Source organism: Felis catus, chromosome B4 (genome assembly GCF_018350175.1).
Source record: "Felis catus isolate Fca126 chromosome B4, F.catus_Fca126_mat1.0, whole genome shotgun sequence".
NCBI lineage: Eukaryota > Metazoa > Chordata > Mammalia > Carnivora > Felidae > Felis > Felis catus.
In genome coordinates this window covers 69716448-69952222 of record NC_058374.1, presented here as the reverse complement: position 1 = coordinate 69952222, position 235775 = coordinate 69716448, and the positions used below count along the sequence as shown (strand labels likewise).

General features: G+C 36.7%; 2 protein-coding genes across 11 annotated transcripts; one reads left to right on the top strand and one right to left on the bottom strand.

Moving 5' to 3' along the window:
* Window positions 1–880: 880 nt before the first annotated feature.
* PPHLN1 (periphilin 1) lies at window positions 881–143297 on the bottom strand. 8 transcript variants are annotated; one of them, XM_011283875.3, is made up of 11 exons: window positions 143160–143275; window positions 133390–133432; window positions 130516–130607; window positions 117849–118013; window positions 115458–115519; window positions 86573–86784; window positions 76720–76776; window positions 73960–74039; window positions 71231–71350; window positions 48459–48599; window positions 881–3403 (listed from the first exon to the last, which is right to left on the bottom strand). In XM_011283875.3, coding segments are annotated over exons 2-11 (1125 nt in total). In that variant the 5' UTR covers window positions 133391–133432; window positions 143160–143275; the 3' UTR covers window positions 881–3208. The 8 variants fall into 8 exon arrangements, with proteins under 8 accessions (XP_011282177.1, XP_011282178.1, XP_023112727.1 ...); XM_011283876.4 differs by lacking the exon at window positions 143160–143275 and adding an exon at window positions 135323–135379; XM_023256959.2 differs by lacking the exon at window positions 143160–143275 and adding an exon at window positions 135343–135362.
* A 12-nt stretch (window positions 143298–143309) lies between these two features.
* On the top strand, window positions 143310–160921 carry ZCRB1 (zinc finger CCHC-type and RNA binding motif containing 1). Of its 3 annotated transcripts, none has more exons than XM_011283873.4 (8): window positions 143310–143465; window positions 144522–144607; window positions 146713–146741; window positions 155514–155625; window positions 155970–156077; window positions 159029–159141; window positions 159240–159315; window positions 160321–160921. In XM_011283873.4, exons 2-8 carry the CDS (start codon window positions 144524–144526, stop codon window positions 160450–160452), a joined length of 654 nt encoding a protein of 217 aa, XP_011282175.1. In that variant the 5' UTR covers window positions 143310–143465; window positions 144522–144523; the 3' UTR covers window positions 160453–160921. The 3 variants fall into 3 exon arrangements, with proteins under 3 accessions (XP_011282175.1, XP_011282176.1, XP_044917593.1); XM_011283874.4 differs by lacking the exon at window positions 143310–143465 and adding an exon at window positions 148672–148791; XM_045061658.1 differs by lacking the exon at window positions 143310–143465 and adding an exon at window positions 147343–147387.
* The last annotated feature ends 74854 nt before the right edge of the window (window positions 160922–235775 follow it).

Below are 235775 nucleotides of genomic sequence, written 5' to 3'. Positions count from 1 at the left end.
ACTGAATACAGTCTCCAAAGTTGTCACCAAAGAATTGTCAGAGCCTTCTTTGGAGTTTAGAGTCCCTTACAGGAAACTCTGAAATGAAGCTGAAACCACTATACAATGTCTGGGGTGCAAGCAGAATCCTTTCTGAAGGGGAGCTGGCCTGCCCTTTCTTCGAGGTGTTCTGGATCTATAAACTGGCTCAGAGTTGGTAAGCGGCTGAGAGGCTGTGGGAAATTAGTGTTTTGGGCAAGAATAAATACAAAGGTAATATCTTCAAAGAGAGTATTTTCAAATGTCATTCTTGAATGAGTAGAAGAAAAAGGATAAAGCTAAAAACATTCAAAATCATTCTGTTAACCAATCTTTTCCTAAATTTGTCCCCTAACATCTTTCCCAACCGGCTTCAGTCATACAGGCTTCCATCTTTCCCTGTACCATTCTCCTCTTCCTAGACTTCTATTACTTCCCCTTTTCTGCCTGAATAAGTCCTATTTCTCCAAGACCTATGGTCAAATGTCACTTCTTTTGTGAAGTGTCAAGGAATACAAGTAACTACAACATTCCAAACTGTGCTAGGAACCAGGTCCCAAAGACACGGTTCCTCCAGAGGTTCCATAAAAAGGTTAAGATTTTAATCCTACAATTCCCTGAAACGCAGATTCATAATTACACAATTACTGAGCACTTCTGTGTGTTCAATCTTATCTCATTTAACTGCTTGCTCAGATATCAACACTCCTTAAGTCACCAAAGTTAATAATGTCTCAATTCTTCCATCCTGCTGCTGAGTGGGTGAACTGAACATTGAGTAATCTTGCAGTAGGGAGTAATAAAAGTCTACATTTCAGGAAAATACTTTAATCCTGTTAAAGAGAAAAAAAAGACAATCCAATTATTTAAACCTGGTTGCTTTATTTTGCACTTTTAAAATTCACAAAAAGCTTCACACTCTCTGCTTTCTCCCTGTTGATCATCAAGGCTTTATGGTAAGACAATGAAAATTTTATCATATCAGCTGGGCATACTCAAAAACAATGGATACTTTACAAACAAATTAATCAAGAACATTTTGTAAAATACACACTCTCGTACACATCTGAATTCAACTATCCTAAAACTGGACTTTAAAAAGCTGCCAAAAACAAACAGAATTAACACTGACAAGCCTACCAGAATAACGCTGATGGCAAGCTATAAAGAGCTTTAAATGTTGAATATAATTTGGGGAAAGGAGAGAAGAAATTATCTGTTGAACCTACAATTAAATGCATCTGTAAGCAAAACCTCTAGCTTAATGAATTTCTACTTTAATGAATTTCAACAGAATGAACAACTCATTTGCCTTGATGGTAGTTTCTTAACTTTTATTTTCAAACATGAAACATCTTGACTAAAGAAATTGAATCCTGGACTTAGAATATTTAAGGAAAAGAAAAACATGGGGGTAGGGGAGAACCAAGATCAGTACTTTCTTAGTCTTTTCTTTCTAAAGTGGGTAACAAAATCACTTCGTAATTAGGAAAGAATACCAGAGGTGATATGTAGGGTTTAGTTTTAGCTTATGTACATCTAAATGGCAAAAGTAAGAGTTCAAGGCAGTCTCATATAGGAAATTTAAGAAAAATAATTATGTTCAATTAGTTTTTACATTTGTGGAATGAGACAATACATATTTTGAGGCACCCATATAGGATCCACCAAAATTATTTGTACTGCTGATTCCACTTTTAATGTAATTTTTATCTACTCTGGGGTAGCTCTTTAGATAATATCAATATAAGCCACTAAAGATAATTGCAGAATTCAAGTGAGAAGAGAATGGAAATGGAAAGAGGGATGGGAGGATAATGAAACTGGGTAGTAATAACAAGCATGATTTTTAAGGTTTCCTAATGCCACAGAAATACATATTTTGGCTAAATGCCACTGGGCAGCTGGAAGTGATCAGGAAATGAGTGGAATATCCTAATGGTCCCAGTTAGATTTTTAAGTAACCCGTGATTTGGATGGCTCACTCATGGAGAAATGTTTACATAGACTGTTTGGTGAGGGGTAGTTGTGCTGGGCTTACTGCCTACTCTGCTTTGTTTCTTTAAAGAACACTTTTGAGGGCTAACGATCCCTAAAAAGGGCAACACAACAAAGATCTTGTTACAACTACAAACAGATATCAATAAAGGCATAATGTGATTAACAAAGGAATCTGTAAATGGTTTGATCATGGATATGGTATCAATGACCTTTTCTTGAGATGGGAAATATGGGCCTGGGAAAAAAATGAAATTCCACTACTTCATCATATTCAAAATTTTTCTATTTCAATGATAAGTATTTATTTATTTATTTAGAGCAGCAGGCAAAAGTTTATTAGAGTATAAAATCAGAAAGTAAAAATAGTATGAAAGCTCTCTTTACAGAGGGGACATTGGAAAGTGAATGCCTCTCAATTAGAAGTTTTTAAAGAAATCTCAACTTGAAAATAGCTCTCATCTTTCATCTCAAATTGCCCCTTCTCTTAGTTTTACATATGATATTGTTTAAGACTCAGACATCTGTGAGACTGGTCAGGAGTTTCAGGATTATTTTAATAGAAGACATTGAGTTGATTTACTTGGAAAACAGGATTTTACTATGAGGTCTTTTTAAGATTTAAGTGCTCTATTTTATCATAATGGGAATTAATCTTAAAGCAAATATTCTGTAAAATACTGGAGTATTCAGTTTATTTGGACAGTATACTTGAACATATTAAAAGTTACAAAGCCTAAAACAAGCAAGCAACAAGTCAATAAAATCACAACTCAGAATTCTAACATTTTCACATGGTATCACTGACTATGAAATGCAAAAAGACTATTAATGTTTAAGTGGAATGATCTCTAACCTATAAATTACACTATGTGACCAAAACAAATGATCGCATACCGAAGACTACAGAACATGAGCTGTTCTCCAACACTGCTTTTTCAAAGCTTGAAAAATTAACTGACCCATCATTTTAGGGGGATAAAAGGTAAGTATGGATTAGGAGGCTCTACATGTGGATTTAAAAAATTCTAATTAAAATATCTTAAACTATTTTAGATGTTTATTTGATATCGGAAATGTGGTCGACTATCATAAAGTATTTCTCTTCATCACAAAAATTCTATATATTAAGGATTTACACAATCCAAAAAAAAAAAAAATCTAGAAACATTTTTTTTGCCTGAGCAATTTTCTAAAAAGGCTCTCCAAAATCTTGACTAGAGGTGTCATACTCTGCAATGAAATGTTTGAGTTCCTCAACACACCTCTCACCTATTTCATGTAAATTCTGTCTCAATGCAAACTGTATAGACTTTTCTAATGAAGGATCTTTTTCAATCAGCATTTTCACAACCATCCCGAAAGTTTCACAGTCTTGTCGGTAAACCTGGAAAGGTGAAAATACATTGTGGTTAGCTAAAACTAAAAATAATTAGCCCAACATTGAGCTAATGCAGTTTGCAGAATTACAATGCTAAATTCATAAAGGGAGACACAATATAATTGAACCTTCCTCACCCTTGAGTAGTTACTACTGTCAGATGCTATGTAAACTTCTGAGATTTGCAGATAATGAGTAGAAAAACATTGATATACCACGTCACTGACTACAGAAGTTAGGCATGGCATTTGTCAGCATCAGGCAGTACACTAAAAGGACATCAAAGAACAAAGGCTTGCTAGGTAAGGCACATTCATGGCTTCACTCATTTGCTTGTTTGGAAGAAAAAAGTTTCTGAGCCCTAACTTTGGATTATTTGTTTGAATCATGACCATATGACAAATTCAACAACAAACAACAAACAAACAAAAAGACGAAACAACAAACAAAAAAGAAAAGACAAAAAGTATCTATTTGAAAAAACTTTTCAGGGTGCCAGGGTGGCTCAGTTGGTTAAACACCCAACTTCAGCTCAGGTCATGATCTCACTGTTGGTGAGTTGGAGCTCCACACTGGCCTCTCTGCTGGAAGCACAAAGCCCTCTTTGGATCCTCTGTCCCCCGCCCACGCCCTCTCTGCCCCTCCCCCATTCTCTCTCTCTCTCTTTCAAAATAAACTTTAAAAAAAGTAAAAAAAACAAAAACAAAAACAAAAAAACCTTTGCAAGTTCTATTTAACCACAAAGTCACCAAGGCAGAGTTAAGATCAAAACAATGTTAAACACACAAGTTCATGCATGTGTATACATGTGTATGTATATATAAACACACACATATATATATATACACATGTGTATACATGCATATAAATTTTCTACCTCAATATGTATTTTTTACTTCAGTATGTACATATAATCCTTTTCAGTGACAATGAGATATTTTTCCTTGTCCAAAAATTGTTAAGTATTCTCCCCAGTAAATATCATTTCCTTAATTTGTAGTCACAAAATGCAATTTAGATTTCTTTGCTATTTTCCATACTATGTAATTCATGTATTTAAAGAAAAATTACAATTAAGTATCCATGAAAACTAAGTGAAATACAAATTATCTGATTTAAAAGAACTGTTACCTGAATTTTAATTTTTCTAAATTTAACAAAAACAATCAATATATCATGTTTATTCTCTGCAAAAGGATTTTTTTTTCATTTTGAAAAACTTTAGAAAGAAGTGATTTGAGACATTTGGCTTAGGAGTTTTTATTCCTCCAATGATCACTACTAGCTGTTGTGGTAGTTGCTGTTATTATATTTTAAATGTCTGAAATATTTTTCCCCTTAAAAATAGCTATTTAAAGAAGAATATTTAATTCTGACTTAGTGCTAGGTTGCTGAATTATACTAAATTCATTTCCTTGCTCTTAAAACCATTCCACAAGCCCCAAGGAAATTAAAAGAATAAGTTCTTCAATGAACACAGAACAGCCCCCCAACACGCATGTTTTTCTAAATAGTGATGAAATATACTCATAGTAGCCATTAAATTTAATTCAGCTATCTAAACAACCATTTATTCCAGTTTATCCTAAGGTTTATGTGGCCCGGAATTGATATTACTACTCTAACAAACCAACTGAGAGAACAGTACACCATTCACATGATACTATATGTGATGGCAAGGCAATAGAGCACTCTGGCTGGTTTAACAAACACATAGTACCGAAGTCAAGCCAATGCAGTCCCCATGGGGGAAAGTCAGAACCATGATGTTTCAGTCTTAGTGGAGGTAAATTCCTTACCAAACCAGTCAGCCCACATAATAACAGCATTCTAACATCAACCACAGGCCTCAGCAGACCACTTTGTGGGTGGCCTAAATTTTACAGGCTTCTTTATAACAGATGTAGTAGATGAGGATAATGTTACACTGTGAATTAACCTGCAGATTCTTTAATGTAAATCCATTTTACCTAAACTGTAACTCTTCATTTAGTATATTTACTGAACATAAATATGCTACACATTTGCATATCAAAGATAAAAACACATTAAAATGTGTTTATGCATTTATTTAAACTGTAAACTACTGTCACTCTGGAGACAAGATAATACAAGCATTTAAAGACTATTTTCTTTTTTAATTGTAAGTCCTTTTTGAATTATTCATTGAAACAGGCAAATTTTTGTATGTTAGCTGACGAGAACAACCAGAACTGCCCAAAGCAACATAATTCTCTATGAAACGGGAAATTTTCTAAAAGACTGTTTAAAATGTACTGGTTGGACATTGGACAGGAAATAATTAGTTTTTTGTTAAAGGAAGAGCCTCACCCTCCAACATTTTATAAATAAAATTCACAACTGTCAGAAACCTATTTCCGAAATCTGTTCCACAGTAAACTCAATCCTGAACAGGAAGGGTGTAGTTATCTGTAGGAGAGTTTGTTTGCTTATGGTCCCTAGCTGGAAATGCATTAATAATCTTCAAATCTGATATCTACAGGCCACACAGGAAGATTTTTTTGTTGTTGCTTTTTCCCCTGATTGAACCTCATTGAAATGGGAAGCAGGTTAAAGTATGGGTGGGGTTTACATAAACTACATAGAAATGCAGTTAAATTTGCCAGGGTGATGAAAACACTACCCAAATGCGGTTTCTCACAGTACTTTATTATAGTGGCCTGTGATAATAGTTAAATTCTTACAACGTATTCCTAGGAGTAAAGGAATATGACAAAATAAAACTATCAAGGCTTTTTACTATTAACTACGCTGTCCAGTGACTGGAAGAATAGTATCTAGCAGGTTTGTTCTATCTGTAATTGCTCATAATGACATAAAACTCCCTAAAATGTATTATCATTTAGTCCTTACCTTTGTGTCCACAAAGAGAGAAACCAAAAATTAAGTCAATATAAATTGCTAGGAGAATTTTCATTTCAGACAAACCATCTTTATCATTTGCATTCAAGTTCTCTAAGAGCACTTTGGTGGAATGGTAAAAATTACAGAGTTGTGCTATCTAACACGGTAGCCACTAGCCAGCCACAGGAGAATATTTTTGCAGATAGGATTATGTTACAACTTTTGGATAGGGAGATTATCCTGGATTATCCAGGTGTGCAAAATGTAATCACTTGGAGTCCTTTAAAAAGGAATGAAGAAGAATCAGAGAAAGAGAGGAAATGTTACCACATAAACAAAGGTTGAGTGATGCATTTTAAAGATGGGAGAAGGAGCTATCAGTCCAGGAACGCAAGCAGCCTCTAGCAACTTACTGGTCTTTACCAGCAAAGAAATAGAGTCTCCCCTAGAGACTCCAGAGGAAGTGCAGCCCTGCAGATACCTTGATTGGCTCCTGGTGAAACCCATTTTATACATTACACATTCTTCTCAAGCTTACATGAAACATTCACCAGGACAGACCAGATTCTGGGCCATAAAACATACCTTAACAGATTTTAAAGAACAGAAATCATACCAAGTATGCTTTTAGATCACAATAAAATTAAATTAGAAATCAACAGAAAGTAGCTAGAAAATCCCCAAACATCTGGAGATTAAACAACATACTTCTAAAATCACATGGATCAAAGAAGTCTCAAGAGAAATTATAACATATTTTGAACTCAATGAAAATACAACTTATCAAAATTTGTGAGATGCAGCAAAAACAGTACTTGGAAATTTACAGCATTAAATACATTTAGAAAAGATGAAAGATACAAAGGTAATAATCTAAGCTAGGAAACTAAAAAAAAGAAGAGGGAATTAAGCAAAGAGAATAAAAATTCCAAATTCTGTTCTAGCAGAAATCCATGAAGGTGAAAACAATAAAATAGAAAATTGAATGAAACCAAAAGCTGGTTCTTGGAAAAAATCAATTTGATAAATCTCCAGTTCAGGCTAACCAAGAAAAAAAGAAAAGACAAAACTTATTAATATCAAAATTGAAACAGGAGTCATCACTACGGATTAATCTCCTGGACGTTAAAAGGATAATCAAGGAATATTATGAATAACTCTATGCCCACTAATTTGTTAACTTAGATGAAATGGACCAATCTCTTGAAAGACACAGTCTACCAAAACTCAAACAAGGAGATACAGATAATTCAAACAAGCTTACATCTATAAAAAAATTTAATCAGCAATTAACCTTACAAAACAGAAAGCACTAGGATGAGATGGTTTCACTGGTGAATTCTACTAAACACTTACAGAAGAAATGATACCAATTCTCTACCAACCAAAACCAGACAAAGACATTACAACAAAGGAGAATTACAAATCAGTCTCTCAAGAACATAGATACAAAGGAAAAAAAAAATCCTTAATACGATATGAGCAAATCCAAGAATATATAAAAATAATTATGCACCACAACCAAATGAAATTTATTACAGGCATGTAAGACTTGTTCAACATCTGAAAGTGAATTAATGCAATCCATCACATCAATAAACTAGAAAAGAAAAATCACAGGATCAGAATACATGCAGAAAAGGCATTTGACAAAATCCATTGCAAATTCATTTGTGACAAAAACTGTTTGCACACTAAAAAAAATAAATATCTATAAAACTTAATACAGAAAATCTACAAAACCCTAAAGCTAACATTACAAAGTGAAAAAGTAAATGCTTTCTTTAATAAGGAACAAGACAAGGATGTCCCCTTTTATCATTCCTATTCAACACTGTACTATATCCTAGTTAATGTAATAAGACAAGAAAAGGAAATGAAAAGTATACCAAGAGAAAGAGAAATAAAACTGCATTCACAGATGATATGATTGTCTATAAGGTCCCCAAACTGACGAAAAACCTATTGGAACTACTAAGTGCTTATAGCAAGGTCACGAGATTCAAAGTTTACATACAAAAGTCTACTGCTTTCCTATATACCAGCAATGAACTATTAAAATTTGCAATTAAAAACAGCACATGCAAACACATGTACACACACAAAGTATAAATTTAACAAAATATGTACAAGATCTATATGAGGAAAACTACAAAACACTGATTAAATAAAAACAAAAAAGATATAAACAGATATATTCTAAGATCATGGATTGGAAGACTCAATATTGTTATGATATCAGCACTTCCCAGCTTGATCTGTAAATTCAACACAGTCGCTGTAGAAATCCCAGCAAGTAATTTTGAGGATAATGACAAACTGACTCTAAAGTTTATATGGAAAAGCAAAAGACCCAGAATAGTTAAGACAGCGTGGATGAAAAATAACAAAGTCAGAGGACTGACACTTTAAGTCACAGTGATCAAGACGACTTTAAGTCTTACTATAAAATCATAGTAATCTCAACTGTAAGGCATTATCAAAAGAAGACAAATAGATCAATGGTAGAGAATAGAAAACCTGAAATAGACTCATACACATATAACTAATCTTTCACAAAGGAGCAAAGGCAATTCAATGGAGAAAGGACAGTCTTAAATAGTGTTGAAACAAATGGGTAATCTAGATATAAATCTTACATATTCCAAAAAAATTAACTCAAAATGGATCATAGAGCTAAATGTAAAATGCAAAACTATTAATACTTCAGCTAGATAACAAGAAAAAAATGTAGATGACACCAAAAGCATGTTCCAAGAAAAAAAATCATTACACTGGATTTCATTAAAATTAAAAACTTCTGCTCTGTGAAAGACACTATTAAGAGAATGAACAAACTACAGACTGGGAGAAAATCTTTGCAAAACAAATATCTAACAGAGTACTGGTATCCAAAATACACAAAGAACTCTTAAAACTCAAAAATAAGAAAACAAACAACTTGATTTAAAAATGGTCAAGGGGACATCAAGGGATGGTTCAATTGGCTAAGCGTCTAACTCTTGGTTTTGGCTCGGGTCATGATCCCAGCATCATAGGATCAAGCCCCACGTAGGGCTCCATGCTCAGTGTGGAGCCTGCTTGAGATTCTCCCTCCCTCCCTCCCACTGCCTCTCTCCCCCACTTGTGCGTGCTCTCTCTCTCTCAAATAAAAAATAAAAAAATAGATTAATTAATTTAAAAAATAGAAACGGGCAAAAGATCTGAACAGACACGTCACCAAACAAAACATCTGGATGGAAAAGAGGCATATGAAAGGATGTTCAATATCATATGTCATTAGTATACTGAAAATTAAAACAATGAGATGAGATACCATTACACATTTATCAGAATGGTTACAACCCATAACACTGATGACCCCAACTTCTGGTAAGAATGTTAAGGAACAGAAACTCTCATTAATTGCTGGTGGGAATGCAAAATGATACAGGCTACTCTGGTAGACAGTTTAGTGGTTTCCTACATAGCTAAACTTAAAATCCGAGTATATGATCCAGCAATGGTGCTCCTAGTTATACCCCAATGAACTGGAGACTGTGTCCATGCAGAAACCTGTATACAAATGTTTACACCAGCTTATGCATAACTGCCCCAAACTGGAAGCACCCAAGATGTCCTTCAGTAGATGAATGGATAAACTGCGAGTCGTTCACACACTAGAATAAATTTTGGTAATAAAAAGAAATGAGCTATAAAGCCACAAAAAAGAGGAACCTTAAATGGTTATTGTTAAGTGAAAGAAGTCAGTCTAAAAGGCTACCCAATGCTTGATTCCTACCACATGACATTTTGGAAACTGGCAAAACTATAGGAACAGTATAAAGATCAATGGTTGGTAGAAGGGGAAGCAGTAGGAGGATAAATAGGTGTACACAGCATCTTTAGGGTGGTAAAACTATTCTGTATATTGTATATAAAATCATATATTTTTCATTTGTCAAAATTCAAAGTACTATATGACACAAGAGTGATCCCTAAAGCAAACTATGGACTGTAGTTAATAATTATGTATTGGTACAGTTGTGATTGGTGAACCAGTATCACAGCAATGCAAAATGCTAATGAGAAGGGAAGCTCAACGAGGGAGTATATGGGAGCTTTCTTACAATTTTTACGTATACCTAAAACTGCTATAACAAATAAAGTCTATTAAAAATTTTTTTAATCACACAAATGAAAAAAAGGGGGAAAGTCACCTCGTCCAGTCTCAGTTTCAGGACCTACAAACCTGAGTATGCAGTTATAATGATTAAATGAAATAATAAAAAGTACTCAGAATAGTGCACCTACTATATGGGAAGCATTTATGTTAGATATAGAGATGCTGATGATGAAAGAGAAGAAACATCTGTTCTGTCTAGAGAAGGGAGTATTAGAAAATGGTACTGATTCTTTGAACATGAGATGTTCACTCGAGGAAAACCAGAAAGAGGAAAAGGAAACATCATTTTGGGGAAATTCAATGGGCTTGGCATAGCTAGAGTGGTGAGTGTATTCACTCTCAAAGTAGATCATGAAGAGCTTTTTTTCCCCAAAACTTTAGACCTCAACCTATAAATTGGCAAATAGCAAATGGGGAAAGAGCTACAAGGAGGAATTGGATCCTTTGGATGTACCAGGGAGAGATAATGGCTATCAACATCAAGGGCTTGTGAGAGTCTAGACAATGAATGTCATGTGATATGCTAAAGAAAGGTGACATTAGAGGCTTTACAGTAATTAAGAAGCAATACAGATATAATAATGTGAAGAAAGATAAGTGGAAGGTTTAAAACTTTTACTTATTTCAAGAGAGAGGGTATTGGGAAGGGGAGATAAGCTCAATATCTAGTATGTAATTGAGGCACTTGTCAAGAAGTGGAGTCTGGACTTCAGGAGAAAAAAACAGAGGAGGAAAAAAGGGAGGGATGGAGAAAGACAGGGAAGGAAAGACTAAGGGTGGGGGGAGGAGAGATCTTTAGCACTAATGCCAGCTAAGACCATGGGAGTTCCTTGAAATAAGGAGTAAGTTCTTTCTAGCTCCAATGTCTGATAGAAAGTAGATAATTCAGTGGGGTGCTTCAGTGACTCAGTAGTTGGTTGAAGTGTCTGATTGGCTCAGGTCATGATCTCACAGTTTGTGGGATTGAGCCCTGCGTCGGGCTCTGTGCTGACAGCTCAGAGCCTAGAGCCTGGAACCTGCTTCGCATTCTGTGTCTCCTTCTCTCTCTGCCTCTTCCTCGCTTACGCTCTGTCTCTCAAAAATGAACAGATGTTAAAAAAAAATTTTTTTTAAAGTAGATATTCAGTACATGTTGAATAAATAGCTAAAGTCTGCTCTGAGAGCAAAAGACAGCTAGAGTAGACATCTAAAAGCACCGATATTAGGGTGCCTGGGTGACTCAGGCGATTAGGTGGCCAACTCTTGGTTTCAGCTCGCAGTTCATGACTTTGAGCCCCACATCAGGCTCTGTGCGGACAGTGAGGAGCCTGTTTGGGATTCTCTCTTTCTCCCTCTCTCTCTGCCCCTCGTATGCTCGTGCTCTCTCTCTCAAAATAAATCAATTTAGAAAAAATTAAAAGCACCAATATCAGCCAAAGGAGAGACAATAAGGAAGACTAAACATGAGAAGAGAGTGAAAGCACAGGTGCCGAGAAAAACATTTGTAAAAGAAGGATGTAATCAATCAAATGTCAGAGAAAAATCAAAGCAGCTGACAACACAGACTGATTAGACTGGGAAACTAAGGGGCTGGCTGGTTAGCTGCAAGAGCAGTTTACTGGCATGGTGGAGATTAGAGAGCTGTGCTGTCCAATACAGCAGCCACTAGCCATATCTATTTATAGTTTAATAAGATAAAAAATTTCAGTTCCTCAGTTCCTAGTTCTATTTCAAATGCTAATCGCTACCATACTGGACAGTGTGAATATAAAAAATTTCCCTCAACACAGAAAACTGTACTAAGCAGTGTTAATACAGAGGATTGAGAAGTAGAAAAAAAAAAAAAAAGGTAAAGATGTAGTGGTAAGTGCTGACCTGGTAAATTAAACAATATATATTTGTAATTATTTCTACCATTATAGTGTACACAAAAGCTTACCACTTTTAAAGGAGCACTGTGAAATATAATAATTAGGATGTGTAAAATGTTCTACAATCTTTTGATGAAATGTGTATAAAAATGTGAGTTAAAAAAAGAAACTCCAATTGAGGCTTAACATAAGAGGAAACATTCATAATGTCTAATGTGTTGATGACGTCAGGAAAAAATAACAGCATACTGATGTTAAATACTGAAGACAAATTTAAACCCCTTAATTTGGGTCTATAGTAATGTAGAAGGTGTCAAAACTATTGTAATCTATGTTGCTGCTTGTGCTATATTAATAGAAAAAGTATCTTTGAGACTTCCTCCTCAAAGTTGCAGCCCCAGTGGCTCTTAAAAGCACAGCTCCTGAAAAGAACACTGGTGGTTGCTAAGAAATGCATTATGAACACATGCCTGCATTCAATACGTAGGTACAATTGTTACAACCAAATAAAAGTAACTCCAAAATTAATGATAAAGTGGAATAATGCTACAAACTCTTAGCAACCATTGTTTGCAAAACTCTCATCCATAAATACAGATTTATAAATGTATAGGATTCAAAGATTAATACTTAATTTTTTTTACCATTTCTAGCTTATTAATTCTTTCAATCATAATACACTAAATAGACAAAAATAAATGAAGTAATTCCACAGTCTACCCAATCTTTAACAATGTCAAAAGCAGATCTCAAAGAGATTAGATATAGGAACTAGAAAAATCTGAAATTAATAACAAACGGAAAAAGTTGCAAAGGAAGTATGTGAAGCATGATGCCATTTATACATGTTTTAAAAAGTTTTAATTTAGGTATATACACATATATACTAAAAACAGAAAAACATACACAAGAACGACAACTCTAAGAAGGAAAGGAGTCAGCAGGGATCTGAGACAGGCTTTATATCTGTAAATATCTTATTTCTTTAAAAAGAGAAAAAAGCCACAAACAATGAACTCTACTTAATGACATGTTGCTGAAGTATATAGGAAATAAAGTGCACTAAGATTTGCAACATACTTTGACATGTATCAAAAAATAAGATGAATCACTGGATGAATACAGGAATGGATAGTGACAAAGCAAATAAAAATGTTAATTATAGAATGTAAGTGATGAATGTACATGTGTGCACTTTATAACTCCTAATATTTAAAAATTGTTCATAATAAAATGTTAAAGGGGAAAGAAATCTAAAGCAAAGTAGGCCCAATAGTGGGCATAAAGTTCTGATCATCTCAGCTTATAAATGAAGATAGATCTGTTTTGCTTGGACCCTGGATAATGACAGATATTAATGAATCTGTAAATGCAGATATAAATTTGAACAACAGATAACTGTGCCTGCCAGCCAACTAGAAATCACCTACTATGTGCAAGGCACTAGATTTGGTCACTAATATAACACACCCTGCTCAAAGACATTAAATTCTAGTAAAAAAGAGTAATACATTTACAACAATCATAAGATAAGGCAAAATACAGTGAATGTCACAGAGAAATACAAAGTATAATAATTCCAAAGGAAAGATCATACCAAGCAGAGAAAGAGGAAGGATTAAAAGCACTGAGACAGTGTTGCCTATTGCAGGCAACCTGGAAGCTTGGAAATAAAACTGCATAGTAAGGGCGCCTGGGTGGCTCAGTCAGTTGAGCGTCCAACTCTTCATTTCGGCTTGGGTCATGATCTCAACATTTCATGAGTTCAAGTCATGGTTTGAGAGATCTAAGAGGAGCAACCTCCATTCATCCAGTTACCCTCTGACAGGAGAGATCTGTCAGTAGGAGCAACGAAGCTAAGTTAATTCCAAAACCCCCTTGACTTCCTCCCAGTTGATCTTTGGCAAAGGAGGCTGGAGAGAATCCAATATTAAGGTTGCTTTAACTTGTGAAGATGCAGAAAAATGACTCAGAACCTAAAAGTTTTAACAGTTACCAAGACCAATCTTTAAGTCCTCAGAGAGGGATTGCTATGTAGGAAAAATTCTAGGAGAATGAGAAGGAACCACTTCTATGACTAGAAGTGGTTATGGGTTACAATTTTAAAGGGTTTTCTGTTTAATAGCATTTAAAAATTCCTGGCATATGACTCTGGAAAATAGTATGGAAATTCCTCAAAAAATTAAAAATAGAACTACCCTATGACCCAGCAATTGCACTCTTAGGTATTTATCCAAGGGATACAGGTATGCTGTTTCGAAGGGACACATGCACCCCAATGTTTATCAGCACTATCAACAATAGCCAAAGTATGGAAAGAGCCCAAATGTCCATTGACGGATAAAGAAGATGTGGGGTGGGTGTGTGTGCTGAAGAGAATCCAATATTAAGGGTGTGTGTACACACACACACACACACACACACACACACACACACACAATGGAGTATTACTTGGCAATCAAAAAGAATGAAATTTTGCCATTTGCAACTACATGGATGGAACTAGAGGGTATTATGCTAAGCGAAATTAGAGAAAGACAAATGTCATATGAATTCACTCATATGAGGTATTTATAGAAGATGGCGGCGTAGGAGGACGCTGGGCTCACCGCGCATCCTGCTGATCACTTAGATTCCACCTACACCTGCCTAAAAAACCCAGAAAACCGCCAGAGGATTAGCAGAACGGAGTCGCCGGAGCCAAGCGCAGACAAGAGGCCCACAGAAGAGGGTAGGAAGGGCGGCGAGGCTGTGCGCGCTCCACGGACTGGCGGGAGGGAGCTGGTGCGCAGGGGCGGCTCGCCGGCCAAGCAAAGCCCCCGAGTCTGGCTTGCAAAAGCGGAGGGGCCGGGCGGACTGTGTTCCGACAACAAGCGCGACTTAGCGTCTGGGAGGTCATAAGTTAACAGCTCTGCTCGGAAAGCGGGAAGGCTGGAGGACAAAGGGAGGGAGAGCTGCTGAGCCCCCCGGACAACAGAGCTCAGTTTGGTGGGGAACAAAGGCACTCCCCAGCGCCAACTCCCCCGCCCATCCCCCAGCCAAAATCCCAAAGGGAACCAGTTCCTGCCAGGGAAGTTGCTCGCTCCGCGCAAACACCCAACTCTGTGCTTCTGCGGAGCCAAACCTCCAGCAGCAGATCTGACTCCCTCCCGCTGCCACAGGGCCCCTCCTGAAGTGGATCACCTAAGGAGAAGCGAGCTAAGCCTGCCTCTCCTGCCCCCGTGCACCTTGCCTAACCACCCCAGCTAATACGCCACATCCCCAGCACCACAAGCCTGGCAGGGTGCAAGTAGCCCAGACGGCACACCACCCCACAGTGAATCCCGCCCCTAGGAGAGGGGAAGAGAAGGCACACACCAGTCTGACTGTGGCCCCAGCAGTGTGCTGGGGGCAGACATCAGGACTGACTGCGGCCCCGCCCACCAACTCCAGTTACACACCACAGCACAGGGGAAGTGCCCTGCAGGTCCTCACCACTCCAGGGACTATCCAAAATGACCAAACGGAAGAATTCCCCTCAGAAGAATCTCCAGGAAATAACAACAGCTAATGAATTGATCAAAAGGATTTAAATAATATAACAGAAAGTGAATTTAGAATAATAGTTATAAAATTAATCGCTGGGCTTGAAAACAGTATAGAGGACAGCATAGAATCTCTTGCTACAGAGATCGAGGGACTAAGGAACAGTCACGAGGAGCTGAAAAGTGCTTTAAACGAAATGCAAAACAAAATGGAAATGACGACAGCTTGGATTGGAGAGGCAGAGGAGAGAATAGGTGAACTAGAAGATAAAGTTATGGAAAAAGAGGAAGCTGAGAGAAAGAGAGATAAAAAAATCCAGGAGTATGAGGGGAAAATTAGAGAACTAAGTGATACACTAAAAAGAAATAATATACGCATAATTGGTATCCCAGAGGAGGAAGAGAGAGGGAAAGGTGCTGAAGGGGTACTTGAAGAAATAATAGCTGAGAACTTCCCTGAACTGGGGAAGGAAAAAGGCATTGAAATCCAAGAGGCACAGAGAACTCCCTTCAGACGTAACTTGAATCGATCTTCTGCACGACATGTCATAGTGAAACTGGCAAAATACAAGGATAAAGAGAAAATTCTGAAAGCAGCAAGGGGTAAACGTGCCCTCACATATAAAGGGAGACCTATAAGACTCGTGACTGATCTCTCTTTTGAAACTTGGCAGGCCAGAAAGAATTGGCACGAGATTTTCAGGGTGCTAGACAGAAAAAATATGCAGCTGAGAATCCTTTATCCAGCAAGTCTGTCATTTAGAATAGAAGGAGAGATAAAGGTCTTCCCAAACAAACAAAAACTGAAGGAATTTGTCACCACTAAACCAGCCCTACAAGAGATCCTAAGGGGGATCCTGTGAGACAAAGTACCAGAGACATCACTACAAGCATAAAACATACAGACATCACAATGACTCTCAACCGGTATCTTTCTATAATAACACTGAATGTAAATGGATTAAATGTGCCAACCAAAAGACATAGGGTAGCAGAATGGATAAAAAAACAAGACCCATCTATTTGCTGTCTACAAGAGACTCATTTTAGACCTGAGGACACCTTTAGATTGAGAGTGAGGGGATGGAGAACTATTTATCATGCTACTGGAAGCCAAAAGAAAGCTGGAGTAGCCATACTTATATCAGACAAACTAGACTTTAAATTAAAGGCTGTAACAAGAGATGAAGAAGGGCATTATATAATAATTACAGGGTCTATCCATCAGGAAGAGCTAACAATTATAAATGTCTATGCGCCGAATACCGGAGCCCCCAAATATATAAAACAATTACTCATAAACATAAGCAACCTTATTGATAAGAATGTGGTAATTGTAGGAGACTTTAACACCCCACTTACAGAAATGGATAGATCATCTAGACACACGGTCAATAAAGAAACAAGGGCCCTGAAGGAGACATTGGATCAGATGGACTTGACAGATACATTTAGAACTCTGCATCCCAAAGCAACAGAATATACTTTCTTCTCGAGTGCACATGGAACATTCTCCAAGATAGATCATATACTGGGTCACAAAACAGCCCTTCATAAGTTTACAAGAATTGAAATTATACCATGCATACTTTCAGACCACAATGCTATGAAGCTTGAAATCAACCACAAGAAAAAGTCTGGAAAACCTCCAAAAGCATGGAGGTTAAAGAACACCCTACTAACGAATGAGTGGGTCAACCAGGCAATTAGAGAAGAAATTAAAAAATATATGGAAACAAACGAAAATGAAAATACAACAATCCAAACGCTTTGGGACGCAGTGAAGGCAGTCCTGAGAGGAAAATACATTGCAATCCAGGCCTATCTCAAGAAACAAGAAAAATCCCCAATACAAAATCTAACAGCACACCTAAAGGAAATAGAAGCAGAACAGCAAACGCAGCCTAAACCCAGCAGAAGAAGAGAAATCATAAAGATCAGAGCAGAAATAAACAATATAGAATCTAAAAAAAACTGTAGAGCAGATCAACGAAACCAAGAGTTGGTTTTTTGAAAAAATAAACAAAATTGACAAACCTCTAGCCAGGCTTCTCAAAAAGAAAAGGGAGATGACCCAAATAGATAAAATCATGAATGAAAATGGAATGATTACAACCAATCCCTCAGAGATACAAACAATTATCAGGGAATACTATGAAAAATTATATGCCAACAAATTGGACAACCTGGAAGAAATGGACAAATTCCTAAACACCCACACGCTTCCAAAACTCAATCAGGAGGAAATAGAAAGCTTGAACAGACCCATAACCAGCGAAGAAATTGAATCGGTTATCAAAAATCTCCCAACAAATAAGAGTCCAGGACCAGATGGCTTCCCAGGGGAGTTCTACCAGACGTTTACAGCAGAGATAATACCTATCCTTCTCAAGCTATTCCAAGAAATAGAAAGGGAAGGGAAACTTCCAGACTCATTCTATGAAGCCAGTATTACTTTGATTCCTAAACCAGACAGAGACCCAGTCAAAAAAGAGAACTACAGGCCAATATCCCTGATGAATATGGATGCAAAAATTCTCAATAAGATACTAGCAAATCGAATTCAACGGCATATAAAAAGAATTATTCACCATGATCAAGTGGGATTCATTCCTGGGATGCAGGGCTGGTTCAACATTCGCAAATCAATCAACGTGATACATCACATTAACAAAAAAAAAGAGAAGAACCATATGATCCTGTCAATCGATGCAGAAAAGGCCTTTGACAAAATCCAGCACCCTTTCTTAATAAAAACCCTTGAGAAAGTTGGGATAGAAGGAACATACTTAAAGATCATAAAAGGCATTTATGAAAAGCCCACAGCTAACATCATCCTCAACAGGGAAAAACTGAGAGCTTTTTCCCTGAGATCAGGAACACGACAGGGATGCCCACTCTCACCGCTGTTGTTTAACATAGTGCTGGAAGTTCTAGCATCAGCAATCAGACAACAAAAGGAAATCAAAGGCATCAAAATTGGCAAAGATGAAGTCAAGCTTTCGCTTTTTGCAGATGACATGATATTATACATGGAAAATCCGGTAGACTCCACCAAAAGTCTGCTAGAACTGATACATGAATTCAGCAAAGTTGCAGGATACAAAATCAATGTACAGAAATCAGTTGCATTCTTATACACTAACAATGAAGCAACGGAAAGACAAATAAAGAAACTGATCCCATTCATAATTGCACCAAGAAGCATAAAATACCTAGGAATAAATCTAACCAAAGATGTAAAAGATCTGTATGCTGAAAACTATAGAAAGCTTATGAAGGTAATTGAAGAAGATATAAAGAAATGGAAAGACATTCCCTGCTCATGGATTGGAAGAATAAATATTGTCAAAATGTCAATACTACCCAAAGCTATCTACACATTCAATGCAATCCCAATCAAAATTGCACCAGCATTCTTCTCGAAACTAGAACAAGCACTCCTAAAATTCATATGGAACCACAAAAGGCCCTGAATAGCCAAAGGAATTTTGAAGAAGAAGACCAAAGCAGGAGGCATCACAATCCCAGACTTTAGCCTCTACTACAAAGCTGTCATCATCAAGACAGCATGGTATTGGCACAAAAACAGACACACAGACCAATGGAATAGAATAGAAACCCCAGAACTAGACCCACAAACGTATGGCCAACTCATCTTTGACAAAGCAGGAAAGAACATCCAATGGAAAAAAGACAGCCTCTTTAACAAATGGTGCTGGGAGAACTGGACAGCAACATGCAGAAGGTTGAAACTAGACCACTTTCTCACACCGTTCACAAAAATAAACTCAAAATGGATAAAGGACCTGAATGTGAGACAGGAAACCATCAAAACCTTAGAGGAGAAAGCAGGAAAAGAACTCTCTGACCTCAGCCGTAGCAATCTCTTACCCGACACATCCCCAAAGGCAAGGGAATTACAAGCAAAAGTGAATTACTGGGACCTTATGAAGATAAAAAGCTTCTGCACAGCAAAGGAAACAACCAACAAAACTAAAAGGCAACCAACGGAATGGGAAAAGATATTCGCAAATGACATATCGGACAAAGGGCTAGTATCCAAAATCTATAAAGAGCTCACCAAACTCCACATCCGAAAAACAAATAACCCAGTGAAGAAATGGGCAGAAAACATGAATAGACACTTCTCTAAAGAAGACATCCGGATGGCCAACAGGCACATGAAAAGATGCTCAACGTCGCTCCTTATCAGGGAAATACAAATCAAAACCACACTCAGATATCACCTCACACCAGTCAGAGTGGCCAAAATGAACAAATTAGGAGACTATAGATGCTGGAGAGGATGTGGAGAAACGGGAACCCTCTTGCACTGTTGGTGGGAATGCAAATTGGTGCAGCCGCTCTGGAAAGCAGTGTGGAGGTTCCTCAGAAAATTAAAAATAGACCTACCCTATGACCCAGCAATAGCACTGCTAGGAATTTATCCAAGGGATACACGAGTGCTGATGCATGGGGGCACTTGTACCCCAATGTTTATAGCAGCACTCTCAACAATAGCCAAATTATGGAAAGAGCCTAAATGTCCATCAACTGATGAATGGATAAAGAAATTGTGGTTTATATACACAATGGAATACTACGTGGCAATGAGAAGGAATGAAATATGGCCTTTTGTAGCAACGTGGATGGAACTGGAGAGTGTGATGCTAAGTGAAATAAGCCCTACAGAGAAAGACAGATACCATATGGTTTCACTCTTATGTGGATCCTGAGAAACTTAACAGAAACCCATGGGGGAAGGGAAGGAAAAAAAAAAAAAAAACAGGTTAGAGTGGGAGAGAGCCAAAACCTAAGAGACTGTTAAAAACTGTGAACAAACTGAGGGTTGATGGGGGGTCGGAGGGAGGGGAGGGTGGGTGATGGGTATTGAGGAGGGCATGTTTTGGGATGAGCACTGGGTGTTGTATGGAAACCAATTTGACAGTAAATTTCATATATTAAAAAAAAAAATGAATTCACTCATATGAGGGCTTTAAGAGACAAAACAGATGAACATAAGGAAAGGGAAACAAAAATAATATAAAAACAGGGAGGGGGACAAAACAGAAGAGACTCATAAATATGGAGAACAAACTGAAGGTTACTGGGGGGCTTGTGGGAGGGGGGGATGGGCTAAATGGGTAAGGGGCACTTAGGAATCTACTTGTGAAATCATTGCTGCACTATATGCTAACTAACTTGGATGTAAATTTAAAAAATAAATAAATAAAGTAAATAAAACAGCATCTATATTTAAGTAAATATTTCTATTAGCTTCAAATATAGTTAAAAGAAAAATTCCTGGCATATGAGAAACACTTAAGTCATTGGCAACATTTTCATAAGGCTTTTACATTATTTTATGTATCAGGAATTCTCATAAATAACTCTGGTATAACTACCCCATTTTATAAAAATACAGAAGCAGAGAGACTAAAGGGAGTTAGTTGTAAATAGTATGATACTCACAGTCTGGGTTTCTAATTTACCCTTTACCATACTGCTGCTATAATCCAACAGAATTATTTAAATCCAAAATAAAATAAAGCCATGACTGAGACTAAATCTTTGGCAAAGAGAAATTAATTTGTTAGGTTTTGAAGAATGGTGTAAAGAAAGTGGCCTGGAGGAGTTTGGAAGGTAGGTTACTGTTATCAGACAATGTGACATCATTTGTATGTATGTGCTTCATGTCTATACTTTATCATTCCCTTAGTAAAATCTGAAACTTGGGACTATTTTCCCATACAGTTTCAGGGATGCAATTAAGATAAACTGACAAATGAACAGGTAAGAGGTGCCTGGATGGCTCAGTTGGTTGATTGTGCAATTCTTGATTTTGGCTCCTGATCCCAGGGTCACAGGATCAAGTCCCATGTCAGGCTCTGTGTGGAGCACTGGGCACAGAGCCTGTTGAGATTCTCTACCCCCACCCCCCTGGCCCTCTCCCCCACTCTTGCTTGTGTGCTCTGTAAAAAAAAGAAAAGAGAAGGAAAGGAAAGGAAAGGAAAGGAAAGGAAAGGAAAGGAAAGGAAAGGAAAGGAAAGGAAAGGAAAGGAAAGGAAAGGAAAGAAAAAAGAAAAGAAAAGAAAAGAAAAGAAAAGAAAAGAAAAGGAAAGGAAACAGAAAAGAAAAAAAAGAAAAGAAAAGGAAAGGAAAGGAAAGGAAAGGAAAGGAAAGGAAAGGAAAGGAAAGGAAAGGAAAGGAAAGGAAAGGAAACAAAAGAAAAAGAAAGTCTTAAAAAAAAATAAACAGGTAAGATCAGCTATCTTCCTCAGGCTGAGGAAAGAACTACTGTTCTGTAAGGTACTTATGCTGTGGTTGGTGAAAAAGTGGTTTATGGTTAAAAAGGGACATGCCTGAAGTATTCTGCAGGGGAAGCTAGATCCTTTTTTTTTTTTTTCTCCCCAAGCAATTTAGTGAACCAGGTACACTGTTTCTATCATTCCATGTCTTTCATCATTAATATTCTATACTGAAAAGTTGATTTTAGGGGAAATCAGTTTTCCTACTATGAAATTTCTTCATGTCTCACACTGAAAAATTAAGTGATGGTTTCAGCACACGTGTCACTGTGTTTTTTTCCTTTTCTCTGTTTTCTGTAATATTAGGTTGGAAAATTTTTCACTTTTCTTCCAGTTATCACAGTGTTATGAATTTTCAGCTCAAGATAAAGAAGTCCTTGCTAATGCAATAGTTTTGGGAGAATTTTTAAATGTTTGCCATAGTACCTTTTTTAGTAAAGATGATGGGAGTGGGGGTTGTTAAGAGGTCACCGAACAAAAGGTGCCAGTGAAGGGGCAGGAAACACAACGGTGGGCAAGACTACATGTACTCCATGGATAGGCAGCCTCTGTAGTTTCTGCTCAGCTGTCCCTTCCTACCTTCACTCCCATGCTAAGAGAGGACTCTGACAGCTATAGTTAATTGAACAAGAGGTATTTATAAAAGATAGAATTTAAGGGGTGTTGATGATAAAGATGAATCCCAGGGTTTACTACATTATGAATCAGGTTTGTGATGTTGATATTGACAAGGAATATAGGAAGACGGATGTTGGTAAAGGTAGAGAGGAAGACACAGGGGGGAAAGAAAGGAAATTAAAAAGGAAGAGAAACTGCTCGATGGTCTTCCCTTTCCAGGCTCTAGCCCTCATTTCTGCCTTTGCCCCATGAGAAATTCTTGTCAACTTTCAATACTTTCCCTTTACTTGCTAAGGTAGTGAGTGGGTTTTGTTACTTGTAATCAAAAGGAACTTTCTCAAGATACTGAGCATAATAGCCTGCTACCTGGAACAGGTATACCTGGCCTTCTGGACTGGCGGGGGGTGGGGGTGGGGGGCCAATCTGGGTGCTGCAAAGACCTGGGCAATTACACCTGCACTGCAGTATATGAGCTCATCAGCAGTGCTTAATACTGGCAGGAATGCCAAGGTGATGGTATAAATCTATTTTCTCTTCAATGCAATTGGAAATCTATCAAAGGTGCTTCATAAGCTTTAGCCGATGTAAAGATATGCTACACTTTTCCATGGTAAGAACTAAATAACTACTAACCCTTGGAGTTTCCACTAAAAATATAGCTCTTTTTACTTCTACTGAAAAAAAAAAAATGTATCTGCTTTCAGCTCATCATATGCAAGTGTAAGAAATAGAATATTATCGATCTACTTAATCATATGTCTACAAAAGAGAGGCTTTTCAATTACATAATATATAATACCATTATGAATGCTCTTAAATTGTGTTTTTTCTTTGCAGAAGAAAGGAATTATTCATAACTAACACATATAGCACAGCCTCATTTTAAAGAGGAACTACAGTATCAGGTATATTATAAGTAGGTTGAAATTAATTAATATTTAAAATAATTATTTTACTTTTATCTTTGAAGGCATTATATACAGTGGAAAAAGTCCATAAACCCCATAACATGTGAATGACAATACATATTTTCAAGGTCTATCTGCATCTTCTAGTCTATATTTTTAATACTAAAATTTAGAGTAATATTGGCATATTATTTAAAATTCATCTTGATCTATCCACCTGACATTACAAATAAAGCTACTGATGACTTCTCAGAGAATACTGAAGTTCCTCTCAAGAATCAGAGACATACTTATGACAAAACTGTACACATGGGGCACCTGAGTGACTCAGTCAGTTGAGTGTCTGACTTCGGCTCAGGTCATGATCTCATGGATTGTGAGTTCGAGCCTCATGTCGGGTTCTGTGCTGACCGCTCAGAGCCTGGAGCCTGCTTTGGATTCTGTATCTTCCTCTCTCTCTGCCCCCCCCCCCCCCCCGCTCACCCTCCCTTTCTCTCTCTCTCTCAAGAATAAACATAAAAAAAACAAAAAACAAAAAACAAAAACAAGAACTGTACACAGAAATGAACAGCCCGTGCTAGATCATGATGTTGTCATTGTTACATCAGCTAGTTACACTGCTACTTCCATTTTATGCTCAAGATGGTGTTATTAAATTTTGGTAAATAAAGATGTAAATAAATCTGGTTCCCAATAAGGCTTTCTGAAGATAGATAAGAGAGAGAGAGAGAGAGAGAGTGAGTTAGTTTTAGGTAAGCTGGTATTACCGAATACAACTAAATATTTCTATTTATTTAAAATTCTGAGGGTAAAAATTATAATACTATAACTATGAAATTCTACTGGAATCCTAATAAACTTCACCATACATATTTTAATATGTAGTATATTTATTAAAATTTTTTTAAATGTGAGTTATTATTTTAAAAGTCTATGCTTTTAAGTTACATTTTTTTTTGGCTGGCAAAATGGCTAAGACTAGAATATATTTTAGGTAAGAATAACAGGGAAAACCAGAAATGAAATCTTTGTTTGGATTAGCAGCACTGAACATTGGATTGGTTCAGATAAAATAAGGGTCAAAAGGCTGACCACCTTACTACAAGAGTCAAAAGAAACAATAGACTGTGGTATCCCCTTTAACCTTACTTCGTGCAAGATTACCATGTGCACATGTAGATACAACATAGACAGAAATTTTTCATATAAACACATCCTGGAAAAATGCACTGAACCATTATGTATCTCCTCATGCATATTTTTAGTGTTCTATATCAATAAAAGTATAAATATAAAATATAAAAATGTGTCTTCACTCTGTGAGAGTTCAGTGTGCTTCATGTTGTAGCATTTAAAATCCAGAAATTAATATTTATAGTTAAGACTTATTTCCTGAGAACACACTAAATCATTTGTAAAAATTAATTGCTAAATTATTCTACTTTTAATATTTTTTTCTTGTTTAAATTTTAGAGAGATAAAGAGAGCGTGTGAGCCAGGGAGAAGGGCAGAGGAGAGCGAGAGGGAATCTTAACCATGCTCCACATTCACTGCGGAGCCCAATGCAGGGCTAGATCCCACAACCCTGGGATCATGACCTGAGCCAAAATCAAGAGCTGGACGCTCAACTGACAGAGCCATCCAGGGGACCCTAAATTATTCTACTTTTAAAAGCGACTATTTAAGGGCCTCTAGGTGGCTCAGTCAGTTAAATGTCTGACTTTGGCTCAGGTTATGATCTCCCAGTTCATGAGTTTAAGCCCCGCATCAGGCTGTGCTGACAGTATGGAGCCTGCTTGGGATCCTGTCTCCCTCTCTCTCTGCCCCTTCCCCGCTCACTCGCTCTCTCTCAAAAATAAACATTTAAAAAACAAATAAAAGGGACCGTTTAACATGTTTTCAGAGATACCACAGTGCTGAAATCTGACTCTTTTGTGCACCTGCTTATTTCTCGGTTTTATTTCTATAGTCACAATATTAGCATGGACTGAACCAACACAATCCTGTCATAACGCCACAGAAATTCTAATTGTTTTGCTTTTAGTCTTCTTATTCTAAATGTTCCTACTCAGAGACACCATTATCCTAAAGATGGAACCCTTCTCAGAATACTGCTCCTATGGCTCCGAAGATCTGGCCCAGTAACATTCTTCGGTAAAGTCTTAGCTACTAAATCTTCTCCTCACTCACCAAAATACCATCCACTGTACCTTTTTCAGTATTTTACCTGCCTTCCTACGCCATCTGCATTCCCTTGGTTGCTTTTCTAACTTAATTTCTTCAAAATTTTAAGACCTCTTTCACAAAGTTTTTCCAGAACAATTTTTCCAGATTTCTCTAAATATTTAAGAAATGTAGGTTTCTTTCTGTACTTACTACCTCCCCCATTACAGTGAGGGAAAATAGAATTTATTTTGCTTCCTTTGTAACTGTCTTCCATTAAATATAAGATTGGAAACAAAACAGATTATTATCTCTGATTTTTAAAAGCTTAAAATCTTATACTCTGCCCTTGGCTCAAACTTTATTTTGGCCATCCTTTCCAAGTGATCCTATTATGCACATTTTTTGAGATTAGTAAATGAATCTGTTCATAAGGGCTGTCAATAAAGATTACTCCTTGATCAAGTAAAGATCATAATTAAATTTTTAATTGATGGAGCATTAAAACAAAGGTAAAAACATAATCAAGTTCAGGGAGTGTCTGGGTGGCTCAGGCAGTTAGTGTCCAACTTCGGCTCAGGTCATGATCTCACAGTTGATGAGTTTCCAGCTCCATGTCAGCCTCTGTGCTGACAGTGCAGAGCCTGCTGGGGATTCTCTCTCTCTGTGCCCTTCCCCTACTTGTGCATGCTCGCTCTCTCTCAAAATAAAATGTTCTGAAATCAAGTAGGGAAGAAAGTTTACATTATAAAGTCATTTTAAAATAATGAAAAGCCTAAAAGAATATCTTGAAAGATAACATAATGACTTCTAAATATACACAGAGTCACCTCAACTTTTAAAGTATTTAAAATGAAAATGTCTTGGCTCAGGATTGTTTTTTGACCAGTAAGACTTCCTTGTATAAGGATGTTTTTGCTGTAGGTTGTATACAGTGATTGCCAATCCAATACACAGACCATATTTTGTTTAAAATACCTAATTCCTGTCACACGAATTGACAGCATTCTATTACTTTGGGAGCCCCAATTCTAGCCAAATCATCTAAAATTTGGTCTAAAGCTATTTTTCTCCTACTTGACAATCATACTGTTAAGAAGAGAACAAAATTTAATTAGAAATACCCTGCTTCACTGTACATTTATACAGTTTTCACTACTAAAACTAAACACCAAAGGAGAAAAGACGTTTTTTAAAAAGACTTATACAGGGGCACCTGGGTGGCTCAGTTAAGTGTCTGACTTCAGCTCTGGTCATGACCTCAGGGTTCCTGAGTTTGAGCCCCACATCATGCTCTCTGCTGTCAGTGCAGAGCAGGCTTCAGATTCTCTGTCCCTCTCTCGGCTCCTCCCCTGCTCATTTGTTCTCTCTCTCAAAAATAAACATTTAAAAAGACTATCATAGACAGGTTTCAAAATGCCTAAGAACATATATGTTTTGTTTTATGCAGAAAACAAAACCAAACAACACTTACATACACACATAAAACAAATCCAAAACCTAAAACAAAACTTGTCCAGAAATGGTATCATTCAGGGTGACGCACTTATTTAAGAAGTCAAAGAGATTGCATATTACGAAAATAAAGCAATAATTAAAATGTGAACATATTACATGTAAAACAAAAGTTTCCAGTTCTGCCTGTCTCCATTGTGTAGGTGTGACAGGAAAGCTCTAAAATTTTTCCTCAAACACTGAATCATCTCCAGTGGGTCAAGCCAATGTTTATCCCATATAGCTCAATAGTGTAGCAGCTGCATTCTGTCTTTTCCTTTTAATGGCACTTAAGTTATTTCAGGTTTAGAGACAAAAGAAGCCACATTAAATTAGAACGAAAACATAACTTTAAAAGTCAAATTTTGACTGTAACATATTTCCCATATTTCTGTTAATATACACACACCACACACACACACACACACACACACACACACACCCTTCTCCTCACATACTGAATACTCTCAACTATCCATATGGAAATCAGATTAAACTATGTTTTCTTAGCCTTTCTGTCACCATATGTGGATAATTACACAGTGAAAACTTCAAACTCAAATCCTCAGCACAGTAAGAATCAACTTATGACCATGAGGAATGAGCCATTCATATCTACAACTATGCCTAAACGGAAAGGAGAAAATGTAAAAAATTACTGTAGGTATAATTTCTTATCATTTTCTTTCTACAAAAGAAGTAATTTCTCATTCATACTGAACAACATAGATGTAATTTAAATACAATCAATCCTCAAAACGAAACACAAAAAATCAGCATTCAGCCCTTTAAAAAAATCCCCATAGATGCAACTCCAAAGAAAGGTAGGCTCAAAAGCATTTTAAATGTCCAATTTTATTTTGTCTTATTTTTAAAAATATAATGTATGGAAGGATTAAAATCACTAATGAGGTGGGAAAAGTATATGGTAGAGTGATGGAGATCACAGATTTTATGTTCATGGAGCTCCTAGGTTTGCCTTGTTGAGTGACCCTAGGCACTTAATTCTGTAAGCTCCAGTTGCCTTATTTGTAATGTGGGGATTGTAATAGTAACTTAGTTCACAGGGCTTTTGTGAGAATCAAGTGACAGATCAAACAAAGTACTTAATACTGAGAAACCATTCACTCAACAATCATTTGAGAACCTAGTATGTGTAGGCTTTGCACAAGTGGCGAACAAAAACACATACAGTTCCTATCTTTAAGAAGCTTTCTTCTTGGCAGGAAAGACATATAATAAAATGAAAACACATAAACATGTATAATTGTGGTGTTATAAAGAAAATAAAGTAGGTTCAGTGATGGAGGAACTACTTTGGTCACGTGGATATAGAAATGTTTTCATGAAGGGACAACATTTAAGCAGAGCCCTGAAAAATGAGAAGAGACCAGTGAGATCATTCCAGGAAGAAGTAACACCATCAACAAAGGCCACCAAGAAGAGAAGAAAGTGTGTTTTATCGAGAGGTCAATGTGAGTGCAGCCCTTATGAAATAAATTTGGAGGGAGAGGTAGTAGACAGAACTAGCAGATCTCTAGAACCAAGGTAAAGACTTTGGATTTTTATTCTAAATATAATAGAAGCTGCTGGAGTATTTCAAGCGGAGAATCAATTATATTTAACAGGTTTGGAAGTTAGGAAATAACTACAGAAACATTCAATTTGGCTTGGAAGATGGAGAGTCAAAGTATTCTGGAGCACAGCAACTCAACTTTGTTTAAAAATACTATTGTTTGTTCCTTTTGGTTGGAAAATTCTAAAATTTATTAGCCATTTCCTGCCTTAGTTAAAAAAAAAAATCTCAAAAACATTAAAACCCAGAGTGTTTTATCTCCCCTTTTAAAAATGCATCATGATCAACAGCTATGCTGAGTTATAGATGTAATTTTAATTTTTATTACTTGCCTCCTTAATTGTGAAGTGCACAATATGTAGCTGCTCAAAAACCTGGGTAACAGAACTGGTCAAATTTCTTGGTATATAAACAGTTGAATTACAGACAAAGAGACCAAGTCTGTGTCATTTTTGTTTGTTTGTTTTCAATAATATCACTTTTACCATTTTACTGGTGAGTGTGTGTTTTTTTTTTTTTTTTTTTTTTTAATTTAGCAACATTAAAGGTGTTCTTTCTTGGTCAACTGTGGATGAACAATCTGGTGTGCCTTTTCTACTCTTACTCAAAGGATGCTGTGAATTGTTGGAGAAAGTCCAAAACTGCAATTATTTGATCTACTCCTGAATCTCTCTTGTTGACTTCCATATCAACATACACCATATGAGGTATCTAAGTCCTTTCCAAGCCTAATTCAGGAACTCCAACTGCTGATAGGACCCTCCCCTCCCTATCCCATTTCCCCTCACTCTTAGCAAAACTGCCTCTCCTCAACTTATCTCCTCTGCACCTTAAAAATGGCTGCCACTTATTCTCCTTTGCCCTAGTCACAGAAAAAGGTTTCTCTAAAATTTCAAAGTCAGTCCCTCTGTCTATGCTATTGATGGTCACACCTGCTTCATCCATTATTCCATCCATGTGTTCTATCTTCAGTCTCTCTCATATTACCCTTACCCTTTCACAAGTGTTCAAAAGTTAAAAAAAAAAAAGTGAGTTTTATTCATTCACCCGCCACACAAGTCTCATGCACTTGTTCTCCATTTCTGACTCTACCAATCTAATCCAGGCTCTCATATCTCACCTGAAGAACAGCCAAACATTTCTGTACAACCAGTACAACCAGTATTTTTAAAATATCCTGATCCTGATTCTCACATATTTGAAATTCATCCATCAACTGTACTTCCAATCAACAGAATTCAAACTATTTTCTTTTGGCATTTAAATTTGTCAACAACCTGGCTCCAATTCAGCTATCCTCAGAAAACTATCCTGGGTTTGCCATCTACCACCTTTCTTCTACCAAAACCTTTCTGTAAAATACAGTCTATAATCAGACCCTTTCCCACACTACCTTAATTGCTCATCTCCTACTGTGTGCTTTTAACTTGTGGGGTCTGTAGTAACTCTGAGTGTTTACTACCAGAACTGAACTACAGTTGAGGAGCCTGGGTGACTAAGTTGGCTAAGCACCAGACTATTGATTTCAGCTCAGGTCATGATCTCCTGGTTCATGAGTTCAAGCCCCACATCGGGCTCTGCCCTGACAAGATTCTGCTTGGGATTCTCTGTCTCCCTTTCTCTCTGCCCCTCCCCTGCTCATGCTCCTCTCTCTCTCTCTCTCTCTCTCTCTCTCAAAATAAACAAACATTTAAAAAGGGGGGGAGGGAGCCTGGGTGGCTCAGTCCGTTAAGCGTCCAACTTTAGCTCAGGTCATGATCTCACGGTTCGTGGGTTTGAGCCCCATGTCGGGCTCTGTGCTGACAGCTCAGAGCCTGGAGCCTGCTTTGGATTCTGTGTCTCCCTCTCTCTCTGCCCCTCCCCAACTAGCACTCTGTCTGTCTCTGTCTCTCAAAAAATAAAACGATAAAAAAAATTAAAATAAAAAAAAAAGAACAACTACAGTACACCAGTGGTGTTGAAACAGTCTTTCCTTCCTGATTTGCATCCCTTATAATAAAACTGTAATTATGAGTATAGCACTTTTCTGAGTTCTATCAGTTGTTCTAGCATATTATCAGAACTAAAGGGGTCATGAGAAACCCAAAACTTGTAGCCAGTCAGTCAGAAATGCAGGTGGCCTGGGGAACCCCAAAATGCAGCTGGCTTCTGAAGCAAGGGCAGTCAGTATTGTTGGGAACCATACCCTTTTAACTTGTGGGGTCTGCACTAATTCTGGGTGGTTAGTGACAGAACTGAATTGCAGTACACCAGAATGCTTCTTTCCAAAGCTTTTCTATCAAATCAATACAAAGTTTCTGAGCCTATTATTCAAGACTATTCAAGATCCTTCTAATGTACCACAGTAAATACAATTCTGTCAATATCAACTCTACAAAGTCATACCAATAAATGCTGTGGCTTAAGAGTAGGATGGAGAAAAGAAGGGTATGGCAGAAGAGATTAAAAACACCTGTATAAGATATGGTTTTACTACAACTAAACTACTCGTAATTGGTGATTATTCCTTACAGTTCCCTATTTTCCATCTTATGTCATTCACCTCTGTCTAGAATCTTTTACCTCCTATCTCTACCTATGAGACTCCTACCTGAATTTTAAGAAGTCAAGCAAGTGTCACTTCCAAAATTAAGCCTCTTTGGTTCTCCTAACGTTATGAAACTTATTATTATTTTTTAAAATCTCAGTTTCAAGGCAAATAAGCATAACAGAAAGCAGCAAGTAAGGAAGAGTCACATTTCTACCATTTCTGGTATAAGCTTGAACAAGTCACTTAAGCTTTTTAAACAGGTAAAATGAAGATAGGAAAAACAACATACTATTTCCCTAAAAAACTCTCCTGCCTCAAAAAACTTAGAACCACATTCTTTTAAAAGCACAGCTAAGCTCTTAAAGTAACTAAGAGTAATTGTCAGCAATTGTAAAAGAAGAAGAAACAAGAAACCAGAGCGATAAGCTAATATCATGGGCTAAGACTACCCCAAAGAGCTAGGAACTCAGAGCCCGGTCAGAAATGAGACACATGATCTCTGGCCCAATCGAAACAAAGTTGGATCTCAGTCCTCTGCATAAAGCTAGGATCTTTGTGACAGAATGAACTAGAAAAACAAACAAACAAAAATCACCAATCAGTAAAAGAAAAAGACAGGAAAACTTCTCTTCCTTGATCTAGCATCTTGTGGCAAGGAGATGCAGAATATTCATAAACTTAGGTCTACCTTCACGTGCATCTGAAATTCTAAATATGAACTCACAACTCTAAAATACAAACTATACGAGGAAACATGTTACCATGAGCAAGAGTCCGCAGAAACAGCAGATGCATTAAAGTTCTGAGACTTCAGGTATTAAAATTACAGAAAATAAGATGTGAAAGAAATAAGAATGAATGAAAACATGAACAATAAAGTCTAATTCTAGGCAGATTTCCAAAGAAAACTAAATTTAACTTCTGGGAATGGAAAATATAATTAAAATTAAGAACTCAACGAATGGGTTAAACAGCAAATTATAGAAAACTGATGACTTAGAGAGTCCTGAACAAAATACCTACAATTTCAGATGAAAAATAAAAAATAAAAAAAATAAAAGTAGAAAGTTTAAGAGAAATGAAAGATAGGATGAAAAATCTAGCTACATCCAACTGGAGTATAAAAACAGAATAGAGGATACCCAAAATCCAAAGAGATAACTTTATAATTTTTTAGCTCTAATGAAAAACGCAAATTCTCAGATACAGGAAACATAAATTATATTAACCAGAATAAATTTTAAAACAATCCATACCGTAACATATTATAGTAAAACTACACATCAAAAAGTAAATTTTAAAATAAAAATAATCTCTTCTCCTTACCCCTTCACGTACTGTCTTAAAGATCCAATTTTTTACATCAATAATATTTTGTATAATCTTCTCAATATATATTTTAATCATATGCAGTAAACTTATGACAAATCATCTCAATCTGGTGGATTCTGAAAAGTATTAACATCTGGCTGTGTTTCTGCAACTAAATGAATAAAGATGATTTTCCTTCTTCCTTTACTTCCTCCCAATTCCCTGAAGGGAAAGTTTCTTAAAACATATATTCTATTATTTACCTTCAAGCTAAAATAGCAGAGCTAAACTACATGGGACTCAGGGTGCTTTAAGGACTCCTTCTAATTCTGTTCATTCAACATTTACTGTGAGCCTACTGTAGGCAAAGAACTCCAGATGATACACAGATGATTAGGCAAATTTCTTTTCAGCCTATAAAAGGTAACTAGTATTGTAGTTGAACATATGCTAGCTACGAGTAGGAGGAAAAGATGTTAACTTTTGGCTGTGCAACTTTCCTGGGCAAACAACTTGGCTGTGCAATTGATGAAGTCAGTGAATAAAAATAATTTCTTTGTATATATAAAACAAAGTCTTGAAAAGTAAACATGCTGCAAACAAACTACCCTCCCTTAACACCAGGCTTCCACTAAAAAGTCCATTTAATATATTTTTTTTTATTCCTTTGCTTTACATGAGGCCATGATCTATTTTTACAATCAAGATCAAGAATGTACTATGTTAGAAACATGGAATGGAAAAATATTTTTAGATAAGAGAAAGCCTATACTGCTTTTCTTTACTGCATTTTACTGCATTTACTTTTCCTATACTGCATTTCTTTAAGTTTGGTCCCAAGGGTACCACGAATTTTTACTAAAATAGCTTATGATTAAATATTTAAATGGAATAAATGAGTACTACTTAAAATCTTTAGATTACAAAATCTTTATTAAGACCTGATTTGATGTGTAACTTTTAGATAACAGATATAAAAAAGGATAGAGAAATGCATGTAGTACAACTGTTGCTGAAATAAGCATATGAGATTTTTCTTCTTGGTTCTCCTCAGTGTCAATGAAGGATGCTAATAATAGAATAAAATTTCAGGGCAGAACAATGCAAACCATAATTAGAAATCAATGCAATATAAACCATCAAAGCTTCTGGGAAAGAATTATAATTGAATACTTCTCAAAAGTATTATAATTATACTTCTCAAAAGAATTATAATGATACTTCTCAAAAGAAGCATGTATATGTATGTGTGTGTGTGTGTGTGTGTGTGTGTGTGTGCGCACCAATGTATGTATGTATATATGTAAGTATTCCTAAATAAGCTGATGAGGCTGGTAAAAATAATCTTCAAAGTCAAAAATATCCTAAAGATAGAAATAAGTACCATAATTTGACACGGTCTATGTATAGCAGAAGACAATGGAGTGCATATGTTTAGGAAAAGGTTCTGGAAATTTTTGATACAAAGAAGTGGCTTAATGGGGGAAAGGTATACTAGGATATTTGCTGAGAAGGAATTTTTATAACTTTGTAAACTGATTCACATACCATAAATGAGCATTTCTTTTTTTTTTTTTTAATTTTTTTTTTCAACGTTTATTTATTTTTGGGACAGAGAGAGACAGAGCATGAATGGGGGAGGGGCAGAGAGAGAGACGGAGACACAGAATCGGAAACAGGCTTCAGGCTCTGAGCCATCAGTCCAGAGCCTGACACGGGGCTCGAACTCACGGACCGCGAGATCGTGACCTGGCTGACGTCGGACGCTTAACCGACTGCGCCACCCAGGCGCCCCATAAATGAGCATTTCAAAGTTACCCTAAAATACTTCCCATCAATCTAACATGGGGATTATATGGATAAAATAATAAATAAGAGGCAAAAGCCTTACCCCAAATATAAGATCGGTATTTATATGTTTTAAAGGCTTTTTCCCAAGCAAAATAATCTTCAAAAGATATATGGACAAAAATCAAGTCCTACTAGCCTAGCACTAACATAAATACTACCACCCTAGGTAAATGGAAATGACAAGATAACATCACAGTATTACCATCCTACTCATCTCAGTTATTCAGTATCTACTTTTATTTACCTTTCACTTCTAGTAAGAGAGAATCACTAGATGCAACTGACATGAAGAGTCATTTTTTTCCTTCTTGGTTTTAATGACATTAATTATACATTAATTATAATTCTATAAATATAAATTATAGAATTTATATTCTATAATATAGAAACAGATTATTTTCAGTGTAACCTATAAAATATGTGGTTCAAGTTTGGGCCCAATTTTCCTTTTTTTTTTTTTTTTTTTAAGTTTATTTTGTGAGAGAGAGCGAACGCATGAGAGGGAGTAAGCATGGGAGGGGCAGAGAGAGATGGGGAGAGAGAGGGAGAGAGAATCCCAAGCAGGCTCTGTACTGTCAGCATGGAGCCCGATGCAGGGCTCACAAACTGTAAGATCATGACCTGAGATGAAACCAAGAGTCAGATGCTTAACGGAGTAAGCCACCCAGGTGCCCTGGGGTCTTAGTTTTCTAAGTTGGGGTTCCAGGCTAACCTACAAAAACCTTGTAAGCACGTAAGCACACATGAAGACTTAATACTTTTCATCAACCATGAAAAACAGCACAAAACAGTAACAGCAGCAATTTTGATTATGGACAATGTCCTAGTCAACTTAAATGCATATTCCCATTTAATTCTTTAAAAAAAAAAAAAACACATTTTTTAAATGTTTATTTATTTTTGAGAGATAGAGCAAGCAGGATAGGGGCAGAGAGACAGGGAGACAGAGGATCTGAAGTGGGTTCTGTGCTGACAGCAAGGAGCCCAATGTGGGGCTTGAACTCACTAACTGTGATATCATGACCTGAGCTGAAGTCAGATGCTCAACCGAGCCACCCAGGCACCCCATAACTCTAACAGTATTATGAAGCGGATAATAGCACCATTCCCCTTACAGCAGTGAGCAAAGCAAGGCCCAGCAAAGTGAAATGACTTTCCCAAAGATACATAGTTAAGTGGCTGAACTGGAATTCAAGCCAAATCCCCTAATTCCAAAATCCCTACCATATTTATTCTAATTACTAAAATAATGCAGCAGTATTGTAGCAATTCTACATAAATCCTTCTATAAAATTCCATAGTGATGACACACTAGAATCTATTCAGTCATCATTCTTGGGTAGAAGAAAATGATCCTTGATGGAAGGTGGAGACATAAGCAGCAATGAAAATTTTAAAAAGGGGAAATATTAAATAAACCTAAATTAATATTAACTGCCAAGAATACTGTTATTATCTTGTAGAGTTTTAAATATATATGGAAGTAAAACACACCAGTCATATATCAATCAAGAGGAAAGTTCAATAGAGTTAAAATGCTCTAAAGTGCCTACATTGATCATCAAGCAGTTCATAAAAGTACTAGTGGATTAGACTTCCCTAAGTCAGGAATGCATGGTGTAAAGCAATATATAACTAACAAGAAAGTGTTGTATATGGAAATGAATGATAATTTTCTAAATCCCAAAGAAGGAAACAAGGAGAGAAAAAGGACTATGGAATAGGAAGAATAAACATAGATATATCAGTAACTACATTAAATATAAATGGACCAGATGATCGAAGTAAAGCCTTATTTTATCAAAATGTATGAAACAACAAACTCAACTATATGCTGCTTACAACAAAATACCTTACTTAAATACAAGAATATAGAACAGCTAAAAGAAAGGTGACAAAAAAAGGTATCATGGAAAAACTAACTTAGATAAATATGAGGCAGTATTAGAGATTAAAAGAACTACTTACTTCAGAAAGATATAAAATAATTGTAAATTCATATGCACTTTACATCACAGCCTCAATATATAAAAGGAATAAAAACATTTAAAAGAGATTCACGAAACCACGAACATTTGAAAGTTTTAATAGAACTTTTTCAGAAATATAAGACAAGCAAACAAATCAATAAGGATATGGAGGATTTAATACAATAAATTTTACTTAATTGTTATACTAATAAAATAATGGCCTCAACAAATACAAAATACATCTTCTTTTCAAGTATATAGAATACTTTGAAAAACTGACTATGTGTTGTCCTACAATGTAAGTCTCAACAAATTTCACAGGACTCAAATCCTAAAGAGTATGTTTTCTACTACAGGGGTTTTGAATTAGAAAAAAAAAAAAACAATTTTTTTTTAACTATGAAATCCCCTATGTTTGAAAACTTCAAAATATTCTATGTAGCTCTAAGATGAAATCCCCCCCCCACCAAATATTCTAAACTGAATGACAATAAAAATAACATCAACATTTGGAAGATTCAACTAAAGCCCTATAGAGTAGGAACTTATGGGTTAAAAGAAAAGCTACAAATCAATCAGTACCTAGCTCGAGTTTTTTTCAAAAAAGTAGAAGGAAAGAAAATAATAAAGGCAGAATTCAATGAAATATAAAATACAAAAGAAAGAAATTAATAAAGCCAAAAGTTGGTTCTTTGGAAAAGACCACCAGTAAGACTGCTAACTTTAGGTAATACTGATCATGGGAGATATGACAGCCAACTCCCAAGAAAGCCCACAGTGATTCCCATCTCCTGGTATTTTCATCTTCGTGTAATACCTTCCCCTATTGAGTGTTGGCTGGGCTTAGTAACAACTTCTAACGAACAGATCAAGGTAGAAGTACCAGGCAGTATGTGATTTGAAGAATAGACCAAAAAAGGCAGCAAAGCATCATTCCTTTTCTCTGACTCTTGGGTCTCTAGTGCTAGGAAGGTAACATCTTGTAGAGGTCCACATGGTGAGGAACTGAAACTCGTACCAACAGCCACATGAGTGAGCTTGGAAGTAAATCTTCCAACTCCAGTCACGTCTTCAGAGACTACTACAGTCTTCTGATAGCCCTCATTATCAGCTGGACAGCAACTTGAGAGATCCTGAGCCAGGATCTCAACAGGCCTTGTTTATTTATTGTATCTGAGAACTTGAGAAAGTGATTCTAAGATTCCTACAGAAGTTCACAGCTCCAAGTACAGGTACTCTTGAAAAAGAACAGGGTAGGATGACTTGTTTTACTGGATAAAAAGGCTTATTATAAAGCTATGATAACAAAGACAGTGTGATATTACTGCAAAGATCAAGAGACCAATGACATAGAGTCCAGAAAGATTCACATATATATGGACACTTGATTACACAGGTGACAATGCAGAACAGTAAGGATTGGTCTTGTAAAAATGAACTGAGAGTATCAACTGACTTTAACTTGTGCTGGTATCAGTAAATAAATGTATAAAAATGACAAGCTTATTTTAGTATACAATACCTGAGTTAAACAACAGTTAAGAGAAGACATGGGGCGCCTGGGTGGCGCAGTTGGTTAAGCGTCCGACTTCAGCCAGGTCACGATCTCGCGGTCCGTGAGTTCGAGCCCCGCGTCAGGCTCTGGGCTGATGGCTCAGAGCCTGGAGCCTGTTTCCGATTCTGTGTCTCCCTCTCTCTCTGCCCCTCCCCCGTTCATGCTCTGTCTCTCTCTGTCCCCAAAATAAATAAACGTTGAAAAAAAAAAATTTAAAAAAAAAAAAGAGAAGACAGATGTTATAGGAGGGATCATCTTTTAAAAATGAAAAATGACAGGTGAAGGAAAACTATGAGAGCAATTTGTTTCAGAAATGGGGAGGGAGAGCAGGGAATTCTAAAGAGAGGGAAATATTAACCTTTTTATGGCAATTCCTATATCTAGAAAAACAGATTAGAACCAGTGAAATAAAAAAAAAAAACCAAGCCAAATAGTGGAGCCCCTGGGTGGCTCAGTCGCGTAAGTGTCCAACTCTTGATTTTGGCTCAGGTCATGATCACACTGTCCCTGGGTTTGAGCCCTGCATCTGTCAGCACAGAGCCTGCTTGGGATTCTCTCTCTGTCCCCATATCCCCTGCTCAGAATAAACTTAAAAAAAAAATAAATAAGTAAATAGGAAAAAGAAAAAAAGAAAAAAAAAAAAAAAGACATAAGGTCTAAGAGCCCAAATCCCAGCAATGATGAAAAAACAGTCTCTAATCTTAGAGTTAAACTTATATAGATTTGCTATAAATTATTCCTAAGAAATAATTTGAAAGTAGTCAATATTCCAAAGCTACACAGAAACAGGCAATGTACTTCTTAACACTACCATAACCATTGTACAGTGATTTTCAATATACAAGGGGCTTCAACATACAGTGCTGTTGGTTCTGTGGAAGAACATGTAATTAATCCCATTTAACAAATAAGGAAGAGGGCTCTGAGAAGTTAAAACACAAAGTGGAAACATCCAGTACTTACTATGCTATAATACTTACAAACGTCCTTAATAAGTACTCAGAGACTAAATAAAATTGTCAACTTACAAAAGAGGAAGTGAAAGCAAGACTAAAAAGTCTAGACTACATTAAAAATAAGAAAATTTGGAACCACTAGAGAAAAATCCTTACCTAATACTTGTTGATAGTGGAGGAGGAGGAGAGGTGAGAGAATGAAGCTTGTGCTCACACTTATGTCATGGGGAACACCTATATTGGAACTACTTTATAACTGGGTACTTTTTAAGTGATGACATTCCCAGGGACAAGGACCAAGATGGCCTCATCTCTTTTGATACTTGTAACACACTAAATATGGTTCTTACAAAGCTTGGTATCTGTACTGCCCAAATTTTATATTTTTTTATGAAAATAATATCTTAACAGAGTTAACAATCTTCATATTTACAGGTTTATATCAGGTATAAAATAACGAAATTACTTTTTTTTTTAATGTTTATTCATTTTTGAGAGACAGTGAAAGCCAGAACATGAAGGGGGTAGGGGTGGAGAGAGAAAGAGACACAGAATCTGAAGCAGGCTCCAGGCTCTGAGCTGTCAGCGCAGAGCCCTACACAGGGCTTGAACTCACGGACCGCGAGATCATGACCTGAGCCAAAGTCAGACGCTCAACCAACTGAGCCACCCAGTTGCCCCAGTAACTTACTTTTAAATGTAAAAGCTGATATGCTTGGTTTTAACATTTCAACTATGATACAAATCACCTTAAGAGATAACTTTTAGATGAGACTCTTAAAATACTTATAAAAATAAACATACTTTAGCAAAAAGTTTCTGTAGTAAGAGTATGACCATATTTTGACAAGTAATTTTCAAAAACCTTGAAATTTGGCCAAAATAAAGGATTTATCTTTAATGTATTTGAGACTAAGAAATTTTTCAAGGGTAAATCTTATGTGAGTGTATTTTACTAAATCTATATATGTAAAGTCTGAACAAGTGGTTGGTAATAATGGATTGTTAAATACAGTAGGGTAGACTTGATGTCTAGACAAGATAGTGGTGAGAGCTGCACTTTTAAGAAGTTCGTTACTTGCTCTGATAAAAACGGAAAACAAAGAATGTTTCTATTATGTAAGGTTAGCATGAAATGCTTAGATCACGCACATACAACAATAGAGCTGCCACTGCTTTGAAAACAATTTCATTTTAATCCACTATGTGTTAAAAGCGGATTTTTACCATGTCCCTAACTCTAGTTAACATTTCAGGAAGATGGCACATTTGATTAATCTTCTACCCATTTTACTTTAAAACTAAAACCAAAATATCCTTTATATACTGAGAGAGAAGGAACAAGAGCTAGTGATAGTGCTGAGAATCACCAGGCTGTATAGACAGTGACTGAAACTAGACACTGTAAAAAAAAAAAAAAGAGCCACAGATTGAACACTGATTAAATGTGACATCTTATTTACTGAAGAAAACATTTTCTGCACAATTCATTAGCTCAATAAACAGTAATTACTAACTGATGCATAGCAATGGTGTATCTGGGTTAAAAAAAAAACAAAACATTTTAATATAAGAGGCTAAAAAAAACCCCAAAATACCTAAAAATTTTATACTTAATCTGAAATTAGCTACACATAACAGTGAATACAGAAGCAGTAATACTTAACTTTGAGTTTTTAATGATTTAGATTAAGAAGGGACCTAAGGTTATCTAGTATAACTTCTTTATTTTGAGGAAAAAGTGAAGAAAAGCTAGTAGTAAGCAGTCCATACGGTCACAAAAAAAGGTTAACACATAGAATTCAAATTAAAGTAAAAATTATGTATTAGGTAGATTGATCTAGACTTACAGTAAAACCTTATTAACCTATAAGCCTAATGACCTAGAGGGGAAACAAAATGATTTCTGAATTAGTTTGATCTTTTTTAACTAAATGGAGTAAGGAAATGACATCTACAATTAAACTATAAATTATCAGATATATAATCTACCCATCTTTCAACAGAGATACTTATTCCAAGGTAGAAATATCAGCATTTTCATAAAACAACATCAGGATAGTGTTAGGATAGATAGGTTTCCGAAACAAAGAGGTTTTAAAAATGAATTTGCCTTCATGGCACTTAAAAAATTTTTTTAGTTATTATTCACCAAATAAGACAAAAGAAGAAATAGACTTTTCCCCCTACAAATTATAATTTTCTGTGATTTAAGAAATACCATAAATGATGCATTTAAAGAATACTTTTAAGCACATCACTACAACTATATTGGTTTAGATTCTATAAATTGCATCTACAAATAATTTTTTAAGTTTACTTATTTATTTTGAGAGAGAAAGCACATGAGTGGGAGGAGCAGAGAGGGAAAGAGAATCCCAAGCAAGCTCTACTAATACATTTTTTTTTGTAATTTGTTTAATCTTTATTTTTGAGACAGAAAGAGAGAGAGAGAGAGAGAGAGAGAGCGCACGCGCGCGCACAAGCGAGCAGGGGACGAACAAAGAGAGAGGGAGACACAGAATCCAAAGCAGGCTCCAGGCTCTGAGCTGTCAGCACAGAGCCCAATGTGGGGATCGAACTCACGAACCGTGAGATCATGACCTGAGTTGAAGTTGGACACTTAATCGACTGAACCACCCAGGCGTCCCTCTACTAATAAGATTTTTAAGACAGGTTGACAATGATTGGTATAAGCAAGAAATGAAGCTCTCTGTAATCTCATGTATTCCAGTCATTCTTGGCCTGCTGTGAGAATCATGAGAAGTGTTTTGAAACATACAGATTTCATAACACAGGGACTCAGGAATTTATTAACAGACACTGTGGTGATCTCTTATGCAGACATTAAAACCTACACAGCACTTCACAAGACACAAACCTAAGCATTTGATACCCATCACTAAACTAACTCCTCTCCAAAACTGCTCATTTTAAATGTAATACTTGTATATTTTAAAAATACATAGACACTTTATTTTTTTTTTAAACGTTTATTTATTTTTGAGACAGAGAGAGACAGAGCATGAATGGGGGAGGGTCACAGAGAGAAGGAGACACAGAATCTGAAACAGGCTCCAGGCTCTGAGCTGTCAGCACAGAGCCCAACGCGGGGCTCGAACTCACAGACTGTAAGATCATGACCTGAGCCGAAGTCGGACGCTTAACCGACCAAGCCACCTAGGCGCCCCTACATACACACTTTAAAAAAGGTAGAGAAGGGGCGCCTGGGTGGCGCAGTCGGTTAAGCGTCCGACTTCAGCCAGGTCACGATCTCGCGGTCTGTGAGTTCGAGCCCCGCGTCAGGCTCTGGGCTGATGGCTCAGAGCCTGGAGCCTGTTTCTGATTCTGTGTCTCCCTCTCTCTCTGCCCCTCCCCCGTTCATGCTCTGTCTCTCTCTGTCCCAAAAATAAAAAAAAAATAAAAAAAAAAAAATTTAAAAAAAAAAAAAAAAAAAAAAAAAGGTAGAGAAATCAGAGGAACTGTACTTTAAAACATGGTTCACAAGTGATTATAAATATCTAGTAATAGGGGACTAGTTATAAACACTGATACAGAATGGATATACTAAACAGGGTGCATGGTAAACTACCACTTGTACTTAAAGGAATAATATGGACACAAGTACAAATTTTTATTTCTACTCATCAGGATCAACTATGATCCAGATATATGTGTGTATATACATACACAGTATGTGTACATACATGGTATGCACACACAAATACTACATATAAACTGCGTATACACATACCTATGTATGTTACATAGTGTCATCTATATGCTGGGGAAAGAAACTGGGTAGCTAAGAATTATGAAGAAAGAAACTTCTTTCTCACTGCATAATCTCTTGTATTCTTTGAAATTTATGCTTGTATATGTTACTACTTGAAGTATAGCCTTGATGGGCTGAGGGGTATTTACCATAAATCAAATCAAATTACATGATTTTGAGCTTTTAGTTCCTAACTAAATCCTTATTACTATCAGTGTATCAACTGTTCTGAAAAAGAAAAACTTTCATAAATATTTGTCACAGGTGATATTTACACTGTTTTAACTGTCAAAATTCATCCAACCGAATATTTAGGATCTATGCATTTTATTGCATGTTAATTATACCTCAATTAAAAAATACATAAGATAAAACTTTAGTTTATATAAAATTAAGGTGGTTATGGTTCTCAACCTTTTAGCACATTAGAAAACTATAGAAGAACTTAAGAAAAAATAATCACCTCCTTCTAATTCCTTGTTACTCCAAATATGGTCCACAGACTAGAACAATCAGCATCACCAAGCAGCACGTTAGAAATTCCAATCTCAAGCCTGATCCCAGATTCACAGTCAGAAAATGTGCTTTAACAAGATCCCCAAATGATTTCTGTGCATGTTAAAGCTTGAGAAACTCTGATAACCTAATTACCAAAATATTTATGGTAGAAATCCAAGAAGCTCTACTTTTAAGGAGCCCCCCAGATGTACAACAAAGGTAGAGAGTCACAATATAAGTACTGTGTTTGAGGGTTAAGAGATGGAAAGTTCTTTCTTCAAGACTGCTAGTTTGCATAGCAAAAAGTCCTAATAAACAGCAGTTACTCACTACCTTTAGTAGTTGTTTAATTAGTAAACTGCTTTTCTGCTACTTATGTCTGTCTGTAGGAGGATTTTAGCCACTGTGACATTCATAGTTGTATGATCTACTAGGCAGAACATGCATATGCATATTATATATACACACATTATGTTATATATACTACATACATGTATATGTTATACACACATATTTATATAGATCCACTCAGATTATCTGATTCCATCTGAAAAAAGAAGATAGAAGACTCTAATCCAGATCTTGCCACTAGGGAATTACAAAGAGATTTTTAAATATAATTATTTATTTTGCTAGACCTCCAAAAAACAGAGGATCTGATCTCACGGATAGGCTATGTCTAAGCACAATTTTAACAAATCATGAGGGACAAATCTTCAACATGAAAAGGTTCCAAACAGTTAAAGTAAATATTACCTTATCCCCAGGGGTACAACAGAGGGAAGAAGGGCTATGTAATAATACAGATTTCAATTTGTGAGGTTTGTTCAAAGTGCCAATTTTTTAAAAGATTCCTCACTGATAAAATAGCAAGTAGTGGGATGCACTTAATTTCAAATCAAATAAGTCAGTAATAGGTATGTGAGGACTTGTGAGATATGACAGTTAAGGGGTTAATGACAAATACCTGAGTCAGATTATGAATCACCCATACTTTTGTAGGTTGTCTATCTAGGAAATGCTTATAATGACAGGAGAAATTTTGAAATCTCTCTAAGCTAAGAAGCTAGGAACCTCAAAAAATACTCTGGTAAGTCAATGTAAAAGTGGCCCAAATTGGGTAAGAATGGGTAAATCTAGGGAAATGAGGGTAAAAAGAAAAAAAAAAAATACCATAGGATCTAAAACATAAGGAGGCTAAATGTGCTGTGGCAACAGAATGAATCATCTCCATTAAAGGATACTGAAGTACAAGGGGGATGATTCAAATGATCTCTATCTAGCAACACAATATTCAGAGATGCAACCTGATGTCTTCTGGCTCAAGGATTTTAGACTGTGGTTCTCTGTGCATATTTGACTACTAATGTGGGGAGCTTTATCAAAAAGCACCAACATTTCCAACCCTATTAAAATTCTTAAATGTCCAGGATGAGATAGCAATAATGTGGCAAAGAACATGAATATGCTCCCTCACTGAAATAATTCACATACAATCTACCTCCATATATATATATATGCCCTTAAACATCAAATAGCCACTTTGTAGGCACTTCGAATTAAACCAAATTTTGGCCTAGAGATTAAGTTTATTTTATATTGCAATATAGCCACAAGTTAATGATTTCCTTGGGGTTGAAGCACTGAAGAATCTAATACAGAAACGCTAAAAAAAGTGTTTGTGGTAATTTATCTTTACAAGATATCTAAACATACTGCACTTGATATAACAGACAGAAAAAGCAGCTTGGGCATTATACCAATATTTACATTTCTGTATTATTCCAAGCCTGAATTGTTGTCCTCATCTATGTGGGCTTTTTTGGATTATTATTTATTTTGTAAAATCATGAAATATTTCAAGCATGTGGAAAAATATAAAGAATAACTACTGGACAGCTGTGTAACTACTAGCTGGCTTTCTCAAGGCTTTGCATTATTCCTATTCATTTGGCATTTAATCCCTAAAACTAAAATGTGCAGAAGTTGAAAATGAAGAAAACAAGGGGGAAAAATCCCCTTAAAACTACTTTTTCTTTAAAAAAAAATTTTTTTTAACGTTTATTTATTATTGAGAGACAGAGAGAGACAGAGCATGAGCATGGGAGGGGCAGAGAGAGGAGGAGACACAGAATACAAAGTAGGCTCTAGGCTCTGAGCTGTCAGCACACAGCCCGAAGCGGGGCTCGAACTCACAAACTGCGAGATCACGACCAGAGTCGAAGTCTGGTCTTAAACGACTGAGCCACCCAGGTGCCCCTTAAAACTACTTTTTCATTTTTAAAAATCACTATAACTTTTAGACACAAATTTATAAAATAGTTATATATGATTATTTACTAGCTTTCTGACATTTTTGGAGTTTTTAAGGTTTGATTTTCTTGCCAATATATGTAAACCAAAGTGCTCTATTAAGAACAGAGTTTAGTAACATTATTAAGTACAATAATTTATGTTTAACATATAAAATTATTTATATTTAACATTATTAATTTTTCTGTTTTATAATACTTCTAATAACTATCTTTACTTCTCTAGTCATATCAGAATACAGTAATGTTCTTTTAGATTTTTTAGGTCATCTGTTTTGCTATTAAAATCTCAATATTCTTTAAGTGTGTACTGTTAAACTAGGCTGTTTATCTGACTGGTAGCTCATCTTTTCAAGATCAAATAAATCAACTATGAATAATAAGAGACAGGAGAAATATTAATAAATGACAACCCCAAATCCTCCTACCCTGCTACTTCAAATTCTTCTACCAATTATATTTTTAAGAGAAACTCTCCTTTAAATAACTGCTGTTTAACTACTAGGAATTTATCCAAAGGATACAGGAGTGCTGATTCATAAGGGCACTCGTACCCCAATGTTTATAGCAGCACTATCAACAACAGCCAAATTATGGAAAGAGCCTAAAATGTCCATCAGCTGATGAATGGATAAAGATGTGGTTTATGTACACAATGGGATACTACTTGGCAATAAGAATGAAATCGTGCCATTTGCAGCAACGTGGATGGAACTGGAAGGTATTATGCTGAGTGAAATAAGTCAGAGAAAGACAGATATCATATGTGTCCACTCATATGTGGAACTTGAGAAACTTAACAGAAGGCCATGGGAAAAGGGAAGGGGTAAAAATAATTACAAACAGACAGAGAGGGAGGCAAACCATAAGAGACACTTAAATACAGAGAACAAACTGGGGGTGGATGGGGACGTGGGGGAGAGGGGAAAATGGGTGATGGGCATTGAGGAGGGCACTTGTTGGGATGAGCACTGGGTGTTGTATGTAAGCGATAAACCATGGGAATCTACCCCAAAAACCAAGAGCACGCTCTATACACTGTATGTTAGCCAATTTGACAATAAATTATATTAAAATAAATAAATAAATAAACAAACATTAAAAGAATAACTGCTGTTTAGGTGGAAAAGAAAAATAGTATAAATCATTCATTCAATAAACACTTATCAAGCAGTTATTACAAAGTGCTGGGCCTAGGCATCGTATCAGGTGATCAGGTTAAGATGCAGTCTCTGACTTAAAGTGACTCAGGGGCTATTCAAGGAAGGGTCACTTCTAGGTTTATGACTCTATCCACCATCCAGAGAACAAATATTTCTTTTGAGCCCACTACATGCCAATCATTGTATTAGGTAATGGAGATAAGGGATAGTCACTACTCTCATGAAGCTTCCATTTAGGAGGGAGACAAATAAAAACATACGTCAAGTAGTAAAAAAATAACCCAAAAACTACAAAGAAAACTAAGAGTAAAAGGACAAAAGGACAGTAATTCTACATAGGATAATGATATTTATATACATGTTGGAGATACATCTGATGAGCAAACCTTTTATGCTCTCAATTAACTGGTATCTTGTAAGGCACCACTTTCATATCACCAAATTAAACACGATTTTTCTCAGTCTCCATTTTCCTTCTATTCTTCCAAGCATCTGACACTGACACCAAGCATGCTGACCACCTCCAGTTTAAAACTCTACTGGCTTACATGAAACATCCTGTATTTATTAGATTTTTATCCTTTGCCATTGGGGTAGCATCAATATGAGCTGTACAATCACAACCAGGATTTACTTAAGATGTTCTCCTATCCAACCAAGGCAAACAGATTTTAACTGATGTGAAAGTGGAAAGTACCCTGAGAAAAGATTTAACTTTATTCTTAATTCCCAATAGGTTTCAGAAGACTATATAACAATATGACATTTACTCAAAGCACTGGAGAGTAACATCAAAAACACTTGGACACACTGAGTAATGTAGAGAATTGTGAAATCACTATATTATATACCTAAAACTAATATAGCACTATATGTTAATTACACTGGGGAAAAAAATACTTACACAACATGTTACATGTTATAAAACCCTTTCAAATTTTATTTACTTCATTGAATCCTCTAAAGTTATAATACACCATGAGGCAGGTAATATTTCCATGTGAAAACATTTTAAATTTTGCTATGTATAATGAGCACATGTGAAGAGGACTGAAAATAGTTTTAAATCTTAATAGGTAAGACAAAGCCTCTAAACTTATTCCAATCCATAATTATATTTCACACTATATTAAGATATAGCTAGAAGGTTCTGACCTATAATTCCCTAAGCAATCTATTTAATCTATTAAAAACAAGATTCTAACTTTTCAGAATGGTATCATTAAAATTAAATCTATATACTTATCCTTTACTTTTTCTTTACTATTTGAAAAATGCTTAGAGTGTAATGAAAAACATAAACATCTGTAATGCCAATATTCTTAAAACAACATCTGCTAACATTCTGGTATATTTAACATTTCTTTCAGCCCATTCCTGTTAATTTTAATAGTTTAATTGCTTCATACTACCACAAATACTGATATTCCTTAAAAAAGAAGTTTGCTTTTTACTTAAAAAATAAAAAAGTAAACAAGAATAGGGGACCAAACTGATCAGTATTACTGTGAAATCAAATTAAGCAATTTTGATATTTTTTTAATTTCAGAATCACAAGTGAAAAAAATCTAAATGACATATTTATTCAATAAATATTTACTATAATTACCATGTGCAAAATGACAGGAACAAAGGATTATATACTTAAAGAAGACTGAATTCTCACCTGTTCAATCTCTTTGGTTTTTGATGCTATTGCTTTAGAGCGACTGGTTAGCTGACTGTCTTCAAATAATTCCATGCCATCTGTTGCATTTGACTCAGGTTCTTCTGGCTGGTCAATAAACAGTGGTGCTGTGGATCCTGCCTTTGAAAAAAATTAGAAAACCTTAATTATATACAGCATTTCACATGACTGTTTATAGGCCTTAACTGGCACATTATACCAAGAGAAAGTGCTACATTCAACCAGTTTTAAGAAGACACTTTCAATTTCACTCTGCATAATATGTGAGGAGGACCAAAGAGGAAATGATTGCTACTTTTTAAATTTTAGAGAAGACAAAGATTCTAGGCTTATTCCATTCCAAAATTATATTTCACATTACATTAAAATACAGCTAGAAAGTTTTGTCCTGTAGCTTACTCCTTAAGCAATCTATTTAAGAAACAGTGAAGAGAAAAAGTCTAATTGGAAGTGAGAGGTATGTGCACACATAAACATATTAAAAAAGAACATGGAAAAGGGTTCTACTTTCAGAAGTCAAAAATACCTTGCTCCTGTAGCAAAAAAAAAAAAAAAAAAAAAAAAACTATCGAAATCACTGAAAAGAAAATCCCCCAAATAATAATCACTATTTTATAGCAACAATTCATTAAATACACAATCCCACAAAAAGTCCATAGCTGACTACTGTACTTTCCAAAAACACTTTTGTGACAAAGAAAAAACTGAAAAAAAGGGGAAAACAATTATTTAACTACATTCGTTTATTCAAAAATTTACTGTGCGACACGTAAAGCAGCATTATATACAATAGCCAATTACAAGTAGCCCAAATGTCCATCAAGAGATGAATGGGTAAAGGAGAGGTGGGGTATGTATACAATGGAATATTACTCAGCCATAAAAAAGAGTGCAATCTTGCCATTTGCAACTACATGGATGGAGCTAGAGAGTATTATGCTAAGTGAAATAAGTCAGAGAAAGACAAATAGACAAATACCATGTGATTTCACTCATATGTGGAATTTGAAAAACAAAAATGTGCAAAGGGGAAGAAAAAAAAGAGACACCAAGAAACAGACTCTTAACTATACAGAACAAACTGATAGTTACCAGAGAGAAGGTAGGTAGGGGACTAGGTTAAACAGGTGATGGGGATTAAGGAGAGCACTTGTGATGAGTGCTGGCCATTATATGGAAGTCTTGAGTCACTATATTGTACACCTGAAACTAATATTACACTGTATGTTAACCAACTGGAATTTTAACAAGAACTTAAAAAAAAATGTTACTGTGTGACAGAGAAAGGAATATGGCAGCACAGTAGGAAGACCCTATGCTAGCCACAAATTCAGCTAGATAATTATAATCCTAAATACTCCAGAAATCAACCTTAAGATTGGCAGAACAAACTCCACAACTAAAGGCAGAGGAGAGGCCATAATGAAGGAAGTAGGAAGTGCAGAGAGATGGCTTGGGAGAGAAAAGAAGGATGGTGGCTGCTGTGGTAGTGAGGAAGCTATGGTTGCAGAGAAGGGTGACAGACTAACACACAGGGGAGTGCCTGGGAGAAATGAATCCCATAGCAATTGGCTTGGAAAATGAGAGGGGATGAATTTTTTGAGTTCTTGTAACCAGGCTAAAGCCTGGAGTTCTAAAGGTCAGCGAGCTTGACCTTGGGGAAAGCCGTGAGGCATTGGGACTGCTTTTAGAGAGAAGGCAGGGGAAACAGTCCTCAAACATACAGAGGGTAAACAGTGATCTGAAGAGCACCTGGGGCACACAGTGGGTAGGTTATTCCCTCATCTTGGAGTGTGTCCCAGAGAGGCAGCATTCATGAAGAGAACACTCCAGGAAAAAAGGGACAGGCAACCACCTTTTCTCTCCCCAGTCCCTCAGTATAAGCATAGAACCACCTATGAGATCCAGCACAATGACAATACTGCCTACTTAATTTGCTTACACCAAGGCCTGTTCCTACACCCCACTGTACTCTGGTAGAACTGCCTTTCCTAGTCACACTTACCTCAGTTCCAGCATGGCAGGTGCCCTTGCCAGAAGACCAGCCCAAACCCCTGCCTACATCCTGTCTCCTGATCTGGGAGTTTTGCAGAGCCTCAGTTCCAGTGCTGGTGGCAACAGGTCTCACATCTAGTTAAAACATGCTACATTCACACCAGGGCCTAAACACTACCCACAACAGGCAAAGAGAGTCTCTGCAGATGACTGTCCTAAAGGATAAAAAGGCCAGGAAAAAACAGCAGAGCACATATGAAGCAAACGCTGGAGATAATACTGGAAGAGCCATACCAGGAGCACAGTGGACACTACACACCAGGGCACTCACTACAAGACCTCTTCTTCACAAGACCATTACCTTCAAGAACAGGAAACATAATAGCAAATTTCCTAACACAGAGAAACAGGCACAGAAACTTAGACAAAATGAGAAGACAGAGGAATCTGTCCCAAATAAAACAAGAGGACAAGGCCATAGCTGGAGAGCTAAGCAAAAGAGAAGCAATATGTCTGATGGACTATTTAAAGCAATGATCATAAGGTTACTCACTGGACTTGAGAAAAGAGTGGAAGACATGGTGAGACCTTTAACAGAGAAATAAAAAAGAAACGATCAGAGATGAAAGGTGCAATAAGCAAGATAGGATATATGCTTGATGCAATGAATAGCAGACTGGAAGAATCAGAGGAATGAATTAATGAGCTAGAAGACAGAGTAATGGAAAGTTAGCAAGATGAACAAAAGACAGAAAGAAGAATTAGGCAAAACGAGAACAGACTTAGGGAACTCAGTGACTCCATCAAAGTAAAAACATTCACATTAGAAGAATTCCAAAGAAGAGAGAGAAAGAGAGGTAGAAATTTTATTTGAAGAGATAATAGCTAGAGACTTTCTTAATCTGGAAAAGGAATAGATATTTAGATCCAGGAGGCACAAACAACCCCCAACAAAATCAACAAAAGCAGATCCACACCAAGACATATTACAATAAAAATCGCAAAATGTACCAAAAAGAAAAAATTTTAAAAGCAGCAATACAAAAGAAGATGGTTACACACAATGGAAACCCCATAAGCCTACCAGCGGATTTTTCAGCAGAAACTTTCCAAGCCAGAAGGGAGGGGTACCATACACACAAAGTGTTGAGTGGGAAAAATCTAGAGCCAAGAATACTCTATCCAGCAAGACTATCATTCAAAATAGGAGGAGATAAAGAGTTTCCTGGACAAAAAGTGAAAAACTTCATGACCACTAAATCAGTCCTGCATGAAATATTAAAGGGCCTCTGAGTGGAAAGGAAGACCAAAAGTGACACTAAGAAGGAAGGAAACACAAAAGCAGTAAAAATGACTATTTTTGTAAATATCAGTCGAGGAACTCACAAAATAAAAGGATGTAAAATAGGACAACATATCCAAATGTGAGGAAGAGTGAAGAATGAGTTCAAACTTAACCGCTGAGTTAACACAGACTGCTATATGCAGAATATGTTATAAACAAACCTAATGATAACCACAAATCAAAAAGTACTAATATATATGCAAAGAATAAAGAAAAATGCAAATATATCACTAAAGAAAACAAGCAAACCATGAGAAAGACAAGACAGGATCAGAGAAAATCTGCAGAAACAACCACAAAAGAGGTAATAAAATAGCAACACGTATAAATCAATAATTACTTTGAATATAAATGGAATGTAAATCAAAAGACACAGAGTAACAGAATGGCTAAGAAAACAAGACCCGTCTATATGCTGCTTACAAGATACTCATTTTAGACCTAAATACACCTGCAGATTCAAAGTGATGGGATGGAGAAACACTTATCATGCAAACAGAGGTCAAAAGAAAGCCAGAATAGCAATATTTATATCTGACCAAATAGACTATATTTTTATTTTAATTTCATTTGTTTTAAGTTTACTTATTTATTTTGAGGGAGACAGAGACATCACGAGTAGGGGAGGGGCAGAGAGAGAGAGGAAGAGAGAGGAAGAGAGAGAAAATCCCAAGCAGGCTCCGAGCTGGAGCACAAAGCCTGATACAGGACTTGAATGTATGAAGCCGTGAGATCATGACCTGAGCCAAAACCAAGAGTCAGACACTTAACCGAATGGGCCACCCAGGCACTCCTATTTATTTTTATTTGAGAGAGAGAGAGAGAGAGAGAGAGAGAGAGAGACAGAGAGACAGAGAGAGACAGAGAGAGAGAGAGAGAGAGACAGAGAGAGAGAGAGACAGAGACAGAGAGAGAATGAATGAATGTGAGTGGGAGAGAGGGGCAGAGGAAGGGAAAGAATTTTAGCAGGCTCCACACTTAGCATGGAGTGCAATGTAGGGTTCAATCCCACAACCCTGGGATCATGAACTAAGCCAAAATTAAGGTCAGATGTTCAACTGACTGAGCCACCCAGGAGCCCCAGACAAAGAGACTTTAAAACAAAGACTTTAAGAAGAGACAAAGAAGGATGCTATATAACTATAAAGGGGACAATCCAACAAGATGTAACAGTTGCAAATATTTATGCCTCCAACATGGAAGCACCCAAATATACAAAACAGTTAATAGCAAACATAAAGGAACTAAGAGATAATAACACCATAAATGTAAGGGACTTTAAAACCCGCTTACATCAACAGACAGGTCATTTGAACAGAAAATCAACAAGGAAACAATGGCTTTGGGCAACACACTGGATCAGATGGATTTATTCAGAACATTACATCCTAAAAATACAGAATACACATTCTTTTCAAGTACACTTGGAACATTCTGTAGAACAGATTATATAATAGGCCATAAAAGAAGCCTCAACAAACTCAGAAAGATAAAATTATACCACACATCTATTTTGACCACAGTGCTATAAAATTAGAATCAACCACAAGAAAAACTCTGGAAAGAACACAAACTACATGGAGGTTAAAGAACATGCTACTGAACAATGAATGGGCCAACCTGGAAATAAATAAAAAAGTACACGGAAATACACAATGGTTCAAAAGCTTTGAGATGCAGCAAGAGTGATTGTAAGAGGGAAGTTTACAGCAATACAGGCCTACCTAAGGAAGCCAAAATAATCTCAAATAAACAACTTAAACCTAAAGAAACTATTAAAAGAACAACAACAACAACAAAAAATTAAAACCAGCAGAATGAAAGAAATAATAGATTTGAGCAGAAATAAATGACACAGAAACTAAAAAAAACAACAGAACCTAGATCAATGAATCCAGGAACTATTCCTTTGGGAGAAAAAAAAAAATCAATGAAATTGTTAAACTTCTAGCCAAACTTATCACAGAATAGTATGAAAAAAAGTATATGCCAACAACCAAGACGAAATGGATAAATTCGTAGAAACATATAACCTACCAAAACTGAAAGAAAATTTGAAAGACCAATTACCAGCAAAAAAAGTGATTCCATAAACAAAAACTCCCAGCAAACAGAAGTCCAGGACCAAATGACTTCACAAGTGAATTTTACCAAATATTTAAAGAAGAGTTAATACCTGTTTTTCTCAAACTATTCCAAAAAATATAAGAGGAAGGAAAACTTCAAAATTCATTCTATGAAGCAAGCATTACCCAGAAATCAAAACCAGATAAAGATACCACAAAAAAAGAAAACTACTGGCCAATATCTCTGATGAATGTAGATGCAAAAATCCTCAACAAAATATTAGCAAACCAAATCCAAGAATACATTTAAAAGATCATTCACCATAATCAAGTGTGATTTATTCCCCTTGTACATCACAGGAGTGGTTTGATATTTGCAAATCAATCAACGTGATACATAACATCAATAGGCACAGAAAAGGCATTTGACAAAGTACAACACCCATTCATGATAAAAAGCCTCCACCAAGTAGGTTTAGAGGGAAAATACCACAATGAGATAAAGGCCAGATATGAAAAACTCACAGCTGACATTATCCTCAATGGGGAAAAACAGAGCTTTTCCCCTAAGGTCAGGAACAAGACAAGGATGTCAATTCTCACAACTTTTATTCATCATAGCACTGGAAGTTCTAGCCACAGCAATCAGACAACAAAAAGAAATAAAAGGCATCCAAATTGGTAGGGGAGAAGTAAAACTTTTCATAATTTGCAGATGATATGATACTATACATAGAAAACCTGAAAGACTCTACCAAAAAACTACTAAAACTGATAAATGAATTCAGTAAGGTTGCAGGATACAAAATCAATGTACAGAAATCCACTGCATTTCCATTTACGTAATAATGAAGCAGCACAACGAAACCAGAACAATTCCATTTGCAATTATACCAAAAATAATAAAATACCTGAGAATAAATTTAACCAAAAAATGAAAGACCTGTACTAAAATATAAGACACTGATGACCAAAATTAAAGACACAAAAATATGGAAAGACATTTTATGCTAATGGATTGGAGGAACAAGTATTGTTAAAATATCTATACTACTGAAAGCAATCTACAGATTTAATGCAATCCCTATCAAAATAACAACAGCATTTTCCACAGAACTAGAACAAACAATCCTAAAATTTTTATGGAACCACAAAAAAGAAAAGAAAAGAAAAGAAAAGAAAAGAAAAGAAAAGAAAAGAAAAGAAAAGAAAAGAAAAGATCCAAACAGCCAAAGCACTCTTAAAATTTTAAGAAAAACAAAGCTGGAGGTATCTCAATTCCAGATTTCAAGTTGTATTACTGTAATCAAAATAGTATGGTACTGTTACAAAAACAGACGTATAGATCAATGGAACATAACAGAAAACCTAGAAAAATAAATATGATCAATTAATCTTCAAAAAAGCAGGAAAGAATATCCAATGGGAAAAAGACAGTCTCTTCAACAAATGGTGGTAGGGAAAGTAGACAGTGACATGCAAGAGAATGAAACTGAACTCTTTCTTAAACCATACACAAAAATAACTTCAAAATGCAAAAATAAACTACTGGGAATTTATCAAAATAAAAAGCTTCTACACAGCAAAGGAAACAATCAACAAAACAAAAAGGCAGGGGCACCTGGATGGCTCAGTCAGTGAAGTGTCCATCCTTGGCTTGAGTTAAGATTTCATGGTTCGTGGGTTCCAGCCCTGTGTCGGGCTCTGTGCTGACAGCTCAGAGCCTGGAACCTGCTTCAGACTCTGTGTCTCTCCCTTTCTCTGTCCCTCCCCCGCTCGCGCGCGCTCTCTCTCTCTCTCTCTCTCTCTCTCTCTCTCTCTCAAAACTAAACATTAAAAAAAAAAATTAAAAAAAAAACTAAAAGGCAAACTACTGAATGGGAGAATATATTTGCAAATAACATATCTGATAAAGGGTTACTATCCAAAATACATAAAGAATTGATATAACTCAACACATTATAAAAACAAATAATCCAATTAAAAATGGGCAGAAGGCAGGAACAGATGTTTCTCCAAGGAAGACATCCAGATGGCCAACAGACACATGGAAAGATCTTCAACATCATTCATTATAAAGAAAATGCAAATCAAAACTACAATGCAGTATCATCTTACCCCTGTCAGAATGGCTAAAATCAACGACACAAGACACAACAGGTGTTGGCAGGGATGTGGAGCAAAAGGAACACTCATCTACTATTGGAATACAAACTGGTACAGTCACTGTAGAAAACAGTATGGAGGTATGCACTACTCAGTGTTTACAAAAGTGCTAATTCAAAGGGATACATGTACCCCTATGTTTATAGTAGCATTATTTACAATAGCTAAGATATGGAAGCAGCCCAAGCGTCCATGTACTGATGAATGGATATAGAAGATGGGGTACATATGTGCAATGGAGTATTATTCAGCCATAAAGAAGAATGAAATCTTGACATATGCAACAACATGGATGGAGCTAGACAGTATAATGCTAAATTAAGGAAGTCAGAGAAAAACAAATACCATATTATTTCACTCATATGTAGAATTTAAGAAACAAAACAAATGGGCAAAGGGGGAAAAAAGGGAAAAAGAGACAGACAGACAGACAGACAGAAAGAAAGAAAGAAAGAAAGAAGAAAGAAAGAAAGAAAGAAAGAAAGAAAGAAAGAAACAAACAAACAAACAAACAAACAGACTGTTAACTATAGAGAACAAACAAACTGATGGTTACCGGAGGGAAGGTGGGTGGGGGGATGGGTTAAATAGGTGATGGGGATTAAGGAGCACTTGTCATGATAAACACCAAGTGATGTATGAAAATGTTGAATCACTATATTGTACACCTGCAAGTAAAATAACACTGTAAGTTAACTAACTGGAATTAAAATAAAATTTTTTTTAGAAAATTAAAAACAAAATTTACTGTATGACAAATACCAAACACTGTTCCAGGAACAGTGGATAGATACATTAATGAACACAACAGAGCAAAGTTCTTGCCTCTATGTAACTTGCAGTAAGCAATGACTTAGAGTAAACTGTAAAGTTTGAGCTCATATACTCTACTGCCGCATATGTTAGGTAGGTGGGAAATGAGAGGGAAAAAAAGAAATAGAACTTATTTCAAAAACTGAATTTTAAAAAATTAAGTAGTGGCAAAAAGCAGTAGGTTTAGTGAAGTCACAAGATATATACTAATGAGTGGTAATTTTCACTAGGAAAAGCACATCAACTCCTAGTGTATTGGGAGTGTATACTGCCACAACTTCTTTACACAGTAATCTGGCAGCATGTATTGCAATTTAGTACATGCGCCTTTCACCCAGCAACTTCACCTCTAGAAACTTAATCTACAGATACAGACATGAGCAACAGATACTAACACATGGCTGCCACTGATAGCAAATGACTGAAAACAACCTACATGTCCATCATTAGGACAAATAAATTATCCAGTATGTAGAACTATGGGATATTAAGAAATCATCTAAAAGAATAACAGCCTATAATTGTTGTATAATGTACTCTAATTTTTCTCCTGGAACATTCTGGAGGTCATTCATTTCCTATCAATATACTGCCAACTGTAAAAAAAGAGAGAGAGGAAGTATGTGTATATGTACGTTTATGCATATATATATATATGTACATATATACACACACATACACACACAAATGATCTCTGGAAGGATGCTATCTATGGGGGAAAAGTGTAAAAAAAAAAAGGGGGGGGGCGGGTGGTGGTTGGCTCAATAGGAATAACTTAGAAGTAAGGAGTAGGATGGAAGGGAGATGCCACACATTTTTGTGACATTTGAATTTCTGACATGTACATGTATAATCTACTTTTTTTAAAACCTGGTTTTCGCAAGTCTAAGTTATATATTTTAAGAGATTTCAACTGAAAATATACCAATCACTTAAGGAAGAAAGCAGTGAAAATCAGGGAGATGCCACAATAGAAAGCATCAGAAATCTGTCTCCTAACATAAACAACAAATGCACTGGAAAACATTGTCTGATGTAACCATTCTGGAACTCTGGATTCTCCTGAAGGTTTGCAACTTCCAGAGGAATACATGGAAAACTGAGGTTAATTTCAGTTCTTGCCACAATAGCAGCTATCCATCACAACCCTCAGCCACTTGGCGGGTAGGTACCTGAGGTTGGGCAAAAAGGACCCCATTTTCCAAACATCAGGAATCTGTGCTCTGATCACTGATTGGGGCTTGCGATCACAAAGGAGTAAACAGCCATTGCTCATATCTCCTACTATTGTTTCAAACCCCTCCTATTATGGCTGAAGTGACTCCCGTGAATTAAGCTGCCAGTACCCTTTTTCCTTTATTTTTCACTTCTTCACCTTTTGAAAGTTAGATGTTAATATTAGGACATTAAAAAAAAACCCTGCTTATATGGGGCAAGTTAAAAAGTGACTGTACATTCTAAGACTCAGAAAGGACCTTAAAAAATTTTTTTTTCAACGTTTATTTATTTTTGGAACAGAGAGAGACAGAGCATGAACGGGGGAGGGGCAGAGAGAGAGGGAGACACAGAATCGGAAACAGGCTCCAGGCTCTGAGCCATCAGCCCAGAGCCTGACGCGGGGCTCGAACTCACGGACCACGAGATCGTGACCTGGCTGAAGTCGGAGGCTTAACCGACTGCGCCACCCAGGCGCCCCTCAGCAAGGACCTTAAACTGACACCTAGACTCATCCTCAGCACACAGACACCACACAACAATAGAAAGGGATGTGGGGAGAATATCTGATTTCGGAATTATCGGTTATTAGATTCAAATGCCTACTGTTCAAAAAATCACAAGGCATACAAAGAAAGAAGAAAGTCCCATTTGAAGGAAAAAATAAATCAATAGAAACTGTCTCTGAAACAGACCTAACAACAGGTCTACCAGAAAATAAATTTTAAACTATGGTCTCAGGAAGCCTGGCTGGCTTAGTTGATAAAACATGCAACTCTTTTTTTTTTTTTTTTTAAGTTTATTTATTTATTTTTAGAGACAGAGGGAGAAGGGGAGGGGCAGAGAGGGGGAGGGAGAGAATCTCAAACAGGCTCCACACTGTCAGCACATAGCCTGATTCGGGGCTTGAATCCACAAACCATGAAACCATGACCTGAGCCAAAACCAGCTTAACTGACTGAGCCACCCAGGCACCCCAAGCATGCAACTCTTGATCTCAGGGCTGTAGGTTCAATCCCCATGTTGGGTGTAGAGATTACTTAAAAATAAAATCTAAAAAAACACAACACAACAAAACTACTGTCTCCAATTGCTCAAAGAACTAAAGAATGTTGTGAAGAAAGCCAAGAAAATGTGTGAACAAAACAGAAATACCAAAGAAGAGACAGAAAACCTAAAAAGACACCTAAAAGAAATCACAAAGCTAGAAAGTACAATAGCTGAAATGAAAATTTTTCTACAGGGATTCAAAGGCAGATTTGAGTAGGCAGAAGAATCAGTGAACTTGCAATGGAAATTATGGAGTCTGAGAAACAAAATGAAAGAAGATTAAAGAAAGGTGAACAGAGCCTAAGGAATCTGTTGGGACACCACCAAGTGGACCAAAATATGTACTATGGGAGTCCTAGAAGAGGAAAGTAGCAGAAAATATTTGAATAAATAATGGTTAAAAACTTCAAATCTGATGGACGACTTAAATATAAACATCCAAAGAAGCTTAACAAAACCTAAGTTAGGTGAACTCAAGACTCACACCAAAATACATCATAATCAGATTTTCAAAAGACAAAGAAAAGAGAGACTCTTGAAAGCAGTGAAAAGCAAACTCATCATATACAAGAAAAAAATCATTTTCTCATACACGGAAGGTAAAAAAAAAATAGATTTCTCATCAGAAACTTTGAAGGCAATATTACAGTAGGCCCATATTCAAAGTACAGTTGATCCTGAACAACATGGTGATTGGAGGGCTAACCCAGTCAAAAATCCTTTTATCCTTTTATAACTTTTGACTCTCCAAAATCAACTAATAGCCTACTGTTAATCAGATGCCTTAATGACACAAACTGTCAATTAGCACATATTTTGTAAGTTATATGTATTATATACTGTATTCTTATAATACCTAATTCTTATAACAACTTTTTTTTTTTGTATTTCTATGCTATACGGTTTGTCTGTGAGCCTTTTCAAATTGATGCAAATCTCCTGAGGCACCTGAGTTGCTCAGTCGATTGAGCATCTGACTCTTCATTTCAACTCTGGTCATGCTCTCATGGTTTATGAGTTTGAGCCCTGCAATGGGCTCTGTGCCAACAGCACAGGGCCTGCTTGGGATTCTCTGTCTCCCTCTCTCTCTGCCTCTCCCCCTCTCTCTCTTGCTCTCTCTCAAAAATAAGTAAAAATAGACATTTAAATTGTTACAAATCTAGGGGCGCCTGGGTGGCGCAGTCGGTTAAGCGTCCGACTTCAGCCAGGTCACGATCTCGCGGTCTGCGAGTTCGAGCCCCGCGTCGGGCTCTGGGTTGATGGCTCAGAGCCTGGAGCCTGCTTCCGATTCTGTGTCTCCCTCTCTCTCTGCCCCTCCCCCGTTCATGCTCTGTCTCTCTCTGTCCCAAAAATAAACGTTGAAAATAAATAAATAAATAAATAAATTGTTACAAATCTCCAAAGTGTCTTCCAACACACTTATTGAAAAATATCCACATGTAAGTGGACCTGTGCAGTTCAAAGCCATGTTGTTCAAGAATCAACTGTAATAAAAGAAAAACTGTCAACTGAGATTCCTTTATCCAACAAAACTATCCTTGAAAAAAGGGTAAGAAATCAAGCCATTTTCAGATTAACAAAAGTTCAGGGAGTTTATGACTAAATCTGCCCTGCAAGAAATGCTCGAGGGGATCCTCCAAGGTGAAATGAATGTACACTAGGCAGTAATTTGAAGTCTTTCAGAGAAATAAAGATCTCAATAAAGATAAATACCTGGACAATTATAAAAATATTACTGTACCAATGCTTTGCAATTGTTTTTTTGTTTTGTTTTGTTTTCTACACATGATTTAAGAGACTAATACATTTAAAGGACACTATTGGTGTAAAAGCTAGTACTACTATAACCTTGGTTTATAACTCCAAATCTTGTTTTCTAGATAACTTAAGAGACTACTGCATTTAAAACAATTATTAGTATTAGTTCACGTTTTGGGGATGCAATGAATCAAGATGTAATTTTGTGATAGCAATAGCCAAAAGGCATGGAGATGGAGCTGGAAAGGAACAGAATTTTTGTATGTTATTGAACTTAAGCTGATATAAATACAAATTAGTGTTATAACTTTAGGATGCAAATGTAATCTTCATGGTAACCATAAAGAAAATAGGTACAGGATATACACAATGGGCACCTGGGTGGCTCAGCCAGTTAAGCATCTGACTCTTGATTTCGGCTCAGGTCATCTCACAATCGTGAGAACAAGTCCTGCATCAGGATCTGTGCTGAGTATGGAGCCTGCTTTAGATTCTCTCTCTCCCTCTCAACCTAACTTTACAACTTAAGGAACTAGAAAAACAGAAAAATCATAACTAAACCAAAAGATACCAAAAGGAAAGAAATATTAAAGGAAATAAATATTACATATTTTTAAAAGAATATATATAAAAGGAAATTAAGAAGGAACTTAAAAATTTCACTGCCTACCAAAGAACAAAACAAAACTCAATTAAAAACAAAAGAAACCAGAATGCAGGAAATGAGGGACAAAAAAGCTACAGGGCATACAGAAAACAAACAGCTCAATGACAGAAGTTGAGTCCCTTCTTCTCAGTAATTATTTAATGGATTAAACCTTCCAATCAAAGGGCAGAGGTTGGCAGAGTAGATAAAAACACATGATCCAACTACATAATGTCTATAAGAGACTTACTTTAGACTCAAAGACACAAACATGTTGAAAGCAAAAGGATACAAAAAGATAGCCCATACAAATAATAACTGTAAGAAAGTAGGTGTGGCTATATTCATATCAGACAAAACAGACTTTATGTCAAAAAAAGGTTATAAGAGACAAGAGTATATTAATAAAAGGTCCAATACAGCAAGAAGATATAACAACTATAAACATCTATGGACCTAAGAATAGACCATCAAAATATATGAAGCAAAAATCTGAAAGAAATGGAGAAATAAAAGTTATACAGTAATAACTGGAGACTTCAATACCCTTGTCACAGTAATGGACAGAAAAACCAGATATAAGGTAGTGAAACAGAGGACTTAAACAATATACAAAGTAGATCTAACAGACATACAAGAAACACTCTACCCAACAACAGAATACATTCTTCTCAGGCGCAGGAGACATTTGCCAGGATAGACTATGTGTTAGGCCACATACTAAATGTCAATGGATTTAAAAAGTAAACTGGAAAATGCACAAAATTTTGGAAATTTAAGAACACACCTTTAAACAATAGACCAAAGAAGAAATTATATTGAAAGCAGGAAATGCTTAAGAAACAAATGAAAATACCATGTACAAAAACTTATGAGAAGTAGCAAAGCAGTGCTAAGGGAGAAATTAATGTCTATAAACACTTATATTAAACAAGAATGAATTCAAATCAACAACCTAACTTTACAACTTAAGGAACTAGAAAAACAGAAAAATCAGAACTAAACCCAAAGATACCAGAAGGAAAGAAATATTAAAGATTAGAGCAGAGATAAATGAAGTAGATAGAAAACAAAAGAAAAAAAAAAAAAGAAACCAAAAGTTGGTTCTTCAAAAAGATCAACAAAATTGACAAACCTTTAGTTAGATGGACTAAGAGAAGACTCCAATTACTAAAATCAGAAATAAAAGTGGGAACATTACTACCAATCCTACAGAAATAAAAAGAATTATTAAGAGAGTACTATGAACAAGTGCATGCTGACAAAAAGGATAACCTAGGTAAAATGGAAAAATTCCTAGAAACACAAAACCTACCAAAACTAAATCAAGAAGAAATATAAAACCTAAACAGACTTGTAACTTGTAAGGAAACTGAATCAGTAATCAAAATCCTCCCAGCAAAGAAAAGCCATGGACCCTTATGGCTTCACCGGTAAGTTCTACTAAACATATAAAGAACTAATACCAAGCTGGGCGCCTGGGTAGCTCAGTCAGTTAAGCTTCTGACTTTGGCTCAGGTCATGATCTCGAGGTTTGTGGGTTTGAGCCTTGGGTCAGGCCCTGTGCTGACAGCTTAGAGCCCGAAGCCTGCTTCAGATTCTGTCTCCCGTACTCTCTCTACCCCTCTCCCACTCACAATATGTCTCTCGCTGTCTCTCAAAATTAAATGTTAAAAAAATAGTAATAATAATAAATTAATAAAGAACTAATACCAAGCCTTTAAAAACTCTTCCAAAACTGAAGAGGAAGGAATTCTTCCTAACTCATTCTATGAGGACATTACCCTGATACAAAGCCAGACAAAGACACTACAACAACAAACAGTCCAATATCCCTTAGGAACACTGATGCAAAAATATCTCAACAAGACACTAGCACAAGGAATTCAGTAGCATAAATTCAGCAGCATATTAAAAGGATTATATACATCATTACCAAGTGGCATTTATGCCTGAAATGCAAGGGATGGTTTAATATAGGAAAACTAATGAGTGTAATACTCCACATCATCAGAATAAAGGGAAAAAGCTACATGATCATCTCAATTGATACAGAAAAAGTATCTGACAAAATTTAACACTTTTTCATGATGAAACACTCAACAAACTAGGAATAGAAGTAAACCATCTCAAAATAATAAAAGTCATATATGAAAAAACTACAGCGAACATCACACTTGATACTGAAAGGCTAAAAGATTTTTCTTTAAAATCATGAACAAAGCAAGGATGCTTGCTTTCATCACTTCTATGCAAAACAGTACTGGGAGTTTTAGCCACAGTTAGGGGAGGGGGGGTGGTAGGAAAGGAGAAGAAAGGAAAGGTACGCAAATTAGAAAGGAATAAGTAAAATTATCTCTGTTTGCAGATATGACCTTATATGTAGAAAACCCTAAAGATTATGCACACACACCCTGATAAATGAATTCAGCAAAGTAGCAAGGTACAAACTCAGCACACAAAAATTAATTGTGTTTCTATAGATGAACAATGGAATTATCTGAAAAGGAAATTACAAAACAATTCCATTTACAATAGTATCAAACAGAATAAAATACTTAGGAACTGGGGTGCCTGGGTGGCTCAGTCAGTTAAGCATCCAACTTTTGATTTTGGCTCAGGTCATGATCTCATGGTTTGTGAGTTCAAGCCCTGCATTTTCCTTCTCCCTCTCTCTCTCTGCCCCTCCCATGCTCTCTCTCTCTCAAAAAAATAAAATAAAATAAAATAAAATAAAATAAAATAAAATAAAATAAAATAAAATAAAATAAAATAAAATAAAATAAAATAAAACAAACAAAGAAACAAACAAAAACAACTTAGGAATTAACCATGGAGATGAAAAACTTGTATAATGAAAACAACAAAAACACTGCTGAAAGAAGACATAAATAAATGGAAACACATCCCACGTTCACACAATGAAAGACAGTATTGTTAAAATGTCAATACCATCCAAAGCAATGTACAGATTCAAGGCAATCCCTACCAAAATCCCAATGGGATTTTCTGCAGAAATTAAAACAAAACAAAACAAAAAAAACCCAACTCTACAAAAATTTGTAAGGAATCTCATGGGACTCTAGATAAGCAAAATAAACCTTGAAAAAAAAAAAGAGCAAAAGTAGAAGACCTATACTTCCTATTTCAAAACTTACTACCAAGGTCCATTAATCAAATCAGTGTAATACTGGCATACAGACAGATATATATAGAACAGAGAGTCCAGAAATAAGTCTTCTTACATACGTCAAATGATTTTTAACAAAGATACCAAGACCATTCAATGGGAAAAATACAGTCTTTTCAACAAGTGAAACTGGGAATACTGGATATCCACATGCAAAAGAATGAAGCTGGATCCTTACCTAACACCATCTACAAAAATTAACTCACAATGGATCAAGGACCTAAATGTAGGACCGAAAACAATAAAACTCTTAGAAGAAAACATAGGACAAAAGCTTCATGACTTTAGCTTTGCCAATGATTTCTTCTACAGGACACCAAAGGCACAGGTAACCAAACAGAGAGAGAGAGAGAAAGAAAGAGAAAAAACTTGGACTTACTGAAAAATGTAACATTTTGCTTATTAAATAACACCATCAACAGAATAAAAAAGTAACCCACAGAATGGGAGAAATATCTGTAAATCATGTATCTGATAAGGGGGATTAATATCTAGAATTTATAGGCAACTTCTAAAACTCAACAACAATGAAACAAATAACTAAAAAATGAACAATGAACTTGAATTTACATTTCTTCTAAGGAGATATATGAATGGCCACTAAGTACAAGAAAAATGCTCAACATCACTAATCATTAGGGAAATGTAAATCAAAACTACAATGAGATACCACCTCATATCCATTAGGGTGACTACTAGCAAAAAACAAACAAACAGACAAAAAAAACCCAGAAAACTACAACTGATAGTGAGGATGTAGATAATTAGGACCCTTGTGCACTGTTGGTGGGAATGTAAAATGGTATAGTCACTGTGGAAAACAATATGGCAGTTCCTCAAAAATTAAAAATACAATTACCATATGATATAGCAATTCCACTTCTGAATACCTATCCAAAATAACTAAAAGCAGGGTCTTGAAGATAGGTGTACACCCATGCTCATAGCAGCATTATTCACAAAGCTAAAATGTAGAAGCAACCCACGTTATCTATTGACAGATAAATGAATAAGCAAAATGTGGTACATATACACAATGGAATATTGTTCAGCCTTAATAAGGAAAGAAATTCTGTAATATGCTATAACACGGATGACGCTTGAAGACATTATGCTAAATGAAATAGCCAATCACAAAAGACAAATACTGTATGAACCACTTCTATGAGATACTTAGAGTAGTCAAAATCTTAATGACAGAAAACATAATGGTGGTTGCCAGGGGTTGGGAGAATAAACTGATAAATTGCTTTAGGGAGTTATCATTTAATGGGTATAGTTTTACTTTTACAAGGTGAAAAGAGTTAGGAGGATGAACGGTGGATGGCTATACAATAATACTAATGTATTTAATACCACTGAGCTATACCCTTGTTAACAATGGTTAAGATGATAAATTTTTATGTATTTAAGATAGAAATCCCAGTATCAGTATCAGGTTTCTAATACCAAGTTAACAATTAGATTTGAATGATGTTAAGGAAATTGGATTACTTAGACAACCAGTGTTCTGACTAAAACCCAAGATCAAAATCTGCCACTAGATTCCATTTTAGTTAAGTTAATGCAAAAAACAAAACAAAACAAAAAAACCTGTTGAAGTTTAAAACACACTGAAGATAGAAATTTCAGGCTTTATCATAATTCTAGGCCTACACACAAAAATATAAATTGATGAGCATAGAAAGCACATCAGAGCAGATAGACGTTTTTAGAAAACAAGAAGAAAAAATAAATTGACACTAAAAGGGCTTATTAACAAATTATATATAATTATACAATTATATAATTAGATATGTATTTTTCAAGGTACTGTAGAGGGAAAACAAGACAAGTGCTTGAGATACATTCAGTGTATATTTAACAAGTACAAACAATATTTTTAATAAGGGCAATAATGACCTTTAATAAGGGCATCCATGACCACAAAAGCAGCATAAATTTTAAAACAGGAAGGGAAAGAAAGACCTTGATTCTTATCTCAAACACTACTGATTCCACTGAATTAATATGAATTTGAAAGAGGACTATTAAAGATAGGTATTCTACAATGGAGAAAGTAAGCAGATACTGAAGTAGAAAATGACACTTTACATGTGGAAAAACATAAATCATATTTTCACATTTAAGTAAGAAAAATGTCAAAATTTTCTTCTATAGGAAGAAGCAACTGTTCTACTGGGACATTCTAAGAGCCCCAAGTAATTTGCTTTTCATTCTGATAGCCAAAAGCTAAACTCCGATGGCCATTTGTTTGAGGATCGTAAATTATGTCTCTACAAAACTTGACTGTAAGCTCCTAGACAGCTAGGATGGTGTCTCTAATGCAGTGTTTGACATAAGTAGATGCAGAATGAATACTTAGCAAATTTAAATAAGCTATGAGAAAGCCAGTATGGTATTATTTTCTGAAAATATGTAACTTAAAGTACTAATCCTAAAATATGTACTGTGAAAAATTTCATAGTCAAGTCTGCTAAATTATGTAAATTTTATTATCCATCTTCCTTTCACAGACCACTGATGAGCATATTAACATATTAAAATCCCTGAAAAGTGTTGCAATATCAAAGTAACCTTTTTTTTTTTTTTTAAAGTTTATTTATTTTGAGAGAGCGTGAAAGAGTGCAAGAGAGGGAGGGGGAGAGTGAGAGAGGGACAGAGAGAATCCAAGCAGGCTCTGCACCTACAGTGCTGAGTCTGACTTAGGGCTCAAACCCAAGGGCCTCAAAGCCAAGAACTGTGAGATCATGACCTAGGCCAAAATCAAGAGTCAGATGTTTAACTGACTGAACCACCCAGACACCCCTAACGTACCTCTTTCAAATCTAGCATTTCCCAAACATACTGGCTAATAGAATATTTTCTTCCCCTCAGATCATTAAGACTCTTTAGAATTACTATTCTATCAAATACTTCAGGAAATCTCTATTAGAGCCCAAAAGGTAAAAGTATAAAGCTGAACAGCAGATTGAATTACAACATTCCTGAATGGTTAAGCATATCACTGAATGTATCTTCAATTTCACTGAACTTTCGGTAAATTACATGGTCTCCCAAATTGTTTAAAACTATAGTCACAGCAGCAAGAGAAGATAAACTGGAAAGCTAAATATTTAATCTGTCCTTAGTCATAAAAATAAATCTACACAATGTTTCTGAAGTACATGGACCATTACTTAATAAGTAACATGAAGGAGCACCTGGGTGGCTTAGTCAGTAGAGTGAGGGGCTCTTGATCTCAGCTTTTGAGTTAGAGCCCCATATTGGGTGTAGAAATTACTTAAAAAAAAATAAAATCTTAAAAAAAACCCAAATTTTATAAAATAAAAATACTGCCACAACTACATTTAAACACACACACACACACACACACACACACACACACACACAGAGTACTATGCCAATGTCTTTCTTCGCATCAAAGCCTTTTTTCCTTATAGTTTATTCTACCTAATCAGATATGAGTTTACAAAATTAAAGTCAAAATTCTATTTCTTAGGGCACCTGGGTGTCTCAGTCGGTTAAGTATCTGACTTCAGCTCAGATCATAATCTCATGGTTCACAGATTTGAGCCCCATGTCTGCAATGACAGTGCAAAGCCTGCTTGGAATTCTCTCTCTCTCTCTCTCTCTCTCTCTCTCTCTCTCTCTCTCTCTGCACTTCCCCACTCATGCTTTCTCTCTCTCTCAAAATAAATGAACTTAAAAACTTTTTTTTAATTACTTAAAAAAAATTCTATTTCTCAAAAAGCACAGATCACTGAAATGAGTAACTAACAACTGCCTGAGAACAGAGGTTACTTACTATCTGAGCAAAACTTTAATAAGATATGGTGGGATCAAGTTCTTTTGTTTAATGACTTTTTTTAAGCAGGCTTCACACCCAGTGTGGAGCCAATGTGGGGCTTGAATTCAGGATCCTGTGATCAAGACCTGAGCTGAGATCAAGAGTCCAACATTCAACAAACTGAGTCACCCAGGTGTCCTACGGGATTAAGTTTTTAAATAAAAGAACAATAGTACCATAAAAATTTCCCAGCTGCTTTATTTCCAGTATAAGAAAGTATCACTATAACTTGAAAAACATTTTAGACAGGGCTATAAATTGATGCTGCTGCTCAAGTCAACATTAATGATGGAAGCACCTGGGTGGCTCAGTCAGTTAAGCGTCTGACTTTGGCTCACGTCATGATCTCATGGTCAGTGAGTTCGAGCCCTGCACTGGGCTCTATGCTGACAGCTCAGAGCCTAGAGCCTACTTTAGATTCTATGTCTCCTTCTCTCTCTGCCCCTTCCTTACTCACGCTCTGTCTCTCAAAAATGAATAAACGCTAAAAGAAAAAAATTTTTTTTAAAGACATTAATGATGTACACCATGTAACAAACATAATAAAGAGATCTCAACCCTACTCTCACTCACCTTGCCTTTGGTCCAACAAAAGACTGTGACTGGCCTATGACTCCACTTACAGGGAGCTCTTGATTACTTATTAGTTACTTATTAATTATCTCTTTATTACTTGTTAGCTTCTTATTAATGCAAAACCTAGCAAATTCGGTTCATATTTTAAGAGAAAAAATAAGGAGGTTAAAAAGACCCAATGTGACTGACTATTCAGTCAAGATCCATTCAAACAATGATGAAAGAACAGAAGTATTTAAAACCTAGGGCAGGTTGACAGTGAGGACTATTTATTATTATTTTTTAATTAAGAGACATAAAAAATGATGGGGGGGAAAGGGTGCCTGGGTGGCTCAGTCAGTTGAGCTTCCAACTCTTAATTTCAGTTCAGGCCATGGTCCCAGGGTCAGGGGACCCAGCCCTGCATCGGGCTCTGTGCTGAGCACAGACCCTGCTTGGGATTCTCTCTCTCTCCCCAACAAGCCCAACCCTCTCCTCCTCTCCTCTGCTGGTGCTCTTTCTCTCTCTCTCTCTTAAAAAAAAAAAAAAAAAAAAAAAGTGATGGGGGTGATGAATATATCTTAATAAAGCCTTGCTAATTGAAGGGTATTAAACAAACAAGAAAACAGAATTTTTGGAAGTTTTAAAATCCTGAGAAAAATTATCAGTTCTCTAAAATAGCAATTTTGAGTATATAGATTAATATAAAATCCACTATTGTAATTATTAAAGAATATAAACAAAATGGCCCTGTTAAATTACTTTATTGTTCATGCTTTAAAATTGTGCTGAAAAGGTGCCAAAAAGGAACAGCTAAATCGTGTTGATACATATTTACTTAAGAATACGTATAGGAGTGCCTGGATGGCTCAGTTGGGTACGTGTCTGACTCTTGATTTTGGCTCAAGTTGTGATCTCACGGTCCTGAGATAGAGCCAGATGTCAGGCTCTGAGCTGGGCATGGAACCTGCTTATGATTCTCTCTCTCCCTCTGCCTCTGCCTCTCCCCTGCACACTCTCATGCATGCATTCTCTCACTCAAAAAAAAAAAAAAAAAAGACACATAAATATCTACTTTAATAGGTACAATAACAAGGAAACCTTGACCTACTTAAGAACAATTGATATCTAAATGACAAATCAGCATTTGAAAAATGAAAGGCTTTATTTGTGTAAGCACTGATAGAGTCTATACTGGTTTGTACTTTCTATGAGCAGTGTACATTATTACTCTGGAAACAATGTTTGTAGGTATACAAAGATTTATGTAGGTACATGAGTTTTATATCAAATTCCATTGCTTGATCCATTTTATCAAAGAACTTTCTAATAAAGGTATCTTAAAATTTATTGAAAAGCCAGAAATTTCCAAATCTATGTAACTGGTCATGGTACAGAGATTTTTATATTTTCTGCATATCATGCCAAAATAATCTTAGACCAACATTTGAATTGAAAAGCTTAATTTTGCCAATGAAACATCTACATTTCCCTATTAGAGAGGTTACAAGTTATACAGAGAAGTTTGAGTTCATTTTCAAATATTTTAATGCAAAGATTCATGAATAGTATTCTTTGGACCCAAAAATGCTCTCATCTTTTGGTACTCAAAACTCACCAAAGGTCATAGGTAACCCAACAATGAATAATTCCATTTCTTGAGATATTTATGAGATAATTTGCAGAGAAATAGCATGTAATATAAATACAGTCCAAGATCTAAGGTCTAAACAGATTTTTGCTCTGAATTCGCTGGTTATGACTAGTGGCTTAGCATGATTTCAAGAGATACTTTTAACAAAAAAAAAAATAAAAGAAAATAAAAATAAAAGAAGCTTATATATAATGCATTCTCCTTATATTCCATATTTATACTATTTTCTCACTTCTAAACTACCAGAGAAATTCAGATATAGTACAATTACTGAACACAGAGTCATTCATAATCATACTATTACTCTGTGTGGTACACGTTAATAATTCATGAGGGTTTTCCCCGTATGTGTTTTGCAGAACTAGAACAAACCAAATATTTCCCACCCATAATTTAAAATCCAGACAAAACTCTTTATGTGAAACCTAAAAGGGACATTATGCCTTACCTCATACTCAGAAATTTCAGGTAAGTTACTCTCATCTGCCTTTTCCAGCTTTTCAGCAGCCCACTTGCTTGCAGCCTCAGCAAGTTCCTTTTCAGTTAGCCGACTGGGTTTGTCTAACACCTAATAAAAACAGAAGCACAGTTCTATTACAATCCTCAAAAGCATTTAAACTTCAAATACATCAAGAAGTACATCCCACTTAACTTATAATTATGTAAGCCTCCAAATGTATATAGAGAACAAGTACATCTTTTATTTGCTTTTTCAAAAATATTCAACATAGAATTTCTCTAAGTAGCAATTCCTTTTGGACATACAGAATAGATCTGACTTCTAATTTCATTTACATAGAGCTTTAAAAATTCATCTTAAAGAACAAAAAAATTAATATACTAATAGTATTTGAAATACACAGGACATCATACTGATTTAAATTTTGTATCTTTATTATATTCAATGAAATAAATAATGCCAAAATGTCATCAAGGTGAATTCCTAATTAATACAGTAGAAAAGTCAGACATGCTATTTTCATAATTTATAATAATTTACATAAATCATACTCTTTACACAAAATTTATACACTTAAATTTCATTTTTTGATATTTCCACTGCTTCCCTTCTTCAACCATATATAATATTAAACAATGTATGGAATTTGGAGTTACAGGATTTGAATGCCAGCTTCATCACTTGCTAGATAAATGATTTTATATGCATAATTAATGACACTGCGAAGCCTTGGTTTCCACATTTACAAAACAGGTATTAATAATATTCAGTTTTACAAAGTAGTTGTGAGAATCAAGAGAAGTAACAGACCTGAGAGTACCTATCACTAGTGCTTCGTACTTCAGGTTTTTTTTTGTTTCCATATTCACTGTTACAAATCAGTTATAGTAAAACATTTGAAGAAGATCAATCAGTTCATGAGGTCAATATAAAAATGAAGAAAATAAATCGTTTTTTTCTGGATCACCTGATTCCCACAATACTGTTTACAGGCCTATGCTACAGACTAAGATATAAAAATTCCAAGCTAAAGGGGCACCTGGGTGGCTCAGTGGATTAAGCATCCGACTCTTCAACTTTTTTCATCACTGTTTTACAGTTTTCAGTGTAAAGGTATTTCACCTCCTTGGCTAAATTTATTCCTAAGTACTTTACTCTTTTTGATGCTACTGTAAATGGGACTATTTTCTTTCTTTCTTTCTTTTTTTTTTTTTTTTTAGCATTTATTTATTTTTAATAGACAGAAAGAGACAGAGGATAAGCAGGGGAGGAGCAGAAAGAGAGGGAGACACAGAATCTGAGGTAGGCTCCAGGCTCTGAGCTGTCAGCACAGAGCCCTACTTGGGGCTCAAACTCACAAATCGCGAGATCATGACCTAGGCCAAACTCAGGCGCTTAACTGACTGAGCCACCCAGGTGCTCTGGGAATATTTTCTTCTCTTTTTTATAGTTTATAACTGGTGTACAGAAATGCAACTTTTGCATATTGATTTTGTATCCTGCAACTTTACCGAATTTATGTATTAGTTCTAACAGCTTTTTGGTGGAGTCTTTAAGAGTTTTCTATATATAATGTCACCTGCAAAACAAAAAAAGTCTTACTTCTCCCTTCTCAATTTGGATGTTTTTTAATATCTTTTTCTTACCTAACTGTTATGGGTAGGATTTCCAGTCATATGTTGGTTAGAAGTGGCAATAGTGGGCCAACTGTCTTGTTCTTGATCTCAAGGAAAAGCTTTCAGCTTTTCACCACAGAGTATGATGTTAGCTCTGGCTTGCGATATCAGGCCTTTATTATGTTGAGGTTCTATTCCTCTATACACAGTTTGTTCAGAGGTTTTATCATGAATGGATGTTGAATTTTGTCAAATGCTATTTTTTTGCATTTATTGAGATGATCATATATTTTTATCCTTCATTTTGCTGATGCAATATATCACACTGCTTGATTTGTGGGTAATTCATCATCCTTGTATCCCTGGAATAAATCCCATATGATCATGGTGTACGCTACTTTTAATGTGCTGTTGAATTTGGTTTGGCAGTATTTTGGTTGAAGATTTCCACATGTACATTCTCAGAGATACTGGCCTATAATTTTCTTTTCTCGTACTGTTCTTGTCTGGTTTTGGTAGAAAGGTAATGCTGGCCTCAAAATGAGCCTAGAAGTATTACCTCCTCTTCTATTTTTTAGAAGAGTTTGGGAAGGATTAGTATTCTTGAAATGTTTGAAAGAACCAGTGAAATAATTTGAGAAAATTATTTAACTTCTGAGCCTTTTCTATAAAATGGATCTAACTACTTATACCATGGGATTTCTGTATGCATACAAAAAATATATATATTAAAATATAACTAGAATCAAGTAGTTATACAATAAGTGTTAGGTCTCTGCCTTACTCATGTCTCCCAAAATAAAAGCACAGTCCCATCAAATATGCCCTATGTGAATATTCATCCCCATCTTGTTATGGTCAAGATGCGCAATGGCTGAAGTACCAATTTTAGCATAATCTGTGGAAAAAAAGTCTTTGAGAAAACTGCTCATTTATTTTGATAGCTACCTTCAAGTTGTGGTTACTTAAGATTCAAATATTTAAATGCAGCAAATTATCCTCATTAGGTTTGACAGTAAAGAATAAAAGCACCTGTACCAGACAGTCCATCTCGTTTACTTTGTAATTCCTCTTTAAACTGATTTTTAAAATATAACAAACCTTTGATGAAGGAACTGCTGAAGAACTTGAGGGTGAAGTGTCTCTTGATGTTTTTAAAGACTGAACAGGTCTCTCTTTACCTGTTTAAGAAAACATAAAATGCAATTTTCTAGCTCATTTGTTTTCAATTAGAGTGACTTTGTAATTGAATAAATGAGAGGGGGCGTCATAAATTCATTTTAGCAGTGAAGTCTTCATTACATTATTAAGTTAAATCTGTTAATACCTAAGTCCACCTATCTCTTTCCAGGGCTGTGCACCATAAGAAATTTCAAATAACCTAGAACCAATGGACATCATATTTGGCAATTCAGGCCATATCAAGGCCAGTTAGCCAACACAGAACCACTGAGAAGACCTCCAGAATGGCAAAAGACTAAACTCATAAATGCTTCCTCCTCCAAGTTCCTAAAAGCTAACTTTTATCACAGTAAAAATTCAAGAGTAGTTATTATATAAATACCACAAAGAGAACTAGCTAATTAAATGACAGCTCAAAGCAAGGGGTATGTAGAGAAATATAGCAGATATTTCCTGAAATGTTTAGTTTAAAAAATGAAAACTAGAAAAATTATAATATGGAGCACCAATCCAATGCCTGGTATGAATGAGTACCCAAATATTTGTTAAGTGGTTAAAAATAAATCTGTGTGAGATAATCATTACCCTTTATCTTCAGTCACTATAGACACTAATGTAGTGTTATATATATATCATCATTTTTATAGAAACTGAAGCCAGAAACTAGATTTAAACAATAGTACTTTAGTCAGTTCAACAACACAGAAAATTGTTTTAGTTAAATATAATCATAAAAATAACGATGAGCTGTTACTGATACAAAAACATTTCATTAAACTATTTGTATGTGTCAAATATAAATTTTCTGCTCTACATTGCTAAGAAAACTGACAAAATTAAACTGCAGAGAAAAGGAGAAGGTGCCACTAAGTTTGGAGTGACATGGAAGCTGGTCAAGACTAGACAGTGGGTTAGGGCCAAGAAAGCAGTCAAGAGCAAAAGCAAAGACAAAATGACCTTGAAACTGAGGCAAAGCCAGCTTCAGTCACAAAGCCTCTTAAGCTCTTCCTGCCATGGTCAAGATTGCTAAGTAAGAGCCTAAAGGCTCAAGGGCAATAGTGAATAACATCTCTTTCCAATGTCCTACAAACCTGGAAAGCGTTTCACTGCAGGCACTTCTCTCACCTCCCCAGGGACATCTGGTAATTTTTTACTGTCACCAGTGGTAGAGTGCCATTGGCACACAATAAGTAGAGGCTGAGGATGTTGCCAGAACACCCTACAAATGCACAAAACAACATCTCCCAACAAAGAATTATCCAGCCTCAAATGTCAACAGTGCCAAGGATGAGAATGCCTGCTCTAGGCACAGTATTCTACCTCTGAGACTCCAACAGTCTTATAAAAGACGTTAATCCTAGAATCTTTTAACTTGTGATGTTAAGAGGCTTTCACAATAAAATCATTTTAAAAATTCTTGTAGACCTTAAAAACCAAAAAATACCAACCATCCCTACATCCCAAAATGATTAAGAACACGGTTTATTTAGTCATTTTCTACTGTATTTCCATTGCATATGGCAAATTCCACATCATATTGTGACAGTGTCGGTCTATTCCACTGCACCAAAAGCTCCAAGTATCATAGCTTATTTCTGAATAGCCAGGGCCTACCTCGTTCAAGTCCTTTAAGAAAACAGTAAGTCAAAAATTAGGTGAAAAGATAAATTATTTTTCTACCCTTAGGATACAGTGACCTCCCCATTCTATTAAGATAAGCAATTCCTTGAAAGAAGTTGAGGGCTTGACCAATCAGCACAGCAAACTATGCTAATTAAAGGCGTATTTATAGGCTCTCAATTCTGACACAAAGCTAGACATGGAACAAGCAGCTGTTAATCTCTTACTCAGCAAAATCTGACAAACACGAAATCAGCACTGCGGGTATGTCAATTACAGTACCAAATGTAGTCTTAGGATCTTCCCAGATTATAGCTGCATTAAGGGCTAATTTAAGCAGATTTCAACCAATTTCAGTGTGCAGAAGCAAAGAATACTGAAGGGTAGAGCAAGTGGTAGATCATATCTCCACATCTACTCATATATACCTGTTGCATGAAGGGCAGGGACAGGCAAGAAGCAAAGAATAAAGAAAAAGGATGCTACAACAGAAAGAACACAGAAAAGGTAAAAAGAAATTCTCTGATCCTCCTGTTATCAGGTCCTATGTGTCAATGGTTTGTTTATTCTACAGATCTCCATCTCCTTTGAGGTAGCTATTCCTGACCAGGAATGGCTAGGCCAGACAACCAACTCACATATTCCCTCCATATCCTACTACCTATATCTATTACTATTAAATTCTGGGGGCACCTGGGTGGCTCAGTTAAGTGTCCGACTTTAGCTCAGGTCATGATCTCATAGTTTGTGAGAACCCCATGTCAGGCTCTGTGCTCACAGCTCAGCGCCTGGTGAGCTCAGAGCCTAGAACCTGCTTCAGATTCTGTTTCTCCCTCTCTCTCTGTCCCTCCCCTGCTCACGTCTATGTGGTGTGTGTGTGTGTGTGTGTGTGTGTGTGTGTGTGTCTCAAAAATAAATAAACATTAAAAAACATTTTAATTCTGGTTCCAACTAAAGACTAATGGAGCAGTTATACACTTTTCCCATTTCTGTAACCTCTTTCAGTTCAAGTCCCCCACCCCTTCACAATCCCAAATCAAAATCTAGCTCAAAACTCACCTCTTTCTGGATTTCCTTCATTCTGCCGTTTGTAGGAGGCACCAGCACGGATGGACTCTAGGGAAAGGTGGGCAAGGAGGAATTAACACCAGCACCTCTGTGCCCAGGAGGGACAAGAGAAGAACCCAGAAGTAGGAGTGATGAGAACAGGAACTTCTGAGTATTTGCTGGTGACCCTAAACCCTTTCTTTTCTACCCTGCCTTCAAATTGGGCTGCCTGAGCAACAGCCACTGAAGAGTAAGAACAAACAGGAGAAAATTTCTGTTTTTAAGATCAGAAGCTAATTGGGTATAATAACAAAGTGTTAAGATTAGGCTAACCAAGGATAGCATGAGCAGAAAAGAATGAGAAAAGGGTTATATGATAAGACACCTAAAGCTGAAGACAAGGATCAGGTCTTACTCATCACTGTAAGCACCTATTCTAATCAACATAAAGTTGGCAAAGGATTGGTTAAAAATGACACACACGTGTGCGTGCGCGCGTGCACACACGCACACACACACTCAAGACACACACACACACACACACACACACTCAAGAGAGAAAGATGAATCACCACTAGGAATTAAAAAGAATACTGGCAAAGTTTTCATGGTGTATCATATCAGTTACCTGGGCTTACAGTAACTATCTGCAAAGGTCATTCTGACTTACTCTCAAAAGTAGCCCATTACTAAATCTTGCTACTTCTTTTCATACAAAATTTCTCATATATGGATTTTCTTTATAAACAAATCCACAACTACTGTCTTGCTAGAACCCCTAATTGCCCCATATTTACAATCTTGTAAATATTGTTAGCTTCCTTACCCACACATCGCTTAGTGATGCAGATATAATTAAGTTTAAATAGCATAAATATGCTAATAAGAGCTCCCAGATATCTTTCCAATAAGATGCAAACTCCTTAACATTACAAAATTTTCTAGTACAGATCTCAAATTGCCACTTTAATTTTTTCCTGAGAATTGTTTTGGTACAGTTAGCACCTTGCATTAAAAAAATATTTTAAGGGGCTGCCTGGATGGCCCAGTCAGCTGAGTGTCAAGACTCTTGATTTCAGCTCAGGTCATGATCTCAGTTTGTGAGTACAAGCCACGCACTTGCTCTCTGCACTGACAGTGTCGAGCCTGCCTGGGATTCTCTCTCCCTCTTTTTGCCCTGCACACGTGTGCTCTCTCATTCTCTCTCAAAATAAATAAACTTCAAAAATATATTTTAAGAAATATGCCAACATTTGCCATCCTACTTCTGCAAGAATGTTGTTAAAAGATGCAATATCCTCTCCCTGTGTTAACTGATCTGTCATCAGGACAATTTTTGTTCCTCCTCAGCAGGTGATGTGTTGTTTTTTTTTTCTAAAGTACACTGTGAACACTATTACTGAACAGTTCTTTGTTTTAGCTAAATCCTTATTCAACTACAACTGTTCAGCACCTTCACAGTGGCATTTACTCTGACTTTTATTGTCATGTTTCTCCTATAGAATATTCTTCACCAATTTACTGAATCCTTTTTTGTTATGTGTTTATTTTATTAACTTGCTTCAAATTCTTTGTAGATTAAGAGATGAGAACACTGACAATTTACAAGACGTGTCTGGAGTCTAGGGATGGCTCATATTAGCTGATAATCGTGGTTTGTCCACATCTCTTCCAAACTCCAAGTTCAGTGACTCCACATCGGTAGCCTGAGATGGTAGTATTCACTCCATGGCAAATACCACAAATCACGTGCTGTTCCCCTGGAGAGTCAGTCTATCAACACACTACAGCTGCTGTGTTTATTGATTTATTGATTTTGATACCAAATTTCAGAGACACTGTAGTAATCACATTTAACTACAGATTCCTATCCATAAAAAAAAGCTTGGGCTGTTTAATAATATCCTAACAGACCAATAAAATCACCCAGCTGAACCCAGCTCAAACTGCAGATTCATAAATAAGTGCTTGTATTAACCCACTAAGTTTTACACGGTTTTGTTTTTTAACACAAGAGATAATGGAAAAAACCCTATTATGCTCACACTCTTCATCTTAAGAGTTTTCAATGATCTGTTTATATTAAAACTAAAGTGTTCTCCTCTTGTATTCTATTATAGTATTTTAATGATTTAAAAACAAGTTTTTCTTGAGTCACCTGGTGGACTCAGTAGAGCATAGGACTCTATCTTGGGGTTGTGGGTTTGAGCCCCAAATTGGGCACAGATTACTTAAAAAAAAACAAAAAACAAAAAACAAATAAGGGCACCTGGTGGCTCAGTAGGTTAAGCAACCAACTTAGGCTCAGGTTATGTTATCGCAGTTCGTGAGTTCCAGCCCTGCGTCAGGCTCTGTATTGACGGCTGGAGCCTGGAGCTTGCTTTGGATTCCGTGTCTCCCTCTCTGCCCCTCCCCTGCTCGCTCTCTCTCTCTCTCTCTCAAAAGTAAACATTAAAAATGAATAAATACATTTCAAAAAACTAAAAAATAAAACAAGTTTTTCTTAATATATTGCCATTTGGTTCTCATGCCTTTGTACTTCTGTGTTTGTCCTCCTACATATTACTAACTACATATTTCTCTTTCTTCTCAGTTGGTTATTATTTCCTAAATGTGAGTATTCCTCCTAACTTCGGTTTTGCTTGCTACTCTTACATGGCTCCAACCAACACTATGAATACAAATGTCTCTTAAATCCACTTCTTTCACTCATACCTTTATACTTCTAACTAAGAGGATGCTACTCCTCAGCTATTTAGCCTTTACTTCAAATTTACCTCACAGGTGATCTTACTAAGCAGACCCTAACTCCCTGCTTGAGAGCAGGGCAAAAAGATTCAACACTTTTGCTGTAACATGCTAAATAAAGTGAACTCCAAATTAGGATAGAAGAAAGAAACTAGGAAAGGACAATTCTGAAGGTGGCAATATGAAAGTCGAAATCCAAGTCAATGCACTGGTAAGTAAAAGAATAAATGAGGAGGAAGAAGATGAAGAGGAACATTGTTTCCACAGATGAGGTAAAAAGTTCTTCCCACCGAGAAGCAACTTAATGTTTCAACAAACATTTAAAAGTATTATAAGATTTAACAATATTTGGTGACTCTTTGAATAGAATAGCTGATATGAACATCAACAATATCTGATGACTCCTTGAACAAAATAAAACTTCAGACATGTACCTTCTTCTGGAAAGTGATGATGAAAAGAACTAGACTCCTCCAAGCCTACCAACTATTATTAATTATTGATAACCCATGTAAGAACAAAGGACACTGCTAGGAAAAAATATTAAAATCATCATTAGAGAGGGACCATGTCTTAAAACCTTTCAATTCTTGGTACAATGCCTAACATACAGGAGGAAAACAGGTACTTCTGCATGAAAGTCTTATCAGTAAACAAACTTCACAGAACAGGTAGGACATTCACATCTCCTTTGACAGCTGAAGCTGTGAAAGAGAAATGAAGATATGAACAAATGAAGATGTGGTGGCTACACAGATGCTAAGGAAAGGATTTATTTTCTGGATCATGGATAACGACATGAAAATTTGGGGCTCTTGGTTGGGAAGAACATGATTTCCCAGAGACCCTATTGGTCAAGAAGGTATGAAAGAGAAAATGGAAAGGACACAAGAGAAATGGTCTTGTGATACAGACACCAAATAAAAATGACAGAAAAAAAGAAACTAGATAAAGGGGTAGAGAAAGCTTATGCCACCTCTGCTTCCCCAAAACAATCATCTCTAAGAGGTTAGAGATGTAACAAGTAAAGGTAGATTAACTATGAATATTTGGAAGTGAACTTCTGAACAGAGCTCTCCTTTTAATACATCAGCTAAAACCACATGGGCTTGCTTTTAAAAATATAAATAAAACATTATACTAACTGTACATATTCTGAATGTATGCTGACAAAATGTATTAAGTCCCTAAACAGAGATGTTATAAATGCCTACACATATGGAAACATTAATTGATTACTGTTTTTAGAATCTCAATCATTGTGATGCCAGAAAAGTTATACCTGTATTCCTAGGATTCACCCAGGAAACTCATAGCCAAAGCTCTCGTGAGTAATCAACAGATTCTCAATCAAGAACAATATATTGTACAATCAAATTTAACACCACAATAATACATTGGATCAAAGTCCAAGATCTTCTAAGAAAATACTAAAGTATAGTTCAGGATCTCCTAATATGATACAACACTCATCCGAATAATCCTTCTCCACTTCCTTCCTTCTACCAACTTCTACTCACTCTTCAGACATTACCTAAAATGTCTATTCCTATGGAATGTCTGGTTTGTCCCCCTCACCAGATTATAAACTCAGAGAGCAAAGACTGGATCCCTCTTGCTTGGCAAACCATTTACATGAAATATATCTTTGATGAATACAAGACTGTATGAGTACTGAACACAAATACAGTCACTTTCAAACCAAAAAATGCTATGATATTCAGCTGCCAAGAGAATGGGTTTGTCCTCCCTATTACCTAAAATATACATGCTCTGATTTCTATTACCATCACCACTCTAAACCTGCACCAAAGAAGCCTTCTTTTTAAATGTAGAATTAAACCTTTAAATTTATTGGAATTTCGGTAATAATCCAAAGAGTCATGTCAACTTCCAAATATATTCACAGCCAGAGGTCTTAAGACATGTCTCTTTTCCCGTTACACTTAAGTATAATAATGGAGTCTACCTTCCAAATACACTCTTCTCAAAATAGTATTTTTAATTCTTGTACATTTTCAGTCATCTTAGAAGATGTGCCTGCAAAAAGGATTAAACACTGATGAATGACAGTCTTTAAAATGATATTCTAGGGGCACCTGGCTGGCTCAGTTGGTTAGGTGTCTGACTCTTGATTTTGGCTCAGGTCATGACCTCACAATTTGTGTGTTTGAGCCCTGCGTCGGGCTCCGTGCTGATAGCGCTGAGACCGCATGGGATTTTCTCTCTCACTCTCTCTCTGCCCCTCCCCTGCTTGTGTGCGCACATCTCTCTCTCTCAAAATAAATAAATTTTAATTAAAATAAAATAAAAAATACAATACAATACAATACAATAAAATAAAATAAAATAAAATAAATCTTCTATTCTTAATAACAGCTGCTGATCTCAAGAAAATAAAGGGATACTGGGCCCAAAGTCAGAGCTACAGAAAAAAAGATATATCCCAACAAAAATAATAAGCTTGCAAATCTTCCACAGTAATGGAATTTTAAAAATTCTACCAAAATGTCAAACAGCCTAATTAATGTATAAGCATCAGTGGTAAATCTGAATAATCCATAGGCAAATGTTTAGAACAAATTAACAAAGATGTAGTTTCTATGTATTTAAATAATCATCCCTAGAGCCACAATGGATTTACAAAGCAAAACAAGGTAATTTTTATGTCCCTTTTTGATAGAGGAAATTCATTCTAACTTAAGAGTTTCAAGAAAGCACCTGATAAAGTCTTCCATGAAATCCTCAAGAGAAAGGGAAGATAAGAGGATCACAACTAGTTAAAAATAATGCAGAAAAATGGTTGAAGTCCACAGACAGAGGTCTCTAGAGGTTTCTAAATTTGGCTATCTGCCAGTCAACATAATTATTAATGACTAATAAAAAACCCAAAGCATATTTCCTTTGTCGATGAAACTGCTATTTTTATCTGCTGCAAATATACAGAATCACTGAGATTTTAAGGTCCCTATAGAAGAAAATAATAAGCTAAAGTTAATTATATGAAATTTAGCATTCCTAGATTTCTTTTAATGTATAAACTACATGAAAAAAAAAAGTACAGGCTGAAGGGCATTTTCTTAAATAGTAATATATGTGAAGATGGCTTAGGTTTCAATTGCCTACAGTCTCAATAAGGGCCAGTAATACAGCCCAGTTGACAAAGTAAAAGTTCACTTCTGGCATCACAACTTAAAAGGAACAGAAAGAAAATTAGGAAAGCAAAGTTCTGAAAACATGTCAAATAAAAGCTGAAGGAACTAAATATACTTGAACCTGTGGGGGAAAAAAAAAACCAAGAAGATTATGATCGTATTCTTCAGATACATGAAATGTTACAACATAAAAAAAGAAGAAGCATTTTTATGGCTCTAAGACAAATAACTAGTATTGCATAGATGTTACAAGACAAGCTTTAATTGTATCATAAAAAATGAACTATACAAAGATGGAAGTACTGGACTGTGATATAGTAAATTTATCACAGGAAGTATTTTAACAAAGAATGAGGACAGGAAACTGTCCTGAGTGATTTCTGGTATCACCTATTAATGTTAAATAATTATCCTCAACAAAAGAGTAAGATAGGAAAATAATGAGATTCAATTGAGAAAGAGGAGGAAAAAAGGAAATAAATATCTGAGAGTTGACAAATGGGGAAATATTTGGTTGGATTAATAGGAATAAAAATAATAAACTTCAAATAAAAATATACAGGATACATATACAACAGTTTTAACTGGAACAGTATCATAATGAACAAAGGGAAAGGCAATGAGGTTAACTAGGACAACCTACACTTAGCATATAAATATGGACAACAAAAAGGAACAAAAAATAATATTATAGTGACAGGTATGAACAGGTAAACCCAATTAAGTTATAGGCAGAAAATTCTTATATATAAAGCACAGAATGAAAATAACATTTTGATTTAGGAGGATAATTACTCTACAAAGCAGTGCAAGGTTTACAGGTTTAACTCAAAAGGCTATAGAAGAAATTTAATCAAATACATATGTAGACATGTATATGTGAGTGTAAGCACAAAATGGGAAATAAGTAGTTAAGATAAAAAAGTAGTGAAAACCACTCTGTGACTTATAATTAATCATATAAGAGATACACTAAATGCACAGAAGAATCAGGAAGAATTAGTCTTTAAATGGTTACCATGGCCAAACTACTAGTGATTATTAAATTAAAATTACTCTGAAAAGTATGAACAAAAAGCAAAAAATTAAACTTAGCAAAATGACGGCATTAGGAAAGTAAGAAAATTGTTTTTACCTGTTATTTGTAGAAACATTTAAAATTTTTTCCCAAATTTTAACTTACATTAAAAAACTAAATTAACACATTGTTGTTAATTAACCCAATTTAAATGATAATTTAAGGACCCTGTTTCCCAGTCCTTTTTTGAAGAACAGCAAGGTGCCATCACTATCTGTGACATTTAGATTCAAAGCAAGAATTGGTATCAGAAATGTGTAACATAACAGTTACTTTTTCTATTTAATGTTTAAAATAAGTTCTCCATTAACTTTATGCAAAATGATTTTATGTAACTATTCTGAAAACTATTTACATGAAAGGAGTATAGAAAAACATTTCAATAGCTCAGTCCAAAGTGTTACAACCCAAGTAACTTGTAAAGAGAGTTTTCCCAGAACAAACATTTTTCTTGATTAAAGAACTTAACTTTTGAAGCTAAATGACTTAATAATATAAACATGAAGGCATACCAAAGTCATATGTTCTATTTCACTCAATTTGCACCGTATTTTAGTTTCCCAGCTTTCTCTGTTATCTATTCATCACTCCAGATAGTAAAACAATTTGACCACAAAGGATGGGGAAAAGTATACGGAGACCCTAAGACAGGAGCATCACATGTGGCTTCCCTACAATTTCATCTCAAGATTTTAAAGTTTTGGCTACTAACTACCAGGCGGAAAGCTGACATAAAATTCCTCCCTAAAAATATGTTTTAGAGGAGAATTGGAAAAAGACAAATTCACTAATAATTAGGTTCACTACAAGCTGTCAAGAATCTTAAGCTTCCATTTTACTCATGTTTTGTTCAAAAGCCTTCATAATCAGTTTCCAAAGATACTTTCCTCCTCTTAATCATTATATTTGTATTTAAGTCAGACACATCAAAAAAAAATACATCTTCTCAGAAGGTGTCTGGCTAATATTTACATCTGTGCATATGAGTGTACTTTAGAACTCAGACGTTATTTATCCTCTTGAAAGGGGAGAGGGTGGGAAAGAGGGAAGTAAAACAAAGGAGAAAATACCAAACTCTAGAGCCTGAACTCCACAGAAAAGCTTTCAGTTACCTGGAACTATATGTTTATTTTAAGCAAGTGGGCATATGTAAGTTACAATGTTTGTTATAAATCCTTCAAATGACATTCTTACCTCCTGTATGACCATTCATATACATGTATCCAAAAATATTTTTTTTTGGAAGCCCCACTCTACTTAGCTCTGAAATCAGTAAAAAATTGATAAATTTTTGTTAAATAAAGGAATCCAGCAACAGCTACAATGGAGACAATCTAATGATTTGAAGTAACCTTCTCTCAGTCCGAACATGTAGGAAGCAAATGCTGTTAAACTAAAACTCTTATACTTTGGAAGAACATTTAATAGGAAGGAAGTTAAAAAGTAAAGAAAAAGAGGTGCCTGGGTGGCTCAATAGGTTGAGCATCCAACTCTTGATTTCAGCTCAGGTCATGATCTCACAGTTTGTGGGTTTGAGCCCCACATCAGGCTCCATGCTGATAGTAGGGAGCCTGCTTGGGATTATCTCTCTCTCTCCCTCTCTCTCTACCCCTTCCCTGCTCATTCTCTCTCTCTCAAAAAATAAATAAATGAAACTTAAAAAAAAAGGTAAAGAAAAAGAAATATCCTTGACTTTTCTGGTGTCTGTATCTTGGCTTGTAATTCTCCCCACCTAGAAGATACTTTTACTTGTAGAAATCTGAAATAAAAGATGAGCCCAAATGTCGTTTCCTCCATAATGTGTTCTTCTAACCCCCAGAGTGAGAATCTCTCTCACCTTGACCTGCTCATGCCAGGTTAACTCATTTATGACATATCAATTCTTATATCAAAGTTATATTTTAGGGGTGTCTGGGTGGCTCAGTTGGTTATGTTCAACTCTTGGTTTCGGCTCAGGTCATGATCTCACAGTTTGTGGGTTTGAGCCCTGCGCTGGCCTCCACATTGACAGTACACAGCTTCTTGGGATTCTCTTTCTCCCTTTCTCTCTGCCCCACCCCCCACTCATGCACTCTCTGTCTCTCAAAGAAATAAAAAATTAAAAAAAAATTATCTTGTATCTGTTATATTTACATATTGATAAAATTGTTGTTAGTTAAGGGGAAAATACCTAAATATATTCCAGTCCCTGGTGACGGGGATATCCTTCTATCTAACACAGTGCCTTGCATTTAGCAGGCAGGAGGAAGTGTTTGTAAATGAGCTCAATTGCAGGCAGTGGAGTCCAGAAAGATCTAAAAAAGTTGCTTCATTTATTTATTCCAATACATACTGAGCAACTCAGCCAGAATGCCATGCTATGATTGCACAGAATGCCATGCATGTCTAGGTACTCCAAATAAAACAAACAAACAAACAAATTGGAGGTTGGAAAAAAAAAAAAAATGAAGGTAGGATTTAGCTCTAGCATCTATAAATAAGGCTACACCTTTATTTAGGGGAAACCACTGAGATTTTTCATGAAAAATATACTAATCAGATATATAGAGATAGATATCTTCTACTGACAGAAGACTGAAGAGAATGGACTAATACAGGAACTAGCAGAAAATATAAGAGTGTGTAACTTTCCAACATGACTACAAACACACATCTTCTGTGTTGAAGAATTAGAAGTAAAATGTCAATGTGGACCACAACTTGAAACGGTTCCAAAAAAATCTGTGTAGTATTTATTATACTATTCTTTCAACTTTTCTAGAAGTTTCAAAATTTTCAAAATAAAAGGCTAAAAAAATTTCTCTCTTAGCAATACCTATAAGGCAATCTGAATCAATACTTCCTCATTAGTGGAGATTGTAAAAGAAGTCTTAAAAATACATACTTCTATGTTGAGATTGATGGAAAGAGTACGTTTTGCTTCTTTCTGGAGAGTAGCTTCTACTACTGACGCTGGAGCCAGACCTGCTGTGTGGAGAATCCTTTCGACCTACAGGCGATTCTCTGAAAAAAGGAGGGTCTCTTTTATGAGGAGATCGGTCTCTTGCATAATGGGAAGGGTAGAAACTTTTTCTTCTAAAGCCGTCTCTCATGTCCCTTTGGGGAAAGAAAAAGTGAATTATATCCTGTAAGTTATATGTACACAATACAAATGGCAAAAGCTCTGATTACAAGCTGCTCTTTACTGTAATCTTGGTTCCCCACTCCCCCCCCTTTTTTTAATCACCACTGAACTTCTAATGTCAGTCCACAAAATGAAATTTTATTGGTGAAATGTGATTTAGAATGCTACATTTCTTCAGTTTGGGGTAGAACCAAGTAGTTAAGGGCAAAAGTTACTTTATTCTAAGCAAACAGAAATTTTAAACTGTGAAAAACACAGTCCTATAGTCTCTACTTCCGTTTGCCATTAGCAATATTCCACAGAGCTACCACATTCTCAGTGACATCTAGAGAATGCCAAAGATTTCCCCAGTGAGACATTTAATGGACTATGATCCTCTTCTATAGTCTATACTACTGGCTTTTTAATTGCTATGATTTTGCTTCCCTCGTGCCAGTTGGGAATTTCTACAGACATTTTTGTTGTCACAGCTGGAGAGGAGGGGTTGCCACTTGTGAGTAGGGACCAGAGATGCTCTAAAACCCTACAATGCCCAGGACAGGTCTCGTATGTACACACACACACAACAACAACAACAACAACAACAACAACAACAACAACAAACTATCTGACCCATGATGTTAGTAATACCAAGGTTGAGAAACCCTGGTATATACCTATTAAGTCCTTGTTCTCTTGAGCTTGCATCCTTAGTGTACAGATTGTTGCTTACCTCTAAACACCAGCTTTTAATAACTCACCTCTACTTTTACAAATTGAATTTCCTTATTAAGCAATATAATCAATTCAAAGCAGAAATTAAGTCTGAGTTCTAAAACTTTAGAAAACAAAACCAACTTTAAAATATCAAAGCAAATCAAAATTACTAAAACTATCAAGACCTGGGCCTCTATTTAAACGAACGCCCAGAGTCAAACAGGTTTTAATTGAAGATTTAGCAAGTATACTTCCATATGAAAATTAAGGAACACTGCATTTCAGACAGAAGAATGCTGAGAGATAAACCACTGGCCTGTAATTTCAAATGCTCAGAAAATAATTTCAGGGGTGCCTGGGTGGCTCAGTCAGTTAAGTGTCCAACTTTTGATTTCAGCTCAGGTCATGATCTTACGGGTTTTGAGATCAAGCCCCACATCACTGTCATTGTGGAGCCTTCTTGGTATTATCTCTCTCTCCTCTCTCTGCTCTTCCCCCTGCTTGTACACACACACTCTCTCTCACTCTCTCTCTCTCTCTCTCTCTCTCAAAATAAATAAACATACACTTAAAAAAAAAGAAAATAATTTCAGTATATTGATCAGCAGTCCCTAATATTTAAGTTGTCATTGGCAGATTAATACCCAATACATATTGTCCTTACAGGTACAATTAAGTTTCCTGGACCAAAGTAGAAAATAACTAAAACTCATTCATGATAAATGAACTGACAAAATACTACTGCCAAAATAAAGAATTCAAGAAATTCTAATACGTTCAAGTTGAGTTACCAAAACAACAGGAGCCATATCAACATCACTGAGAACCAAGTGACTACATATGCATTACACACATCTTAGGAACTGTACTAGGTGCTGGGGACCCAATGGTGAACCAAATGCATGGAGTCCCTCCCTCATCATGGAACTCTCAGGCTAGAAGGAGAGGCTGATATTAAACAAATAAACATAGGGGGCAGGGCACCTGGGTGGCTCAGTTGCTAAGCACTGATCTCAGTGTTGTGAGTTCAAGCCCCATGCTGGGCGTGAAGCCTACTTAAAAAAATAAACAAATAGGAGTGACTGGGTGGCTCAGTTGGTTAAGCATCTGACTTCGGCTCAGGCATAATCTCGTGGTTCCTGATTTTGAGCCTGGTGTCAGGCTCTGTGCTGACAGCTTAGAGCCTAGAGCCTAATTCGGATTCTGTGTCTCCCTCTCTCTCTGCCCGTCCCCTGCTCACGCTCTGTCTTCACTCTCAAAAAAATAAATAAAAACATTTTTAAAAATTTAAAAATAAATAAATAGAACATGTGAATGCAGTCAAGAGTATAGGCAGGGAGACTAATTAGGAGCTTACTCAGGCAGACAAAAGACAGTGGTAGCTTAGATAAGGTCAGAACAGGGGACTACTTTAACACATACAAGAATGTATCTTTGTAGACTCAATAGAACATGGTGAATGTCTGACTAATGAGAATAAGAGACGGGGGTTGCCAAGATGATTCCCAGAATCCTGGCATGATGGATTACTGAAATGAAAAAAACAGATTTGAGAAACTGGGGTGGGGTAGGAGATCCACATTTAGCCTTGAATATTTTAAGCTTGAGATGCTCATGTAACATCTTAGTAGGCAGTTGCCTACCAATGACATACCAATGTCAAGATTAGAAGAACCTTTTTGGCTATAACTATAAATTTTTCTATAAATAGATTATTATGTAATTTTTTCTATTTAAAGCCTTGGGTAGGACCTAGAATCTAGGACTAGATTAAGGGAACACTTAGGACTAGGAAATTACTACATTGGGAGAGAAATGGGCTATCTGAGAATGAAAAAGAATAGCCACAGAAACATGAGGGAAACTGGTAAGTTACTAAGGAAGCCAAGGAAAGCCTACTCCAAGGAGGAGAATAAAGGTTTCCTACACTGAAATTAGAGTTCTTATTGATAACTTATCTAGGGTGTGAAGATACAGGCTCATATGCAGAGGAAAGAGTGCCTACTTTTCTCCAGCAGGAGGCAGGGTAAGGGAGCAGGCAAAAGGCTGAACTACAGTTTCCTAATCCTGACACCAGATGGCAGTAAAATCACAACAGCATAGTTCAGAACCACCAGCGTGGCCTGGGGTGACTGAATATCCTTGGGGTAAGTACATGTTAGATTTTTAATATCTCAGAGCAAAGTCTCACCTCCCCTTCATATCAAGCCCTCATATTTCCCATCATATTTAGCAAAAACCTCACAACAGGCATTATCTACTGTAAGTATCCTCTTTGACAAAGTGATAATGCTAGCCAAGCCCTTTATTCATGTTATTTTGTATGTATATACATTTTTTCATATTTCTATCTCTTTTATCTCTATATCCCAGTATATGTAAAGCACTATGGGGAATTACCCTGGTTCTAAAGAAGCTTAGTATGTTATGGGGGGTGGGGGATGGGGACTAAATGTTCCAGAACTGGTATTGTAATTCAGAAGAGAAATGTGTATTACATGGAAAACTCATCTGGAGGATCTTTAAGGAAAGATGAACACTGCTGAACAGATATATAATCAAGCCACAGGTGTAATAGCTATATTTAAAAAGAGAAACAGGTAAAACTAATTTTAGCAATATTTTTATTTAAGCCGGTATATCTAAAATATTATTAACATATATTCAAGATTTTAAAACTTCGTGAGACATTTTACATTCTCTTTTTCATCTTGAAAATCCAGTACATATTATATACTAACAGATTAGATTATCTCAGTCAGAACTAGCCATATTGCAACTGGGACATTTGGCTATTGGCTGCCATACTAGATAGCACAGATTTAGATGGTAGGGAAAGTATTCCACACTTCAAGAAAAAGAGAAGGATTAAAGGGTATTATTGTGAATGAAAATAGAAGTAATCAGAAAAGCAAAAACGAAAAGCATTGACTACAAAGCAAAGGAACAGAAATTTTAAAGGGTAAAGGAGAGTTAATATAAAGTACTGCATAGACTGGCAGAGATCTCTACATTTAAGACCTTGGAGTCACGTGACCAGTGAATGGGTTGTCCAATAAAACTTTGGAAACCAAAGCAGATTTTAAGAAATAAGTATTTTCATAAATGGCTTTTATGATGTTTAAGTACGTTTTTTCTATCCCAACTGTCTCAAGGGTTTTTATTCACAAAGGATGCTGAATTTTGTCAAATGCTTTTTCTGCATCAATTGACAGAATCATATGGTTCTTATCTTTTATTAATGTTATGTATCACATTGATTGATTTGCAAATATTGAACCAGCCCTGCAGCCCAGGAATGAATCGCACATGATCATGGTGAATAATTCTTTTCATATGCTGTTGAATTCAATTTGCTAGTATCTTGTTGAGAATTTTTGCATCCATATTCATCAGGGATATTGGCCTGTAGTTCTCTTTTTTTGCTGGGTCTCTGTCTGTTTGGGGAATCAAAGTGTAATGTTGGCTCACAGAATGAGTCTGGAAGTTTTCCTTCCCTTTTTTTTTTTTTTTGAAAAAACTATAGAAAGCTTATGAAGGAAATTGAAGAAGATACAAAGAAATGGAAAAACATTCCGTGCTCATGGATTGGAAGAATAAATATGGTTAAAATGTCAATACTACCCAAAGCAATCTATGCATTCAATGCAATCCCAATCAAAATTGCACCAGCATTCTTCTCAAAGCTAGAACAAGCAATCCTAAAATTTGTATGGAACCACAAAAGACCCCGAATAGCCAAAGTAATATTGAAGAAGAAAACCAAAGCGGGAGGCATCACAATCTCAGACTTTAGCCTCTACTACAAAGCTGTAATCATCAAGACAGCATGGAATTGGCACAAAAACAGACACATAGACCAATGGAATAGAATAGAGACTCCAGAATTGGACCCACAAATGTATGGCCAACTAATCTTTGACAAAGCAGGAAAGAATATCCGATGGAAAAAAGACAGTCTCTTTAACAAATGGTGCTGGGAGAACTGGACAGCAACATGCAGAAGAATGAAACTAGACCACTTTCTTACACCATTCACAAAAATAAAATCAAAATGGATAAAGGACCTGAATGTGAGACAGGAAACCATCAAAGCCCTAGAGGAGAAAGCAGGAAAAAAAAAACTCTCTGATCTCAGCCACAGCAATTTCTTACTTGGCACATCTCTAAAGGCAAGGGAATTAAATGCAAAAATGAAATATTGGGACCTCATCAAGATAAAAAGCTTCTGCACTGCAAAGGAAACAACAAAACTAAAAGGCAACAGATGGAATGGGAAAAGATATTTGCAAATGACATATCGGATAAAGGTCTAGTATCCAAAATCTATAAAGAACTCACCAAACTCCACACCCGAAAAACAAATAACCCAGTGAAGAAATGGGCAGAAGACACGAATAGACACTTTTCTAAAGAAGACATCCAGATGGCCAACAGGCACATGAAAAGATGCTCAACATCATCCCTCATCAGGGAAATACAAATCAAAACCACACTCAGATACCACTTTATGCCAGTCAGAGTGGCAAAAATGAACAAATCAGGGGACTATAGATGCTGGCGAGGATGTGGAGAAATGGGAACCCTCCTGCACTGCTGGTGGGAATGCAAACTGGTGCAGCTGCTCTGGAAACAGTGTGGAGGTTCCTCAAAAAATTAAAAATAGATCTACCCTATGACCTAGCAATAGCACTACTGGGAATTTATCCAAAGGATACAGAAGTGCTGATGCATAGGGGCACTTACACCCCAATGTTTTTAGCAGCACTTTCAACAATAGCCAAATTATGGAAAGAGCCTAAATGTCCATCGAACTGACGAATGGATAAAGAAGATGTGGTTTATATATACAATGGAATACTACTTGGCAATGAGAAAGAATGAAATCTGGCCATTTGTAGCAACGTGGATGGAACTGGAGAGTGTTATGCTAAGTGAAATAAGTCAGGCAGAGAAAGACAGATACCATATATTTTCATCCATATGTGGATTCTGAGAAACTCAAGAGAGGACCAGGGGGAAGGGGGAGGGGGAAAAATAGTTACAAACAGAGAGGGAGGGAGGCAAACCACAAGAGACTCTTAAATACAGAGAACAAACTGAGGATGGATGGGGAGCGGGGTGGGGAAGAGGAAAAAATGGATGATGGGCATTGAGGAGGGCACCTGTTGGGATGAGCACTGGATATTGTATGGAAACCAATTTGACAATACATTTCGTAAGAAAAAAATCAATATAAAAAAAGAAGAAAAGAAATCAAGATATATATACTAAAGGAGTTAAGCCATTAGTTTTCTTCCAAAAGTTTGGCAGAGGAAGGAAGAGAGAAATGGAACAATATTTTGAGGGAAAGGGATTATTTGATCATATCTGGAGGGTGAAGGAAAAGGTCAATTTACTGTAGGAGAAACTTTTAAACTAAGATGCAAAATATTAACTGATAAAGAGCCAAAAATCAACAGGAGAAAATGAGACAAAGGAACAAGGTAAAAGAGAATGGCACTGAAGGAAAAAAGAACATGAAAAGGGTAAAGAGAAAAATGTTCATTTCAAGAAGAGAAAACATGAGAAATCCCTCTTTAGAAGGCCTTTACCTGAGTAAAGTAATCATAGAAATCATCAATAGAAAGAAAAGAAATCAAGAATGTGAATGGAAACTTGAGGCAGAGTAGAAGAGGGCGGGGTAAGTATGATTTAGAGCAGTGTTCCTGAAAATGTAGGTTCAAAGACATGGCTCAGTATTACCTAGGAAAGTGACAGAAATGCAAATTCAGGGGCATCAAACCACACCTACGGAATCAGAATCTCTGAGGGCATGACCCAGTATACTTGGGCTTTACCAAGGCTCCGCAGCTGATCCTGATGCACATAAAACTGATAAAGACTGAATTACAGAACTTCACTAACATATATAAGCACGTTACTCCTAAGTCGAAAGCAGAAATTCAGAGCTCATGATAAAGGCAGAACAAGTCCCAGTGATGACTGTAGCATCTGACCATACCTGTGGATACCTAAAGAGTTGAAAAACAAAAGAAAGAACTGCTATTAAAATTATCATCAAATCAGGAAGGAGAGGGACAGAGAAGACTGTGAGCCAGAAATTATAATCATCAAGGAGGAAAAAATGGGGTCCTGGAAATTACCAAAGAGTACAAAGGTGGGAAGAATGTGGAATAAATGGGGACATTCCAAGATGACACTGGCACAGTGGCTTGTCGGAGTAATAAGAAGTATGCAAGAACTCAACTCATGAATCAAGGAATTAGGAGGCAAGTGGGTTGTGAGAGAAGTTAGGTTCTGGTTATAGCAAAGGGATGGAAAGAATGATAGAAAATATATCCACTCTATTTTGAAATGAAAAGACAAAGTCTTTGCCCCAAGCTTATATTCTAATGGAGAAAACAGCCTATAAATATAAAACATTTCTGAGTGACTCATAATATAAAGTGGATGCGAAGTAGGCTCTTTTAGTTAAAATGGTCAGGGAGGACCATTCTGAGAAGGTGGTATGTGAGCAGAGATATAATAAAAGAAATGGAACTTCACAAAGAACAAGTTGTGAAGAGATGTGATTTATGTTTATAGTGATTAGACTAACTGCTCTGTAAAAGCATCATATGTTGATGTGAAGGGCATAATGATGAGTCAGAGGGTTTTCTGAGAGTTTACAGAATTATAACCCTGCACCAAAGTTTCAAATACTAGCCTTATCTACAGGGATTTACAGAAGCATCACCTAGTAGAGAAAGGGGGTTAAGACCTATTAAAGCCTTCGTGAACTAGCCGTCCAAGTACTGAAAGACCCTTCCAAAGTCATTATTATCTTTATGACATTAAGCAAGTTACTTAACTCTTTATGCCTTAATTTCCTCATCTATAAAAGTAGGGATAATATTACCTACCTCACAGAGTTGTTACAAGGAGTAAATGAGATAACATATGTAAAGTGCTTAGAAAAGAGCCTGATACATAGCACGCAACAGATATTAGCCATTTCTTTTTTTTTTTAATGTTTATCTTCAGAGAGAGAGAGAGAGAGAGAGCGCGCGAGCGAGCGAGCGAGCATGCAGTCGGGAGGGGCAATGGGGAGGGGGGCGTAGACAGAGGATCCAAAGCAGGCTCCTACACTGACAGCAGTAAGCCTGATGAGGGGATGAGGGGATTGAACTCACGAGGTGTGCGATCATGACCTGAGCAGAAGTCAGACGCTCAACCAACCGAGCTACCCATGCACCCCAGATGTTAGCTATTTCTGACAGTATTACCCTACTATGATTTCCATCAAATCAATAAAGGTTTGCAACAAAAAAATAGCTAAATGTGCCAGTATAACTGCTTGATAGCTTTATCCTTCAGAAAAGCAAAACTATGGAATCTTCCATATTAGGAGTTTAAAACCTACTCATAATAATAAAACCTCTGGAACAACACTTCAACTTGATTTCCCAAGGAATTTCCTTTACCGAGGATGAATTGTAGATAATTCAATGTCAAGAACTTCAGTTATGGAATTCAGAGAGTACACACAGATGAAGCACATACAAAATAAAAAGTAGGCAAAAAGACCATTCACTAAACTGGGGGGGGGGGGGGGGGGTCAACAAAAATTTGCTGTAAAGAGCCAAAGACTTTGTGGGCTATATGGTCTCCATCCACAACTCTTCAACATTCAGTGGAAAAAAATGGGCAAAAGACATGAATAGACATTTTTCCAAAGAAGACATCCAGATGGCTAACAGACACATGAAAAACTGCTCAACATCACTCATCATCGGGGAAATACAAGTCAAAACCACAATGAGATACCACCTCACACTGGTTAGAGTGGCTAACATTAACAACTCAGGCAACAACAGATGTTGGGAAGGATACAGAGAAAGAGGATCTCTTTTGCACTGCCAGTGGGAATGCAAACTGGTGCAGCCACTCTGGAAAACAGTATGCAGATTCCTCAAAAAGCTAATACTACTGCCCTACAACCCAGCAATTGCAATACTAGGTATTTAAGCAAAGGATACAGGTGTGCTATTTAGACGGGGCACATGCACCCCTATGTTTATAGCAGTGCTATCGACAATAGCTAAAGAATAGAAAGAGCCCAAATGTCCATGGATGGATGAATGAATGGATAAAGAAGATGTGATGTGTATATATATATATATGTGTATATATATGTATAGACACATACATACATATACATATGTATATGTATATATATATGTATATATATGTATATACATATATATACACGCACATGTATGTGTCTATAACATATATATATGTATACATATATATATGTGTGTATACACACACACACACACACACACAATGGAGTATTACTCAGCAATCAAAAAGAATGAAATCTTGCCATTTGCAACAACATAGATGGAACTAGAGTGTATTATGCTAAGCCAAATTAGCCATATGACTTCATACATACATGGAATTTAAGATATAAACAGATGTACATAAGGCAAGGGAAGCAAAAATATAAAAACAGGGAGGGAAACAAAACATAAGAGACTCTTAAATACAGAGAATAAACTGAGGGTTGCTGGAGGGGCTTGGGGTGGGGCAATGGCCTAAATGGCCGAGGGGCATTAAGGAGGACTCTTGCTGGGATAAGCATAGGCTGTTATATGCAGGGGATAAATCACTGTATTCTACTCCTGAAATCATTATTGCATTATATGCTTTAACTAACTTGGATGTAAGTTAAAATAATAATAATAATAATAATAATAATAATAATAAATGGATCATACAGTAAAAAAAGAAAAAGAAAAAAAGAAAAAAGATTGCTTTAAGTTGGAATGATGACTCCCTTTGGAGAGGAAGAAGAAATTTGAGTAGGGGCATGAGAAAGCTTCTGAATGCAAGTAATATTCTATTTCTTAACCTGGATTGTGGTTACAGTTATAGTAACTCAGAGAGCTGTACACCCTAATGTGTGTATTTCGTATTTGTTATATGCTCTAATGAGTGTTTATGAAAATGTGATAAGAATATACCTTATCATTTAACATGATGTGAAAGGAATTTTTAAGAATATAAACAGAACTTTTACCTTTAAGAACAGAAATTAAAATTTTTTTTTTTTTTTTTTTAGAGAATGAGAGTACGCAAGTGGGACAAAGGGGAAGAGGGAGAGAGAATCTTAAGCAGGCTCCACTCTCAGCACAGAGTCCAACACAGGGACCATGACCTGAGCCAAAATGCAGAGTCAAACGCTCAACCAACTCAGAGCCATTCAGGTGCCCCAAGAAAAGGATTTTCATTTTTACTATTTTAAGGAAAAACAAATTGTAAGACCACTTACTGTCTGAAAATCATTAATACATTTTAGGGGCGCCTGGGTGGCTCAGTCAGTTAAGCGTCTGACTTCGGCTCAGGTCATGATCTCACAGTTTGTGGGTTTGGTCCCCAAGTCAGGCTCTGGAGCCCCAGCACAGGCTCCAAGCTGTGCTGACAGCTTGGAGCCTGGAGCCTCCTTCAGATTCTGTGTCTCCCTCTCTCTCTGCCCCTCCCCTGCTCGCGCGCGCACACACACACACACACACACACACACACTCTCTCTCTCTCTCTCTCTCTCTCTCTCAAAAATAAATAAACATTAAAAAAAAATTTTAAATCAGAGGCGCCTAGGTGGCTCAGTCAGTTGGGCATCTGACTTCGGCTCAGGTCATGATCTCACGGTTCATGGGTTCGAGCCCCGCGTTGGGCCCTGTGCTGACAGCTAGGAGCCTGGAGCCTGCTTTGGATTCTGTGTCTCCCTCTCTCTCTGTCCTTCCCCCGCTTGCACTCTGCCTCTCTCTCTCAAAAATAAATAAACATTAAAAAAAAAAGATTTAAATCATTAATACATTTTAATGGTTTGTTTTGATCACTGTGGCATTCATCCACCAACATGGTGTCAGGTCATCTGCCCAGTGGACCACTGAGAAATCAGTGCAACATAAATTGGATGCTCCACCTCAGGATATTCTCTCTGCAACTTATATTATGCTGTTATTTAGTTTTGTTCTTATTTACTTTTCCTTTATTCAGAAAAATGTTACCTTAACACTGCAATTCTTAACATTTTTTCCAAATATCATGATTCTCTTTACCCAACCTACAGAAGTCAGTGAACAGATTCAAAGACAATCTTTTACAAATAAAACATTAAAAAAATAACCCTTTATAACAAAAGGTTAAATTTAAAGATTTTTTTTAACTTTATTTATTTATGAGGGGGGGATGTAAGCAGGGGAAGATGGGGAGGGGGTGGGGGAGGGACAGGGAGAGAGAATCCCAAACAGGCTTCATACTCAAATTCACAAAATGTGAGATCATGACTTGAGCTGAGATCAGATGCTTTAACCAACCGAGTCACCCAGGTGCCTCTAAATTTAAAGATTTTTTTTTTTTTCTTCTCAGTGTTTCCCAAATCTTGGTGCCTGCTACTAAATGCTTTCAAATGACTAATGAATAAACTAACAAAAAAATAATTATAAATTTAAAAAATTTAAGCATTCTGTTGCCCTTGGTCTAACAGCTTATATCTGTGCACTCACTCAGGATTTTAATTCTGTATCATATATTTAATAGACATTTTCTACTATAAAATTTTTGGCATACCATTGAAAAATATTTCTATTTCTCAGAGTTCAAAGCAAAGATATCATTACTTCAAGATGCACATCAATTTTTGCTACTTCAACAAAACACCACTGCCACATTCAAAAAAATACTTCTATATCCAAAAATTTGGAATTGGGTAATTCTAACTGGAATGCTAAAGAAAATCCAGGAACACTGGAGTTTTGTTTTTTTTTTTTCTTTAAGCAAACTGCTGAGAATCGTAAGAGAGCTAACAATAAAGAACTTTGATATCAATATGCAAGACAAATAGGAAGCTAAGAGATCTGGACCTGTCTTTTTTGAACTACTTTTCTCTTTATAGATCTGCCAATTTCAGAAGCAGCAGCTCTGAAAAATAATTTTGATGGCTTCACAGGATTAGGATATAAAAACAGTCCAGATCTTACAAAGGAAAAAGGGTTGAAAGCTCAAAGGGCTACACAATAACAGCAGGGTGAGCTGGAAATAAACTAGCCTGGCTTCATATGACCTAAATTCTGTAAGGTGACCCTGGACAGCTAATGACTCAAACCCTCTGACATACTTAGCGGTTTCTGTTTTCCTGGCCATTAGTTAAGATTTGTTTAAATTACTTCAAATGTAAAAATCCCATTTTTAACATGAAAATCTATGTATTTAAAGTTACAGAAGTAAAATGAATTTAAGCTAGACATTCTTAAAATATAGTCCTGTTTCCTGAAGAACAATATATGTATACAATTGTCACAAAGTTCTCAGAATACAAAACATGAATCTCTAGGTTATTATACGTTAACCCAAAAAAATTAAAAGGGAAAGACTGGTTGATAGAAATACCACAACTTTATTCACACGTTTTTTTCTTTAACCACATGTTAGTCCCAACACTCATGATTAGCTATAAAATTCAATCAACATCAGCCAGTAAAATTTTTTTTGTGCAAGTGTCATCCTGATTTTAAGAAAGAATTTTGGTTTTTGTTTTCACAATGGCCCTAAAGCCTACTGAACAGAGTAATGGGATACTGGAAACTTGGGCACATTTTTAATGCCAATTCCATTACACAATCACAGGGTAAAAACTTTGCACTGCAAATATGATGAAGTTCCATTTACCATACAAAGAAAACTTTACCGGGGCACGTGTGTGGCTCAGTCAGTTAAACTTCTGACTTCAGCCCGGGTCACGATCTTGCGGTTCATGAGTTCGAGCCCCGCATCGTGCTCTGTGCCGACAGCTCAGAGACTGGAGCCTGCTTTGGACTCTGTGTCTCCCCCTCTCTCTCTGTCTGCCCCTCCCCTGCTTGCGTTCTGTCTCTCCCTCTCAAAAATAAATAAACGTTAAAAACTGTTTAAAAAAAAAAAAGAAAACTTTACCTTAAAACTTCAAAATCATATATGGAGTTTCTAGCCATGTTGAAAATGAGGACATCAAACACATAATGGATTCAATACAGTAAATTACAAGGGAAATCAAAAGAATCTTTACATATATAACAGTACAACTGAAATGCTTACTATGAAGCCTCAAAGGGGGGAAAAAAAGCCCACATATTTAACGGATTTTTTTTTTTTTGAGAGAGAACACGTATGCGTGCAAGCAGGGGAGGAATAGAGGGACAGGGAGAGGTAATCTTAAGCCCAATGCAGGGATCAGTCTCATAAACCATGAGATCATGACTGAGCTGAAATCGAGAGTCAGCTGCTAAACAGACTAAGCCACCCAGGCACCCCCGATTTTTAAAAAATTTTGTTTAATGTTCACTTATTTATTTTTGAGAGAGAGAAAGAGACAGAGACAGAGACAGAGAGAGAGAGAGAGAGACAGAGACAGAGACACAGAATATGAAGCAGGATCCAGGCTCCATGCTGTCAGTACATAGCCTGACATGGGGATCAAACCCACAATCTCACGAATCCCATGAGATCATGACCTGAGCCAAAGTGAGAAACTTAACCCACTGAGCCACCAGGCGCCCTGTGATTTTTTTATTATCAAAAAAGTACATAACTTGAGAGTTAAGATAGTGTCTTCGACTGTATCACTAACATTTCAGCCATAATTCTAGGCATGTACAGAAGGAAAAGTCACCAAGAGAGTGGAAGATGGGAAGAACTAATGGCCTACAAAGAACTGTTTCTCAAAATGTGTTCCTGGGACCACCTACATTATAAATACTTTGGATGCTGGCTTCAAATGTAGATTTATGAAGCTCATGATTCTCCCCTTACAAATATACACCCCCGAGGTAATTCTAGCCCCTCACACCAGTCAAACCAGACAAGTTGTGATGGACCCCTCAGTTTCCATGGATATATTTACTGGTTAAGAGTAAAATTCAGTAAAGTAGGGGGGAGAGAAAAAAGGGGGAGAATGAAGGCAGTTTACTTCTTATTCAGGACCTACCACATACAACATGTACAATTATTCCACACAAAATATTGGCTACTTCATTTCTAGTCAACAGGAACTTTAAAAAGAATTAAGATTTCAAGAATCATATTGAGAAAGAGGCTTGGTAACTTATACTGCAAACAAAAATAAGTGCGGACCTCAGATGTCTTCTCTTAAATGTGGAAACAAGAGTACCAGGGGCCCTGTGACTTCCCACACTACCCTTTATTGTATGTACCCCAAAATCAAACAATCTTGCAGCAGAGTTGAGAAGTTTGGTGGCCCAAGTCCAGAGCTCTTTCCACAAAACCACATCTTTACGTCAAAAGCATTCTAGGTATGAGATATGGACTGAGAGATCTCCCAGTTAGAATCTAGGCCTTAGGTATCTGTGTTATTCACAGCTGATCACATTTGATCTCTAACACCTACAATGGTGCTGACTATTACAGAGGTTAAGATATGCCTACACTGCTATAACATAAATACTGAAAAATGCAATCTTGAGTCATTACACAAAAGGAGTTCATCTGTCACAAAACAGTCTAGGGCCGGCATTCCAGAGTGAGAGATTCTGCTCCAGACAATCATATAAGACCCCAGGCTTGACCCCTCTATTTCAACCTATGGCTTCCAAGATCACACGACTGCTGTCATTCCATTCTAGGGCCCACCCCACAAAATGTGGAAAGGTAAATGTGTGTGGAAGAGTTCTACTTATACCCATTAGAACTGGAGATAAATTAGCCACATAGCCACAACTATCAGGAAGGAAGATTGGGAAATGTACTCCACCTATGTGCCTAAGATGTGTGGAGAAGTAGTCGAAGTCTTTCCAAGAATGATGTCTCATTTCAATGAAAGTGTGGGATTCCCAAATGAAGATGTGTCTAATAGATGGACGTAGAAATGTAGATCTCAGAAAAGAAGCCAAGACTACAGATACAGATTTATCTATCGTCAGCAGCAGACAGTATAGGTCAGTGTTTCTCAAACTTCAGTCTCCAGACCTACTGTATCACAATCATCCAGGGGGCTAGAGACTCAGATTCCAAGTCTCCACTTACTGAATCAGAATCTCTTAAGACAAAGCCTGGATATTTTTGTTTTAAAAAAAAAATTTTTTTTGAACGTTTATTTATTTTTGACAGAGAGAGAGAGAGAGAGAGAAAGAGAGAGAGAGAGAGAGCATGAGTGGGGAAAGGCAGAGAGGGAGACACAGAATCTGAAGCAGGCTTCAGGCTCTGAGCTGTCAGCACAGAGCCCGACACGGGACTCGAACTCACAGACTGCGAGATCATGACCAGAACCGAAGTCCGACGCCCAACCGACTGAGCTACCCAGGCGCCCTGCACATTTTCATTTTTAATGAGCTTCTCTGTGATTCTTATGAATCTTATGAACACAAGTTTTAAAAACATAAGCAAAGGAAATAACTGCTGCTGAGGACAAAGACAGATGAAGTTACCATAAATGAGAGAAGGTGCCGGGAAGTCATTGTTAACATTATCCTACGGTTTGGGACTGCTGTCACTCCACCATAAACCACCGTATTAGACAAACTGCTATTACATGCTCTTCAAATCATAGTCTCAGATTGTTGCCTTACTTAAGAGATTGCAAACTCTGGTTTTACTTAGTTGTAAACACCGAAAACTCAAGAGACTTAACGTTTAAAAATCTGATTTCTGACTTCTTTTGAAGCAGGTCACGGTGTGCTTATATTCCCAAACAGCAAAGATCAGCTTTGCTCCAATCTGACCCCCCGCATTTGTTTACATTCCCTGAATGGCCTCTGTAGATACACGAGTTATTTCCACTAACAGACAGGGGCATTACTACCACAGATAAACAAATATGTTAACTGCTTTCCTCTAAGTATTACAAGTATTTTATGCTCAATAACTGTATTTGTATATACATAAATAACAAAATACAGTAATCTGAGTTGATCTTGTAAATGCTTTTACATCCTCAGCCTCTTCATAAACCAATCCCTCCAACTTCTTTAAGTGAAACCCGGTATTTGAACACAAATACCTCCTGTAAAACTCTTGAGTACTAAGTACACACTGATGACTGACTCAAGGTCCTGAGGTATATGAGACAGGATTATATTCTAAATCCTGCATCTTCCAAGAAAAGGGGGAAAGAGCCCAACAAACTACCTAAGTTTGTGCTATCCCATGATTGCCCACATTACCAACCTCCTGATAACTTTCCCACATTTCCTAAACCCAATGACACAGTCTACACTGTAACATATCCTATGCACATCATGGGTGACTTTCAAAATTCATGTGGATCATCTGTGCAATGTTGTAGTAACTCTCTGACTACCTTCTACCTCCTCACAATATCTTAGCCACATGCTTGAATTCTAAACCTTGCCACTTACTACCCACAAGTGCTCTTCATCAGAATCCAATACTGCATTCTTATCTTTCAGTTTTGCCACTGCTACAATTCCACCTCATGGATACCAGTAAGTCTCCTATATTTTCTAGCAATTCACGAACCCCATCCTAGCCTCACTTACTGCCTTTTCAGCCTCAAATGTAGTATTTGATCCATGATGAATACCAACAACTTTCCGTCCTGGCAATTCTGATACATCGTCTTAGCCAACCCCAAACCTGAATTAATTCCAAAATATGTGATTTCTTCACTAGTATAGTTGATTGTCACAAGGTCTAAAAATTGGACCCTCTATGGATACATGATCTCTAATTTCCACTGTGCCTTCAATTCCACTAGTAATATTTTTATGTATCATTACTGAGCTCAATCTTCCATTCACATCAGCAACTATTCTATACCCTGATAATTCTCCCAAAGTCCTCTAATCTAGCACCAAAACTTCCCCTCTTAGTTACCTAACTTTCCTAAAAAATACTGGGGTCTTCACATATGAACCACCTCAGCTGCCAGTCCAAATCCCTTCTTCCCCAATTTGCCTTCATCTGCCTCATCCCTAATTTCATCCTTTCTTTCCCAGGATATGATTTTGCCCCCTGCTGAAAGTAAGTCCTTCAATAAATGCAGTTCATCCTGGCCCTCATACATCTTGCTTCGCCAGTTTTCCCTTTTCTGCCTTGTACCTTCAACCTTTCTCTTTTCCCTTCAGCCTATAAATATGCTCAAGTCACTGATCACCTTTTAAAAAAGTTTTAGGTGATCTTCCTTTAGCCAGTGTCCTTTTCCACCTTCACCTCACAGATACCTGTAAGTCCCCTGCATTTTGAACATATGTCATTCCCTACTTTCCATCTAAGTATTTTTTGAAAACTTATCCACCCAGTTTCAATCTATCCCCTCACATCTCATTCATCCTGACACAGATAAAACTAAGAGATATTTTAATCTTTATGTTACTAGAGTACTCAGTTGCATCAGACATTGATGACCTCAAATGTGGTTTAAAAATTTTTATTTTCCATCACTTACATAAAAGCCGAGGGTTCTGACCTCAGTTCACTGCTCTTGTCTAACTACATCCTCTCCTTGGACAATCTCAATTTTGAATGTAGCTCCTCCCTTGAAACCATTCCTTCTATATGCCAATCTCAGGTAATGGTATTATTTTACACACAATAAACAAAAACCCAGATATTTCCCTTGTCTTTATTCCCACATCCAACAACCACATCTTGCTGATTTTTCACTTCCTAAGCATTTATCAAATTTAACCCTTTTTCTCCAACCCCCTCTCTACTTCACGTATTCATTCCTTGTTCCATCTCCAGTGCCACCTTTAAAAAGTCATCCTCTAGAGTAAAAAACAAAACATTCCAATTGGGTTACCTTAGCCTGTATACCAAGTTAAAATTTTCCAAGAGCTCCCCACTGTGAATAGAATAAAGCTCTATTTTTAAAACTGCTTATTCAGACTTTTTAGCTATAATTTAAAATTCAGGGGCGCCTGGGTGGCGCAGTCGGTTAAGCGTCTGACATCAGCCAGGTCACGATCTCACGGTCGGTGAGTTCGAGCCCCGCGTGGGGCTCTGGGCTGATGGCTCAGAGCCTGGAGCCTGTTTCCGATTCTGTGTCTCCCTTTCTCTCTGCCCCTCCCCTGTTCATGCTCTGTCTCTCTCTGTCCCAAAAATAAATAAACGTTGAAAAAAAAATTTTAAATTCACAATTTCCTAGGTCACATATAAGCATCCATTAATACCTCTACACATCCTGCTTTATACAGCTTGCTTATGCCTCTCCTTCTGCAGGAACATGTTTCCCATTACTCTTCTTCTGGTTAACTCTTAATTTTCCTTCAAGTTTTGTTCATATTATCTGCTCCTACAGGAAATCTTTACTAAAACCCCAGAACAAGGTAAATGCTTCTTTATTTGTCTTCTGACAGCATTTTATGCAACTTCAGAATATATCATACTGGGCTATCTTCTTGTGCATCTATCTCACTAGACTGGAAGCTAGTGATATAAGCAGTGGCCTATACAAAGTAAACATGTAAGCATTTATACCACTAAACTAATAAATCAAAATGTTTGATAGTATTTTTCTCTGTTCAAATTGTGTATTACCTAAGAAGACAGAATCACTATAATAAAATTACAAATTAAATGTGTTTTAAAAAAATTAATAGGTATAAAAATATTGAACTATTTAATCAAAATGTTCCTATGTGGGGGCGCCTGGGTAGCTGAGTCGGTTAAGCATCAGACTTCAGCTCAGGTCATGACCTCATGGTTCATGAGTTCAAACCCCACATCAGGCTCTGTACTGACAGCTCAGAGACTGGAGCCTGCTTCGGATTCTGTGTTTCCCTCTCTCTCTGCCCCTCCCCAGCTTGCATTCTCTCTCTCTCTCAAAAAATAAACATTAAAAATTTTTTTCATATGTGAATACAGAAAAAAAAACCTTCAGCATTTAAAAATAAAATATGCTGGACACTTGGTGACACTCTTGTTGTAGTTGGGTTTTTTGTTGTTGTTGTTGTTGTTGTTATTTTAGAGAGAGAGAGAGAGAGAATGCACAAGCAGGGGCAAGGGGCAGAGGAAGAGAATCCTAAGCAGGTTCCACGCTCAGCGTGAAGCCCGACACAAGGCTCAATTCCATGACCACGGGGTCATGACCTAAGCAGAAATCAAGAATCGGACTCAATAAACTGAGCCACCCAGCTGCCCCTCTTGTTCCATATTTCCAAATACTATTTAATACTTTACATCAGTTCCATCCTCAAGTTTATTCTAAGACCTCATAACTACAGGGGGAAAATTACTGTTAAAACCTACCTCATTCAGTCTAAATTAATAACCCTTGGTAAAGTAGGGCATGTTCCTCGAATATAAAATGAAATGGATTCTAATCTATTCTGAATTTTGTCTACAAGTGCGTTTTGAACAAAGAGATAATAAAAACACTGTCTATATAGAACCATGATGAATAGGTGATAACACACTTAAAATGTGGACAAATTATCAGGTAAGTGGCTCTATTAAATAAGAAAGTGGTAACTTCCAGAGTGAGGGTGGGGGTGTGGGAGGATGATAGAAAACAATACATTCCCTTTTCCTTTATTAGCTATTATTTAATCCCATTGCTTCCAATGATCCCACACTTATTTGACATGAAACCCTAATATATATACGTTGGATTTATAAAGTACATAATGTCCTACAACATGAAACACATAAAACAGAAAGTGAAAAAGATTCATTATAAACCGCAAGTTCCACAACCAGCGATAGACCTATGGAAGATGGTGCAAGCAACGTGGCCCAGCAGCAGCCAGTGATGGCAACCTGCAAAAGTAAAGTGGTGGAGAGAGCAAGAAGGAAGACCCAAGGGACCAGAAGACTAACTACATACAAAAATGTGAGCAAAAATATTGAGGACACTGGTTTCAAGTCTGGGATCAGATTTTACCCTACTTACAAGCTAGTAAGTTAGACTGTTAGTATTTTATGGATATTGGTAGAAGACACAAGACTCCTGGGACAAACAACTTTTTTCTCAGCACAGCAAGCAACACAGCACTGGCTTGTTTGCACCAGCTCCCCGTGGTACCAAGTCCCACAGGAGTGATGTTATATAAGCCAAGATCAATACTACACACAGGGTGGGTTTGGTTTAGAACTAGGGAACAGTGAACTTGGGGAAGCTACTATTTTTACACCAGGCAAAAAGCAAGCCTGCTCTTTGACACAGAGGAAGGCATTACCTTATCTTTCAAGACTGCTCACTACAAATTCATGGGTAAAAGGTGGTCAGGGCCTTGCATTCTTGGCTTATCTTCATTAAAATTAAAACGTTGAACATTGAAGAATATTACCAAAAGAATAGAATACTGCAAACCATATATCTGATAAAGATTTCAGTAGCAGAATATGTAAAGAACTCTTCTAAACCTCAAAAACAAAAAGACAACCTAATTGTAAAATGGACCCAAAAATGAGTAGATAATTCTTCCAAGAAAATATACAAATGACCAATAAGCACAGAAAATGGTGCTCATCATGAACCAATAGGGAAATGCAAATCAAAACCATAAGATACCACTTCACACTTACCAAGATGGCAACAATAACAACAAAATGATAAGGATAATATGTCAATTATACCTCAAAAAAAAAAAAAAATTCATGTAAAGCCTCTGGAAACAAAAACAATTAAAAGGATGTGAACAACATGCTGATTATACCTCAAAAAAAAAAAAAAAAAAAAGCCTCCAGAAAAGCCTATGTTATAAAACACACCCATATTAACATGATTTATCTAACTACAGTAAATGACTTGCCATAAATGAAAAACTGCCTGAGAGTCAGGTAGATGGCATAATGTAATTTACACCTATCTCATGAAATAAGTAAATTAATGGTGGAAAAGAGCAAAGGAAATGTTGAAATTGTTAATATGTACAGGGCTCCACTGAAAATCTTCATAAAATCATTTAAAAGAAAATACAGGAAATATTTATTTAAATGAAAAGAGACATTGCATGCACTGAATTTCAAAAGCAGCATTCATTTTCATATACACACATACTAGATTTAGCTAAAACTAGATCATGTTCCTTTTTTTTTTTTAAAGGTCTTAACGAATATAAGTTTCAACAAGATTTCATTGAGCTGTAGTTCAGCACTGAGTTTCCAAGGGAAACCTTCTAGGGAAGACCCCCACCGCAATTATTCACCCAAGCATAATCCCAAACTCTCTACCTCCCTTCCTTTCATCTCAGGTGTTGTTTTTTTTTTCAATGTTTATTTATTTTTGAGAGACAGAGAGAGACAGAACACAAGCAGGAGAGGGGCAGAGAGAGAAAGAGACACAGATTTCAAAGCAAGCCTCAAACCCATGAAGTATGAGATCATGACCTGAGTTGGAGCCAGACGCTTAACCAACTGAGCCACCCAGGCACCCCTCACCTCAGGTTTTAAAGAAGAAACATACAAAAGCTGTGCCACACCAACCCTCCAACTCCTCTCTGCTGCCTCTTACCTTTTCTCTATGTATTCAATGCCAGCTGATGTCACACCTGAAATAGAATCATCCCCCCTGCCTATAAAACTTTCTTCAAGGAACAAGAAACCAAAGACAGATTCAAAGATCACTTTTATGCCACCGATTCCTCCAAATTTCTCTCTAGACCTGACCTCTATGCAATTTTATTCCCACTCGCTGTCTGCCAGACTCCAGCAACTCAGATGTCCACTAGTACCTGTGCTTCAGCCAGAATGGCCTCATCAGTTGCATACCATGCACCTGCTTATCATGTGCCAGCCACTTAAATAGTCTGCCTTCAGCTCTATCCATCTCTTCCCACAGAAATGCTAACCCGCCTTCAGGATTCAACACAAATGATCTCTCCTCCTCAGTCTGTCCTCATCATCCTACTTAGCATCATTCTTCTGAATTCCTTCAGTGTCATTACTTACCACAGAAAGTACAACCCACCCCACTCTCCTCTACATTAGTTATTTCAGAGTATTTCTTCCTTCCCTTTTCTGACCACAAAGAACATAACCTCCTTCTACTAGCTTTTACTCACTTGAATTCTCACAACACCATGTAATAGTTTAAAAAATACACAATGAATAAATGAATCAATCATTTCATTACATAGATAGTGCCTGTGAATATTTTAGGCGATAACTTGCTATGGCTTTATCATATTTAAAAAATAACTAGAACCTGAAAGAACTGTAATCCAGGTTTCAATTTTTAAAAAAACTTAACAGAGGGGTGCCTGGGTGGCTCAGTCAGTTGACTGACTTTGGCTCAGGTCATGATCTCACAGTCTGTGAGTTCGAGCCCTGCATCGGGCTCTGTGCAGACAGCTTGGAGCCTGGAGCTTGTTTCAGATTCTGTGTCTCCCTTGCTCTCTGTTCCTCCCCCCCTCACGCTCTGTCTCTCTCTCAAAAATAAATAAATATTAAAAAAAATTTTTTAAACACTTAACAGAATGCCCTTGCATACACACACACACACACACACACACACACACACACACACACACTAAAAGGAATATAAAAAGTGGCGGTGAGTATGTGAAGAAACTGGAACCCTCACACACTGGTAGGAATGTAAAATGTTACAGCCACTACAGAAATCAGTTTGGTGGTTCCTCAAAAAGCTAAACAGACAAGTACCATATGACCCAGCAATTCCACTCCTAGGTACGAGCCCAAAAGAATCTAAGACAGAGACTCAAAACAGATACTTATGCGTCGATGTTCACTGCAGCATTATTTACAAGAGCCAAGTGGTAGAAACAACCCAAGTATCCTACAGAAGATGAATCAATAAAATATGGTAGATACATAACATGGAATATTATTCACCAATAAGAAGGAACAATGTTTTGACATGTTACACCACGGATGAACCTTGAAAACATCATGCTAGGGGTGCTTGGGTGGCTCAGTTGGTTGGACATTCAACTCGTGATTTCGGCTCAGGTCACGATCTCATGGTTTGTGGATTTGAGCCCCATGTCAGACTCTGTGCTGACAGTACAGAGCCTTCTTGGGATTCTCTCCCTCCCTCTCTCTCACCCCTATCCCACTCAGGCACTCTCTCTTGCTCTCAAAATAAATAAACACTTAAAAATCACTTTAAAAAAATCATGCTAAGTGATAGAAGCCAGACATAAAAGGACAAATACTGTATGATTCCACTTACATGAAATACCTAGGATAGAAAAATTCTTAAAGACAAAAAGTTGAATGTGGTTGACATGGTCTGTGGTTAAGGAGGCACAAGGAATTATTGTTTGACAGTTAAAGTATAATTTTTGTTTGGGATGATAAAAAAAAGTTTTGAAAATAGTGGTGCTCGTTATCCAACATTGTGAATGTAATCAATGCCAGTGAGTTGTATACTTAAAAACTGTGAAAAAGGCATATTTTATATCATACATATGCCACTACAACAAAGTATTTTTTGAAAAAAACACAGAAGCTACCTTGAAGGGATTCTCACTGACCAACTCTAGGCATCAAAATAATGATAGGAACAGACTGTAACACACTGAGTAAAAAAGGAATCCATGAGTCCATACTGATATAAACAAAGTTTTATTTGTTTTTTCTTAAAGGTGATGGAGAGAAAGCTCTTTCTCACAATTGATACCAGGTAACAGCATGCATAATAAATATAGAAAGAACAATCTATTACAAAATCACCATTAAAAACCATTATATTAATAATTCAGCCAGGACACCTGGGTGGCTTAGTCAGTTAAGCGTCCGGCTCTTGGTTTTGGCTCAGGTCATGATCTCATAGTTCATGAGTTTGAGCCCCACATGGGACTCTGCACTGATGGCTCCAAGCCTGCTTGAGATTCTCTGTCTCCCTCTCTCTCTCTGCCCCTCCTGCATTCATTCTGTCTCTCTCTCTCTCCCTTTCCCCCTCTCAAAATAAATAAATAACCTTAAAAATAATAATAATTCAGGCTACTACTAGTGGGTGAAAATGGGATGAAGAATGGTATACTCATATAGTTTCAAACTATTTCTGTTCCCACAGAACACTAATTTCAGGGGAGGAGGCTAACTTCACAGTGAAGAAATTGTGCAGACCCCATCTTAAGTGATGAAAGTCAACAATACCAAAAAGGGGATGAAATGACAACCTACGCAACCAAACAGGATGCAATAAAAAGAATACAGCATCACTTCAGGGACTGCCCTGACAAAAATGCAGAACTTAAATCTAATCGTGAACATTAGACAAACCTAAATTTGAAAACATTCTAAAAAATGTCCACCCTATATTCATCTTGCCCATAACAATGAGCCATAAAAATCAAGGAAAAGACTGAGGAACTGTTCCAGATTAAAGAAGTCTACAAAAATATGACCTGTAAATTCAGAATAGATCTTTTTGCTAAAAAACACATTATTGGGGCATTGTGGGAGACATTACTGGGGGTCTCTGGTGGAAGATTATAGCAGTTTTTTAAATTATTCTTGCAACTTTTCTATAAATTTAAAAACGGTTTCAAATAAAATGTTCTAAATATCCTAATATTTTCTTTCCACAATACAAAGAATTATCACGTATACCCAACAAAACACTAAATTAAAATATTTTCCTAAATACTCAGAACCATATTCTCTTACAACCACCCTCTGCATGGTTTACAATGCAGCTATTTTCCCCCTAGAACAAAGTTATTTCCTATTCACAAAGTCTTTAAGCTTGGAACTCTTCAATGAGGCCACCTAATTAAGGGAACAATGTACAGACAGAATGATGCTAGCCTGTAAAAGCAGTAGCTTCTGTGATAACGTAATACCTGAAATGTTACTGAAGACACCCAGACAGCAAGTGAAGGTGAAAGAAAATGTGGAAGAAGCCATCTATACAACACTAACCTGTTTTATCTTTCTTCGTAAGAATTAGGTTTTGTTTTTTATCTGTTTACTATCTACAATTCATATTAAAATGTAGGCCAATAAGAGGGGCGCCTGGGTGGCGCAGTCGGTTAAGCGTCCGACTTCAGCCAGGTCACGATCTCACGGTCTGGGAGTTCGAGCCCCGCGTCAGGCTCTGGGCTGATGGCTCAGAGCCTGGAGCCTGTTTCCGATTCTGTGTCTCCCTCTCTCTCTGCCCCTCCCCCGTTCATGCTCTGTCTCTCTCTGTCCCAAAAATAAATAAACGTTGAAAAAAAAAAAAATGTAGGCCAATAAGAGAACCTTTTTATCCACGGAGCTAAAAGAATACCTGACCTATACCAGTCTCCCAATAAATATTTATCAAATGAATGAATATACCATATACAATGAACTCTATACCAAAAAATTTCAAACAACAGAGTATAAGTACAGGCAACACTCTCTGATCACAGAATGAATAGAATATACTGTGTCAGAATCAGTAAAAAAAAAAAAAAAAAAAAAAAAAAAAAAATTGCTATCTATCAGACTCTATGGGACACAGTTACAGCAATTCTTAAAAGAAACTCCAAAATTCTGATGAATCACTAAATTCTATTCTTGAAATCATTATTATACTGTATGTTAACTAACTTGGATTTAAATTAAAAAAAGAAAAAAAAGAGCAATTAGGAATCACAACAAAAAAAGAAATTCCAAAATGCTACTTATATTATACTTATAAATAAGAAAAATAAGTAACCAAATTAAAATGTTAGATTTTTTCAAAAATAGATACATAAGTGTCTATGAAAATGTAAAATATATCTGCCCTATGACCCAGAAATTCCACTGTTGACAGTCTATCACAGAGAAAGCAAAGTCTATTTCACAATGACATTATATACTCAGATTTATTACGACAAAACTTTGTACTGGAAACAAAGTGAATATTCATCAACAGATGAACAACTAATTATTTGGTATGTCCACAAGATGGAATAGAACTCAGCCATTAAAAAGATTCAAATAAAAGTTAAACCAAATAACCTGGAGGGATTTCCACAAGCCACTGAATGAGAAACACAACTTAGAGAAGACTATGTATAATATGATCTCATTAACAACAAATACCCCAAATGTTTGTGAATATAGAGAAAAATACAGAACATACACCAAACTGTTAACATGACTGTGGGAAACGAGGAGTCCCATATATGATATCCTATTTCATTTATGTAAAATTATATACACATGCAGGAAAATAATAAAGTGCTAAAAAAGACAAGAAGGGAAAATAAAGATAGAAACATACCATTATTTTAAAAACTGAAAACAATGTAACTAAAAATCAACCTGAGAACTGTTTCTTTAGAGTGAATATAAGCCATGAGCTAATCTAATCAAAAGAGTTTTTCTTATACTTTTGCTTTTCATTATTTAGGACTTCATTACACCAGATATTTTGACACACCAGGTTTTCAATTTCACTTTTTCTCCCCCAAATGATGGCAGCTTGACCCAGCACTGCATTTCTTCCCCATTTGATTTGAAGTGCCACTGTTGCTATATCCCAAATTCCTAGATATACTCTAGGTTTGTTTCTAGACTCCCTATTCTATTTCACAGTTTACAATACTACAGGTTGAGAAGTTATGATAGTATATTGAGTCTTCACATCTTTTTCAAGGCTATTTTTGCCATTTGGCCCTTTACTCCATGGTAATTTTAGAAACAACTTGCCAACTTCCATGGGAAAAAAAATCTAGAATTTGAAATGGAACCAAACTAAAGGAACACCTGAATTTGAGAAATAGTATGTTTGTGATACAGTCTCTTCCCAACCACGGATGTCACACACATGTTGTGCCCTTTTTTTTTTAATGTTTGTTTATTTTTTGAGACAGCATGAGCAGGGGAGGCGTGGGAGGGTGCGGGGGCAGGCAGAGAATCCCAAGTAGGATCCTTGGTGTCAGCATGGAGCTTGAGGTGTCCGATTCCACGAACTGAGAGATCATGACCAGAGTTGAAATCAAGAGTCAGCTGCTTAACCCACTAAGCCACCCCGTTGCCCCTATGTTGCTCCTTTTATTCAGGTCTTCAGTGTCCTTCAGAAATGACGTGCCATTTCAACTACACAGGTCTCACACAATTTTGTTAGATTTATTCCTATCACTCCTTATAGTTTTTACGCCACAGCAAATATTTTTAAATTACATTTTCTAACTTATGCTAACAGCTATTAAACTAAACTTTGCTAATTTCCTAATAGTTCTAATAGTGATGGACTCTCTTGGATTTTCTACATAGATAATTTATCATCTGTAAAAAGTCTTCTTCCATTCTAACCCTCATAATTTTTATATATTTTTCTTGTCTAACTGTAGAGGCTGAGGCCTCCATTACCATGATAAATAGAAGCAGTGATAACAGGCATGTTTGCTTCATTCTCATTTTAAAGCAAATGCTTCTAACTTTATCATTCAGTACAAATCCCCATTTATTAGATAAAGGATATTCTCTTCCACTCGTAGCTAAAAGTCTTTACAATTACTGTGTTAAGTTTAATACTGTAATTAAATTTTATTAAAGTATCAAGACACCTGGGTGGCTCAGTCGGTTAAGTCATCTGACTCTTGCTTTCCACTCAGGTCATGATCTCATGGTTCATGGGATCAAGCCCTGAGTCAGGTTCCATACTGACCTGAGCATGGAGCCTGCTTGGGATTGATATTCTCTCTCTCTCTCGCTCGCTCTCTCAAAATAAACTTTAAAAAAAAAGTATTTTTCAGCATCTATTTTCTCTATTATTTCTTTTGAGAGAGGCAGTCTGCCATGGGTTCAGACCATCCCTGCACATCCCTACCGTGTACTCCAAATTGCAAGACCTAACCATCTGCTGACACTGAACAGTTTCTATAACTGGTCATACAATGAAATACGTCAAGGTGACCACAGCATAACCACCGCGTGACTACTCACTCTCAGTGAAAGAAGGCTGGCTTGCTTGCTTCCTGTTTACTACAAAAAAGTAGCAAGCTCTTGACACTGTGTTCCTCAGCTGCAGTGCATCCCATTTTATGCACGACCACCATCTCTGCCCACCACATCACTCTATGGGACTTGAGGGCAGGGAACCAGCACTACCATGCCAATGCCCCTGATGAATGCTGGGCCGTGAGCAATAAACTGCCTTGCTCTAATCCACTGAATCCTGTTGTCTACTTCTGGCACCTAGAGTTGTAGCAGTTGATGCCTTTCCATTCTCCATAGGTTATTCTCTGACAGTTCACAAGAAATCTTTAAAAAGCTCCTTTTAGAACTTCTACTACTTCCTTTGTGAAGTTATTAAAAACAACAACAAAAAAACTTGACTGAATCTGTCCATCTTTTTTTTTCTAACTATTCTATCAGATGTCTCTATAATTAACCAAGGCTAACAACAACTGAGGTCCTTCCAAAATGTGTCTTTCCAATAGAACTTTACTATCAAAATAAGGCAACTAAGAAAATGCCTTATAGTAAAAGAAATTCTGGGGGCACCTGGGTGGCTCAGTCAATTAAGTGTCTGACTTGTGAATTTGGCTCAGGTCATGATCTCACAGTTCATGGAATCAAGCCCTGCATTGGGTTCTATGCTGACAGTACAGAGCCTGCCTGGGATTCTCTCTGCCTCTCTCTCTTCCCCTCCCCTGCTCATGCTCTCTCTCTCTCAAAAATAAATATTTAAAAATAAATAAATAAGAATAAAGGAAACTTTGTAATGACTCAAATATTTTAGACGGAAAAAAAAAAAGCCTTAACTTTCTAATTAAGTAAACAGATACCTTATAATCCACATCACACATTAGAGATAATTTAATAATTTGATAAGAATATACCAATAGTTCAAACACTATTTTTTGTTATCAATTACAAAATGCCAATGGATACAGAATGTTAGCTGTTAGTGCTATTATATTAATCACAAAAATATAATGTTTGTTGCTTTCAAAATTCTGAATCCTAATTAAAAATATTTCATCTATAAGCAGTGAGGTTAGATTTCAACCTCAGACGTCTCAGTGAATCAAGTACTGGAGTGGTTACGGTACTATGTTTATCTTTTTACCTGTATTCAGGCTGTCGGCTTGCAGAATGATCATCTCTTGTCCACCTGTAGCCAGATTCATCCTGTAAAATAAAAGAGCTCCTTAGACATTTGTTTATATTATTTAGGTCAAGTAGGATACATCTAACAGTACTACTGGAAACGAGTCTCTAAGACCAAAATAAAATGAGGACAAAAACACCTCTCTAAATCTGAGCTTCAAAGGCATGAAGAAGAAAAAAAAGATACAGCAAGTCACCCATATCAACAAGTGACTTAGCGGACTGACAACCTGTGGAACCATTTATCTGCATGAAAATGCTTATGGTACTTCTTTGGTAGGCCTAACAGCCTTATTGCCAAAAACATACACCAACCTCACAACAGCTAAGGACTGCTATAAGAACAAAGGCTCGATTTAAATTTAATCAAGCACACAGGTCTCTTTATTTTCGTTCTGTCAAGTTCTTTCACCAAGTTTCAAATTCAAAACCAGGAAACATTTGTTACTTTCCCACTTGTTCAAATTTTCTTTTCTCATCTTGACTCCCATTAAAATCCATAATTTGGAAACAATATAATAGGAAACCATCACCTACTGATAAGTTAAATTAGAGCAACATGTGGCACTAAGTTTAAGATTAATCAAAACAAGCATTTTGTCCTCTAAAACAGATACATTTGAAAGGTATGTTACACACACACACACACACACACACACACAGTAATCCACGCCCAATTACTTTAAAATTATATGTAGAACAATATAATGTGAATTATTTATAATCAGAAATACTTATTCAGCTAAAATAAATACTATTTTCATCTTCCTCTTTAGTATCATATACTCTACTCTTACATAAGAGTTATGTATTCATCATTTTTCTTCTCAACAGTAAATACAAAGAAACAAAAAACAATATAACAAAAAGATAAAGAAAATTTAACAGCTCTAATAAGATACTGGATAAAGTTAGTTTATATAACTGAACTCAAGATAACTTAGTATCACGAGAGTTCTAAGGATCTCAGGTGGGGTTATTTTTGTTTGAAGAGAATTTAAAGAGAAAATGTTGCACAAAGTATGAATGAACACAATTTGTAATAAAAAACTATTGTTGAGGCACTATTATGCTACAAGGTTTTAGGGGAAAAAATCATATTCATGAGGGTTCAAATACAAATTGGTCCAATGAATCAAAATTCCCTATTTATATTAAATGGCCACATTTAGTTTTCACAAGAGGGATAACAATCTTATGCAAGGCCAAATTTTTTTCTTCCTCAGACTACCTGGAAGAATAACTCCAAAGGCAAAGTCCAGTATTTCTAGGATAGAGACAATGCATAATGTTTACTTTTCAACACCAAATTTGTCTTCCTAAAGGAACAGCACAACATTTAAAAATTGAAAAAAACACGAATCAATTCTATGAGAAAGAAGCTGTGCACTCCCAACTTTAAAACTACAAGAAAACACTGAATAGTCTCATTACTACTTTAGAATTGTTAAGAGTCACCATGATGGAGTAATCAGAGAACTGGACTTCCATACATATATACACACAATCCTGGGTAAATGACTTTAAGGGTGAAGTATGGAAAGTAATTCCAACAGCCAATGTGAGGTCAAATTTTAATATAAATGTTTGAATATGTACTGTAAATTACAATAGTATACAGTAGGCAAAGGGAAAAAAGAGAAAATGTAGAAAAACAGTCTGGCAGAGGAGTGAGGTAAACACACAAGCCAAGTCAAAGGAACTACATCAAGGAATAGTTGCAGTCACGTTCAATGACAGATTGTTGCAACATTTAATACACATACTTCTAGAGTATTAAAGATTATCAGAAGAAACAAAATACAATAATAACAATGGTAATAACAGCTAACATTTAAAAAGTGCTTATTATATATAGGACAGTGTTGTGAGAGCTTTCTAATTTGAGTAAGTAGACTTTAATAAGTACAACAAAAATGAGACTGAAGTTCAACAACCTTAATCCAACCTCACCCACAGCATCTCATCATGAATGAAAATAAAGTAATTATAAGTCAGTACCTCCAGTAAGAGATGGTAACCACCTGCTCATCACTTTTTTGAGTACCAAGGCAATACATAGATTACCTTTATATGCTTCTGCAAATTCTTTCCAATTTAGGGGATAAAAACACAGGTTAGTTGGAATTAATGTCATTTAGATAGAGCTATCCAGAATGGCTTACCCACTTTATCCCAAGATTCTCCACTACCAGTTCCCATTTGACAGCTCTAGCAGGGAAGTCAACAGAGCATCAAGCAGGAAGTGTTTATTCACCTGCCTTCATGGCCAATCACATAAATTTCAAAAATTACATGATTTTTAAACTTATAAAATATAACAATTAGTACACGGGGGAAATTTACATACTCCTCTGTGAGGTGGACCACTTCTTCGATCATGAGAAAAACTGCGGCCCTCGTCATATTCTCGGTAATCAACATGACTGTAATATCTATTGTAGTTTCCTTCACCAGGTCTGTCTAGCAGTGGTGGTTTCTTTGGCACAATATTAACTACTCTATGGTAGCCATCCTAAAACAGACAAAAAGAAATATATAAAAATCACTAACTTCTCTATTTGGTTTTGGAAAGGTTTTTTAAAAGCACAGGAGTTCTTATCCTTAATCAAATAGAGTAAATGTATAAACAAACAAAAATGCATTAATGAAATAACATGAATATAACTAATAGTAATGTTTTCACATGGATTAAAGGAAATAAAATTGTTCAATGAAGCCAGGTGCTTAAAATAACAAGTAGCAATACTAAAAATCAATCATAAAAGAAAAAATACATACTATTATTTTAATAAAAAATAAACTACGGAAAGAATGTTACATAGCTCTAATCCTAATTCCCTAAGAATTTTAAAAACAAAACCATTTAAGATAGCACACACCTTTAGTCTAATTAATGTGTTTGAAGTATACTATTCAGAAGAAATACAAAATCTTTACACTTAAGCAACAGCAAACAGAGACAGAATATTGAGCTAGAATCATCAAGAGGAAACATTGCTATTTCTCCAGAAGCGCTGGAGAGAAAACAGCCTTTGACTTCACAGTCTAGAAGCAAAATAAAACCCAATATAAAATTTGAACTCATTTTCAAAATAGTAAGTTGTTAATATTTTAAAGTTTCAGCAATTAGAGGCACCTGGGTGGCTCAGTCAAACACTGGACTCTTGGTTTTGGCTCAGGTCATGATCTCCCAGTTTGTGAGTTCAAGCCCTGAGTCAGGCTCACGCTCCGTGTTGGTGGTGCAGAGCCAGCTTGGGATTCTCTATCTCACTCTGTCCCTCCCATGTGCTCGCTTGCTCTCTCTCTCTCTCAAAATAAATAAACTTTAAAATAAAATAAAGTTTGAGCAACTAAGTGGATTTCTGGGGGGGACTGGGAAATTGGACAGAGGGAGAAGAGCACCTATGCTAGGTTAGCAGTTGCTGTGAAACAACTGAACAAAATGGTTATCAACAAGTAAGGACTAGAGAGCTACACGACATGTATTTATACATAATCTCGCCTTGAACATTCATGGTATGTCTTCTACCAATATCAGAGTAAATATATGTGAAAGAAATTAGAAAGCAATCAAAGTATAAGCCATGATCAATTTAAATTAACTGACTGGACAAAATAAAAACATGAAGCCCAAAATAAAGCCCAACATTCAGGGCATTACTATACCATCTTTATGTCCAGTTTCATCATCAATACAATAGATTAATACTATTACCTATCTCAAGGAGCTGTTGTGAAGACTGAGCAAAAAGCAGATTGTAAAAAATTTAGTACAATGTGTAGGACACACTATGTACTCAAAAATATTTGTTGTTTTGATTACCTTTTTAATGTCCATGTGAAACACAATTCCTCAAAAGTGTCTATTCACTTACATAACTTCTTAGCATTAATAACTGCAACTATTCAATCATTAAATTACTGTGTCTTATTCAAATTTCCCTGTGGGTAGGAAATTTGTTAATGTGCGGAGAAAAAATAAAATAGTTCATATCTATTTAAGAACTAAAATGATCTACCTAATTTTTCCCCATGGGGCTATAAGGTGGTTTCTTTCTTTAGTATGTTAAATATTACATTAAAACATATATTTTAGGGGCACCTGGGTGGCTCAATCGGTTAAGCAGCCGACTTCGGCTCAGGTCATGATTTCGCAGTCCGTGAGTTCGAGCCCCGCGTCGGGCTCTGTGCTGACAGCTCAGAGCCTGGAGCCTGTTTCAGATTCTGTGTCTCCCTCTCTCTGACCCTCCCCCATTCATGCTCGGTCTCTGTGTCAAAACTGAATAAACGTTAAAAAAATTTTTTTTAATTAAAAAAAATATTTTATAGTTTACATAATATATAATAGATAAATGAACCCACAGGCTCTTATAAAAATTACCTTTCAAAGATGTTTCAATTAAATCTAAGCCAACATTGAGCTTCTAAACAAATTCAACATTAAGCCAAAATCAGCAACATAATTTATAGCATTCTCTAAATTAAAATTTATTATTCATAAAATTAGAATCACTGATTTCTACAATTCCAAGAAACCATACAATTCCATTCTATAACGTCCTTGTATATATTTATTTGGAGGGATGGTGGCCTAAGTATGCATGTCTAAACACTTGCATGAATAGAGAGCTTATTACTTTACATGCAACCTTTTCCTCTATTCAAAGTTATTCTAGGATTGTAAAATGCATATGGTAAAACTTGAATCATATTTAGTCATAGATTTAATAAACTGTTTTTTCCAAATAAAGATAAAATCATTCCAAAGTTGTTAATCAGCAACAGAAAAACAAAAACAAACAAAAAAACTCCTAATGACAGCTCTGTATCTAGCAATGAAGATTAAACTCTTTATGTTTTGAGATTGTTCAAATATAAGTACATTATTACCATCTCAACTCTATAACAGGCATCTATTCTTAAGGAAAATTCTATATTTATATGAAAAGTTTTAAGGAAATAAAGATGACTGGAGCAATCTGATGAAGCCAAGACTGTATTTTCAGAAAGTCCCTATCTTATCTAGGAATACCATGCAAGGATTTTTCTAACAAAATTCATGATGAGAAGCAAAGATTTCAGAATTTTTCAAAAGCTTTTTTTAATGAAAAAGTTCAAACAGTATTTTATATTACATGCAATACTGGACATGATTGGAAATACCATCAGAGTTTGAAATTCTCCTACAAACTTACATGGAGCTATAAACATGTAATTTTCCTTTTTAATGTTTATTTATTGAAAGAGCAAAAGAGAGAGAGAGAGAGAGAGAGAGAGAGAGAGAGAGAGGGAGGGAGGGAGGGAGGGAGGGAGGGAGCAGACAGAAAGGGAGAGAGAATCCCAAGAGGCTCGAAACCACAAACCATAAGATCATGACCTGAGCTGAAACTAAGAGTCAGAAGCTTAACCAACTGGGCCACCCAGGCGCCCCATAATTTCCCTTTCTAGATGCTAACAGAAATACACAAGGCTTCAGGTACTGATACGGTTGGAGTCTTCATTTTAGAAATATCTTGGAAAATAATGGCACCATTATATACAAACCAGAAATAAAAACTGTAACTTCTAAAGACTACCTTAAAAGATTAAGGATAATAGAATCATTTTCAATTAATTTAAAAACAAACCCAATGGAGGGGCGCCTGGGTGGCGCAGTCGGTTAAGCGTCCGACTTCAGCCAGGTCACGATCTCACGGTCTGGGAGTTCGAGCCCCGCGTCAGGCTCTGGGCTGATGGCTCAGAGCCTGGAGCCTGTTTCCGATTCTGTGTCTCCCTCTCTCTCTGCCCCTCCCCCGTTCATGCTCTGTCTCTCTCTGACCCAAAAATGAATAAACGTTGAAAAAAAAAAATTAAAAAAAATAAAAAAAATAAATAAAAACAAACCCAATGGAATCAAAATATTTCTATTATTTAAAATGCAGATATTTCGGGGGCACCTTGGGTGGCTAAGTCAGTTAACCATCTGGCTCTGGATTTCAGCTCAGGTCACGATCTCACAGTTCATAAAATTGAGCCCTGGATGGGGCTCTGGGCTGAAAATTCTGAGTCTGCTTGGGATTCTGTCTCTCCTCTCTCACTGCCCCTCTCCCCACTTGCATGCACTTGCTCCTTCTCTCTCTCTCTCAAAATACATAAAACATTTCAAAAAATAAAATGCAGGTATTTCAAATCTTGAGTTTGGACATATAATCTGAATTTACCTCAATGAAATCAATATTCATTGCTTCAGTTCATTATAAAAATTTGTACAGTGCCCCATCAAAAAGATCAGACCATATCAATTCAATTGTTGCATATTTATACCATGTACCTATTTTCTACGGCTGTTACTAAAATTTCCAAAAATATGTGTAAAATTCTATCAGATTTGCCCCTCCAAAATTAGTGTTAATGTTATGATCAGTCAGACCAAAATTAAAAAGTATACGTAACTCATTAAAAAAAAAATTTTAAGCCTATTTTACTCAATCATGATCTATTCTCACAGGATGTAGAAAGCAACAACTTGCATATACATACTTTTTTGAGAAGTTATAGGTCTATGAAATTTACACATTCACATAGGTCCCTATCTAGGGGGTAAAACGATTCCAACCATTAGGGCTTCTGAGTTTCTGAAACAAGGATTGTTCACAGTTTTGCTTTTGCTAATGAAAATTTGAGCAGGTTAAGATACTTATCAAATTAGTTTTGCAATTTTTAAGTCTGAAATGGTGATTGTGTTTTGTTACGAAATAAGCAATTATTTCTTAATTTGCTATAAATTCCAATTTAATAGAACTACCTCTTATGAGTAACACTTTCATTTCAGTAAGTAAAAGCACCAAGTTTTGTTTCATTCAATATTTAATGTCAAATTTCCCACACTAATGTTTAGTCTCTTTACTAACTGGGGGCAAATCATGAGGATTAGCATGTTTCTTTAAAAAGTTTTCCAACGTCAGGGGTGCCTGAGTGGCTCAGATGGTTAAGCCTCGGACTTCAGCTCAGGTCATGATCTCAAGGTTCATGAGTTTGAGCCCTGCCTCAGGAGCTATATTGACAGCTCAGAGCCTGGAACCTGCTTCTGATTCTGTGTCTCCCTCTCTCTCTGCCCCTCCCCCACTCACACACTGTCCCTCTCTCTATCTCTCTCTGAAAAATAAATAAACATTAAAAACGTTTCCAATGTGATTACAATACTTGGCACAAAGTCTAACAAAAAACATTTAAAGGAAAAAATTTAATAGACAAGCAACTCCTCTTAAGCATCTTTATCATTTGGAGACACACACTAAAATATTTATTTACATTTGAAATAGGGTATCTTGGATTTACTTCAAAATAATCTGGGAGAAAAGAAACTGGGGAAGGCACAGACAAAACAAGATGGACCAAAAGCTGGTAACTGCCACTTTGGATGATTTGTCCATGGGGAGTTCATTTTGTTATTTTGTCTACTTTTATATCTGTGATATATGTCCTTATAAGAAAGTAAAAAGCAACTAAAACACACAAAACTACCAGCAAACTAAGCATGACAGCATGTAAATAATTCATGCCATTACTGCCTAAAACAATCAACTTAGTATGAATGCAAGCTTCATGGGCACAGACACCTTGGTCTTAATTCACTGCTCTATTCCCAGCACCTGGAACAGCACTTGGCACATAGTAAGCACTACATACCTGATACACGTTCTACTGTGTTGTATCAATTTTATGTTACTTCTGGCATCACATGTTTTTTACTAGAAAAGTACCACACAAACCACACATACCTAAAAAATTCTACTACACAGGCTGGTGGACTTCTTTCAAAAGCTTGAGATTCCCTCACTCTGATCCCTCATATTTTTGTGACATGCATTTCAGTAACTATTCATTTAATTCACTCACTGAATTTTCAAAGAAATATTGGTGTTTTTGCATTTCAATAGCTTTGGGGAATAATGGGTCAGATATCTGAAATTGGAACTGCCCCAGAAAATAAGGACACAGTGTTACAGAATGTAGCCAAGAACTGATCCTTCCTCTCTGGAAATAATGACAACAAAAAGAAAGTTCTTGCAATTCTGTCAGACAAAAAAGGAAAACACCTCCTAGGGCATACACAAAGGAACGTTACTAAATCGAAACTCAGCAAATGAACACTTAAGATTTTATGTTTCACATGTGTAATTTTCACATTTAGAAAAAGTTGAAAAAAATATTGCACTTTAATGATATGAATATCCATGTAGTTAATGAAAAGCATACATACTGTTGGCCAGTTTACTCTGAACTATTTCAAAAAATTAGATGGATTAAATAGATGGATAAAGGACAGATAGATGGATAAATATACAATAAAGCATGTTTTCATCAAATGTTAATAGTTGAATATTAGTGAGTAAATGAGAGTAATGAGAAAAAAAGAAATACAGTAAACTTGCTTTTCTATTAGAGAAAAGAATCCAAATATACAAAATAAAAGACATTACTTTCCTTTTTCCCAGCCACTAATGATAGGGAGTTCCCACTTTTTAAAGGATTAACCAGTTTTATATTTAGAAAAAAATAATAATCTGCCTTTTCAAAACTCAAGTTTTTACGGAAGTATGACATACATACAAAATGTGTACAAATCATAAATGTACTTCTGGATAAATTTTCACAAGGTAATCACACTGTGTAACTACCACCCGCTTCAAAAAACTAAACACACTTAGTACAGCAAAAGCCTTCCTGTGCTTTGTCCCAGTCACTACTTCCCTCTCCCAAAAGTAACCACTTTATTGGTGAATTCTGCCTATTCTAAAACTATGTAACAGGAAATACAGGATATATACTCTTATATTTAGCTTCTTTCTTTCAGTAGGATGTTTGTGAGGTTCCTACATGTTGCTGCTTTTGCAAGGGTCCATTCAGGTCCATTCATTCTCACTGCTGTGTAACCTACACAATTAATTTATCTATTCCATTGTTAGACATCAGATTGTGGCCAATTTGAGCTTTTATGAACAATGCTGCTTGTGAACATTCTTGTACAAATCAGTGATATACCAATATGATCTTTAAAATAACATAAGATGATCTCTGCTTTATAAGCAAATATTTTTAAGCTTTAAATAAGTTATATTATTAGCTCCAAAGTCAGGAATTATAACTTTACTGACTTATATTTCTGTTCTAGTGTAATTTATCAAACGCTTGTCTAGCCTAAGGATTTAGCAGGTCCTTGAAATCATATATGAATATAAAATTACTTTTTTCACCCAAATGCAGCAACAAAAAACCAAATAATAGCAATTACCTATGGCTTCATCACTTAACAGAAATCACAGATATTTTCATATCATGTCATAGCTGTTGCAGATACCTCAAAATCTATTTATTCTCATTATTTTGAAAATATAGTAATGAAACCTCACCTAGCTCTTAATATTTATTGACCTACTAAAGTACATCTTACTACATCATAAATTTGCTTTTTAATAGTTTGAGAAATATTCAAATATACATGTAAATATTGAAATATTCAAATATATTCAAATAGAAGTCCTTTAATTCTGTGTATTTCATTTTACAGTTTTAAAAACGCTACTCTAAAAAAGGGATCCATAGGCTTCACCAGACTGTTAAACGGATCCATGGCACCAAAAAGTTTAAGAAACTGTGATTTAACTAAAATGTAGGTGTAACATAGAAGGCAAAGGGATAATTTCCAAGAGCCATCAAAGGCACATAAAATGAAGGGAAGGGAAGGCTTTAAATTTCTAACCAAAATAAGACCAAGTTTACCAATAAGAGTATATGAGTCTTGAGGAAGGAGATGTGGGAATACAGAAGAATTTATAAACTAGGAGAGATTGGGGGAATATAGGGACCAACTAATGGAATTAAGATTTTTTTTTCAAAAAAGGAAAGGAATGAGGCTATAAAAGGTCTGGGCAGTTTCTGTGCCCTCAGGAGAAAGGCAATCTAGGTTTCTCCCCCTCTAGGAGGAACCAAGTAGCCAGAGAATTTAGGAAAGTCAGATTTACCTTTAGGCACTTAGAGACAGTTGAGTGAGTACCTCTAGTCTGATTTCAAATGCACTTGTGGTATAAAACATATCTGCTTCCTGCTGATGAAGATATTTTATAAAGAAGTCTGTTTCACATTTATACACATAAATTATATAAAAATGAAAATGTTTGAATTTGTTTACTTTTACTACGATATCCTCATCTATTGAGAACTTCCATAACCTATCATTTTTACCTCAACTCCTGTCATCATCAGCAACTTCAGTGTTCACCTACAATGTGCATTTCTTAACTCTGCATAAGAGTCACCTGATGAACCTTTACACAACACTGGCGTTCAGATCCTACCTGCAAGATTAGGGCTTAATTTTCTGGATGGGGCCCAGTATTTATGTCACCCAGCTCTTTGGGTGACTTCAATGTATGGTGAAGACTGAGAGCCTCTAATCAAAATCACTGATCCAAAATCTAGCCTCCAAGTTTTTCTGATCTCAACTCCAATAACCTTCACCCACCCTCTATTCCCAACACCATCCACTGAACTTTAATTATCCAGAACTGTCCTTTCTTGGCAACTCCACACTCCAAATACCAATTGTCTATCTTTCTGTCATTCGCTGGTGTTCAACCTCACTGAGCTTATCCTGTCCCTCAACCCCTCACTTCTTTCAATCCACTATCCCTCTCACAGCCTTAGTTCCTTTCTGAAACAGCCCATTACACATATTACCTCAATAATTCTGAGTCAGAACCTTCATTATTCTCATCTTTCTGTGCCTACCACTCATTGTGCAATCTTAAATCAATACAACAACCTGCTTTCTCCACTCCTAAACTGGGCTACTTAGGTAATAAAGTGCACATTCCTGTAGACTGGCACCCCCATAATTTACGGTGCACAAGCTCACTGCTCCATCATCAAAAGTCTTTTTAAACACCTCTGGTGAAGAGATACCAACAATGGCTATTCCAAATTCAATGTGGCCTCAAGTCTCCCTCTACCTTATCCTAGGAGAAAACAAAGGCTATTAGGTATGAACTTTCTCAAATCCATTATCACACAATGACCTAACTAGAGATCCGAAGCACCCTTCTTATTGATCTTAGGACACTGATAAATGGATTATTCCCATCTTAAAACTCACTGCTCTCCCACTTGGTTTAAACCAGGACTGGTTTAAAGGAATCCCCCTGCCTGGCAATAGCCTACAGCCTCCTGGCAGGTCCCTCTGCCTCCAGTCTTTAAGCCAACTTCCACTGCAGTGTGTTCTATAACACAGCAAGCATATATAATGCAGAATGGTGTAATAAACATTTTATATCACAACTTTTTCCATGTATGATCACAAATATTTCCCACTATTGCCTGAAATTACATTTTTCTCAGCTTAGTTAACATACAGTGTAATCTTGGCTTCAGGCATAGAACCCAGTGATTCATCATTTACATATAACACCCAGTGCTCATCCCAAAAAGTGCCCTCTCCTTAATGCGCATCATCCATTTTCCCCACCGCCATCAATCCTCAGTTTGTTCTCTGTATTTAAGAGTCTCTTATAGTTTGCCTCCCTCTCTGTTTTTATCTTACTTTTCCTTCCCTTCCCTTATTATCATCTGCTAATTTTCTCAAATTCCACATAGTGAAATCATGTGATATCTTTATCTGACTTATTTTGCTTAGCATAATACCCTCCAGTTCCATCCACATTGTGGCAAATGGGAAGATTTCATTCTTTTTCATCACCAGAGTAATATTCCATTGTATATATATACCACATCTTTATCCATTCATCAGTTGATGGACATTTGCGCTCTTTCCAGAATTTGACTATTGTTGATAGCATAGCTATAAACGCTGGGGTGCATGAGACCCTTTGATTCAGCACTCCTACACCCTTTGGATAAATTCTTAGTAGTGCAATTGTTGGTCATAGGGTAATTCTATTTTTAATTTTTTGAGGAACCTCCACTGTTTTCCAGAGCAGCTGCACCAGTTTGCATTCCCACCAACAGTGCAAGAGGGCTCCCCTTTATCCACATCCTCACCAACACCCGTTGTTGCCTGAGTTGTTAATTTTAGCCACTCTGACTGGTGTGAGGTGGTATCTCATTGTGGTTTTGACATGTATTTCCCTGATGATGAGCGAAAGGATGTTGAGCATCCTTTCATCCATCTGTTAGCCATCTAGATGTCTTCTTTGGAAAAGTGTCTATTCATGTCTTCTGCCCATTTCTTCACTGGATTATTTGTTTTTCGGGTGTTGAGTTTGGTAAGTTCTTTATAGATTTTTGATATTAGCCCTTTATCTGCTATGTCCTTTCCCCCATTCCATCAGTTGCCTTTTAGTTTTGTTTATTTCCTTTGCTATGCAGAAGCTTTTTATCTTGATGAGATCCCAACAATTTGCTTTTCTTTCCCTTTCCTTCAGAGATTCTGTATATAAACCTCTGCCTACATTTTACGTCTCCTAAAACATTCCATTGAGTTCTATAAATGTTGTACCGTTCAACACTCAGAATTGTTTAAGATTAAGAAGTTTATATATAAAACTAGCAAGAACTAGTTACACGTAATTATAGTAAGTTACCTTTTTTTTTTTAATTTTTTTTTCAACGTTTTTTATTTATTTTTGGGACAGAGAGAGACAGAGCATGAACGGGGGAGGGGCAGAGAGAGAGAGAGAGACACAGAATCGGAAACAGGCTCCAGGCTCTGAGCCATCAGCCCAGAGCCTGATGCGGGGCTCGAACTCACAGACCGCGAGATCGTGACCTGGCTGAAGTCGGACGCTTAACCGACTGCGCCACCCAGGCGCCCCAGTAAGTTACCATTTAAAAGTCATCCCCTCTCTTGGGGCTCCTGGGTGGCATTTCAGCTCAGGTCACGATCATGAATTCAAGTCCCGCACGGTCAGTGCAGAGCCTGCTTGGGATTCTATCTCTCCCCTTCTCCCGCTGTCCCTCCCCCATTCATGCACATGTTCTCTCTCATGCAAAATAAACTAAAAAAAATAAAATAAAATAAAAATAATCCCCTCTCTAAATGAACCTGATTTTATCATTTGGAGTCATGTGTTACATGAAGGAAAAAAAAAAAAGCAATTCCTCAAAATTGAAAACAAACTAAAACATATCCATCCATATATCCAGTTGGTGACATAATCACACAGAAAATTCTTTTAAGTATCCTTGAAATACAAATTCCTAGTGGGATATATCCTTGAAAAGGTAGGGGTCCTAAGAATTTTTTTTTCTAAAGTCATCCCTTTTCCCATCCCTGCATTAGTCTCACATGTTTATCTCTATTACTTGTTTGTCTTTCTAGGTAAACTATAAGGTAATTTTATCAAGTTGAAAACAATTTAACTATAAATAAACCTGGAGGGGTGTCTGGTTGGCTCAGTAGGTTGAGCATCTGACTTCAGCTTAGGTCATGATCTCACAATTCCTGAGTTTGAACCCTGCATCAAGCTCAGCACAGAGCAGCCTGTTTTGGATCCTTTGTCTTCCTCTCTCAGTTCCTCCCCAGCTCACGTTAGCGTGCTTTCTCAAAAATAAACAAACATTAAAAAAAAAAAAAAAAACCTGCAAAGAAATGACATACAGTAATAATTAAGTCAACCCATTCTGAAATATGGTAGGCCTCTTCACCTTGTCAATCTTTTATCTTTTTTTTTCTTTTTTTTTGGTTGTCAAATGATCCTTTATTGAAATATTTTTCTTTGTAGTTCTTAACTAGCTGGCATTCCACTGTACCACTATTGATATCATCTATGATGTCATGAGTCTGCCAGCCATCAGCACTGCAGCCCACAGATTGGCCAGTTCCCAGGATCTCTTTAATGGTCCCAGAGAGTTCTCTGGCTAAAGATGGGTGCTGCATCTGTCAGGCAATGTCGACAATCTCATCAAAAGTGGTATTTCCACTGTGCTTAATGTTTTTCTGCTTCTATCTCTTGGTGATTCTTTGACAGCTTTGAAAATTAGGACAGAGGCAGAAGATACCAATTCAATCTGGGCCTTTTTGCTCCGAATGGTCAGTTTCACTGTAATCCTCAGACCCTTCTAATCACGGGTTACCGTGGTGATGTCATCACCAACCTTTACTGGAGACAGACGCAGGGGGCTGATCATTTTAGATCAACCCCCACCTACGCTATAATTGAGGCCAAATGACAATGCTGAATGTGACATTACCAATCTAAATAGGTTGTAAGATTTACTTCAAATATAGAAGTAAAAAAACAACATATAAACAAATATTTGTTCCCTATGATAGTGTATAATGGATCCATAATATATCTACATACCATCACCACAACCCAAATCCCCTGATGCTTAGAATGTGTCTGTGCAAAAGTTTAAGACTGACAGCTTCTTGACTTTCTACAAACCTTCCTTTGGGTCTCTGCAGAGGATTTTGGGGAAAGAGTACATATATTCATTCAATAAACGCTGAGCTCCTACTATGTGCCAGGTACTAGATGGTGCTGGGAATACAATAATAAGCAAAACAGCAAGCTCCTTGAGAAAAGGTCTCATTAAAACTTCCCAATTCCCAGAGCAACAAAGAGACAAACAGTAGGACAGTACGCCAGAAGCTGCCTGCCTGCCGCTGAGCTGCCCCTACTTTTTAATTTCACTTTTTAATGTTTCCAATTCGCAAACATTTTTAGGAATAAAGAAAAATAGGTGACAGCTAATAGTAGGAGCAGATGCTCAAATACTCCTTCATTAATTGATGGTCTACCTCTATAAAACCTCCATTTTCTTCACAAATTCAATTCAATATAAAAACTTACCATTTTAGAAATTTATTTCCGTATTTAGAAATGTACATAAATGAAATATTGCCTTTTATTTTCAAACTTTTAACTTTTAAAAGATAAACTTAATGTGTCTATATTTCAACCTAAACTGGTAAATTTTTGGCACTTAAAGATTTTGTTAGGAGGCCAAGCTTTGGTGTACAAAATTCACTTCCATACTAGGTTGCGAATTATTCTACATCATTAGCAACTTACACTGGGGTGACTTCGAGGAGGTACTCGTTCTCTTGGAAGTCTTTCATAGTCATATCGTCCCTCAGACCACATTTCATCTCTTCTGTAAGCCACTAAACAAAAAGGAACCAAAGAATTACAGTTTTTATGTTTTTAGGAAGTAGTAGAGAAGATTTAAAAAAACAAGTAGTTATTTTCCAACCAGTATTTTCCAGAGATACTTAATGAAAACAATATAAGTGACCAAAAGAAAAAAAGAATGATTAAGGCAATTCTCCCTCCAAATAATTTTGAAATGTTCTTTTAAAAAAAATATAATAGAAAGCTCCACCTTCCATTTTGAAGGCTATTTAAAGCTTCAAAGAGCTGTTCCCATCAACTATAGTAAAAAGATCCCTAAGACCCCAAATATTTCTTCATTCTCATAGTAAAAATTAGAAAAGATTCATTCTCCTGAATAACTTAAAATGCTGATCAGCAAGCAATGCTACTCCTATTTCTTGGTGGATGGTTTCTATAACACTAAGTTTTTTGTTTTTCTACAGTCTTGGAGCTTATCTCCTCTATATGTTCAATGAAATGGTTAACCAAAAAAAGTGCTAAAAACTTTAAGTGTTAAATCCTATAAAAACACACTCAACAAACCCCAAAATAGAGCACTCTCGATTTTGCTTTTAATACCATAGATTTATTTTAATGCAAAGACACTCTCATAAAATTTGAAATTAAAAGTTCTATCAACATTTTTCACATTTAGGGTGCAGAGAGAGGCTTCCTACTTTGAGAGCTGATATGTTCTGGGTGGAGGGCTAATGCAGGAAGAAGATGAGAAAAGGGTGCAGGAAATAGCCTGAAGGTAATTTCTATGAAATCGCAATACAATAGATCAGTGGTTGGCAAACTTCTTTGTAAAGGATCAGACTAATATTTTCAGCCTTGCAGGTCACAGGTCTGTCATAACTACTCAATTCTACTGCTATAATATGAAAGCAGCCATAGACAATACATATACATGTAGCAGTGTGATCATGTTCCAAAAAATTTTTTATTTACAAAAACAGGCAGGCAGCCCACAGGCAGCAGCTCAATAACCACCAGAGTCGATGAGAAACGGTTAACAGGGCAGAACCAGGAGAAAATGAAGCAGGTTCTGACCCAAGAACTATGAACCATCTGATATGTAGAAGGATGATCACGAGCAAGAACTGAAAATGGGACTGGTACTAACTCAGGGCCTTTTAGTACATACATAGAGCACCAAGTCCAGCTCTAGTCTGCAGAGTTGTGAAGAAGGAAAATTTCTCAGAGAAGATACATGTCAAAAGATTTTTGGTGGCTCTTTATGACGTAGTAACCCTAAAGGGGAAAAAAGAGATGACATCCCATCTTGGCAATACAGAATTCTATGGTCTAAGAAAAAAACAAAGCCTAAAAGATGAGGGCAGTATTTTTTGACACTATCCATAGTACAAACAATCTTAATTTTCTCTGTAAAAACAAACCTACAATATTTTCTAATACAAATAGACCCAATAAAATGAACTAATGCCAATATGCCTAGAAAAATCTTAAGTCGCAAATTAGCTCTAACATTAATCAACCTGAATTCCAGGTCCACAATCAGACGTCATTAAGAATGTTATTTCAAAGTAACCAATATTTTAGGTACAAGACCTGATGGAAGCTTGGAAGTTGAAAAAAAAAAGAAAAGAAATTGTCAAAATTACTCCACCTATCCCACTTTTACTGAATCCATCATTTATCCTACTTGAGAGACAGTACAGAGAAAAGCAGCAACCAAATGAAACCAAATCACAGAAAAAAAAATGAACACAAAAGAAAAATGCACAAATGATATGAAGTCAGTTCACAAAAGAGTAAATACAATGACTCAATCTTTTGAAAAGATGCTCAACTTTCTTCAAAATAAGAAAAATGAAAACGAAAACTATAATGGAATACTAATTTTCACCCAAAGCTCTGCAAAAATCAAACTCCTTTGACTAGAGTAAGAAAAGCAACACTCTCCTATATTAACAAAACAAGTATACTTTGATACAGACTGGGAAAAAAACTGGCAATTAATATTAAATATTAAATGCACATATGCTTTGACCTGGTAATTCAACTTTTATGTATACTTCCATAGGTGAACAGCAAAGACTGAAACCAACCTAAAATGATGGTCAGGAGGGTACAAAATAAATAAAATGTTGTACATTCATATAAAGGATCATTATGCAAGCCATTTCAAAGAAAAGTCACCCCATATATAATATAGAAAGAATGCCGAGATACACTGGTAAGTAAGAAACAACAAAGGGTAGATTAATATGTTGAATATGCTGCCACTCTGGGAAAATATAAAGACAGGGTATGAATATATATGCAAGTGCACAGAATACTTCTGGGAGTATAAGCAAGAAAAGGAACAGTGCCTGCCACTGGGGAGAACTGGGTGGCTGAGTATAGGAAGGTGAATATTTTCAATGCATGTTTTATATACATCCTATGACCCATATCAAAAATAAAGAACTATATTTAAAGGTCTTGGAAATCGTTCAATAAGCATCTCAGTCGAAGGCACATGTGACTCTAGATCTCAGGATTTTGAGTTCAAGCCCTATGTGGGGTACAGATTAAAATAAAACTTTAAAAAAATTTTTTTATTTAAAAACATAAGCATAACATGTAAAGTGATGGCAAAAACTATGAATATAAATTAATGAACTTAAGGAAAACAAGTAAAAGTAAGATTCTGTAATTAATGAAACAAAAATAAATTACAAGAGTTCTAAAGAAATACTATACAGATTCTTAACTAGATATAACACTACGATATTAAAATTACTGGCTTCCCACAAAAAATGTAAGAATAACTACTATACTACTTACTTGAGTCCTTTCAGGAATCAAATATAAAGTTTTCAACAATCTCCTGTAGGAGGGGGGGAAAAATACAGACATAAGGATTTGTGTCTGTATAAATCAACCAACGGAGAAAAATAATTAACCCTTCATTATTTGTATAAATAAAACCCTAAGAACAAAAAAGTATGACCATTAGTAAGCCGAACTCCCTTCAAACACATTTTTAAAAATAGAAGAGATTATTTTGACCACAAGAGGCCACCCAAGTTTCATAAGAATAACCTAATTATATTAAAAGAATTCTCCTAATTTTGCCAGTTCAGAGCTGGGCAGGACAGTTTTCTTATCCTTATCTTTGAAAGAACTGCTTGAGATTTTTAAGGCAATTTTCATCTAGAATATTAAGAATGCTGGCTTTAAAATATCTCACCTATTTTAAAAAAATCTATTATCCTTAATCTGGAAATCCCTACAGTTTTATATTGGCAATAAATAGTCCCATGTTCAAAAATCATCCCAAAATCAAGGCAAGAATCATCAACTCATCAAAAAATACTATATCTACTAGATAAAAATTTGATGAAGAATTTTTGTTTAGATTTGAGGACAGTTGACACCCAACATTACATTAGTTTCAGGTGTACAACATGGTAATTACACATTATGCTATGCTCACAAATGTAGCTACCATCTGTCACCATATATCACTATTACAATGTCATTGACTATATTCTCTATGCTGTGCTTTTTTACTCCTGTGACTTCATTCCAGAACTTGCACCCTGTAATATCCCATGATGGAGAACTTTTAACACTTTCTCCCAAAAGAAATAAAGTGCACTGAGCAAGTTTAGGTAAAATGAAGACAGTAACAACAAATAAGTAATGTGCATATCATGATGGAAATTGCAAATCTATGAACCAGTCTTATCTTAAAAAAAAAAAAAAAAAAAAAAGTGGGGAATCTAAGTCTACTCAAGCCTGTAGCTCTATCTACCGCTTTACCAGAAACTCAAAGGATAGGAGTGGCTCTACTGGAAAGATTAGGCCCATTTAATTGCTACATAGAAATTCTGTGCTCACTAGCCACATGCAAAAATAAAGTTCTTTTTACAGTCTTAAATTTAGAGGTCACTCCTGATCTAGTTCCTTTTTCTGCCTGGAAGTCTACAAGACAAATAATAGAATTTTATTGTTATTACCTCAAAGGATTTCTACTTTAATTAATCAATCTACAATTTACAGAAGCTTAAAAAAAAGTAGCAAAGAAAGTCAAATTGGAAACAAAGCAGCAAGTACAAGGCAAAATTAAAAATATAATAAGAATTCAAAATAGAATGCCTAGAATATACACCATCAAGAGACAAGAGACCAATTAAATGTATTTGTGAAAGAGTTAAATATAAACAAAATGAATCAAAGCTAAAATCTGGAGATGACTCAACAAGTGGAAGCAGAAAAAAGCCAAAATAAATGTACATTATCTGATAGAAACTTACCATTCAATGAGTATGTTGTTTTAGTTTGGGAAGATGAAAAGTGTTGGATGGGAGTGATGGTTGCAACAATGTGAATGTACTTATTAATACCCATGAATTGTATACTTAATGGTTAGAATGGTAAATTCTATGTGTATTTTAACACAGTAAAAGACAAAAACAAAAACATGAATTTATCTGGCAAACTCCCAGATGAATTTGCTGAATATAACTACCACTTCTGTAGGGTGTCAATCTGTATATTAAACTTAATTTCTACTAGAAACAAACAGCAACAATGAAACAGCTACTCATTGCACTAATGTTACTACAATTTCAATTCCTACAGTTAATCCTAAAACAGTTTTGCATATTTAACTCCGTGTTTGATGATGCCCCAGTGGAGTATTCATCTTACAGGGAGCTATCGATATCAGTTAAATGTAAAAATGTTTAGTAAATAAATAAATTCTCTTTACTTTAAAAAGTTGAGGGGCACCTGGGTGGCTCAGTCGGTTGAGTGTCTGACTCTTGATTTCGGCTCAGGTCATGATCTCATGGTTTGTGAGATAGAGCCCCGCCTTGGGCTCTGCGCTGACAGAGTGGAAGCCTGCTTGGGATTCTCATGCGCACGCACTCTCTCTCTCTCTCAAAATAAATAAATATAAACATTTAAAAAATAATAAATAAAAATAAAAGAAAGATCTTAATTTAAAATTTCAATTACTATACACAATTGAATAATTCTATAAAAGGAAGTTAGTTTCCTTTACAAAAAATAATAAATTGCTTAAATGTCTATAATACAATGATTAAATATGAACATTAGACTATACTCTTCTGTAACAATTATTTCATTTTTTAAAGCTATCTCTTACTGGTGAGTATGCTAAATATTGACCTCTTTACAGAATATACAGGTATCTAGTTCTTAGATGTATTCTTACTATACCTATTAATGTTTTTACAAAACAGCACTATCAGAATACAATGCTTTATTATCTAAATTACCATATATTTTCAGAATAAAGAATATAAAAATAGTAGAACACTACAAAATGGTAAGACTAAATACAGCTTGGTGGAGTAAAATAATTATCATCCACCAGTATTTAACACTTCAAAAATTCAAACAGCACTGGTGAAGCCCATGTCAAATTATAAAACATCCCCTATTCTTAAGAAATCCATATAATTTGGCAAACAGGAGTATAAATAGAATATTCCATATGCAACCTTGTACTGTTAGTAAAACAAAACAGAAGACACAGTTTGAGGATTACATACAAAAGAAAAGAAATAATATTAGGCAGTAAAGAAGATAGGTCATAAACTGAATCTTGAATTAAGACAACAGAGAAGGGAAAAGGTAATCTTTTCAACAATCTTCTGATTAGCAGCATATGTTATTTATGACATTATCCAGATTTAGGAAATTGACCCATTCCACAACTAGAAGCCAATCATCTAAATTTAAACAAAGATGCTCTCACTGAAGTGATCATATTACTTACCGTGTAATCACTTCACTAATCTCCCATTAGTGGAGTCTCAGAAGTACTCCAGTAAAGTTCTCTGATCCAAAAGGATATGAAAACTGAAGAACAGAACTGAAAAATGGAAGGACCCTCTATATCACAATAAGGCAGAGAACAGAATTAGAATTCAGTATGGAGAACATAAGCTTCATCTAGAAGTTTGCTAAGAACTAGTTCTAAATTATAAAAATTGCATTCTCTTATGCCATATTCATTAGAGAGTATGTTTAATATACCATCATGGTATATTTAATCCAGAAAAGAAATAAACCTTTCTCAGAACACTCCACTAAGCCAACCATTATTATGTTAACTTCAGTTGAGGGGTAAGAGGATAGGGAAGATGGGAATTTGGTCATAGTAGCCTAGAAACTGAGAAAACACAAAGTCACAGGCAATAATCCTTGTGTCAAACCATTCACACTTTGAATCCACAGTTAGATCTATTTTCCACCTTATCCAAACTGGTTATGGTAGCAGTAATTTTTCAACTTATCCGAACTGGTTCTAGTAGCAGCTTAAAGTATAGAATAACTGTGCACACTGCTCTTTTTGGCCCTAAACACATTTACAATAAGAAAAAAAAACTCAGAATAAAAAAAAATAGCTTTCCCTCCTCTCTAAACCCATTCCTTTCACTCTTTATTTTCATTAATAACTACTTTAATAGCAAACCATGGTTAGTGAATAGAAAAGCCCCATATGACCTCATACTCTAGATGAGCATTAGACCTTTGCACAGGCAATTCCAACCCCCACTCCTACCCCAACCTAGAATGCTTTACTCCAGGTATCTGGTTAACTTCCTCATCCCTCAATATTCACCTTCTTAATGTCACCTGTCTACCAGACCGCCCTAAATCATTGCACTAGTTATCTAAGATATTATGTAAATTATTTTTGATGCATATTATTGGTCCCTTGCTACTAAGAATATGAACTATATGAAAGCAGGGATCTCTATGTTATTCAATGATTAATATTAAGCACCTAGAACAATTTGCACAATGTGTTCAGTGTTCATGTAGTCAATTTATTAATGCTGGTAATGTGGCCCCTCTAGATAAATGATTTCAATTCCATCCTGACTCCATTCAAGCAGATGTCTCACAGACATCTGCAATTCAACATGCCAATAGTTCACACTTCTCAGAAACCTGCTTCATCTCCTGTCTTCCCCATTTTAGTCAATGACACCACCATGTACCCAACAGCCCAAATCAGAAACCCGAACCACACAAGACCCAGAACTTTTCATATTTCACTATTCATTAAATCCAATTATTTCTTTCACCTCAATATATAAATATCAGATGTTCCTAGTCTAGCCATTGGACTCCCCAGTAGGAAAACACTAGTCTCCCTGCTTCTTCCTCACTCTAGAAATTGTAGCCAGAATGCTCACCCTGGTAAGACATCTGATTTAAAAATCTCTCAGTGGGTCCCCACCAGGGTTGAATGAGGATTCAACCCTAACCTTAAAAAAAGGCTTATCTGTGACCTTGCTTCGGCCTTTCTAGCTTCACCCCCACCATTTCCCCAATAGTCTCCAGAACCTCCAGACTTATCAAACTTGTTTTTGTTCTGTAAGTGTGCCACTATTTCTCACCACCACAGTTTGGCATGCTTTTCCTCTGCCTAGATCTTAGCTGCCTTCACCCTCTACTCTTCCTTCAGGATGCACTTAAATGTCAGGTTCTCTTATATTCTCCAGAAAGAACAATGTTGTTCTTTCTTTGGGCCTCTTGAAGTATCTTGCTATGACAGTACTATATAGCATCATATGCAATTTACTTTTCTTCCACTCCTTCCTATCAAACTCAACACTACGGCAAAGGCAATGACCGTGTGCCTCTCTTACTCCTGTTGTTTAGCAGGGTAAAGGTGATTATTAAATACTGGCTGAATAAACAGACATATTATTCATATGACCTCCACATGAGCCATTTTGGGGAAACTGAATACTGATTTATACCTTTTAATTACAGGTTCCCCCTGCTCTCTCAAGTTCAATTTATGCCACTTTGCTTTTGCCAAGACCTACATTAGTACCTGTTTACACTAACCAAAAGAAATCAAAAGAAGATTTTTGCTTTTACAAAACATTAATTACCTCTTTCTTTAATGCCATTCAGCTTACGAAATGCTTCGAGGAGTGGGGCAAACACGTATTCAGAAAACTTCCAACGAGCACTATAAGATTATGGTTCCTGGGCACCTGGATGGCTCAGTCATTGGAATATGGGACTCTTAATCTCAGGGTTGTGAGTTTGGGCCCCATGTCGGGTATAGAGATTACTTTTAAAAAAGTAAAATCTTAAAAAAAGGTTATGATTATGGCTCCTACCACAATTCTCATGACACTAATGCCACTTCATTCTTGAGAAAAAGGTATCAATGAGAATCCTTTAGTTCTAGCACCTAAAGCGGTGCTTACCACTGGCTGCACATAAGAATCATCTAAAGAGCTGTAAAAATACCAATGTTTAGGCCCCGTCCTCTGAAATCCCTATATAATTGGCCTGGGATGGAACACTTCCACTTTTCAAAAATTTTGAACTACTCTCATCTCAAGATGAGACACACTGACCTTAAAGCAAGGTAAACATTTTCCATACACCCTAAATTGAAACAAGAAGCTCTTAAGGACTGCCTTGAGTCTAAAAATTAGATAATACTATTTTTATTGAAAAATGTTTAAGGGGCACCTGGGTGGCTCAGTTGGTTAAGCGTCCGACCTCAGCTCAGGTCATGATCTTGCGGTCCGTGAGTTCGAGCCCCGCGTCGGGCTCTGGGCTGACGGCTCAGAGCCTGGAGCCTGCTTCCGATTCTGTGTCTCCCTGTCTCTCTGTCCCTCCCCCATTCATGTTCTCTCTCTGTCTCAAAAATAAATAAACGTTAAAAAAAATTTTTTTTAAAAAGAAAAATGTTTAAAATTCCAGAACTAAATTAAAAATGTCTTTTTGAACATATTGAAGGTCTGTGGAAAAAAAAAAACCTAACATGAATGCCAATTAACATGGTCAAAATAGAGCAAAATATCTACTAAAATTAATCACTGTTCAGTGGTCATGGAGAGAGAAGCATAGGAAAGTTAGTTAAAGTCAAGAGTGTCGCCTGGGTGGCTCAGTCGGTTAAGCGATGGACTCTTGATCTTGGCTCAGGTCATGACCTCACGTATAGTGAGTTCGAGCCCACAATGGGCTCTGCACTGACAGCATGGATCCTGCCTGGAATTCTCTTTTCTCTCTCTGCCCCTTTCTCCCCCACCCCTCTCTCTCTCAAAATAAATAAACAAATATGGGAAAAAAAATTTTTAAAAGCCAAGAAAAGTTAAATAAAGTCTTGAGAGATTGCTCAAATGTGGATGTATGATGGTAGAATCTGAAAGAAGGCAAAGGAATTATGATGGAAGATGTGCCTGAGAAAGATGGAACTGACCAAAGCAGATCTGCATTGTAAAGGAATGGGAAAAAAGCCTGCACAGGAATAACAGGCTTTCATTTTCTTCCCTTTAGTAGATATTATCTCTCCTATCCCACATAAAGCACAGAGGCTCTGAAAAGCTCAAATCACAGAGCCAAAGCCTGGAATCAGTCAAGTATGCATAACTTTTTTTTTTTATGCTTATTTATTTTTTAAGAGCGAGAGAAACAGAACATGAGAAGGGGAAGGGCAGAGAGAGAGACAGAGAATCCAAAGAAGGCTCCAAGCTCTGAGCTGTCAGCACAGAGCCCGATGCGGGGCTCGAACTCCTGAAACGTGAGATCATGACCTGAGCCAAAGTCGGACGCCCAACCAACTGAGCCACCCAGGCACCCCATGTATGCATAACTTTAAATCCCAAGCCCCTTCCATCATATCGCATTGCTTCACAAAGGTAACAGGCAAAGACAGAGCAAATTCAAGGGCATTAAATGCTCAGAGGAAAAAGCTAGGGAAGTTCACTGTAGGCTTTTAAGTCTAGAAATAAGTTGCAAGAAAAATGTCATTCCAGAAGACTGACCTGGCAGTATACAAAAGAGACTAAAGGTAAGGAGACCACTGATTGCTTCAGAATAACCATATAACTTAAAGTGCTGCATTACTAGTTTCACAATTTACTTTTCAGTGCTTTAAGGATACCTCTTATGTAAGCCCCACTGCAATGTATTAAATGCTTAGGAAATTCCTGATTGTTCAGTGTAAATGATCAAGTAACTGAAATTATACAAGTAGACAAAAATACCAGATGTTTGCCTATCTATGCTTACAAATCTAAATCTTACTGCACTTCAGTCTTAACTGATCAGCCTCCTTCCAGTCTTTCACCCTCTATTTCACCTTTAAAAAGGGATATTCAGTTAACTTTGCTGATACATCATCCACACCTGAAGTTTCCCTGATCAAGAATCCAGATTTTTCACATTAACTAACTGTACCAAATCCAAACTCCTCTGCCCTTCATATGATCCTTCTATCCTCTCACCTAAACTCTAGTTCTCTCCAAAAAGATCATTCATGCCAGCTTCCTCACTGTGCCACAAAGTAACACACACCAGCCTGGAGCTGTTTGACATATTTTCCAAACTACAATACCTCTTTCCATTCTCTCATTCAACTTCAAAGCAACCATGAAGACTCAGCTCAAAACCTAGTATTCTCCTCAAAGCCCATTTCTATACCATACCAACACTAAAGCAGATTCCAAACTGGTGACTGGAAGGCCACATGACACATGTCTGACCCAGGTTTGTTTGTTTGTTTTTTTCTATAAAACTTTATTCCATTGACAACACTTAATTGGCAGAGATCACTTTTAAAAACCATGTTTCCAACTGTTATTGAAACAACTACATGCTCTGGCAACACTGGGATCATGTTCACACAGCCACTATCAGCTGAAGCTAAATAGCAGCCGACCCCTTTCCAAAGCTTCTTCCATTTTAAAGTCAAAGGACATGTCAACTGCTTGACTTCGGAGACTACCTGCAGCAACTGAAATCAAAGAAATACCTGGGGGCACCTGAGTGGCTCAGTCAATTAAGCATCTGACTTCGGCTCAGGTCCCCAAGTGTGGCTCTGTGCTGACAGCTCAGAGCCTGGAGCCTGCTTCAGATTCTGTGTCTCCCTCTCTCTGTGTCCCTCCCCTACTCATGCTCACTGTCTCTCTCTCTCAAAAATAAATAAACATTTAAAAAAGAAGAAAAGAAAAGAAAAGAAAAGAAAAGAAAAGAAAAGAAAAGAAAAGAAAACACCTGCCTATTAGGCACCAGTTACAAAAATTAACAAGACAAATAACAGTCCCTCCTCCACAGCCTAGCTTAGTAGAGAAGGCAAAGAGAGAAGCAATTAAATATGATACATGTGTCCAGGGCTATGATGAGGAAAGTTGAGGGCACTTAGCACATGGCAAGGGTCCCGAAGTCTCTCGGTGGTGGGGGGGTGGGGGGGCGCCATTTACAAAATACTCCTCAGAGAAAGTCAAAGGAAAACTGAAAACTTTAGCAGGTGTAGGAATTATCCACAAAGAGGTAGAAGAAAGATCAGAGAAATCAAATGCTGCAGAGAGAAAAGAACCTCCACAAAAACCCTGGGGGCAGGAAAAATATTCTGAGGAAGTGAAATTGGTTCTGAATGGCAAGAGCCATCACTTAACCTTAAATGCAGGTGTTAGAAAAAGGGCTCAACTGAAAGGGCTGAAGTCAAAAGCCAAGTGTTAGTAATGGTCAGGAGATAAAAGAATTTCCATCAAGAGGTTGACAATCTAAGAGTTTGTTAGGCAGGGAATTAGAAGTTTCAGTGGGCTCAGCTGTTGTGTTGAGGGGCGAAATGTGTAAGAAAAGGAGGGAGAAGCAGTGATAGCCTAAAACAAGGGAGAGGAAGTAAAAAGCAGCATGGGAATGAGGGTGTAGCACAGAAGACCAAAGGGGCTTACATCTTGGGCGGTAACCAAGAATAACGGGGATGTGAAACATGGTAGTTTTGGCTGGCCACAAGTTTGCCAAGAGAATTAGTCCCAGCGGTCCCCTGGCGGACATGGAGGCGTTCAGGCCTCTCAAAATTCGGCTGCGCCCTGGATGCACTCCCTTCTTTCTAAAAGACATCGACTTCAATCTGGATTGACTGTGCAGACTCCAGGACAGGCTCTAGATTCCAGGCTGCTGGCACGCAGACTCCCAGGTAATGGTTACAGGCCTGGTCTGTGCGTGCTGGTGGGCAGAAGTATAAACTACCTTGCATTAGTTTCTGATTTTTCTGTAGGAATGATGGGCCCGTTTACCTCAAGAGAAAAAGCAGTGTGAGCCCATTACAGATTTACAGGACGAAAAAAGGCGCCAAGAAGTCCAACATTTGTCCATATCAACACTCAAGATGAGTCATTCTGTGAATTCAAGTTGACCTTGTCTCCCATCTAGACTGAGATATCCGCCAGAAAAAGGCCTGTTTTACACTTTTTTTTTGTAGCTCTCAAAGTGCCTGACTGAACTGGGTACATCGAACACATTCTATAAATTTATCGACTTCCTAACTCATCTTGGGTCACTGAAGTTACACAGTTCAGTCCTCTTTCTGCATAATAAGGAGCTAAAGAGAAGCAAACCTGTGCCTCAGACTCAACAGTTTCCTTTATTCCAAACTCCACTGCGTCTCCACACCCTCAACCGCAAGGGCACGATTCAAATGCAACGGGAGTCTCCAAGTCCCGCCACAGAAAACACCCGCCCGCCTGCTCGCCTTGGGCGTAACGGCCCGCGCGCTCGGCCCCGTGCACCTCGGAAAGGTAAAAGGCGCTCACCGACTCTGGGCCACCGGGAGACCCCGTAAATGTAGTCGTCTGCTCGTCGCCGCTCGCCTAGGCAGGCACTTCCGGCGCGCTCAAGGACGTAAGCAAGAGCGCCCGCCTCTAGGCCCGCCTCCAGTGCTTGGGTCTAGCTACCGCCAGGAAGAGGCGTTGCTGTCGCTGCTTTCCTACTTTTCGGCGCTTGACCCCTCCCAGGACCCGGGATGCCCAGGCCCCAGCGGGGGACGAGGAAGAGTCGGGGTTGAGCCCAGCTGAGTGGAGGGCTCGCGGTCTAGTCTTTTCGGCCCGCCCCACCTCAAGGTAAACTACTCTTCAGCTGCGGGCTTTCTCCCAGCGAGCCCCTACCCGGACCCGGCCGCCCAAACGATCTACCCCTCTCCCCCGCCATCCTTTATTATTCCGGGCCATTTATCATTGCCCGCCCTTCGCAGTTCTCACCAGAATGGCTAACGTATATTTTCAAACGGGTAACTTGGAAGATGTTGAGTTCCTGAAGTTGTCTAATAAATTCCCCAAAAACATCTCAAGTAGCATCTAGCAGTTCTCCCACTAATCCGCGAATTGGCATGCCTTACAGTCAATATTTTGCCGTTTGTGATGTCCCCTACCCCCCTCTCAAGTACACATCACACAGGCTTTTTAAATCGAAATTTTGAACCTGGTTGAGTATGATATAATTTTCACAGATAATCTGTTTTGTAAAATATGCAATGAAAATTAATGACAAATTATATTTGTAAACTAAGGTACATATACAGGTCAGTATCTTTCAAGGTACTGAAACTTATTCATGTAGTAAAATGTATCACTTAATTATTTAGCAATATACAAAATTAATGATTTGAAAGAACTTTACGCCATCAGAATATGAGGCTAACATTTTCTCTTAACACCACTTTAGAGAAAAGTATTAAAACAACCAAAAAGTTATCCAAAATCCAAAGCATTAGTGAAAATGAGCGGCTAAGGTTCCTTCAGAACTACCAAGTTCTTATGTGGTGGGCAAGGTATGAAACCTTATGGAAAAGCACTTTCTTGCTCTTAGCCTGAGAGAAGGTTAAGTTCAGCCTCAGTTTTTTATTCATCTGTTAAATTCATTCTTCCTTCACACCATAATCCAGCACTGGAATGGTTAGTGTAAAGCCTTTACTTAAAAGACCAGAAAACTCTTTTGAGTGGTGTCTGGGGAGAAGAAATTCCTTAATTCATCCAGCTAGAGTCATTGCTTCTAAGCCTAAAAAGTGAGGAAGGTGTATTAAATCTAGCATAATTACATCATTGATTGTCCATATTGGTTTTGGTTGGAATGAAGAATACCTGGTTTAGATTGCTTCTGTGGTTTGTTTTCCTTTTTAGAAATGAGTGGTGGATTGGCCCCAAGTAAAAGCACAGTGTATGTATCCAACTTGCCCTTTTCCCTGACCAACAATGACTTATACCGGGTAAGTAACTTTTAGTACAACTATCTACTGAATTCTCTATCTGAGGTACAAATGTAGCTTAAGCAAACAGTTCTCTTTGGCAAAATTCTTACTACATTACAATGTACTTAAGTCATGAATAGCAAAGACCTCTGTTGCAAACATGAGTAAGTAAAAAAATTGACATTTATATAATTTCCAAGGAAAGTTTGTAGTGAGAATAACAAGTTCGTTATAAACACAGAAGACACAGCTAGCATAATGAAGTGGGAGCAACTTATGATAGGCTGATTTTTCTTGATTGCTAATTTGAGTTTTTGAGATTGGTGGAATAGAGGTTTTGGATGAAAGGGCTGATAAAAGCAAATAGACCCCTTTGCTAAACCTCAAATTCTGAAAGGGTATTGAAATTTATATATATGGTTGAAATTTAACAGTTTAATAAATGTTATTTTCAATTCAGGATAGGGGTGATTGAGGGAGGAAAATCCAACATCTTCTTTCTCCTCTCTACCTTACAGAGAACAAAATTTCCTGCTGTCCCTGTCCTGCAGATGAGTAGTTGAGAGGAAATGGAAGGAATAACATGAATCCTTTCTTCCAAGTGTGCCCTCTACTCTGCTTCTTTGGGTAGATGTTAAATACAGAGATGCTGCATAGGTGATACATAGTATTTGATTAATTACTTAATTGAGATAGCTTGCGTCTCAAAGAACAGAGGAGAAAATGAACTCCAGCTTCTTTTGCATTAAAATAGAGATGTGTCTGTATTTATTGAAAACTTAACCTATGCTGAGCGCTCTTAGTACCAAGAACACAGCAATGAACAGAAAGATGAAAATCTATCTTGGGACTCATAACATAGCAAGATAAAAAAAAAAAAGATGTGAAATATAAAAAAGTCAAATGATATTATTATTTGGATACTAAATTAATGCTGTTAGGTGCTGAGGAGTAAAAGGAGGCCAGGGGTGACTGAGTGGCTCAATTGATTAAGCTTCCGACCTTGGCTCAGGTCATGATCTCACAGTTTGTGAGTTCAAGCCCTGCATCAGGCTCTGTGCTGACAGCTCAGAGCCTGGAGCCTGCCTTGGATTCTGTCTGTCTGTCTGTCTCTCTCTCTCTCTAAATAAACATTTGAAAAAAATAAAAGGTTATTAAATGTTAGGTCGGGAATGGAGGTAAAATTTTACAGGGACAGTCTAAAGCCATTATTGAGAAGGTGACTTTTGAATAAAAACCTAAAGAAAGTAAAAAACAGCTGTGTGGATGTCTAGGGGAAAAGCATTTCTGGCACAGAGTAAATCAAGTGGAGAGAAGAGGAAGGGCAATCAGGGAGGTAACACCGTGCAGGGGTGCCTTGTAGGGCCTACATACATCATGGTAAGGACTCAGTGAAATGAGAAGCCATTAGAAAGTGTTATACAGAAAACTGTATTGGTCTTCAAAATTCAGTGTTGCTAACACTGCAGTCCAGTTATACTACATTCCAGGATTACACAACTTAATGACAAAACTCAATTTATTATTGATTGTATAGACATCAATGTATTCTGAAAGGCTTTTCTAAGACATAATAAATAGGAACTATTAGTATATACGTAATGGGTGAAACAAATAGATGAGATTGCTTAGGGTGAAAATGCAGAAGTAAAAGGAAAGATAGGGCCCAGGTATAAAGAACTACCAACGAAAGGATGGGCGGAAAAACAGACTGATGGGAATGGATTTTTCATTACAGAAGCTTTCTGTTTTATGTTTTGTTTTCTAAGCAGTCTAAGGATCTGTCTTCTGAAATAGTGATTGCTTAATGGGGTAGACTAGGAATAATGATATCCCGCAGCGCTGATATTTACAGCACATGGTTTCTCTAGGGCTGTGGTGGGGTTGATAGTTGCCATGGATATGCCACAGAGACACAGCAGCTGTGCAGTATGCGCCTTCAGTGTTCCACACATAAAGAGTGGGGTTGTTCCTCTATCTCCCTGGGCCTGCTTTATAGAATAAAGACTAAAAGTTTTCGCAAGCTTTAACAAAGAATGTGGTCAATTTATACAACCTGAAAATTTAATGTTTCTTATGATTTTAAATTAACTTGTAAATTATTTTGTGGTCTTTTGTTTCAGATATTTTCCAAATATGGCAAAGTTGTAAAGTAAGTATTCACATCAAATTTTGAAACTTCATTTAAAAGTTTATCTGAATTTACTTTTCCATTTTTTTAAGATTTATTATTTTTCATTAAAAAAGATATTTGATACAGTAAAGAAAAATACTGCTATTAACATTTTAATGTATAATTTGGTCATTTTTCTGAATACATAAACATGTATAGATAATTTTTTAAAGACTCAATTCTATATGTGCAATTTTGTTGTCTTTTTAAATTTTTTTTTATGTTTATTTTTGACTAGGAGAGAAAGTGCAAGTGGGGGATGGGAGGGGAGGCAGACAGGGAGACACAGAATCTGAAGCGGGCTCCAGGCTCTGAGCTGTCAGCACAGCACCTGATGCAGGGCTCAAACTCCTGAACCATAAGATCATGACCTGAGCCAAAGTCGGACACTTAACTGACTGAGCCACCCAGGTGCCCTGTTGTTTTTTTTTTTTAAACATGACATTATACTATAAACATGAGGTGAAAGATACACCCTCATATTTAAGGATTTCTTGGTGTTGCTTTATATATCATAATTTATTTAAACAACATTATTTCTTACCATATTACTAAGAATTAAAACTGATTCATACAATAGGAGACATAAAGGCTCTGATTAAGTACATATTTTGGTCACTAAAAGGTATGTTATCAAGTATACCAAGTATTTCGATGCTTATGACATGCAAAGTGCCTATGAGACTGATAAATAGAAAATATGTTCTCTGCTTTCATAGAAAGATTAGAGATCCAGCTGGAAAGACTGCAAAAATGGTAGAGATGATAATATCAGTTGGGGCTGAAAGTTACAGAAGGACCATAGGAACTTCTCATATTTAATTCACTATTTTATTTTTTTAAGTTTATTTTGAGAGAGCATGAGCAGTGGGGGCAGAGAGAGAGCAGGTGCATACACACGCACAAGTGGGGAAGGGGCAAAGAGAAAGGGGGAGAGAGAATCCTAAGCAGCCTCCAGGTTGTCAGTACAGAGCCCGACACAGGGCTGCAACTCTCAAACCAAGATCATGACCTGAATCGAAATCCAGAGTTGGATGCTTAACTGACTGAGCCACCCAGGCACCCCTAATTCACTATTTTAAATCAATCGTGCAACTATATTATGGGGCAAAGAAGTGAAAGCAAGATATTATCATTCTGACTATCTTAAAACCAGCATATATTTGGTATAAATTTAAAATTGTATTTAAGGGGCGCCTGGGTGGCGCAGTCGGCTAAGCGTCCGACTTCAGCCAGGTCACGATCTCGCGGTCCATGAGTTCGAGCCCCGCGTCAGGCTCTGGGCTGATGGCTCAGAGCCTGGAGCCTGTTTCTGATTCTGTGTCTCCCTCTCTCTCTGCCCCTCCCCCGTTCATGCTCTGTCTGTCTCTGTCCCAAAAATAAAATAAACGTTGAAAAAAAAATTAAAAAAAAAATAAAATTGTATTTAAAAATCCCAAGAATTTAGAGCATATTTATCTTGGCCAGTCATTTTTTTTCTAGCTTTGGATAAATGGATGCAAAACAGTTGGAAGTTCATTTGCATCCTGAAGTTAACTTCTTTTAAACTTGCTCTTTTACTAACAAAATCATCAAAAATGCTTCTGGGTAAATTTTGGGTCTTCAGAGTTTTGAAAAATCATTATCAGTCAAAGCACTAATAATGATATTTAACAATGAGCACATAAATATGCTAGGCATCGTTCTAATCTTCTTACATATATGAACTCATTAAATTCTCACAACTACCTTTTAAGGTAAATGCTATTATTATCCTAATAATATAAATAACAAAACTGAAGAACACAGTAAACCTAAAATCATATTGCCAGTTAGTGGTGCAGACAGGATTTGAAATCTAACAGTTTTATTTCAGAGCCTACTCCTTTAACCATATTGTTACCTCTCCTTGGTTTTTCTCATCTGTCAGAATCTGTGAATGAATTTCCATACAAATATATAATTATGAACCATGAGAGTTGTATGAAGTCAAAGACAGAGTTATAAGCACCTATAACAGAGAAGACCTGATCTAATCTGGATAGTCAGGGTAGGTTTACCTGGGTCCGTATCCTTTGAATTGAAACTACAGGCTGAGTAAAAGGTGGGCAAAAAGAATGGGAAGAACATTTTAGGTAGAGGAAATGGCTTGTGCAAAGGCATTGGGGCAAGAGAAAAATGAAATCCAGAAACAAAAGGCCAGGGGCACCTGGGTGGCTCAGTCAGTTGAGCATCTGACTTCAACTCAGGTCATGATCTCTGGATTTGTAGGTTTGAGCCCCATGTCAGGCTGTCTGCTCTCAGCACAGAACCCGCTTTGGATCCTCTGTACCCCTCTTTCTCTACCCCTCCCCCTCTGGTGTGCGCATGTGTGCGTGTGTGCGCTTGTGCTCTCTCTCTCAAAAATAAACATTTTTAAAAAAGGAAACAGAAGGCCAATATGACTAGAGATGAGTAAACAAGAGGGAGAGAGCACAAGATGAGTCTAGAATGGAAACAGGCTCCTAATCTTTCTCTTTGGCCATGTTGAATACCAGGAATTCACTGGTAAACAATTTTAAATGAGAGAGTGACATAATTTGAATTTTTAGAAGCTTATTCTGGCTTCAGTGTAGAAATTAGAATGGAGGGAAACAAGAGCATATGCTGGGAGATCAGTCAAAAAAGCTATAATCATAGCTCAGGAGAGAGAGATGGACTAAGGTGGTGTAGGTGGAAAGTAGAGGCTGGTCAGATTTGAGAGATCATTAGGATGTAAAATGGGTAATACTTAGTGATGTATTTACTTTGTATGTAAGGGTTAGGTGAGTGAGAAGGAGGTGTTACGACAACCCTGAGGTTTCCCAGAATCATATCTGCTTCATATTATGACCTTAAATGAGTACATCTCATGCTAGAAACATGGGAATCATCCTAGATTTGTGCTTTTGAATCTTTGGTGTAATAATTATTTTCTGTTACCGTAGAAGATATCTCTTTCAAAATAGTGTACTATAATTGGTTTATAGGTCTCTCTACCTCTAGACTCTAAGCTTTTTTTCTGAAAGTAAAAACTTTGTTCTATGGCCTTTAATTATCAATGCTTATAGTGCTTAGGCTTGAGGCTAATGGAGTGACTGGCTAACCACATGAATAAACAAATAGATGCACTTTTTGAAAAACCAGTTTCCTATTTTTTTTCATGTGAATAAGAAGCTATGTTTATTTTAATTATTAAATTTTTATGTTACTGAATAATGTCTATACACTGAAAATTCAACTAATTGAAAACATAAAAATTAAAACATTCTGTTACATTAATCCAGATGCATTACATCCATCTGTAGCAAGCACTGAAATATTTTCTTTAAAAAATATTTTAATTTTAATTTTTAATAGGCTTTATATTTTAGAGTAGTTTTAGGTTCACAGAAAAAAATGAGTGGAAAGTACTGAGATTTCCTATATTCTCCATACCTCCATATACAGACTCCCTCCTTCACTCTCAAAGTCTCACACTAGAGTGATGCATTTGTTACAATCAATGAACTACGTTTCTACATTTTTATCATTCAGTGTATAGTTTACGTTAGTGGCCACTCTTGGTGGTGTATGTTCTGTGGGTTTGGACAAATGTATAAGTACTAGCATCTACCATTATAGTATCATCCAGAGTAGTTTCACTGTCTTAAAAGCCATGTGTGCTCTGCCTATTCATTCATCTCTTCCCTACACCTGGCAACCACTGATCTTTTTAATGTCCACAGTTTTGCTTTTTCCAGAATATCAGAGTTGGAATCATATAGTATATAGCCTTCTCATATTGCCTTTCACTTAGTAACATGCATTTAAGGTTTCTCCATTTGTTTTTATGGCTTGATAGCTCATTTCTTTTTGGGAACTGAATAATATTCCTATTTCATTGTCCAGATGCACTACAGTTTATTTATCCATTCATTAACTGAGAGATATCTTGGTTGCTCTCAAGTTTTGGCAATTATGACTAAAGCTGCTATGAACATCTGTGTGCTAGTTTTTGTGTGGACCTAAGTGTTCAAATTGGGTAAATACCAAGTAGCATAACTGCCGGATAATGTGATATGAGTATGTTTCACCAAATTATCTTCCAAGATGGCTATGCCATTTTGCCTTCCAACCAGCAAGGAATAAGAGTTCCTGTTGCTCCCCATCTTGGCAGCATGTTGTCAGTGTTCTGGATTTTGGCTAGTCTAATAAAGTTTAGTGGTGTGTCATTGTTTTAATTTATAATTCCCTAATGACATATGATGCTAAACTTCTTTTCATATACTTATTTGCCATCTGTATATATTCTCTGATGAAGTTCAACCCTTTAGGCTATTTTTTAATTGGGTGGTTTTTCTTGTTGAATTTTTTTTTAATTTAATTTTTTATTTTTTTAAATTTACATCCAAAATAGTTAGCATATAGTGCAACAATGATTTCAGGAGTAGATTCCTTAATGCCCCTTACTCATTTAGCCCATCCCCCCCCCCACACCCCCTTCAGTAACCCTCAGTTTGTTCTCCATATTTATGAGTCTTCTGTTTTGTCCCCCTCCCTGTTTTTATATTATTCTTGTTTCCCTTCCCTTATGTTCATCTGTTTTGTCTCTCAAAGTCCTCATATGAGTGAAGTCATATGATTTTTGTCTTCCTCTGACTGACTCATTTCACTTAGCATAATACCCTCCAGTTCCATCCACATGGTTGCAAATGGCAAGATTTCATTCTTTTTGATTGCCAAGTAATACTCCATTGTATATATATACCACATCTTCTTTATCCGTTCATCCATCGATGGACATTTGGGCTCTTTCCATACTTTGGCTATTGTTGATAGTGCTGCTATCAACATGGGGGTGCATGTGTCCCTTCGAAACAGCACATCTGTATCCCTTGGATAAATGCCTAGTAGTGCAATTGCTGGGTCATAGGGTAGTTCTATTTTTGGTTTTTTGAGGAACCTCCATACTGTTTTCCAGAGTGGCTACACCGGCTTGCATTCCCAACCAGTTTCCTATTTGTATCTATGTTTTTGTTTTTACATACTAAGCTAGGCTTAATAGAGGTTACAGAGACAATCTTCAAGGAGTTTATATTAAAATAGGTCTGATGAGGCATGATTTATACATAGATTTCAGTAGAGACTAGCAGAAAGGAGGAGAAATTATTTCCAGGTAAAGAGATTGGAGAACTGACAAGTTCTGAACTCTGAAGAATGAGTAAATGTTTAATGGACAAAGATTGAGAGTTGAAAGGAGATAGAAGCCATGTGAATAAAGGCACCAATTTGGACTAGTACAGGCCATGCTCCATAAACATCAAGTAGTTTTTTGTGGCTAGACCTCATAGTTTGTGAGTGAGAAGTAGTGAAAGATGAGGGAAGTGGGAGCCAAATCATAATGGATATTGATTACAGGACCAGGACATACACAAATTGAAGAAACAAAGATTTTTGAGCAAAAGAATGACATGATTTTATTTAGTCCTTCAATAAAAACTCCCAGTAGCATATGAGAGCATTAACATCAAGGGAACTAGTAAGAATACACTATTGAAACAGCAGTGCCATTGTGGACAAAGCTGTGGGAATGAAAAAAGGGACCGATGAGAGACATCATTAACTGAGGATGACTTTGAAAACGAACACTTCTGAAACTGTACTTTAGGAAAAATGATTAACGACTTTAGTTGACCTTCACAAACATGCAGATTCCAAAAAGTTAAAGATTTTCATATTTCTTTCAAATTTAGTTAAAAAGGTTCCAGATATCCTCAGTTAGCTGTGGTAACTCTAAACAAGCTTTGTCAAGTGTTTGGCTTTTCTTCTTTCCTTCTAAGCCTAATGAATAACAGATGCACTCTTCTTAGAAACTAAACCGTTTTGCCCATTTTTCCCTAAATTATTTCAACTTATGTTCCCTTTTGGAATGAATAAAAGTACCCCTTTTTCTTAATATAGTGGCATCTTTTTCCAATTTCATTCCAGTTGCTATATAAGTACCTAAACCCAAATTGAAATAGAATAAATTTAAATATGTGAAATGTAATATTAAATAAAATGTCTATTTACTTGGGTCCTCCTGTCTGTTCTGTTAATTCAGGTTTTAGAAAATTATTAAGCTTTGTCTGGAACCCTTTTTTTTTTAACTATTTGGAAATAACCACAAATTTATTAAGTTACAAAAATAGTACAAAGAGCATCCAAATATCCTTTACCCAGATTCACCTGTTAACATTTTGCCCCATTTACTTTATCATTGGTCCTCTCTCTCGTGTAAGTGTGTATGTATGCATATATATGTATATATATACATGTGTATACGTATCTGTATAGGTATACAGTTTGTTTTTGTGAGTTATTTGAGGGTAAGTTACAAACATCATCACCCTTTACTCCTAAATACTTTAGTATGTATTTCCTAAAAAATAGGGTTATAATATCATGTAATCACAGTATGGTTACCAAATGCATAAATGTATACTGATAAAATACTTTTATTGAATCAATTATCCATGTTCCAGTTTTGTCAGTTGACCTAATAATGTCCCACACAGAATTTTTCTCCTATAGTACAGTCAAGAATTAGGGGTTAATTTTAACTGTCCTATCTTTCTAGCCCCCCTTAATTTGGAACATTTATAAAGAATATAGTTCTCTCTCATCTTGCTTTCCCTCTCATTTTGTGTTTTCCTGATGCTGCCTCATGATTACATTGGAGTTCTATGTACTCTTGGCTGGTAACTGTCTAGGTGTTGTTGTATTCTGGAGTTTCAGTCGGGATCCATACAGTGTGCGTGTCCCTCATTAGTGATAATTTTGATCACCTAGTCAAGGTGTAATTTCTCCACTGTATAATTACTTTTTTCCCCTTTGCAGCTGATAAGCAGTTTGTGAAAAACATTGTTAACATAATGTAAATATCTTGTTCCACATAAAAATTTCATTTAAATTGAGTATTTGTTCATCGACAAATCATCTTCTTGCCTGATCCAGTCTTTACTATGATTGTGGTGATCTTCCAAATCTAGCACTTCTTTTAGCATTCTGCTGTAAGCGAAAACCCTCCCTTCTCCCCCATTTATTTATTTAATATGGACTTATAAATTACTACTTTTTTCTGTGGCTTATTAATAAGTACTTAATATTATTTTGGTACTCAAATTGTCCTAGATTTGGCCAGTCTGAGCTCCTTTAAGCTGGTTTCTGTATTCCTGTGCCATGCCCCATCATTTCTTTTAATTTTTTTTTTTTTTAATGTTTATTTTTGAGAGAGACAGAGCACGAGCAGGGAATGGGCAGAGAGAGGGAGACACAGAATCTGAAGCAGGCTCCAGGTTCTGAACTGTCAGCACAGAGCCAGACGCAGGGCTTGAACTCATGAACTGTGAGATCATGACCTAAGCCAAACTCAGTGCTCAACCAACTGAGCCACCCAGGTGCCCTGCTTTTCTTTTTTTTAAAGTACTTCCTTTCCGGCATAACAAGATGTTTCATGTTCATCTTGTTCCTACCCTATCCCAGCCTTGGAATCAGCTGTTTCTCCAGAGAGCCCTATTGAACATTGATTTTTAAACTATATTTAATGATATACAGTGAGCAAGGGGGCACCTGGGTGGCTCAATCAGTTAAGCATCCGACTTCAGGTCAGGCGATGAACTCTCAGTTCATGGGTTCGAGCCTCACGTCAGGTTCTGTGCTGACGGCTCAGGGCCTGGAGCCTGCTTCAGATTCTGTGTCTCCCTCTTCTCTCTGCCCCTCCCTGACTTGTGCTCTGTCTGTCTCTCTCTCTCAAAAATAAACATTAAAAAAAATTTTTTTTTTAAAAACGAAGAAAAAAATGAGCAAGGGTCCCAAGGACTAGGGATGTGTAAAGGGTCAGGAGAAAGAACAGTCTCTGCTCTTATCATCATCCTTATCACTTAGGTACCTTGGATGGTACAGCTAGGAACTACAGAACTGGAGATTCTTAAAGGTGACGGGGATTAAGGAGTGCACTTGCTGTGATGAGCACTGGGTGTTACATGGAAGTGTTGAATCACTACATTGTACACCTGAAATCTAATATTACACTGTATGTTAAATAACTGGAATTTAAATAAAAAACTTTTTAAAAGAGAAAATATAGTTAGATTCTAAAACCTACGAAAAATAATTTAAGTAAATCAATTTACTTTTGCATCAAAGAGAACACCTCAATTTTTGTTTTTTCCTTTGGAGGGAATTAGTGGAAAAAAGGGATTATGCTTACTCTTCAAGATTCTGTTCTGTCTATAATCTCTTTACTTCATTCTCCAATCTCTGATTAATGTTTGACTTTTCAGGTACTTCTTAGATGTGTTCACTTTTGTTAAATCATTGTCACGTTTTCTCATTTCCATTCTTCTTGATATCCCGTAACTTGAAGAAATAGTTGATTTATCAACCATATATAATTTCTCTTTGTAAATGCTTTACTAACCCTTTTTTGAATACTTCGATGTTCCAAGTGTCCATTAATATTTTTATTTATTGCCTCATTTAAAAAAATTTTTTTTAATGCTTATTTATTTTTGAGAGAGACAGAGCACAAGCAGGACAGGGGTAGAGAGAGAGGGAGACAGAATCCAAAGCAGGCTCCAGGCTCTGAGCTATCAGCACAAAGCCCAGCACAAGGCTCGAACCCACCAAACGTGAGATCATGACCTGAGCTGCAGTTGCCCAACTGACTGAGCCACCCAGGTGCTCCAGCTGCCTCATTATTTTTAACTGGCTATTTGTTTATGCTTTAAGGGTTACTATAATGAAAGATAAAGATACCAGGAAGAGCAAAGGAGTTGCATTTATTTTATTTTTGGATAAAGACTCTGCACAAAACTGTACCAGGGCAATAAACAACAAACAGGTAAGCCATTCATTCCCAGCAAGATTTTTAATCCAAAAGTCTTTGTGTTTATCCAGACCAAAAATGTGGGGTTACAGTGGATGGTCAAGTCATGGATATCAGTAGATTCTGAGGGTATTTATTTAACTTCTAGAAAAGAGGTCAAACTGTATTCGGTTCCATAAATACTGGCAGAATCTAAGGAATAAGAATCTATTCTACAGGATGTTATTTGTCACACCGGAGTAGGCAATTGCTAAAGTAATCTAAAATGGAATTGAAGGTTTAAGGAAATGGAATCAAATAACTAGTTTTAGGTTTCAATGAAATACATCCTTCTGCATTTACGTTTTTCTCTGGTTTAGTTATTTGGTAGAGTGATAAAAGCAAGCATTGCTATCGACAATGGAAGAGCAGCTGAGTTCATCCGAAGACGAAACTACTTTGATAAATCTAAGTGTTATGAATGTGGGGTGAGTATACCTAAAACTTAATGTAATTTTCCATAGTTTATTTTAAGGTGTTTTTCACATCAGTGTTTTATTTGTGCTCTCTAAAACTTCTGGCTTACTAAAACCAGGTTATGAAAGTTGTCTTACTTTGGGACTATCAACTCGTGTAAGAAAACTCCATTGAAATGTAGTATGTAAAGATAACCTGAGTTGGATAATATAGAGTGGTATTTTCTCCAGTTTCTAAATCTTTAAAAACTGTTAAATTAAGAAGTGCTAGACTAGTTACTTACTTTGTCTTGAAAAATTTTGTGACCCATAGATTTGTGTAATAATAGGATACTGTTTGTGTCTATAATAGTTTGCCAATGTTTAAGCATCACAGTTCAGTATAAACACTATCATATGACCAACCTATCCTGAATGAGATACTGTATTTTAAAACTTGGGAGTTTTTTTTTTTCTACTTAGTACTGCGGATGCTTGTAACTGAACTATCACCAAGTTTTCTTGCTTAGTTCTTATAGTTTGTCATTACCCCTTTAAACTTTTGGTGAGTAGGAAAAATATAATGACAAGGCCCATAATAATGATGGTACCACAAGAATATCAGTCTAGGGCTTGTTGTCAGTTTCCCAAATGCCTATATAAAATATTTTTAAAAAAGAGTCCGGAGGTATTAATGGGGAAATGGGGAGAGGTTTACTGAGAGCCATTTTCCCGGCTACAAAATCACATGGAAGATACAAAGAAATAGGTTGGGGTCCTTTCCTTCACTGCCACACTCAACACCTTGTTCCCTAAAGATATATATAAACGGATGGATGGACGGTATATCCTGTCAATTCCTGTGATTCTAACACCTCTTAAGTTAATGTTTTAAAAATTGTGTTCCAGATCCTGAGTTTTGTTAAGAAAGAAAGGAAGGGAAGGGTAGTTATGGTTAGATAGATTCGCCAGAAATCCTGGATGAATCTGTTAATCTTTTTGGTTTGTGGATGCATAAATTTGTTATATTTTACTTTGTACATTTTTATACTTCTTAAATTTCCCCCTTCCCCAAATCTGTATACATTTATTTAGCCTGGTTTTCCCTTAAGTTACTTCTCTCTGAAACTGTTCTTATATATGGAGTATGTTGACATTATTCCAAAAACAATTTGGAAAATGCTTGTCTAAGTGCATTCACTTACCAGTTCATTAACAGTAACATCTCTTGCATTCAGCCATATCCCAAGATATATAAAGTACACAGTCTATTTAATGCTTTCTAAAATGTACTTGAAAAGCATGATTATTTTTCTCTTCTATTGTTCTAATCCTGACTCAGTCTCTCCCCACACCCTTACTCTTACATATCACTTCTTCAGTGTATTTAGTGAGCTAATGTTCAGATTATAGTTCATTGTGTTATGTTTTACAGCTCAACCATGTTATACCTCATTATAATAGTATGGCTAGTCTAGCCACAAATGTAATTGTAATTTGTCTACTAGCCACATTAAAAAAAGAAACAGGCAAAAATTAATATCTTTTTATATCATAGCCCAGTATATATCCAAAATATTATCATTTCAATATGTAATTAATATTTTCAAAAATTAAGGTATTTTATATTCTTTTTTCTTCAAAATCCAATATGTATTTTACCCTTACAGTGTATATCAATTCAGACAAGTTCTAAGTAGCCACAGAGAATCACAGTTAATGGCTAACAACAATTGGACAGTGCAGGTATAATCCAGATATGAAAGGAGCAAAGTGAAATTAATGGGAAAAAAGAAAATAAAAATAAAAATTCAAATGAAAAAAAAATTTTTTAAATAAAATGGGAAAGTGAGGAAGACTTTAAATTTTCCATCTGTTTTTAAACCAATGGATTTCAATTCAATGTCATCTCCTCCATAAAGTCTGCCTTGGTAATTCCAAATCAGAAATCTCTTCCTCCCTTAAGTTTCCACAGCACTCCATCCACTAGAAAGTAAATCACCCTGTACTGCAGCTGAGATAACTGGGTAAATAGCAGAAATAAGATTCTGATGCTTTCGTAGAAGTTGATTTTTTTTTTATTATTCCAAGTACAGAGAATGTCACATTATAAGTGCAGGTAAATATATGAACTATCAGTCTATGGTCTTCAAATTATGAGTAACAGGTAATTTTGAAGAGCATTTCATTGTAGGTACATGTGGGTATGGTTGATCATAAAAAATGGCCTCGGTACTCATTCCTCCAATTAAGAGTCAGGGTCTATGTCCATGTTCCTTGCATATGGATTTATGAATTGTTTTGAACAATAAAATGTAGCTAAAAAATAAAAAAATAAACCAATGGTAAGCAACGTATTGGAAGTTAATAGGAAAGTTTTGTCCTATTTTATCAAATAATAAGTTAAAATTTTTACATTAAGATAGATGGTCCATTTAAACTTTGAATTGTTTTATACCCTGAATCTTGAGACTTAAAATGTTTGAAGAGGGGCACGTGGGTGGCTCAGTTGGTTGGGCGTCCGACTTCAGCTCAGGTCATGATCTCGCAGCTCATGAGTTCAAGCCCATGTCCAGCTCTGTGCTAACAAGCTCAGAGCCTAGAGCCTGCTTCCAATTCTGTCTTTCTCTCTCTGCCCCTCCTCTGCTCAAACCGTCTCTCTCTGTCTCAAAAAATTAATAAATGTCAAAAAATTTTTTTAAAAATAAAATGAAATGTTTGAAGGAAGAATACTTCTTTTGTTCTTAGTAAAACTACTTAAATATTCTTTTATTGTTAAGGTAGTTTATTGGTGGTTATAACATCCTAATCTCTTTCTGTTAAATATTAAAGTAGTGGGTTGTATTATTTCTTAATATATACTCCTAGTGTGACAATATTCCTTTTTAAGTTCCAAAGCCTTCAGTCATAGGGTACCAGGCAAGTTTCCATTAATAACATACAAATACAGCTCTTTTCTTTTCCTTTTTAACGTGAAACAAAAGGAAAGTGGACATTTAAGTTATGCCTGTCCTAAAAATATGCTTGGAGAACGTGAACCTCCAAAGAAGAAAGAGAAAAAGAAAAAAAAGAAAATTCCTGAACCAGAAGAAGAAATGTATGTATATCTACTCTTACTAAATACATTACTGTATTTTTTCTGTCTTTTTACTATTGGTTGAGCACATTCTGATTTTTTTGTTTTTAATTATTTAGTGAAGAAGTAGAAGAAAGTGAAGATGAAGGGGAAGATCCTGCCCTTGACAGCCTTAGTCAGGCCATAGCTTTCCAGGTACTAAACCGTTCTTTTAAAAATGCTATTGCTGCCTTGGGTTCATGGTCTTATATTTCTTGCTTGCTTTATTGATCATTTCATGGCAACCTTCATCTCTCCCCTTTACCTCTTAACTTTAAGAGACAGGCTGTTTCACTCAGGTCTTTAGGGCGGTGTGATAGAAAAATTCCCATTGGGTCTTTCTAGATTTTAAGGGCCCTACAACATTTTTAAATTATTATTATTATTATTTTAAATGTTTATTTATTTATTTTGAGAGAGAAAGCATGATCAGGGGAGGAGCAGAGAGAGAGAGAGAATCCCAATCAGGTTCCACACTGTCAGCATGGAGCCTGACGCAGGGCTCAATCTCAAACCATGAGATCATGACTTGAGCCAAAATCAACAGTCATTCGCTTAGCAGACTGAGCTACCCAGGCACCCCAGACCCTGCAACATTTTCAGTATCTTATAATTTCATTATGGAATTGAGCAGAACTATTTGATTAAAGTGAGTTTAGCTGAATGGAGAAGATTTTATTAAATCAAAGATAGGTTTTAAATGAAGCTTCACTTAACAAACCAGAAACACAGTTTTAACCATTAAAGGTCCTAATACAAGTATATGAAACTTGATAAGGCCATATAATCTTCTAATATCTATAAAGTTATTTTGTTTTAATGTCTGTAGTTAATAAATTACAAACACATGCATTAATTTATTTTTCCTTTTAGTTAAATGATGTCATATTTTATATAACATTTACACCTCAAGCAAGGATGGAAAGTAGGCTTCATTTAATGTCCCTGTTAGTAGAAATTGCTTAGAATAATTTTGAGTAACACAGTGAATCTGGGACATAACTTGGGCAGGTGGGATATTCTGATGAATTAGAATGTCTGCATGAGCTGGAAGGTGGGGAGTGTTGGCATTTATGGTGTGTTTTTGCCATGTTTTGAAATAATGCACTGTAAATAAACATTCCTGGTTTGGTTTTGTTTGTTTTCTGAATCACATTCCAGCAAGCCAAAATTGAAGAAGAACAAAAAAAATGGAAACCGAGTTCAGGGGGTCCCTCAACATCAGATGATTCAAGACGCCCAAGGATAAAGAAAAGCACATATTTCAGTGATGAAGAAGAACTGAGTGATTAAAATTATATTTATTATGTAAATATCATTAAATTTTTTTAAAAAATCTTGAGTTCAGTTGGGGACTAAAGATTACTTTTAGAATTTGAACATAAAGAACACTTAGTACCAAATAATTTTTTACTATAAAATAGTTCATAGGAAACTGAAAATAATTTTAAAGTATCATGTTTCTATCTTGCCTTAGAGTAATAAAAATAAAGATTTGGTAGTAACTGTTAATCTTGAAAACAGTTCATTTGAATAAAAAAGATCATAATACTATCACAGTATTGCTATTGTCCTCTCAAGAAAAAAGAGAGGAGTTATTAAAAAGATGTGTTTGAGAAGCTCATTATAAAAGTTTATTCATGTCTGATTGCTTTACATGAAGACTTGAAATAAATTTCATCTTTAAGACAAAAACTTCGTAACTACTGGAAAATGCTGACTGATTTATGGTTATTAAATGTTAATAAAATTTTCAAGAGAATTTTGTTTTTAAATGTGGGTGTTTTGCTATCCTATTTCTTTTAGCTTTATCCCAATCTGGATACATCATAATTATCCATAAAGTATAAAGTAGCTTTAAAAGGCTTATAACCAAACACCAATAATTTGTCTGACACCTTTCGACCAAATTCCATTCATTCCCCAGAAGCAACTAACTTTTTTAGCTGTTTCTTCTCATATGTACATGCATATTGCTATATAAAATACATATATTTCTGCCACTTAATTCATAAAGGAGTAAGGGAGGATTTTTCAGTCTCCTATACTACACCCTGCCCTCCTCCATCTTCCCAATATGGCTGTGTTAAAATTTTTAGTTAAATCCACAGTTATTGTGTTTATTTTATGACCATGTAAATACTTCTGAGTCAATGAGTGTGCTGAGATTACATTTTTGTAGAATTGCCTCATTTTTTCATTATATATCTTTTTATTTATGACTAAATCTTCCTATATCTTCTGCAGGTTATTATATGGAAATGGGATTATAGAGCCTTTAATTTACACTTTGTGTATTTCTGTATTGATGGAATGCTTTTTAAAAGAACACCCATTTAAGAGCACCTGAGTGGCTCAGTCGGTTAAGCATCCGACATCAGCTCAGGTCATGCTCTTGCAATTTGTGGGTCCGAGGCCTGCGTTGAGCTCCTTGCTGACAGCTCAGAGCCTGGAGCCTGCTTTGGAGTCTGTGTCTCCCTCTATCTGTGCCCCTTCCCTTCTCATGCTCTGTATCTCTCTAAAAACTAAATATACATTTAAAAAAAATTTTTTAACACCCATTTATTAGTTTTAACTACTAAAAACAATAAAAATATTTCCCCTTTGAAAACTATAAAGCCAATGAAAGTGTTAACCACTCACTAGCAAAGAATCTTCTAGATTTCAATGAGGAAACCAGACTAAATAATTGAGTGGTGGACTCTGCTTTTTGTTCCACCCATTAACTCATTAAATTTAAAAGAAAAAAGGGGACAAAGTTTGCAACAAAATACAGGTAAGTTTTTATATGAATACCTTCCAACAGAATAGAAAATGAGCTAGTGAATATGTAGAAAATAAGAACTAAATGAAAAATACCCTTTATCATTAGTTATTTTTACAACCAGTAGAACATTTTTTATCTAATTAAAAAAAAATCAGTGGTGATGAAGATGACTTCAGAGTACTTGTAGTATTCTAGACTGGCTAGTTGCTGAAGGGTAATTTAATAACAAGTGTTAAATATGCTCTATTGTTTAAACCAGAAATTATATTCTGTTTTATCCTCGGGTTCTAGTCAGAAGTACAGGTATATATGTGCAAAGCTATATGTTATTTACAACTCAGAACATAATTGAATGCCAACAAAAAATAATCAAAACATGATATATCATCCAAAATGATAGATTCTTAGGAAGCATTAAAATGCTTCAGAGAATTCCTAATGGTATGGAAGAATTCTGGATATAATGTCAGTTGCAAAATATCTGTTATGTATAGAGATACGTATATGCATGTGGATGGAAAAAGTTTACTACTAAAGTAGAAATGCATAATAAAGTATAGTTTCTTGCCATTTGCAACAACGTGGAAGGAACTAAAGTATATTATGCTACTCAAAATAAGTCAGAGAAAGACAAATACATGATTCCACTCGTGTGGAATTTGAGAAATTTAACGGATGAACATCGGGGAAGGAAAGGAAAATACAAGATAAAAACAGGGAGGCAAACCATAAGAGACTCTTAAATACAGAGAATAAACCAAGGGTTGATGGGATGGTTAAATGGGTGATGGCCATTAAGGAGGGCACTTGGGTTGAGCGCTAGGTGTTAATATGTAAGTGATGAATCACTTGGTTCTACTCCTGAAGCCAAGACTACACTGTATTTTAACTAGAGAATAAAATTTTATATATATATATATATAATGTATATAGTTTCTTTTGACAGAGATACGTAGGTTCTCATGGCCATGTTGGCTGATGGCCTTGGGCCATTTACTTAACCTGAGTTACTTGAAAAGGTACAAACAACATGGAAGGACAAGTGTATGATTTTACTTACATGATGAATACCTAGAACAGTCAAATTCATATAGACAGAAAGTAGACTAGAGGTTACCAGGGACTGGGGAAGAGAAAGGGGGAAGGGAGTGTTAGCGTTGGGTAGAGTTTCTGTTAGAGATGATGAAAAAGTTTTGGGTATAGATCATGGCAGTGGTTATACAATGTGAATATACTTTAGTGTCCTGATTGTATGCTTAAAAATTGTTAAAATGCTAAATTTTATCTTACGTATATTTTACCACACAAATGTATAAACATAACTGGTTGAAAATTTTGTGTAAAGAGCAGTTAGGCCCCCAAGACCCTCCCTGTGGATCACCCCTTATTCATGGCAAGCCATGGCATCTGCATTATCCTTTTCCTGCTTATGTCCAAAACACTATCAGGTAGGCTCACTCACCTCAGAGGATTGAGGGGTCCTTCCCAGGAGAAAAGATATATAGACACTGGATATTTGGGGCCCGAAAGAAAAAGTTCTAAAGTCCCACAAGTTAATATGCCCAAGGCGGTGGTGGTGATAGATGCTTCTGGTCAGCTTTTTAGTGTTTCACATTCAAATATGAATAGATAATCATCAACAAACGTTTGAGGAAATCCTCCAGCACAATACAGATCCAAATGAATAGGCCAAAAAAAGTGGGGAGCTTAGAGGAGCTGAAGCATTCTGATTTTAAAAATTTATCTGGCCCCATGGGTTTCAGAGAAAGGGGCTATGGACCTGTAATAAACTTGGTGATTTCTAATATGAGAGCATTTGCCAATCAGAAAATGCCCATCTTAATAGATATGTCTTTCCTTCAGCAATCATTTATAAACTCAGTTGCTTTTTTTTTTTTAATTTATTTTATTTTTGAGAGAGAGAGTGCATGAGCATGGGAGGGGCACAGAAAGAGAGAGAGAGAGAGAGAGAGAGAAAATCCCAAGCAGACTCCATGCTGTGAGCCCAGAGCCTGATGCGGAGCTCAAACCCATGATCCTAGGATCATGACTTGAGCTGAAATCAAGAGTTGGACACTCAACTAAGCCACCCAGGTGCCCCTCAGTTGCTTTTTTGACTAGATGTCAATTTTAAAACTGCCAATTAATAATTTTCAGATTATCACAAAAATAGGTTATGGCCAATAATAGAATCCATATAGATCCCATATAATTAAATGTTAATTCATCTCCTTATTTTATTTTTAATTTTTTTAACGTTTATTTATTTTTGAGACAGAGAGAGACAGAGCATGAACGGGGGAGGGTCAGAGAGAAAGGGAGACACAGAATCGGAAGCAGGCTCCAGGCTCTGAGCCATCAGCTCAGAGCCCGATGCGGGGCTCGAACTCACAGACCGCGAGATCGTGACCTGAGCCGAAGTCGGACGCTCAACCGACAGAGCCACCCAGGCGCCCCTCATCTCCTTATTTTATAAGTGTGTGTATATGTAGTACACAATAGTATTATGAAATATATAGGCATTAAAATGTTTAAATAGTAAAACTTTGGCTACCATATCTAGAGAAGTACTTGAAAACTTTATATAGAAGAATATACCATAGGATGGTGCCTGGCTGGCTCAGTCAGTAGAGTGCAACTCTTGATCTCGGGGGCGTGAAGTCAAGCATTCAAGCCTTACATTGGGCATAGAGATTACTTAAAAAAAAAAATTTTTTTTTTTTTTAAGAGAGCACGTGTGAGCAGGAGAGAGGGGCAGAAGGAGAGAATGAGAGAGAATTTTAAGCAGCTCCACAGTGTGGAGTCCAATGCAGGGCTTGATCCCACGAACCTAGGATCATGACCTGAGCTGAAATCAAGAGTTGGAGGCTCAACAAACTGAGCCACCCAGGTGTCCCCCAAAATAATTTTTTTAAAAGAAGAATATGTCAGATCAGTAAAGCATAACTTTAAAATCAGAGGAAGGGTCATTGGGTCACATAACTGAAATATGCAGCTTAAGAAATGGATGAAAGGGTTAAAAATGTAATTAGAAAAAGGGGTGCCTGGGTGGCTCAGCCAGTTAAGCATGTGACTTCAGCTCAGGTCATGATCTCACAGTTCATGAATTCAAGTCCTGCATTGGACTCTGTGCTGACAGCTCAGAGCCTGGAGCCTGTTTTGTATTCTGTGTATCCCTCTCTCTCTCTGTTCCTCCCCCACTCATGTTCTGTGTCTCAAGAATAAATAAATGTTAAAAAAAATTTTTTAATGTAATTAGAAATCTATTTGTCTCTTACCACTGCTCTCCTCTGCACTACATTTTCCAACAAGCTTTCTTTATGTTACAGCAAAGATGACCACCAGTATCTCTAAAGCTAGGAATCCTGATAATGAGAACCTTCTTCCCCAACATTTCCAGCAAAAGTCCCAGAAAAAACCTGTAATTGGCCAGACCTGGATCACAGTCCTGATTCCTGAAGATGAGAAGTCAGGCCCACTCAACCCACACAGACTGAGGGTATTCCTATGCAATGTGGTATCTATTTTCAGTTTGGAACCAATACGGAAATTACTTATTCTGTCAAAAGAACTTAAAAGAATATTGAATACTGAAGAAGCTAAGCAGAACACACAGAGGAAATAGAAGTGCAGCAAGAAACAAAAAGAATCCATTTCCCAAAATAAGCAATTTTCACAGACCGTGCAGAACATAATCGAAAGAGGGTAAAGCCTCTTTGGAAAGCAGATTGATAACCACTGTTACTCAGAGTAACAAAATAAGTAATTATAGTCAGAGATTGAACCCTAAGTCTACAGAATGCATTGAGCCACTGTCAATTATTTTTAAAAATTCCTTTTATAAGATTCAAATTTTAAGAATCCATACTTATTCTAGATAGAACAGATTAATAATTTCAGTTAAGATGTGGTACCTAGAATAAGTAGACCAGAAGGAAACAGTTTTTAAAGAAGGTAGTCTTAGATTCCTTTCCAGAAGCATTGCATTTTTCATTAGCACATCTTTCCAGATCCGTGGCTTTATGTGAAATACATAACCTTTTATAAGAAAACGGTATTGTTTGGTTAAAGGCTTTCTGAGTATATTCCAGACAAGTTAAAACAAGCTTTTAGCAAATTATCTGAAAGACAATTTTTATCATATACTTAGCACTATGTATTTAGGCATTGTCCTAAAAACTCTACAAATATAAACTAATTCCTAATTGCCTTTAGGTAGGCATTATTTTCATTATTATATAGATAATAGAATTTGGACACAGAGAGGTGAGGTAATATACCCAAAGTCACGCAGTCAATAAGCACAACAAGGATTTAAATCCAGGTAAACTGGCTCTGGAATCTATACACTAAACTACTGTGCTATGATGCTTCCCTTAATAAGTACTAAAACTATATTACTCCCTTATCAATTAGGAGAAGGTGGATTAAATTTATACAATCATAAATATCTACATATCTGACACTGGAGCACCTATCTACATAAAGCAAAAATTACATTTGCAATAGCTGCCCTGTGAGCTTGACCATTCTTTGTCCTGACTGCTTTAGGATATGCTCCCTTGTCTATTCCAAGATTTTACTTAAATGTCACCTTGTGATCTGTGTCATTTATCATCTTCCAATAAGCTATATAATTTACTTATTTATCTTATCTCGCCTACTAGAATGTAAACTCATGAGATCGTGGATTTGTTTTGCTCGTTGCCGAATCCCCAAAGCCTAGGACAGGGCCAGATGTGTTTATCAAGTAGGAATGAAATAAACTCTCCTTAATTAAATGAATGAAAAATTACCAGTAGTGGAAGCATAAATAAGATAGCTTAAAAACACGAACTTTGGAACCAAATTGCTTTGGTTTACCATCTGGTTGTGTGACTTTAGTCAAATTACATACCAGAACTGAACCTCAGGTTTTTAATCTGTAAAAATGAGAGAACTGATAATTATCCAACTCCTAGGATTACTGCAAGGATTAATTTATGTAATCCATGTAGCAAGCTACAATATACCTGGCACATACTAAATTCTCAGTAACTATTAGCTAATTTAGAGGTAGTATAATAAGTCAGGTAAAGTTGTAAATAGGACTTTGTGGGCACATGGAAATTTTTCAATAATAAATGAAATTTAGAAATGCATAGACATGCCTTTTGTTTTGGGATAGGATCTAAGAAGCTATTGATACTAACCCTCAGTGCATTATATAATGTTTCTTATTGACACTTCTAGCCCTTCTGGCTTGCCCTTTGTAGCCAATCAAGTTGGTTTCTTGCCTACATTCACTTCCCCTTATGGTTTCAATACCTGAGCTATTGATAGTATTGAAGTATTTTTCCTTTGTGAAAAAATTTACTAAATTAATTTACTAAAAACTGTCCAAAAAAAATCTTTTTCAACATTTACACAAACTTTAGACAACTATGATCTCCAGGGAAAAGTAGCCCAATCCCTCGCTCTCGGAGGCAGATCGCAACTGGGCTGAGCCAAACATAAAAATCTCATTCTTCTTGCCAGTAATTGGTTGAAAATGGACATATGATACAATTCTACTTAAGTGAAGGAAGTGTGTTGGAAAGTTCCTTGCACAGTGGTGATTTTTCTTATTTTTCTAAGTGCTGTTTCTCTGGATTGATGAAACTGTATTATGAACTTGGATGGTACCATCCATTAGTTGAAGTTGATAGTCAATTTTACAGTCATTAAACATTCAGCTCACTAAATACATCTGCCTCCTAGGCATATAGTAGGATTGCAATTCCTGCCCCACTTGTGAATGGGTGGGGAAAATGACCAGTACTCATCAGTGACTTGTGAGCAGAAATGATGTGTGTTATTTCTGAATCAGAGCACTTAATTGTTGGCGCAAGATACTCTAAAGTTCCCTTTTTACTTCTGGTATAGTATTAGCAATGTTCAAGATGTTGCCCTGAGTCCTTAAGTAACTACAATGAAGAAAGCCTCACAGCTATCTTGGATATATCTATTTTCAACATAGCAAACAGAAAGATCTGAGTCCCATATGCACTGTTCTCTGAGCCTCAGTGTCCCTATTTAGAAAAGAGATAATAAATACATAACTTTTTAGTTTCATAGAGAGACAAAGAATATAAAGAACAAAGAGTCTAACACATAGTTGACACTCTATAAATTATAGCAATTATTAAAATGTTATAATTTTGCTACGTACCACAATATATACTTATTGCTATAAGAATAACATCACAGCTCTTTAAGTTTATCATGAATATTAAAATGAAATTTCTCTATTTGTGTGAGGAAATACATCTAAACCTGTCATTTAAATTTTTATCAGGATGATCATGAGCAAAATGAAATTAGTATTGGTAAGAATGTGGAGAAATAAGAAAAACCCTCATACACTGCTGATGAGAATGTAAAATGATTCAGTCACTTTGAAAAACCGTCTGACAGTTCATCAAACAATTAAACATAGAGTTACCATGTGACATAGCACTTCCACTCCTAAATATATATATACCCAAAAGAAATCAAAACATATGTGCACAGAAATTTGTACATTGGTGCATATCGCAGCATTATTTATAATAGCCAAATGTGCATCAATGGATGAATACATAAACAAAATGTATACTCATAAAGTGGAATACTATTCATGCATAAAAAGGAAGGAAGTACTGACACATGCTACAATATGAATGAACCTGGAAGCATTATGCTAAGTTGAAAAAAAGCCAGCCACAAAAGACTGCTATGATATGATTGCACTCACATTTAAGTCGAGTATAGGGAAATCTATAGAAGCAGAAAGTAGATAAGTGGTTGTTTACAGCTAGGGTGGGAAAGGAAAAGATATGAGAGATGATAGCTCTCATAATGGGTACAGGGTTTCTTTTTGAGGTGACAAAAAATGTTCTAAAATTGACTGTGATAATGATTGCACATATTTCTGAATATACAACAAACCAATGAATTGCATACAAGAATGGGTGAATTTTATGTCATGTGAATCATTCCTCAATAAATTTGTTAAAAAATATTAAAGGAGTTTCTTCAGGCTGAAAGGAAATACAAGATTGTATCTTGAATCCATATAAACTAATAAAGAACATGACTAAAGTTATTATGTAGGTAATAATTTTAAAAAACAGTATAAATCTTTCTGTTTTCATCTCAAATGATTTAAAAACAAATGCATGAAACAATTATTATAAAACTGTGTTGTTGAATTTATAACATATTAGTATGTAATATATATGACAATAATAGCACAAAGGAAGGTGGAGAAAATGGAACTATACTGGAAAAGGGAAATGACATAGATGGTAAGTCAAATCTACAGGAATAAATAAAGTACCAGAAATGGTAAATTTTCAATTAAAAAAAGATCCTGTAAATATATTTTTTCCTTTCTTCTTTTAACTTTATTAAAAAACATACCATTGGATAACGCAATAATTATAACACTGTACGCTGGATTTACAATATAGAGATATACTATCTATGACAATAATAGCACAAGTATCAGAGCAAAGATACTATACTGGAACTAAGTGAGCACTAATCTGAAATTGGTTGTGATAAATTAAGATGCATATTGTAATCTCTAAATCAACCACTAAAAATATGTTTTTTTATAAAAAGCAAAAAATCACCAAAGGAATTAAAATGATACACTAGCAAAGACCCACTTTACATAAACAAAGGCAATAAAGGAAGAACAGAGGAACCAAAAAATACATAAGTAATACAGAAAACAAATAGCAAATTGGCAGATATAAATCCAACCAAATTGATGATAATAATATGAAATGTGAATGGATTAAACACTCCAATCAAAATTCAGAGATTGTCAGACTGGATAAAAAACAAGATCCAACTCAATACTGTCTACAAGAGACAAACTTTAAATTCAAAGACACGAACAGATTGAAAGTAAAAAAATGAAAAAAAGATATACAACTGGTAACCAAAAGAGAGTGAAAGTGACTATACTAATACTAGATAAAATGGACTTTGAGATAAAAATTACTAGACACAAAGAGGGACATTTTATAATGATAAAAGGGTCAACTTGTCAGAATGATAAAACAATTGTAAACATACATATACCTAACAGCACAGCCCATAATACATAAAGCAAAATCGGACAGAATTGAAGGAAGCAATAGACAATTCAACAATAATATTGGATACTTCAGTAACTCTCAAAAATGATAGTACAACTAGACAAAATAATCAGCGAGGATATAGAAGAATCAATGCTATCATCCAAGTTGACCTCACTGATATCAACAGAATACCCCATACAAAATTAGCAGAATATACAATTTTTACAAGTGCACATGCATCATTCTCCCAGATAAACATAATGTTAGGCCATAAAACAAGTTTCCATGAACTTAAAAGGTTAGAAATCATGCAAAGTACGTTCTTCAACCATAATGGTATTAATTTAGAAATCAACAACAGAAGGAAACGAGAAATCCACAAAAATTTGGAAATTAATACACATCTACATAACCCATGGATCAAAGAAGAAATCAAGGAAATTGAAAAAAAATTGACTTGAAGTATAATAAGAAAGCATTTCAAGATATAAGGGATGTAGGGGTGCTTAGGTGGCTCAGTCAGTTATGCATCTGACTTTTGATTTCAGCTCAGGTAACAATCTCAGGGTTTGTGAGTTGGAGCCCTGCATTGGGCTCCATGCTGACATTGCAGAGCCTGCTTGGGAGTCTCAGTCTCTCTCTCTCTGTCTCTCACTGCCCCTCTTGTACACGTGCTTTCTCTCTTTCTCTCAAAATAAATAAACTTTTAAAAAATGATGGAATGTGGCTAAATCAGTGCTTAGAGGCAACTATTTACAAATTTAAATACAATATTAGAAAATATCAAAGGTGTCAAATCAACAACCTATGCTTCCATTCAAGAAACCAGAGAAATAAGAGAAAACTACACCCAAAGAAAGCAGAGAAAAATAAAGAATAAACAACAAAATGGAAACAAATGAAATCGAAAACAGAGTAGAAAAAAATCATGAAATCATACTTTGGTTCTTTGAAAAAATTAACAAAATGGAGAAACCTTTACACATACCAAACTATCAAAACCAGGAATGAAAGAGGGGACATCTCTACTGACCTTACAGAAGCTAAAAGGATTGTTGGGGAATACTGTGAACAACTTTATGCCAACGAATTAGACAAATTTGATGAAATAGACAAATTCCTTAGAAGACAGTTACCAAAACTACTCAAGAAGAAATAAAAAATATGAATAGGTATTCATTTTCTATTGCTGCTATAACAATACCTCAAATTTAATAGCTTAAAAACACAAATTTATTACTTTACGGTTCTGTAGAAGTTCAACACTGCTATACACTTCACTAGACTAAAACCAAGACAGGACTGCGTTCCTGTCTGAAGGCTCTAGGGGGCAATCTGTTTGATTTTTCCAGCTTCTAGAGGACACCTGCATTCCTCAGCTCATGGGCACCATTCTTCATCTTCAAAGTAAGTAATGGCAGGTCAAGTGTTTTGCACATCAAATTATTCTGACCTCTTTTTCTTCCTCTTTCACTTTTAAGAATACTTGTGATTGCACTGGGCTCAGCTGGATAATTCAGAATATTCTCTCCATCTCAAATTCCTCAACTTAATCACATTTGAAAAATCTCTTTTGCCATGTAAAGTAATATACTCATACGTGCAGGGGATTAGGACGTTGATATCTTTGGGGGGGGCATCATTCTGCCTCCTACATCCTATAACAAGAAATTGAATTTGTATTCTAAAATCTTTCCATAAAGAAAATCCCAGGCCCATCTGGCTTCACTAGTGAATTCTTTCAAATATTTAAGGGAAAAATAATACCAATCCTATGTAAACTCTTCTAGAAAATGGAGGATACAATACTTCTACATTCATTATATAAGGCCAGTATTAATATCAAAGCCAAACAAAGACATCACAAGAAAGCTACAGACCAATATCCTTTATGAATATAGACACAAAAATCCTCAACAAAATACTAGCAAACAAAATCCAGTAATATAAAAAAGATTTTATACTGGACTTCCAGGGAAGATGGCAGAGTAGGAAGACCCTAAACTTACTTCATCCAATGGATATACCTAGATAACACTCACATCAGTGTAAATAACCCCCCCAAAATGATCCAAAGACTGGCAGAAAAGACTATCCACAGCTAAATGTAGAAAAAAATGGCCACACTAGAAAAGAAGGGAAGGGTGGAGAAATGGTTGGGAACCAAACTGATCCAGGAGACTCTATCCAGGAGAGAGGGAGCAGAGAAGGGAGAGGAGCACACTCACCAGGCGCTCTAGGCAAATCCCCATAACATTTGGCTTTGAAAACCAGAGGAACTTAACTTTCGGAGTTCTTAAAATCAGTGGGGCTTAACACCTGGAATTTTAAAATCAGTCCTTGGCTCTGGGAGAGTCAGAGGGCAAAAGGAAACTGAGTCCCTGCCCTTAAAGAGACAGTATAACCAACAACCCCACTGAGATACTGCATAGAAGCAACAGCTTGAAAGACACCTGGGGTATATGGGAAGATTTATTTGCTGATCTCAGAACATGTGCTGAGAGGGCAGGGATCTTTAGGAGACTTCTCCAAAAACAAAAGAGTTGGTGGGCACCATTTCCCTCCCCCATCCCCCAATTTAGAAACACAAACACCTGTGGGAAGCAATGTGAATGCTCTTCAACCAGCTTGCTAACGACGCCCACACCACTGCCAATCTGCTCTGCAGGAGTCCATCCAAAGCAGCTCCAGATCCTCCCCAGCAGCAGACTAAAGCACATCTTGCTAACATCACACACCTCACCCCCATACTCTGTGGACTTGCCCCATCCAACAGCAAGAGTCATCCAAAGTGGCACCTGCAAGCAACCTGTACTAAGGTCACCACTCCAAAGTGGCTCCTGCCCTGGGGAGAGGGGAACATAACCACACACATCAGCCTGACTTCAGCCCCAGTAGCGGGCTGGAGATAGGCAGCTAGTCTGACTGCAGGCCCCACTCACCAACAAAAGCATCTCAGGGGACAACACAGGGAGAGCACCCTGCAATTCAGTGTGACAACTCTGGACACAGGGACCAAACTGTGCCCTTAACAGGCAAAGAAAGCCATTCCAGACAACTGGACTGATGGCAAATGCTGCTCAGCCATAATAGTAGGGCATATGCAACACACCTAGGAGACACCCCTGAAATGCCAGGTCCTGGTGAACAAGGGACAGTGCACTGCAGAGCACTACAGGACCCCTTCTTCATAACACCACTACTTTCAAAAGCAGGAGATATAGGGGCGCCTGGGTGGCTCAGTCGGTTGAGCGTGTGACTTCGGCTCAGGTCATGATCTTGCGGTGTGTGAGTTCGAGCCCCGCGTCGGGCTCTGTGCTGACAGCCCAGAGCCTGGAACCTGCTTCGTATTCTGTGTCTCCCTCTCTCTCTGCCCTTCCCCTGCTCGTGCTCTGTCTCTCTCTGTCTCAAAAATAAATAAAAAAATTTTTTTTTAAAAAGCAGGAGATATAACTGACTTTTTAACACAGAGAAACAGACACAGAGAGTTAGACAAAATGAGGAGACTGGAGAATAAACCCCTAATGAAAGAACAGCAATAGAGTTAAATGAAATGGATATAAGTAATATGCCTGAAAGAGAATCTAAAGTAATGGTCATTAAAATAGTCACTGGACATGAGAAAAGAGTGGAGGATCCCAGTGAGATCCTCAACAAAGAGAGAGAAAACATTTTTTAAAAATCAGAGGTAAAGAACTCAATAACTGAAATTAAAAACACACTAGAGGGGGGCACCTGGCTGGCTTAGTCAATAGAGCATGTGACTCTTGATCTCGAAGTTGTGAGTTTGAGCTCCACTGTTGGCTGTAAAGATTATTTAAAATTAAATCTTTAAGGCGTGCCTGAGTGGCTCAGTCAGTTGAGCGTCCAACCATTGATTTCAGCTTGGGTCATGATCCCAGGGTCATGGAATTGATCCCCATATCGGGGTCCCTGCTGGGTGAGGAGCCTGCTTGAGATTCTTTCTTTCTGCCCTTCCCCTGCTTGCTCTCTCTCTCTCTCTCTCTAAATAATAATAATAATAATAATAATAATAATAATAATAATAAATAATAATAATAATAATAACATCTTTAAAAAGTACACTAAAAGGAATAAATAAATAAAACTAGAAAAAACAGAAGAATGGATCAGTGACCTGGAGGACAGAAGTAAGGGAAAGCAATCAAGCTGAACGGGAGAAAGAAAACAGAATAATAAAAAATGAGAACAGATTAAGGGAACTCAGCAACACCATCAAGTGTAATAACACTCTCATTATAGGGATCCCAGAAGGAGAAGAGAGAGAAAAAGGGGAAGAAAATTTTGAAGAAATAATAGCTGAAAAATTTTGAAATCTTGGGAAGGAAACAGAAATCCAGATATAAGAGGCACAAAATCAACAAAATCAGACCAGCAAAATCAGAGATCAACAAAATCAACCCAAGGAGATCCATACCAAGACATATAGTAATTAAAATGGCAATAAGTAGTGATAGAGAAAATTTTTATTTTTTAATTCATTTTATTTTTTATTTTTTGTTTTTTTTATTGATTTCAGGAGAATATAGTGTTTCATCACTTACATATAACACTCAGTGCTCATCACAAGTGCCCTTCTTAATGCCCATCACCCATTTAGCCCACCCCCCACCCACCTACCCTCCAGCAACCTTCAGTTTGTACTCTATAGTTGAGTCTCTTATAGTCTGTCTCCCTCTCTGTTTTTTACTTATTTTTCCTTCCCTTTCCTATGTTCATCTGGTTTCTTTATTAAATTCCACATATGAGTGAAATCAAATGGTATTTGTCTTTCTGACTGACTTATGTCACTTAGCATACTATACTCTAGTTCCATCCATAGTTGCAAATGGCAAGATTTTACTCTTTTTGATGACTAATATTCCATCGTGTGTGTGTGTGCGTGTGTGCGCGCGCGCGCGCACACACACACCACATCTTCTTTATCCATTCATCAGTCAATGAACACTTGGGCTCTTTCCATAGTTTGACTATTGTTGATAATGCTGCTATAAACAATGGGATGCATGTGCCCCTCTAAATTAGTATTTTTGTATCCTTTGGATACTTAGTAGCGCAATTGCTGGGTCTTAGGGTAGCTCTATTTTTAACTTTTTAGGTACCTCCATACTGTTTTCCAGAGTGGCTGCCCCAGTTTACATTCCCACCAGCAGTGTAAGAGGGGTTCCCTTTTCTCCACATCCTTGCCTACATCTGTTGTTTCCTGCGTTGTTAAGTTTAGCCATTCTGACAGGAGTGAGGAGGTACCTCATTGTGGTTTTGAATTGTATTTCCCTGATGATGAGTGATGTTGAGCATTTTTTCATGTGTCTCTTAGCCATCTGAAGACATGTCTATTCATGTCCTCTACTCATTTCTTAATCAGATTATTTATTTTTGGGAGTGTTTAGTTTGATAAGTTCTTTATAGATTTTAAAAGCAGAAAGAGAAAAGAAAAGATTTGCATACAGAGGAAACCCTATAAGGCTATCAGCTGATTTTTCAGCAAAAACTTTGTGGGCTAGAAGGCGGTGGCATGATATATTCAAAGAGCTGAAAGAAAAGAACCCTGCAACCAAGAATATACTATCCAGTAAGTCTATCATTCAAAATAGAAGGACAAGATAAAGAGTTACCCAGACAGGGGTGCCTGGATGGCTCAGTCAGTTGATATCTGACTCTTGATTTTGGCTCAAGTCATGATCCCAGTGTTGTGGGATTAAGCCTTGCATTTGGCTCTATACTGAGCCTGAAGTCTGCTTAAGATTCTCTCTTTCTCTCCCTCTGCCCCTCTCCTCCACTTGCATGCTCTATCTCTTAAAAAAAAAAAGTTTCCCAGACAAATGAAAGTTGAAGGAATTCATCACCACTAAACCAGCCTCACAAGAAATGATAAAGAGAATTCTTTGAGTGCAAAGGAAAAACCCACAAATAGGGAGTAAGAAAAGTAAGAAGCACAAAAGCAGTAAAATCAAATATATCTAAAAATTCAAGGGATTCATAAAATAAGACTATAGAGTATGACATCATACACCTAAATATGGGAGGAGAGGAGTAAAAATTTAGTGCTTTTACAATGGGTTCAAACTTAAGTGATCATCAACTTAATATAGACTGCTGTATGTGTAAGGCCGTATATATAAACTTAATCGTAACCACAAATCAAACACTGGTAGGAGATACACAGAAAATAAAGAGCAAAGACTCCAAATATACCCTAAAGAAAGCTAGCAAACTGAGAGAAGAGAGCAAAAGAAGAAAGTAACAGAGAAGAACTACATAAACAACTGTAAATCAAGTAATAAAATGGCAATAAGCACATACCTGTCAATAATTATTCTGAATGTAAATGGACTAAATGTTCCATTGAAAAGACATAGGGTGGGGGCGCCTGGGTGGCGCAGTCGGTTAAGCATCCGACTTCAGCCAGGTCACGATCTCGCGGTCCGTGAGTTCGAGCCCCACGTCGGGCTCTGGGCTGATGGCTCAGAGCCTGGAGCCTGTTTCCGATTCTGTGTCTCCCTCTCTCTCTGCCCCTCCCCCGTTCATGCTCTGTCTCTCTCTGTCCCAAAAATAAATAAACGTTGAAAAAAAAATTAAAAAAAAAAAAAAGAAAAGACATAGGGTGACAGAATGGATAAAAAGCAAGACCTATCTATATGCTGCCTACAAGAAACTCATTTCACTTTTTAAATTAATTTTTAAATTTATTTATTGTTTAATTTACATCCAGGTAAGTTAGCATATGGTGCAACGATGATTTCAGGAATAGATTCCTAAATGCCCCTTAGACCATCCCCCTCCCACAACCCCTCCAGCAACCCTCTGTTTGTTCTCTATATTTAAGAGTCTTTTACGTTTTGTCCCCCTCCCTGTTTTTATATTATTTTTGCTTCCTTTCCCTTATGTTCATCTGGTTTGTATCTTAAATTCCTCATAGGAGTGAAGTCATATGATATTTGTCTTTCTCTGACTAATTTTGCTTAGCATAATACCCACCAGTTCCATCCATGCAGTTGCAAATCAAGAGACTCATTTCAGACCCAAAAACATATACAGATTGAAAGTAAGGGGATTTTACCGTGCAAATGTAAGTGAAAACAAAGCCAGGGTAGCAATACTTACACTGGAAAAAATAGAATTTAAAACAAATAGTGTAACAAGAGACAAAGAAGGATACTGCATAATCCTAAAAGTAACATTCCAACAAGAAGATATAACAATTGTAAATATTTATGCACCCAACACAAATGCACCAAAACATATAAAGTAGCTATTAACCAACATAAAGGAGGTAATAGAGAGTAAGACAATAATAGTAGGGGACTTCAATAACCCACCTACATGACAGATGATCCAAACAGAAAATCAATAAGGAAACAGTGGATGTGAATGACACATTAGACCAGATGGATCTAACAGATGTATTCAGAACATTCTATCTTAAAACAGAGGAATATATATTCTTTTCAAGTGCCCATGGAACATTCTCCATAATGGATCACATATTAGACCACAAAACAAGTCTCAAAAAATTCAAAAAGATCGAAGTCATACCATGCATCTTTTCCAACCACAACTCTATGAAACTAGAAATCAACCACAAGAGAAAATCTGGAAGAACACAAAAAGGTTAAATAACATGCTATGAAACAAAGAATGGGTCAACCAAGACATCAATAAGGAAATAAAAAAATACATGGAACCAAATGAAAATAAAAACACAATGGTCCAAAATATCTGGGATGCAGCAAAAACTGTTTTAAGAGGGTAGTTTATAGCAATACAGATTTACCTCAAGAAGCAAGGAAAATCTCAAATAGCCAACTTAACCTTACACTTAAAGAAGCTAGAAAAAGAACAAACAGAAGCCCAAACCAGGAGAAGAAAGGAAATAACAGAGATCAGAGCAGAAAGCAACAAAATAGAAACTAAAAAATAATACAAGAGATCAATGAAACCAGGAGCTGGTTCTTTGAAAAGATCAACAAAACTGATAAACCTTTAGCCAGCCTGATGAGAGAGAGAGAGAGAAAGAGAGAGAGAGGACTCAAATAAACAAAACCAAAAATGAAAGAGGAGAAATAATAACCAAAACCACAGAAATACAAAAGATTATAAGAGAATATTATGAAAAATTATATGACGACAAATTGGACAACGTAAAGGAAATGGATAAAGTCCTAGAAACATAACCTTCTAAAACTGAATCAGGGAGAATTAGCAAACTTGAGCAGACTGATTACCAGCAATGAAATTAAATTTAAAAACTCTCAACAAACAAAAGTCCAGGACAAGATGGCTTCACAGGTGAACTCTACGAAACATTTAAAGAGGGGTTAATACCTATTCTTCTCAAACTATTACAAAAAGTAGAAAAGGAAGAAAAGCTTCCAAATTAATTCTGTGAGGGGGAGGGGCCAACATGGAGGAGAAGTAGGGGGATCCGAAGTTCCCTCCTCTCAAACAGTGTTGAAGCTTAAAAGACTTTGAAATCCAAGAGTCCAGAAGGCAAAGAGACAGTCACTTCCAGGGATCCACTGGGACAAACTGACAGGCTATAGGTGTGTGATTGCTAACTGGAAGAGATAAAACGAAAGGAGGGGAAGGATGCCCTTCTGCAAAGAGACAAAGGGAAGAGAGAGAGAGGCTGGGGAGGCATAGGACAAGAGGCTGGGGTGTCTGGACAAGAGAAAAACCATGGACTGGATGGAGAAAGATCCAAACTCTAACTGAGGGGCTTTCTCTGGACCGGGGACTGCTGCCCAGATCATGCACCTGGGGAGGAGGGAAGCCAGCCCCCGGCTTGGTGGCTAGGTCAGTGGCGTAGTCCACAGAAGGAGAAAGTGATCCCCTCGCTGGAGTGCTGTGGGACAGAACAAAGCCTGCCTATGTTCACCAGCCAGAGACCATACATCAGGAGGTGTGGCACTGCATTCCCCCAGTACTGGGGCACATGGAGTGGGAGTTTGAATCCCAGCCAAGCGCCAGGGCATGGGAAACACCAGAACAGGACAAACCACTTCATTTGCACCCATGGCACAGTGAGGACGGCTTGAGCAGAGTGGTCTGGGACACCTGGTCCATGGAGGAGAAACTTGGGTGTCACCATTTTCTCCCCACCACCAACAAGGTGGGGCTTTGGGGATGTACAGCTGGGCCCACAGTGGAGGTGGGACCAGCCTACACCAAACCATTCCCCTCCACACCTGGCAACTGCATATCTACAGGAGCTAGATTGACACTGAGGAACCAGACAGCCCCTCCCCCAGACCAAAGCTGTTGCATTGCCTGGTTTAATTCTTGGACAATTCTTATTATATAGATATATTCTTCCTTCCTTTTCTCCTTATCTCTTTCCCCCTCTAATCTGGTTACTCTGGTTGTTGGTTTGTTTAAGCAGATATATTTAATCCATTCTCTTGATATATGTTCCACACCACGTTCTTTATTGTCCTTTCTCTCTCTCTCTCTCTGGATTAAGCCAAACAGTTTCTCTGTATGGTCAATGTTATTTTCTTTTCTTTTTCCCCACCTCCTTCTTTATTTTCCTTTCTTTATCTCTGGATAAAGCTGTATAGTTTCTCTGTCTGGTCAAATTTTATTTTTTCTTTTTCCCCACCCTGTCATTTCTCTCTTTGTATAGTATAAGGCCTCTTCCATTAGCACCGCCTCCACCCTGTTGTTTACTTGTAGCTAGTGTTTCTGGTTTTTTGTTTTGGGGTATTGTTTGTTTCTGTGTTTCATGTTTTTGTTTTCTGTTTGTTTTTTGTTTGTTTGTTTATTTTCCTTTCCAGGGCTACTTCAACAAACAAATCAAAGCACACCGAGTGGAGGGTTCAAAACATCACTATGAGTAAGGAGATAAAGTAAGGAGAGAGCAAGTAACATTCTCCAAAAAACACCTCCTGAAGGGCCAGGTCCTGGACAGTTTATGACCCCTCTTTACTATAGTAGTGCTCACAGGTACAGGGTACATAACAAGATTTAAAAACACATATGAGACAGAATACTAGCCAAAATGATGAAACAGAAGAATTCTCCTCAAAAGAAATTCCAGGAAGAAATGACAGCTAAAGAATTGATCAAAACAGATATAAAGAATATAACTGAACAAGAATTTAGAATAACAGTCATAAGATTAATTGCTGGACTTGGAAAAAGCATAGAAGACACAGAGAATATATTGCTGCAGAGATCAAGGAACTAAAAAATAGTCATGATGAATTAAAAAATGTTGTAAATGAGGTGCAAAATAAACTAGAAGCAGTGACAGTGAGAATTGAAGAGGCAGAGGGGAGAACAGGTGAAATAGAAGATAAAATTTTGGGAAAAGATGAAGCTGAGAAAAAGAGAGATAAAAAAATTCTGGATCAGGAGAGGAGAATTAGAGAACTAAGTGATTCAATGAAGCGGAACAATATCCATGTCATAGGAGTTGAAGAAGAGAGAGAGAAAGGGGCTGAAGGTGTACTTGAACAAACCATAGCGGAGAAGTTCCCCAATCTGTGGAAGGAAGCAGACATTTAAAAACAAGAGGCACAGAGAACTCTCTTCAGACATAACTTGAATTGATCTTCTGCACAACATATATTGAAAGTGGCAAAATACAAAGATAACGAGAGAATTCTGAAAGCACCTAAGGATAAACAGGCCATAACCTACAAGAGCAGACTAGTAGCAGAGCTATCTACTGACACTTGGTAGGCCAGAAAGGAGTGGCATGAAGTTTTCAATGTGATGAATAGGAAAAAATATGCAACCAAGAATCCTGTATCCAGGAAACCTGTCATTCAGAATAGAAGGAGAGATAAAGGTTTTCCCAAACGGTAAAAACTGAAGGAATTCATCACCACTAAACCAGCCCTACAAGAAATCCTAAGGGGGACTCTGTGAGTGTTGCAAAGATGACAAAGGGCCAGAGACATCATTTAAGCATTAAACCTACAGAAAACACAATGACTCTAAACCCATATCTTTCAAGAATAACACTGAATGTAAAAGGACTAAATGCCCCAATAAAAAGATATAGGGTATCAGAGTAGATAAAAAAAACAAGACCCATCTATTTGCTATCTACAAGCGACATATTTTAGACCTGAGAACACCTTCAGATTGAAAATGAGGGGATGGAGAACCTTCTGTCATGCTAGTGGAAGTCAAAAGGAAGTTGGAGCAGCCATACTTTTATCAGACAAACTAGATTGTAAACTAAATACTGTAACAAGAGACTAAGAAGGGCATTATATCATAATTACGGGGTCTATCCATCAAAAAGAGCTAACAATTATAAATGTTTAAGCACTAAATTCAACAGCACCCAAATATATAAAACAATTAATCACAAATGTAAGCAATCTTATTGGTAAGAATGTGGTAATTGCAGGGGACTTTAATACTCCACTACAACAATGGACAGATCATCTAGACAGAAACGAATAAAAAGCAAAGGCCCAGAATGATACACTGGACCAGATGGACTTGACAGATATATTTAGAACTTTTCATCCTAAAGCAGTAGCATATACATTCTTCTCGAGTGCACATGGAACATTCTCCAGTATAGATCACATACTGGGTCACAAAACAGCCCTCAATAAAAACAAAAGAACTGAGATCATACTGTGCACACTTTTAGATCACAATGCTATGAAACTTAATTAAAATCAACCACAGGAAAAAGTTTGGAAAACCTTCAAATGCATGGAGGTTAAAGAATATCCTACTAAAGAATGAATGGGTCAAACAGGCAATTAAGGAAGAAATTTAAAAATATATGGAAACAAATGAAAATGAAAACACAACAATCCAAACCCTTTGTGATGCAGCAAAGGCAGTCCTAAGAGGACAATACATTGCAATCTCGGCCTATCTCAAGAAACAAGAAAAATCCGAAATACAAAATCTAACAGCACACCTAAAGGAACTAGAAGCAGAACAGCAACAAAACCCCTAAGCCAGCAGGAGAAGAGAAATAATAAAGACCAGAGCAGAAATAAACAATATAGAATCAAAAAACAACAACAGTAGAACAGATCAATGAAACTAAAAGTTGGTTTTTTGAAAAAATATTTTGTTTTGAAAAAACAAAATTGATAAACCTCTAGCCAGACTTCTCAAAAAGAAAAGAGGACCCAAATAGATAAAGTCACGAATGAAAATGGACTTATCACAACAAATCCCTCAGAAATACATCTTGGAAATTATCAGAGAATACTATGAAAAATTATATGCCAACACACTGGACAACCTGGGAGAAATGGAAAAATTCGTAGACACCCACACACTACCAAAACTCAAATGGGAAGAAATAGAAAACTTGAACAGACCCATAACTAGTGAAGAAATTGAATCAGTTATCAAAAATATCCCAACAAATAAGAGTCCTGGACAAGATGGCTTCCCAGGGGAATTCTACCAGACATTTAAAGCAGAGTTAACACCTGTCTTTCTCAAGCTGTTCCAAAAAATAAAAATGGAAGGAAAACTTCCAGACTCATTCTATGAAGCCAGCATTACCTTGATTTCTAAGCCACACAGAGACCCCACAAAAAAGGAGAATTACAGGCCAATATCCCTGATGAACACGGATGTAAAAATTCTCAACAAGATACCAGCAAATCAAATTCAACAACATATAAAAAGAATTACTCACCATGTTCAACTGGGACTCATTCCTGGGCTTCAGGGCTGGTTCAATATTCACAAATCAATCAGTGTGATACATCACATTAATAAAAGAAAGAATAAGAACCATATCATCCTGTCAAAAGATGCAGAAAGAGCACTTGACAAAATATAGCATTCTTTCTTAATAAAAACCTTCAAGAAAGTCAGGATAGAAGGAACATACTTAAACATCATAAAAACCATTTACGAAAAGCCCACAGCTAATATCATCCTCAATGGGGAAAAACTGAGAGCTTTCCCCCTGAGATGAGAAACATGACAGGGATGTCCACTCTCACCACTGTTGTTTAACATAGTGTTGGAAGTCCTAGCATCAGCAATCCGACAACAAAATGAAATAAAAGGCATCAAAGTTGGCAAAGAAGTCAAACTTTCATTTTTTGCAGATGACATGATGTTCTACATGAAAAACCCGAAAGACTCCACCAAAAGACTCCTAGAACTGATACATGTATTCAGCAAAGTTGCAGGGTACAGAATCAATGGACAGAAATATGTTGCATTTTTATACACCAATAATGAAGCAACAGGAAGAGAAATCAAGAAACTGATCCCATTTACAATTGTACCAAGAACCATAAAATACCTAGGAATAAACCTAACCAAAGATGTAAAAGACCTGTATGCTGAAAACTACAGAAACCTTATGAAGGAAATTGAAGAAGATACAAAGAAATGGAAAAACTTCCATGCCCATGGACTGGAAGAATAAATATCGTTAAAATGTCAATATTACCCAAAGCAATCTACACATTCAATGCAATCCCAATCAAAATTGCACCGGCATTCTTCTCAAAGCTAGAGCAAACAATCCACAAAAGACCACAAAAGACCATGAATAGACAAAGTAATATTGAAAAAAAGAAAACCAAAGCAGGAGGCATCACAACCCCAGACTTTAGTCTCTACTACAAAGCTGTAATCATCAACACAGTATAGGATTGGCACAAAAACAGACACATAAACCAATGGAATAGAATAGAGACTCTAGAACTGGACCCACATGGCCAACTAATCTTTGACAACACAGGAAAGAGCATCCAATGGAAAAAAGACAGTCTCTTTAGCAAATGGTTCAAGGAGAACTGGACAGCAACATGTAGAAGAAGGAAACTAGTCCACTTCCTTACACCATACACAAAAATAAATTCAAAATGGATGAAAGACCTACATGTGGGACAGGAAACCATCAAAACCCTAGAGAAGAAAGCAGGCAACAACCTCTTTGACCTCAGCCTCAGCAATTTCTTACTTGACATATCTCCAAAGGCAAGGGAGTTAAAAGCAGAAATGAACTATTGGGACCTCATTAAGATAAAAAGGTTCTACACTGCAAAAGGAACAATCAACAAAACTAAAAGGCAACAGATGATGGAATGGGAAAAGATATTTGCAAATGACATATTGGATGAAAGGCTAGTATCCAAAATCTATAAAGAACTTACCAAACTCAACACCTGAATAACAAATAAGCCAGTGAAGAAATGAGCAGAAGACATGAATAGACACTTTTCATAAGAAGACATCCAGATGGCCAACAGACACATGAAAAGATGCTCAATGTCACTCATCATCAGAGAAATACAAATCAAAACCACACTAAGATACTGCCTCACACCACTCAGAGTGGCTAAAATGAACAAATCAGGAGAATATAGATGCTGGAGAGGATGTGGAGAAATGGGAACCCTTTTGCACTGTTGGTGGGAATGCAAACTGGTGCAGCTGCTCTGGAAAACAGTGTGGAGGTTCCTCAAAAAATTACAAATAGGGGCACCTGGGCGGCTCAGTCGGTTCAGCATCTGACTTCAGCTCAGGTCATGATCTCACAGCTTGTGAGTTCGAGCCCCATGACAGTTCTGAGCTGTCAGCACAGAGCCTGGAGCCTGCTTTGGATTCTGTGCCTCCCCCTCTCTCTGCCCCAACCCACTCGCATTCTGTCTCTGTCTCTCTCAAATATAAACATTAAACAAATTAAAAAAAAATTAAAAATAGAACTACCCCATGACCCAGCAATAACACTACTAGGAATTTACCCAATGGATTCAGGAGTGCTGATGCACAGGGCATGTGTACCCCAATGTTTATATCAGAGCTTTCATCAATAGCCAAATTGTGGAAAGAGCCTAAATGTCCATCAACTGATGAGTGGATAAAGAAGATGTGGTTTATATATACAATGGAATACTACTTGGCAATGAAAAAGAATGAAATCATGCCATTTGCAACAATGTGGATGGACCTGGATGGTATTATACTGAGTGAAATAAGTCAGTCAGAGAAGGGCAGATATAATATATTTTCACTCATATGTTGATCTTGAGAAACTTAACAGAAGACCGTGGGGGAACGGAAGGGGGAAAAATAGTTACAAACAGAGAGGGAGGAAGGCAAACCACAAGAGACTCTTAAATACAGAAAATAAACTGAGGGTGGATGGGGGGTTGGGAAGAGGGAAAAATGAGTGATGGGCATTGAGGAGGGCACTTGTTGGGTGAGCAATGGGTGTTGTTGTATGTAAGCCAATTTGACAATAAATTATATTCATAACAAAAAGAAACCAAATTAAATCTATCAGACCAGAATTACCTTGATACCAAAACCAGATAAAGACACTACAAAAAAAGAAATATAGGCCAATATCTCTGATGAACATAGATGCAAAAATTTTCAACAAAATATTAGCAAACTGAATCCAACAATACATTAAAAAAAACATTCACCATGATCAAGTGGGATTTATTTCTGGGTTGCTAGCATGGTTCAATATTCACAAGTCAATCAATATGATACATCACATCAACAAGAGAAAGGATAAAAACCAATAGATCATTTCCATAGATGCAAAAAAAACATTTGACAAAGCACAACATCCATTCGCAATAAAAATCCTCAACAAAGTAGGTTGAGAGGTAACATACTTCAACATAATAGAGGTAATATAGGAAAAAACCACAGCTAATATCACACTTAATGGTGAAAAACTGAAAGCTTTTCCCCTAGGATCAGGTTCAAGGCAAGGATCTCCACTCTCACCACTTTTATTCAAAATAGTACTAGAATTCCCAGCCATAGCAGTCAGACAAGAAAAAGAAATAAAAGACATCCAAATGGGTAAGGAAGAAGTAAAACTTTCACTATTTGCAGATGACATGATAGTATATATAGAAAACTCTATAGACTCCACCAAAAAACTACTAGAACTGATAAATGAATTTAGTAAGGTCACAGGTTACAAAACCAATATACAGAAATCTGTTATATTTCTATACTCTAACAATGAATTAGCAGAATGAGAAATTAATGAACTCTTATTTACAATTGCACCAAAAATTATAAAATACCTAGGAATAAACAAAACAAATAGGAGAAAGACCTGTACTCTTGAAAACTATAAAACACTAATGAAAGAAATTGAAGACAAGACAAAGAAATGGAACTATATCCCATGCTCCTGCTTAGAAAAACAAGTATTAAAATGTCCATACTACCCAAAGAAATTCTACAGATTCAGTGCAATCCCTATCAAAATACAAACAGCATTTGTCACAGAACTATAACAAATAATTCCAAAATTTGTATGGACCACAAAAGACCCCAAATAGCTAAAGAAATCTGAAAAAGAAGAACAAAACTGGAGGTATTACAATCCCATATTTCAAGGTATATACAAAGTGATAGTAATCAAAAGAGCATGGTAATGGCATAAAAGCAGATGCATAGATCAATAGAAGAGAATTGAGATCCCATAAATAATCCCACAATTATAATGCCAATTAATCTACAACAGAGGAGGCAAGAATATGCAATGGGAAAAAGTCTTTTGGAAAAATATTGTTAGGAAAACTGCACAGCTACATGCAAAAGAATAAAATTAGACCACTTTCTTACATCATACACAAAAATAAATTCAAAATTGATTAGAGACCTAAATGTGAGGCCTGAAACCATAAAAATACTAGAAGAGAGCATAGGTAGTAATTTCTGTGACATTGGCCATAGCATCACTTTTCTACATATGACTCCTGTGGAAAGGGAAACAAAAGCAAAAATAAATTATTGGGACTACATCAAAATAAAATGCTTCTGCACAGCAATGGTAATAATCAACAAAACAAAAAGACAACCTAGTGAAAAGGAGAAGACATTTTCAAATGATATACCCAATAAGGAGTTAGTGTCCAAAATATATAAAGAACTTATATAACTCAACACCAAAAAAAAAAAAAAATAATGCAATTTAAAAATGAGCAGAAGACATGAACAGACATTTTTCCAAAGAAGACATCCAGATGGCCCACAGATACATGAAAAGATGCTCAACATCACTCATCATCAGGGAAATGCAAATGAAAACTACAATGAGAATGTTAGAATTGCTAAAATCAAGAAGACAAGAAAGAACAAATGGTGAGGATGTAGCGAAAAAGGAACCCTCTTCCACTGTTTGTGGGAATGTAAACTGGTGCAGCCAGTGTAGAAAACAGTATGGAGGTTCCTTGAAAAATTAAAAAGAGAACTACTATATGGTCCCTTAAATCCACTACTGGGTATTTTCCCAAGGAATACAAAGATACTAATTCAGAAAGATATATGTACCTATATGTTTATTGAAGCATTACTTACAATAGTTAAATTATGGAAGCAACTAAGTGTCCATCCATAGATGAAAGAAGGTAGAAAATGTGGCACATATACACAAAGGAATATTATTCAGCCATAAAAAAGAATATAATCTTGCTATTTGCAACAACATGCATGGGTGTAGGGGATATAATTTCTTTAATGTTTATTTATTTTTGAGAGATAGTGTGAGCAGGGAGGTGCAAAGAGAGAGGGAGACAGAGAATCCCAAGCAGGCTCCGTGCTGTCAGCACAGAGCCTGTGCTATCAGCACAGCACATAGCACCACAGAGCTGTAACATAGCTCGAACTCATGAACTGTGAGATAATGACCTGAGCCGAAATCAGGAATAGGATGCTTATCCAACTGAGCCACCTAGGTACTCCTAAGGGTATAATGTCAACTGAATTAAGTCAGTCAGAGTAAGATACTTATCATATGATTTCACCCATATATGGAATTTAAGAAACAAAAGAAATGAACAAAGGAAAAAAAACCAGACAACTCAAAAAACTGGACTCTTAGGGGCACCTGCGTGGCTCCCTCCATTAAGCGTCTGACTTCAGCTCAGGTCATGATCTCGCAGTTTGTGGGTTCAAGCCCTGCACTGGGCTGTATGCTGTCAGCACAAAGCCTGCTTCGGATCCTCTGTCCTCCTCTCTGCCCCTCTCCCGCTCACACACGCACTCTCTCTCAAAAATAAATAAACATTAAAAAATAATTTTAAAAACTGGACACTTAAATATAGAGAACACACTGCTGGTTACCAGAGGGGTGGTAGCCGGGGGATGAATGGAATAGGTGAAGGGGATTAAAAGTACACTTATCATGATGAGCACAATGTATAGAATTGTTGGATCACTATATTGTACACCTGAAATTAACACAACACTGTATTAATCATACTGGAATTAAAAAAAAATTTTTTACACCATTACCAAATGTGATTTATTCCAGTGTACAAGGATGGTTAACACACAAAAATTCATTAATATATCATTTTACTAGAATAAAGAGCAAAAGTTACATAATAATCTTAATGCATACATAAAAACATTTATTTTAACAATATTCAGTACTCATCCATGATAAAAACTCTGAGCAAACTTGGAATAAAAGGTAACTTCCTTAATCTGATTAACATACAATAAACATTATACTTAATGGTGAAATACTGAAACTTTTACCTTTAATACTGGGAATAAGGCAAAGATCTTTGCTTTTACCTTTTCAACATACTAGATATTCTAGCCAGTGCAACCTGGCAAGAAAAAGAAATAAAACGCCTTGAAATTGGAAAGAAGAAGTAAAATTATTTTCAGTTGTAGAGAATATGATCATATATATAGAAATCCTAAGAAATTCACAAAAAGTTATTAAAACTAATAAACGAGTTCAGCAAAATCACAGGATTCATGGACAAAAATCAACTGCATTCCTTTAGCAAGAAACAATATGAAAATGAAAATAAGAAAACAATTCTATTCATAATATCACCAGAAAGAACAAAATGTTTAGGAATAAACTGAACAAAAGAAGTGCAAGATTTTGTACATTGAAAAATACAAACATTGCAGAGAGAAACTTGAAAAGATACAAATAAGTGGGAAGACATTGCATATTCATACATTCATAGATTCGATATTATTAAGATGGCACGGCTTCCTAAATTGATAATAAATTCAATGTCATCCCTATCAATATTCTAGCAGGCTTATCTATGAAATAAACAAGCATATCCTAAATGTGTATGAAAATACAAAGAAACTAGAATAGTTGATACAACCTTGAAAAGAATAAAGGACTTATACCACCTGATTTCAAAAATTTATATAAATCTAGAATAATTAAGAAAGTATGGTTCTGGCGTAAGGATAGGCATAGAGAAAACTGAACAGAATTTTGACTGTAGAAGTAAATTATTCCAATTATGGTCAATTGATTTTTGACAAAGTTCCCATGGCACTCAAATAAGGGAAAGGACAGTCTTCTCTACAAATGATGCAGCGACAGTTGGATGTCCACAAACCAAATGATTAATTTAGATCCTTAACTGACTCCCTACAAGTTACAGGAGCTTAGTGAACACTTTTCAGTCTCTGTTGAACCCCCAGAAGGGCCAAGTAAAGTCCAAGCAAAAACCAAGTTCCTGGAAAATAATGTCCTAGGACAAAACCTAAATAGATTCACACTAAACAAACCTATAATCAAGACTCAAGGAGATAAGGCTGATTCTCCAGTAATATAACTGGCTGCTAGAACAAAGCTCAACATTCTTCAGAGGAGGAATCAGAGTTCAGAGTTTCCACAACTTAGCATCCATCAGCTCAGTATATAATTAAAAATTACTAGACACATGATGTAACAGATTAAATTGCCTATACCATCTTTTTTTCTACTGAATTGAACTCAAAGAGCAAAGGGTAAGCAAAACTGCTAATGCTAATCACTAGCCCTTTAGTTCTTTCTCACCAAAAAGAAACCAATATTGATTTTTGGATGTTCAAGGTAGAAAAGCAAAACACTCAAGAATAAACTCCTTAAACAAGCTGTTTAAATAAAAAGTATTATTCAGATTTCATAGAGTCTTTTGCTGTTTGGCTCTGGATGCACTTACCAAAATGGATCCTAACACGATTTTTACTTTTTTTTTTTTAACTGGAAAGAATAGGAAACTGTGTTTAATAACCTTGTATAAAATTATTATAAATAGGGGCGCCTGGGTGGCGCAGTCGGTTAAGCGTCCGACTTCAGCCAGGTCAGGATCTCGCGGTCTGTGAGTTCAAGCCCCGCGTCAGGCTCTGGGCTGATGGCTCAGAGCCTGGAGCCTGCTTCCGATTCTGTGTCTCCCTCTCTCTCTGCCCCTCCCCCATTCATGCTCTGTCTCTCTCTGTCTCAAAAATAAATAAATGTTAAAAAAAATTTTTTTTTAAATAAAATTTTTATAAATAATAGTATTTTCAGGGGCACCTGGCTGGCTCAGTTGGTGGAGCATGTAACTCTTGATCACAGGGTTGTGAGATCAAGCCCCATGTTGGGCATGGAGCTTACATTAAAAAAAAATAAAAATAAAAATAAAGGGGTATCTGGGTGGCTTAGCCAGTTAAGCATCTGACTTCAGCTCAGCTCATGATCTCAAGCTTCGCGTCAGGCTCTGTGCTGACAGCTCACAGCCTGGAGCCTGCTTTGGATTCTGTGTCTCCCTCGCTCTCTGTTCATCCCCCCGCTCATGCCCTCCCTCTCTCTCTCTCTCTTTCTCAAAAATAAATAAACATTAAAAAAATAATAATTAAAAAATGGTATCTTCAAGAAGCTGTCAAAGCATAACTGCTACCTATTAATGATGCCTTGAATTCAGTAAACTCAAAAAAGTTCTAAATTAACATAAGACTATTAGGATGACCATAGAGTTTTCTAAAAGTAAAATTTAAATAGTCTTTCCATGGTTAGGTCATGCTGATGTTCTGGGTGGGAGTGGGATACCGTTATTATATCAGTGGGGCTGTGTATAACCCAGAAAATCTATTCTGTCTCATTTGAAGTCATTAATTTGACATAATATGAATAAAACTATCATTATCACTTTTTTCTATATGATCATTGTACTAAGAACTAAATATAAACACCTCCCACCACCACTCTGGTCACCGTCTCTTTAGTTACATTACTCACATTTAACATGATATGATACCACCTCAAATAGTATCAATTAGTTAAACTAAAGTAGCCTAATCAGCTTGCTACATAACCCAACCTCTCTCTCATTACCCAAGAAAGAAATGGAAAATACCACGATAAATGCTGTTCATAGTGCCAAATAATTCAGGGTGCATAGGCAGAAGTGTGATCAGGGAACATAGAGGAGTAACATCACAATTCTTTATTCAATTGGAGTTATAAGAAGAAGTCTGCATTCAAAGTTCCCACCAAAGAAAAGATACAGTCAGAAGCAGAGTATTAACTTCACAGGCAAAAGCTGGGGCCAAGTGCAAAGAAACAGTTCATACCCAGACAGGAAACTTCTCTGGATCTAAAGCAGAGAGATGAGGTCATAGACAGTAGTGTAAACCTGCACTAACACATCTGCCCACTGCTCTCTCAGTGACATAATAGATTAAACAGATGAGTCCCAACAAGTGTGAATTACTTCTTGCAACAGAGTAAGTTTCAGGAAGTTGAAGTTGCAGCTGATATGTATGTTATGTTAAAAGAAGAGAGCATTCTTCAGAATGAAATTTTTTCAATGTTTACTTATTTTTGAGAAAGACAGAGACAGAGCACATGCGGGAGAGGTGCAGAGAGAGAGGGAGACACAGAATCCAAAGCAGTCTCCAGGCTCTGAGCTGTTAGCACAGAGCCCAACACAGGGCTTGAACTCACAAACTGCAAGATCATGACCTGAGGGGGAGCCTAAGTTGGATACTTAACTGACTGAGCCACCCAGGCAACCCAAGACAGAATCCGTTTTTAAAAAAATTTACCTCTAAATCTCTTTATCTCTAATAAATACTGAAAATAAGAATGCAAAGGTTTCTTTAATTTTTATTTATTTACTTTTTAAGTTTATTTATTTTGAGAGAGAGAGAGAGAGGGAGAGCCCATGTGCGCAAGCAGGGGAGGGGCAGAGAGAGAGAGAGAGAATCCCAAGCAGCTCTGCACTGTTAGTATGGAGCCCATTGAGAGACTGAAACTCACAAACCATGAGATCATGACTTGAGCTGAAATCAAGAGTCATAGATGCTTAACTGACTGAGGCACCCAGTCCCCTCCAAAGGTTTCTTTTATTTTTTTAAATTTTTTTAATGTTTATTTATTTTTGAGAGAGAGAGAGAGAGAGAGAGAGAGAGAGTGCAAGCAGGTGAGGGGCAGAGAGAGAGGGAGACAGATACTGAAGCAGGCTTCAGGCTCTGATCTGTCAGCACAGAGCCCAATGCGGGGCTTGAACCCACAAACCATGAGATCATGACCTGAGCCGAAGTCGAACGCTCAACTGACTGAGCCACCCAGGTGCCCTAAAGGTTTTTTTTAAATTATAGTTTTCTAGGGGTGCCTGGGTGGCTCAGTCGGTTAAGCGTCTGACTTCAGCTCAGGTCACGATCTCACGGTTCATGAGTTCGAGCCCTGCGTTGGGCTCTGTGCTGACCACTCAGAGCCTGGAGCCTGTTTCAGATTCTGTGTCTCCCTCTCTCTCTGACCCTCCCCTGTTCATGCTCTGTCTCTCTCTGTCTCAAAAATAAAATAAACGTTAAAAAAATTAAAAAAAATTATAGTTTTCTATATGTAAAAACTACCCAAGGTGACTACAAGGTGACACGGAAACACACACACACACACACACACACACACACACACACACACACACACAGAATTGCCATATGACCCAGCGTTTCTGAGTCCCATTAGGGCCTCCTATATGCAGAACCTACAGGGAGCCAGCTGCTAAAAGACATGAGGGTTTTCAGGGTCCCAGAACCAGCATAACAGAACAGATTTCAAACTCAAAGACAACAGCTTAACAACCAACATCCTTTCTAATTCTTATACCTTTTATTGTTTTTTTCTTGCCTTACTGCCCTAGCTAGAGCCTCCCCTACAACTCTGATAGAGGTGGTGACAGCAGACATTATTGTCACATTCCTGACATCAAAAGCAAAGCTTTCACAACTTTGTTAAGTATGATACATTCTGTCACTTTTGGGAATAATCTGCCAAATTCCCTTTTAGTCCTAGTTTTCTACAATCTGTTAAATTTTTCCAACTAATGGATATTAAATTATATCAGATGCTATTTTCTTGCTTTATTGAAAACGTCCTATATTTTTTCTTTATTTTGGTAATGGTGTGAATTACATTGCATTCCTTGAATAAATCCCACTTGATCATGGTGTATGTTTGTGTACCCTCAAAATTCATATGTTAAAGTCCTTACATCCAGCATGGCTTATCTGGAGATGGAGCTCTCAGGAAATAATTTAGGTTAACTGAGGTCATAAGGGAGGGGCCCTGATCACATAGAATTCGTGCCTGTATAAGAAAGACACCAGAGAGCTCATGCTCTTTCTCTCTGGGCAATCAGAAGAAAGGCCATAGGAGGACAATATGGCTGTCTACAAGCCAGGAGAGCTTTGACAGAAACTGAATCCTGATGGAACCTTGATCTTGGACTTTCCAGCCTCCAAAATTGTGAGAAAATAAGTTTCTGTTGTGTAAACCACCCAGTCTGTGGAGTTTTGTGATGGCAGCTTGAGCAGACTAACATGAAGTATGTGATATTTATGTACTGATGTATTTGGTTTGAGAATATTTTGTTTAGGATTTTTTCATCTATATTCTGAGGGTTTTTTATTTCTCCTAACATCCTTTTTAGTTTCATTTCTCATCATCTCCTTGTAGAGTTTTGGATTTAAGGTTATGTTGGCCTCATATGCACAAATTTTTTTAATTGTCATTATTTCTTAGATGTTGCATGAAAGTACATAGTGAAGCCATGTGTGCTTGAAGGTGTTTTTGTGGTAATTTGTTTAATGATTCTAAGACTATTTTGATTCTCTAGTTTTCCTGTATCATAAAAAACAAGTTGCATTTTTCTAGGAATTCCAGATTTTTTTCTAAAATTGGCATAAGGTTGTTCATAATAACCTCTATTAACTTTTTAAATAGCTTACAACAAATGGTTATGTGTGCCTTCTCCCCTTTTTTATTTATCAAGCCAATTTTAGCTTTGTTGATCTTTTCAACTGTATATTTGTTTATGTTATTAATTGCTACCCTTGCCTTTAGTATTTCCTATTTTGACCTTATGGAGTTTATTTTGTGGTATTTTTTCTAACTTCCTGAAATTAATGCTTAGATAATTGATATTCAACGTTTCTCATTTCTTTATAATACATTTTTAGCCTGGAAATTAACCTCTAAGCAATAATTAGCTATACCACACAAATTTTAATAAGCTGTATTTTTATTATCATTCAGTTCAAAATCTTCTCTAATATCCACTCTGATTTCATCTTTGAGCCATGAGTTATTTGGTAATGTATTTATAAATTTCCAAATGTATATTTTCTTTTATAAAAATATTTTAGCTTGATTTCATTATGATCAGAAAACATAGAATTTCAACCTTTGAAATGTGTTTAGACTCTACTGCACAACAAATAGTCAGCTTTTACAAATGTTTTTTTAATCCTTGAAAAATCTGTATTCTGCAGTTGCTGTATGCCATAATAATCAAGTTTGTTAATTATTTTGTTCAAATCTATAACCTGATATTTTTTCTTCTTATTCAATCAATTACTGACACAGGAATGTTAAAATCTGTCACTATGATTATGGATTTATCTATTTATTCCTGTAGTTCTATCCATATTTTCTTTTTCTTCCCCTGAAGCTATTATTAATCACCACAGAAATTTAGAATTTTTTATTTATTTATTTATTTATTTTATTTATGAAATTTATTGACAAATTGGTTTACATACAACACCCAGTGCTCATCCCAAAAGGTGCCCTCCTCAATACCCATCACCCATCCTCTCCTCCCTCCCACCCCCCATCAACCCTCAGTTTGTTCTCAGTTTTTAACAGTCTCTTATGCTTTGGCTCTCTCCCACTCTAACCTCTTTTTTTTTTTTCCTTCCCCTCCCCCATGGGTTCCTGTTAAGTTTCTCAGGATCCACATAAGAGTGAAACCATATGGTATCTGTCTTTCTCTGTATGGCTTATTTCACTTAGCATCACACTCTCCAGTTCCATCCACGTTGCTACAAAAGGCCATATTTCATTTTTTCTCATTGCCACGTAGTATTCCATTGTGTATATAAACCACAATTTCTTTATCCATTCATCAGTTGATGGACATTAAGGCTCTTTCCATAATTTGGCTATTGTTGAGAGTGCTGCTATGAACATTGGGGTACAAGTGGCCCTATGCATCAGTACTCCTGTATCCCTTGGATAAATTCCTAGCAGTGCTATTGCTGGGTCATAGGGTAGGTCTATTTTTAATTTTCTGAGGAACCTCCACACTGCTTTCCAGAGCGGCTGCACCAATTTGCATTCCCACCAACAGTGCAAGAGGGTTCCCGTTTCTCCACATCCTCTCCAGCATCTAGAGTCTCCTGATTTGTTCATTTTGGCCACTCTGACTGGCGTGAGGTGATACCTGAGTGTGGTTTTGATTTGTATTTCCCTGATAAGGAGCGACGCTGAACATCTTTTCATGTGCCTGTTGGCCATCCGGATGTCTTCTTTAGAGAAGTGTCTATTCATGTTTTTTGCCCATTTCTTCACTGGGTTATTTGTTTTTCGGGTGTGGAGTTTGGTGAGCTCTTTATAGATTTTGGATACTAGCCCTTTGTCCCATATGTCATTTGCGAATATCTTTTCCCATTCCGTTGGTTGCCTTTTAGTTTTGTTGGTTGTTTCCTTTGCTGTGCAGAAGCTTTTTATCTTCATAAGGTCCCAGTAATTCACTTTTGCTTTTAATTCCCTTGCCTTTGGGGATGTGTCGAGTAAGAGATTGCTATGGCTGAGGTCAGAGAGGTCTTTTCCTGCTTTCTCCTCTAAGGTTTTGATGGTTTCCTGTCTCACATTCAGGTCCTTTATCCATTTTGAGTTTATTTTTGTGAATGGTGTGAGAAAGTGGTCTAGTTTCAACCTTCTGCATGTTGCTGTCCAGTTCTCCCAGCACCATTTGTTAAAGAGGCTGTCTTTTTTCCATTGGATGTTCTTTCCTGCTTTGTCAAAGAGAGTTGGCCATACGTTTGTGGGTCTAGTTCTGGGGTTTCTAGTCTATTCCATTGGTCTATGTGTCTGTTTTTGTGCCAATACCATGCTGTCTTGATGATGACAGCTTTGTAGTAGAGGCTAAAGTCTGGGATTGTGATGCCTCCTGCTTTGGTCTTCTTCTTCAAAATTCCTTTGGCTATTCGGGGCCTTTTGTGGTTCCATATGAATTTTAGGATTGCTTGTTCTAGTTTCGAGAAGAATGCTGGTGCAATTTTGATTGGGATTGCATTGAATGTGTAGATAGCTTTGGGTAGTATTGACATTTTGACAATATTTATTCTTCCAATCCATGAGCAGGGAATGTCTTTCCATTTCTTTACATCTTCTTCAATTACCTTTATAAGCTTTCTATAGTTTTCAGCGTACAGATCCTTTACATCTTTGGTTAGATTTATTCCTAGGTATTTTATGCTTCTTGGTGCAATTGTGAATGGGATCAGTTTCTTTATTTGTCTTTCCGTTGCTTCATTGTTAGTGTATAAGAATGCAACTGATTTCTGTACATTGATTTTGTATCCTGCAACTTTGCTGAATTCCTGTATCAGTTCTAGCAGACTTTTGGTGGAGTCTATCGGATTTTCCATGTATAATATCATGTCATCTGCAAAAAGTGAAAGCTTGACTTCATCTTTGCCAATTTTGATGCCTTTGATTTCCTTTTGTTGTCTGATTGCTGATGCTAGAACTTCCAGCACTATGTTAAACAACAGCGGTGAGAGTGGGCATCCCTGTCGTGTTCCTGATCTCAGGGAAAAAGCTCTCAGTTTTTCCCTGTTGAGGATGATGTTAGCTGTGGGCTTTTCATAAATGGCTTTTATGATCTTTAAGTATGTTCCTTCTATCCCGACTTTCTCAAGGGTTTTTATTAAGAAAGGGTGCTGGATTTTGTCAAAGGCCTTTTCTGCGTCGATTGACAGGATCATATGGTTCTTCTCTTTTTTTTTGTTAATGTGATGTATCACGTTGATTGATTTGCGAATGTTGAACCAGCCCTGCATCCCAGGAATGAATCCCACTTGATCATGGTGAATAATTCTTTTTATATGCCGTTGAATTCGATTTGCTAGTATCTTATTGAGAATTTTTGCATCCATATTCATCAGGGATATTGGCCTGTAGTTCTCTTTTTTTACTGGGTCTCTGTCTGGTTTAGGAATCAAAGTAATACTGGCTTCATAGAATGAGTCTGGAAGTTTTCCTTCCCTTTCTATTTCTTGGAATAGCTTGAGAAGGATAGGTATTATCTCTGCTTTAAACGTCTGGTAGAACTCCCCTGGGAAGCCATCTGGTCCTGGACTCTTATTTGTTGGGAGATTTTTGATAACCGATTCAATTTCTTCGCTGGTTATGGGTATGTTCAAGCTTTCTATTTCCTCCTGATTGAGTTTTGGAAGAGTGTGGGTGTTCAGGAATTTGTCCATTTCTTCCAGGTTGTCCAATTTGTTGGCATATAATTTTTCATAGTATTCCCTGATAATTGTTTGTATCTCTGAGGGAATGGTTGTAATAATTCCATTTTCATTCATGATTTTATCTATTTGGGTCATCTCCCTTTTCTTTTTGAGAAGCCTGGCTAGAGGTTTGTCAATTTTGTTTACTTTTTCAAAAAACCAACTCTTGGGGCGCCTGGGTGGCGCAGTCGGTTAAGCGTCCGACTTCAGCCAGGTCACAATCTCGTGGTCCGTGAGTTCGAGCCCCGCGTCGGGCTCTGGGCTGATGGCTCAGACCTGGAGCCTGTTTCCCATTCTGTGTCTCCCTCTCTCTCTGCCCCTCCCCCATTCATGCTCTGTCTCTCTCTGTCCCAAAAATAAATAAATGTTGAAAAAAAAATTAAAAAAAAAAACCAACTCTTGGTTTCGTTGATCTGCTCTACAGTTTTTTTAGATTCTATATTGTTTATTTCTGCTCTGATCTTTATTAGTTCTCTTCTTCTGCTGGGTTTAGGCTGCCTTTGCTGTTCTGCTTCTAGTTCCTTTAGGTGTGCTGTTAGATTTTGTATTGGGGATTTTTCTTGTTTCTTGAGATAGGCCTGGATTTCAATGTATTTTCCTCTCACGACTGCCTTCGCTGCGTCCCAAAGCGTTTGGATTGTTGTATTTTCATTTTCGTTTGTTTCCATATATTTTTTAATTTCTTCTCTAATTGCCTGGTTGACCCACTCATTCGTTAGTAGGGTGTTCTTTAACCTCCATGCTTTTGGAGTTTTTCCAGACTTTTTTCTTTGGTTGATTTCAAGCTTCATAGCATTGTGGTCTGAAAGTATGCATGGTATAATTTCAATTCTTGTAAACTTATGAAGGGCTGTTTTGTGACCCAGTATATGATCTATCTTGGAGAATGTTCCATGTGCACTTGAGAAGAAAGTATATTCTGTTGCATTGGGATGTAGAGTTCTAAATATATCTGTCAAGTCCATCTGATCCAATGTATCCTTCAGGGCCCTTGTTTCTTTATTGACCGTGTGTCTAGATGATCTATCCATTTCTGTAAGTGGGGTGTTAAAGTCCCCTGCAATTACCACATTCTTATCAATAAGGTTGCTTATGTTTATGAGTAATTGTTTTATATATTTGGGGGTTCCGGTATTCGGCACATAGACATTTATAATTGTTAGCTCTTCCTGATGGATAGACCCTGTAACTATTATATAATGTCCTTCTTCATCTCTTGTTACAGCCTTTAATTTAAAGTCTAGTTTGTCTGATATAAGTATGGCTACTCCAGCTTTCTTTTGGCTTCCAGTAGCATGATAAATAGTTCTCCATCCCCTCACTCTCAATCTAAAGGTGTCCTCAGGTCTAAAATGAGTCTCTTGTAGACAGCAAATAGATGGGTCTTGTTTTTTTATCCATTCTGATACCCTATGTCTTTTGGTTGGCGCATTTAATCCATTTACATTCAGTGTTATTATAGAAAGATACGGGTTTAGAGTCATTGTGATGTCTGTATGTTTTATGCTTGTAGTGATGTCTCTGGGACTTTGTCTCACAGGGTCCCCCTTAGGATCTCTTGTAGGGCTGGTTTAGTGGTGACAAATTCCTTCAGTTTTTGTTTGTTTGGGAAGACCTTTATCTCTCCTTCTATTCTAAATGACCGACTTGCTGGATAAAGGATTCTCGGCTGCATATTTTTTCTGTCTAGCACCCTGAAAATCTCGTGCCAATTCTTTCTGGCCTGCCAAGTTTCAAAAGAGAGATCAGTCACGAGTCTTATAGGTCTCCCTTTATATGTGAGGGCACGTTTACCCCTTGCTGCTTTCAGAATTTTCTCTTTATCCTTGTATTTTGCCAGTTTCACTATGATATGTCGTGCAGAAGATCGATTCAAGTTACGTCTGAAGGGAGTTCTCTGTGCCTCTTGGATTTCAATGCCTTTTTCCTTCCCCAGTTCAGGGAAGTTCTCAGCTATTATTTCTTCAAGTACCCCTTCAGCACCTTTCCCTCTCTCTTCCTCCTCTGGGATACCAATTATGCGTATATTATTTCTTTTTAGTGTATCACTTAGTTCTCTAATTTTCCCCTCATACTCCTGGATTTTTTTATCTCTCTTTTTCTCAGCTTACTCTTTTTCCATAATTTTATCTTCTAGTTCACCTATTCTCTCCTCTGCCTCTTCAAGCCGAGCTGTGGTGGTTTCCATTTTGTTATGCGTTTCGTTTAAAGCGTTTTTCAGCTCCTCGTGACTGTTCCTTAGTCCCTTGATCTCTGTAGCAAGAGATTCTCTGCTGTCCTGTATAATGTTTTCAAGCCCAGCGATTAATTTTATGACTATTATTCTAAATTCACTTTCTGTTACATTATTTAAATCCTTTTTGATCAGTTCATTAGCTGTTGTTATTTCCTGGAGATTCTTCTGAGGGGAATTCTTCCGCTTGGTCATTTTGGATAGTCCCTGGTGTGGTGTGGACCTGCAGGCCACTTCCCCTGTACTGTGGTGTATAACTGGAGTTGGTGGGCGGGCCGCAGTCAGACCTGATGTCTGCTCCCAGCCCACCGCTGGGGCCACAGTCCGACTGGTGTGTGCCTTCTCTTCCCCTCTCCTAGGGGCGGGATTCACTGTGGGGTGGTGTGGCCCGTCTGGGCTACTTGCACACTGCCAGGCTTGTGATGCTGGGGATCTGGCGTATTAGCTGGGGTGGGTAGGCAAGGTGCACAGGGGCAGGAGGGGCAGGCTTAGATCGCTTCTCCTTAGGTGATCCTCTTCAGGAGGGGCCCTGTGGCAGCGGGAGGGAGTCAGATCCGCTGCCAGAGGTTTGGCTCCGCAGAAGCACAGCGTTGGGTGTTTGTTCCATGCAAGCAAGTTCCCTGGCAGGAACTGGTTCTCTTTGGGATTTTGGCTGGGGGATGGGCGGGGAGATGGCGCTGGCGAGCGCCTTTGTTCCCCACCAAACTGAGCTCTGTCCTCCGGGGGCTCAGCAGCTCTCCCTCCCTTTGTCCTCTAGCCTTCCCGCTTTCCGAGCAGAGCTGTTAACTTATGACCTCCCAGACGCTAAGTCGGGCTCGTTGTCGGAACACAGTCCGTCAGGCCCCTCCGCTTTTGCAAGCCAGACTCAGGGGCTCTGCTTGGCCCGCGAGCCGCCCCTCCGCCCCGGCTCCCTCCCGCCAGTCCGTGGAGCACGCACCGCCTCACCGCCCTTCCTACCCTCTTCCGTGGGCCTCTCGTCTGCGTTTGGCTCCGGCGACTCCCTTCTGCTAATCCTCTGGCGGTTTTCTGGGTTATTTAGGCAGGTGTAGGTGGAATCCAAGTGATCAGCAGGATGTGCGGTGAGCCCAGCGTCCTCCTAAGCCGCCATCTTCTGATATCTATCCATAAGGTTTTTAAAAAATTATGGTAGGTGGGTGATGGGTACTAAGGAGGGTACTTGTGATGAGCACTGGGTGTTGTATTTGAGTGATGAATCACTGAATTCTACTCCTGAAACCAATACTGCATTGTATGTTTTTAAAAAATGTGTATTTATTGGGGCGCCTGGGTGGCGCAGTCAGTTAAGCGTCCGACTTCAGCCAGGTCACAATCTCGCGGTCCGGGAGTTCGAGCCCCGCGTCAGGCTCTGGGCTGATGGCTCAGAGCCTGGAGCCTGTTTCCGATTCTGTGTCTCCCTCTCTCTCTGCCTCTCGCCCGTTCATGCTCTGTCTCTCTCTGTCCCAAAAATAAATAAATGTTGAAAAAAAATTTAAAAAAAAATGTGTATTTATTGTGAGAGAGAGAGTGCATGCGCAAGCAGGGGAGGGGCAGAGAGAGAGGGAGAGAGAGAAAAGCCCAAGCAGGCTCTGTACTGTCAGTGCAGAGCCTGACATGGGCAGAAATTTAGAATTTTTTAAAACCTTCCTGTGAATTAAATCTTTTATGATTATGAAGTCCTCTTCTTTATCTCTGGTAATTATTTTTGTCTTAATACCTTTATCAGCTTTTCTTTGGCCATTTTGTAGTATATATTTTTCCATATTTTTACTTTCAATCTTTCTGTTCCCTTATATTTTAGCTATGCCTCTTGTATGAAAAATTTGTTCATTTTTTCATTGAATCTGAAAGATATTTTTTAATTAGACCATTTAGTAACTGTATCAGTCTAGGTCCACTTAAGAGAGAGAAAACACATGGTAATTTGTAAAAAAAATGTAATACAAATTATGTTATCACCTATAGTAATGGGTAATGAGGGATCAGCTAGTAAAAAGCAAAGCAAGTTATAATGAATATAGCATGTATAAGTAATAACCACTACTTTACAGATGAGATCGAGTGTTAAAGGAAAAGTACACCTCCCACCCTCACCACCTCAGGGCTGAGAGATCATAGCCATGGCTTGCTGGATGACAGAGAATTCTCTGTGATGCCACATGGTTGGAACTTTCTGGAAATCTGCCCTCTGGAACTTACCAGAAATCTTCACTTTGGGGTGCTGGGGAAAGCTGTTCATGGCTGGAACCTCACATGAGGCACTCTGCTACAAAGCCCCCCAAGGAGTGGAAAGTTGCTGGCTGCTGGCTGCTGCAGACCACCGTGCACTGCAGGAAACTCGCTCTGGAGAAAGGGCAAATGCCTGAGGCTAAGAAGCCATATGTTCTGCAGGAGCTGGGTGCTGGGAAGCTGCCCATGCTGCAGGAGCCTGAAGAGTCAACACAGTGGAACCAGGAAGTAAGAAAGTTTTTCCTGGGACGTCTCCTAGCACCCTCTATGACAAAGCTTCAGGTCCATCTGGCAAAGGAAAAAAAATTTTTAAGGTCCAGAACCATTTTCACAGAGCAAAAACAAGGGTGAATTTGGAGCTAAGGCAATAAATCAATGAACAGCAAACAGTCCATTTGTATTTTAATATCTGAGTTTAAATCTACCAGCTTATAATGTCCTTATATTTGTCCCATTTGTTTTAGGTTCCTCTTTGTTCTCTTTCTTGCTTTTTTTTTTTTTTTTTTTGGTTATTTTTATTCTTCTATTTCCCACCTCTTTTAGTTTGGAAAATATGCATTATTTTGCTACTGTTTTAGAGCATATTCTCTGATTAAAAATAATTATTTCACTTAATTTTTTAACAGCTTTGAGATAATTTACATGCAATAAAATTCATTCACTTCAAGTGTACAATTAAATTACTTTTTAATAATTTTGTAGAGTTGTGAAACTATCAACACAGTTTAATTTTAGGACATTTCAATCATCAAAAAATAAGTGCTTTAAAAAATTTTTTTTAATGTTTATTTATTTTTGAGAGAGACGGAGACAGAATGCGAGTGGCTTAGGGGCAGAGAGAGAGGAAGACACAGAATCCAAAGCAGGCTCCAGGCTCCGAGCTGTCAGCACAGACCCCGATGCGGGGCTCGAACCCACGAGCTGTGAGATCATGACCTGAGCTGAAGTCGGACCCTCAACCGACTGAGCCACCCAGGCGCCCCACCAAAAAATAAGTCTTATGGCCAATCTGCAGTTACTCCCTTTCCTGTACCTAGTTTCAAGCAACAACTGATCTGCTTTCTCTATGTATAATTTTGTCTTTTCTAGGAATTTCATATAAACGGATCATACAGAATGTGGCCTCTTGTATCTGGCTTCTTTCACTTATAATGTTTTTGAGGTTCATCCATATTGTAACAAATGTTAGTACCTCATTCTTTTTTATTCAAAATAGTAGTCAATTTTGTGTATGAACTACATTTAGTTTTATCTATTTACCAGATGATGGACATTTGAATTATTTCCACTTTTTCACTTATTATGAAAAATGCTTCTATGACCATTTGTGTACAAGTCTTTACATTGACATATATTTCAGTTTTGGTGGTAAATACCTAAGAAAAGAATTGCTCGGTTATAGGGTAAATCTATATTTAACATTTTAAGAAACTGTCAAACTGTTTTCCAAAGTGGCTGCACCATTTTACATTCCTGTTAGTAATGTATTAGGGTTCCAGTTTTTATACATCCTCACCAACAATGGCTATTCTCATTTTTATTATAGCCATTTTTGTGACTGTGAAGTGTTAATACATGATTTTAATTTTCATTTTCCTAATAAATGATATCAAGCATCTTTTCTGTACTTATTAGCCATTCACGTGTCTTTTTTTGTTGAAATGTCTATTCAAATCTTTTCTCCATTATTTGCCTTTTAATTGAGTTGTTATGGGTACAAGTCCCTTATTGAATATGTGATTTGAAATTTTTTCCAGGGCACCTGGGTGGCTCATTTAGTTAAGCATCTGACTTTGGCTCAGGTCATGATCTCACAGTTTGTGGGTTTAAACCTCGCATCAGGCTCTGTGCTGACAGCTCAGAGCTTACAGCCTGCTTTGGATTCTGTGTCTCCCTCTCTCTCTGCCCTTTCCCCACTCTCTCTCTCTCTCAAAAATAAATAAACATTAAACATTAAAAAATTTTTCCATTCTCTGGCTTGTCTTTTCACTTCCTTACTTTGTCTTTTAAAGGGCAAAAATTTTAAATTTTGGTGAAGTCCAATTTATCATTTTTTTCTTTTATCACTTATGCTTTTGATGTCCTAAGAAATCTTTGCCTAACCTAAGACCCTTAGGATATACTTCAATGTTTTCTCTTTTTTTTAAGATTTTATTTTTTATTTTATTTTTTTAAGTTTATTTTTGAGGGAGAGAGAGAGCACCAGTGCAGGAGGAGCAGAGAGAGAGAGAGGGAGACAGAATCTGAAGCAGGCTTCAGGCTCTGATCTGTCAGCAGAGAATGCTGGGGCTCAAACCCACAAACTGTGAGATCCTGACCTGAGCTGAAGTCAAACACTCAACCAACTGAGCCACTCAGATGCCCCTTTAAGATTTCAAGTAATCTCCACACCCAACGTGGGGCTCAAACTCACAATCCCAAGAACAAGAGTCACATACTCTACCGACTGAGCCAGCCAGGCGCCTGTACTCCATGTTTTCTTTTAGGATTGTCATAGTTCTAGCTCTTACATTTATGTTTATGACCCATTTTGAGTTTGTTTTTGTGTATGGTATGAGGCAAGAGTCTAAATTAGTCATTCTGTATGTGAATATCCAATTGTTCCAACACTATTTGTTTAAAAAAATCCTTTCCCTCATTGAATTGCCTTGTCACCTTTGTTGAAAATCAAATTACAATGAATATAAGGGTTTATATCTGTTTTATATCAGAACTCCAAATACATTCATGACTTGCCAAATTCTAATGATAATTAGTACTTTACTTTCTCTCCAGAGTACCTTAATTCTATTTAACTTCCTCTATTGATTTATATGCTAGCATTATCATGTGTTTCAATTTCTATAGATTTTGAACCCCTCAAAAATTATTTTTATTATTTTATATAATCCATGTTGATGTTTATCATTTTTGTGTTCTTCATTCCTTCTTGCATCTGGAAACTTCCATCTAGGACCATTTTCTTTTTTTTTTGCCTAGAGAATACCCTTTAGTATTTCCTTTAATGTGAGTCTGCTGGTGATGGATTATGTTAATTTTTGTTTGAGTGAAATATTTCTGAAGAATATTTTCACTAGACATTGAATTTTAGGTTGATAGTTGTTTTCTGTGAGCTTGTTCAAAAAACGACCCTGTTATCTTCTGGTTTCTATTGTCTTTTTAAAGTATCTTTTATTATCCTTAGCTTTTATATTCTGGATATTTGCTCTGCCAGCACTCTCTTCCAGATCACTGTTGTTGCTGCCTTTCTTTTAATGTTTATTTATTTATTGTGAGAGGGTGGAAGGGGCAGAGAGAGGGATGGGAGACAGAATCCCAAGCAGGGTCCACACTGTCAGTATGTGCCTGATGCAGGGCTCTATCTCATGAACCATGAGATCATGAGCCAAAATCAAGAGTCGGACATTTAACTGACTGAACCCCTCAGGCACCCCCAGATCACTGTTTTTTAAACTTTGTCAAAATTTCTGTGAAATCCATGTACTGATAAGGATTTCTATTTGTCTTAAAAATAGAAATTATTTCTATTTTTTTTTAAGTTGTAGTTTATTAAGGACAGCCACAAATTCTTTGTCATACTTCCCATTGAGAAATGGAGTCTAATTCCTCTCTCTGAATCTGAGATAACTTTGATGATTTTCTTGGCCAATAGAATGCATTGGAAATGATGTGGGATTTTCAAGGCTATATCATAAGAAGTTTTGTAGCTTCCACTTGGGCCTTTTGAAATGATTGTTCTGGGGATACTTAACACTCAAGACGCTCCCATTGGGATCCCAGCCATCATGCTGTAAAAAATCAAGCCACATGGAGAATGTGTAGGCACTTACCGAAAGTTCTAGCTAAACTCCCAGCAGACAACCAGCAACAACTTGTCTGCTGTTTTTTTTTTTTTTTTTTTTTAATGGTTATTTTTGAAAGACATAGAGAGAGGGAGAGAGACAGAGTGTGAGTGTGGGACAGGCAGAGAGAGAAGGAAACATAGAATCAGAAGCAGGTTCCAGGCTCTGAGCTATCAGCACAGAGCCTGACATGGGGATCAAACTCACAAACCGTGAGATCATGACCTGAGCTGAAGTCAGATGTTTAACCGACTGAGCCACATAGGCCCCCCAGTCTGCTGCTTTTCATACAAGTGAATTGTCTTGGATATCCAACGCACTTAATTCTTCCAAGAATTGTAACCCCAAAGACAATTCCACTGTTTACAGTCAGACAAGGGAACAGATTAGGATCAGCACTAGATCAGACTCAGTGCTTCTCTTCCACCTCTCTTCTCCATGCCATCCCTCTCCCACCTTTTTCTTATTAATCCCCAGAGTTTTTGGAAATTCCATTTTTCTACTTTTCCCACCACTCTTTGATTCTTCTTTCTTGGACATAAAAGCATCCATTTTAGAGGCTTCTGATTTGCTCAATTGGTGGAACATGTGACTCTTGATCTTGGGGTCATAGGTTCGAGCCCCATGTGGGTGTGGAGCCTACTTAAAAAAATAAAATAAAATAAATAAAAATGATTGACCTATTTTTACAAAAGAATTTAGACTACAAAGAGGAGATGAAAAATGGAGCTGAATTATATTAAAATAGTTGGAATTTATTGTGAGAAAATAATGTGCATAAAATGTACAGAAGATTGAAAATCATTGTTTTATTTTTTAAGACCAAATTTTATGACATTATCCTACAGGGTTAATGAGTAATCACTCAAAATTTATACAAATCTAGAAACACAATTATGCCAGTTATATTGCTATAGTGTGTTGGAAATAACTTGCCTTATTAAGCACAAATATATAAAAATCCTGGTGTTGGTGAAAAAAACTAATGCTGTTTTTAGTGTAACACTATATTTGTTGTTCAGAAAAACATTATTTGACCAATAGCGTAAACGATGTAATAAATAAGATGTTGTTTTAGGACAAGATATAATTTTCAGTGGAAATGATCTGACACAAGTATACAAATCTAGGTATTAACAAGCTGTGTTATAATGGGGTTTTATCATACTAATAATCTACAGTGGAAGGTTTTCTAGGGAGCCTCTGAATTTGGGGGAAAAGTTTAAAATTTTTTTTTTAATGTTTATTTATTTTTGGGAGAGAGACCGAGTGCGAGCAGGAGGGGGGCAGAGAGAGAGGGAGACACAGAATCCGAAACAGGCTCCAGGCTCTGAGCTGTCAGCACAGACCCCGATGCGGGGCTCGAACCCACAAACTGTGAGATCATGACCCGAGCCGAAGTCGGACGCTTAACCGACTGAGCCACCCAGGTGCCCCTGGGGGAAAAGTTTTAAACAATAAAATGTATGATGGTAATAAGCCCTACTTTATGTATTATGTATAACATTTTAAGGTAGCTTTGTTTCCTATGCCTGATAGGCAGTGATTTTGGGGTGTATTACTGAAGTTCACTAAATGTTAATTGTGCAGTGGGTATTTTTTAGAATTTTTTATTGATTAGGAAATTTACAATATTTTATCCAAATTATAGGCAGATAAATTCTAAAACAATACGCTCTTTATTTATTCTTATATAATTACATATTAAGCCATCATTTCCTCTGTGCAGCTACTGTTACTGATAACATATAACTTATACTGAATGCATATCATGTGCCAAGTACTAGTCTAAGCACTCTAAATGTATTTTCTAATTTAATCCTCCCAATAACTGAAGAAGGTATGCCCATTTTACAGATGAAGAGAAGTTAAGCAATCTACATGTTTTATGGCTATAATATTAGAAGATGCTTAAATTTATGCATAGTCTAAATGATACATCTTAAATTATACGAGTTAGAGTGGGCTTTATTTTTACTTTTTGAACTTATCTTTTTTATCTTTATCTTTTCTACTCTTTTTTTCTAATACCTTTTTTTAATGACTATTAAGGGCACTACAGTTACCTTTAGTAGAATTCCAGATGGTATTATCTAAAGGTTATGATAACATTAAAGATTAAAGATTAAATTGGATTATTGTAAAAGCTTAGCCAACCACAAATACCATGCAAATGAAAAAAATAACAAATTACCCTGATACAATCTTACCGGACTCGTTTTTTAAAACTTACATTTTTATCTCCATAGTACATGTCAGGAATTCTGAAGTTGGACCTGAATGTTTTATCTCTGCAGTATCAAGTGATGATCTCAACATGAGCTCTTCCGACATTCTGCAGTGGTCGTAACACTACCAAACACTACAACTGCTTTTTAAAATCTTTAGTCACAAAGATATCTGTAATTCTATGTTCTATGTTTTCTAAATAATAGTTTGGCCTTCAAAATTTCAAGTCTCTTTTTATATAGAACTTCTCCTTTTAAACAGGAAAACAAACGAACACATTTTCTTGTATTCCTTCACTCAGTTCTCATCTGATAAACCCAAACATGTAGCTTTTGATAATGTATGCCCTCTCCACTATATTGCTTGAAATTAAAGAATCAGATTGCAGAAACACATATATATCAAATTATGAACTGCGCCTGTGTCTAAAATATCCTTTGGAAACAATCTTTACTAAAATAGGCTAGGGAGATGATGATTCATGCCATAATTTTATCTTCTGAATCTATAACAAATCTCTTTTGGCTAAATTCCCAGCCAAATTCTAAATATGATTTAAATCTAGATGGAACATAGCTGTCAGATTCTGTACTCATTTTAAGTTTCTTAGATCTATCCCAAAGTACTGTATTTGACCACTTGTAGCCACCAAATTACAGACAATACCAAAAACAAAAATGACTCTTAAAAAAAAAAAACAACAAACTTAAGATTTTAAGTTCTAAGTGGTCAGTCACTTTTGCTACAGTTCTGGGTGATGTAATTATTATATCAAGCACTATTTAATTTTTACTTTTTAATTCAGTTTTCTGTATCTCTATATCTAGCATAGAGGATGAAGAAATGAAGAAAATGTAGCTAAGGTTTGAGGGCCTGCTATGCGCCACGTACATGACAAACCTTATTGCCAATCATCTTCACAATCCTGGAAGATAGTTGTTGCCCACAGGCAAAGATAGTACTCTCTTTTTTTCCTTCCTTCATCCTGTGACTCAGTCCACAAGGGAGAATTTCTATGGTTTGGTTTAGTTTGGTTTAAGGAACACTGTGGTGACCATGGCTAGTGGCTTGGTGTGCGGCCTCAATCAAATGCCCAGCTCTGCCCTGGTAGGTATCATTTTTATATCGCTGGAATGGCAAATTTCAAGGCTAAGTTGTGACTGAGGAGATGAGGTAAGAAGGGGAGAAAATACTGGCCATTTGGCTTGCCTTGGCCATTGGTTTTTATGGACTCTAGCCACAAAAATTTACTATTCTTTTCGTTATGTTAGGGTTTGAAGCCAAAAATCTAGCTAACGATGATGTATAACTTTGTCTTATTTTGCCCCTATTATACAGATATCTCCCTCAACACTATTACAGAAAGAAGAATAACAGGTCCAACACCAAATTCAGGTATCTCTGGCCAAATACCATCCAGCACAATCTTGATACTAATACTTTACTATAATTTTAACATGTTATACTAGTAAATGTCTAGGCTATATGCTAGGCTCTGTTCCAAATGATTTAATCTTCACAAAAACATATTGCCTCTGAAATAAAATAATCAATTAGGGTTGAAAATTCTATATTCTGAATATTGGCAGTAATGAAAGAGTTAAAATATTTCAAATGGCAATTTGTACAGGTGCAAGACTCCTTGGTGATTGTATAAACAGTTTTGCCTCTTAGCTGAGACTCAGTCTGAAAATTATAAAATTATAAAAATCACTTAGATTGGGGTGCCTAGGTGGCTCAGTCAGTTCAGTGTCTGACTCTTGATTTTCACTCAGTTCATGATCTCAGGGGTTGTGAGATTGAGCCCCACATCAGGCTACACAATGGGCATGGAACCTGCTTGGGATTCTCTCTCTGCCTCTCTCTCTCTTCCCCTCCCCCACTCACAGGCGTGCACACTCACTCTGCTAAAAAAAAAAAAGTCACTTAGATTAACATGTGGTGTTAATGACTCAAGGTAAAAATAGTGACTTTTTCTTTCTTAGATTTCTATCAATTAATGAGGCTCTAATTCTGTGTCCATTTAGGGGAAAAATAATCCCAAATTATTTCTAAAAGGTAAATGAAGAACTTTCTCCCACAGATACTCGGCATTCATGTTATAAATGCAAAGGATGGGAATTGAGTGAAACAAATGTTACTTTCTATTCATCCCACCCACAAGATTCTTACTTATAGGTCATAATTCGAGGCTGTCAGCCAGCTTCAACTAAATGCATACAAATAAAATCATTTTAGAAGATGGCAGCTCATAGGGCCTGATAAGCCAGTATACGCTCTGCATATTTTGTGTTGCATGATGGATCAAAGTCTCTACACACTGTTAGGGAAGAGCTGAAACAAAAGCAGCCAAAACTTTAAACCAGATACAGAGGAGGACACAAGCAGTTCAAGGAGACCTAGTAAAATAAAGCAAAATCAGAATCAGATATTGTTCAAGGACAGAGACTGAGTTGCTCAAATGACAAAATAAATACTAGTAGAGATAAACAGAAATAGCAGAGACCTAAAAGATACTTAGGATTTAGATCTGCTTGGGCTAAAAGAACCAAATCAAAGAAGAGTGGGGGAAAAGTCTCTGTGGAATCCAGAAAAGATTTGCTGTGAGACCCTATTTTGGAACACAAAGCCTTATAGATGTTCCCCCATTGGCTTTGAAGAGACAGTGCTCTGAATCTGGCATTTGACAGATGCTAAGGTCATACTTCCATGGGTCATGTAGTTTGGTTTTGTTCCCTAAATATTAATGTCACCCTCTGTCTCTAAAGTGCCTGCAGGTGGTTGCAAAAGGCACTGAGCCTGAAAGCACGAGAATGGATGTAAATCTATCTCTGCTAATAAGAAACAAGTCAGGGCATATGACCCACCAGCATTAACTTAGCACAGCCTTATTTGTATCATGTTACTAAGAACAGGAATTGGCCTATTTTAAAGGTTCTGCCAATTGGCTCCTTCTAAATGTGGAAAAACATTTATCACCATTCTTGGGATCATTGGGATTATTGGCTCTGACTTCAGATAAGTAGGATAAACAAACAGTTCAAATGGAAGCTTCTTCTATTACATTCCTCCACACCAGGCTCTCACAGCTAATTCTAATTGAGAACTCCTAATGGATTATCCATATTTGCTTATTCACTTTTTCATGTGTCTGTATCTTCACATATACCTGTTCTAATGAACAACTCTTAAGAGTATTGTCATTTAAGATGTCTCCTAATGACTAAATATTTGCCCTATTTTGGCAATGTCAATCAGTTCATTTCTAGATAGCACTCTCCAGTGGATTTAATTTTTGCTTTTGTTGTGGGCAAGAGGTCAAATAGTTTATGACAGGCCCTTTCTAAAAGCATCGGTGATGTATTTATTTAAATAATATCCACCTCCCAAATAAAATAAATAAATAATGTTCCCACTTAAATTACCTTATATGAGGATGTGAGAGATAAAGTTTGGGTAGTGGATAGGCTGATTTCACGTGATCTCTCCATTAAAAATTATGACATAGAAAATGAAAAACACTAAGATTTTTCTAGACTTCTTTTATGGTTATATACATCACACTACCTATCATTCTATGCTTGAGATTACAGTGAGTGAAAAAGTAGGATAAGAAAGGAGTGGGGGTAAAGTTCAAGAAATTAGAGTGAATAAGAGAGCCACTTATAATTTGTTCAGATTTAAGGACTGGATTATTGATTTTCATAGACTAATTCCCCTATATGGAAAATATATACAGAGCTTACATCTAAGTTTTTAATTTTTTAAATTGCTATATACATAATGCTATCTCATTTGTCCAAAAAACATCCATCCAACAAACTCTCATGTCTGTAAAAAAACCAAAGGAAAAAAACACTGAGATAAACCAGAGGAGAAACTTTTACGCTAATGCTTATGAACTCTACCCAGAAGACAGCCCTTTGGTTTTCAGTTCTGTCTTCCCTGCCTGTGGCAGCACAGGAGCAACAGATTAGAAAGGAAGACAAGGCAGTAACAAGCACAATGATAGCATAACAGCTGGACAATGAGAGAAGTGACAGAAAAAATATGAAAGCAGACTGAAGACTAAAAAATTTAGGCATCTGAGTACATGTATTATACAGACAAGCAAACCTACACATCTGAATAAAGGAGTATCTTTTACATGATATGAAGGAATTTAGATAATCAGAAGTCATTAAAGACATTTAAGTGATAGAATAACACAGTCAGATTTAAATTTTTGTTTTAATTGGCTAGACAAATTTAGCAAGAACCCTACTATCTGGGCAAGTGCTAGGGTCACAGAGGTCAACAACTACCCTCCCTTCCCTGTACTCATGGGATTTACAATGTCTAGAAGGAGTCAAAGGTGCTGGGTCAGGCAGAGGACCGGATAGAAGACAAAAGATGTTAAGGAGATGAAACAACAAAACTTAGATGTGGAATGTGCCTGTAGTAGTTGCCAAGAACGAAGATTCTAAGATGAATCCTGATTTCCTACATGGGCAGTTGGATAGATAGTGATGATGAAAAGCAAGAGGAAAAATATATTGTGGGGGAAAAATGGTTCACTTCACTTCTGAAATGTTTATGGGACAGCCAGATGTCAGAAATTCTTCTGGCAATCTCTACCAAAATAACACCAGTATTCTTCACAGAGCTAGAACAAACAATCGTAAAATTTGTACGGAACCAGAAAAGACCCCAAATAGCCAAAGCAATCTTGAAAAAGAACCAAAGCTGGAGGCGTCACAATCCCAGACTTCAACCTATATTACAAAGCTGTAATCATCAAGACAGTATGGTACTGACACAAAAACAGATACACTCAGATCAATGTAACAGAATAGAGAACCCAGGAATGGACCCACAAATGTGTGGCCAACTAATCCTTGACAAAGCAGGAAAGAATATCCAATGGAATGAAGACAGTCTCTTCAGCAAGTGGTTCTGGGAAAACTGGACAGCGACATGCAGAAAAATGAACCTGAACCACTTTCTTATACCATACACAAAAATAAACTCAAAAATAAGACCTAAACATAAGACAGGAAGCCATCAAAATCCTTGAGGAGAAAGCAGGCAAAAGCCTCTTCGACCTTGGCCACAGCAAGTTCTTACTCAACACGTCTCCGGAGGCAAGGGAAGCAAAAGCAAAAAAAGAACTATTGGGACCTCATCAAAATAAAAAGCTTCTGCACAGCGAAGGAAACAATCAGCAAAACTCAAAGACAACCAAGAGAATGGGAAGATATTTGCAAATGACCTATCAGATAAAGGGTTAGTACCCAAAATCTATAAAGAGCTTATCAAACTCAACACCCAAAAAACAAATAATCCAGTGAAGAAATGGGCAAAAGACAAGAAAGACACTTCTCCAAGGAAGACATCCAGCTGGCCAACCAACACATGAGAAAATGCTCAACATCACTCATCAGGGAAACACAAATCAAAACCACCATGATATCACCTCACACCTGTCAGAATGGCTAACATTAACAACTCAGGCAACAACGGATATTGGCGAGGATGCAGAGAAAGAGGATCTGTTTTGCACTGCTGGTGAAGATGCAAACTGGTGCAGCCACTCTGGAAAACAGTATGGAGGTTCCTCAAAAAACTAAAAATAGAATTACCCTACAACCCACCAATTGTACTACTAGGTATTTATCCAAGGGATACAGATGTGCTGTTTCGAAGGGACACATGCACCCCAATGTTTATGGCAGCACTATCAACAATAGCCAAAGTATGGAAAGAGCCCACATGTCCATCGATGGATGAATGGATAAAGATGTGGTATACACACACACACACACACACACACACACACACACACACACACACACATTGGAGCATTACTCAGCGATCAAAAAGAATGAAATCTTGCCATTTGCAACTACATGGATGGAACTGGAGGGTATTATGCTAAACGAAATTAGTCAGAGAAAGACAAGTATCATATGACTTCACTCATATGAGGAGTTTAAGATACAAAACAGGTGAACATATGGGAAGGGAAGCAAAAATAATATAAAAACAGGGAGGGGGGACAAAACATAAGAGACTCTTAAATATGGAGACCAAACAGAGGGTTACTGGAGGGGTTGTGGGTAGGGGTGATGGGCTAAATAGGTAAGGAATCTACTCCTAAAATCATTGTTGTACTATATGCTAACACGGATATAAATTAAAAATAAATAAATAAATAAATAAATAAATAAATAAATAAATAAAGGAAAAAAATGAAAAAAAAAAAAAGGAAACACTTCTGCAGTTGGAAAGAAAATTCATTTTGGGGCGCCTGGGTGGCACAGTCGGTTAAGTGTCCGACTTCAGCCAGGTCACGATCTCGCGGTACGTGAGTTCGAGCCCCGCGTCAGGCTCTGGGCTGATGACTCAGAGCCTGGAGCCTGCTTCTGATTCTGTGTCTCCCTCTCTCTCTGCCCCTCCCCCGTTCATGCTCTGTCTATCTCTGTCCCAAAAATAAATTTAAAAAGTTGAAAAAAAAAAAAAGAAAGAAAATTCATTTTTTTATGTTTTATTTTAGAGAGAAAGAGAGAGGGAGGGAGGGAGTGGAGCGGGGGAGGGGCAGAGAGAGGGAGACACAGAATCTGAAACAGGCTCCAGGCCCTGAGCTGTCAGCACAGAACCTGATACGGGGCTCAAATTCACAAACTGTGAGATTATGACCTGAGCCAAAGTTGGACGCTCAACCAACTGAGCCACCCAGGCGCCCCAGAAAGAAAATTCTTTGACATTACCATTGTTATGGTTAATTTTATGGGTCAAATTGACTGGACTAAGGAATGTTTAATTGCTAGTAAAACATTATTCTGGGTGTATCTGTTAAGAAGTTTCTGGAAGAGATTAGCCTTTGAATGAGTAGACTGAGTAAAATGATCCTCCCTCACCAATACAGGAAGGTATAATCCATCAATGACCTAATAAGACAAAAAGGTGGAGGAAGGGCAAATTCTCTGTCTTCTTGAGCTCAGATATCTATATTTTCCTGCCCTCAGACATGGAAGTTCCTAATTCTTAGGCCTTTGGACTTGCACCAGCAGCCTCCCTGCTTCCCAGGCCTTCAGACTGGAACTAAATTATATGTCCAACTTTCCTGGTTCTATAGCTTGCAGAAGGCTATCATATGGTGGCATATCTCAGCCTTCATAATTGTGAGAGCCAACTCCCATTACAAATCTCCTCATATATATGTCTCCTATTGGTTCTGTTTCTCTGGAGAACCTGACTAATACAATCAGGCATATGTGATGACTGAAGGTATGAAAATTAATAAAGAGAAACCTTGTTTAAAGTAGAGTCCAAGGCAGAAAACTAGCCCAAATGATGAAATAGAAGAATTAAAATGTCAATACTACCCAAAGCAATCTACACATTCAGTGCAGTCCCTATCAAAATTGCACAGGCATTCTTCTCAAAGCCAGAACCAACAATCCAAACACTTACATGCAACCACAAAAGACCCCGAATAGTCAAAGTAATATTGAAAAAGAAAACCAAAGTGGGAGGCATCACAATCCAAGACTTTAGCCTCTACTACAAAGCTGTAATCATCAGGACAGGATGGTACTGGCACAAAAACAGACACATAAACCAATGGAATAGAATAGAGAACCCAGAATTGGACCCACAAATGTATGGCCAACTAATCTTTGACAAAGCAGGAAAGAGTATCCAATGGAAAAAAGACAGTCTCTTTAGCAAACGGTCCTAGGAGAACTGAACAGCAAAATGCAGAAGAAGGAAAAAGGTCAGGAAAGGTGAGTACTGAGTAGTGATTTCTGCATTTGACAATTAGGGCATCTTTAGTGAGTTAAATGATTTCTTCAGTATTACTCAGCAACCTGTATCTAGAACTGTACAAGGCAGATTATCAGGGTCAGTGCAAGGATGAGGTACAACAGCAAGTTGCATCCTGAAAATAGAATGGGGCGCCTGGATGGCTCAGTCAGTTCAGTGTCTGACTCTTGATTTTGGTGTGGGTCATGATCTCACTCTTCATGAGTTCAAGCCCCACATCTGGCTTTACCCTGACAGTGTGCAGCCTGCTTGGGGTTTTCTCTTTCCCTCTCTCTCGGTCCCTCCCCTGCTCACGCTCTCTTGCTCTCTCTCTCTCAAAATAAATAAATTGTATTAAAAAAAAGTTAAAATCCCAAGCATCTAACACAATGACTGTCAAATACTAGCGGCTTAATAAATAAGCACTTAATTCTTTGTAGTGTTTGTATCTTGTATTTGCTTCCCATAGAAGTTTGAAAACAGTGTTATGATAAATTCTAGATAAAGCCATAAAATGCATTATTAAAGGAATTACTAACTTTTTAAAAATCTGGTGCAAAGATGTTTCCAGAGCTAAAAAAAATGGAATTTCAAATTTTCCTTTTGCAAATAAATAAAACATTTAAATCCATATTCTGAATATATGTCCAGCATTAAAATTTTACAAAGCAAATAATGATGCTGTGAACATGATGTACCATTGTTTTATTACTAATGTTAAGTACAAGGAGATGTTAGAAATTAGTGGGTTCTTTCTGACTCTCCCTACTAGCTACACTATTGTCCATTAATATCTAAAATTCAATTTGTTTCTTAAATATTCCTCATAAATCTGGCAATAACCTATAAAAAGCAATGTTAAATAAGTAAATCATTCTTTTAAGACTTTAGCTCAATAGTATGGTGGTTCCTCAAAAAAAAAAAAAAATTAAACACGGAATACCACTCAGCAAGTCCATTTCTAGAATATACCCAAAATAACTGAAAGGAGGAACTCAGATATTTGTACATAGTTATAGCAGCATTATTCACAATAGCCAAATGGTGGAAGCAATCCAAGTGTCTATCAATGGATGAATGGATTAAAAAATGTGGTGTATACATACAATGGAACATGATTCAGTCTTTAAAGGAAGGAAATTCTGACACATGCTACAATATGAATGAACCTTGAAGACATTATGGTAAGTGAAATAAGCCAATCACAAAAAGGCGAATACTTTATGGTTCTTATTGAATGAACCTATAGTAGTCAAATTCATAGAGACGAAAAGTGTAGTGTTAGCTGCTAGAGGCGAGGGAGCAAAGGGAATGGGAAGTCATTAAATAATATTTAAATAATATCTTCCATTTGAGAACATGAAAAAAGTTTTGGAGATGAATGGTAGTAATGATTGCACAACAATGTGAATGTAGTTAATGCCACTAAACTGTACACTTAAAATGATTAAAATGGTAAATGGCAAATTTTGTTATGAATATTTTACCACAATTAATCAATAAATCAATTGATCAATCAATAATCAATTGATTGATCAATTAATCAATCAATTAATCATCAATTAGTAAATAAGACTTTAGCTCATGTAAAGATCTAAATAGTTACAAAATCAAATAAGAATCATTAGCCTTTAAAATAATAAAAATGGCCACAGCTTTGTGTTACCAAAACCTTGTATCAAAGAATAATATATCATGACTTAAAATCACCTGGAAACAACTCAACTGATACAGAAAGAACTTCATTTTAAATATCTGTATTAGGTTAGCCAAGATAAGACAATGTCATGTTATATTTAGTAGAAGTAAAGGATTTGTTACAGAAATTTAGAAGCAGATAGTTGCATCCAAAAATAATCACAAATGTTAAGATGTCAATTTTTACCAAGTTGATCAATAGATTCACTCCAATTCCAATCATAATCCCAGCAGAATTTCTTGTAGATACCAACAAACTGACTCTAGAATTTATATGTAAAGACAGAGGAACTAGGATAGCCAAAACAATTTTGAAAAAGAAGCTGGAAGATTCACAATATCTGATATCAAGACTTACAACAGGGACACCAGGTGGCTCAGTTGCTTAAGCATCTGATTCTTGATCTTGGCTTGGGCCAAGATCTCACGGTTTGTGAGTTCAAGCCCCACATAGGGCTCTGCATGAATGGCAGAGCCTGCTTGGGATTCCGTCTCTCTTGGTCTCTGACCCTCCCTTGCTTGTATGTGCACTCTCTCTCTCTCTCTCTTTATCTCTCAAAATAAATAAACAAAACTTAAAAAAAACAACAACAGACACCATAAATCTACAATAATCATGACAATGTGGTTTTGGCAAAAGTATAGACATATAGATCAACAGAACATGATCCACAGTCCAGAATTAAACCCTCAAAAATACGGTCAATTGATTTTTGACAATGATACAAAAGCAAAACGGGGTGCCTGGGTGGCTCAGTTGGTTAAGTGTCCGACTTCAGCTCAGGTCACGATCTCGCGGTCCGTGAGTTTGAGCCCCGCGTCGGGCTCTGGGTTGATGGCTCAGAGCCTGGAGCCTGCTTCCGATTCTGTGTCTCCCTCTCTCTCTGACCCTCCCCCGTTCATACTCTCTCTCTGTCTCAAAAATAAATAAACATTAAAAAAAAAAATCAAAAGCAATTCAATGGAGAAAGGTTAGTCTTTTCAAAAAATTATGCTGGAACAACTGGGTCATGCAAAACATAAACTTGATTTATGCCTGACGCTTTATGTAACAATTTGCTCAAAATGGATCACAGACTTAAATATAAAACTTCAAAATATTAAAAGAATGCATAGGAGGAAATCTTTGAGACACTGAGGCAATGAGATATGACCTCAAAATCATAGTCCTTAAAAGAAAAATTGATACATTGGACTTTATCAAATTAATTTTGTTTCCTCATTGAAAAACCTCAAAGAAAATAAGAAGCAACAAACCAGGAGAAAATATTTGTAAATTATATGTGATAAAGAACTTGTAAACAGAACACAAATAGAATTCAATAATTAGATACAATGGAATATTCAGCCATAAAAAGGAATGGGAGTTTTGATATATGGTACAACATGAATGGACTTTCAAACATTACAAATTATGCTTATAATTATTTATATTTATAACAAATAAATTACACTTATGGAAAAAGGCACATATAAAAAGACAAATATTGTATGATTCCATTTACATGAGGCACCTAGAAAAGAATAATTAACAGAGATAGAAAGTAGCATAGAAGTTACTACAAATTAGGGGAGGAAGGGGAAAGAGAGTGTTAGTATCTAATTGGTAGAGTTTTTGATGGGAATGATGAAGGTTTGGGTATAGGTAGTAATGACGATTACACAGCATTGTACATGTATTTAATACCAATGAATTGCATACTTATAAATGGTTAAAAGTTAAATATTATATTACATATGTTTACTACAATTTTTAAAACCTTAGTAATAAGAAAACAACCAAATTTTTTATTTTTATTTATTTATTTTTTAGTTTTTTAATGTTTAGTTATTTTTGAGAGAGAGAGAGAGACAGTGTGAGCCGGGGAGAGGCAGAGAGAAGGAGACAGAATCTGAAGCAGGCTCCAGGCTCTGAACTGTCAGCACAGAGCTCAGCGTGGGGCTCGAACTCATAAACCGTGAGATCATGACCTGAGCTGAAGTTGGATGCTGAATGCACTGAGCCACCCAGGTGCCCCAACCAATTTTTTTTAAATGAGCAAAAGTTTTTAACAGACTTCAGCAAAGAAGATACACAGTCAAGAGGTACAAACTTCTAGTTATAAAATAAGTAAGTCGTGGGGATGCATCGTACAGCGTGGTGACTATAGTCAACAATATTGTATTGCATATGCGGAAGTTGTAAGAGTAAATCTTAAAAGTTCTCATCATAAAAAAATAAGTGTAATTTTTTACGGTAATGGATGGTAACTAGACCGTGGTGATCATTTTGCACTGTATACAAATACCGAATCATTATGTTGTTCACTTGTAACTAACATAATGTTATATATTAATTATACTGAAATTAAAAATGCATTTTTTGGGCACCTGGGTGGCTTAGTCATTTAAGTGACCACCTCTTGATTTCAGCTCAGGTCATGATCTTACAGTTGTGAGACTGAGTCCTGAGTCCAGCTCCGTGCTGGGTGTGGAGACTGCTTAGGATCTCTCTTTGTCCCTCGGCCCCTCCAATCTCTCTCTCTCTCAAATAAAACACATTTTTGAAATTTAAAAAAAAAAAAAAGATTTACAAATGGGTTAATAAGCTCATGAAAAAACTGTCATAAAGGAAACGCAAATTGAAACCACAAAGAGATGCTGCTATATACACACAAGGATGGCTATACTAAAAAAAGACTGACAGGGCACTTGGTGGCTCAGTTGGTTAAGCATCCAACTCTGGATTTTGGCTCAGGTCATGATCTCACAGTTTGTGAGTTCAAGCCCCACATCTAGCTCTGAGCTGACATTGCGGAGCCTGCTTGGGATTCTCTCTCTGCCTCTCCCCTGCATGTGCTTGCTCTCTCTCTCTTTCAAAATAAATAAATAAAGTTAAAATAAAAAGACCAACATTACTTAATGCTGATGAGTATTTGGAGCGCCTAGACTCTCATATACACCTGGTGGAAATGCAAAATGAGACAGCAACTTTAGAAGTTTGTCAGTTTCTTACAATATTATTATTATTATTATTATTATTATTATTATTATTATTATTATTTGAGACAGACAGAGACAGCACAAGTCGGGTAGGGGCAGAGAGAGGGAGAGAAAGAATCCCAAGCAGGCTCCTTACTGCCAGTGCAGAGCCTGACTGGGGCTCAAACCCACGAACTGTGAGATCGTGACCTGAGCCAAAAACCAAGGGTCAGACACTTAACCGACTGAGCCACCCAGGCATCCCAGTTTCTTCCAAATGGTTTTCAATGTTTTTAAATTTATTTTGAGACAGTGTGATTGTGAATGGGGGAGGGGTAGAGAGAGTGAGAGAGAGAATCCCAAACAGGCTCTGCACTGTCTATGAATTCCATGAACTGTGAGATTATGACCTCATGACCTGAGCTGAAATCAAGAGTCAGATGCTTAAACAACTGAGCCTCCTAGGTGCCCAGTTTTTTACAAATTTAAACAAAATACTATTGACTCAACAATCTGAGTCCTAAGTATTTACCCAAGAGAAATTAACACTTACATTCACATAAAACCCTGCATGCAAATATTGACAGCAGTTCTATCCATTATCATCAAAACTTGGAAATAACTATTAAGTGCTTACACTGGGGAACGGATAATCAAACTGAAATATTATATACACACATATACATATATATGGAGTTTTATTCTATATACATATATATATATATATATATATATATATATATATATATATATATGGAATTCTATTCAGGAACAAATGTACCTCATTGATAACAGCACTTATGACTCTCAAACACATTATCCTAAGTGAAAGAAGACAGACTCAAAAGCCTACATCCATCCATCCATAAATGATTCCATTTATATGATATTTTGCGAAAGGTAACCCTATGGGTAGAGAACAGATCAATAGTTGCCAGAGGTTAGAGGTTGCAGGGTTGACTGCAAAGGGGCTGCATGAGACAAGTTTTGGGGTTATGGAACAGTTCTACATCTTTTTAATTTTTAAATGTTTTTATTTATTTTTGAGGGAGATAGACAGAGCATGAGCAGGGGAAGGGCAGAGAGAGAGGGAGATACAGAATCCGAAGCAGGCTCCAGGCTCTGAGTTGTCAGCACAGAGCCTGAAGCAGGGCTCGAACTCATGAACCGTGAGATCATGACCTGATCCGAAGTTGGATGCTTAACTGACTGAGTCATCCAGGTGCCCCTTATTTTTTTTAATATTTATTTATTTTTGAGAGAGAGATAGAGTGTGAATGGGAAAGGGGCAGAGAGAGAGGGAGACACAAAATCTGAAGCAGGCTCCAGGCTCTGAGCTGTCAGCACAGAGCCTGATGCAGGACTGGAACTCATGGACTGCAAGATCATGACTTGAGCCAAAGTGGGAAGCTTAACCAACTGAGCCACCTGGACTGTCCTACACCTTAGCTGTTGGGGTAGTTATGTGACTCTATGCATTAATCAAAACATAGAAGAATGAGTTTAACTGCATTAAATTGATATATAAAATTTAAAAAAATTACATATACGATCATGAAAAGTCTAGTTAATAATACTACTGGAGATCCATTGAGGTGATCAGTGAAACAATGAATATATGATCAAGAAACATATTAAAAGAACATATCCAGATGGATGCCACAGAGCATATGGAGAGATGTCCTAATGTGGTAAACATTATGCCAGGCATGATAATGAGGTTTTGCGCTACTTTGCACCAAAACTCATCCTTCAAATATGCGTTGGTAAATGGATCACTATATTACTACAAAGATAAACCCAAACCATATTTTAAAGAATACTATAGAATTAACCACTACCTGTTATACCAAGAACCATACTAATGGATGAAGAAATTTTTTCAACAGATTAGTCATTCCACTATCTGATAAAAATAAAAAGGCAGTGGGAAAAAAATGCCTTGCTATTAAAAATATCATAGAAATTGATCTGGAGGCAGGAGGGGAGTAAAAAAGAATGCGCCTCTGGCAGAGGAGCTGAAAGCAAATGTGGAAACTCAAAACCATCAAAGTAAAGCTGCCTATCCTCCTAGCAACTGGTATGACTTCATATACATGAAATCTTTCTTGGACATCTTATCATGTAGAAATGCTTTGATGTTGGTTTGGAATCAAGGACTTCTATATGCTTGCTAAATAATCAGAGGGTTCCATCTCTATGACTTGTTATAAAGTTCTTCTGTTAAAAGAAGTTACAACTAGACTGATTTTACACATGATCATATCTTGCATTTGTAAGATGTACTAACTGTGTGAAGAACTTTTACAAATGTTTATTTCTTCATTTAAAGCTAAAAATTTACTCATGGATTTGTAAGGATTTGGGAAACTTTCAAACCTATAAAATTCTGTTATTTCAAAGTAGTTCGGGAGTTGTAGAGTGGTTTAGTAAGAAAAATATATATCGTTATAAACATTCCAATTTATTTTTGTCTTTTTTTCTCCATAATAACAAGAAATTACAGGATTTGTAGAGACCCGCAGTTTAGGCAGCTGCCACCAACAGTGAATGGTATTTGAACTATGGACTTGATTGAAATAGCAACGAAGATTCCCTCTCTCAGACCACACCACACCCAAATGCCATCAATCATGTGGGTAGAATGCTACAGTTTCAGAATTTTACATGGGGAAGGGACATGAGAGATTTCTGAGTACAATCCTTTGATTGTGCAAGTGAGAACATTGAGAACCAGAGAAGCTGAGTGGTAATTTGATAAATATTTAGACACAAAAAGTACTTAGGTAAAAAATAGTTCCAGAGTGGGAGAACCAGAGCCAATTCAAAATATGTTACAGCCTTCAGCTGATTCTATTCCTCTCTCCTTGTTGTTTGAATCTACAATATAAATTATTACCTATAAAAGACTAGTTGCCTTGAAGGCATGGAAAATCTTGGGCAGGAAAAATCCTGGTTGTTGGCCTGACAACCCCCCATATGAGTATTCAGTGGGTTAGAGGAGGATGGGCTACCTAAAAATTCCACTAAGCTGTTAGGGCTTTCCAGCTTCACTGGCATTCAGGGTAAGCAAGGGCTGCTGGTAAAAGCATATATTTGTATAGACCTTACTGAAACCAGCCCCAGTACCTTATGTGTATCAACCCACAATAATTCTATGAGGCAAGTATTATTATTATTATTCTCATTCTATAGGTGAGGAAACTGAAGTATGAGAAGGTGAAATAACTTGTCCATGGTTAATGGAGGTAATAAGCTATAAAATTGATATTAGAAACTAGGAGTCTGGCTCTCGACATTGTGTTGAGCAAACTCAGAAAAACAGTTAGGTCTTTGATAATACTTATAAGTGCTATGCATCGTTTCTAAGGGCTTTACATATATTAAGTTGTTTGGCCCTCATAATAATGCCATAAGTACATATATCATTACTAGCCTCATTTCATAGATGTGAAAACTGAGGCACAGGTTAAGTAATTTGGGCAAGATTACACAGCTAGTAAGTTTCAGAGCCAGAATTTGAATCCAGGAATTCTGGCTATAGATAATGCACTTAACCGTTGGTTAAGCAAATAATTTTGTTATGCTTGTTGCCAAAATTTATTCATATTAAAACTCAAATATATATTTAATCTGAGAAATTTCAAGTAATATATAACATGTAAAATATGTTTCTTAAGAGTTACTTAAGTATACTACTGATATAAAATGTGCATGCTTGTAGAACATACTAATGAAATGTATTATTTAAATCGCAATGTGTTTACTGCAAGAAATCCCTGTCGGAATTCCTAGAGATTTATTTATATTACTACAAAAAGTGATGTTAGTTCAATCAGTTTTTTATGAAGATATATATGATAACAGATTGGAAATTTCTCCTTAAACATCTGTCTCCAAGATTGTATCGCAGGAAAATAGTATTTTCACCACTGAGAAATTTGACATTGCAGCTGTGTTTATGCTGTTGGCAGAAAGACTTTGGGTACTTAGAAATTTTTCAAATATGTTGTAGTAGGTTTTTCTGGGTCAAATGTATTAATATAAAAATGTTTAAAATATACTTGACTTTATTAGAGGTTCTAAGTGTAGCTACAGTATTTATATTTTGTACTGCAAGCTTATAAAATTAACATATGATTGAGGATGAAATCTTTATAACTGTGGAGTTTATTAACATGTACCTTTTTACAATAAATATAATACCCTTTACTTACTTGGCTATAGAATATGAATATAGAGTTGCTTTCTTGCATCCCCCTAATATCTAAAGATACAGATTTGTAAGGGCACTCAATAGAACTAGTGATGCAAAATGACTGTAAAGAGCACAGAGTTTTTCATTTTGGGACTCTCTGATTTCCAGGAGTATCTTATAATTTTGACTTTATAATTTTGATAATCCAACCATACTACATTGAATATTCTCATATGTTGTGCAAGTTTTTCCACTGAAATCCAATAAGCTCTATAAGGTTAAATATAACAATCTTATCCCTAGGGTATGTGTTAAAAACTTAAAATGGCACAGATAAGAAACTAGTAGAAATAAAATGGAATTAAAAGAAAACACAGAGATAAAAGTGATATGAAAAAGAAGTACAGAAAACCTAAGGAGAAGAAAATAAGTGTGTCAGATAGAAAACCCAAAGAGGAGGGGCAGGTGGCTGGCTCAGTGAGTAGAGAGTGTGACTCTTGATCTTGGGGTCGTAGGTTTGAGCTCCACAATGGTGTAGAGATTGCTTAAAAATAAAAAAAAAATCTTTAAAAATTTTTTGAAAAAAAAACTCAAAGAGGAAAACTTGGAAAAGATTAATTCAAAGAGCAGTATCTGTAGAAAACAAAAGAAGGAAAAGGTAAGGAAAAAAACAGGGGAAAGTGATGGAAAAATGAACATAAACAATGAAAATAATAAAAACCAAAATAGAATATTGAGGAAGGCCAGCAGATCAGAGAACATATTTTTAACAAAAGATATTTGATAAGAAAATGAAATTGACTGTGAGAATATTTAATACTCAATTATACCTATATTCACTCTATTGTATAGTACACAGATATTCTTTACACAGAATGGAGATCACAGTGCAGACCCCTAGGTCTTGGGAGCAAATCCACGCCCTCTTCTACAGATAATTACTCTCCTTTTGAGAAACAATTCCTGCCTTGATATTTAAGCCTTGGACAGATACTGAATGCCTAACCATGGAATGTCAAGGGACAATATTAACTGAGCTTCCTTTTATGCAATGAGTGCAATCTGGACCACCAGGTCATAAGGTTGAGTGTGCATGGCAGCAATCTATCATCAGGTAGAAATGGTATATAAGATACTGGATTAGAGCATAATTGGAAGACACAAGTAATTTCATGATGTTTCCTCCAACAGTGACCTTTCCTCTCTTTCAATCCACATCTACGGCCTTATAAGAAATTTCTTATAACTGTTTGATGGAGGATGAAAAATCCAGGACTGGTTTACAAATGGTTCTGCATTATATATTGGTACCAACAAGAGGTGGATGGTTGTATCATTATAGTCTCAATGAGAGGTGGCCCTGAAGGGGCATCAGTAGAGGAAAATTCTCTTAACAAGTATAATTTAGAGCAATACATCTGTTTATCTACCTCGTCTGGGCTGAAACTTGATCCAAAGTATGGATTTGCAGTGATTCATGGGTTCAATGGTCAGGGACTTGGAAGGGACAAGATTGGAAGATTGATACAAGATGGTCTGGGGAAAGAGATATGTGGATGGCCTTCTCAGAATGGGCTAGAGTGTGATGATCTCTGTGTTCTATGAAAATACTCACTAAATGGCATCATCTGAAGGGGAGGTTTTCAATAATCAGGTGGACAAAATGATGTCTCTTGATGCCCACCAACCAGCTACCCTAGTGTTTTCTTAATGGACCCATGTTCAAAATGGCCATGTTGTCTGGAATGGAGGCTCAACATGGTCTCAGTAATATCATTCTTTCACCAAGGATAATTTTGTAGCCTGCTACACGGCTATTGCTAAGTGCCTAACTAGCTAATAGCACAGACCAACACTGGCATTCTTCCTTGAAGGAACAAGCCAGCCACCTGGTGGTAGGTTGATCATATTGGACCACTTCCCCCATGGAAAGAGACATAGATGTTTTCATTGGGATAGACACGTTATTTTGGATATGGACTTGCTTTCTCTGTCTATAATGCTTTTTCTTGCACCATTATAAGTGGACTCATAAAATGTCTTATCCATTTTCATTATATTCTGTACAAGATTGGTTCTGTTAAGGAATTTACTTCACAGCAAACAAAGTGCAGTAATGGACTCATGCTCATGAAATTCACTGGTCACTGAAGCATCTGACCTAATAGAACAGTGGAAAGGCTTACTCAAGATTCAGACGGTTTAGAGACCATACCTTGAAAAATGTGCTGTCTTACAAAGTAAGTAAACGCTTTAAATCAGAGAATGATATGTGATACTGTCTTTTCCATAGCCAGAATACAGGAATCAAGAGATGGAGTTAGGAGTGGCTTTGTTCACTATGATACCTAAAAACGTGCTTGCAGAACTTTTGCTTTCCATCCCTGCAACATCAAACTCTGCTGATCTAGAGCTCTTGACGCCCAGGGTAGCAATGCTTCCACGAGGGCCACAATAATGGTTCTTCTATTGAATTAGAAGATGAAACTTCCACTTGGACATTTAATGTTCCTCATGCTACTGAACCATCAAGTAAGTAAGAGAGTTGCTTTATTGGATGAGAAGATTGATTATGATTACAAAGGAAAAACTGGGTTAACTGATCAACTGTTGAAACATAGTACTCAACCCAGGATACTCCTGAGATCACCTCTTAGTACTTCAATGTCCAGTAATAAAGTTACTGGAAATTTCAGCAACCAAACCAAGGCAGTATCACTGAGCATTCAGGAATGAAGGTTTGGGTCACCTCACCAGGTAAAGAATTTAGATTGGCTAAGTGCCTATGGAAAAAGGAAACATAGAATGTAGAATGGTTAACAGATAAAAGTTGTGAATACTATGGTGCCATGCCCAGTTACAGAAATGAGGATTGTAGCAACTATATACACATTGTTTACTGCTTGCTACATGTGCTTGCATGTGTGAGTATATATTTGTAAATATGAACTATTTTCTTCTTTCTATTTCTCCTTATATTACTTAATAATACAAGTTTTGTTGGAGATTAACTTTAAAATTTAGTGTTTAAGTAACAGAAATTCAGGTAAGGCTGTGACTAAATTTAAAGAGTAACTAAAATAGCATAGATATAGATGATGTTATTGATGCCCAGAAATGAGCACCATGACTGTTGGGGTACTGTGTCTCCTCATTCTTAGGGAAGGGTGAGAATGTCTTTGTACACAGAATAGTTGCATCTAGGGGGCAGAGAGCTATCTTGTTATTGTATAGATGCTCAAACATTTGTAGGAGCATTTGTGTGGATAGTGAGTTGTCAGAGCAGTCAGTGTGGCAGTTATTTGGTCACTTGGTGTGTGCTTGTATGAAATATTCCTTTGTGTGAATATATGTGTATGTATGCATATATATGTGTGTGTGTGTGTGTGTGTGTGTGTGTGTGTGTGTGTGTGCATCCCATCTTCTTTATCCATTCATATGTCAGTGGATATTTAGGTTGTTGCTAACATCTTGGCTATTGTAAATAATGCTGCAATGAACATGGGGGTGCAAATGTCTTTATGAGTTAGAATTTTCATTCTTTTCAGATAAATATCCAGAAGTGGAATTGCTGGATTATGTGGTAGTTCTATTTTTAATGTAAATTTTTTTCACATTTATTTATTTTCAAGAGACAGAGAGAGACAGAGTGTGAGAGACAGAGAGAGAGAGGGAGCCACAGAATCCAAAGCAGGTTCCAGGCTCTGAGCTGTCAGCGCAGCGCGGTTCGAACCCACCAACAGTGAGATCATGACCTGAGCTGCGGTCAGACGCTTAACTGACTGAGCCACCCAGGCGACACCTATTTTTAATTTTTTGAGGAACCTTGATACTGTTTTCCATAGTGGCTGCACCAATTTACATTCCCACTGTCAGTACACAGGGTTCCCTTTTCTATATATTCTCACCAGGATTTACTTCTTGCCTTTTTTTTAATTAATTTATTTTTTAATTTACATCCAAGTTCGTTAGCATATAGTGCAACAATGATTTTAGGAGTAGATTCCTTAATGCCCCTTACCCATTTAGCCCATTCCTCCCCACCACAACCCCTCCAGCAACCCTCTGTTCTCTATATTTAAGAGTCTCTTATGTTTTGTCCTCTTTCCTGTTTTTATATTATTTTTGCTTCCCTTCTCTTACGTTCATCTGTTTTGTATTTTATATTCCACGAGTGAAGCCATATGATACTTGTCTTTCTCTAATTTCGTTTAGCATAATATCCTCCAGTTCCACCAACGTAGTTGCAAATGGCAAAATTTCATTCTTTTTGATCACTGAGTAATGCTCCATTGTATATATATACCATATCTTCTTTATCGATTCATCCATCGATGGACATTTGGGCTCTTTCCATACTTTGGCTATTGTTGATAGTGCTGCTATAAACATTGGGGTGCATGTGTCCCTTCGAAACAGCATACCTGTATCCCTTGCATAAATACCTAGTATTACAATTGCTGGGTTGTAGGGTAATACTATTTTTAATTTTTTGAGGAACCTCCATACTGTTTTCCAGAGTGGCTGCACCAGTTTGCATTCCCACCAGCAGTACAAAACAGATCCTCTTTCTCTGCATCCTTGCCAACATCTGTTGTTGCCTGCATTGTTAATGTTAGCCATTCTGACAGGTGTGAGGTGGTATCTCATGGTGGTTTTGATTTGTATTTCCCTGATGATGAGTGACGTTGAGCATTTTCTCATGTGTCGGTTGGCCATCTGGATGTCTTCTTTGGAGAAGTGTCTTTCATGTCTTTTGCCCATTTCTTCACTGGATTATTTGTTTTCTGGGTGTTGAGTTTAAGTTCTCTATAGATTTTGGATACTAACCCTTTATCTGATAGGTCATTTGCAAGTATCTTCTCCCATTCTGTTGGTTGCCTTTGAGTTTTGCTGATTGTTTCCTTCGCTGTGCAGAAGCTTTTTATTTTGATGAGGTCCCAATAGTTCATTTTTGCTTTTGCTTCCCTTGCCTCTGGAGACGTGCTGAGTAAGAAGTTGCTGCTGCCAAGATCAAAGAGGTTTCTGCCTGCTTTCTCCTTGAGAATTCTGATGGCTTCCTGTTTTACATTTAGGTCTTTCATCCATTTTGAGTTTACTTTTGTGTTTGGTGTAAGAAAGTGGCCCAGGTTCATTTTTCTGCATGTTGCTGTCCAGTTTTCCCAGCACCATTTGCTGAAGAGACTGTCTTCATTCCATTGTATATTCTTTCCTGCTTTGTCAAAGAATAGTTGGCCACACATTTGTGGGTCCATTTCTGGGTTCTCTATTCTGTTACATTGATCTGAGTGTATCTGTTTTTGTGCCAGTACCATACTGTCTTGATGATTACAGCTTTGTAATATAGGTTGAAATCTGGGATTGTGATGCCTCCAGCTTTGGTTCTTTTTCAAGATTACTTTGGCTATTTGGGGTCTTTTCTGGTTCCGTACAAATTTTAGGATTGTTTGTTCTAGTTCTGTGAGGAATGCTGGTGTTATGTTGATAGGGATCGCTCTTGTCTTTTTGATAATAGCTATTCTAACAGGTGTGGGGTGATAGCTCACTGTGGTTCTGATTTGCATGTGCATGATGATTAGTAATGTTGAGCATCTTTTTATGTATCTTTTGGCTAGCTTCATGTATTCTTTGGAAAAATGTCTATTCACATCCTCAAGATAGTTTCTAATGACTGCTTAAAATTCAATCCTTTGGTAAGATCATAATTTATGTAACTATTCCTCTTCTCATAGGCATTCAGGTTATTTTCAATATTTGTTAAAATAAATGCAATGACTGTTTTCATGTAAAAGCTTTTTATGCATTTCAGGGTGTATCTTTAGGATATATTCCCCAATGTGGAATTGCTGTGTTAAAAAGTGTGGATGTTTTCTGCAAGCTATAAAACACTGATGAAGGAAATTCAACATGATGAAAGGAAATGGAAAGACAATCCATGTTCATGGGTTGGAAGAATAAATAAATGCATCTATACTGTTAAATTGTTAAATGTCTATACTACCCAAAGCAATCTACAGATGCTACAGGTTTAATGCAATCCCTATCAAAATACCAACAAAATTTTTCATAGAAGTAGAACAAACAATCCTAAAATTTACATGGAACCACAAGCGACCTCAAATAGCTAAAGCAATCTCAAAGAAGAAAAACAAAATTGGAGGCATCACAATTCCAGATTTAAAGTTACATTATAAAGCAGTAGTAATTAAAACAGTATGGTACTGGCATAAAAATAGATACACACAGATCAACAGATCAGAAAACCCAGAAATAAACCCAATTATATGGCCAATTAATCTCTGACAAAGTAGGAATCATTATACAATAGGAAAAAGACAGTCTTTTCAACAAATGGTATCGGGAACACTGGACAGCCACATGCAAAAGAATGAAACTGGAGTTTCCTTTCACCATACACAACTCAAAATGGATTTAGAAACTAAGTGTGGGTCTGCAACCATAAACATCTTTAAAGAGAGCATAGGCAGTAATCTGTGTAACATCAACCATAGCAACATTTTTCTAGATAGGATCCCAGAGGAAAGGGAAATTAAAGCAAAAATAAGCTATTGAGCAAAAATAAACCACATCAAAATAAAAACTTTCTGCATAGTAAACAACCAAAAAAATTAAAAAGCAACCTACTGAATGGCAGAAGATATTTGCAAATCACCTATACAAAAAGGGTCAGTATCCAAATACATAAAGAACTGATACAACTCAACACCAAAAAACAAGTGATACAATTTAAAACTGAGTATGAACAGACATTTCCCCAAAGAAGACATTCAGATGGCCAACAGACACATGAAAAGATGCTTAACATCTCTTATCATTAGGGAAATGCAAATCAAAACTACAATGTGATATCATCCCATATATGTCAGAGTGGTTAAAATAAAAAACACAGACAACAAGTGTTGGTGAGGATGTGGAGAAAAAGGAACCCTCATGCACTTTTGGTGGGAATGTAAACTGGTGCAGCCACCATGGAAAACAATACGAAGGTTCCTCAAAAAGTTAAAAATAGAACTACCCTATAATCCACAAATCACACTACTGAGTCTTTACTCCCAAAATACAAAAAACACTAATTCATAGGGATATATGCCCCCCTATGTTTATTGCAGCCAAACTATGGAAGCAGCCCAAGTGTCCATCGACAGATGAATGGATAAAAAAGAGGTTATACACACACACACACACACACACACACACTGGAATATTATTCAGCCATAAAAAGAATGAAATCTTGCCATTTGTAACAGCATGAATCGAGCTAGAGCATATAATGCAAAGTGAAATAAGCCAGTCAGAGAAAGACAAATATCATATGATTTCAGTCATATGTGGAATTTAAGAAACAAAACAAATGAGCAAAGAAAAAAAAAAGAGAGAAACCAAAAAACAAACTCCTAACTGTAGAGAGCAAACTGATGATTACTGGAGGGGACATGAATGAGGAGGGATGGGGGGATATAGGGGACAGGGTTAAAGAATACATTTATCAAAAAGGGGGGAAAAAGAAAAGAAAAAAAGTGTGGACTTCAACTTTTTAATTTTAATCTTTTCAATATTAATTTGTTCTCAAGTTCTTACAGATGCACAATGCTTTTTCATAATCCATAATCTAAAAAGCACTGAAAATTGAAAACATTTTCATATTTTACCTGACCTATAATCATTTAGCAGTAAAGCCTAAGTAGTACTGAGGTGAGGTGATTTATGGACTTTATTTTCCCACACGGCATGAATATTTATATATTTTGCAGAAATATTAATGCATTTGATTATGGGATACTACTTGAGAGCCCACTTGGAGGGTTATGTAATTATGCAGTGTTTGTACCATATAATGCCTTTTGAAAATCCCAAAATGTCTTTCTAATGAAAGATATCCAGCCTTAAAACTTTCAGATGAGGACTATGAATCTGTACTAGTAATGTTACAAGAATACACTGGAAATGTTAATTTAAAAAATCTTTGGGGGAATCTGGGTGGCTCAGTTGGTTGAGTGTCCGACTTTGGCTCAGGTCATGATCTCACAGTTTGTGAGCCTGCACTCTTTCTCTCTCTAAAATAAATAAACATTAAAATAAAAACTTAAAAAAAATCTTTGCTGACTTCTTTATGCTAGTATTATGGACTTAATTGTTTTAGCTCCCCCTGCAAATTCATGTTGAAGTCTTAACTCCTCAGTACTTCAGAATGTGACTATTTGGAGATAGGGTCTTCAAAGAGATAATTAAGATAAAAGGAGGTCATTAGGGTAGGTCCTAATCTAATAGGACTCTGTCTTTATAAGAATTAGGACACAGACTCACACAAAGAGAAGACCAAGTGGGGACAGAGAGAAAGTGGCTATCTACAAGCCAATGAGAGAGGTCTCAGGAGAAGCCAAGCCTGCTGACACCCCAATTTCAGAATGTAGCCTCTAGAATTATGAAGAAATAAATTTCTTTTGTGAAAGTCACCCAGTCTGTGGTATTTTATTTTGGTGCTATAGAAACTAATACAGTGGTAACATATAACTTTTATAATGAATAAAATCAGGAAAGGTATCTCTGCTTTGCAAAAACAAAACACTAACCAGCTAAAAAAAAAAAAAGCAAAAAATCAATCTTTTAAAATGTAATTGGTTTTACAGTTGCAATTTATTATCGTTATCCTTCATGTTGAATTTTGCCAGAGAAGATTTGAAGCTCATTTCTTCCTCAGTTACACTGTTTCCCTCACATTCCGGTCTTACTTTAGGTATTAGCTTCAACTGTCAAATAACTATATAGAAAACTTTAATACATAGCTTTTATTATTATGTTTGCTTCCTTGTTAGAAACTCAGGGCTAATCAGAACCGCCTGGGGTCTCCGGGATCCCACAGTCAATCTCTTGATCTAAGACAGGGTCTCCCTATCCCTTCATCCACCTCACCAGAGAGTAGTATTACTATTCATCTGTGTACAGGATCCCATGCACAGTTTCAGTAACTTTTCCAGTCTCTGCCATTCTAGAAAGCATATTAGAATGGAAATGAATATTATTATATCAATGACCTAGGGATTATTTTAATTTTTAAAAAAGAAATCATTAGAAAATTTCAACACCTTAGGGTTGCCTGGGTGACTCAGTCGGTTGAACATCCAACTCTTGATCCTCAGGTCATGATCTCATAGTTCAGTTCGTGGGATTGAGCCTTGCTGTCAGTGTGGAGCCTGCATGATTTCCTCTCTCCTCTCTCTCTGCCGTTCGCTCTTGCACACACACATACTCACGCTTTCTTGCTCTCTCAAAATAAATAAGTAAACATTTAAAAACTTAAGGCTATTAAAGACAATTTCAACACTTTATTTTTAAATTGTTAAAACTATTGTTAAAGAGTTTGTGTCATTTTACAAGTGTCCCTAGTGAATTGCATATACAAAGTATTGAACTCTGTTAATGTATTGAAGACACCCAAATGGGTAAGAATCTGGGTGACTCTGGTGACAAGGATCTTCATATTCTCCACTGGCCACTCTTCCAGATTAGTAGGAAACACTTCAAGGAAAAGGTATGATTTTTGGGTGAAGTAGGAGGATTGGCTTCAGTATCACTCTCTCTATGGAAGCCTGCTACAGGAAGGGGGTTTTTCTATAAACAAGAACTAATAAATGGGAGGCAGCTGGTTTAGTGCAAGCATGTGTGCTTTTGTACTCCACAGAAACTGGGTTCCTAGTTCTTCTAAAAGGACTGCAGTACTTTGCAGAGTTGTAAAGTTCAGTTTGAAGGGGCGTTGTAAATTTCAGCATTGATTGACCATCCTCTGTGCACACAATATGCTGAACAGGCTGTAAATCCTGTATGAAAATATCACTCGTCCAAGAATCGTGACCCAGGTGAATGTATTCATTCTCACAACATTTACTGAGTACCAACTATGTGTCAGACTATTCTAGGGGCTTGACATGCAGTGATCAAGGCAACAAATAAAAGTTCCTGCCTTCTTGAGTATATAATTCAGAAGTGGAGTTTACTTTCCAGGGGTGGAGGTTAGATTCTAGTGAAATGGTAACTTGCAGCATGGGAGAGTTTGCGAGTCCCAGATTTGGGGACTTTTGATTTAAAAATAAGTTGTTGTTGGGGCGCCTGGGTGGCGCAGTCGGTTGAGCGTCCAACTTCAGCCAGGTCACGATCTCGCGGTCCGTGAGTTCGAGCCCCGCGTCAGGCTCTGGGCTGATGGCTCAGAGCCTGGAGCCTGTTTCCGATTCTGTGTCTCCCTCTCTCTCTGCCCCTCCCCCGTTCATGCTCTGTCTCGCTCTGTCCCAAAAATAAATAAACGTTGAAAAAAAAATTTAAAAATAAGTTGTTGCCAACACTTGTGCAAGTAAACCAGTTCTTGCCAGTCTCCTTGATGATCCATCCAGTCAAGGAATTTTGAAACATCACCATGTCTGGGGCACCGGGGTGGCTCAGTTGGTTAAGTGTTTGTGAGTTTGAGCCCCTGCATCACACTCTGCTATTAGCACAGAGCCCTCTTTGGATCCTCTGTCTCCCTCTCTTTCTGCTCCTCCCCCATTTGTGTTCTCTCTCTCAAAATAAATAAACATTAAAAAAAAAAACCCACAATGCCTTAGACTTGGAAGGGACCTTAGTTAAGACAAGTTTTTAACTGCTTTATTTTATAGATGGAAAATAGGAATTGACTTACCTAAGGTTACCCATTGCCTTACCGAGAGATTGAAGACTAGGCCTTAGAACTCCCTTTGTTCACTTTTCTCAATCATATTCCTCATGGTTTCTGATTTGTGGTTGGAGTCTGGAGAAGCGACACTTTTCAAAAAGTACAGATGGTGCAGTGAGTTCAGGGACTGCTGTAAATTGGAGTGATTTGGTTAATCAGAAATCACGGTCTGGTAAAAGACAGTAAGATGTGTGAGCTCTAATTCTGGCCTTTTCATTAAGGAAAAACCATTTAACCTGGGCCCTAAATTCTTTGTCTTTCAAATGGATAGGCTAGTTGATAAGAACATTTGCCTAATACTTTGAGTCC

What these genes read in the sequence shown, in the direction of transcription:
- PPHLN1 (XM_011283875.3), bottom strand. An exon ending in AGCCGACAGCCTGAATACAG is followed by an intron (nt 86,785 to 115,457) that starts GTAAAAAGATAA and finishes CTTTCCCCAAAG; the next exon opens with GGACATGAGAGACGGCTTTA. An exon ending in CTGAAATTTCTGAGTATGAG is followed by an intron (nt 48,600 to 71,230) that starts GTAAGGCATAAT and finishes TTTTTTTCAAAG; the next exon opens with GCAGGATCCACAGCACCACT.
- ZCRB1 (XM_011283873.4), top strand. Translation starts at nt 144,524, where the DNA reads ATGAGTGGTGGATTGGCCCCAAGTAAAAGCACAGTGTATGTATCCAAC. An exon ending in AAATATGGCAAAGTTGTAAA is followed by an intron (nt 146,742 to 155,513) that starts GTAAGTATTCAC and finishes TTATGCTTTAAG; the next exon opens with GGTTACTATAATGAAAGATA. An exon ending in GTCAGGCCATAGCTTTCCAG is followed by an intron (nt 159,316 to 160,320) that starts GTACTAAACCGT and finishes ATCACATTCCAG; the next exon opens with CAAGCCAAAATTGAAGAAGA.